The sequence below is a fragment of the Spea bombifrons genome, chromosome 8 (assembly GCF_027358695.1).
Source record: "Spea bombifrons isolate aSpeBom1 chromosome 8, aSpeBom1.2.pri, whole genome shotgun sequence".
Classification (NCBI taxonomy): domain Eukaryota; kingdom Metazoa; phylum Chordata; class Amphibia; order Anura; family Pelobatidae; genus Spea; species Spea bombifrons.
In genome coordinates this window covers 1,469,613-1,749,102 of record NC_071094.1, presented here as the reverse complement: position 1 = coordinate 1,749,102, position 279,490 = coordinate 1,469,613, and the positions used below count along the sequence as shown (strand labels likewise).

Here is a 279,490-nt window from a genome sequence, read left to right as displayed (position 1 = left end):
GCAAGCGTGCGCCTACGTCAGGAAAACATGGCTACCGGGAACGGTTGACCGGTTAAGTTCGAGTACCGACGCATTTTACTTCTCGGCATATCGTGTAGATGACATCTCATGCCCGTGGGCATCGACGTCTTCGGCACATAAAATGAAAATTATAAACCAATTGCTCGACCATTCAGACTTCCATGAAGTGTAATAACACACCTCCGTCTGTCACTTGGCATTGCAGGCTTTTATAGAACTCTTTTTTAGCTGTTAAAACTCTAGCATTTCTTCCAATTTCGCAGCGTAGTCCTCTTTGCCCCAGAGATCTAGTTTTATACCCCAATCCAGCGTTAATGAAATCCGTGACTGGCGTCTTCCAATAAAGCAGCATTCTGCGATTTAATTGGCTTCTTTAGGCATATCCAATCGCTCTTTAAATTGTAACATTTTGCACTTATTTGATTTCCTGTCGGGGCGGATATAATGTAACGCGCGCGGTGGATACTTTGTTTGTTGAAGGAGATGAGATAAACCCCAACTGTGGATCCCAAGCGGATTCGGGAAGTGTTATTAAAATCAATTAAGCTCCCTGCACGCTAATGTTTGCTACGGAACATTTCAAGGAAAAAAAATTGTAAATAATTTATTAAATACACAGAAAAAACAAAAACAAAAAAATTTTGTTTCATACCCTTAAATGATCAATGGAGACGTTCAGAATCAGCATTGAAAATAATGGATTGAATCAGCTGTCGGACGAAGCCCCCCAATCTTATCTCCCACTCAGGGAGGTTGGCAAAATGTAAAAAATAAATAAAAATCATGTTTTCATTTATATCGGAAAAACAGGCATTTCTGGAGAAACAGCGCCATCGAGTGGTGCTTCCAAGCACTTTGGAATTCTGATGATTGGTGTATTTAAAAAAAAATAATTAATAGAATATATATATTATCATTTTTGTCTAGTTGTATAGAGATATTTATATAAAAAAAAATGGGAAAAAAATGGTTAACATTTTTGATTAACATCCTAAATTACACACACACAAAAAACCTAGAAACCAAAACCAGCCTCTGTATTAAAAAGCAGTAATTTCCCATAAAAACAGATTAAAGAATAAAAAAAATAAATAAAACCATTTAAAAAAAGAAATCAAAGCTTTATTTACATTATAATCAGCAATCATTTGGTTTAATAAAAGAAAATGTACAAAAGTGTTAGTTTTGTACAAAAATTCCAGTGTCGGGGAGGGTCAGAGAAACAAAACAAACCTGTACAGTTACAATAGCAAAATAATTTCCTTAGTGATACAAAATACATAGCAAATGTAATAAAAATCCCCAAAACGTATTACAGCAGAACACACACACAAAAAAAAAAAGTATCGTGACATGTGCTTGATGCACCACCGTGGGGTGGAGGGGCAGGAAAACATTTTTTAATTTACCTTTTTTTGGGGGGGGGGGGTTAGAGATTTTTTTTCCCCTTGAACAATTTTTTTTTAATTAATAAAAGTATAACAAGTTTAAATTAAATTGTTTAAGGGACAATATATATATTTTTTGTTATTTGGCAAATATTTCAGAGCATCTGAAATATTTGCAATATTCCTAAATATTTGCCTTTTTATTTTATTTTATTTTATTTTCTATGGCTCCACAAAAAGACTTCGGCGTCAGAAGGCACAGGGAATGTGTAGAGGGTAGCAGGAGCTGCTTTGGTAACAGAGCTGTGTTGTTGAAATATAGCCATACTTTTTAATTGGTTAAAGGGGTAAAATTATATTTATTACATTTTTTTTTTTTAATTCTTATTAAATTGCTGGTGCAAGACTGTAAAGCACCATTAATCCCCCTCGGGTTAAGACATGGAAGTTGTGCAAATATACAATAGGTTCTGCTTTCACGCGGACGCGTTAAGACTCAAGTGCTTCTGGATACATTTAAAAGCCACCAGCGAGGAGATTCCGTCCGATGAAGGTCAGATTCAGGACATACCGTAAATTTGGCGATATTCGGATACGAGGAAGTCGGTTTAAAAAGGAAAAACGGAACGTTTTATGACCAAATGATTGCACTAATTCCCTGATTTGGAATAGTACAATAATTTGTTTCCTCCGTTTGTTGAGAGTTCAGTTGTAACTGAATATAAGCAGCGCAGAGGATCGAGAGCCACATTTCAGAAACTGAGTGGACTCTCAGAACACTGAGAGAAGAAAAATTACAAAAAAACAAAAATGTAAAAAAAAAAAAAAAAAAAAAAAAAGTACACGAAAAACAAAAAAAACAAATTTTTTTTTTTTTTTTTTTTTACAGTTTCTGTTTCAGTTTTTATATCTGACCTCTCAGATATATATATATATATTTATAATTTCAGTTTAATAAGGCATCACAGGTGTTTAAAACATTATAAATTAGCCCCCTCACACGGAAAGAGGGGGCTGCGGAAAGAGCGCAGAGGATCGAGAGCCACATTTCAGAAACTGAGTGGACTCTCAGAACACTGAGAGAAGAAAAATTACAAAAAAACAAAAATGTAAAAAAAAAAAAAAAAAAAAAAAAAAAAAAGTACACACGAAAAACAAAAAAAAACAAATTTTTTTTTTTTTTTTTTTTTACAGTTTCTGTTTCAGTTTTTATATCTGACCTCTCAGATATATATATATATATTTATAATTTCAGTTTAATAAGGCATCACAGGTGTTTAAAACATTATAAATTAGCCCCCTCACACGGAAAGCCATAAGTCACTGGATATTTGCGGGCCGCATCGTCTCGGCGCCGTTGGGTGGGATACAAAAAAAAAAAAACCAGAGGCTATTTCATGTGAAGGGGAGGACAGTTAAAACATTCATAAAAAAGACTCGAAAGAAGACAAAATGTGCAAAAATCAAAGCAGAACGAGAAAACAATATCCATCCTCCGGAGCGCTGCGTCTTCTTCTTCGCCGTGGAAGATGGCGGTTATTCCCCGTTGCTGACGTTGGTGCTGCTGCAGCTTTGTTCATACGACGGCGGAGCGTCTGGAAGAAGAAAAAAAAACAAACAAACATTAAATAAAGAACATTAATGGGGGTGTAAATGGAGACATTTATTGCTTTTCAACAAAAATTTTAATTTATTTTCAAATGTAAAATTCTAAAGTTCAAATGATTAAACTGCACAACAAAGAGCTTGGTGCTTTTACATTGTTTGCCTCCGCCACGGGGTTCCAAGCATAGAATGATTTGGCTCCGGCGAGACCAACAGTAACCACCGTGGTAAACCGGTTACGAAAACTCATTTTTCTTAAATTTTTCTTGAGTTGGATGCTGGATTCAGTGCCGCGTAGATGAAAAAGCCTGTCATACGATATAAGACGTACCGTAGGGATACCCCCATGTGCTGTACTCCGGGGGAAGGATAAGCGCACTGGCCGTGGGGACCGGCACGACGGCTCCGTCCGCGAAGTACGGGACAGTGGCTCCGGTGGACAGGCAGAGGGTGGGGTGGGAAGGAGAGCCCAGCGTCTCTGGTTCTCCGTTGGAGTTCGGGAAGCTGAGTTCGGGGGCATAGCTGAAAGGGACGTGGGACTGCTGCTGCGAGTGGCACTTGGTGGGAAGGGATACGTTGTCCATGGGTTGGGAACCGCCTGCCTCGTCGTCTGCGGGAGGCGCGCTGGGAACGACAGGGGAGGGCGCGTGAGCGATGGAATGTCTCGGGCCGAGACGCGAGAGATTGACCGGAATGTTTCCGATGTAGAGCGGTAACGTCACCGACGCCTCCGGGCTCTTCACCGTGACCTAGAAAGAAGAGCAAAACCTTCAATCCAACCAACGTCAAGATCATAGAAGACAAGTAGTTTCTTCTACTGGACAATGCTCCACAGCCCGCCCCCCCCCCCCCCACACCCCCGTACCTATAGACACACACACACACACACACACGTTCTTCACAAGTTCTCGGAGTTGTAATGCGGGTAAACATTTTTCAGGGAAGGCGATATAACTGGGGTGGGGAAGGCAGGTTCCGCACGTCGCCTCGCAGGAAAGGAATTCATCAGAAAAAGAAGCGCAGACCAAGGCAACAAAGCCTCTCAGTCCGTATCTATGGTTACAGAGAACAAAAAAAGGAATCTCTGATTCAGATGGAAAGAAAAGGCCAGGTGTTTCAGGTCACCAAAATACCCCCTACAAACCCAGAACCTGCCGGCAGATCGGCCCCATTCGGCCTCTGTTTAGTCGCCGTTTCTCCTGCTGTAAAGACTCAAACCTTAATCAGTCGTTGGCCTCGTCTTAGATTCAGGAGCCGTATGTCTATCCCGCGCATGTTTAATACCCTCACTGTATTACCCTCTACCACCTCTGCTGGTTCTAGGTTTCTGCATTTCTATTACGGATATTTACGGGATTACATCGCACCCTGCAAGTCGCAATGAGCGCCGGGTTCCGATCTCTGAGTAACAAATTACAAAGTTACTATTTATGAAACTTTTTGCAACAAATATAATCAACATTCCTTACATCATAGGACAATAAAAGCGCGGAGGATCCAATCGGCTGAATAAAAGATTAAAGGGACAGAACGGATGTCCAAGTCCCGCAATGATGTCCTTTATAGAAATTTTTTTTTCGTGATATTTATTTCAATTTAATGATTTTTCAGCACTCTCCCCCCCTCCCAATTATCCACTCATTTTGCTCGTCAGTAAATGACTCTTTCCATGGATGTGTTTCCATGGAAACACAGATTACTCAGCAAATTCTCCAAACCAGCCAAAAAAAAAAAATAAATGCAATAAAAAAAAATGTTAAATATATATATATATAGGGATTATTTTCTTTTTTTTTTTTTTCAAAAAGCCATAAAAAAATATATATATATATAATCTAGTCAATTAGAGATTAAAAGTGACTGACGGCACTGGGAGCGTCGGGGTGTAAGTCTTTGGAAAGAGCGATAAGCCACTCTAATGCGCTAATAATGCGGCCCGGCCCAGAACGAGAGGCCCTGGGAGAGCGCGGAGTGCGAAGCGATGCCCGGATCGCTCGATATTCGGTGATTTCTCTTCCTCCGAGAATTCTTAAGTGTTTGCGCTGAGTGAGTCACAGTTATGGGATCAATAAATTGCTCGCTTGTAATGAGGTCACCATGGATACGGTAAAAGCCGCTCGTCTAGAGGGACGGTGACCGCAGGCAAACGAGCGCTATTTGCGCTCCACAAAAGAGGTTCGATGCATCGACGCTTCCCACCCACAGGGGGCAGTGCGAGACGCCCGAGACCGCGAGAAAAGGTTCTTTAGCTGTTCCTGAACAAGATACATTTCAACTTCTGCAGGGATGAGACTTAAAGGAGAATCTCCGCCATTCATTCCTCGGATCAGATATAAAATGACATTTTCAAAAATATTTTGCAGTTTTCTTGTTTACCCCAGTTGTAGTTTTTGCCCCCATAGTATAATGTTTTCAGTTCTCGCTCTGTTATCTGACCCCCGATCTACTAAACACCCCGACTCTATTGTGGGGAACAATAGAATGGCTCAGTCTTAACTGCCCACCCAGACTCTCTGACTACTGAAAGTCTATGGAGGAACAGACTTCATTAGCATTGCCATAAAGCCACCGTATCTTCACACACACGCACGCCGCAGCTCTACGGAGGCTCGGGATGGATTTTAGGGGTTGAGCGGTTAACGAGGCAGCTCTCACCTGGAGGTAGTAGTCTATATGGATGAGATTGCAGCCCTGTAGGATGGATTGTGGAAGGGCCGGCACCAGGATCTGCTCGTCCCAAACCGCATGCTTCCACGCTTTCACCGGCGCGCCTTCCACCTCCGCGATGGTCCTCAGGTCGTAAACACAACGTTTGGACTTGTAGGCAACTTTCTGAAGATGGAGAGGGAAAAAATAGCGAGCGGGTGATCGGCGAAACCAAAGGAAACTCAAACAAATCCTTTCTTCTGCGAGTCCCTCAGCTTCCCCAGACCCATGAATCATTAAAAAAAAGCCTCCCAGACGCCTCATACCTGGATGAGACTCGCCACGATGGCTCCCGTGTCCCTCCCCGACTTGTTCTCCAGCTCGGCGTGGATTTGGATAGGTTGTCCTACCACGTAACCCCTCAGGTCCGTCGTCACCTTCAGCATCAGCTGCCCAGACTTCACCAGCTTGTAGTTAAACTTCTTCGTGGCCGTCGCGCAGCTCAGTTGCTGGAACGAAGCAAAGGAGGCAGCGAATTACTCCCTCCGGCCAATAGCGGGATCTGACCCATAAACAGTTCACAATGCGCCTACACCTGAACCCCTCATATTCATGACCCTATGTCTTGAAATGAAGCCCGACACGGTTCATGGAAGGAATCAGAAGCATGGATAAGGAAAGGGTAACTGTAAGATGCCTCTGCTTCCAGGCATGCGCGGCGGTCTGGCCATCGTGCCGTATTCTAGTATCCGTCGTGGGAAAGAACGTGATGTACATCTCCACCCAACGCCGACCAGAAGAACATCAATTCTTGTTAATCCTTCAATGACCTGGTTGGTTGGACCCCCTTATTGATCCAGAATAAGAAAAAAGCCCACCTCAATTTCTGGGATTTCGTTGAGGTCCAAAGGTCTCAAAATATAGAAGAGTTTGTTGCTTTTGTAATCTTTGGAGAGCCTTCGAGTTTCTATCACAGCTCGGATCTGGTGCGTGACCTTCCCAAACGGACCCTCAAAAGAAGTGGGCGCGGAGGCTGCGGAAAACAACAATTACTCTTAACATCAAGCCGGGTCCGGACTCCAGAAGCTTCCATCATCACAGACCGTATGTGAAAATATTCCTAGACATTAACTCAACCGAAGGCGTCTACAATGAATACTCCGAAGCCATAGATAGCTGTGACCCCCCCCCGTCCCCCCATAAACACACTCACAGTCTTGCTTGTTAATAAAATATATTATATATTTAGTCTCGACTTACTGGGTAGAAGGAACTGGAATGAGAAAGAATGTTCTCCGGGCTGGAGGGTTCCTGAAAGACATAAAAATAAAGATAAGGAAGTGAAGAGCCCAAAGCATACATGAAATAATAGGAAAAAATAAATAAAAGACACTTGAGTTACTCGACGTAAAGAAATAAAGATGTCGGATTGATGTATAGACAGAAAAACACTAAATGTATCTATATAAAACATCACGGAGTAAGAAAGATTTCAGCCATCTGCGGCTCCGCGGACCTTTGTTATCCCCCCTACCCTTTTTTTTTTTTTAGAGGAGATTTAAGTGCATGCGCGACAACAACTTGTGATGAGGTTTAGGGGTAGCAGATGGTCCACGGACCCTCCGGACAAGACCTGCGTTCAGTACGCACCGTGACTCACATCCTTAGAAAACAAACATTCATCTTTTTAAAAACGTTAGGTTTTCTATTTTCGCCGTATCCCCTGGATTTCACAAAGTTAATGTGTGCCCCTAGATTGGCTTTTCCCCCCCCAGATTGGCCCGTACGTGCGGAGCGCCCGAAAGCTCGTGTTTTGATTACCTTTATCGGCCAGCGAGAAGGTGCTGTTGAAATACTGTTCCTCCACGTTCCAGGACGAGTCGTTTACTTTGTTAGAGACGCCGCAGGTCCCCACGCAGCTCACCTTGATGGCTGCAGAGAAAACAAAGCACCAGGGCATAAGATAATCAAAAGCAACGGTTCGGCCGGACGGGGGAAGCAATTTGCCGTTGCACATTCCTCCACCGAGCACTTCCTGGACGGCGGATCACAGTACAGCACGGAAACAGGAGAGGAGAGCAGACGGGGCATTAAAGATTCCGGTCACCCGAGTTCAAGGGCTTTCTATAGAGTTTGTTATTATCGACTCGCATATGCAAATAAGCCGCCGGGTACTTGATTTGCATATGACGGCGTAGGATCAAGCAGGCGGGGCTAATAAACAGAGGGTTATATTTGGAATCAAAAGGTTGGCCAACTAGAACAACATGTAATTCCTCCCCGAAGAGCTACACACCCAACAAGCGAGAGGGACAGGGCAGAGTCTCGTAAGACATTTCCTTTTGCCGTTTCCATCGCGCCTTTAACAGAAAACCAGTAAGAAAAAAAATACCCCCGCTGGTCAGTATGAGGGGCCGACCCGGGGGCTTCTCCTGCAGGAAGGGCCCGCCAGCCCTGGCAAACGTATAGTTAATATAGGGACATAATTTCACTTATGTTGAGATGTCCAGCTAAGACGCTGTATGCAAATGAACCACAGCTTCGGGAAACTGCTCATTTGCATATGGCGACGGCTGGGGTAATACGGAATTCCAACATATTCTGTAGCGTTGTACACGACATTAATAACGCCCATGAGTAACGAGGCTCTGCGCAGAGCGGGGGGGGGGGGGGGGGGGTTAAAGGTGAATTTGTTCCGAGGCTGGCCGATTTATGAAGAGTAACGTTTAAAGAATTTTCGGCGACCTTCGGCCCGTCGGCGTTATTACAGCGAGGCGGTCGGACAGGAATTCGTTACCAACGCGTCCAACGGGGAGCAGGTATATAACACGTTTATAACACGTGACCGCATACCGCAGCGTTATGTAATCCGGACCTGCAAGGCCCTTGATGTAAGACATCAAGAATGGGGCATTTTTAACCCTTTCCACTACAAAACAGATCCTTAGACATAAAGGCACGTCGGAACTTTGAGCCAATAATAGTTTATGGGAAGCCCACTGACCCTTAATTCTAATAAATCTGACATTAGAAAGGGGGGGGGAGTACATTTACGGCAGGGAACTGGTTAATGCTTAACCCCTTCCTTTTGAAGTCGAAGGGGAAATTAGTTCCCCTGGTAACCGTATAGAGCAGGTCCTTTATCTTGGGTTTTAAATAAAACCCCTGGTCTCCTGACATCACAGACCCAGCGAAGGGTTAAAAAGCACTAAAAGGAGTCAAGGTTTAATCCAATGTTCGAAACGTGTAGTTCTTACAGGGAAGGGATTATCGTCTACCGACAACAAGCTAATTCTATTTACCAATTTGTTTGCCGAGCTGTGTTAGTCACCAACATGTAATTATTTTTATTTGTGAAATTGTCCCCGCAAACCATGTTTAATGCTAATGAAGTCCGTCCCTCCATAGACTTTCATTAGTCAGAGAGTCTGGCCGGGGGATTAAGACCGAGCCATTCTATTGGCCCCCGCAGGCAGTATGATTAGGAGTCGGGGGGGGTTGTTTAGTAGATTGGGGGTCAGATAAACAGCTAATAATTTCCTTCCAACGTTATGTGTTTGATACAAACGTTTTAAGAATTATTATTATTATTGGATACTTTGTATAAAAGAATTTGGCATCGACACAAACGGCTCCCGGGGTTATTATTAAACAGAGCGCTCCGGGAGGCGAAATAAAATCACTGAAACTTCCTGAGACTCGCACGGTTTAAAGAGTGAGTCGGTTACCCGCGGTATCTGATCCCGCTGTTTGCTGAAGAACAGTCCTTTTCACACTGTAATAAAATACGCCGAGGGATGGGGTCGGCTTCGCTCAGCAAACAAAGCAGAACTCGGCATTAAGTGGTTTGGCCTGAACGTTCCTCACGCGATGAACCGGACCGACAGCAACCGAAATACTAAGATCTCAACATTTCTGGCCCGGGGGAGAGAAGAGAGAGGGGACGGGAGTAGATAAGTGGAGCAGCCTCCCAGCAGAGGTGGTAGAGGGTAATACAGTGAGGGGATTAAACATGCATGGGATAGACATACAGCTCCTGAATCTAAGACGAGACCAACGACTGATTAAGGTTTGAGTCGTTACAGCAGGAGAAATGGGCGACTGGACGGGGGCCGGATGGGGCCGATTAGCCGGCGGGTTCTGTGTTTCTATGTTTAGACCTGTCCTGGTGAAACCTTTAGTTACAAGGTGTAACGTCTTGCATTTAAGCCGAAGCTGCGGTCTTCTGTTTGGCCCCTCCTGGGCACCCCGGACACGTCCCCCCCCTTCATTATGACTAACGGTCTTGTGATGCATCCAACATCCCTCCAATTAGTTTTCTCTCTGACCTCACACAGAGCTCTCGTTATTAAATTATAGAACGGCTGCTGCACCCAACCTCGCAGCCCCTCGTCCACAACACCCATTCCCAGCCCTGACCCCCCGATATCCTTCCCCCCAGCCCTGACACCGGATCGCCCCGTTTACCCCCCTCTCTAACTGCAAACAAAGGAGAGACCTTGGCATCGCCCCAAACCCTGAAAGCAAAGAACCTTCCTCTTAGGTCTCCTGTTCCAAGGTCTCCAGCCCTCCCCGAGGTCTCACCCACCCGCCCCTCTACAACACCCAGCACACAAACAGTTAACCGACTATAATCCTAACAAAAATGCGTTTCCAGATTAGAACATTTAAGGGTTAACCCTTTAATGCATCAAAAACAGCATTTAGTTATTTTAACCCTCTCTGGACTTCTCTGTTGCCCCACAGCCCGCTGCGCCCGCCCCCCTGGCGAAAGCGTTACCATGACAAATAACGTGCATTTTTGGAGACTTCCTGCATGTAGATTTTCATCTGAAGTTTTAACCAAAAACTTCTGCTTTTTATAGCAAAATCTGTCTGAAGTTACCTTTTATTTATGTCAGAAAAGGGCAGGAATTCTTCTCCACAGCGCATGAAAGAACAGATTTGCCCCCAACAGGAATCCTGATTTTTATTTTTTAATTATTAATAATGCATAATATTTATTAGCTGAAAATGTCTAATATCACAGGAGGGGGAGGGGAGACGACAGAAAAATATTTAATTTTAGCAAATAAATCATTTAAATAAAAAGATACAAAAAACCCTTATTGATTAAATGGAACGTTATTGATACATAATTATCATATACTCAATGAGCTGCAGATATAGCAGCCCCTCCCCCCACGCCGTACACCCAGACCTCACCTGCATTAATGATTTAACCCTTCGCACGCCACACAATCCATTTCCGGAAAAGAGCCTATAATTAACTACTAAAGTGCTGCACTTTCGAGGGATCTGACGCGCTTTTAATGCCCCTTCACCAAAGCACTGCAAGAGTTAATTCCGCATTGATGAGACGGAACAGAATAAGAAAGTTCCTTGTAACGGAAGGGGGTTTACTTTACTGAGAGGGTGGTAGATAAGTGGAGCAGCCTCCCAGCAGAGGTGGTAGAGGCTAATACAGTGAGGGGATTAAACATGCATGGGATAGACATACGGCTCCTGAATCGAAGACGAGAACAACGACTGATTAAGGTTTGAGTCGTTACAGCAGGAGAAACGGGCGACTAGACGGGGGGCCGGATGGGGGCCGATCTGCCGGCAAGTTTAGGTTTCAGCTACCCCAAAAAAAACCACTCAGCATCTGAAACCAGAGATGCTGGGTAACGGCTCCGTGGTTCAAAAGGTGGAGGATGATGGGAATTAATGTCCAGCCTCCGCATTTTGGGATGTACTCGCTGATTAAAACCCGGCTCGGTCTTCTCTGTCCATCTACCCAACGACCCCACGTCACATTCTTTAACGCCTTAAACTCTGCATTACTCCTACTGCTTCTGCCAGAAGGCCATTCCAGGCATCTACTCCCTTTCTGTTAAATAACACATTATATATAAACAGACATCTCCTTTTACCAGCGTAAAAAACGATAAGAAAACTTATCCGGTTCAAATAAAATATGTACAGGATGCAGTTAATTTCCAACGAATCAGAAAGCGGAAAGGGTTCTAATTTTAACCCTCTGTGTGGTTAATGGGCGAGTCGAAGGGTTAAAAGTAACATCAGATACGACGCAGGCCGTCATCTGTTCTTACAGACGCATTCTGTAACCGAACACGGGGCGGAAAAACAACGAGACGAATACGTCACAGGAGGGAAGCCGTGAATGTTGGTACACCGCTCCGGAGCACGGCGGCGATACAGAAGTCAGAAAAGCCACAGCTTTAAAGTTACGTTTATGCGGTTTTTCCTTTACAGAAGGGGGTAGCGGAGCTGCTTTTTATTTAAAAAAATAAATAAATAATAAACAATAACAACAATCGTATAAATAAACAATAATTTCAATAAAACAATTGGGCAATAACGTGGGGAACGCCGCGTTCCGCTGCCTGCGATTAACCGTTGAGTTCCCGGTAACAGAAAAGGGTTTTCAGAGCATCGAGGAGGTTAAAGAACGAGGACGGCCCCGAGGGCCACAGGGTGTTCCGCACACCTGCTAGAACCGGCCTGGACACACGAACCAGAGGGAGCTATTTTAAGGAACGAGGGGGATGGTAGACGGGGAGGGAGAGGTCCTGGTGGCCTGTACAGGAGCGAAGAGCGAGAGGCCCCGGCGTGTGACAGGTCTGGATGTCGCTCGGGGAGGGGAAGGGGTTAACCATAATCTGGATTAGTCGTTTGTATGTGGAGGGCAGGGGAGGTCAGGGTTAAATGCGGGAAGGGTTAAGGGTGATGAGATGGTTCTTATCTGCGGCAGGTTCTAGGTTCCTATGCTTCGATCCGGTTGAGTCTGGAACCGGCAGCACTCTGGTTTCTAAGAGGGAGCGGGGCCCTCGGCGACACCGGATCTGGCCCAGTCACCGGGGTTATTACATGCCACATGGTCAGGTGTAAAAGCCGTCTGTATGGGGGGGGGGGTCAGCTGGGGTAAATCTAGGAAGGAATGGTGCATCTGATACATTGTAACAAGGATTAACCCTGTGTGGGTGGTTTGATCATGTGATTGGGGGGGCCCTGGCAGGGACTGGGCATATTGTGGGCAGGGTTATCCCTGTGTGGGTGGGATGCTCAGGGGCTGGAGGGTTCTGAGGTGCTGGTTCGGACCCAGCCCATGAGGTTATTTGGGGGGGCAGGTTTGGGGTTCAGCTCCCAAAGTGATTGTTAAAGTGACCCCCATGGTGGCAGAAGAGCCCAGAGTACGGGCAGCGGGGTACATTCTCCCTGCCCCGGGGGTAGGAAGCCCTGGCACCCCGGGAACGGCCCACTCACCTTTGTAGGGCAGGGCAGCCTGGGTCCGGATGGTGACCGTGCCGGCCAGCGCCTCCCCCGGGCTGTAGATGACTCTGCTGTCCCTCAGGCTGATCTCGAAGAGCTGCACTTTCCCCATGGCCGCCGGTACAGCGCTGGGCACACTGCGACTGAAGGCACGGCGCCCGCAACCACACTGCTAGATGGCACTGCCCCTTGACGTCACCGACACGCCCCCACCCTGCCTGGAACGCAGAGGCCCCTCCCATGCTTGAATTCCAGCCAGGCAGGCCACGCCCACAGCCTGATCACCTGGAGGAGAGCGTTCCGGACAGAGCTGCAGGTCTGCTGCTACAACCCTCATCACTCTCAGCCAGCCAGAGGCTCGATCAGCTGCAGCAAAGAGTCTCAGCCAAGGGCAGACATGCTGTGGGTTACAACTCCCATGATTATCAGACAGCCAACAGCCTGAGCAGCTGGAGCCAGACCGGCTACAACTCCCATCACTCTAGTCAGCTGGAACACATGTTGTGTACATTTGTGGAATGAGATCCATCTCGTTACAAATCCTCCCCGGATTTTTTAGGGGCTCCTAAAAAAACTAGAGCCACCCCTGCCTGTGACCCGGGTCAGGTAAACCTGAGACCGGCCATTGGTCCCCACGCAGGCCACGGCGCGCCACAAGGGCTCGGCGGAAGGAGTCGTGTTACTATCATAAAACTATAGACAGGGGGCCCCGCCGGATCCATGGGGCCAGCTCCCAAATTATTGCCAAGGCGGGGTCACGTGACCAAAAGAGCAGGAACTTTAACCCTTTTTATTTGGTTTCTAGTAAACCTGTGGCTCCTGCGGCCCCTCGTTCTCCGTGATTCCTGATCCGGCTTATAATATTTTAATCATTCCTTACACTTGTTATGACTCCTGATAATACGGCCCAGAAGGGCCGTGACCGGAACGAGCCGTTAACGGATTAAGTGTAATTGTTTCCGTGTTATTTATTCTGAAATATGTTGTTAAAAATGCCTGAGTGTGTTTAAAGGGTTAATTATTTCCATACCTCCCAGTTGTCCCTATTTAGTGTTTTCCAGTCCCGCTTTAGGCACCAAATCTGTATTGTAGATCTGATGTCCTAATAGAGGGCCGGGGTAGATACATGGGTAACATACCTGCCAAGTGTCCTGTGACTTATTTACAACCCCTTCCTTACTCAATCCTGTTAATAAAGAGATTGCACTAATATGGACTCAGAACCCGCCGGCAGATCGGCCCCATCCGGCCCCCGTCTAGTCGCCCGTTTCTCCTGCTGTAAAGACTCAAACCTTAATCAGTCGTTGGTCTCGTCTTAGATTCAGGAGCCGTATGTGTATCCCATGCATGTTTAATACCCTCACTGTATAACCCTCTACCACCTCTGCTGGGAATGCAGCCACATAAAATAAAACTCATAGATCGCTGTGACTCATACATCTTAATCTTACTTTGAGGGAAATTATTACCCACAGCCCTGTTAATAGGGCGCGGCGACAAACTTTCCATGAGCTGCTGGAAGCGAAGTCTTCGTTGATAAAGGTAGTAATTAGTGTTGCGTAATTCGCGGTTGTGACCACTGTGTAGAAAATTAACCAAAAACACAATAATATAAAGTTTTCAGGCAGCCGCATATCAGCCGTTTGTATGATTCTCGCTCTGTTATCTGATCCCCGATCTACTAAACCCCCCGACTCCCTATCATACTGCCTGTGGGGGAGAATAGAATGGCTCAGTCTTAATCACCCAGCCGGACTCTCTGACTAATGAAAGTCCATGGAAGAACGGACTTCATTAGCATCGCCATAAAGCATCAGCTCAGTGTGGTGTTTGAGCCGGGAAAGTCACCTAAAATATCACATGACTGACATTTTGGGGCAAAATGAGCTAAAACCAGGTTTTTGTCACCGACAGACGTTACTGTATACATTTTTAACAAACCCAGCGATACCCTCATACCCCACAAACATGCTGAGCCCCTAGGAAAGAGGGGCATCAAGGAGTAAAAAAGGAGGAAAGGGATACTTGGGAGAGGGACTGGCCAGAGTAAACAGGGATACTTGGGAGTTGTGCTTTTGTCGTCTCTTAGACGCCGTGAAATCGCCTGTTTCTGTGTTAATGTAAAAAATAAATCCGCAATCATAAATTATAGAGCAATGAAAAAAAGCATTGTTATTGTCTTGGCTCCACCCATTTTTTTAAATCACTCTACTTCCTCTCATGCAAATAAGCTAATTTGCATATGTGGCTACAGCAGTCAACAGACTTTTCTTTAGAACAGAGAGTTTCAGTAAATTCTAAAATATATATATATATTTTTTGTTATTTGTTTCCTAAACATTTCTTCCAGAAGGCGCAGCAGAGACGGGCGACACAAACGGTGTGACGTTTCCATGGTAACCTTGACTAAAATAACCGTTTTTCAAAGGATTTTCTTTGCTGCGCATTTCCACAGTAACGCGGCTACAGGGGAGGTAGCCTCCGACGGTAACTACGGGTAACCCCTCCCTATACAGCCTCGGATTGGCCATCGGGCGCACGGCGGGCGTCTGGACACCAATCAGCCGCTTGTCTGAATCTTGCGCTGAGTTGTGAGCGAAATGCGTTGGTCGGGAATCTGGCCAACGTCTTCCTGGACGTCTCCGCCAGAGCGGGGTATGGAGGTCAGCCTGGGATCCTCTCACTTTAACTGAGCAAGCGCTGAGAGCAGAAGCACAAGAAATAACGTAAAGATGGGGAGCAGAGACTCATGTGACCAAAATACTCCTAAATTGCCCCAATTAAGGAGACAGCATGGAGAACGATGTCAAGAAACCCATTGTAGATGCCACCAAGCTTGGTCGAGAAGGTATTACGACCCTTTAGTTTAAAATACCCCTAAAATGCATAAAACTGTGAAAAAAATGTAAGAACGCCATAAAATGGCTTAAAATGTAGCATTTTGGTTAAATGGAGTGGTAATTTAACTTATATTTCTTGAACGCTCTCCTTCCTATCAGTCAGCGGCTCAGAGTTGGGCGACACATATATATGAACAACGCGTCCCACGATGCTCAGTCAACCATAAGGCAGCCTGAGGATCATGGGATTTGTAGTCCACAAAGATTTGCCCCCCCTGTTTGAACACCTTGTGAAGAGGAGAACAGACTGACAGGCGGGAGATCGTTAGGCAGCATCCGCTTCATGAAGATTGTTAGTTAGTGGCGAGGTCATGCGAGTGCAACGGGACCCGCGTCTTGTAATCGAGTATATTTATGATGTCATGTTTAGGTCATCAAATTGCGATTAATTTGCTGTTGGTGTTGACGCTCCCTGCCCTACGGGGTCCATGGAACCGGCAGCCTCTGTATCATCAAACTGTCGTCGATAGACCTCGTGGTTATCCTGGTACCTGCTAGTAGTTGAAGTCCATGTTGTGGATGAACGTGGTGGCCGCCATGTGTCTGTCTCATCATCGCAGAATGTTACAACGAATCAGGGCCTTTCTTCAGCCAGGAAGGAACCGAATGTTACCGCCGGGACTTCCTGTTGACGTTCTACATTCTGGTTGACCTGGATCATCTGGTACGCGTTCTAATCCTTATTCACATCTCGTTTTGTGCCGTCTGCTCGATGTTAGCCCGGAATTCCCGCAGTGAATGTCGCGGGGCAGGTTTTTCCTGAATGTTATCTTCGCAACACTTTATTCACCGACGCTCACCTTCCACCGAGCGCTCCGTTGTCCATGTTGCGATGATGGCTTAGCTCTTCATTCAAGTTTCTCTTTTGTGATCAAGATATTTGTGGGGCCATGGGGCCAGCGCTGGATACAGTAATATAACCCCCTTCCCCCCCAGCGCTGTATGGAGTAATATCGGTCGATGTTGACAAAACTCTCGTTTTATCTCATATTGCCCAATAAACTCCCTTTATCTGCAGAACTGGAGGCAGCCATTGTTGTCAGCCACTGAGCTGATGCTTTTTGGCAATGCTAATGAAGTCCTCTCCTCCATAAACGTTTGAGTCCAGCTGGGTGATTAAGACTGAGTCGTTCTATTGTTCCCCACAGGCAGTATGATAAGGAGTCGGGGGGTTTAGTAGATCGGGGATCAGATAACAGAGCGAGAATCATACAAACGGCTGATATGCAGCTGCCTGAAAACTTTATATTATGGGGCAAAAACTACAACTGGGGTAAAAAAAGAGAAAACCGCATGATATTTATGAAAACGAATGTAAAATCTGATACAAGGAATAATACATTTGGTGAAAGTTTGCTTGTTGCTGTGAAATGTTTTGTCCTTTGGTTGTATAACGGTAATTATATTGATATGAGGCGTGCTGTGTACTGGATACATGTTACCGCTTTGCACACGTTCTAATGACTTCACTTCCGCTTCGCTGTAACCGGACACGTGTGTTCTAGAGACAAAGATCACCTGGGATCTCACGTCCCGTGACTCATTTCTGCGTCAGGAACATCTGAGCGGATTGTAACAGAACATTGAGCGTTCATTTCATGGAACTTCAGGGCTGATCGGACACGAGGGACCTCAGAAGGAGAAATACAAAGTATCAAAATCCTTCAATACATTCAATATGTAGCATTCTAGAATAATAATAATAATAATAATAATAATAATAATTACATTGTATCCATTATATTATAAATAGGATCTGGGACTTGTCAGGGTTTGCCCCCGGGTGTCAGAGGCTTTGTTTTTTGCTTGGGGTAAAAGGGCAGATTCTCAGGGTTGGAACCAGAGGTTTTTTTCGGGACTCAAAACGTGAAATCAAATTGAAAAGAGCAATTTGCTAAAAGAAGACCTGGAGCGCCCTCTAGAGGAATAATGATGTCATGACCAAAACGCTCCGTTTGTATCACAATCGTTCTTTGTAATAAGGAAAATTCCAAAAGCCGTTTTACAGTTACCGTCTTGTTTTCCCTTTTTTAAATATAGAAGCCGGACTTGATCTGAAGATAACTCCAGCTAGATTTTTGGGGATAAAGCCGTTCTTCACATTAGGCTTCCTAGGTGGTAGTCGGGACGGTCGGCACCTCTGTGTGTTGTTAAAGTTTATCTGGGGATTAAGTTATCTATTACTATGAACTCGGCAGAGCCCTGCTCTACCCGCCCGAGCCAGCTCTGATAAAGAATAGGCTCCATGTCATCAAGCGGCTGCTGGCCTTAAAGTGGCAGGGTCGCCCCGTCACCGCCAGTCCGGCCCTGCTGCCGTTTATGTAAGTCAGAGGTTCTTGGAGATCAGCTAGTAAATTCGAGCGCATGCAAGTCGGCAAAAACGCTGGTTTGCAGAAGTTTGCATATTCGCTATTAAATAAAAGCTCGCTTACACTCGCCAGCGGTTTAAAGCTACAGATTCTTAAACTTCTTATTTACTTCTGAACTGAAAACTAAAGTTCTATCTCTCATATTTCTTTCTGCCCCTAATGTGAGTTCAAACGGGTCAATAATCGGTCTCTGAGTCTGTAGACTCCAGCCGGTGGGTTTCGGGGACCTTTCACTAAACCCCTTTCCTTCCGTGAGAACCACGTTTCGTCTTCCCAATAATCAGTTTTAAAAATCCTCCCAAACTGGTGCGTCGCATTCCTAGCTTCTCGAGTGTCCAAAATAACCAAACCGGCTTCTTTCTTGGCGAACAAAAGAAGCCGAGGACACGTTCCGGCCAACGAGAAAGTCTTCTTTGTCTGGAATCATCACTGACCTGTTTGACGAGGAGCATTCAGAGTGTGAAGATCAGCATTAATGAATTAATTAAAACCTAAACCCCAAACCTAAGATCAGGAGTTCCTTGGGATGGAAAGAAAAACATAATATATACATACACACACTATATATATATATATATACATATATATACACACACGCACACACACACACGTTGATGTCCAGATACAAAGGAACTCATGGTCGGCCATCCAAAAGACCCCAACCCCAGCGGCACCATTCTAATTAGATTGGAGGTCAGTTAATTAAAGTCTGTCTGCTTTTCTCCACCTGTTGCTGTCTTTAATCCGCATTTCCCCAGAGGCTCAATATTTCCTAAAAATTCCACTTTATTTGAATTCTAAAATAATTACATTTTTTTTTTTTTTATAAATAAATAATTTGGAGTAATGACGTACTAGACATGAATACCAAAAGTTTCTTCTCCTGGAGAGATACAGTAGCTGGAGCCGTGATGGAGCTACTACATCAGGCTACATCCAGATGATGGGTCGGAGCGCTCTACTTTGAGAGACGTCCAAAAGCTTGCTGTCACCATGAAGTTACCGATCATCGCTCGACAAACTCGGAGCGGAGAAGTAACCAAGTTAGGAGTCAGTCTGAAGCCCGGCTTCATTTCTAAAGAGAGCCGGAAGACTTATTTTTCTATTATTTTTTTTATTAATAACATTACAATGGAAAAAACTCACACCACATTCCATTAAAAAGTTATTTGTTACACAACGGAACTCTTTCCATGAGAATAATCCATAAAACCCCAAGGAATGCCTTCACGGGGGATGGGTTATGTAACCTTTATGCTGGGGGTCCCTCTGCCCCATTTAACCTGACATTCAGATATATAGACGATCATCTCTTCCCACCCATAAAAAGTCAATTAAAAAGTTCTATTAAACCTTTCTGCAGACCAGAAAGCCAAAAAAAAACAAAAAATTGGCAGCCAGGCCGGCAGACGATTTAATGCCCTTCCTCCCAAAACGAAGGATTGTTTTAAAAAACGTCAAGTAGTGTAGTTAAAAGATGGCACAATATTTTTTTTTTTTTTTTTTTTTTTAAAGGCGACGTTTGGCTGCGACAGTGTTAGACACAAAAGATGGCGGCGCGGTCGGAGGTCCTGCTCCCGCTTTAGTTCCCATAGTCTTTCGTCTCGTTGCCCGTCTCATTCAGAAGGGTCGTCCTGACAATAGCTTGGGTGACGGCGTACGGGTCGCAGTTGGCTGCCGGACGGCGATCTTCGAAGTATCCCATGCCTTCTTGACCGACCTGGCGGGGTATACGGATACTAGCGCCACGGTTGGCAACCCCGGCGGAAAAATCATGGATGCTGGAGGTCTCGTGTTGGCCGGTTAGACGGCGTGAGTTGTCCTTCCCACCGCGAGGGTCGTAGGCGCAGATGTGGTAGTCATGTCGTTTTCCCAGTTTCTCTATTGCGTCTTCAATGTGTCTACACAGAGGAGAAAAAGGCCACAGTTTGGTTAGAAGTTGGATCTACACAACGTCGACTCAATGAACGTTCTCTGTAAAGCCTTTCTTCAGACTAACAGCGATAAGTTTCAGGACTTACTTCAATCCTCCTTCCATCCGCATCTCGGCCGTGCTGTAGTTCGTGTGGCAGCCAGCGCCATTCCAGTTACCGGTCATGGGTTTTGGGTCAAGAGTGGCCACCACGCCGAAGTCTTCACAAACCCTATGAAGGATATAACGAGCCATCCAAAGATGATCGCCCATCTCGATGCCTTCACAAGGGCCGACCTGGAATTCCCACTGGGAAGAAGAAAAGAAGGTCAACCAAGGCACTGGGCAACCCTTTCCCAATCTACGAGAACGGGTTCCTCCTAGATGGAGCCATTGAGCTACCTTCTTAAGTTGAGTTGAGTCTAGATTAAGTCATGTAGATGGTTCTGTCGATGTATGGACTGGGACTGCCCGTCGTGGAACATTGACATCCATTTTAACGCCCCCTTAAGTTTCAATAAGTATTTTAACGAGGGAGGTTCCTTACCTGGGATGGCATGACTTCTGCGTTTGTGCCGCATATCTTGACTCCAGCGTACAGACAGGCCTTGTAGTGACACTCGACAATATCGCGTCCATAGACTTTGTCAGCACCAACTCCACAGTAATAGGGACCTTGAAGGAAAAGGTGGGCGAAAGGAAACCAAAAGGTTAGGATGACGCAAGGTCGAAGCGGACGCGTCACGCGGATTATGTTATATATAAAAGGCTCAGGGCAGGGGTTACTTTAAGGTCTGGAAATTCAAACAGAATCTCGTGTGTTCCGTGGCCCTTTCCGTAGAATGTTTTATGTAACCAGGAGGGGACAGAGTCCACGGAACAGGAACGGTAACATTGATGCCGCTAAAAGCTCCTTAATGAGGACAGGGAACTGATTAAGTGTTCTGTAACACCAGCGGGGCACACACCGGCCAGATGGCTCTCCCGTTAACCCTTAAAAACCGAACACGTCCCAGTAACATGCCATTCCCGCAACGATGGCTCGCAGGTAGAGCTTTTTACCTTGGGGTCCTGGAAAACCATTATCAGGCCAGCCATAGGGATGACCGTTGATTCCAAGCAGGGTGTATTCTTGCTCCATCCCAAACCACGGGTGCTGATCTTTCACTATTTCCATGACCTTTTTACATGCGTGACGCAGGTTGGTTTCTAGAGGAAGAGAAGAAGAGGGCTTAAGTATTCACCCAGACGTCATAAACGGAAGCCAACTCCCAGCCAATGTCCACCAAACCAGGGCGAGGCAGGGTTATCTCCGTTTGACACTTCTTTGCTACACCCGTTGTTACTTTGTAGCGCGATCTGAGCAGGTTATTCAGGTCCATTTAATTTAGTCCTAGTGGTGTCCACATCCGGCGTCGGCACAGACCCAGCACACCAAGAGGTCATCAAGCCCAATAAAAATGAGTCCATTTAATAAAAATAACCCTTTTTGTGGCTCTTACCTGCAGGTTTTCGGTTGTATTTCAGAACTTCGCAGATCACCAGCTTGTTGGGGTCCAGGCAGAAAGGGTCTCTGAACATCTGGACGGGGATGAGGTACATGTCACTGTTTGACCCTTCCGCTTGGTATGTGCTGGAACCGTCAAAGTTCCATTCCGGAACCTCTGAAAGAGACAAAGAAAAGCATCGAGTGAGAAGGGGTTTGCGGGTAACCAAGCAGACGTTCTCCGGTGCAGAAGATACAGTAACGGGTCTGGAAGGAGGACCACCAGGACCATGGATGAAAGCATAATATTGTGCGTTAGAGTATAACACCGGAGTCGATCGTTTTATTAGTGACTCTCCCGGCATTCTTCATGCATTGGATTGTGGGAAAGCCTGTTGAACAGGACACAAGCCGTATAACCGCCCGCCATATTCCAAAGGGATTTGGCCCGGAGTAGTCATTAGAACTGAAGGAGGACACCTCGAAGGGGGGGTTAAGTAATTTCAGCCACGTTGTAGCAAGACCAGAGGTGGGGGAGGGGAAGGACATTCACAACAGGATGCCATGCGGGGGAAGGGGGTCTTTGTCGTACCTTCTATGGATTTAGGTTCATAGTCCAAGGTCTTGGTTTTGCAGCGGACTCCTTCCCCGGTTCCGTCGACCCAGACGTAGGTGACCTGCACCATTCCCCCCTGGGGCAGTCTCATGTACTGTTCCCTTACCGCCTTGTTGAGTCTTGAGCTATGAGACACAGACATGGTGGCGGCTGATCTGTTTGGAGACAGAAAACAAAAAACAAAAGAGTTGAGTTGGGTTTTTAAATCGCAAACAATTTTATTTCCTATTAGAATATAGAACTTTCCAAAAACGGTTAAAATCCGGGTCATCCTGGTTTAGTTCTTTTCCAAACCGCATTATTTTTTAAAACCTTAATCCTTAAACTTAAAAAAAACTCTCAAAAATAATCCATCCTAGCTCTGGGCAAAACCTCGAAGAAAGCGTGACGTAAAAAATAAAAAAGAAGAATGCTCGCCCTAAAAAAAGCTCGCCCTGCCTCTCGAGTCATAACCGGTTAGCAGATTCCTCCGGTCATTAGAATAATTATCCCTGTAGAGTCAATTAAGCCGGGGATGCCAAACGACGCGGAAATCACGAGTTTTTCCAGCAGTTCTACAAACTTTCTTCTTCCTACTAGTGGATAGAACCCTACATTTACTCTAATCGCGGGGGCGAAGAGAGCCGGTACCAGGACGTGAAGTTCTACTGGAACATAAAAATATAATTAAAAAAAATAAATAAAAATAAAATAAAAAAATTAATAATTTAAAAAAAAACAAACACAATCCCGGATGGTAAAAGAAATCAGACTTATGGAAAAACTAGTGGATAGAACCCTCCATTATCTCTAATCTCAGAGGCGAAGAGAGCCGGTACCAGGACGTGAAGTTCTACTGGACAATAAAAATATAATAATAAAAAAAAATAATAATGAAAAAAAACAAAAAAAAATACAATCCCGGATGGTAAAAGAAAACTGATATTAATCAGACTTATGGAAAAACTTCGTAATAAAGTTACCCGCGCTCACATAATCTGAACAGAAAGCCCAGGAAAAGAGAAATGCTGGCATTAAGCCGAACTCTTGGGTTTTCTAAATCCCTCGGGACGTGAAAGTTCCGTGTAAGTTTAATTGTTTGCCGGCGGAATAAGCCGGATATAATTACGGATAAATAGTGAGCCCTCTGTTAGACTCCTAGGGGTAGAACACGCCGCTCGTCACATGACGGCAAACAGCTTATCTCTATTATTATTCCATAGAGGAATAACCCCCACCGGGGCAGGAGAACAACACACGGACAAACTGGAACCAGCCGGTTGGGGACTGGTAGACCAATGCCTCCCGCGGTACTGGGAATTAACCAAGAAGACGCCACAAGGACCTTTGTAAGGAGCAATGGGCGCTCGCTGCATACAAACAGGGCTCGCTGCTGCGCATGCCTTACATACAGAATCATTGATATACATTTTCCCATAAAGCATTCCTTTAGAGATTTCAAAGACTTTTATTCTGTGTCAATATTCAAGGACAGAGGGACGCTCTTCCCATTAAAGAGTTAATAAGCCACCACAATCTTGTTGTTTTGGCGTATTTGCTACACCGATGCAGGGAAGAAGCTGCAGCTTCCTATACATCACCCATATACATAAAATATATAACATTATTAATAATAAAACACCAAAAGACACACAGATAGCAAACCTCCTGCACCATGTGCCGAGACACACAATCCCACATTCACTCGCAGAACCTTTATGTCACAATATCACTAGAACGACCCAAATTTGTCTTAAATAATAGTAATAATAATAATAATACATTTATGCTAGCAGAAGCCCAAGGGCCACAAATAAAAGAAATATATATATACACACACACACACACACACACACAATGGCTCCTTGGTTATACAGCCACATCCATTAACCCCTTTACTGCCATAAATCAGAACACGCCATTAAGAATACCCAGCGCTGGAAAAAGGTTAAAAGAATGATTTAGGAATTAAAAGGACACCAATTCCCATCCTCCACTCTAAAGCCATGTGACCCAGGGACTCGCAATGTATTCGTGGCAGGAAATGCCCTGGGCAGACAATGGGGTAGCCCGAGCAGCTAGAATGGTGGCCCTAAGTAGCCTGAGCACATGTAGCAGTCCCTCTCCCTCTCCCTCTCCCAGTCCCTCTCCCAGTCCCTCTCCCAGTCCCAGTCCCCCCTCTCCATACCTTGTTAGCAGAAGGGAGACAGCACAGACCCAGGGTCTCTCAGGAATCAGATGGCACAGACATGGAGAAGGAGCGCAGCTTGGGCTATATAATAAGAGGCTCCCGCAGGCCCCGCCCACCGCTCTGATGCAATGCATAGCAATGTGGAGGGGCGGGGCCTGGGTGTGGCTTAACTTGTTACATTGTTTCTGTTTTTCGATCTGTTTACAGTTCTTTGTTACTCGTTCGCTGCTTACATAGAATCATTGAAACAAATAAATATTCAATTAAAAAACATTGATAGAAATAAACACAAAGTTTGATACATTTTAGCGAAGCTGTTAATATCGACGGGAAACCAAACGTGTTTCTATTTAACTATTATGAATATTTATTGATTTCTATAGCGCCATCATATTCCGCGGCGCTGTACAATGAGTAAACACGACATAACAAATAGTGCATCGCATAACAACTCTGACTTACAGAAACTAAAGATCAGGAGAGCCTGGCTCAGAGGAGCTTACAATCTAGAGGGATGTGTTTTTGTTTTCAGAGAAGGATAAAGTCTGATTCCTCGGCTGCTGTGGACTACAATGCCTCGGGCTGGACGGAGATTATTATTGTAATTTATCGTTTTATATAGCGCCATCATATTTCACAGCCTTGCTTATTATAACTTTACTTATTCAATGAAATTTCAACCAACAGACTTGATTTTCTTTTGTTTTGGGCTGATTTGGTTTTATCCACTTATCGATATCTTTCAGTCAGTCTATGACCCGCTATTTTTTCTTTAGTATAATAAAACTTATTTTTCCCCCCTACGTTTATTTCTTCAGACTGTACAAAGTGTCCCAGACGCTGTAAAAGTCAATTGCAATCCGTTCCAGGAAAGCACCGTGTGTGTGTAGCATGTACTTTGTGAACCGCAGAACAACAAGAAAGGGTTAAATCCCCCGGCGTCCATCGAGCAAAGTCATATAAATTATACATTTATGAACAAGACATTTTATTCAGCAAAATCCTTCAGTAAGGAGTCTTTTTTCCATGCCTTTGGATTTTAAAGGGTTAAAAGTCCCCACTGCTCGCTGATCACAGACCCCCCATGAGGTGGTAAATCTTCTCTGCCGGGGAGCCAGACGTTTGGACTTGGGTTTTGAACTCGGCCGGAGTCCTGCTGGGGTCGGTACAAATTTAATTTGGCCGGAATTAGCGATGTCTGATTAGTTAACAAATTGTAATCGGATGAACTGGGAATCAGGAGAGGCCGAGGGACACAGCGAGCCGGGGGGGGGGCTTTACAGCGGGACGCGCTAAACGTTATGAACGGGGTTTGTGGCCAGATAAGAGCGGCCGATCTGTCTAAAATAGGTATTAAAAAAAAAAAAGGAAAAGGTTTTTTTGTTCCATATTTACAAATACAAATCTACATTTTCTATCAGATCGGCCCCATCCGGCCCCCGTCTTGTCGCCCGTTTCTCCTGCTGTAACGACTCAAACCTTAATCAGTTGTTGGTCTCGTCTTAGATTCAGGAGCCGTATGTCTATCCCATGCATGTTTAATACCCTCACTGTATCACCCTCTACCACCTCTGCTGGGAGGCTGTTCCACTTATCTACCAACCTCTCAGTAAAGTAAAACTTCCTTCCATTCCATCTCAGTCTCTGACCCTCTAGTGTTAGTCTCTTGTTGTAACTTTTCTCCTCCTTTGAAATAAAGTCCCTCCTGTCCTTCATCCCTTTATGTATTTAAATGTCTCTCCCATCCCCTCTCTTCTCTCCTCCGTCTCTCTTCTCTCCTCCGTCTCTCTCTCTCCTCCGTCTCTCTCTCTCCTCCATCTCTCTCTCTTCTCTCCTCCGTCTCTCTCTCTCCTCCGTCTCTCTCTCTCCTCCATCTCTCTCTCTTCTCTCCTCTGTCTCTCTCTCTTCTCTCCTCCGTCTCTCTTCTCTCCTCCGTCTCTCTTCTCTCCTCTGTCTCTCTTCTCTTCTCTCCTCCGTCTCTCTTCTCTCCTCCGTCTCTCTTCTCTCCTCCGTCTCTCTTCTCTCCTCTGTCTCTCTTCTCTTCTCTCCTCCGTCTCTCTTCTCTCCTCCATGTCTCTTCTCTCCTCTGTGTGTCTCTCTCTCTTCTCTCCTCCATCTCTCTCTCTCTTCTCTCCTCCGTCTCTCTTCTCTCCTCCATCTCTCTCTCTCTTCTCTCCTCCATTCAGTAGAAATGCTGTTATCCCCACTTTCTAACGGTTTCCCAGAACCTGGGTCGGTTTTCTCGTCCGGCCCGGCGGGTCAGACTGTTTTAGTGAATAGGTTGGTGATGTTTATCGTATCGATGATCTGGTTATGAGTTGATAAATAAGTTATTTCGCCAGGCGCTGGAATTGCAGACGAGCTCCCGGAGGGGGGGAATTTTATGCAAGAACCCGGAATTTACATGAAACAGGAAATTGCAATTCGCCAAAGAAAACGAATTTCTGAATAACGCGGAATGTTTGCAAAATAAGCTCTTAATTACTAAACCTCCAGAAACCTCCAGACTTTGCATTCTCTGCGATAAAACGGACGAGTCGGCAGATTGCGGGAGACTTTGGATTCAGTTCCCAGAGATCATTTTATCTCAGATAATTGGATGCGGCCCTTAGTGCCGGCCACGGACCGCCGAATACACAATTCCTGTTTAAATAGAGCATAAAAGGTTTAAAGGGATTTTATTATTTAAACTCCTAAAGTCTTTGTTTCCTCTTCTGGCCTCAGACACAAACCATGGGTATTATTACTATTATTATTATTATTATTCCTATTATTATTATTCCTATTATTATTATTCATTATTATCATCATTATTATTATCATTATTATTGCTACTACTACTACTATTATTATTATTATTATTATTATTGAAACTCCTAAAGTCCTTGTTTCCTCTTCTGGCCTCAGACACAAACCATGGGTATTAATTTTTATTTTTGTTATTATTATTACTATTCTAATTACTACTACCACTATTATAATTATTACTATATTTTTACAACTACTACTATTATCATCATTATTATTACTACTTCTACTATTATTATTGCTACTACCATTAATAGTACAACTACTACCGATATCACTACTGTTATCAGTATCATTATGATCGTTACTACTACTATTATTGTTACTATTACTATTATTGTTATGACTTTTACTATTGTTATTGTTATTACTATTATTGTTACTATTACTATTATTATTATTATTATTACTTCTACTATTATTATTGCTACTACTATTAATAGTACTACTACCGATATCACTACTGTTATCATTCTCATTATGATCGTTACTACTACTATTATTGTTACTACTATTATTGTTACTATTACTATTATTATTATTATTACTACTTCTACTATTATTATTGCTACTACCATTAATAGTACTACTACCGATATCACTACTGTTATCAGTATCATTATGATCGTTACTACTACTATTATTGTTACTACTATTATTATTACTTTTACTATTGTTATTGTTATTACTATTATTGTTACTACTATTATTATTACTTTTACTATTGTTATTGTTATTACTATTATTGTTAATATTATTGTTGTTGTTTTTTTTTTTTTTTTTTACTATTATTGTTCTAATCTACATCTGATTGCTGGATGCCCCAGCGGGGGGGGGGATCTGCCCCTCATGTCACCGCTGGGGGTATATACTCTTTGTATACTCTTTGTGATGCAGGCGCGGTGATTGGGATCTCCTGCATCAGACTCACGCGAGACGCTTTGTAAATAGGGGGAGGATCGTCTCCCGCCGAGATGTTGGAGACGCTTCTTTACCCCTCAAAACAGCAAATATTTATACCTGTTTTAACCCCTCGAAGTCTGGGCTCTGAACCAGTTCATACCCTTTAATGAGAAGCTCTCTGGGGTTTAAGAGACCCCCCATGTCTTTAGTGGGCAGCCCAACCTGCTCGGCCCAAGAGGGTCTTAAGGTTCCAGCGTGAGGGCTTCATATCACCAACAAAAATGGGACACCCTTTAGTGTGCCAGTGACCTACGCTTTCAAGACCTCAGCAGTCTCCTCTTCAGATGTAATAACTGCTATTATTATTTCTTCCAAGCCAAGCTGTTTGTCGTTCAGAATACCCGAGTGAAAATGCGATTCCGGGTTCCCCCATGCGCAGCCACGTTCCACTAGACACCAATGTTATATCACCAACATGTTACAAACAGCGGGCAGGTCTCCTCGATCCACGTCTGCAGGGACTTTGTGTTCAGAGCTAAAGTTCAGTCTTTTACACCCAGAGAAACACAAAATATCCGAAAACCCACAAAGCTGACAATAGCTGACGTCGTTTGGGTTTGGAACGCGGACGTTCTTATAATTCTGTTTCACACGGAAAGAACGTTTGAGCCGGGCGCGGATCTGCTGACACGCGGTGGATACTCGGCAGTCCTCTACGCCCCGCCGCCAGCACACGCGGGTTTAACAGACATGCGGTGAAAGACGAGGGAGTTCCATACAATTCGCTCATTTAGGCCACAAAAGTGTAAATCCCGTGATACCGGCTCAGTGACACGCCTTAACATACCCGTGTACTCAGTCACACGCGTGTTTACACAGATCAATACCTGGGCTAAAGCTGGAAGCTAATTAAAGGGAAATTCCACCCAAAAACATAACAGTAATAATAATAATGCATTCGTTATTCGTTATTATTTTTTATTTTATTTATAAACATTGTAACAATTACTGGCCGTGTTCTACAAACGGAATCCGAAGATTTATTTCAGAGTCTCTGACCTCCTATGATGTCATAAAACATCATTGATCCCAGGAAGCCGCATGCTGTTTTATTACATCATAGGGCTTCCTGGGATTAATAGCATTTCTGGAATGGTGAGGAGACGGTGGTTCCGTGGATACAGTTGTGCGCGCTCCTGTGGTCGCAGGGTGGGTATAATGGGGTATATTTGGGGCACGCCGCTTGTACCCCTGATTAACTCCGTTCGCTCAGCCTTGGGTCGGCTTCTTTACATCACAGGCTGTTCTCTACTACAAGTTCTAGACTCCGGAGTAGGATTGCGGCTGGATTTGGGGTTCCCCGTCTTATAGAACCCTTTGTGTATCGCGTGTTTTAGATTGTCGGGGTAGTCTTTGCCCCAACGCTGATCTATTACTGGGCTGTTGAGGTAATCGTGCCCCGACCCACCCCTGCGCTGATGGCTCCTTGGGGCAAACACCAGGGGATCCTCGCAGGTCTGGAAAGGTCGAACTTGATGGGCCGACTGGTGTTCTCCGGCTGTCAATCACATTGTAGGGGGATCAGCCCCCCCCCGATAATCTCGCTGCCATCCCCAGCCGCAGATCATTATTATTATTTATCGTTTTATATAGCGCCATCGTATTCCGTAGCGCTGTACACTGGGTACAAATAAGTGATTAATGAGAGGATTTAAGCGCCCCCTGGAAGGACTTCCCATTCCGATGGAAACGCTGCGCCTGCTGGAGTGGAAGATATTTTGTATCCATAATAAACGTAAATATTTACATCATTTTATTCAATTGACCGGTAAGGGAGGGGGCGGGGGCTTTGGATTTAAGGGGGGGTTCTGAGGATAATTACAGGGTTTTTAAATATGTTTTAATCAGCCAAATCTCGCTGCCTATTGTGCCGACCGGTGCAGGACTCCGGGGAGAGGGAGAGACAGGTTAGGGCAGCGCGAATCACCGAGCGTTCCGACGCCTGTTAATAAATTCTCAGCTGCCAAGGAAAGAGGAAGCGGTCGGAGTCATCAGAGAACGCGATCATCAAAGCCAACCGGTTTCATTTATCACGTTTATTTCCATGGCGCCAGCAGATGCCGTAGCGATGTTACAATCAGAGGAATCATTAAAGTCACAAACAGTAACAAATAACGAATAGAACTCGATGCGTTTCTCACCCGCCCGCATATTATTATTATTATTATTATTATTGATATTATTATTATTAATATTGTTATTATGTATCGTTTTATATAGCGCCGTCATATTCCGCAGCGCTGTACAATGAATATATATATATACACCTGTATACCTGGCTCTGTATTTCTGTACAGTTTAACCCCTTATGATGCGTTTGATCTTGTAATGGCTCGGATTGGAATCCTGGCTTAATTGAGGAAGCTAAATCCATGATTTAATACGATCTGCATGGCGAAAGCCCTCGGCCGGCGGGTCGCGTCACGGAGACGGAGCGACGGCGGAGAATAAACAGACGGCAGGCAGCCGGTGTCACACCTTTAAAACGCTGTTTGCTTAGTAAATAACCCAGAAGGAGCCTGCGCATGGCGGACTTCGGTGTTTGCCGGCCTCACCCAGTCGTAATCAAATCCTATAACCGGTCAGCCATCGTTTTAAACCAAAAGGCATCTCAATGAGGCGGATATTTGCCACATCGGCCAGCGTAGAAGCCGCATAATCTTTTGAGGCCTCGGAGGTCTCTTCTTCATCTGTAGCAGGTTTCGATGTTTGAGTGACAGAACCGCAGAGCCTCGTAGATCCAATGGACAGGTTTATAGGCGTCTATAGACAAGAATCTAGAACCTGCCACCGGGTCCCAAAACCCCAGACTTTTAATCTGCCCCAAAGGGGCAAGAATATAAATGTGGGGGGAGGGGGGGCACAAGTGATGTTCTGGACCTCTCTCCCTGCTCTCCCTCTCTCTCTCTCCCTGCCCTGCTCTCCCTCTCTCTCTCCCTCTCCCTGCCCTGCTCTCCCTCTCCCTGCCCTGCTCTCCCTCTCTCTCTCTCTCTCCCTGCCCTGCTCTCCCTCTCTCCCTGCCCTGCTCTCCCTCTCTCCCTCTCTCCCTGCCCTGCTCTCTCTCTCTCTCTCTCCCTGCCCTGCTCTCCCTCTCTCTCTCTCCCTGCCCTGCTCTCCCTTTCTCTCTCTCTCTCTCTCCCTGCCCTGCTCTCCCTTTCTCCCTTTCTCTCTCTCTCTCTCTCCCTGCCCTGCTCTCTCTCTCTCTCTCTCCCCCTGACCCGCTCTCCCTCTCTCTCCCTCTCTCTCTCGCTCCCTGCCCTGCTCTCCCTCTCTCTCTCCCCCTGCCCTGCTCTCCCTCTCTCTCTCTCCCTGCCCTGCTCTCCCTCTCGGACTTTTGGTTTTCGGTCAGGGCCTCCTCCTCTAAACGCCTTTTGCCTCCTGTTTGTTTTGTAACATCCCCCCTCTGCGTGGCGGACAAAGGGCTGGGGGGGGATGCCGCGGCGCATGGACAGAGAACACAAACCCTCTTTATCTAACCCGGCCTGGGAACAGGAAACTAAGACCGAGGCCTTCTACCAAAAAACACCCTGCAGGGCAGAAGATCTCAGAAACCAGGTAACTGTTACTTAGGAGATAAAGAAAGAAATAATAAGACGGACCCGCAATAAACGCCCCCAGCAAATACTATAATTACTCTTTGTGTTTTCTAAATGCTAAATTTTATTGAAAGGGTGGTAGATGAGTGGAGCAGCCTCCCAGCAGAGGTGGTAGAGGGTAATACAGTGAGGGTATTAAACACGCATGGGGTAGACATACGGCTCCTGAATCTAAGACGAGACCAACGACTGATTAAGGTTACAGCAGGAGAAACGGGTGACTAGACGGGGGCCGCCGGGGGCCGATCTGCCGGGGGGTTCTGGGTTTCTCTGTACTTTTGTTCTCGCTCCGGAACGCCGTGTTTTTTGCTTTGCTGTAAACAACATGCAGAATGATGAAATCCGGGGGAGCAGGTCGGACCCTCCTATTCTGGAAAACTCTTTCATCGCCAGTTAAAAAACACCCCACTTTTTTTTTTACATGTTCCAGAAGATTCTGTTCAAAGAAAAACATCTTTTCTCAGCTGCCTTGTGATCTGAAAACAAAGACCCCCGCGTCGGCCGGGAGGCGGATGAATGCCAACTACTTTTCGAAAAGAAAAAGGGTAAAGAAGACACCCATGCAGTGCCGGAAGTTTTTAAACAACTAGTTTAGACTGGAAAGGGTTACTGACTAAATGGGAGGCAGTGAGCCACATACAGATTCTGTGCTTTAGTGAATTCATTTCATGCGCTGGAAAGCTACTTCAGGTATCTACTACTTTTAAAGTCAGAATTTTCCTTTGTGGAGTCATGTGATATTTTGGGTGACTTTTCCAGCCCAATCACCACACTGAGCTGATGCTTTATGGCGATGCTAATGAAGTCCGTTCCTCCATAGACTTTCATTAGTCAGAGAGTCCAGCTGGGTGATTAAGACTGAGCCATTCTATTGTTCCCCACAGGCAGTATGATAAGGAGTCGGGGGGTTTAGTAGATCGGGGATCAGATAACAGAGCGAGAATCATACAAACGGCTGATATGCAGCTGCCTGAAAACTTTATATTATGGGGGCAAAAACTACAACTGGGGTAAAAAAGGGTGTTTTGAAAATCTGTTTTTATTCCGATGATAATAAATATGGTGGGAGATCCCGTTTCACCAGTAAAGGGACTCGGAGGTCTCAGTGGTTCCGGGGGTGTCTCTATTTACACGACGTCACTCCGCACTCAGATGAACTTTGTCTCGGTTTATCACCCACTTGGCTCAGATCAGCAGAAAAAGCCGGTTCAGTCCGAAAAAAAAGGTTAAGGGTATTTCCTCCCCACTGGGGGGGGTGCATGTGCTGCGACCGGCGGCTGATGCGCTGATGCTGCCTGCGGTTGCCGTGGAGTCACCGGCTGATGCTGAGTTTGCGTTTTTTACGCAAAAGCCGAACGCCGGCAGCTGCAGGAATAAAAGTCAGCGAGACCGCAGAGAAGTGACAGCAGATGAACTCTCCTCCCCGCAGCCCTCCCTCCCCGCAGCTCTCCCTCCCCGCAGCTCTCCCCGCAGTGCTCCCTCCCCCCACGATGGGGACCTTTATGTTATTTCTTCAGAACCCGGAACCCGGGAGAACCGGCCCAGAGACTGCAAAGTCAGGCGTTAAATCTGCAGACAGTCGAATCCTCTCCGCTCGTCTCGTGAAGATCTGACGTCTCAAAGATTCATTTAAACTAAGAAATTCAGACCTCATCCACCCCCCCCCTGAAACTACGGTCAGGGGCCCCACACGACAAGTCCCCTATAGACTTTCATTAGTCGGAGAGTCTGTCTGGGTGATTAAGACTGAGCCATTCTTTTGTTCCCCACAGGCAGTATGATAATTAGTCGGGGGGTTGTCTAGTAGATCAGGGTTCGTGTCCTGCTGATGAGACATCTGAGAAGAGAGAAAGCATTTCCATGTCTGCGTCCCTTTAACAGTATAGCAGGGCGTCTGATCGCGCAGGAATAGTGTTTATTTACATCAGGTTTGCAGCAGGTAGGATATCAGGGAGTGTCTGCATTGTCGTTCTCTCGAACCTGCGCGGAGAGACGTCACGCCGCCGTGGCAGGCTTGGAAACGTTGGAAAACATACATAAAACTGATAATTCCGGGCCGGTGGAGATAAGATGAAGTTTCTGTCGCATTTTGTTTGGTGTTTTTATCGGAAGAAGTTCTCGTGACGCTCGTAGTAACTCAGTCTGAACTCGGTTAGCATCTCATCGTTGTTGGCGTCGGAGGTCGGTTCTCAGCGCGGATCCGTGTATAAAGGGTATAAAGGGTTAACGCCTTCTCGTGAAAAGGGTGAGAGGATAAAAGATGGAGAACGAGAAGATGCGGAAGTGGTCGGCAGAGAAGGTAGTGAAACATTTAGAAAGCGTGAGAGAGTGAATGAGGGTATAAGAGAGTGAATGAGAGGAAATGCTGGCATTGGGCAATGAATTTCTTTCCGGATTAAAAATGCCCCCCCCCGATTTTAATCCGAACCAAAACGGCAGGGAATGAAATTCATTGCCTGAAAATGAATGAGCCAAAAACGAACCGAAAACTGTTGTTTTTGGCTCATTCGCACACATTTTTAGAAAATGCCCTCCTCTCTTTTGTTTTTGGAAGGATGGGGTCATAACGCTTGAGGGCGACATCTAGAGGGCGACCCACCCCGTGGCCAACAGCTCTCCCCTACAATAAATGGCACCAATCTATGCGCTTTCTGAGGTCCGATTTTGCTCCATCCAACAAAAACTCAAAAACACAAACAAACCGACGACAACAAAAAAAAGAAGCGGAATTGATTGAGGGTTCAGCGTCTCTGAATGAACAATGAAGGAGACACTCGACCTCTTGGAGGCAGAGTCCACTCCCATGGATACAATGTTTCTCCATAAACACAATAACATTTTTTCTGAATGCTCTCACGCAGGGTTAAAGGAACCTTTTCGATGTCACAATAAGGGACAATGACATCATATCAAAACAACGTGTTTACAGACCCAAAAGAGAAACATAATAGCAAAGCAGCCACACAGATCCCTTGCATTCAATGTGATGACGCCTACTGTACCCTCTCTCTTTGAAGCCCATTCCATGCATCCATGACGCCGTTCAGCCATGTTGTCCAATGGCTTTTTACCTGGGTTAAGCACCGCAAGGTCATCCAAGTGCACTCTTTAAAAAAAAAAAGCAGACTCCTACAATTTCCCTCGAGCCGGTAACGATGATAACAGGAGATTCTGGAATGCGGCTCCGTATCACGCAGCGTCCACGAGCTCCCCGGCGGGTGGTTTATCTCGAAGATCAGGTTGGATCTTGGACAGGTAATTCTAAGAAGTTTTTTTTTTTTTTTTATTATTTCTGTTCAGGTCAATCCCTTCGCTATCTCACTCTGAAATGCAACGTGCGGAGATTCCACAGCGAACGGATCCTTGAAACAAAACAGGAACAGCGAAGAAATAACTTATAGAACAATCTGGGTTGGTAGAAGCCACAGCGACCACCAACTGGGCAGGTATTGTGGGAGTTCTGGGTAGCAATGGCTGTGGCACCAGATGGTACAATGTATTAAAACAATTGCTGAAGAGCATTCGATGACCATGTGGTCCACAATTTGGTGGTCAAGTTCTACTTGGCCTGCTGGAAGAGATACAATGTCACCTGCTTAGGAGGTTTGTATGATGTTCTAGAACCCCACGGGACGTCGGTACACGAGGAACGAGTTTCCCAACAGGTTTCATTTTAGGAAGGGGGACTCGCCGTGAACCGGTATCCAAGGCGAGACCAAAGAACGATGAAGGTTTGAGTCTTTACAGCAGTAAAAAGGAGCAGATGAGACGGGGGCCGACAGGGGCCGATCTGCCGACGGGTTCTAGTTCTCTGTGTTTCTGTGTAAAAAAACTTCCCGTGTATTTTCTATTCTCCGGTTTGGTCTGGAAGATGTTGGCCGTAGAAATTCTCCAGAATGCAGAACAAAAGTCCATGGAGAGATCCGTCTCATCTGGAAATGAAATCGCCTTTGGACTCTTAGATCTGTTTGTTTCAGCAGCTCCTAATTCAGAGGCTCGCGCCCAAGCGACTTAATGGGTCATCCACCCAGGAGCCTGCATGAGAAATCGCCTCTTATTTTTGGCCTAGAGCGTAAGACTAGATGATTCTGTTGGTGTTCTATATAGAAAGTCGGTATCTCCTAGAACTTCCCCCGAGGAAGCTCAGCATGGAACGCTGGAGTAAGATAAGGCATGTGTCTCATATCCAACTCTAGGTTCCACCTTGATTGTTTTTTGGTCCATCAGGACATCCTCCTTGGTAGATCGGCCTCTGCTCATATTAGGACATCGTGAGAACCTTCAGAATGACCTTCAAATATTATGATTTATACCAGATTCGCCCAACCACTCACGTTTCTCATCTTTGTTTCAGATTTTGTGGAGCTACAATGTATACAACCCAAGATGCGTGTAACACAAGATGCGTGTAACCCAAGATGCGTGGGACTGCATCGATCCATGTGGGGACAATGGTCAGATCTTTGTGAGAAAATAAAAGAAACTGCAATTTATGTTCAACTTTTTTTTGTGGTTAATATTCAATTCAACATCGATAAATACGAGGTTCATAACTTGGAACTGAAGCCTCTTCAACACTGAATCTCATCAATGTCTGACAGATCAATGGGTCGGTGAGGTGGGGGATGGGAACCTCTCTTACCGTGCAAACAGGTTCCTACCTGCAGCCCTGCACGACAAAATATGTACATTGTCTGCTGTTGTATTTGTTCTCGAACACACCCTGTGTCTGGCTTATTAATATCCAACACCTGGACTCAAGAGACGGGAATCCAATACGAGAGGGTCAGAGGCTTAGATGGAACGTAACGAAGTTTTGCTTTACAGAGAGGGTGGTAGATAAGTGGAACAGCCTCCCAGCAGTGGTAGAGGGTAATACAGTGAGGGTATTAAACATGCATGGGATAGACATACGGCTCCTGAATCTAAGACGAGACCAACGACTGATTAAGGTTTGAGTCTTTACAGCAGGAGAAACGGGCGGCTGGACGGGGGCCGACGGGGGCCGATCTGCCGGCAGATTCAGGGCTTCTATGTTATCCTCACCCGACGTACTCAGATACCCCGGCTTCTTGAGTCCCTTTTAAACCTCCTGGTCGCCCAGCTCTGAGAATTAGAATGCAGTTGTTTGCTAGATCACAGCGCCCCCTGGGACCGGCTGACTGAACTGCACCACACGGTGACAACTCAACAAAATATAAAGAAATAAAACAAACGCCTTGGAAGCCTCAAGGAAAATAGAATCTTATAATCATTACCTTTATTTTTATATACTGTGTAGTGTGATGGAGGCCGGTCTTTAAATACCAGGAATATGATGTTTTTTTCTTACTTTTTTCCCGGGAATGTGCGCGTCTGGACACGTCCTGTGTATGGAGGAAGCCTCTTAAAGCACCGCACACAGATACAGCTAAGATAGATAACCGCATATAATGCAACCACTTTTAACGTGATCTTATCACCCTGGCAACCAACGGAATGTTCGTGATGATTGTGGACTGTTGCACTGATTGCTATGGTAACAATAAGAGTACTCCAAGACATGATGGAGTCTTTAGTCCTTTTATTGGGCCAGCATAGAAAAGATGTAGCGTAACATCAGGTCTCAGGACCTCGGTGGTCTCTTTGTCAGATGGTGATAAGACCACTGTTCAGAATCAGCTACATTGCGTTACTTTGCTGCCAGCGAGGTCTGATTACAGCAGGAAAAACGGGTGACTAGATGGGCCGCCGGGGTCCGATCTGCCGGCAGGTTCTGGGTTTTAATCATCTGTTTAATGGGGATAATTTCGGCTCCTGGGGCTCTTTGCCGAGAACAGACAGGTATAAGGGCGAGCAGATGGCAGCAGGGGCAGGAAGGGGGGGCAGGAAGGGGACATGAAGGGACACAAATAGCCAGCGGCCTCAGATCACACATGACGAATCCGTGACCCAGCTGTATACCCCCCCCCCCGCCTGCTTCTTCCCACGTGACGGCCCGGCGTGCTGCAGCTGTCTGGGTAATGAAGCCTGCGATGGCTGCTTATCACGCCGCGTGATACAGAGAAGCGGCTACGGTGGGAGAAACAGCATCTGGGTATTAGTGTCTAGAGCTGATACGTTCCAGATTCTGCCAGTTCTAGAACCTCCTTCACGGCCTGTGATGGAGACGCTTTACTGCGTCACTCGGATTGATACAATGTAACGGAAATCTTGTTTCCTATTTATTTTTCTCGCCACTTCTTTGCTTTCTTATATCTCTAGAAGGATATAAATAGGGAATTTTGTTGATTTGCTCGTCAGATTACTGGATCGTCGTAAATTATCTTCTACTCTGGAACCGAAATCAGCCGGCCTGGCAAATTTATGGAATTACGGTATTAACGCTAAAATGAATACACGTTTAAAAGCCCATGTAGACAATATTTACACTCTGGCCCTTATTTACACCAAGTTACGTTTCTTGCGCCCGTGGCCCTTCTGGGACAGGTTCGGTAGCAGAAAGTTACTCGATGAAGACCCTGTGAAGATTGAGTTACAGCCCAAAGAGTCCTCCAGGTCCATTCCCCATGAACTGGTTCTGGTGAGGGATCAGGGACGTCTGTGTTTCCAGCGGCCTGAAGCTCCTTGGGGCAACCACCGTTCCATGGCGGGTAACCCAACAAGCCAATGGCCACTGAGGGCATTAACAAGCCAGTCGGGTGAGGCTGTATTGAAGCTTCAGCAGCTTTAGGTAGCCATGAGAGGTTTGGTCATATTCCGGTCATTTGTGTTGATGCAATGGCTGGACTGGCGATGACGAGGTGGACCTGGCCAGGGTTTTTATGGTCATGTAGTGTGAAGCCGGGCGCATCCAGCCGTCGGCCGGGCACTGCACCCAATCTGCCGGCATCCGGGGCGTCTCCTTGCATAAAGGTGGTGTCATTGCCCTAGGTGAGCAGGTAAGAGGTAACTCATTTCCCGAAAAGCTTTCGATGTCACATAGACCTTAGAACCTGCAGAATCTCACGGCTTCCTTTCTGTTTTTGGATCTCGGATAAGAAGAAAGTCTCAGCTCGTTCTCGGCTTGGTTTTGGTTTCTTCGTCTCACATTTATCCTTCTCCGCTTCTAACAGCCGCATGGTCAGCCCAGAGCTCCAAACACCAGACAAAGTTCCCATCCACGTGGGGAAGTATGGCGGGGAATCGACCTCACGAGTCAGGGGGGTGTCCCCTGCGACGGGATCTCCGCCGATATAAATTAAGCCTTCCTGACAATCCGCCCCGGCTTCCGATACTCTCTGGAGCGATCTCTCCTGACGGTGGTGACGGCGAACTGAGACAATCCGACCCGGGAGGAAGATCTTGTACAGCTGCGGAGATAAAATACAATCCGTGCGTCAGGTTACGCAATAAGACACAATGTGAACGCGAAGCTTCGCGACAGCGCATCCAGTGTTACACATTCCCTGTTTTCTGCTAAAGAAGAGCCTCGATACGGGGAACTGATTGGCTAAAGCTGGCTCTGCCACCGGCTGCCCCCGATTCGAGCTTCACATGGATGAACTGAGTGACTGACATATAATATAATAAATATAAGCACATATAATAAGCACAGGGTATTTATGATAAGTACGTTTCTCAATCCTCCAGACACTGAAAGAGTTAATAAATGTCAGGGATATCTCGCCCCCCCATCGTTCATTTATTTGCGCCTCGTAGGATAAATAATCTCTGATTTGGGCCGGAGAAGGGTAATGAAACCCAGGGCCTGGTTTGGGTTCACGGCAGGAAATATAACTGTCCTGGATCCCGAGATTAACGGATTTACAAAAGAAATCAGAAAAACCCTGAAATTCAGCGGAAGAAATCCTTTAATAAGATTTATACAACATGAGTACACTGACACCTAGCGCTGTATACAATAACAACCCCTGCGCTGTATACAGTAATATAACCCCCCAGCACTGTATACAGTAATATAACCCCCCAGCGCTGTATACAGTAACAACCCCCAGCGCTGTATACAGTAATATAACCCCCAGCACTGTATACAATAACAACCCCCAGCGCTGTATACAATAACAACCCCCAGCGCTGTATACAGTAATATAACCCCAGCGCTGTATACAATAACACCCCCCAGCACTGTATACAGTAATATAACCCCCGTGCTGTATACAGTAATATAACCCCCAGCACTGTATACAGTAATATAACCCCCAGCGCTGTATACAGTAATATAACCCCCAGCACTGTATACAGTAATATAACCCCCAACGCTGTATACAGTAATATAACCCCAGCGCTGTATACAGTAATATAACCCCCCAGCGCTGTGTACAGTAATATAACCCCCCAGCGCTGTATACAGTAATATAACCCCCAGCACTGTATACAGTAATATAACCCCCAGCGCTGTATACAGTAATATAACCCCCAGCGCTGTATACAGTAATATAACCCCCAGCGCTGTATACAGTAATATAACCCCCCAGCGCTGTATACAGTAATATAACCCCCAGCGCTGTATACAGTAATATAACCCCCAGCGCTGTATACAGTAATATAACCCCCAGCGCTGTATACAGTAATATAACCCCCAGCGCTGTATACAGTAATATAACCCCCAGCGCTGTATACAGTAATATAACCCCCAGCGATGTATACAGTAATATAACCCCCCAGCGCTGTATACAGTAATAACCCCCAGCGCTGTATGCAGTAATATAACCCCCAGCGCTGTATACAGTAATATAACCCCCAGCGCTGTATACAGTAATATAACCCCCAGCGCTGTATACAGTAATATAACCCCCCAGCGCTGTATACAGTAATATAACCCCCAGCGCTGTATACAGTAATAAAACCCCCCAGCACTATATACAGTAATATAACCCCCCAGTGCTGTATACAGTAATATAACCCCCAGCGCTGTATACAGTAATATAACCCCCAGCGCTGTATACAGTAATATAACCCCCAGCGCTGTATACAGTAATATAACCCCCAGCGCTGTATACAGTAATAACCCCCAGCGCTGTATACAGTAATATAACCCCCCGCGCTGTATACAGTAATATAACCCCCCAGCGCTGTATACAGTAATATAACCCCAGCGCTGTATACAGTAATATAACCCCCCAGCGCTGTATACAGTAATATAACCCCCAGCGCTGTATACAGTAAAATAACCCCCAGCGCTGTATACAGTAATATAACCCCCAGCACTGTATACAGTAATATACCCCCAGCACTGTATACAGTAATATAACCCCCAGCGCTGTATACAGTAATATAACCCCCAGCACTGTATACAGTAATATAACCCCCAGCGCTGTATACAGTAATATAACCCCCCAGCGCTGTATACAGTAATATAACCCCCAGCGCTGTATACAGTAATATAACCCCCCAGCGCTGTATACAGTAATATAACCCCCCAGCGCTGTATACAGTAATATAACCCCCAGCGCTGTATACAGTAATAACCCCCAGCGCTGTATACAGTAATATAACCCCCCAGCGCTGTATACAGTAATATAACCCCCCAGCGCTGTATACAGTAATATAACCCCCCAGTGCTGTATACAGTAATATAACCCCCCAGCACTGTATACAGTAATATAACCCCCAGCGCTGTATACAGTAATATAACCCCCCAGCGCTGTATACAGTAATATAACCCCCCAGCGCTGTATACAGTAATATAACCCCCAGCACTGTATACAGTAATATAACCCCCCAGCACTGTATACAGTAATATAACCCCCAGCGCTGTATACAGTAATATAACCCCCCAGCACTGTATACAGTAATATAACCCCCAGCACTGTATACAGTAATATAACCCCAGCACTGTATACAGTAATATAACCCCCAGCGCTGTATACAGTGATATAACCCCCAGCGCTGTATACAGTAATAACCCCCAGCGCTGTATACAGTAATATAACCCCCAGCACTGTATACAGTAATATAACCCCCGGTGCTGTATATCATCCCAGATTGTAAATAATTAACTGCTTTTATTCGATGAGTTTGTAGAAAATGCTGTACCGTTGACAGAAATATAACTGCGGGGCGAATGTGGCTGACGAGTCCCCCCCCCCTGGCATTTGTGTTGATTTAAAGCCCAAGTAAATCAGTCATCCAGAAAAAATAACAGAAAAACACAGACTGTGAGACGTGCGAATGCCGGCTGCTGCTTGGCTCGGGTTACTAAGCGACATGGTAGCAAAATCGGAAAAAATCTGAAATTCGTTCAGTTAAGAAAATGAACAATCTGCAAATTCCCCCGACGAGTCCAGAAACCCAACTTCTGACAAAAAACACAAATCCTGCTTTATAAGATCACAGGGTGAGGGGATGTCGGGGGCAGGTGCAGTCAGGTGGAGAAGACTTGCGCATCCACAAAACCCTTCCCCTCGGCGAATCCTTCATATCAGACAAGGGACGCGACCGAAGTACCCTCACTATTTTGACTCGTTATATTTCATTTTCTGCTATTTATTTTACTATTTATCAATCATTTATCAGTGAGGTGGGGCGCAGGCGATTCGTTGGCGTCAGACCTCTAGGTCTGTGCCAGCAGCCGCGTGGATCTCCACCTCCAGTTTGCCTCTCAGAACTTGGCCTCCAGTCCCAATGACCCTTGAGGTGCCACATGGCAGCTGCCCCTTTTGCCCCATGATAATGGTGGCCCTTATCACTATCACCACTAGATCAACAAGTTTCCGTCAACCTAATGGCCCCTGACCCTCATACTTCATACCAGCTATCGCTTCCATGCAATTCTTTGCTAGTCACCGAAGGACCTGCTTGTGTGTCCACCTTTGTCCAGACATTGAAGTTGAGCTGTCCTACCCCCTCAACCTGGCTTCCCTGTGCACAGGACCCGGACTGAATTACAGAGAGAAATCTGTCACAGGTATGTTTTGGGTTTTAGGTTAGTTGGACAATCTAGGGTTTTGGGTTGGTTGGCCAATCCTTTGGGTTTTGATTTAGTTTGCCAATCCTTTGGGTTTTGGCTTGGTTGGCCGATCCTGGGTTGTGGGTTGGTTGGCCAGTCCTTTGGGTTTTGATTTAGTTTGCCAATCCTTTGGGTTTTGGCTTGGTTGGCCGATCCTGGGTTTTGGGTTGGTTGGCCAGTCCTTGGGTTTTGGGTTGGTTGGCCAGTCCTTGGGTTTTGGGTTGGTTGGCCAGTCCTTTGGGTTTTGATTTAGTTTGCCAATCCTTTGGGTTGTGGGTTGGTTGGCCAGTCCTTTGGGTTTTGATTTAGTTTGCCAATCCTTTGGGTTTTGGCTTGGTTGGCCGATCCTGGGTTTTGGGTTGGTTGGCCAGTCCTTTGGGTTTTGGTTTAGTTTGCCGATCCTTTGGGTTTTGGCTTGGTTGGCGGATCCTGGGTTTTGGGTTGGATGGCCGATCCTGGGTTTTGGGTTGCTTGGCCAATTTTGTTTTTTGGCTTGGTTGGCCAATCCTTTGGGGTTTGGGCTTGGTTGGCCAGTCGTTGGGGTTTGGGCTTGGTTGGCCTTTTTGATATTCTTGTTTAGCATCTTCATACTTTAAGATATACTCCACGCTTTACTGCCTCACTTTTGGACTTTAGTGGCCCTTTGGAAATGTTTCTGGAAGCACTTATTTCAAAACCCAAAGGACGGGAACACAAAAGAGACCCCTAAACATGTATATTTAATTATTTATCCTTATCTTAGTATCATCTCTCCCAGGAATGACATTAATATTTGATGTTTGATATTTGTGTTTCTTTCCTCAATATCCCTCCCCAAACCTGGCTTTCAATTCCCCAAAAAATGAATATTTTCTTCTTTAAGCAAATCCGTTCTCTCTCGGAGGAGACATGTCCGCGGTGCCCAATGAGTGGTCTCCTTCACCGATGGCTGTCAGGTGGAACTCCTAGCCTTCAAGGGGCTCACAAAAAGTCTTGTAATTGTAGCCATTGAACGCATTCCGTTGCCATGTTTCAGCATGTAGCCAGCCTAAAACATGCGCGCCTTCCTTACAGACAATAATAAAATGAACAGGCACAGTCTGACGGGATAATCCTACGGGATTTCCTACTAAACCTCAGATTATAAGAACCTGTTCCTGATACACGCTGTCCCTATCCCCTTCCAGGCTAGCCAGGGACAGGCACTTTGACCGGGAAGGTTAACCCTTTGCTTTCTCGTAGACCGACTAACCCAACGTAGCCCTTTCTACCTGTCCAACGGCATCGCTGCAGAAAATGGGGTCTTAAATGAAGGGTGGACATAGAAGAGATCAGCGCGTTTTCGTCACTGAGACATCCTCTGTACAAATAAATACATTAACCCTTTTTTAAGAACGATGATCACGCCGGTGGAGCGTATTGAAGGTCGGGGGCCGTCTGACCGCTGGTCCATAATTTGGGGAGAGAGGTCTACGTTGTCTTAATGGACTCACCTAGAAGACCAGACCGGTCCTGGCTGTTTCTTGGGTTTGCAAGCCAGCTTCTTGTATTCCATCCACCCGCTCACCAGCTCCTGCAGGATCACCACGTAGAGGAGAAAGATCAGGATCCTGGGATCTATCTGGGGGAGGCTGGAATCCAGGTCGCCGGACATGTCAAGACAATGAGAGAGGAGCCAGCTGGGCGTCTGAGGAGAGAACGTCTGGCTGCCGAGGATGGATCTCGCCGCTTTAAAGCAGAGAGCTGCGAAGAATCATGAATGATGCAGAGCCCCCCATGGGAGCCTGGGAGGGGGTGGTACGGTACACTGAACGCAGTCTGTAGCTGCCCCCGAGCGAGGACATACAATTGGCACGGAATCAATGGGAATAGATGCCCCCGTCTCCTCTGTGATGCCCCGACAGCCTTAATGTTACGCTGCATTTTTAACTCCTCGAGTGTCAGAGGGTTAAACAGTGTAATTCACACCAAATCCGCCTCGGATTCGCGTTTTTCACCTATTTCAGTGTTTTTTTGGTCACCGATGCGATTGGTGACAGCTGTCTGACTACGCAGGAGTTATTTAACTGTTTGCAGTCTGGAGACGCACATGCTGCACAATCCCGCTCCAAATATTATGGGGGGGTTTTAGGTCTAGGATTGGCTCCTAATATAATATATACTGTAATAAATATATAAGATACATATATATAATATCATAATATAAACATTCCATCCACCTAAAGCAGACAAAGGTTTTCTAGAACATGGTAGAATTTCCCCAAGAGATACATTTGTAACATAAGTTGTTTTTCACCTGCATTTATTATTATTACTATTTACTGGTTTTTATAGCGCCCTCATATCCTGCGGCGCTGTACAATTTTTGAAAAGGAGATCATCATAATCATAATTTGGACAGAAACAAAAGGTAAGGAGGACCCTTGCTCAAAGAGCTTGCACTCTAGAAGGACATATCAGATAAATGCAGAATCAGGGGGGGAGTCACTACATTGGGGCATTTCGGTTAAATATCACTCTGCGTCTCTACGCAGTTGTGTATACAATTAACCCTTTCATGGCGTTTGCGGAGGGTTGCTTGGTAAACAGACTGTTGTGGGGCTGGGGGGGGGATGCCGGCAGATGCTGGGAGGGAGGTCACGTTGGCAGGATGAGTGATGGAGGGTTCCAGTTTCCATGGTAACAGCAGTTGCCATGATGAAGATGTGTTCATCAGCAAAGCTCAACTGGAGTTATGGGCAGGCGGGAAGCGGTACTCAGCGGGACCAACGCGGATCATTATGGCTGCTCGTCCATAAAACCTGGACCTACTGCAGACAGAGATGTTTAAATAGAGAAAGGGATGCCCCCACTCCTCCCAGATGCCCCCACTCCTTCACTGATGCCTCCACTCCTCCCCTGATGCCCCCTCTCTCCTCCCCTGATGCCCCCATTCTCCTCCCCTGATGCCCCTCTTTTCTAGGAGGTCAGAATGTTTGCTGGGTATGAGGGGATCGCAGGGTTCTACTGCCCTAAAAACAGCAGGAAACAGCTTTATTATTATTTATTGTTTTATATAGCGCCATCATATTCCATAGCGCTGTACAATGGGTAGACAGGACATAACAAGTAGTATATAACATAACACTTTGACACAGCAGGTGAGGCGGGCCTGCGCACAGGAGCTTACAATCTATAAATGAAACAGGGTAAATAAAGCCCATTGTCCTTCTGTGAATATGTTTTCTGTATGTAAACATGTGATATTGCATTGTATGTACGTATGTTTAGCGTCACGTTACAGAGAGGGCTGTATGGTTTTGTCTCTCGATGTATCCGGCGGATGAACAGGTTGCTCTATTCCTGGATAATAATAATTACACGGCGCCGTCTGGCCTCATCTCAATGCTCTGGGGTCTTGGCGTGCGGTGTTTAATTCTGGAAGGCGAAAGGGGGGTTAAATTGAATTCTGCAAGGTGATTGGAGCAGCTTACTCCTGGCTGCTGATTGGCTGAGAGTGTGATCTCAGAGCTACTGCCTGATTCTCTCTCCTGGGAGCTGTCTGTGGTGCTGAACTGCCATCGATGTGATCGGCACTCCTCAGACTCGGATCGGTTATCAGCTGCGGATGCCTGGTCGCCTAGGGAAACCAAGGGCGCGTGATGGCGGCGGCCAGGAAGAAAGGCCAGGAAGCTATGGGGAGAATGGAGAGGGAATCCGGGCTGGGAACCCAGGGGAGACGGGTAAGGAGGAAGATACCGTGTACATGGGCAGGAGGGGCAATAAATAAGCCTTAATCTGAGTGGAGTCCTAAGAAGGTGCGGGGAGGGGGGCTTGTACACAAAAAGCTCTCTCATCGAGTGTAAGCTTTTAGGACACAGTTTCCTCCCCAGTCAGTGTGTCCACATTAATGCCTTCTTTGATTTACTTTTAATCATGCAAGCTTAAATTATTATTATTAATATTATCATTATTATTACTATTACACCATCATAGTCCATAGCGTTGTACAGTGTGATTTTATATAGGGTCATAGTTTGATTTCTTTTTGTTTTTACAGTCAGAAAACCTCTCAGCAAAAACAACGACCGGTTCAGTAACTACAGGACCCCCAAATAAGAAGAAAGACGTCAACCATAACGGATCAGATAAAAAGACGCCGTCTCATACGGCCTTCAGACCAAGGTAAAGACACTTAATATTTAATTATTAATTTAATATTAATACTGGTGGATTTATACCCGGGGTATTATAAATGGATGCCCAGGATATCGGGGATCCAGCTCACCTCAATCGTAGTATATTCGCTATTTTACTTCCATGGCTATTCAGAACTATTGTGCGGGAGACAAACTTAATAACACCGCAATTGCTGTCTTTTTGTAACGATTCCCTTTGTGTAAATAAATTGCTACCGAGCAGTTATTATATCGGTCCCAAAGAATGCTTTTGCCATAATGAACTTTGCTTATGGTCAGCGTCTCTCTATTAGCCGCATTCTGTGTGTTTTTAACGTTCTAAACACGTACGATATTGATTAAATGCGGCTGTTGGATGGAGATGGATAATATTTTGTACTAACACTGACTGCTAAACCTTAGGTAAGCAAGATTTCTGTCTCTAAGTGAAATAAAAAGCTGTCTGTTTTAACCTTAAGGGAGAATTTGTACCACATGATGGTATAATATGCATAATAATTTGACCGGTAAGGTGTTTTTTTTCCAGTTTTCATTTACTATCATCTATTAAAGTAGTTCACCTGTCCTATTGGATCATCAATACATTATTGTCACATATAAACCCTCGTGTTCCTCAGCAGGACAAGGAGTCTACACCCTAAAACTCCCAATAAGATCACTTGTGCCAGCGCTCCAGCCTTCACCACGCGTCTACCTGCTAATCAGGCAAGAATGGCTCAGAGGAGTCCACCATCAAAGCCAAAGGTTGGTCTCCTGATTTCTTTGCAGATAACTTTTTATTAGTTCCAAAGAACTGATTGCGTAATGATAACTAGATATGAGAGTCCGAGGACATTCGTATGCAGGTTGGCACGCAAATCGGACCAGAGGTTATTTTCTACCATTCGATCCAGCTAACCTTCTGCCTTCTTTCTATATCGTAACTCATGAGGACGTCCATTTCTTTTTAACAGAGGGCAGCAGTGAGCGCCGGCTCTGGGCTTATCAAGGAGAAGATCCAGGCTACCCAAATACCCCAACAACCGTGGCATCCAGGGCAGAGCGCACACGCGTTGATACCTGTGAGGATTAAAAAGGCAAGGTAGGTACCAAACAAGATAACAGTCATGTTTGCGTAAGTCAGTGCCTTCCAAAGTACACTTTGCTTTATACACCTCAATTAATCTCAGCGATCCAAACTCTTTGGCCGTAGATCAAAGGTTGCGTGATATTAAATACCATTTTTCACATCAGCTGCTAGACATTTAAACAGTTTGCGAGTACATGCGCTAACACAGCCAGGTAACACTTAGGCTTAGGATTTACTAAGGAATAATTGCAGCTAATATTTTAAAATTCTCCCCCACCTCAGTGAAAGGAATTTAAAGTTTACATGGTTTTTGTTGCTATCTGGGGATGTTGATAGGTCTCCAGTCTGTATAACCAATTAAAGCAGAAAACCCACATAAAACTACAAATTATATATATTTGTTTTTTAGATTTAAATAAAATATAGTGATTTTTGAATCCCGTGTACCAAAAAAAACCATTTTGATGACATCAAATGTATTTTTTGTCAGTGAGTAAAGCTGATTGAATTCTCTTTTTTTGTGCTTGTTTCTAAGTCTTTTCTTCTCTCTCTCGGTCTTTTAGCCTCTTAAATACTTTTGTTGATTTTCCTCTGGATAGAAGGTACTTCTCTGCCCCAATTTTGTCCATATGGCTTATCTAGATCTAGCAGAACTTTTTATTTTTGTGGAGGTGGTTGTACCCAGCGTAGGTAGATGGTGGATGGTCTGGTTGAGGGTGAAGTACGTATAGGGTATCAGCGCAAGTATGTATACTTCAACATTGTATTTCTTTTTTTTTTAACAATATTTATATATTGTGTTCCTAAAAGGTTGAAACTTGTGGACCCAGAGAGAAACAAGACATTTTCTCCACCAGCACCACGTTGTCCTCTGTCAGGTGGGTGGCAACCAAAGAAGGTCATAATACAGGGCAGTGGCTTCAGAAAAGGGACTTCTTCATAATTATTAATATGGGGTCATTTTAATATTTTAATAAATTGTCTGTTGTCTTGTCCAACAACGTGCACCATCATTTACAGAAGTCATCTGCAGGTTATTAATATTATTTTGGGCTTTTTTTTGTACGCCCAGGTAACAGGAGGCTGGGTTTGAATCCCCACGGGACACCTAGTAAGCACTCGGCTGTAACTGGTGGACGGAGCGCACCGTCCGTGCCTTCAGCCAAACAGCCGCTTCCAGTTGCAGACTTATACAAGAGAAGAGAGGCAGCCGGCGATGCCAGGTGGGATTACTCATAAGTAAAATAACCAGTCATTTTATATGTTAGATCTAATAAGAAAGCGTCATCTACTAATTAGCTTATGTGTCTGTCATTGAATTGACAAATATATAAATATACGGTGTGTATATTTTTTCTCTCATCATTGAAATAACATACATGGACAGTTTTGTTCTTCTTCTCTCATGCCTCGCACCCAACACTATCCAGCAGCCCCATGTCAGCAAACGGATTCTTGGTCACGCAGTGTATACAGCCTGTGTCACATTCTTTTTTATTTTTTTTTTATTTTATAAGAACATGGATGTCACAAAATTGGCTAAAGTGCCCCTGTGTTTTGTACAGATTGCCGTACAGTGCTCAGAAACCTCTATTTTCATAAACCTTCTGAATTTGAAGTACAGATCTCGTACACGCTATTTTAATAATGTGTGGCATAAATATATAAAATGTCCTAATTGGAGAAATACCTTTATTTATTGAGGTGACAGATTATGTGAAATGTTTAAATCTTATATGTTCATTTTAATATCCACCCAGGGGGAAGAGTGTCAGCTCCTCTCCATACCAGAAAAAAGGCCCAGGGAGTCATCTGTTAACTCAACGGATGAACGATTTGGTTTTGACTCATAAGAAATGTAAGTCTGGTACAGAAGGGGCAAACCACAAAGACTTAAACAAGTTATCATCAATTCACCCCCAAAACACAGAGCAGGGCAATGTAAACATTTGTGACAATACCGCACAGGTCCATTCTAATCCCTGCAAAGGACTACCAGAAGCCAATTTGGGTTCTTCCAAACTGTCTCAAGATTGTTCCTTCCAAGAGCCTCACGTAGCCAATGGCTGTTTCTTGGTAGAGATCCAGGAAGCCACCGTAAGTTCATGCAAAGAGCCTCCAGAAGCCACCAATGATTCTTTAAATGAACTCCAGGAAGCCCATTGTCATTCTGTAAAAGAGCCGCAAGTTATTAATGGTGGTTCCTCTGATGAACCCAAAGAAGCCAACACTCAACCCTTCAAGGAATCAAAAGGTTGCAGCGATCCTTTCTTTGAACAACCTGAGGAAGTCCGAGGTCCATCCTTTAAAGATCCCAAGGAAGCCGACGTTTGTTTCTTCGAAGAAGCTCAGGAGAACGAGCATGGTAAGACACCACGACCAACAGCAAACCACCAAAGTATATCCACTGATAAAGAAGTGACTGATGGCCAAAGAAACAGTGATGGGCTAAAGATGTCATCTGTTAGTAGTCACATGTTTGCAGAAAGCAGCCAAGCCCATTTGCCCAGAGTGGACAACAAGCATGTAAAGGACAAGACCCCACACGGTTCACCCCATCAAATCCTAAAATCACAGACAATGGAGCCAACAACCATAACAATGTTACAAAGTGCTGAGGAAAGTGGCTTAAAAGAAGAAAACCACAATATGCCTTCTACAGTAGGTGCAAAAGTGTTTATCTGCCTCAGCCCCAGAGATAACGTTTATTCCGCGCAGGTTGATTTACAGAAGGCTTTTCTGCCTGCAAATAATAACGCAGACCTCCCTAAGAGCGATTATAGAGATTCAGTCCCAAACAGAGACCTTGCCAACATTCAGGATCACACAGAGAGCGTGCAGGACCTGAAGGTGATTAAGGGTGAAACATGCCATGAAGACTTCGCCACCGGTTCTACATCAAAACCTCCAAATAGTTGGTCAGATCAAAGCGAATTGGTAAGAAAAAGTCAGGGCATCCTGTTCCTGACAAAAAGTACAGATGAAAATGCAATCTTTATTCCAAAACTCAGATTTGAGTTCACGCCTGACAACAGCATTGACTGGACTTCATTGCCTCAAACTGGTTTCAATGGGGAAGGGCAAGTCAAGGGTGACAATGTACGTGGTATGAAACCATGCACTCCTCGCGGCCCTTCTTTCAGCAAAAGTGCTCTAAAGAGGTCCATCGCTCTTCCAAATCATTGTCATTCTGAGCTGGACCAACTTCAAAAGGTCCCATTCCCCCCCAGATCTGGTGGCACCATCTATGAGCATTCAAATGGGAAGAGCCAGCCCTATCCCCTCCATGAGATTGTAGATCTCTCGCTGTCATTTGAGGACAAATTCTCAGAACAAGCGCTCCCTGAAGACATTCCAAAAATATTACTTTCAGCCATGGATGAGGACGAGGACAATGAATAGACAAACGGTCAACAGACCCCCCATGTTGATTTTCTTTGCCACCAAATCAAGCTACAATAACCAAAACCCTAACTTTCCTCCCAACACGAGATGCCAGTAAAATACCAAACCAGTACCAATAAACTTCCTGTGGGTTACGCCCGATGGGCCAATGTCCTTTTATCCATCCAGTTACAATGTTATTTTATATGCCAACTATTCTATAAATGTGCCAATTTTAGTTATTACTGTGTACAGATAACTACCTGAAAGGATGCCAATACATTTGCTTAGAATTCACCTGCCAACAGGTTGTTCCTGTGTGTTAACCCCGTGCTTGAACTCCCAGGGCCAAAATATAATATAAATGAGTTGGAAATTGCATACGCAGCAGAAGTGCACATCAGAAAATACAATTGAGTCACTGGCTCTGTCTCTACTTGTGTGACATCATATGCAGAGTCATCATTTCCCATTGCAGTAACTTATTTGTGCACGGTGATAGAGACTATTATTGTCGATAAATACATTTTCCCGCCATTCTGCCAGTAAAACACAAAGATCTGTATATGAATTTTAGGATCATATAAGCTAATGTCACAACTGCCCTCTAACATCTCTGTTGCCGGAGTTACACTAAAGACAGCCTCTCACAATACTATTAACCAAACAGATTTTTATTTGAGAAATGTAAAAAATAAAATTCAAAATATGTCTACAAATGACTGTATTTAAAACTAAGCAGGGTTTGGGATGGGAGAGGAAACTACATGCTTTTCGCATCCAAGGATGCCCCCCTTTCTGAGTGAAGTGGTCCAGAGTCTGAAGTTGGTACAGGCATGAAGGGGTGAAGGCTCCCATGGCCACTAGGTGACAGTCTTCCCATTAGAAACAGGGCTAGTCAATGTGGCAAGAGAACGGCTAGCCATACAACGAAAAGAGACCTAATTCAAGACCGTGTTAAATAATGGGCGTTGTGGACACGCTGTGCAAGGAGAGATCCATGCTCGGGGTCTCCGGGTCTGGAGGTGGGGGGCTTGGTTTTTTCTGCTGCAACTTCTCACTTAACTGAGTGTGTAGTTCCTTCACGGGGTCTCCACTCTATGGAAAGAGAGAACCATTAGAAACCAAACACTTAATCTCAACTCCATTCATAGGAAGACCCCCCACATACCGTTTTGGTAGGCTCCAAGGCTTTATGTAGTGACTCCAGCTTGGCTGGCGCCACCTTGTGGTGCAGGTGAAGTAGTAGCCGCAGGACGTGCCGGTGTACATTTTCCTTCCTACAGAGATAGAAACCAGATTATACGGCGGGAAGGATTGTTAAACCTTAAACATAATGCCTTGAAATTTCTTTATAAATGCAGACAAATTACAAAGAGAAGCAGTAGAAGTTAATGGATGGAACTGCCTTCCAGCTGAGGTGATAAGATTTTATAAAGCAGGCCACATTACTTTAACACCTGCTCGACTGCACAGTCAAGGTTATGAGCAAAGTGTTTTCAAACGCTGGCCAGCTGATTAAGGCCACAAGATATAATTGTTTCTCTGTATAATTAAGGTGTCCCACAAACAAATGAAAGCCTTGCACTCGGACAGACGTCCGCAGGAAATTTGGGTGACTAAAATTTACATTAAGTTTTTACCATAAAATAACATTATTCACGCGACACGAATAACACGCTAGACGAACGCATCTGTGTCCGGTGGAACATAGGACTACAAGGACATTGTAATATCACAGAGGGAGCTGGTGCCAGTTCTGTGCTAAAGCAAACAGACATTCGTGTACAATCTAAAACACATAACGCGGATTAAAGAAACAAAAAGCGTGACGCATTTCATGGTAATTAGACAGCAGTCAGATGTGGCTGCCGATTGAAAAGCGCTATTTACATTTTGTTAATGATTGCTCTGCGGCCCTTTGGTAAATGTCACCGTACATCGCGCACGCAATACAGTCCGCTCTATGCTTGCAAAGGAGGCAGGTTAACCCCCAGTGACCTGCGGGCTTAGCGCATCGGCCTCTCTCTTAGGAGGTAAGGGAGGCCAAAACTGCTTGAGGTCTTTTGTTCAGAAACGAAAATTTGGTTCATCCAAACTAGGGAGCCCTAAAACAATATGTGTGACAGCAGGCAGGTCGCTGGGTGTTAATGACCTCAGTAGGGCCGCACGGTATACTATATGCAGCGTGCGTCCGGGGTTAATTTACTGTAAAGGTAAGTGTGTGGCGCTCTCAGGCACTGGCCGAGCAGGCATTTGGATCTGAAACTCAGTAAGGGTAGATATAATTCATAAACCCCCAAATACTGGCACAGTGTGGCACGATGAATCGATGTGTTACCCTATAGCAAATATTCCAGGACACTTTTATTGTCCAAGACATCTTTTGTCATCACTGTCAGTCATTTCATTAAAAGGGATTGTAGACACGCTGGTGGCTTCCTTAAATGGGAGGAGAACCGGCAGCGGAACTCACTTTGCGATTGCCGTCAGAAAGAAGCCGTCAAAAACGCCGGTACAAAATTCTTCAGAGCCGAATTCCTCGGAAAGCAGAGTGAGGTTACTGGTGAAGAGATGCAGGAAAATGTCTGTGAGCGACGTGTCACCGTACGTCTCCTCTGAAAGAGAGAGAGGGAGGAAAAAAAGCTTACAATAAAATCCACACTCACCACCTTCCGGGGGTAATAAGGGTAATACGCACCAAGTAGCTAAATAAAAACCCTTTAGTGTAACGATATTCCGAGACGGAAGTGTTGATTATCTCGGGCCAGGATCATGGCCTTAGAACGCTGTACATTGTGGCATAAAATGGCATTACTTACTCAGAGCCGGGAGCACTCGGAGCAAGGAGTTCTTGTTCCTCTGCTTGGTGATGTGTAGTATGTAGTATAGTCCTACTTCACAAGCGATTCGGTTCTCCTGGATGAATCTGAGACACATTGATTGGCATCACACGACTATTACCATTAATATTATTATTACTTAAATATTGATAAGTACCCAATTAATTTGCAAAGTGTAAAGCAGGGGGTTACTTTGTGTTTTATTGTATGACTGGGGCCTGTTGTTGGAAACGAGCAGCAAATCTCTGCCTGCGTAGCAATCAGCTGAACAGACTCCGCTTCTCACAGACAGAACGTTTCTCAAATATAAAAATGGAGAAAGCGGTCCGAGTCGACGACGGCTGGATCTACTGTCAATTACAACGAAGTGGGAAGAGTTCTGAAGGTATGAGGGAGGAGTGGAAACTCACTGCTGTATCTCTGCTACCTTAATGGAAGATGCCCACCCCAGTCAGTGCCCCCCCAGCTCACGCACTTTGTGAAGGGTTCTGGCAGCGTGTTCGGATAGGTGACCGGCGCCTTGTCCTCTGTCGGTAACTTGTGTTCTACGCTGAACGTGTAGTCGTCCACCACCAGCGACATCAGCAGAGGCAGGAATTTGGTGATAAGTTCGGGATCCTTGGAGAAAGGCAGGTAATGAGATCAAGGCAACGGAACTAGTGACAAAGTCTCATAACTACTGACGTATGCCAGCAGCTGTCAAATGGATTAGTCCAAGCTGGTGAGACCCCCTATTGATTTATGGTGGTTGCATCTTAGTTCCCTTAATAAATATACAGCACATTCATAGGTAAATATACAGGGTGGAAATGTAGGGTTTGCTAATTGAGAGTAAGTAGCACTGGACTAAAGTGTCTGCAATATAAAAGCCAAGTGCATGCTGGGTGCAGTTATGTCTCCTCTGGGTCTCCTTACCAGCTTGGGTTCCCGGAAGACCTGGCTGTCTATCATATCCCAAGCTCCGTGTCCAAGAGAAAGCATCCGAAGGAGCAGGAGAAGTTCTGGGCTGTCCTACAGGGAGAAGGATTAAAAATCAAACAAATACAGAAATGAACACAGATTACTTTTACCAATGTATAAAATATACGTATATAATATTTATTCTATAGTGTTTTAATATAATAAAGGACCTATTACTACACAGTATAGTGTATGAATTACACAGGGTTTTTGGGGGGGGACACTTGGGTACCTACTCTGGGTAACGACTCCTGGCTGATGAGTTCCTGCAGATTTCGGATGGTACTCAGAGCCAAAGTATTGATAGCAAACGGATCGCAAAGGATCATGGACAGGTCTCTGTGGTGGAGGAGATTTACATGTTACGCAACACAAACGGGCGAGTACAGGAACGGCTGAGTGTTAGAGAAATAGTCTCACCCAAGCACTTGCTCCTGCCCCTTTTTCACTCCGTCCAAAAAGCCCTGCAGCTCACGCGCCCTTTTGGCATCGACGAACTTCTCGCGGATACAGGCGTCCAGACACCAGGTGAACTGTACAGTTTAAAGAGACACGTTAGGAGGTTTACAAACACATTTTATGCTAAATATGGCCCACAGCCCTACACAAATAATTTGCCTTCTGATGATGTCGCTGAAAACCAGCGCTAACGGTTCTGTACCTTGTGACAGGGGTCCACGGAGCAGATCTCACTAATGTCCAGGTCATGGAGGGACATCAGCAGCTCGGCCCGCAGGGTGCAGTAATGCACATTGCGCGTTCTCAGAAAGAGTGTCCGTAGGAACTGCAGGACCATGTCATACAGCTTGACATTCTTCCCAATCATTTGGGTCAGTTTCTGTACCACCTAAAACAGCCGAAACAAGAGTAACGCAGAGATCCAGCATTTCCTGGTAAATCAACTCATTTCAATCAGTCCCCCAATTAAAGCGAGTTTAAAATATATTTATCTGCAAAACAAGAACCGAGTCTGCTCTCCAACAGAGAAAGTATTAATCACAGGCGCTAATGATCTCCCAAGCGGCTACTTGTCTTGCATACTTCGCTGAAGGCAAATGGAAATACCGTTAACATGCGGTAACTGCACAGCACGTCATGTAACACACGTATGAACTTAGCGGGGGGGGATGCAGAGCTCAGCTCCTACCTCACCCTGACGCCTCCCTTTGGGAGAAAGACTGAAAAAGTTGTGAAGGACAGAGAGATCGTTGCTGAGCAGAACATTCTCCTTCTCCAGGATGTATTGTTTCAGCAAGGGGGACACCTCGTCTCCGAACAGGGCCTGGTTATCTTGCCAAATTTGCCTCTTCACTTCCACCGCGCAGGCCTTGTACAAATCTTTATCCGCCATCACCAATTTCAGCTTCTTTTCAGGCACCTGTCATTAGTACAATTACATCAGTTACCGCTAAAAAACCATACAAATCAGATCAAGATGCGGTTTAGAAATGAAACAGTTATTCCTAATTGTGGTGACATCACTTGTGAGATTAGGATACAACAACCTTGTAGTCTGTTTACAATATTTGCGATCAAAAAAAAGCAGAAAAGCACTGTCTTAGATGTATTTAATTCTACGTATTTTTGGGTATCAGTCGCTGAGGACAGACCTACCTTTGGCAGATGTTTCATTACACACATGACGACCGGCTGTATGGATGGCATCTTTACCAAGGTAAAGCATTTCTCTAAAAGCTCTTCCAGTTTGCTGTACCTGTAATGACCGAGAGTTAGAAATGTATCGGCAACAAAAAACAACAGAAAGAACTCAATTCTACTACTCAAGGCAATTTCTTAAAAATATCCGCGGATTTGGCTTAAGTCCAAATATTAAGTCATTTATAGGAACGTAGAATTCCAAGCATCTGATAGCGTGATGTTTATGGATAAAGTTAAGGCAGGGATTCCGGGGACCAGATTTTTACCTTTCTTCATCTTTCCCTTCGGATGCAATGACAGAAATTCTCTCCAGCAGCTTCTCCCGAAGCTCATCGAAGACACTCTGATGAAACTCCAGCCTGGGGATGCTGTGAAGGTCCAGAAAGGGCAGCGCGGACTGGAGGGACGGAAGCAGCACTCCATTCTCAATCTAAGGGGACCGCAAACAGACGTGAAGTGTTTCAGTGTAACGTGTAGTATGTGAAGAGTCCACGATCCAGATGGTATGGTTAACTTTTTCTGGGACGTCTAGATGAGCGGTCTGCTCTAGGAAAGTGTGAGATATCAATGGGGCTGTCTGTCCATCAGAGGGTCACATATCCCTGCGAGAGTTAGTCTGTTGGGAGGGGTGACAGGTCTCTGGGGGCAGTTGATCTGTTGGGAGGGGTGACAGGTCTCTGGGGGCAGTTGATCTGTTGGGAGGGGTGACAAGTCTCTGGGGGCAGTTGATCTGTTGGGAGGGGTGACAGGTCTCTGGGGGCAGTTGATCTGTTGGGAGGGGTGACAGGTCTCTGGGACAGTCTGGTAAGAAAGGGGGTGACAGGTCTCTGGGGGTAGTTTATCTGTTGGGAGGAGTGATAGGTCTCTGGGGGCAGTTAGTCTGTACCTGGAACTGCTCTATGGCCTTCAGGGGCTCGGTACAGCTGGTCAGAGTCTCCTTCAGATCCTCCCCGTTGGCCACACCGAGCTCTGGCAGCCCAGAGAACATCCTGAAGCCCTGCTTGGCTGCCCGGCCCGTCTAGTTCCGCCCCTGATGGGGTGTCTGGCCCGAAACACACTCCGTGGGGCCCTGGGCGATCACACAGGACAAAGCTCACCGATCCCGGGCTCCGCAATCAAATTACAGCAGTACTTCCTCCTCAAACTGGCAACAAACACAAACTTCCGGTCCAGCAGCCAACTCCATCCTCCAGCATCTCAAGCCTGATTCACTTAGTTCCGGCATGGTGATTACCATAGCAACAGCTGTCCACAATGCCTTTACTGATGGCATACCATCCGACTGTCACAGCCCCAATCCCCCCCCCCCCAAAAAAAATCCACTATTAGACAGACCTTTGTAGTTTTGCTATGTTTTTTTACCCATCTTCTGGATATTTGAATATTAATCAAATATTTATAACCGTTAAACAAATAAATACATTTTTAAAAAATCAAAATTTTCCAAAACCACAAGTTTTAAATATTATAACTCTTCTGGATACAGTCATTTTCAACAATAAACTTGTAATTTCCCAAACGTAATAAATATTAATACATAACAATAAATGTAATTACTCACTCCAACGTAGGAAGAAATATTTTAAAAAAAATGTTTTTAAAAGATCAGGTGTCACAGATACATTTAGAAAGTAAATAACACCGAAGCTGAGGCAATGCTAAAACTTAATGATTTTTCTTCAATTCTTTCAGAAAACATTGTATTTAATAAAAGAAATAATAAATAAAAACATTTAAATCTTTTTTTGTGAGACCCCACGTATGCCGTGTATATAACCTGATTACGGGGCTGGCGTCCCGGAGTTAAACAGATTTGTATAAATCTTAAATGCATTAAATAAATATTTAATAATAAAAAAAGACACGATTTTATTTTTTATTATAAATTATTATTGCATTATTATTAATATATAATTTATATAAAAATATATATTAAAAAAACTTTAAATTTTGGGTATAAATAAAGTATTGTTTTTGGCATTATAACACGTCTGTTGCCCGTTATTTTAATATTTTTGCTTTTTTTCCCTCCTGGTTGTTATAAATGGGTTTTTTAATCATGCGCGAGGCATTCCTTGTGTGTATGGGTAATAACGACCCAATTCAACGACCCTTATAACCGTCCGTATTCCCCAAGGAGACGTGCCAACAAGATGGATTATTCCCCTCTTTTTGGAACCACGGGTCACTCATATCCGTACCTTCTAAATGAGCGGCCCCTGAGGCCCTCGAAATATTAACCCTTTAATAGCCCACCGTGAAGATTCTATGTAGCGACTCTCCAAATGTGTTACACAAACGGGTCTAACACCGGCCCTCATGGAAACTTCTTTTCATTATTTCAAATTTACACGTACTTGAGTCACCTGCATTCAAGCAGGGAGCTCAACCATAACATACTGGGATTGGGGCAAAAACCCTGAGACTGATACAAAGATCCCGCCGGCAGATCGGCCCCCGCCGGCCCCAAACCTTAATCAGTCGTTGGTCTCGTCTTAGATTCAGGAGCCGTATGTCTATCCCATGCATGGTGCCGTTTAAATACTATTTTTTACTTATTTCTGTCGGGATGTAATATATACATAAAAGTTAATCGATAACTTTTGCTTGTTCTGTTTTTTATTTAAAAAATAATTAAATAAATAAGAAAAAAAACAGATTTTGGCCAAAACGGACGTGTTTTTGTAAAATGAAAGGAGGAATTTGGATAGGGAGGAGCTGCCGGGTTTATATAATAAGAAGCTCCGACTTACTGCGGTTTATTCAGCTGCGATTGTCAGGACGGAGGGTTTGCCATGCTGAGCGCAGCGGCCCTAATCCTCTGGCTGGGGGCCACGCTGGCTAATGCCGAGGACTCGTGCCCAGGTCAGTCTCCTCTCCACAGACGTCGCGCCAACTTCACGATCTCTCTTAATTCTTAAATACGACTTCAATATAAGTCGCACCGGACTTTACTATGTTGCTTTATTCCGATTAGTATATAACTAATGGTTCTTATAACCCCTGCAGTGACTTCCGAATTACAGCAACGATAAATGTAATGCAAGGAAGTTTTACTTAACAGAGACTGGGGGACAGCCTCCCAGCAGAGGTGGTAGAGGGTAATACAGTGAGGGGATTAAACATGCATGGGATAGACGTACGGCTCCTGAATCTAAGACGAGACCAACGACTGATTAAGGTTTGAGTCTTTACAGCAGAATGGGGCGACTAGACGGGGGCCGCCGGGGGCCGATCTGGGTTTCTATGTTTTTGTTTTCCTATTTTTTCATAGAAGTGAAAGTTCTAGGAATTGGCGACTCGGAGAAGCTGACTATACTCAGAGGATGTCCGGGGAGTCCAGGGTCTAATGGTCTGAAAGGGGACGTTGGATCCCCAGGGCAGAAAGGTAACACTTTCTACACAATAAGAGCTCAACAAACTATAGTCTACAGCCTGAGACAAAAATATCGGCTTCTGACACCTAAGAGAAGCGATGGATTTAATCCCACAAAAGCTAATTACGCCAAACGTGTATTTACATTTAACACTAATGGTTAGAAGCTTGGGTCAGTTAGAAATGTCCTTGTTTTTGAAAGAAAAGCAAATTTTGGCCAATAAAATAAAATGAAATGGATCGGAAATCCAGCACAGGCGGGGTTAATGTTGTAAATGTCTTGATTTTTAATGGAAGCCCTTTATCACTCCCATCACTCCTGTGTTCCAACGGCCCTTTATCACTCCCATCACTCCTGTGTTCCAATGGCCCTTTATCACTCCCATCACTCCTGTGCTCCAATGGCCCTTTATCACTCCCATCACTCCTGTGCTCCAATGGCCCTTTATCACTCCCATCACTCCTGTGTTCCAACGGCCCTTTATCACTCCCATCACTCCTGTGTTCCAATGGCCCTTTATCACTCCCATCACTCCTGTGCTCCAATGAAACCTTGTGTTCGCTGATCCAAGTTTAAGTTTAAAAGGCTAATCAAATCTAAATCTTGACTCGGTAACGTCGCCCGTGTTTTGCACACCGGGGAGAATTTATACGGCTTTTCCCTCCTCCGTCCCAAAGGTTCCAGCGGAGACGCAGGAAAGGCCGGCCCCCCGGGACAAAAAGGTGGGTGAGAAGAGAGCGATACAGAAAAAATATTGGATTAATTTATTATTAAGGATACTTTTTGTTTTATTATGGTGACAGATAGCATGTATAGCATGGGGGCAATGGGCTGTGTGTATAGCGTGACTAACCACTACAATTCTGCTACATTTAGCTATAAACCCTTTAAATACCCTTTTCTCTATAGGGGTCCTTTTTACATCTCGTGGCTCGTGGTTCGGGTGAATCTTTAGCGCTCTCTCCCTGTCTCCTCCTCTCTTGAATCTTTTTTGCCACTAGGGTCTCCTCCTTGACTTCTTCTGCCCCCAAAATGGGCATTTATACCCCCCCCTTATATAATAACAGTGAATATGATATAACGTTGATTTATTAAAGAAGGAAACATTGTGTAATATATAGAGAAGAACTGACGCGACTTGGATGTTTTCCAATACAGGAGAGAAGGGGGACGTCGGCGCTCAGGACTCGTCATATAGTGAGTGAAAGACCCCGGAGCTTCCTCGGGACAGATCTACAAAAGCGTCGATGATAAATACCATCGGATTTTTATTGTTAACCGTGAGAGGGTAATAATGGGGTTATCTGCTGCCCTAGACAGTAGCGGAGTCTCCGTGCACAGAATCGGGGTTCCAGGTAACGCGTAGATCAAGAACCTCTCTGCTTCAACTGTTGCAAGGTCGTCATGATATTCATGGGTCATTTTGGTGGACTGTGACCCAGGAACTCTACCGCTTGCCCATAATGCATTAAAGTATCCATTGGAATAGCATATAGAACTGTGCTGGAAAGGGTTAAATCCCAGATCACATATAAGATATTAGAACAGGAACGGATTAAGGATCTGCTGTTTTTCTTGGCGCACTGAAAGGGAGAGCTTCTCAAGTGAATAAAAACAGAGACTTATAAAGAAGTACATATTGTCTTAAAGTTTAAAGGAGTTTAAAGATAAAGGAGGATAAATGGAACAGCCTCCCAGCAGAGGTGGTAGAGGGTAATACAGTGAGGGGATTAAACATGCATGGGACAGACATACGGCTCCTGAATCTAAGACGAGACCAATGACCTTGAATCTTTGTAGAAGGGAAAACAGGAAGGCCCTCGAGGGCCGGTCTGCCAGAAGTTTCTAGCTTTCTATGTTGGGTCCCAGGAACGAGAAAATAAAAGTTATTTTTATCTTTCAGCCCCAAGGAACTGTAAGGAGCTGCAGCACCAGGGGGCCGTGCTGAGCGACTGGTACACCGTATACCCCGACGGCCGGACCCCGCTGAAGGTGCTGTGCGACATGCACACCGACGGAGGAGGCTGGATAGTACGTCTGCTGGAACCTGCCGCTCTAAACGCTTCTGATTATCCGCTGTGCATGCGCTGCCTCTCTGTAAGGTGAAAGATGTCCCTCCTGTTCCGCCGGAACGCCTTTGATCCGTTGCTCGTTCTTGGTCTAGGTCTTCCAGAGACGCTGGGACGGGTCGGTGGACTTCTTTCGTGACTGGAATTCTTACAAGGTGGGGTTTGGAAGTCGCCTCAACGAGTTTTGGCTGGGAAACGAAAATCTCCACACCCTGACGTCTTCAGGTAATAATCGCCATGGTTACTCATCGTTTGTTGAACTTCTAAGCTGCAAATTTTGGGCCAAAACAAAACGAATATATATATAATTTCCAGATAAAGGGGACTTTGGTGTTCAGGGGAGGGCTGGCAGCTTTTGGCCCGGATGGCAAGTAAAGTCAAGTGGCCCCATCGGCCTCTTCTCCTTCCCAACAGACGCATTGGCGCACATGTGTACACACACATAAACACACTGACACTAACACGCATTCACACATGCTTACACATGCTTACACTAACACACACTTATTCATACTCGCAAGCACACACTGATTGTGCCTCTCTCCACCCCTCTCCGCCTCTCTCTCTCTCCGCCTCCCTCTGCCTCTCTCCACCCCTCTCCGCATCTCTCTCTCTCTGCCTCTCTCCGCCACTCTCCGCCTCTCTCCGCCTCCCTCCGCCTCCCTCTGCCTCTCTCCGCCTCTCTCCGCCACTCTCCGCCTCTCTCTCCGCCACTCTCCGCCTCTCTCTCCGCCTCTCTCTGCCTCCCTCTGCATCTCTCCGCCTCTCTCCGCCACTCTCCGCCTCTCTCTCTGTCTCTCTCCGCCTCTCCCTCCGCCTCTCTCTCCGCCTCTCTCCGCAGGTACGTGGGAGCTACAGGTTGATCTACAAGACTTTGAAAACACGAAATACGTGGCTAAATATTCATCCTTTAAGGTTTCTGGAGAGTCCGATCTTTATAAATTATCGCTGGGAGATTTCAAGGAGGGGAATGCAGGTGAGGAGATCGCGTCCCACCGGTGACCGGGGGGGGGTCTCATTGTAATCATTTATACAATTAACATTTAGAAGAAGGGGTGTCTTTGGTGAAATCTCTCATCTCTGCACCGTCTTTAATTAGGAGACGCGTTGATTTATCACAATAACATGAACTTCAGCACCAAAGATCGAGACAACGACCTGAACGGCGGGCCGTGCGCCATTACCACCAAGGCGGGCTGGTGGTTCAACAGCTGCTTCTATTCAAACCTCAATGGGCTCTATCATCTAAATAACGGAATCCAATACGGAGTGAACTGGAGGACAGCCAAAAACAATTTCTACTCCTACAAACACTCGGAGATGAAGATCCGAGCCGTTCACTGACGCAGCAAAGGCAGGAGGAGGAATGGATGACGATGAGAGCGCGAAACGCGTCGGCTTCACTTAATTCGCCCCTCTTTTACTGCTTATGGTTTTTATGGCTTTTATTCCAATAAAATTTTGTTTATCTGACCTAACCTTACACCCAAAACACCGGCGTTTCCTCACCGTTCTGCTTCGTGATCTGAATCGATCGGAGTTAAATAGAAAAACGGCGAAGGTTAAAACGTAACAGATCCACAAACAATGATCCGATTCTAGTCTCTTTATTCATCACAATCAGATGTCATTATGGCTTAATGTTACATCATATACTTGGAATTTGTGGCTACTGAACATATTCATACATGTAATGGATAAAGATTTTCTTTTACTGAGTGGGTGGTAGATAGGTGGAACAGCCTCCCAGCAGAAGTGGTAGAGGGTAACACAGTGAGGGTATTAAACTTGCATGGGATAGACATACGGCTCCTGAATCTAAGACGAGACCAACGACTGAGTCTAGAAACGGACGACTAGACGGGGGCCGGCTGGGGCCGATCTGCAGGCACATTCACTTTTAATATACTATTTATTTTTGCTTCTTTTTTTTAATGATCCTGTTTAACCGGCGCCCTGCCGTGAGCCTCCTCACGTGTAATCCTATGCCTGTATGATGTCATATCCCGGCTCGCAGTATGGTAGATAGTGGCCGCGGCGGCGGCGGCGGGCGGTAGGGGGGCGGCTGGGGTGCTGTCCTCGGTCAGGCCTCGGCCAGCCAAGTTCCGTCTCTGCGTATAAAAACATTTTCTTTCCGGCACGTTGGTTGGTAGCCCCGTGACCTTAAACCCTGCGGTCCTGGCTTCCTCCACCGACACGAGCCGAACCAAGAAAAACATCAATCTACCGGAGGAACCGGACCGACGAGGAAGAATCTTCTCATGAGACCGGAGTCACCTGTCCCAGGGGCCGGACTGGGAACGAAAACCAGCCCTGGAAATAATTCAACACCATGCCACACCGCATTCCATGGGGCCGTTTTTGGGCATGCGGCACATGGCGGGTTCTCACCCCCCCCAATGTTGTTTGTTCAGAATCGAGAAATGAAATAGGAAAGCTCATAGTCCCAAATATCACTGTGGCCCCTGACCTCACGTGATGGACTGGGCCCTCCTGGGAGGTAATTCATCCCAACCCCCATATTCACACCCTCCATCATCATATTCCCCCCCATCATCATCTCCATTCCCTGCCATCATCACCCCGTACTGCACCACAATCACCCCCTCTATCTTCATGCGCCCTAATATCTCATCATCTCTATACCCACCCTTTATTTCCTCATCATCGTAATCCCCGTCCCTTCGCACCCCCCCCATCAAATTCACACAACATTCAACAATTATTTCCGTTAATCTGTACAATGCAACATATTTCCCCTCACCTCCCCGTTCTCAGTCGTTACCCTCTACCACTTCTGCCGGGAGGCTGTTCCACTTATCTACCACCCTCTCAGTAAAGTAAAACCTCCTTCCGTTCCATCCCAGCCTCCGACCCTCTAGTTTTAGATTTTTCTCCTAATTTGATAGTAAATCTCACTTTAAATTTCACTTTTTTTTTTGCTGCAATGTTTATTTTTTGTTCTTTCATTAACCTCGGTGACGAATACTGAGAGATTCCAGACGTTTTTCTGCCAACCCCGGGGTGACGACGCAAGTCAATGACCTGCTTGGCACGAGGACCCCGACCCGCGCCGCCAGAAACTCTGCAGAGAAATCTCACGAGGATGATGTTTGCTGAGAGCGTTTCATTCCCAGTGCGAGAGCGCAGACAGACTGGAAGCAGCCATGAAGGGACTGGGATCCGCCGGCCTGGCCTTCCTCGTCTGGGTCACTGCGGTGTCCGCGCAGACCGAGGGAACATGTGCAGGTAAACCGGGTCTCGGCTAAATCCTGACAAAAGAGACCCCATTCTTAACTGAAGATGGGGGGACATCGGACCGCGGAGCGACCCACAATTACAACCTCAGTCTGGTGACCACCACTGACTTACTATCTAATTAACCCATTATTACCTACCCTGCTTAGGACAACTATGAGTCCATATCAGGTATTCAGTAACCCTCCTGTATTAAATCCAACCACCTCTGCTGGAAGTCTGTTCCATGCACCTACAATCTATTCTGTAACCAAAAAGAATCCCTACAGCGAATTTTCATTTTTTCCGTCACATCTTTTCATTCTTTTTCACATTTTGCCTGAACAAAATTTTTAAATGTGCCCTTTTATGATCTAATTAGATTCTGGCTATATCGAGCTAAGATACATTTATCGTAAGTAACTTTACTGAGATGGTGGTGGATAAGTGGAACAGCCTCCCAGCAGAGGTGGTAGAGCGTAATACAGCGAGGGTATTAAACATGCATGGGATAGGCATACGGCTCCTGAATCTAAGACGAGACCAACGGCTGATTAAGGTTTGAGTCTTTACAGCAGGAGAAACGGGAGAGTAGACGGGGGCCGCCGGGGGCCGATCTGCCGGCAGGTTCTGGGTTTCTATGTTTCTAGGTACTAGGACAGCCCGGCAACAGAAGAATGAGATAAGAAACCGATCCATTGGTTTCTATTCATGAATGAAGGTAAAATGTATCACTGATTTGTTACTTTGTTGCAATCTCTGAGAAGATTCTGTTTAATAAACTCGTCTCTGGCCGATGATCTCTTACTCTTTGCAGCGAATGCGACGGATCGACAGCATATTAAAAACACTTTCTCAGACACTTTGGCCCTCCTTAACGGATGCCCTGGGATCGGCGGACCTCAAGGGCCCGAAGGCGACCAGGGGCCACAAGGCGCTAAAGGTAGCTGCAAACAATTGGTTAAAAATGTCGTATCGATTGCAAATAAATAATTGATTTATAAAACATGAAATTGGGCCAAAAAGCCCCACAGTTACAAAGGGGAAAAATATATATTATTTGCCACTCTCCAAAAACTACATCTATTGCAAAGACTACAATTAAAAAAAAAAATCTAATATTTTGGGGAAAAATGCAAAATAATTTAATTTTTTACAGAGAAGTTGATGTATTTGCTGCCTGGTGTTTTGTAAATCAGATAATTTTTTTATTTTTTTTTTACATTTTTCCTGTTTCTGTTGTTTTTAAAGGAGAGAGGGGGTTTCCGGGAGCTCCCGGTGAGCTGGGATTAGACGGTGAGTCAATGGTTCGTTCTAACGGCGATAAATTAGAATTATTCCGTTTATTAATTGGCTTCCTGGTGGGGGGGGGCAGGTTGTCAACCCAAACGTCATCAATGACTCTCCTTATTCTGAAAATCTCCATTTTCATACCCGTTTAATGAATAATAATAGTATTTTCTGCTTCCAGGAGAAAATGGGTTGGATGGACCGCCGGGAGTGAAAGGACCAGAAGGAGAGAAAGGTTAAAGAGAATAAAATATATACCTTTAATACACAATAACTGCGCCTCTCTGGGGGTCACCGACCATTGCTGGTGTCCAAAAATATGTTATAATCATGAAGATAAAATAAATTTACACATTTGTGGTATTTGGGGTTTTTTTGGTTGAGAAAATCATTAAGTGCGTTTACCTTTCTGTTTGCAGGAGATCGGGGGTCTAATGGAGCCAAAGGACCAAAGGGTATTAGAGAGCTAAAGACCACGTGCCCCGGCTGATCAGTGTGAATGGATGTGCGTGTCGTGGAGCGCGTGTCCAAGCTGTGCGTTAGAGAGATGGCCCTTAGATGTTGGGTCAGTATTGGTCTCCTTCAGAGTATCGCTACTCAATGATAACAGGTGGGTCAAGAACCATTTCCAAAGTATCCACCTGTGCTAATGAAGGAGCCACCTGTGCTAATGAAGGAGCCACCTTTGGTAATGTAGAAACCACATTTGCTCATGAAGAAGCCATCTGTGCTCATACACGAGGCCCAGGTGGTGGACCTCCAACAGACCTCAATAACGTCTTGTTCTCCCCTTTCAGGTACCAAAGGCGAATCACTTGAAGGTGAGGACCTTTTAATGACATATAGAATACAATAACGCTAATCAACCCCAACCGCCAAGGGCACCAGACTAAGAAAGCTCTTAAAATACAAAGATCCATATATGTGACGGCATAAAAGAACCGTTCGGCCCTTCTGTCCAGAACCCTTTTTTCTTTATTAATTCTTTAGAAGAACTTTATGCTCCTTTCAAGCTTCCTTAAATTGTTTTACTGTTTATGCTTGTACTACCTCTACTGGAAGTCTATTCCAGGTATCCATGACCCTTTCTGTAAAGATATCTGTTGAGTCCAGGCCTCAGACTGTCCACTGGAACCTTGAAGAATGAGGAGTTTCTTGGTCCATTCACAGCGACCATCAAATGTCACTCAGTATAAAAATGATCCTCACTCCCCGATAATGGAACCTTTTCGGTCCAATGACCAACTTTCTGGAACGTTCTGAGTTTTTGATTAATCGCCCACCTTAAATTTGATTTTGTTTGAAATCTGATTTTTTTGGTAATTCCGTTCATGTGAATTAAATATAAGGGGAAAGCGTGTTTTTAGCACCTGATACTGGAAGATTATCTCGCTTTCTCTGTCCGTAGGTCCAAAGAGTTGTCAGGAGCTCCAAGATAAAGGTTGGGTCCTCTCCGGCTGGTACACTATTTACCCAGATGGCAAGAGACCCCTGAGGGTCTTGTGTGATTTGGAAACCGATGGCGGAGGTTGGACCGTGAGTATGGAAAACCCAACAGCCAAGACTCTTCAACACAGTTCACTTCATTTCACGAAACCAAAGCCCTAAAAAAACAGTGAATGGCAGCTTTTTATCCTAAAATACACTACAAGTCTATGGAGTGGTCTTTTGAGATGACATCATAGGGGCTTCCCAACCTTCCATGAAACCGAGCAGTAGGCTACAGGTTAATCCCCTTTCGCCAACCACAATCAGATGACAAACCCGTGTGAATCGTGTTCCAGAGTCAGAACTTTCGGCCCATTCGGCCGGACCGTTCTATAGAATATCTCTTATTTCCCCAAATTCTTATGGTAAGAAGAAACTTGAGGCACCACATTAGGACCCCGCAATAAGCTGTTCATCCTTCTAGCGCCCAATTAGATTCATCCAAATGAAGAGAGGTTTTGTAAGACCATCCTGATCAAGTGAAGCAGGTAGGAAGTGCCTTCAAGTCTTGGGGACTCTTTGCAGGTCTTTCAGAGACGTTATGATGGGTCTGTGGACTGGGACCGTAACTGGGGATCGTACAAGAAAGGTTTTGGGGATCTTCAGAGTGAGTTCTGGCTGGGAAACGAAAATATCCATCAGATGACATCTCCAGGTGAAGATGAACGTTCTAACATGAATGTGACCTTCTGTTATATCACGAGTGACAATCATGGCTCTCCAAGGCCAAATCCATCCATGGTTTTTTTGTGTCCCATGAACATGATCATGAAATTGAAGCCACGTATCACAGGTCAACGGGGTTGTCTAAATCCTGGTCTCAATGTATCCCTCATCTTCTCATGGGTATTGAGAGTCTTCTAGAAATTATCTGGCATGGAGTTTATCTTCTTCATTTTAGGTTTGTTTAGAGAAAATCCAGCCATTGTCTTTTGTCTTCGCGGATAACCAGATTATTGTGTTTTTTTGTGGTGAGTTTTTGATCTTGACCTGAAGATGACGAACCTACCCCGACCCAGCGACTCGTTATTATTTGAAATTCATTTTAATATTAATACATTTTGTTAAATTTGTTAATTTGTATGAAATTTGTTGGGTTTTCACCCTTTCTCTAACTTCTCCGACAACCGCTTCTCCTTCATTTTTAAGTTCTTCTTTTTGCATTATTATCTCTTCTTCTGAGCGCTTCCTCAACAGAGTGGAGCCTCTGAGTTCACCATGAGGACAACCTCGCTCTTGAGTTGGAGAAATGGGGGGGGGGAGGTCGCCGCCATGTTATGGGCAGAGGCTCCACCTTGTCGTGGAAGTAATTGGAAGAGGAGAGAATCAGCGAAGCAGCGGAGAAGGAGAATGGGAGAAAAAAAAGAGAAAAAGGGAAGGGAAGGGAAGGAAAGTAGGTGATGGAGAAGGGAGATCAAATTTCGTTTTCCCAAAGAAAAAGACTCGAGAACGAGAAATTTTAATCATTTTTGGCCCGTGTGCCCAAATCTATTTAGTATTTCTAATAGCAACAAGAATTTCCTATAAACAATGGGAAAAATATATAATTATTCCCGAAAATTCTAATTTCCAGGAAATTTCCAGCTGAGAATCGATTTGCAAGACTTTGAAAACAATCGCGCCTACGCCGCGTACGACAACTTCTTCATCGCAGGAGAAGAGGACAAATACAGCCTCCAGATTGGGAGATTTACTGGGGGTAACGCAGGTAATAAAAAAAAAAACACACAAAAAAAACACAAAAAAAGTTATTACAAAAAAGTTTTCCGATGTATTAAAAAAAATATTAGTTTTATTCATCACAATTTTTTTTAAATTTATTTTGTTTAAAATTTGGAATTCACCAATCTACCTCCATCAGCTTATATTTCCAAAATACTCTTATTTTATATGTATATATATATATATTTCTAATATTAGATAATATTAATATATATATTTAAATAAAAAGACATAATTAACCTCTTCAGTGCCTGAGATGCCTTCAATATTCCGTGCAACCCCCAGAGACACCAATAACAATAAATATTCTTTAAAATTCAAATTAAATCACAAATTAAAATTCCTTTTCTGTAACCTCGGTATTTTTCTGCATGCAAAATTTTAATTATATTTTTTCGATAATTCAATATTTCTTGTAGTTACACCATTTATAAAAAAAATCATTTTCTCTTATTCTTTTTATTCATAAATGTTTTGTTATTTTTGTATATTTAAAAGAAAATTATAATAATAAAATAAAAAAATAAAAAACACAACGGAATGATGTATGGAACGCCAAAATACTGGATTTGTTACGTAATCTACTGGAATTCTATAAAGAAAATGTATTTTTAATGGAATAAATGTAGGTCCTTTGTAAATAAACTAAAAATGAGTATTTTTGTTTTGCTGCAGGAGATGCGTTTCCGTCCCAAAATAACAGACATTTTTCCACCAAAGATCAGGACCATGATTTGGATGGAAATGCAAACTGCGCGGAAGGCGGGGGAGGCGGCTGGTGGCACGAATCGTGCAAATCGTCCTCGCTCAACGGAAAATACCGACAAAAAAAGAGCAGAGGCTCCGGAGGCATCATCTGGGCGACCTTCAAAGGTCCCAACTACTCTCTCAAGGCATCAGAAATGAAGTTTCGCCCCGCACAATGAATGAATGATAATATTGTTGGATTTCGAGAGAATTCCAGAATATATAATTGTCAGATTTCGATTTTTCCCGGCATTTGAGTTTGAGTTATAATTTTTTTTTGATGTTTTTGGTTGTTTTTATTGTGTTTTCCCATAATTTTGAGGCTAATTAAAATAAAACGATTTAAAAAAAAAAAAAGCCTCCTTTATTATTTTGGTTGAAATTATATTTTTTGTAGCAAATGGGGTCCCGTTTTTTAATGTCGGGGTCACCCTGGAATAAACATCTGCTCTTTGGTTACATTAAACGCCAGTCTTCTGTGAAAAGGTTGCCTGCTTTTGTGTCACATGACAATCAAGTGTTCCCGGCAAAAATGATGAATGCTTTAAAAGTAGTCGCCCGTTTCTCCTGCTGTAACGACTCAAACCTTAATCAGTTGTTGGTCTCGTCTTAGATTCAGGAGCCGGATGTCTATCCCATGCATGTATAATACCCTCACTGTATTACCCTCTACCACTTCTGCTGGGAGGCTGCTCCACTTATCTACCACTAATTAAACTTTCTTATCTGTACCCTTAGTATTTTTCTATATGATGATTAAGAGTAAACTTTGAGTTTTCTTATAGAAAACATCCTTTTTAAATCCGCTCTTCTTCTTCTTTGTTATTGTTGTTTTAATTAAAGTTCGATCAGTAACGTTCCGTAAAGTAAGCTTCTGTTCCTGCACATAGGGGGTTAAAACATGAACGATGCTCTGTGTAGGCAAATATTTCCTGATATCAGCTTCCAGAGGTTTGTGAAGATTGAACCCCGGCCCTTGTAGGTAAATAAATCGGGATTCCGAGCCCGCGTGGGGCAAACATACCATGTTCCTCGGAAACAGCTGTTCATGCGCGGCTGCCAGAGGCCAACAAAGGCTTTCCAGATAAAAGATAATTATTGACAGAGGGGGGAATGAACCAGCTGGACGAGGGGCAGAAATAAATCTCTACTAACAGAGGGCGGCCCGGCAGTCACAGCCATGAGGCCGCTATGGAAGAGGACGCTGTGCGCACTACTCGGGGTCCTAGCCTTGAGCTGGGCTCAGGAGGACAGCTGCCCCGGTGAGTACAACATGAGCGGCCATCACCCCTCCAACTAATTACACCCTTTGTGCACCGCAGACACGAGCCAACGGTGATTACCGGAAGAGAAGTCTCGTTACAGGAGGGGCTGTTAAGATGTGGAATCCGCTGTCAACTTTTGGGAAGATTCTACATTCCCATGTAGAGGGGGGGGCATATAAACAGAGAAAAGGGGGATGTTTATTAAGGGGTTTGAAGGTAGGGGTGCCCTTAAATCGAAAAACAACATTTAAATCCGTTAGTATATACACAGCGCTGTATACAATAATAGCCCCTGAGCGCTGTATACAGTAATATAACCCCCCAGAAATTACAGTTGCAGAAATGATTTGGTAGTCTCTGAATTTTACATTTTTTTCCATAGAAGTGAGACTTTTTGAAACTGGTGATGTGAATAAAGTGGTTTTTCTGCAAGGTTGTGCAGGGGCTCCTGGCCCACCTGGAATAAAGGGGGACCCAGGTCCTGAAGGTGCAAAAGGTAACCCCATTGTACAACACTACAGTTTCTGATGGAACTATATTAATCAATAAATAATAATAATAATAATACATTTTCAATACCTATAAATCACAAGAGACAATGATGCCTAATACAAACAATTTACATTTTTTAAATTAAATATCTTATGAAACAAATCATTCAGATCGATCTTTAACCTTTCTGGTCTGCTCGGGCAGGTCAAAGTGATACTAAATTACTAATACATTAATATATATTATCTACCTAAAGCCAATACTAACAAAATGTCTTCGGATGTTCAGTGCCCTGATTAATAGATTATATTGGTGTTTTGTATTATTTATTGACTTTTTTTTCCCTTAAAAGTCTTGATTTTATTTAATCAATAGGAGAAAGTGGATTACCTGGATATGCAGGAAAATCTGGTTTGCAAGGTACGTCCTCAAAATTATTTGGAATCCATTGTATCAGCCACTTGCAGTGCTACGGCGTTTCATCATATACTTGTCATTTACCTGGTGTCTATAATTATGTTCATTTCTTAACCCAATTTATGTTATGTAATTGTTATCAATAGTTCAACATATAATTTTTTAGGGATGTAGATGTCATCCATACATCCTATATCATCAATATACCTGTCCTATATCATCAATATACCCCTTCATATATCATCTATATAACCATCATATATCATCAACTTACCCATCTTCTTCCATCAATATACTCACCATATATCATCAATATACCCACCCTATATCGTCGATATACCCATCATATATCAGCAATATACCCGTCCTATAGCATCTATATACTTCTTTGTATATCATCTATATAGCCATCAAATATCATCAACATACCCCTCTTATTCCATCAATATACTCATGATATCTCATCAATATACCCATCCCTCTGGTTTTAGGACAACGTGGAGAACATGGGCTTCCAGGGACACCTGGACAACGTGGAGAGAAAGGTAACATTATACGCCTTTTAAATAGCCCCTAATGCTACCTCAGGGTTCTAAATAATTTTCATCTATCTATTAGCAGCACATATTGGTAACTTTATAATAGTGCATTTATTTTTTCTCATTAAATATGAAATTAGCCTTTTTATTAAGTGTTTTCACATACATGTTATATGATGTGAATATATTATGCTGGCTATTATGCTGGCTAATGTCAAAGAAACTCTAATATTTTTTTTTTGTTTAGGAGAGAAAGGAGATGAAGGAATTCCAGGTAAGCAACAAGAATTGATGAGTTAATAAGAATAGTCCACAGGAGAACAGGTCATCGGCTTCACGCTTTACATCACTACTTCTTATAATTAATGCCAGATGTTCTTATTTAATAACTAATTATGAAAATAAGGTCTTAATCCATTTTAACTTCATATGTTTCCTTCTCCCTAATAGGTGACAGAGGAGAGAAAGGCGATTCATGTCTCCCAGAATATGGCGGTAAGAAGGCTTCAAAAGGCAATTTTTTCCCCCAAAATATAGACAGGAAACAATAAAGTTCCATTAAATAAATTTGTTCTGTTCACAGTTGCCAGAGACTGTATGGATCTTCTCAACTTCGGTGCCACGTTCACCGGATGGTACACAATATACCCAGATGGCAAAAACCCACTGAACGTTCTGTGTGACATGGACACTGATGGCGGGGGATGGATTGTAAGTTCAGTCAAAATTGTCCTTAACAGAACCAAAGAACAGAGGGTTTTGTCCTTTGGTATGAGTGTCACCAGCCTGCATGACAACTGACAACATACAGGTTCCATGCCTGTCCCAAAAAGTTGGCATTGGGGAATTAGTATCAGTGGTGGTCGCATGGAGGGCAACAAAAGCTTCTCCTTGTATCTTTTTTTCAACCTAAATGACTATGTTGCTATGTTTCTGTTACCCTACACTAACACATGACCACCGTACAGTAACTCACACTAACACCATACACTCACACATGCTAACACCGTACACTAAACTCTCAACATAGGGTTTAAAGGAGCTCCTGAGCTGCTGGGTTCAAACCTTATGGAAGAAGGGAAAACTAGGGTTCCAATAGCTTATGGAACTTTGCATCTTTTTCTATGTTGACCCAACAACTTATACCTAAGAATACAAGAGAAGTATATCTGGCATCATGTGACCTTCTCTCCTCACCTAAAAAACTCACATCTAACTGCTGTGAAACTCATCAAACTTACATGTAACGCTCATTCATGCTAATTCTGGCCAAACGTTTGCTTTATTAAAGAACTTAATAGTGCCATCGGAGTTTGGTCCTCCCCATGGCATGTAACATTGTATAATCCATGGATTTGCTAGAAATGGTTTAATTATTGGCTTTTTTTTTTCCTTATTATTCTATTTTCCGACGGGCTCTTAGGTTTTCCAGAGGCGAACGGACGGCTCGGTGGATTTTAACCGCGATTGGAACAGCTATAAGAACGGCTTTGGGAGCCAGCTGGGCGAATTCTGGCTCGGAAACGACAACATCCGCCGCCTTACGGCAAAAGGTGAAACAACCTGGTTCACAGCGATAAAATCTAACATTCTAGCCTCAGAATTCTAATTGCAGGATCATTAATAACCCGATAATTATCCAGATAGGGAAATTTAATGGAAATACCGAACTTTTTCCGTCTTCGCAGGCTCCTTCACTCTACGCTTCGACCTGCAGGACTTCCAGGGGAATTCTTCATATGCCACATACAGCGATTTCTGCATCGAAGACGAGTCGGACCAATACATTCTGCGCTACGGGAGTTACACGGGGGGCAATGCAGGTAACAATTCATTTTGGGCCATTCCTCTGTTATTTTTTCCACCCCACACATGGATCCAGCACATTCTCCCCACATTCTGGATCCACCCTGTAATTCAATCCACCAAAGTGAAGCAGGTCGCTCTCTAGACCGAGGAGGAGAACCCAAAGAGATATTTGGTTCTAATCGGTACTTTTTTTAATGTAACAGAACATATTATTCCTCCCCACGTCCAGGTGATTCTCTGGCCATGCAAAAGGACGAAGCCTTTTCAACAAAAGATCGAAACAACGACAAGTCGGATAAAACCCTACCAAGCTGCTCTGAATACTTCAAAGGAGGCTGGTGGTTCGAGGCTTGTCACCTGTCCCACCTGAACGGAGAGTATCTGAAGGGTCCCCACAGGGTCAAAGGCAAGGGCATAATCTGGCACGAGTTCAGAGGGAGCTTCTACTCGCTGAAGTCCACGCAAATTAAATTCCGTCCCGAGAGGCTGTAGAGAACTTGGCAGCTTGGTTCAGATTGCCAGGTGCGCCCAAAGTAGCAGGAGCCTAATAAAATGTTTCAAAAAAATGTTAAATATCTCTGTTCTGTTTACATTAAAAAAAAGTAACATTTTGTCAAGAATGGCTTTTATTAGAGGGAAAAAATAAAGAACTCTTGGGGTGTAAGAACCTAGGCTGATGAAAAGGCGTCCAAAATGTCATCATCATGGGAAATGTTCACCCCAGATTTTAAAGTTTTGGGCAAAAGTTCTTGATTTCTCAGTATATCCAAATTACAAAGCATTTCCCTTAAAGCTACAGACTAATTAACAGACATATTCGTTATTAGAGAAGAACAAGGAGAAGATGAAGACCACGAGGACGGGCATCATGAACATTCTTTGATGGGTGGTTACCATGGCAGCTGGTATATGATGTAGTTGGGTCTCCATTACATCGGGTTGGTTATTTTAATCAGAAGCCAATAATATTTAGGGTTATTGAATAATGTATGGTTCCAGAATGCGATTGATCCTTTTAATAGCCGACTTGGAACCCAAAGTGACAAAACTTGACTTTTATTCATTAAACCCACATGTAGTTTTTTGATCAATGTGATTTTTTGGGAGATATTCTGTTTAAAAGTCTCTTTTATAGTCGCTGAGATGAGTGGCAGCCTGTGGCAGGCTCAGCATTATCTGATTAATTTCCTGTCCTGAAGGCTGCCTGAACCAATCAGCAACCATCAGGGGAGAGATAACTTAAAGCGACAGATTACTGGGAGTGATGTAATTTAATATAAATGAGCTAAAAACAAATATATATATATATATATGTTCACTAATGACAAATTACTATTTTTACTTGACCAAAAAAGGACACTTTTTGCTTAGGGGGTGTGGTTAGAGATGTGACTGTGGGCGGGGCTATTTGTATAAATAGCGGGGCATTTAGAAGAAGAATAATGGGTTTTATTTACCTGTTTAATTTATAAAACCATTTCTTGCTGTTTCTATACACATTCTGAGCTCCTAGAAAGAAGGGGCATTAGAGGAGGAAAGAGAGGGGTATCAGGTACGGGAAGGAGGCGCAGGTATTTGGGGACATGGCATTCAAGGATGAGTAAAAAAGATTTTAAAAAATGTTTTATTGGATATTGTTCCTAATCTATCACAGATTAAACCGGCCTGAACTTCATTTCAGACACTTTGTAGGAGTAGTTCATCCCTTTGCCCGTCTTCCAGTTGATCCCGTCTGCGTAGCTGCTGTGCGGGCCATCGTGATGCCGACCATTGAGATTGGAGTGATGGCAGGCGCCGTACCACCAAGCGCCGTAAAAAATCAGGGAGCAATTATTTGCATCCTCGTCGTTGTCTCTGTCCCGTGTGCTGAACGGTCGGTTGCTATGGTAACTGAAAGAGTCTCCTAAGAAATAAAAAAAAAAGAGACCTATTTAATGCTTTGATTGAGACGAAATGTAACAAAGCCCTAAAATTCCAAAATTTGAATGATTTCAGCCAAATTATAATCGGTGGATAATTTATACTTTTGTGGAACGTGGTCCCTTCCTAAAAAGTTCAATTGCTACTTAAGTTTTGGCCAAAATCCTTGGAATTTTCCAAAAATGATTTAGCTCCAGAAGAAGACAGGATCTCTGCTTTGATTTTATTTGATGTGAAAGTGCATACTTGCAGCTATGATTATGATTGTTAGCTCTTGAGACAACTGAGGGGGGGGGGATATGTTTAATTTTTTTTTTTTTAAAGCCGTTACCTGCATTTCCAGCTGTAAATTTTCCAAGTCTCAGCTTGTATTTATCGGACTCCGAGGCAATTTTGAAGTCACTATAGACCGCAAAATATTTACCGTTTTCAAAATCCGTTAAATCGACCCGTAACTCAAAGGTCCCTGGAAGAAAAAGAGAGAATATTTAATGAATTGTATTATTTTAGGATTATTATTTAATTCAACATATTACTAAGTATAAATCACAATGATCTACTGGGGTTTTTTTTGGGGGGGGGTACATGAAGAAAAGTGGGAGTGCTTTAATATTCACCCAGTCCAATCTATGCCCATTTATGGTAATAATCAACGTTTGAAAGTTTTGGAAATTTTGATTTTTATTGTCCATAATTGGTTAGCATCAATGGACAATTTGTAATTATAGTAACTTTACAGAAATGGAATTCTAGGAATTCTGTAGAAGCCGATGTTATAAACGTATCTCCCCCCTGACATCATTCCGCTGCGTCCCGCATCGTTACCTGTTGACGTCAGCAGGTGCAGGTTATCGTTCCCCAGCCAGAAATCGCTCTGTTGGTTTCCAAAACCTGATTTATAGGAATTCCAGTTCTGGAAGAAATCCACGGAACCGTCCTGACGCCTCTGGAAAACCTGTCGTTCGATGAAAGACACCATCACTAAACAGGCATATCAAGGCGGTCAAGGTGGTCAAGGACCTGTCTTGGGTCATACGGGGCCGTATACTATCAGGAGATGTTCACCCTACATCATACACCCTGAGACCTCTGCTCCTCCTCAACTGCCCTCCCAACAGGCAAGAAATACTGGAAGCTCCTACCACCTATCATGGTAGAAGACCACCCGACATTAAGACTTGGCTCTTCGAGAAGATAGATTGATGGGAACAACCTGTGGAACTTCACAAGCTGTGGGTTCCAAGTTTCCTTAAGTCAATAAGAATAATGAGACAAAGACCAGACAACGCGAGTCCTTACAGTCCAGCCCCCGCCGTCCGTCTCCATGTCACATTTTACTGTCATGGCCTTCTGGCTGTTGGGGTAAATCGTGTACCAGCCGCTCAGAGAATTCCCTCGCTGGAGAAGCTCTTTGCAGTTCTTGGGTCCTAAAAAACACCAAGAGGAAAGTCTTTCAGCTCCTCGGTCGGATATCATTTTCTTTGACTTTATCGTCGACCTTCTTGTGCTGGAATCGCGGATCGTTCTTTACCTTTCCCGACGCTCGCCTCCCCCGGGCTGCCTGGACAAAACAGAAGGAAAACGGTAACCTCTCAACAGAGACATCCCAAATCTCCAAAGCAAAGAGACTACTTATTGCTTAATCCCTTCCCGGTTCTCCAACTCTTCGCGGTCTAGTCCCTTAATATTGGGTCTGGGCAATAAAATCACATTATTACAATTATTTACCCAATAATTAATTAACTAATTAACGCCGACCACTAAAATCTTCTACCGTGTAATTCTCACCTGTAGGTCCTGCAGGACCGGGTTGGCCAGGAGATCCTAGAATGACAACAAAAAAGAGAAGATATAATATGCGTTCTCCATGCATGTTTAAATTCTCTCGCTGTATTAGCCTCTGCTGGGAGGCTGTTCCGCTTATCTACCACCCTCCCAGTAAAGTAGATTCTATTTTGTACCTTTTTGTCCTGGGAGGCCATTGTTTCCAGCAACTCCCGGAGAGCCTTTATCTCCTGGAAGCATCAAAGAAGAGACTGAGATTTATAATCTGGAGTCATGGTTGGAAAATAAACTGATTTTTCATTCTGGATAATATAATGTTTTAATAATAATGGAATGAGGGCTCTGATAATACATTTGCCAATTTAATAATGTTACTTAATATAAGTGATCGAGACATATGTCAAATTACTAAAACGAAATACACAATTATTTATTGCTGATCATTATGTGAAAGAAAAAAAAACCCATAGCTGTGCCGTAAGTCACGCTTACCTTTTGGTCCTTGAGGACCAGGTTTGCCAGAAGATCCTATAGCCAAAAAAAGATAAAAGATCATCATTCTAGCGATGTCAGCAACCCCCCCCAAAGACGTTCCACATTTATGGGATTTCCACGGTATGCGCTAGAGAGGGTGCGAAATGCGTGTCCTCGGTATAAGAGGTAGCCTTTCCCGGGGATTCTCAGACTTTTTTTTGGACAACCCAAGGGGGTCAGAGAATCATCCTTTGTAGACGGCTGCCCCCGATCCGGTATGCATTGAGAAAATGAAAAGACATCTGAGCGAAACGCGTGGGAAACGCATGTGTAAAGGGTTAAAGAATATTGGATATATTGTTTGCTGGTATATAAGAATGTTCATTTTTATTTTCTTGGGACTTACCTGCTGGCCCTTGGACTTGGATCTGCCCATTATCTCCTAAAAAAAAAAAAAAAGAGGAATCGCACCATATAGTAAATTTATTTATTGATCAGGTGATAAAGGTGATAAAGGTTCGCTAGTAAAGCACTGAATATATATGAGGAGGCAGGAAACCAAGCTCCCTGATCCCATAAGCTTACAATCTACAGCAGTCAATGACTTAGAAGCCAGATGTTCGCCACCCCAAAAGCAGATATCCAGCATTCACAGAAAAAAAATATCTCGTTAAAATATATACTTTAAAAAGTCGCGATTTTATCGCCCTTTAAACCGGAAATTAACTTTCTTACCTTTGGCTCCTTTTGGACCCATCTTACCCGTAATGCCGGGAGATCCCTTCTCACCTGAAAACATAAAACACCAGGTTTAGTTTGGCCAATCCCTGTTTAGGCTCCAAATTCCTGATGCCCCTCTCTCCTCCCCTGCGCCTCTCTCTCCTCCCCTATGCCCCTCTTTCCATCCTCATACCTGCTTTTTCTCCACTGATGCCCCCTTTCCTCCCCTGATGCCCCTCTTTTCTAGGAGGTGAGAATGTTTGCTGGGTATGAGGGGATCGCAGGGTTGTACAGCCCTAAAAGCCCCGATAATGTGTATAGAAACAGCAGGAAATGGCTTTATAAACTAACCGGGGTAAATAAAACCCCATTATTCTTCTTCTTAATACCCCGCCCAGTTACACCAATATACCCTTTAGGAATCAAAGTATTGACACAAAGCCTTTGTACCTTTTGGCCCTTGGGGTCCCATGTCACCCTTGGGTCCGGCGGCTCCGGGACATCCCTGGATAACGGTCACTTTCTCAGATCCGGATAAACCGGTGACCTTCACCTCTAGAGATCGAGAAAAGACGTAGCCAACGAACCAAATAAACCAAATAAACCAAATAAAAGATAATAAACAGGATTTCTATTTGCGTTTCCTCTCATATCACCCCGAGGCATCCTGGCGCAAAGCTTTAAAGGTAGTCTTAAAACAGCTGCGTATCCCGCGACGCCAACTGGACCGCCCACTGACATCAACGGGACTTCCTGTCCGCATGGGGGGCTAATGGTAGCCGGAGCCATAGTTCCCAGGTATCTCCATTGGTTTCTATGGTGATATGACTATTTCTCACTTTCATGGACGCCATGATAACATACCCGTTGGTGACCCTGAACTATCCTGAACGGGGCTGTTAAACCCTTTCTCCCCATTTGGCGTGTCTTCCATTACCCCGCTAGCCACCGCCACGTGACTCTCCAGCACCAGCAGATCATGCAGTTGCCTACGGGCCCCTTTGTTCCTTAGGGCCCCTTCACAATAAGCAGGAGGGGAAGGTATACAATGTGACACTCTCTTACGAAAAATTACTGCAGTTTTTCTGAGGTAATACTGCAGTTTTTTGGACATGAAAAAACTGCAATACTGCACTTTTACTGCAGTATTACTGCACATTTACAGCAGTTTTACTGCACATTTACAGCAGTTTTACTGCATTGTACTTCACTGTACTGCATTATTACTGCACATTTACCGCACTTTTTTTTTTATATTGCAAACCAACAGTTGTACTTCAATGTACTGCAGCTTTATTGCATTTGTACTTCCGTACAAAAATAACTGCAGTACAGTGAAGTACAAATGCAGTAAAACTGCTGTAAATGTGCAGTATTGCAGTTTTTTCATGTCCAAAAAACTGCAGTATTACTTCAGAAAAACTGCAGTAATTTTTTCGTAAGGGCTTACCTGGACAGGTGTTTTGGGCCACCGAAAGCACGAAGAGCCCCCACAATAGGGGCCACATAACTGGACAGGTCAGCTCCATGTTCCACGTGTGAGGGCAGCCTTTCTATTCTCTGAGCTGTTTATATAACATTTCCCGTCATTATTCCACCCCCCAAAAACAAACAGGCCCCACGGGGCAGGGGCAAACAACTGGGTGAAAAGTTATTGGCTGCGGCGCACATTACCGGTAAAAACACCGGAGATCGTTTGGGAAACAGCAAGTTAATCGCTGATCAGTCTGCGCTACAATCTGAAGTTCAAAGACGTCCCATCGGTACCGGTGTCAACAGAGGGGGCAAAAGGAGGGGTGCTGCCCAGGGGGTGACAGGGGCATCAGGAGATCTTTGGGGATCAAATTAAGAAATGAAAGATAATGATATAAAAGGAGAAAAATGAACTTGGAGGGATGAAAATTATTGGAGACAAAATTACATTGTTATCTCTTTTGGATACATATTAACAGCCTTCCAGCTCTGAAGAAGGGACCTCTGAGGTCTTTAAAGCTTAAGTGACTCTAAGAATTATAAGGATGATGGCCCTTCAAAGTATCAAACGGACCCAAAGACTCTTTGTCACCAATATAACGATATCAGATTTTGTGTTATGATCAGTCTATAGCAGTAAGAAGAGATGAAGAGATCTCGTGAGGCTAATTTACTAAGTGGTCCAGGATTTTAACCCCTGAGCCGGGCAGCTAAAACCCTGTAAGGGTTGGAGAAGGTGAACGAGCGTCTTCCAAAGTGGATCAGAGACCGGCAAAGCTCTATAAAGCCCAACCCCGTCTGGTACGGAGAGCTTGAGAAGACCATGGCCATCTCCAAGATACCCCCATAGGCAAATGCCCAATGGCCAAGCCCCAGCTTCAGTCAGATGCTTCTACTGAACAGGATAACCGTGTCCAATATTCAGCTGCAGCCTGCAACGATAATTCAAACGGTTCACCACGCGCCAACATACTTTACGATCTACGTCAATGAAAGTGTCGATGGATCGCGTGTTATGAGGAATCGCCCGGCCTTAGTTACATTGGACTTCCCAGAAGAATAAAAATCCCCCCCGCGTACAATTGGTCGCGCACCTCAAATTAATTCATATTTAAAGAACAAACAAGCACAAAAAAAAGCCCTTGTGCACAAATTGGATCCGACGCTCGGTGCCAATTCTTTCGAAACGGGGAGATTGTGAAATCGTAACCTGGGCTTTCAGCAATATTGTGTTATTGTGAAACGCGTGGACATGCACGACCAGAGGCTGGAAGCGTAACCTCCAAATGCCCCATGAAACACACTTACATTTTCCTGGCAGGGGAGGAACCGATTAAAATAAACACTAATGAAATATTCTCTAGGGTCAGCAGGAAAATATACACGTTAACAAAATCATTTTCATAGTTTTGGAGGGTTTCCGCGAATCCCACTGTCCCCCAAAGTGCATTAAAAGAAAAACCTAGTCCCAAAAATTTCATTTTTTTTAATGCACGTAAAAAGTCTATTTTGCAAGGACTTTGATGCTTTTAACCGCATGCAAATCGGTGCAGGTGTTGTTTAGTTATTGGAGTTAGAAAATGGGACTCCTGTGTCATGTAACTCCGCCCCCGGCTGGCTCTACCGAAACCAGGAAGCATTCGTAGGTACACTTCTTGCACATGCTCAGTAGAGCTCTTATTTAAGTCATTGAAGCAGCAACCAATTGCAATTTGGGTAGATGTTATCCCCCTGGACTGTGCGGAGGATCCCCTGTTGTGGAAGAGAGGAGAGCAGAGTGCAAATGGAGTATAAAAGACGGAGAAAGGAGAAGCAGCAGATGAGGAGAAGCCGTGAATGAAGAGGAGCAGAAAAGCGGAGAAGGAGAAGCAGCGGATGAGGAGGAGCGGAGACACGGAAGCAGTTGTCAGAGAACAAAGGGAGAGAGGAAAAATGTCAAATGAAAAATTTGCCGCTTTCTTTATTTTCATTTATTCCGTTTTCAAATTAACACATTTACCAAATTCTCCTATTCGCATGCATAAAATAGATTGGAGGCGGAACAGAGCTGGAGGGGCCTTTAAAGTCCACAATAGCAACAGATACATGGAATCTTCTACCATAGAATCCATCAGCTGATTGAGTGAGTGAATGAATGAATGAATGAATGAATGAATGAGGGCAATTATTGTTAGGAAATAAGAGGGATATGACAATTTTCTTGTAGTTTAAGAAGCAAAAAATTACTTATGACGGTTTTACCGCCTTTCCCCCGACATCGCTCATTATCCATAACCCTGCTTTTTATGTAATTAATACAAAACGAGGATTCTAAATTATTTGCTGATTGTGAATAATCTTTTATAACGGAACTCCCGCTGGAACAAGGAACCTCTAGGTCTTGGCGGTTGAGGAAGGAGTGAGATCAGCCGCTCTTTGTTTGGAAATCCAGTTTGCTTAACACAGGAAGGTCAGTTAGGGAGCGGAGATCTCAAAACCCTTTATAAAGGCGCGGGGGGTAGATTTCAGGGTATTTCTGGTCTCTACGAGCCTGGGGTGTGATACGTAAACCCCTACGGACGAATCCGCAATGATGGCCCGCGCTTGGATTTCACTAAGTGCCCTCCTGGCCGTGTCTGCCACTCTGTGCCACGCTGAGGACACCTGTCCAGGTGAGTTTCATCTTTAATCACCTTTTTTAACCTCCTAACTCCAAATTAGATGAATTTAGATTATGTATTGCTTTATATATTATATTATATATGACATAACGATTCTTACATATAATATATATATTACATAATGATTCTTACATATATTATATATATATTACATAATTATTCTTACATATATTATATATATTACATAATTATTATAACATATATTATATATATATTACATAATGATTCTTCCATATAATATATATATTACATAATGATTCTTCCATATAATATATATATATATATTACATAGTGATTCTTATATATAACATATATATATTACATAATGATTCGTACATATAATATATATATTACATAATGATTATTACATATAATATATATATATTACATAATGATTCTTACATATAACATATATATTACATAATGATTATTACATATAATATATGACATAATGATTCTTGCGGCTGCGCATGCTGGTTAATTATCCCAATTTATATATATAAATGACGGTTAAGTAATATTGAACACAATGTTTTCTTTGCTCACGTATAAAATCTCTATTTTTTTGTAAAAATACCTTATTTTTTATTAAAAAATGTATTTATTGCATTAAAAACATTGTTATTTATATATATATATATCAGTTTAGAACTTGCTGTCAAATTGGAATAAATGTAATTATTTTCCCAATTTTCTTATTAGACGTGAAGCTGGTTGGAGTTGGGAATTCGGACAGGCTGGCCATATTAAGGGGGTGTCCTGGGACCCCCGGAGCTCCTGGAATACAGGGACTCCAGGGACCTGCTGGTGCCAAAGGTGAGCATTCTACCTTAGCATGTCCATTCTCTACCACTTCTGCTGGGAGGCTGTTCCATTTATCTACCATCACGTTGTAACAACCTTCTTTTGTGTTGATAGAACTCGTTATCATCTCATTAAGTTCCTTTTATTTTTTTATTCTATTAAAAAGAAAATAAGGAACAAAATAAGTATTCCTCATCTCAATGTCTTCTCTTATTCCCAGGAGAAAAGGGTTCCCCTGGAATTCCAGGGAAGATGGGTCCTACAGGGATGGAAGGTAACCTAATCACTAAAGCCATTCTGTTTCATTATTGAGACCCCCACAGTGACCGCCCCCCAGGGTAAAACAGAATATATATATATAATATGTAAATTAGGAAGTTGTGTTTTCTGTGATGAGTTTATATTTAAAGAATATTAATGTTGGTAAAAAGTCTTAAAGAAGCTGAAGATATCCTTTGGTCAATTAAATTATTTCTGAAAATCATCATTTTTCCCCCCATATTTATAGGTGAAAAGGGAAGTCCTGGAATCCAAGGACAAAAAGGTAACAAGGAAACAATTATGGAGTTTTGGGGGGGTCTTACTATAAAAAAAAATCAGATTGGTAAATAAATAGGAGATTTAAAAGGATTCGATTATTTTATGTAAACATTTGGTATGATTTGGGAGAAATCACTTAAAATCGTGTTTGGAGGAAGAAGTAAGTCTCCGTCGCCTGTGGAATGGGGTTCTTCGGGGAGGAAATGCCGAATTCTCCAGAGATGGGGATAAAGTGGAAATGTTCAAAAATGATTATTGAAACGGAGCTTTACATTTAGAATAGAAATTATTTAGCGTTTAAGTCATGAATTTTCATTAAAATGTTCATTTTTACAGGTGACAGGGGAGACCCCGGCATACCTGCCCCAGGAAGTAAGTACCACCTGTTCTCCTGTGACGAAGTATTCACTATCGTATCTCCAACGTGTCCCTTCCGTGTCCCCGGCAGCTGCACAGAGCTGTAAGGAGCTGATGGAGCGAGGAGCATCTCTGAGCGGGTGGTACACGGTGTACACGGATGACGGGCGTCCTGTCACGGTGCTCTGTGACATGGAGACAGACGGCGGAGGATGGCTGGTATGTATCCAATTAACTGCAGTATAACATGCAGGGCCGGCGACTGCGAGGCCGACCTGGCCCTTTAAGGCCAGCAGCCTCCTGATGACGTAGGTAGGGCCAACGGTTGGATGTGTGAAGTCAACCGGATGTGCGCTGGAGCAGCAGATCGGGCGAACATGGGGTGTCCATGGCCAATGGATGACTGGGCATTTTCCTGGTGTGCCAGATGCCCAGTACCATAGTTGCTGGAAATCAGCCTGGACTCGCCAGTTGGGGCCTTGGCAATACCCTTTTCCTGGTGGCATCTACAGTAAGATCCAGCCATGTAACGTTAGAGTAGCTTTTGGTGAGTCTTATAGAGTTTGAAGGACAGGGCTCCATTGGACCTCTTAAGGTATGTTTCTAGGGCCACCATATTGTCTCGAATTAGTTATTCTTTGGTGATATAATCTAAGAATCTGATGGCTCCCTTCCCCACCTCCTTTCCATCTAGGTTTTCCAGAGAAGGGTAGACGGGTCGGTGGATTTCTTCAGAGGTTGGGACTCGTATAAGAAAGGCTTTGGCCAGCAGAGCAGTGAGTTCTGGTTGGGGAACGATCATATCCATCGCCTCACGTCCAAAGGTAAGGTCCGCCATCTAATTCAGATCAGGTGATATGTCTCGGGTGAGCAGCCATCCCACCATTATATTAAACGACGGACTGAAGAGCGCAATGAAGATGGGTCAAGGCAAACCCAACAAATCCACGTAAACGCAAGATGTCTCATGACTTAACCCCGCGTGGATGTATATTTTACCTCACGGAAAATAATTTGTTAATCAGTCAATATTAGGACATTTCCGAAATGTTTCAGAACTTAGTATTTTTTTTTTCTTCAAACTTTTCAATGGAACTCCTTGTTATACATATCTCTCAATGTCTCAAATTCCCTCTCCCAAAACTTGTCCCTGATTTCCATTGGCCGTTGCGAAGCCAAAGTCCCGCCAATAGGATTTTCTAGGTCACTGAGGTCAAACGATTCTCCTTCTTCCTTGATTTTTCCCTCTATCATTTTATTCTTTCCCCCTTTTTACCCTCTAGGAAAGTTCCAGCTTCGCTTTGATCTCACGGATTTTGACAACAACAGCACCTATGCCACGTACAGCGACTTCCAAATGGCAGGGGAAAGCGCCAACTATACCTTGAGTCTGGGCAAATTCCTGAATGGGACTGCAGGTAGCAGGGGCATCATTATTTTTTATAGCGCCATCATATTCCGTAGCACTGTACAATCCCACTAAGATGGGTGGGTAAATGTTGATGTCCTCACTTCACATTTCAGGAAATGATACCCATGTATTTCGTTAATAGCTGACCGTGATTTTAATGACTCTCCTGCTGGAGAGTAAATTTGAGCATGCAGTCCCAATCACAGCCACTAGATGTCAGGCACGCACTTACTCAAGGAATCCGCGCCTCTCTACCTACATAGACATCTCTATCATAAATCATTTCACGGAAAGAAAGAACTTGCTGTTCAAACTGGGGAGTCCTTAATTAATGGTTTTTTTTTTACAGTTTTGGCTGAAACAGTTTAGCAGATAAATCCTTTTAGTGCTGCCTTATTTTTTCTGTGAAGAGCTTTTAGATGTTACTAGAGGCCTTCTTGTTCCAGGCCTTCCATTGGTTTAATACACCCGTCTATGATGAAAACATTTGGAGAGCGGCCCCATATAGTTTATCTCGCGGTCGCGCTCTTATACCCACACGGACCCCTTATACACACCCGAGTCACACTATTTACCATACAAATAACTATAAAACATTATTTTTTTCACATTATTTGTATTAAAATGCCAGAAAGCACAAGTGTTAAAAGGCCCTAATAAATGAAATATATTACACAGAATGGAATCAAAACATTTTCTACTGCAAACATTTTTAGATGAAAAAGTTCCATTTTATTCAGTGGAACAAAACACTGATCACATTATTCTTCACCATATTCCTGTGAGAAACTTTTATTTCTTTATTAATTCATGTAAACAATTTTTTCATATTTAAGAAAAGCTATGATTGAGAAAAATATTATTTTTGTTTTTATTTCCTTTTATTTGCCAACCTGCCCCCAGAAATGCCTTATACCCTCCTATATGCCACTCTGCATCCAGAAATGCCTTATACCCCCCTATATGCCACTCTGGCATATAGGGGGCTAAAAGGCATATCATGGGACAGAGTTGCATATAGGGGGGTATAATAAGGCATTTCTGGAGGCAGAGTGGCGTATAGGGGGTTAAAAGGCATTTCTAGAGGTAGAGTGGCATATAGGGGGTTAAAAGGCATATCATGGGGCACTCTGACTCCAGAAAAGCCGTAAACCCCCATGTAACACCCCCCCCTACCCCGACTTACCACTGCTTCTGACTCCCTGGCATCTGGTGGGGGCAGCGGTTGGAGGCAGGCGTTCATGAAATTAAAGCGGCCGGCGTGCACGCACCAAGCCGCCCAATGGCCATGGCTCAGCTCTTCGTCCCACCCCTTTTAAGACGTGGGACGAAGTGCTGATGCACGGCCATTGGATGGCGCGGTGCGTGCACGCCGGCCCCTTTAATCTCATTAGGCGCCGACGGCCGAAGAATCCCGCTCGCGGCCACTCAGCGGCTGTTTTGAATGTTGGTCTGCCGGTATCCCGGTGGGCCAGTCCGGCTGTAAGGCACTTACCTTAAGCTGCTCCGGACCGTCCTCTCCTCTTCCCCGGCAGAAACGCCGGCACCGCACACTCGCACTAGAAGCAGCCGCTCGCGCACGCGGCCGCTTCATGAATATTTATGAAGCGGACCGCCGGCTGGATTCTGCCGCGTCGCTATGGCGACGCAGGACGCGATCACGTCCCGGACGTCAGGGAACGCCCCCCCGGGCTATTTAAACCTCGAGCACAGTATCCACAGTGCTCAGTTATACTGGTCCTGTCCGTATATCCTGAGCTCCTCCGTGATTTATATACTTGTTATATTTGCTTCGTTCCTGTCCTCCCGGTATCGACCCTGGTCTGCTAAACGGCTTCCTGTGTTTCTCTGGTTTCCTGACTTTGGCTCTTCCTGCAACTACGTGTACTTCTGGCATCCTGACCCCGGCTATCCATATTGACTACGTGTACCTCTGGCATCCTGACCCCGGCTATCCATACCGACTACGTGTACCTCTGGCATCCCGACCCTGGTCTACTAAACGGCTTCCCTCTGACCACTCGTGCTTACAGCTACACTACCAAGTGCCCTGTAACCCTCACCAGGCCCCTTGCGTGTGTTCTGTTTCTGAGCAAGTGTGTTCCAGTCCTGCACATCGGATTCCTTCTGGTAAGACGAACCTCACAGAATAACTGAGCCCCGACATGGAATCCGCAGGAATTTCGGACGCTCTTGCAGCAATCGCAGGACAGATTACGGCGCTGACTCGTTCCTTCCAGGACCTCCAAGCCAGCCATGCGCACATGCAGCACCAGCTCCATGAACTTCAAACCAACCCTCCTGGCCCTGGGGAACCAGCTCCTGCCCCCGCTCCGCTTCCACCCATGGAGGGGCCCTTTGCTGCTGCTGCTACTCCTGAGCCCAGGGCTATTCTTCCCGAACGCTTCTCAGGAGACAGAGCCAGCTACCGTACCTTCATGACGTCTTGCCAACTCCTGTTCTCTCTCCAACCCAGAACCTACGCCTCCGATCATGTGAAGGTACGAACCGTGATTTCCTTACTGTCAGGGGAACCACAGATCTGGGCTCACCATCTACTACGCACCAACAATCCAGTCCTGAATTCCTGGGCCGAGTTCAGTCACGCTATGGACACTTTATTTGATGATCCTTTCCGCACTACCTCTGCTCATGCTGCCATCCGTGCCTTACGTCAAGGGAAGAGACCAGTGGAGGAATATGTGACCGAATTCCGAAGCTTGGCTATGGAAAGCAAGTGGAATGAACCAGCACTGTTAGATCAGTTCCGTCTGGGCCTGGCTGAGGGATTAAAGGATGAGCTGGCTCGTGTGGGCATTCCTGATTCCTTAGAAGATCTCATACATCTGGTCATCCAGCTTGACCGCAGGTTTCGGGAAAGACGCCTGGAACGCGCAGCCTCAGCCGTTCCTACCCCGAGACGCCACTTCCCTCCTACGGTTCATACTGCTCCTACGGTTCCTACCGGTCCTCCTCTCCAGTTTCCAGCAATCATGCCCCCGCCGGAGGAACCTATGCAGATCGGATTGGCACGTGGTCCACTATCAGAAACCGAGAAGGCCCGTCGCCGGAGGAATAATCTGTGTCTATATTGTGGTGAACCAGGACATCTGATATCTACCTGTCCGCGACGCCCTCCCAAGGGTAAGTCCACACATGATAAAGTTTGCCTAAGCTCCTTCCCCAAGGACGGTTCTCCTCACCTGTACATCTCCTTGTTCTTACAGTGGACCAATAATTCTACCACCGTTTCTGCTATCGTTGACTCTGGAGCCAGCAGTTGCTTCATGGATCAGGACTTTGCCAAGCAACTACATATACCAACTTTAATCAAGCCGGCTCCTATACACATACAAGTGGTCGACGGGTCTCCCCTGTCCACTGGACCCGTTACACACGAAACATCACCACTTCATGCTCTATTGGGGAATAACCACACGGAATACTTGAACTTTGACCTCATTCCGTCACCTATGTTTCCAGTAATTCTTGGCCTACCCTGGCTAAGACTACATAATCCTACAATTGATTGGTCCAAGGGGACCCTCTCCTTCCAATCCCTGTTTTGCCACCATCATTGCCTGACAGACCGTCCCACGCTTCTATTGCTTCCTGATTGTTCATCTCCTTCTCCTGATCCACGTATTCCTAAACAATATGCAGGGTTCAGTGATGTCTTTGACAAGAAGGGAGCTGACACACTCCCTCCACAAAGGACTTATGACTGTCCCATTGATCTCCTCCCTGGCGCTCCCATTCCATTCGGCAGGATATTTCCATTATCGGAACCTGAATTACAGCACCTTAAGAACTATATCCAAGAAAATATAGCTAAAGGGTTCATCCGACCTTCCACTTCTCCAGCAGGCGCAGGAATCTTTTTTGTAGAAAAGAAAGATGGGAGTCTGCGGCCATGTGTAGACTATCGGGAACTTAACAAGATCACCATTAAGAACAGATATCCATTACCTCTCATTCCTGAACTCCTGGATCGACTCAAAACTGCGCGGATCTTTTCCAAAATTGATCTCCGAGGGGCTTATAATTTGGTCCGCATACGTAAGGGAGACGAATGGAAGACCGCCTTCCGAAGTCGATATGGACATTTCGAATATCTGGTAATGCCCTTCGGGCTCTGTAATGCCCCGGCTACCTTTCAACACTTCCTAAATGACGTCTTTCGAGACTATCTGGATATCTTTATGGTGGTATATCTGGATGATATTCTCATATTTTCATCAAATCTGTCTGATCATCGTAACCAAGTCAAAATGGTTCTTGAACGTCTACGTGCACACCACCTTTACGCTAAGCTGGAGAAGTGCCAATTTGAAGCTGTTCAGGTAGAATTTCTGGGATTCATCATTACGCCTGGAAACCTGCAGATGGATCCTAAAAAGGTGTCAGCTATCGTGGAGTGGCCAGTACCTTCTGATAAAAAAGGGGTCCAACGTTTTATTGGTTTTGCGAACTACTATCGCAAATTTATCAGGAATTTCTCTCACGTTATTGCACCCATCACCAAGTTGACTCGTCAATACTCCCGTTTTGCCTGGACACCGGAGGCACAGAATGCGTTTGATGCTCTCAAGCAACACTTTACCACTGCTCCCATCCTTATTCAACCCATGGTGGCGGAACCGTTCCACTTGGAGGTGGATGCTTCGGATCTAGCGGTAGGAGCAGTCCTGTCCCAAAGACATGGGGAGAAACAAAATTTGCATCCTGTGGCCTATTACTCGCGTAAACTCACACCGGCCGAGATGAACTATAGTGTTGGGGACAGAGAACTACTGGCCATCAAACAAGCCTTGGACACCTGGCGTCACCTGCTGGAAGGGACTCAACATCCAGTAACGGTATATACCGACCACCGGAACCTGGAGTATCTTCGCTCCGCACGACGTCTATGCCCTAGGCAGGCTCGGTGGGCTCTCTTCTTCACGAGATTTAATCTACATATTACATATCGCCCTGGATCCCGCAATACCAAAGCAGACGCCCTATCTCGGTTACCTACAGTATCAAGTGGTCCCGAGACTCAACCGGATACTATTCTTCCTTCCAGTCTCTTCCTCACACACCGACCATCCCTCATGGACTTTATTCGCTCCTTATCCCGCAGAGCCGTAGTCCCGAGAACTAATCCTCCTATTCGTCGTACCCGAAATCTACTATATTACCGTAATAAGATATTTGTACCGACCCCAGCTCGTTTAAAGGTTCTACACACATGCCACGATTCTCTCCTCTCCGGACATGGGGGCATTAAGAAGACCACAGACCTCGTTCGACGCCAATTCTGGTGGCCTTCGCTAGACAAAGATGTGACCTCGTTTGTCCGTTCATGTACCACCTGCGCTCGTACCAAGACCCTACGTAAAAAACCAATGGGCCTTCTCCGCCCATTACCCACTCCTTCGGCTCCCTGGTCTGAAATTTCGATGGATTTTATTGTCGATCTACCACCCTCCAAGAAACACGACACAATCATGGTGGTGATCGATAGATTCACAAAAATGGCACACTTTATTCCCACCATTGGCATTCCCTCCGCTTCCACTACAGCCACCTTGTTCCTGGATACTGTGTTTCGGCTTCATGGATTACCACGAACAATTACTTCAGACCGTGGAGTACAATTCACATCTCGTTTCTGGAAGGTGTTCTGCCGCAAGCTTCACATTCGTCCCACTCTGTCCACGGCCTTTCATCCGCAAACCAACGGTCAGACCGAACGTCTAAATCAGATATTAGAACATTATTTGAGATGTTACACCACGCACCTTCAGAATGATTGGCTTCAATTCCTCCCTTCCGCAGAGTTCACCTACAATAATCAAAAACAGCGATCTATAAAGATGTCTCCATTCTTCGCAAACTATGCTTACCACCCTATCATGATCCCTGGTCTGCCTACGGAACCCACGATTTCCGGGATTTCGGATCGAGTCACTGTGCTAACCAGACAATTTCATGTCCTGAAGCAAAATTTAATCAAGGCTAGAAAGGCCTACAAATTATATGCAGATCGCCATCGTTCCAGTCCCCCTACTTACCACTGCGGCGACAAGGTTTGGCTGTCCACAAGTCATTTGCGCTTACAGATTCCTTCTAAGAAATTGGGACCTAAGTTCATTGGCCCATACAGCATCACGAAAATCATCAACCCAGTGACAGTGCAATTGAAACTTCCCTCTACCTGTCGGATTCATCCGGTCTTCCATGTGTCGCTGATCAAACCCTGGGTGGCCAACCCTTTTCCTGACCGAGTACCTCCGCCTCCTGCCCCAGTGGTCATCGACGGAGTTGAAGAATACGTGGTACAAAGAGTGGTAGATTCCAGGATCCATCGAGGGCATCTAGAATACCTTATTCAATGGAAGGGATATAGCCCAGAAGAAAGGACCTGGGAACCTGCAAGTCAAGTTCATGCTCCCTCATGTGTTCAAAGATTTCATAGATTGCATCCTCTCAAGCCAGGCCATCCTCGCCCCCGGAGGTCGCGTCTTGCGGGGGGATCCTGTAAGGCACTTACCTTAAGCTGCTCCGGACCGTCCTCTCCTCTTCCCCGGCAGAAACGCCGGCACCGCACACTCGCACTAGAAGCAGCCGCTCGCGCACGCGGCCGCTTCATGAATATTTATGAAGCGGACCGCCGGCTGGATTCTGCCGCGTCGCTATGGCGACGCAGGACGCGATCACGTCCCGGACGTCAGGGAACGCCCCCCCCGGGCTATTTAAACCTCGAGCACAGTATCCACAGTGCTCAGTTATACTGGTCCTGTCCGTATATCCTGAGCTCCTCCGTGATTTATATACTTGTTATATTTGCTTCGTTCCTGTCCTCCCGGTATCGACCCTGGTCTGCTAAACGGCTTCCTGTGTTTCTCTGGTTTCCTGACTTTGGCTCTTCCTGCAACTACGTGTACTTCTGGCATCCTGACCCCGGCTATCCATATTGACTACGTGTACCTCTGGCATCCTGACCCCGGCTATCCATACCGACTACGTGTACCTCTGGCATCCCGACCCTGGTCTACTAAACGGCTTCCCTCTGACCACTCGTGCTTACAGCTACACTACCAAGTGCCCTGTAACCCTCACCAGGCCCCTTGCGTGTGTTCTGTTTCTGAGCAAGTGTGTTCCAGTCCTGCACATCGGATTCCTTCTGGTAAGACGAACCTCACACCGGCCCTGGTTTGGGGGCGGCTCTGGACGACATAGGATGTAGCAGCACCTAAGAGGTTTTATCTGCTAAACTTACATTGGATTTTGATATTATGTTTTTTAGGCTTTTATGTTATATTTCCATATCTGCTCTGCTTCTATTTCCAGGCGACTCGTTCTACAGTCACAGAAACTTACCATTTACCACCAAAGACAGAGATAACGATTCCGCTAAGACGTACAACTGTGCCATTTATTTCAAAGGCGCTTAGTGGTATAAGGAGTGTCACTGGTCCAACCTTAACGGCGTGTACCTCTGGGGCAAGCACAGCACTAATGGCGGCATTAGCTGGCAAACAGGCCGTGGGTTAAAATACTCTTACAAGATTTCGGAAATGAAGATCCGACCGCAGTCTTAGAAGACGAGAAAGTCTTGCTGTCAATAGCCGGAGAGCGCATTATAGTCTCCTAACTGCTGGTAGAACCTACTGGGGTGGCCGCTTTGGGAATTTGCCTTTGAGTGCAAAGTGGTGTTGGGCAAAATGTACTTAATGCCACCATGCTTGTTATACGGCTCAGCCTCCATGTAAGGCCCATCCGGCCCCCGTCTAGTCTGCCCGTTTCTCCTGCTGTAACGACTCAAACCTTAATCAGTCGTCAGTCTCGTCTTAGATTCAGGAGCCGTATGTCTATCCCGCGCATGTTTAATCCCCTCACTGTATTACCCTCTACTGCTTCCGGTCCCTCGATTTACCAGTCACATCTGGTTAGATGGATTTGCTATAATAAACGTTTCTTTGCATCTCATGTATCTTTCACAATGTGGTCGGTTCCAGTATAAGATCAGGAAACCCTAAGATGCGTCATTTGCACAACGTGCTCTTCGACAAGCTGGCGAGTGTCTTTTTACCCCCCCCAAGGCAGAGAACTCGCCCGCGTCTGCACACACAATGTTTGGATGTCAACACTCGTTAGCTTTTATGTTTTCTGCCTCTTTTTCGGGGCGATCCATGTCTTCGCCGCCTCTTCCTACAGCTACGGTTTTGTAAGACGAGCGGCGTGGTGACGAGTCGCTGCTTTCTCAAACGATGAGACGGAGGCTTTAATTACTAATGAGCGCTCCAGGTTTTATTACGAGACGCCATCTGTTTCATTGTGGAGCGTAATTCATTCTTTTGTACGGCCGAGGTCAGCTCCGGGTCCGGCGCTTTCTAATTTGTTTATTAATGAGCGAGCAGAGGCTTTGAGAGCAACAATTTTATGTTTGAATGCAAGAGTCTGTGTTTAGTTTTTTGAGATTTGGGCAAATAAACCTATTAAGCCAACGAGATCAACGTAGATAAACACAGAGTTATGCATTTGGAAATAGGAATTATACTTTCTAAATCACCCAGGCGAATTCCCAACCGAAAAAAAAACACAAAACAAGTCATTCTCAGAGCGCCCTGTAATATGAGACGTCCAACAGAAATTTCAATAACAATATATCCTATAGAAAAGGAAAATTGATTACAAAAGGTAAAGTGAGTTATTTCACAATATTGTTAATAATAATATTATAATAATATTATCCATAAACCGTTCTTCATTAATATCCCCTCTGGAATTTAGTAAAACGTTCATTCTTTCTGTGTCACAGATGCACAGCCTCACTTTTATCAACGTTGAACCTCTTTATACCATCCAGATATATTCGGTCAAGAAATTTGATCAGATTTTTTGTGAGATTTCTGGAACTCCACGACTGAATAAAATTAGACTTTAGAAAAGCCCCACCTGTGTTACCATGAAAATTTTCTCAAATCTTGGCTATAAGGACTGGAATTTACCTCCATTCCATTAAAATCTACATATATTAATATTAAGAAAAAAAAACTTACTTTTTTATTTGTTTATTTTTATTTTATTCAGTTTTATTTTTTTCCCGACAAATGAAACACACAATTAAGGAATGTTGAACAGAACAGCTTATCCAGCAACCGAGATTCTTCATTTTCTCTCCCAGTTGGGGGAATTCAACCAACGTATTACAGGAGCCCCTCGCAAAACGCGTTGGTTCCAGTAAATAGAATGAGCTTTTTATTCGGTCTGAAGTTGGCCATATCTTATAAACCTAATTAATTAGCACACAGATGGGTTAAAATAATATTTTCTTACAATTTTTTAGAAAACCATATTGGTGATTTGTCAGATCCATTTAATGGAAAACTTTATTCCAGGTTAGAACCATCAAAAAAAATATATATAATTTTATACAAACAAAAAATACCATCGACACGAAACTGAAAATTCAGACTATGTGATGTAAGGCAGCGTCCAAACATAAATGATTTCCCCCAAAATCCGGTCGTCAGACACAAAGTATCGCAGAAACACGAGGGAGAGTCTCTGGAGGGAAATTCATAGAACAGAAGCAATAAAACTGGATTCAAAATGAGGCGGGGCCTCCCGGGATAATTGGTAGAAACTTTAGCCAATGAAAATCCATTTTTCCACGAGGTGTCATATAGTAGAGGACAATTGGTCAGCCGCAGCCCCGCCTTCGAGTGAAAAAAAAAAAAAAAAAAGTGGATGCGAAAATCCACAAAAATATATTCCAGTTTATTTAATAAATAGAAGGTTCCGCATTTGGGATTTTTTTTTTTTTAATATATTTTCGATTCCAGATTTCTGTACAATTTACAAGTTAGAGAAAGTCCGGGTTTTACGGCCCCCGCCCCGATTCTTCCAGCGCCGTCTGCGACTCCAGCATTTCCGCTTCCTCTTCCAGGTCGTCCAAGATTTCACCGAACGAAGGTCTCTTATGGGCCTCCAGCTGCGGAAGTAAAAATAAAGCGTTTCAGGCGTTTTTAAGATTTTTCTCTTTTTTTAGGCTCTACGGCAACAACCTATCAGTGCCTGCTTTTGTGTCACCTGACAATTAAGCGTTCCCGACCAAAAAAGATGAACGAGGCAGAATTTTACTTGGTTATAGAATAATTTCGGAGAGAGGGGTTTGGGCATCCAGCAGGACTCGGCACAATGTTTCTAACGCTGGATTTAGTTATAAAAAGTGTTTTATTCAGCAGATGTAACAATACATTTTTAGAAATTCATTTATTTTATCTCCCACATTTGCTGTGATCCAGAACCATGTATCTACCTCATAAGTAAAGGGTAAACCATATCTAATTGTATAATGGAAAACTAGCAGATCGGCCCCATTCGGCCCCCGTCTAGTCTTCCGTTTCTCCTGCTGTAACGACTCAAACCTTAATCAGTCGTTGGCCTCGTCTTAGATTCAGGAGCCGTATGTCTATCCGTGTTTAAATTATTCCCCTCTACCACTTCTGCTGGGAGGCTGTTCCACTTATCTACCTCGCTCTTAGTAAATTAAAATATATCACCAAAATATAAATAAAATTTATACAATTTAACATATATTTGGTGAAATTATGGAGGTATTGGGGTAAAAAACAAATCTGACTTTTATTGTGACCTTGCCGCTGCTACTTGTTTATCGCAATCAGTCGGGATCTGGTTCAGAGCAGCGAACAGGAAGACGGATAAAGTCATTTGATTAACAAAACAAGCTGTTGGCGAATATTCAGGTCATTCCATCGGTTTCTTGGCAGGGAACAAGAAAGCGATTGTTGTTGGGAACTTGGAATTTCTCAATAGATAAATCGTGACGATTGTGCTTTCATTTTCAATTTTTTTTTTTTAATTTATAATTTTATTATTTATTTTTAGAAAAATTTGTTAAATTTGTCCGACTGTCCGAAAGAAAGGAGGAATTAAACCTTTTTTTAATGTTAAAAATGTCCCCTCCACCGATAATCTCTTTATGGTTGCCATATCAGCAGGTATTCCGGTCACAGTATGGCGTATTATATACATCATACCTGTAAAGGATACTTAAACTGCCCAGACAACCCCCGGCCGCCAAAGCACATTACCCGACAGCAGCTGACGGCTAAATCCAGGACTCGTTTGGGACAATCCCTGATCAGCTCTCGGAAAGCGTCCGCGTCCAGACTGTAATCCTGATGAAGGAAAGGTCACAGGTCAGCTGCTGTCAATCAACGGACACCAAAAACCCGTCATTTACACTGAAAATACAATTCATTGCCGAAAAACCGGAAACACTAAGGGAAAAACAAACAAAAAATAAACAAAAATATAGAAAAAAGGGTTTTTTTTAGGAAACTTCTGTATGGATTTAGGAAGGAATTGTGTATTTCTGGCAAATATAAGATTGAGCCTTAAAAAAAAGCACTTCGTGACCCCAAACCCCATTTTTAGGGGCCGCACGCACCCTCGTTCTGGGCAGGATCTCCGGGTCAGCGGGAATTCGGCCGAGGATTTCACATAATACGATCCCGAAAGAGAAGACGTCCACCTGGAAAAGAAATTCAGAGCGTTCAGGATATTTTCTCAGAAGGGGATACGTCGGCCCTTTGCTGGGACAGCTCAGGGTTTAGCACCAGCCCTCCGACGGAGCCGGCCCCCGATTACAGGCTTCCCGCATGGGTATGTCCGTTGGGAAATCTTTGGACAAACAAAGGGAACGGACCAACAATTTATTGTTTTTTGATTGGGTGCCACCTATGACCCTTCATTAACCCAAAACATAAAACGGGACTGGTCGGCCTCGGGGCAGAGAGTCACTCTGGTGGCCATTATTTCAAGAAGCTGGGGGCCATCAGCTTCAAGTTCTCCACGTGACTCCAAAAGTGCAACAAACCTTCCGATCGTACGGCTCTCCGCGCAACATTTCAGGAGCCATCCAGAACGCCGAGCCGACCAGAGACGGCTCGACCACTTCACGCGCCAGACCGAAATCCGTCACCAGGGCTTCCCTGCCCCGGGGAGACAACCTGATCAGGCAGTTCTACAACACAAAACAGGAGAACATTACAGAAGAGTACTCTGATTAACGAGTCTACGACTCCAGAGACTAAGAGACAACAACTTCAACCTCCAGCATTTCGGAACGTTGTAGACTTCCCAGAAAACCACCGAGAACCAGACTATATGATCCATCTTGGTTAATACGAGCTCATCGACCGGGGCTTCCTTCTTCATACCTTTGAGTTGAGGTCTCGATGGTAAATGTTCTTGGAGTGCAGGTAGACCATACCCCGACTAATGTCACACGCCAGGTCAACTTTCTCTTTCCAGCTCAGGGAAATGTCTTTGCTGGCCAATAATTCTTCGACACATCCCCCATTCACGTACTGAGAGGAAGAGAACACGTTACTGGAGGAGGCGGAACAGAGCTGGAGGGGCCTTTAAAGTCCACAATTGCGACCAATACATAGAATCTTCTACCATAGTATCCATCAGCTGATTGAGTGAATGAATGAATAAATGAATGAATGAATGAGGGCAAATATTGTTAGGAAATATGACAATTTTCTTGTAGTTTAAGAAGCAAATAATAACTTATGACGGTTTTACCGCCTTTCCCCCGACATCTCTCATTATCCATAACCCGCTTTTTATGATATTAATACAAAACAAGGATTCTTAACGGAACTCCTGCGATATAACAAGGAACAAAGAACAAGGAACAAGGAACAAGGAATCTCTAGGTCTTGGCGGTTGAGGAAGGCATGAGATCAGCCGCTCTTTGTTGGGAAATCCAGTTTGCCTAACACAGGAAGGTCAGTTGGGGCGCGAAGATCTCGAAACCCTTTATAAAGGCGCTGGGGGTAGATTTCAGGGTATTTCTGGTCTCTACGAGCCTGGGGTGTGATACGTAAACCCCTACGGACGGCGAGATCCGCAATAATGGCCCGCGCTTGGATTTCACTAAGTGCCCTCCTGGCCGTGTCTGCCACTCTGTGCCACGCTGAGGACACCTGTCCAGGTGAGTTTCATCTTTAATCACCGTTTTTTAACCTCCTATCCCCAAATTAGATGAATTTAGATTATGTATTGCTTTATATATTATATTATATATTATAAAATTATTATAACATATATTATATTATATATTACATAATGATTCTTGCGGCTGCGCATGCTGGTTAATTATCCCAATTTATATATATAAATGACGGTTAATAATATCGAACACAATGTTTTCTTTGCTCACATATAAAATTTCTTTATTTTCTTGTAAAAATACCTTATTTTTTTATTATAAAATGTATTTATTTCATTTAAGAAATCATGTGACATATATATATCAGTTTTAGAACTGGCTGTCAAATTGGAATAAATGTAATCTACCTTAGCATGTCCATTCTCTACCACTTCTGCTGGGAGGCTGTTCCATTTATCTACCATAAATGTCTTCTCTTATTCCCAGGAGAAAAGGGATCCCCTGGAATTCCGTGGAAGATGGGTCCTACAGGTATGGAAGGTAACCGCCCCCCCCAGGGTAAAACAGAATATATATATAATATGTAAATGAGGAAGTTGTGTTTTCTGTGATGAGTTTATATTTCAAGAATATTAATGTTGGTAAAAAGTCTTAAAGAAGCCGAAGATATCCTTTGGTCAATTAAATTATTTCTGAAAATCATCATTTTTTCCCCCATATTTATAGGTAAAAAGGGAAGTCCTAGAATCCAAGGACAAAAAGGTAACAAGGAAACAATTATGGATTTGGTTATTTTATGTCAACATTTGGTATGATTTGGGAGAAATCACTTAAAATCGTGTTTGGAGGAAGAAGTAAGTCTCCATGGCCTGTGGAACGGGGTTCTTCGGGGAGGAAATGCCAAATTCTCCAGAGATGGGGATAAAGTGCCACCTGTTCTCCTGTGACGAAGTATTCACTATCGTATCTCCAACGTGTCCCTTCCGTGTCCCCGGCAGCTGCACAGAACTGTAAGGAGCTGATGGATCAAGGAGCATCTCTGAGCGGGTGGTACACGGTGCACATGGATGACGGGCGTCCTGTCACCGTGCTCTGTGACATGGAGACAGATGGCGGAGGATGGCTGGTATGTATCCAATTAACTGCAGTATAACATGCAGGGCCGGCGACTGCGAGGCCGACCTGGCCCTTTAAGGCCAGCAGCCTCCTGATGACGTAGGTACGGCCGACGGTTGGATTTGCGAAGCCACACACTAAGTTTGCCACGTAGGGCGAGGTTGGGCATATCCAGCCGATGGACGCACACTGGAACACCGGATGTGCCACCGGAGCATCAGATCGGGCGAACATGGGGTGTCCATGGCCAATGGATGACTGGGCATTTGCCTGGTGTGCCAGATGCCCAGTACCATAGTTGCTGGAAATCAGCCTGGACTCGCCAGTTGGGGCCTTGGCAATACCCTTTTCCTGGTGGCATCTACAGTAAGATCCAGCCATGTAACGTTAGAGCAGCTTTTGGTGAGTCTTATAGAGTTTGAAGGACAGGGCTCCATTGGACCTCTTAAGGTATGTTTCTAGGGCCACCATATTGTCTCGAATTAGTTGTTCTTTGGTGATATAATCTAAGAATCTGATCTCCCTTCCCCACCTCCTTTCCATCTAGGTTTTCCAGAGAAGGGTAGACGGGTCGGTGGATTTCTCCCAACGTTGGTACCAGTATGAGAAAGGCTTTGGCGTGCAGAGCAGTGAGTTCTGGTTGGGGAACGAACATATCCATGGCCTCACGTCCAAAGGTAAGGTCCGCCATCTAATTCAGATCAGGTGATATGTCTCGGGTGAGCAGCCATCTCACCATTATATTCTTCCAAACGCTCATACTATCATTTTTCCCTCTATCATTTTATTCTATTCCCATTTTTTCCCTCTAGAAAAGTCCGAGCTTCGCGTTGATTTAATGGATTTTGAAAACAACCGAACCTATGCCAAGTACAGCGACTTCAAAATGGCAGGGGAAAGCGCCAACTATACCTTGAGTCTGGGCAAATTCCAGGGTGGGACTGCAGGTAACAGGGGCATAATTATTTTTTATTGTTTTATATAGTGCCATCATATTCCGTACCGCTGTACAATCCCACTAAGATGGGTGGGTAAATGTTGATGTCCTCACATTTCGTTAATAGCTGACCGTGATTTTAATGACTCTCCTGCTGGAGAGTAAATTTGAGCATGCAGTCCCAATCACAGCCACTAGATGTCAGGCACGCACTTACTCAAGGAATCCGCGCCTCTCTACCTACATAGACATCTCTATCATAAATCATTTCATGGAAAGACAGAACTTGCTGTTCAAACTGTGGGGTCTTTAATTAATGTTTTTTTTAAAAAAAATTTTGGCTGAAACAGTTTAGCAGATAAATCCTTTTTGTGTTGCCTTTTTTTTTTTTTTTTTCCGTGAAGAGCTTTTAGATGTTACTAGAGGCCTTCTTGTTCCAGGCATTCCATTGGTTTAATACACCCGTCTATGATGCCTTCTGTCTGGGGGCGGCTCTGGATGACGTAGGATGTAGCAGCACCTAAGATGTTTTATCTGCTTAACGTAAATTGGGTTTTGATATTATGTTTTTTAGGCTTTTATGTTATATTTCCATATCTGCTCTGCTTCTATTTCCAGGCGACTCGCTCTCCCATCACAGAGACGCACCATTTAGCACCAAAGACAGCGATAACAATCCCACTAAGACATCCGACTGTCCCATTAATAACAAAGGCGGTTGGTGGTATACGGCCTGTCACGGCTCCAACCTTAACGGCGAGTACCTCCGGGGCGAGCACAGCACTTATGCCGGCGGCGTTAACTGGGCAACAGGCCGTGGGTCATACTACTCTTACAAGACTTCGGAAATGAAGATCCGACCGCAGTCTTAGAAGACGAGAAAGTCTTGCTGTCAATAGCCGGAGAGCGCATTATAGTCTCCTAACTGCTGGTAGAACCTACTGGGGTGGCCGCTTTGGGAATTTGCCTTTGAGTGCAAAGTGGTGTTGGGCAAAATTTAGTTAATGCCACCATGCTTGTTATACGGCTCAGCCTCCATGTAAGGCCCATCCGGCCCCCGTCTAGTCGCCCGTTTCTCCTGCTGTAAAGAATCAAACCTTAATCAGTGGTTGGTCTCGTCTTAGATTCAGGAGCCGTATGTCTATCCCGCAAATGTTTATTACCCTCACTGTATTACCCCCTACTGCTTCCGTTCCCTCGATTTACCAGTCACATCTGGTTAGATGGATTTGCTATAATAAACGTTTCTTTGCATCTCATGTATCTTTCACAATGTGGTCGGTTCCAGAATAAGATCAGGAAACCCTTACGATGCGTCATTTGCACAACGTGCTCTTCGACAAGCTGGCGAGTGTCACTCTTTTTACCCCCCCAAGGCAGAGAACTCGCCCGCGTCTGCACACACAATGTTTGGATGTCAACACTCGTTAGCTTTTATGTTTTCTGCCTCTTTTTCGGGGCGATCCATGTCTTCGCTGCCTCTTCCTACAGCTACGGTTTTGTAAGACGAGCGGCGTGGTGACGAGTCGCTGCTTTCTCAAACAATTAGACCGAGGCTTTAATTACTAATGAGCGCTCCAGGTTTTATTACGAGACGCCATCTGTTTCATTGTGGAGCGTAATTCATTCTTTTGTACCGCCGAGGTCAGCTCCGGGTCCGGCGCTTTCTAATTTGTTTATTAATGAGCGAGCAGAGGCTTTGAGAGCAACAATTTTATGTTTGAACGCAAGAGTCTGTGTTTAGTTTTTTGAGATTTGGGCAAATAAACCTATTAAGCCAACGAGATCAACGTAGATAAACACAGAGTTATGCATTTGGAAATAGGATTTATACTTTCTAAATCACCCAGGCGAATTCCCAACAGAGAAAAACACAAAACAAGTCATGACTGTTGTAGCTTCGATTCTCCGGGCTAGGCTTAACTCCCCATTAAAAAAAACCCCAATAATGGCACCCCACACCATAAATATGGATGAGAAAAGGCCACAGCCAATTTTATTTATTAGAGTCATTGTCACGCCAAAACCTGAAACAATAAACATCGGTGCGTTAACAAAGACAACGACTCCAAACACAAACATGTAAATATATACAATAAACACAATGAACACACCAAGCCTGGCGGGTAATCCAGGTACCAGAACTAAATACCACTTAAGGAAGGGACCCGGATGCCCCCACCCTGACCTGAGGTTCCAGCACTGACAGCCAAGAACCTCCCACCAGATGTTACCAACCATTCACTTACCACCACATTAACCCCCTGGATACCTGGCAAGCTGCCGCCCCACAGACTGTGACAAACGACACAAACCTACAAACAAAAGAAAAAGGGAGGGAGGGTGGGACACGCAACCAGGTAAGCCAAACACAAAAAATGGTTCCTGAGCCCGGGAAAGCAACCACTTCTATAATCTTCCCCCAACTCCACCCCCAAAATTCCCGCCAAAAAGCCTACCCCTCCTCCGCACAACAGTCAGGCCCACTATAGCCCATGCTGGCCCCCCCGTGGGCATCAATATCCTATAAAAAAGGAAAATTGATTACAAAAAGTAAAGTGAGTTATTTCACAATATTGTTAATAATAATATTATAATAATATTATCCATAAACCGTTCTTCATTAATATCCCCTCTGGAATTTAGTAAAACGTTCATTCTTTCTGTGTCACAGATGCACAGCCTCACTTTTATCAACGTTGAACCTCTTTATACCATCCAGATATATTTGGTCAAGAAATTTGATCAGATTTTTTTGTGAGATTTCTGGAACTCCACGACTGAATACTGTGACGGAAGCCTCCATCACTGGGGCCACTGGAGAAGCCTGACTGCCAGCCTCCTTCCTATTGACTATGGGCCTTTGGTTTCTAAAGACTTCTGTGGCTACCCCCAGCAGTATCTTCTCATCTCTGTCTGAGGGGATTATCTCCAGCAGACAGCCAGGGTCTGCCACCAGGGAGTGACCACCATTGTTTTAGTCTAATGTATAAATCAGTCTCCCCCCCACCTATTGTATTGTTAATCCCGTTACTGCCCCTGTTGTCTCTGGGAGGTAGATTAAGGGGGTTGTTTGTGTCCCAATATCTTGTTTTATGTAAATGTGTGTTTTGCTGGATATATCCAGCTCTGTGTGTCTAAAATAAATCAGTCTTCGTTTGGTTTTACCCTACACTGAGTCTCGGCTAGTGACTGGGGAACCGGGGAAAGTGTGTTGTCCCAGGCTAAGGGAGCACAAGACAGCGGAGGTAGTCAGTCGGACTAGCCAGCTCCGTGACAAATACAATTTGTATTAAGTAGACTTTAGAAAAGCCCCACCTGTGTTACCATGAAAATTTTCTCAAATCTTGGCTATAAGGACTGGAATTTACCTTCATTCCATTCAAATCTACATTATAATTTGTAATAGAAATTAAGAAAAAAAACTTACTTTTTTATTTGTTTATTTTTATTTTATTTAGTTTTATATTTTTCCCGACAAATGAAACACACAATTAAGGAATGTCAAACAGAACAGCTTATCCAGCAGCCGAGATTCTTCATTTTCTCTCCCAGTTGGGGGAATTCAACCAACGTATTACAGGAGCCCCTCGCAAAACGCGTTGGTTCCAGTAAATAGAATGAGCTTTTTATTCGGTCTGAAGTTGGCCATATCTTATAAATCTAATTAATTAGCACACAGATGGGTTAAAATAATATTTCCTTACAATTTTTTAGAAAACCATATTGGTGATTTGTCAGATCCATTTAATGGAAAACTTTATTCCAGGTTAGAACCATCAAAAAAAATATATATCTAATTTTATACAAACAAAAAATACCATCGACACGAAACTGAAAATTCAGACTATGTGATGTAAGGCAGCGCCCAAACATAAATGATTTCCCCCAAAATCCGGTCGTCAGACACAAAGTATCGCAGAAACACGAGGGAGAGTCTCTGGAGGGAAATTCATAGAACAGAAGCAATAAAACTGGATTCAAAATGAGGCGGGGCCTCCCGGGATAATTGGTAGAAACTTTAGCCAATGAAAATCCATCTTTCCGCGAGGTGTCATATAGTAGAGGACAATTGGTCAGCCGCAGCCCCGCCTTCGAGTGAAATCGACAGGAAAAAAAAAAAAAAAAGTGGATGCGAAAATCCACAAAAATATATTCCAGTTTATTTAATAAATAGAAGGTTCCGCATTTGGGATTTTTTTTTTTAATATATATTTTCGATTCCAGATTTCTGTACAATTTACAAGTTAGAGAAAGTCCGGGTTTTACGGCCCCCGCACCGATTCTTCCAGCGCCGTCTGCGACTCCAGCATTTCCGCTTCCTCTTCCAGGTCGTCCAAGATTTCACCGAACGAAGGTCTCTTATGGGCCTCCAGCTGCGGAAGTAAAAATAAAGCGTTTCAGGCGTTTTTAAGATTTTTCTCTTTTTTTAGGCTCTACGGCAACAACCTATCAGTGCCTGCTTTTGTGTCACCTGACAATTAAGCGTTCCCGACCAAAAAAGATGAACGAGGCAGAATTTTACTTGGTTATAGAATAATTTCGGAGAGAGGGGTTTGGGCATCCAGCAGGACTCGGCACAATGTTTCTAACGCTGGATTTAGTTATAAAAAGTGTTTTATTCAGCAGATGTAACAATACATTTTTAGAAATTCATTTATTTTGTCTCCCACATTTGCTGTGATCCAGAACCATGTATCTACCTCATAAGTAAAGGGTAAACCATATCTAATTGTATAATGGAAAACTAGCAGATCGGCCCCATTCGGCCCCCGTCTAGTCTTCCGTTTCTCCTGCTGTAACGACTCAAACCTTAATCAGTCGTTGGCCTCGTCTTAGATTCAGGAGCCGTATGTCTATCCCGCACATGTTTAATACCCTCACTGTATTACCCTCTACCACTTCTGCTGGGAGGCTGTTCCACTTATCTACCTCGCTCTTAGTAAATTAAAATATATCACCAAAATATAAATAAAATTTATACAATTTAACATATATTTGGTGAAATTATGGAGGTATTGGGGTAAAAAACAAATCTGACTTTTATTGTGACCTTGCCGCTGCTACTTGTTTATCGCAATCAGTCGGGATCTGGTTCAGAGCAGCGAACAGGAAGACGGATAAAATCATTTGATTAACAAAACAAGCTGTTGGCGAATATTCAGGTCATTCCATCGGTTTCTTTGCAGGGAACAAGAAAGCGATTGTTGTTGGGAACTTGGAATTTCTCAATAGATAAATCGTGACGATTGTGCTTTCATTTTCAAATTTTTTTTTTTTAAATTTATAATTTTATTATTTATTTTTAGAAAAATTTGTTAAATTTGTCCGACTGTCCGAAAGAAAGGAGCAATTAAACCTTTTTTTAATGTTAAAAATGTCCCCTCCACCGATAATCTCTTTATGGTTGCCATATCAGCAGGTATTCCGGTCACAGTATGGCGTATTATATACATCATACCTGTAAAGGATACTTAAACTGCCCAGACAACCCCCGGCCGCCAAAGCACATTACCCGACAGCAGCTGACGGCTAAATCCAGGACTCGTTTGGGACAATCCCTGATCAGCTCTCGGAAAGCGTCCGCGTCCAGACCGTAATCCTGATGAAGGAAAGGTCACAGGTCAGCTGCTGTCAATCAACGGACACCAAAAACCCGTCATTTACACTGAAAATACAATTCATTGCCGAAAAACCGGAAACACTAAGGGGAAAACAAACAAAAAATAAACAAAAATATAGAAAAAAGGGTTTTTTTTAGGAAACTTCTGTATGGATTTAGGAAGGAATTGTGTATTTCTGGCAAATATAAGATTGAGCCTTAAAAAAAAGCACTTCGTGACCCCAAACCCCATTTTTAGGGGCCGCACGCACCCTCGTTCTGGGCAGGATCTCCGGGTCAGCGGGAATTCGGCCGAGGATTTCACATAATACGATCCCCAAAGAGAAGACGTCCACCTGGAAAAGAAATTCAGAGCGTTCAGGATATTTTCTCAGAAGGGGATACGTCGGCCCTTTGCTGGGACAGCTCAGGGTTTAGCACCAGCCCTCCGACGGAGCCGGCCCCCCGATTACAGGCTTCCCGCATGGGTATGTCCGTTGGGAAATCTTTGGACAAACAAAGGGAACGGACCAACAATTTATTGTTTTTTGATTGGGTGCCACCTATGACCCTTCATTAACCCAAAACATAAAACGGGACTGGTCGGCCTCGGGGCAGAGTCACTCTGGTGGCCATTATTTCAAGAAGCTGGGGGCCATCAGCTTCAAGTTCTCCACGTGACCCCAAAAGTGCAACAAACCTTCCGATCGTACGGCTCTCCGCGCAACATTTCAGGAGCCATCCAGAACGCCGAGCCGACCAGAGACAACTTCAGCTCCCCGTTCTTCAACGACGGCTCGACCACTTCACGCGCCAGACCGAAATCCGTCACCAGGGCTTCCCTGCCCCGGGGAGACAACCTGATCAGGCAGTTCTACAACGCAAAACGGGAGAACATTACAGAAGAGTACTCTGATTAACGAGTCTACGACTCCAGAGACTAAGAGACAACAACTTCAACCTCCAGCATTTCGGAACGTTGTAGACTTCCCATAAAACCACCGAGAACCAGACTATATGATCCATCTTGGTTAATACGAGCTCATCGACCGGGGCTTCCTTCTTCATACCTTTGAGTTGAGGTCTCGATGGTAAATGTTCTTGGAGTGCAGGTAGACCATACCCCGACTAATGTCACACGCCAGGTCAACTTTCTCTTTCCAGCTCAGGGAAATGTCTTTGCTGGCCAATAATTCTTCGACACATCCCCCATTCACGTACTGAGAGGAAGAGAACACGTTACTGGAGGAGGCGAAACAGAGCTGGAGGGGCCTTTAAAGTCCACAATTGCGACCAATACATAGAATCTTCTACCATAGTATCCATCAGCTGATTGAGTGAATGAATGAATAAATGAATGAATGAATGAGGGCAATTATTGTTAGGAAATATGACAATTTTCTTGTAGTTTAAGAAGCAAATAATAACTTATGACGGTTTTACCGCCTTTCCCCTGACATCGCTCATTATCCATAACCCGCTTTTTATGTAATTAATACAAAACAAGGATTCTAAACCTAACGGAACTCCTGCGATATAACAAGGAACAAAGAACAAGGAACAAGGAACCTCTAGGTCTTGGCGGTTGAGGAAGGCATGAGATCAGCCGCTCTTTGTTGGGAAATCCAGTTTGCCTAACACAGGAAGGTCAGTTGGGGCGCGAAGATCTCGAAACCCTTTATAAAGGCGCGGGGGGTAGATTTCAGGGTATTTCTGGTCTCTACGAGCCTGGGGTATGATACGTAAACCCCTACGGACGGCAAGATCCGCAATGATGGCCCGCGCTTGGATTTCACTAAGTGCCCTCCTGGCCGTGTATGCCACTCTGTGCCACGCTGAGGACACCTGTCCAGGTGAGTTTCATCTTTAATCACCGTTTTTTAACCTCCTATCCCCAAATTAGATGAATTTAGATTATGTATTGCTTTATATATTATATTATATATTACATAACGATTCTTACATATAATATATATATTTCATAATTATTATAACATATATTATATATATATTACATAATTATTCTTACATAGAATATATATATTACATAATCATTCGTACATATAATATATACAGTATATTACATAATCATTCTTCCATATAATATATATATATATATATATTACATAATGATTCGTACATATAATATATATATTACATAATGATTCTTACATATAACATATATATTACATAATGATTCTTCCATATAATATATATCACATAATGATTCTTCCATATAATATATATTACATAATGATTCTTCCATATAATATATATATATATTACATAATGATTCTTACATATAATATATATATTACATAATGATTCGTACATAAAATATATGTATTACATAATGATTCTTACATATAATATATATATATATATTACATAATGATTATTACATATAATATATCTATGACATAATGATTCTTCCATATAATATATATATTACATAATGATTCTTCCATATAATATATATATATATTACATAATGATTCTTACATATAATATATATATTACATAATGATTCTTACATATAATATATATATATTACATAATGATTCTTCCATATAATATATATAACATAATGATTCTTCCATATAATATATATATTACATAATGATTCTTCCATATAATATATATTACATAATGATTCTTCCATATAATATATATATATATATATTACATAATGATTCCTACATATAATATATATATTACATAATGATTCGTACATAAAATATATATATTACATAATGATTCTTACATATAATATATATATATATATATTACATAATGATTATTACATATAATATATCTATGACATAATGATTCTTCCATATAACATATATATTACATAATGATTCTTCCATATAATATATATATATATATTACATAATGATTCTTACATATAATATATATATTACATAATGATTCTTACATATAATATATATATTACATAATGATTCTTACATATAATATATATATATTACATAATGATTATTACATATAATTTATATATGACATAATGATTCTTGCGGCTGCGCATGCTGATTAATTATCACAATTTATATATATAAATGACGGTTAAGTAATATCGAACACAATGTTTTCTTTGCTCACGTATAAAATCTCTTTATTTTTTGTAAAAATACCTTATTTTTTTATTAAAATATATATATATATATCACATAATGATTCTTACATATATTATATATATTACATAATTATTATAACATATATTATATTATATATTACATAACGATTCTTGCATTCTGGTTAATTATCCCAATAAATATAAATGACTGTTAAGTAATATCGAACACAATGTTTTCTTTGCTCACATATAAAATTTCTTTATTTTTTTGTAAAAATACCTTATTTTTTTATTATAAAATGTATTTATTTCATTTAAGAAATCATGTGACATATATATATATATATCAGTTTTAGAACTGGATGTCAAATTGGAATAAATGTAATCTACCTTAGCATGTCCATTCTCTACCACTTCTGCTGGGAGGCTGTTCCATTTATCTACCATAAATGTCTTCTCTTATTCCCAGGAGAAAAGGGATCCCCTGGAATTCCGTGGAAGATGGGTCCTACAGGTATGGAAGGTAACCGCCCCCCCCAGGGTAAAACGGAATATATATATAATATGTAAATTAGGAAGTTGTGTTTTCTGTGATGAGTTTATATTTAAAGAATATTAATGTTGGTAAAAAGTCTTAAAGAAGCCGAAGATATCCTTTGGTCAATTAAATTATTTCTGAAAATCATCATTTTCCCCCCATATTTATAGGTAAAAAGGGAAGTCCTAGAATCCAAGGACAAAAAGGTAACAAGGAAACAATTATGGATTTGGTTATTTTATGTCAACATTTGGTATGATTTGGGAGAAATCACTTAAAATCGTGTTTGGAGGAAGAAGTAAGTCTCCATGGCCTGTGGAACGGGGTTCTTCGGGGAGGAAATGCCAAATTCTCCAGAGATGGGGATAAAGTGCCACCTGTTCTCCTGTGACAAAGTATTCACTATCGTATCTCCAACGTGTCCCTTCCGTGTCCCCGGCAGCTGCACAGAACTGTAAGGAGCTGATGGATCAAGGAGCATCTCTGAGCGGGTGGTACACGGTGCACACGGATGACGGGCGTCCTGTCACGGTGCTCTGTGACATGGAGACAGATGGCGGAGGATGGCTGGTATGTATCCAATTAACTGCAGTATAACATGCAGGGCCGGCGACTGCGAGGCCGACCTGGCCCTTTAAGGCCAGCAGCCTCCTGATGACGTAGGTACGGCCGACGGTTGGATTTGCGAAGCCACACACTAAGTTTGCCACGTAGGGCGAGGTTGGGCATATCCAGCCGATGGACGCACACTGGAACACCGGATGTGCCACCGGAGCATCAGATCGGGCGAACATGGGGTGTCCATGGCCAATGGATGACTGGGCATTTGCCTGGTGTGCCAGATGCCCAGTACCATAGTTGCTGGAAATCAGCCTGGACTCGCCAGTTGGGGCCTTGGCAATACCTTTTTCCTGGTGGCATCTACAGTAAGATCCAGCCATGTAACGTTAGAGTAGCTTTTGGTGAGTCTTATAGAGTTTGAAGGACAGGGCTCCATTGGACCTCTTAAGGTATGTTTCTAGGGCCACCATATTGTCTCGAATTAGTTATTCTTTGGTGATATAATCTAAGAATCTGATCTCCCTTCCCCACCTCCTTTCCATCTAGGTTTTCCAGAGAAGGGTAGACGGGTCGGTGGATTTCTCCCGAGGTTGGGACTCGTATAAGAAAGGCTTTGGCCAGCAGAGCAGGGAGTTCTGGTTGGGGAACAACGGTATCAATCACTTCACGATCAAAGGTAAGGTCCGCCATCTAATTCAGATCAGGTGATATGTCTCGGGTGAGCAGCCATCTCACCATTATATTCTTCCGAACGCTCATACTATCATTTTTCCCTCTATCATTTTATTCTTTCCCCCTTTTTTCCCTCTAGGAAAGTCCGAGCTTCGCGTTGATTTAATGGATTTTGAAAACAACCGAACCTATGCCAAGTACAGCGACTTCCAAATGGCAGGGGAAAGCGCCAACTATACCTTGAGTCTGGGCAAATTCCAGGGTGGGACTGCAGGTAACAGGGGCATAATCTGATGTCTCATTTGTTATTATTTTTTATTGTTTTATATAGCGCCATCATATTCCGTAGCGCTGTACAATCCCACTAAGATGGGTGGGTAAATGTTGATGTCCTCACATTTCGTTAATAGCTGACCGTGATTTTAAAGACTCTCCTGCTGGAGAGTAAATTTGAGCATGCAGTCCCAATCACAGCCACTAGATGTCAGGCACGCACTTACTCAAGGAATCCGCGCCTCTCTACCTACATAGACATCTCTATCATAAATCATTTCACGGAAAGACAGAACTTGCTGTTCAAACTGTTGGGTCCTTAATTAATGTTTTTTTTAAAAAAAATTTTGGCTGAAACAGTTTAGCAGATAAATCCTTTTTGTGTTGCCTTTTTTTTTTTTTTCCGTGAAGAGCTTTTAGATGTTACTAGAGGCCTTCTTGTTCCAGGCATTCCATTGGTTTAATACACCCGTCTATGATGCCTTCTGTCTGGGGGCGGCTCTGGATGACGTAGGATGTAGCAGCAGCTAAGATGTTTTATCTGCTTAACGTAAATTGGGTTTTGATATTATGTTTTTTAGGCTTTTATGTTATATTTCCATATCTGCTCTGCTTCTATTTCCAGGCGACTCGTTCTCCCATCACAGAAACGCACCATTTAGCACCAAAGACAGAGATAACAATCCCACTAAGACATCCAACTGTCCCATTAATAACAAAGGCGGTTGGTGGTTTAATGCCTGTCACGGCTCCAACCTTAACGGCGTGTACCTCCGGGGCAAGCACAGCACTTATGCCGGCGGCGTTAACTGGGCAACAGGCCGTGGGTTAAAATACTCTTACAAGATTTCGGAAATGAAGATCCGACCGCAGTCTTAGAAGACGAGAAAGTCTTGCTGTCAATAGCCGGAGAGCGCATTATAGTCTCCTAACTGCTGGTAGAACCTACTGGGGTGGCCGCTTTGGGAATTTGCCTTTGAGTGCAAAGTGGTGTTGGGCAAAATTTAGTTAATGCCACCATGCTTGTTATACGGCTCAGCCTCCATGTAAGGCCCATCCGGCCCCCGTCTAGTCGCCCGTTTCTCCTGCTGTAAAGAATCAAACCTTAATCAGTGGTTGGTCTCGTCTTAGATTCAGGAGCCGTATGTCTATCCCGCGCATGTTTATTACCCTCACTGTATTACCCCCTACTGCTTCCGTTCCCTCGATTTACCAGTCACATCTGGTTAGATGGATTTGCTATAATAAACGTTTCTTTGCATCTCATGTATCTTTCACAATGTGGTCGGTTCCAGAATAAGATCAGGAAACCCTTACGATGCGTCATTTGCACAACGTGCTCTTCGACAAGCTGGCGAGTGTCACTCTTTTTATCCCCCCCCCAAGGCAGAGAACTCGCCCGCGTCTGCACACACAATGTTTGGATGTCAACACTCGTTAGCTTTTATGTTTTCTGCCTCTTTTTCGGGGCGATCCATGTCTTCGCCGCCTCTTCCTACAGCTACGGTTTTGTAAGACGAGCGGCGTGGTGACGAGTCGCTGCTTTCTCAAACAATTAGACGGAGGCTTTAATTACTAATGAGCGCTCCAGGTTTTATTACGAGACGCCATCTGTTTCATTGTGGAGCGTAATTCATTCTTTTGTACCGCCGAGGTCAGCTCCGGGTCCGGCGCTTTCTAATTTGTTTATTAATGAGCGAGCAGAGGCTTTGAGAGCAACAATTTTATGTTTGAATGCAAGAGTCTGTGTTTAGTTTTTTGAGATTTGGGCAAATAAACCTATTAAGCCAACAAGATCAACGTAGATAAACACAGAGTTATGCATTTGGAAATAAGATTTATACTTTCTAAATCGCCCAGGCAAATTCACAACAGAGAAAAACACAAAACAAGTCATGACTGTTGTAGCTTCGATCCTCCGGGCTAGGCTTAACTCCCCATTAAAAAAAACCCCAATAATGACACCGCACACCATAAATATGGATGAGAAAAGGCCACAGCCAATTTTATTTATTAGAGTCATTGTCACGCCAAAACCTGAAACAATAAACATCGGTGCATTTACAAGGACAACGACTCAAACACCAACATGTAAATATATACAATAAACACCCAAGCTTGCCAAGTAATCCGGGTACCAGAACCAAATGCCACTTAAGGAAGGGACATAGCGAGATGCCCCCACCCTGACCTGAGGTTCCAGCACTGACAGCCAAGAACCTCCCACCAGATGTTACCAACCATTCACTTACCACCACATTAACCCCCTGGATACCTGGCAAGCTGCCGCCCCACAGACTGTGACAAACGACACGAACCTACAAACAAAAGAAAAAGGGAGGGAGGGTGGGACGCGCAACCAGGTAAGCCAACCACAAAAAATGGTTCCTGAGCCCGGGAAAGCAGCCACTTCTATAATCTTCCCCCAACTCCACCCCCAAAATTCCCGCCAAAAAGCCTACCCCTCCTCCGCACAACAGTCAGGCCCACTATAGCCCATGCTGCCCCCCCCGTGGGCATCAATATCCTATAAAAAAGGAAAATTGATTACAAAAGGTAAAGTGAGTTATTTCACAATATTGTTAATAATAATATTATAATAATATTATCCATAAACCGTTCTTCATTAATATCCCCTCTGGAATTTAGTAAAACGTTCATTCTTTCTGTGTCACAGATGCACAGCCTCACTTTTATCAACGTTGAACCTCTTTATACCATCCAGATATATTTGGTCAAGAAATTTGATCAGATTTTTTTGTGAGATTTCTGGAACTCCACGACTGAATACAATTTGTATTAAGTAGACTTTAGAAAAGCCCACCTGTGTTACCATGAAAATTTTCTCAAATCTTGGCTATAAGGACTGGAATTGACCTTCATTCCATTAAAATCTACAATATGATTTGTAATAGAAATTCAGAAAAAAACTTACTTTTTTATTTGTTTATTTTTATTTTATTTAGTTTTATGTTTTTCCAGACAAATGAAACACACAATTAAGGAATGTTGAACAGAACAGCTTATCCAGCAACCGAGATTCTTCATTTTCTCTCCCAGTGGTGGGAATTCAACCAACTTAACTGAATTAACGGAATGACAGGAGCCCCTCGCAAAACGCGTTGGTTCCAGTAAATAGCATGAGCTGCTTTTTTTCCGGTCTGAAGTTGGCCATGTCTTATAAATCTAATTAATTAGCACACAGATGGGTTAAAATAATATTTTCTTACAATTTTTTTTAGAAAACCAGATTTTAAAAATAAAAAATGTGAAATGCGTTGGTTTAGGGACGTTACGACGTTAATAGATACGTGGTGCTCGTTTTATTATTATAGCCAATCAGATAGAAATGTCTGATTATAAAAGCTTTGGGTAGAGTCTGAGGATATCCCTGGCTTAATTAGGACGTTTCCTGCTCCTATGGACAATAAAAATTAACTCTTTTTAGTCTGTAACACAAGATAAAAATGTGAAGCTTAATATCTGCATTAGACGTGATTTGTCAGATCCACTTAATGGAAAACTTTATTCCAGGTTAGAACCATCAAAAAAAAAATATATAATTTTATACAAACAAAAAATACCATCAACACGAAACTGAAAATTCAGACTATGTGATGTAAGGCAGCGTCCAAACATAAATGATTTCCCCCAAAATCCATTCGTCAGACACAAAACAGAAACACGAGGGAGAGTCTCTGGAGGGAAATTCATAGAACAGAAGCAATAAAACAGGATTCAAAATGAGGCGGGGTCTCCCGGGATAATTGGTAGAAACTTGAATTGGTAGCCAATGAAAATCCATTTTTCCGAGAGGTGTCATATAGTAGAGGACAATTGGTCAGCGGCAGCCCCGCCTTCGAGCCCTTTATTGGGACAGCTCAGGGTTTAGCACCAGCTCTCCGATGGAGCCGGCCCTCCCGATTACAGGCTTCCCGCATGGGTATGTCCGTTGGGAAATCTTTGGACAAACAAAGGGAACGGACCAACAATTTATTGTTTTTTGATTGGGTGCCACATATGACCCTTCATTAATCCAAAACATAAAACGGGACTGGTCGGCCTCGGGGCAGAGAGTCACTCTGGTGGCCATTATTTCAAGAAGCTGGGGGCCATCAGCTTCAAGTTCTCCACGTGACCCCAAAAGTGCAACAAACCTTCCGATCGTACGGCTCTCCACGCAACATTTCAGGAGCCATCCAGAACGCCGAGCCAACCAGAGACAACTTCCGCTCCCCGTTCTTCAACGACGGCTCGACCACTTCACGAGCCAGACCGAAATCCGTCACCAGGGCTTCCCTGCCCCGGGGAGACAACCTGATCAGGCAGTTCTACAACGCAAAACGGGAGAACATTACAGAAGAGTACTCTGATTAACGAGTCTACGACTCCAGAGACTAAGAGACAACAACTTCAACCTCCAGCATTTCGGAACGTTGTAGACTTCCCAGAAAACCACCGAGAACCAGACTATATGATCCATCTTGGTTAATACGAGCTCATCGACCGGGGCTTCCTTCTTCATACCTTTGAGTTGAGGTCTCGATGGTAAATGTTCTTGGAGTGCAGGTAGACCATACCCCGACTAATGTCACACGCCAGGTCAACTTTCTCTTTCCAGCTCAGGGAAATGTCTTTGCTGGCCAATAATTCTTCGACACATCCCCCATTCACGTACTGAGAGGAAGAGAACACGTTACTGGAGGAGGTGGAACAGAGCTGGAGTCCACAATAGCGACCAAAATCTTCTACCATAGTATCCATCAGCTGACTGAGTGAATGAATGAATGAATGAATGAATGAGGGCAATTATTGTTAGGAAATAACCCTTACGAAAAAATTACTGCCGTTTTTTGGACATGAAAAAACTGCAATACTGCACATTTACTGCAGTTTTACTGCATTTGTACTTCACTGTACTGCAGGGAAGAGGGATATGACAATTTTCTTGTAGTTTAAGAAGCCAATAATAACTTATGACGGTTTTACCGCCTTTCCCCGAAATCGCTCATTATCCATAACCCGCTTTTTATGTAATTAACACAAAATGAGGATTCTAAACCTAACGGAACTCCTGTTATGTAACAAGGAACAAGGAACCTCTAGGTCTTGGCGGTTGAGGAAGGAGTGAGATCAGCCGCTCTTTGTTGGGAAATCCTGTTTGCGTAACACAGGAAGGTCAGTTGGGGCGCGAAGATCTCGAAACCCTTTATAAAGGCGCGGGGGGTAGATTTCAGGGTATTTCTGGTCTCTACGAGCCTGGGGTGTGATACGTAAACCCCCACGGACGGCAAGATCCGCAATGATGGCCCGCGCTTGGATTTCACTAAGTGCCCTCCTGGCCGTGTCTGCCACTCTGTGCCACGCTGAGGACACCTGTCCAGGTGAGTTTCATCTTTAATCACCGTTTTTTAACCTCCTAACCCCAAATTAGGTGATTTTAAATTATGTATTGCTTTATATATTATATTATATATTACATGACGATTCTTACATATAATATATATATTACATAACGATTCTTACATATAATATATATATTACATAATTATTATAACATATATTATATATATATTACATAATTATTCTTACATATATTATATATATTACATAATTATTTTAACATATATTATATATATATTACATAATTATTCTTACATATATTTTATATATTACATAATTATTATAACATATATTATATATATATTACATAATGATTCTTACATATAATATATATATTACATAACGATTCTTACATATAATATATATATATTACATAATGATTCTTACATATAATATATATATATATAACATAGTGATTCTTATATATAACATATATATATTACATAATGATTCTTACATATAATATATATATTACATAATGATTATTACATATAATATATATATATTACATAATGATTATTACATATAATATATATATTACATAATGATTATTACATATAATATATATATATTACATAATGATTATTACATATAATATATATATTACATAACGATTCTTACATATAATATATATATTACATAATTATTATAACATATATTATATATATATTACATAATTATTCTTACATATATTATATACATTACATAATTATTATAACATATATTATATATATATTACATAATTATGCTTACATATATTATATATATTACATAATTATTATAACATATATTATATTATATATTACATAACGATTCTTGCATTCTGGTTAATTATCCCAATATATATAAATGACGGTTAAGTAATATTGAACACAATGTTTTCTTTGCTCACGTATATCTCTTTATTTTTTTGTAAAAATACCTTATTTTTTTATTATAAAATGTATTTATTTCATTTAAGAAATCATGTGATATATATATATATCAGTTTTAGAACTGGATGTCAAATTGGAATAAATGTAATTATTTTCCCAATTTTCTTATTAGACGTGAAGCTGGTTGGAGTTGGGGATTCGGACAGGCTGGCCATATTAAGGGGGTGTCCTGGGACCCCCGGAGCTCCTGGAATACAGGGAGCGCCTGGACCTGCTGGTGACAAAGGTGAGCATTCTACCTTAGCATGTCCATTCTCTACCACTTCTGTTGGAAGGCTGTTCCATTTATCTACCATAAATGTCTTCTCTTATTCCCAGGAGAAAAGGGATCCCCTGGAATTCCGGGGAAGATGGGTCCTACAGGTATGGAAGGTAACCGCCCCCCCCAGGGTAAAACGGAATATATATATAATATGTAAATAAGGAAGTTGTGTTTTCTGTGATGAGTTTATATTTAAAGAATATTAATGTTGGTAAAAAGTCTTAAAGAAGCCGAAGATATCCTTTGGTCAATTAAATTATTTCTGAAAATCATCATTTTCCCCCCATATTTATAGGTGAAAAGGGAAGTCCTGGAATCCATGGACAAAAAGGTAACAAGGAAACAATTATGGATTCGATTATTTTATGTCAACATTTGGTATGATTTGGGAGGAATCACTTAAAATCGAGAATGCCGAATTCTCCAGAGATGGGGGATAAAGTGGAAATGTTCAAAAATGATTATTGAAACGGAGCTTAACATTTAGAATAGAAATTATTTAGCGTTTAAGTCATGAATTTTCATTAAAATGTTCATTTTTACAGGTGACAGGGGAGACCCCGGCATACCTGCCCCAGGAAGTAAGTACCACCTGTTCTCCTGTGACGAAGTATTCACTATCGTATCTCCAACGTGTCCCTTCCGTGTCCCCGGCAGCTGCACAGAACTGTAAGGAGCTGATGGATCAAGGAGCATCTCTGAGCGGGTGGTACACGGTGCACACGGATGACGGGCGTCCTGTCACGGTGCTCTGTGACATGGAGACAGATGGCGGAGGATGGCTGGTATGTATCCAATTAACTGCAGTATAACATGCAGGGCCGTCGACTGCGAGGCCGACCTGGCCCTTTAAGGCCAGCAGCCTCCTGATGACGTAGGTACGGCCGACGGTTGGATTTGCGAAGCCACACACTAAATTTGCCACGTAGGGCGAGGTTGGGCATATCCAGCCGATGGACGCACACTGGAAGCCACACATGGATGTGCCACCGGAGCATCAGATCGGGCGAACATGGGGTGTCCATGGCCAATGGATGACTGGGCATTTGCCTGGTGTGCCAGATGCCCAGTACCATAGTTGCTGGAAATCAGCCTGGACTCGCCAGTTGGGGCCTTGGCAATACCCTTTTCCTGGTGGCATCTACAGTAAGATACAGCCATGTAACGTTAGAGTAGCTTTTGGTGAGTCTTATAGAGTTTGAAGGACAGGGCTCCATTGGACCTCTTAAGGTATGTTTCTAGGGCCACCATATTGTCTCAAATTAGTTGTTCTTTGGTGATATAATCTGATGGCTCCCTTTCCCACCTTCTTTCCATCTAGGTTTTCCAGAGAAGGGTAGACGGGTCGGTGGATTTCTTCCGAGGTTGGGACTCGTATAAGAAAGGCTTTGGCCAGCAGAGCAGTGAGTTCTGGTTGGGGAACGATCATATCCATCGCCTCACGTCCAAAGGTAAGGTCCGCCATCTAATTCAGATCAGGTGATATGTCTCGGGTGAGCAGCCATTCTTCCGAACGCTCATACACTCATTTTTCCCGCTATCATTTTATTCTTTCCCCCTTTTTACCCTCTAGGAAAGTTCCAGCTTCGCTTTGATCTCACAGATTTTGAAAACAACAGCACCTATGCCACCTACAGCAACTTCCAATTGGCAGGGGAAAGCGCCAACTATACCTTGAGTCTGGGCAAATTCCTGGGTGGGACTGCAGGTAACAGGGGCATAATTATTTTTTATTGTTTTATATAGTGCCATCATAGTCCGTAGCACTGTACAATCCCACTAAGATGGGTGGGTAAATGTTGATGTCCTCACATTTCGTTAATAGCTGACCGTGATAAATTTGAGCATGCAGTCCCAATCACAGCCACTAGATGTCAGGCACGCACTTACTCAAGGAATCCGCGCCTCTCTACCTACATAGACATCTCTATCATAAATCATTTCATGGAAAGAAAGAACTTGCTGTTCAAACTGGGGAGTCCTTAATTAATGGGTTTTTTTTACAGTTTTGGCTGAAACAGTTTAGCAGATAAAACCTTTTAGTTTAGTTGCCTTATTTTTTCTGTGAAGAGCTTTTAGATGTTACTAGAGGCCTTCTTGTTCCAGGCCTTCCATTGATTTAATACACCCGTCTATGATGTCTTCTGTCTGGGGGCAGCTCTCGACGACATAGAATGTAACGCCTAACGGGTTTTATCGGCTAAACGTAAATTGGAATTTGATATTGTGTTTTTTAGGCTTTTATGTTATATTTCCATATCTGCTCTGCTTCTATTTCCAGGCGACTCGTTCTACAGTCACAGAAACGCACCATTTACCACCAAAGACAGAGATAACGATTCCGCTAAGACATCCAACTGTGCCATTAATTACAAAGGTGCTTGGTGGTATACGGCCTGTCACGGCTCCAACCTTAACGGCGTGTACCTCCGGGGCGAGCACAACACTTATGCCAACGGCGTTAACTGGAGAACAGGCCGTGGGTTAAAATACTCTTACAAGATTTCGGAAATGAAGATCCGACCAGAATCTTAGAAGACCAAAAATGACCAAGTGTTGCTGTAAATAGCCGGAGAGCGCATTATAGTCTCCTAACTGCTGGTAGAACCTACTGGGGTGGCCGCTTTGGGAACATTTGCCTTTGAGTGCCAAGTGGTGTTGGGCAAAACGTACTTAATGCCACCATGCTTGTTATACTGCTCAGCCTCCATGTAAGGCCCATCCGGCCCCCGTCTAGTCGCCCGTTTCTCCTGCTGTAACGACTCAAACCTTAATCAGTCGTTGGTCTCGTCTTAGATTCAGGAGCCCTATGTCTATCCCATGCATGTTTAATACCCTCACTGTATTACCCTCTACCACCTCCAGGGCCAGACTGGCCCACCGGGATACCGGGAAATTTCCCGGTGGGCCGGAAGGTCCGTGGGCTGGGCGGCCGGCAGACTAACCATGAAGACAGCCGCTGAGCGGCTGCAAATGGCATTGAACGCCTCCCTCGGTGCCAGGGGCGGGCTGGGCAGGGGGACAATTGCCCCCCAGGCTGCCTGAAATCTAATCAAAGCGGCCGCTGGGTGCTGATGCGGCCGGCCGGCATCAGCACCCAGCAACTGTGTGCGATGGCCGTCTAGTGATGGGAGCAGCGTGAGGGGTGAAAGCTCCGCCCCCTCGCACTGACCTTTCACACCTCACGCTGCTCCCATCACTATGCGGCCATCAGACTGCCGAGAATGTAATCTAAACGGCCGATGCGTGCTGATGCCGCCGGCCGCCTCTGCTTTAATACTTTTTTTTTTACTTTATATGGCAAGCCGATCCAGCTTATCATATAAATATAAAAAAAAGTGTTAAAGTAGCTCCGGCCGGCGGCATCAGCACGCACCGGCCGTTTAGTTTACATTCCCAGCAGTCTGATGGCTGCATAGTGATGGGAGCCGCGTGAGGTGGAAGCTCCGCCCCCTCGCACTGCTGCAGCACCGGATGTCAGGTCAGTGGCATCCTGTCAGCATAGAGGAGAACAGTGTGCAGCTACCAGGAAGTCAAGAGAAGTAGAAGGTGAGTAAAATAATGTATTTTTTGTACTGTAAAAATCGGCATGTGTGTGTATGTAAGTGTGTCCCCCTATATGCCACTCTGCCTCCAGAAATGCCTTATATCCCCCTATATGCCACTCTGTCCCATGATATGCCTTTTAACCCCCTATATGCCAGAGTTGCATATAGGGGTATAGGGCATTTCTGGATGCAGAGTGACATATAGGGGGTCAAAAGGCATATCTGGAGGCAGAGTGGCATAAAGGGGGTTAAAAGGTATATCATGGGACAAAGGAGCATATAGGAGGGTATAAAGCATATCGGGGAGGCAGAGTGGCATATAGGGGGCATAAGGCTTTTCTGGAGGCAGAGTGCCCCATGATATGCCTTTTAACCCCCTTCATGCCACTCTGCCTCCAGAAATGCCTTATACCCACTATATGCCACTCTGTCCCATGATATGCCTTTTAACCCCCCATATGGCAGAGTGGCATATAGGGGGTTAGAAGGCATATCATGGGACAGAGTGGCATATAGGAGGGTTGAGGCATATCAGGGAGGCAGAGTGGCATATAGGGGGGTATAAGGCTTTTCTGTAGGCAGAGTGCCCCATGATATGCCTTTTAACCCCCTTTATGCCACTCTGCCTCCAGAAATACCTTATACCCCACTATATGCCACTCTGTCCCATGATATGCCTTTTTACCCCCTATATGCCAGAGTGGCATATAGGGGTATAAGGCATTTCTGGATGCAGAGTGACATAAAGGGAGTTAAAAGGGATGTCATGGGGCAGAGGGGCATATAGGAGGGTATAAAGCATATTGGGGAGGCAGAGTGGCATATAGGGGGGCATAAGGCTTTTCTGGAGGCAGAGTGCCCCATGATATGCCTTTTAACCCCCTTTATGCCACTCTGCCTCCAGAAATGCCTTATACCCCCCTATATGCCACTCTGTCCCATGATATGCCTTTTAACCCCCTATATGGCAGAGTGGCATATAGGGGGTTAGAAGGCATATCATGGGACAGAGTGGCATATAGGGGTATAAGGCATTTCTGGAGGCAGAGTGGCATATAGGGGGTTAGAAGGCATATCAGGGGGGCAGAGTGGCAAGCCTGGGGGCAGAGGTGCATAACTCGGGGGTAGGTTGTCAAATGAAAGGAAATAAAAACCAAACATGTCTCAATCATAGCTTTTATTAAATATGGAAAAAAATAGTCTACATGAATTAATAAAGAAATAAAAGTTTCTTACCAGAATATCGTGAAGAATAATGTGATCAGTGTTTTGTTCCACTGAATAAAATGGAACTCTTTCATCTAAAAATGTTCGCTGTAGTAAATGTTTTGATCCCATTATGTGTAATGCATTTCATTTATTAGGGCCTTTTAACACTTTTGCCTTCTGGCATTTTAATACAAATAATGAGATAAAAAGAATGGCACATAGTGTGACGCGGGTGTGTATAAGGGGTGCGTGTGGGTATAAGAGCCTCTGCTGGGAGGCTGTGTTTAGTTTTTTGAGATTTGGGCAAATAAACCTATTAAGCCAACGAGATCAACGTAGATAAACACAGAGTTATGCATTTGGAAATAGGATTTATACTTTCTAAATCACCCAGGCGAATTCCCAACAGAGAAAAAACACAAAACAAGTCATTCTCAGAGCGCCCTGTAATATGAGACGTCCAGCAGAAATTGCAATAACAATATATCCTATAGAAAAGGAAAATTGATTACAAAAAGGTAAAGTGAGTTATTTAACAATATTGTTAATAATAATATTATAATAATATTATCCATAAACCGTTCTTCATTAATATCCCCTCTGGAATTTAGTAAAACGTTCATTCTTTCTGTGTCACAGATGCACAGCCTCACTTTTATCAACGTTGAACCTCTTTATACCATCCAGATATATTTGGTCAAGAAATTTGATCAGATTTTTTTGTGAGATTTCTGGAACTCTACGACTGAATACAATTTGTATTAAGTAGACTTTAGAAAAGCCCCACCTGTGTTACCATGAAAATTTTCTCAAATCTTGGCTATAAGGACTGGAATTGACCTTCATTCCATTCAAATCTACAATATGATTTGTAATAGAAATTAAGAAAAAAAACTTACTTTTTTATTTGTTTATTTTTATTTTATTCAGTTTTATTTTTTTCCCGACAAATGAAACACACAATTAAGGAATGTCAAACAGAACAGCTTATCCAGCAGCCGAGATTCTTCATTTTCTCTCCCAGTTGGGGGAATTCAACCAACGTATTACAGGAGCCCCTCGCAAAACGCGTTGGTTCCAGTAAATAGAATGAGCTTTTTATTCGGTCTGAAGTTGGCCATATCTTATAAATCTAATTAATTAGCACACAGATGGGTTAAAATAATATTTCCTTACAATTTTTTAGAAAACCATATTGGTGATTTGTCAGATCCATTTAATAGAAAACTTTATTCCAGGTTAGAACCATCAAAAAAATATATATATAATTTTATACAAACAAAAAATACCATCGACACGAAACTGAAAATTCAGACTATGTGATGTAAGGCAGCGTCCAAACATAAATGATTTCCCCCAAAATCCGGTCGTCAGACACAAAGTATCGCAGAAACACGAGGGAGAGTCTCTGGAGGGAAATTCATAGAACAGAAGCAATAAAACTGGATTCAAAATGAGGCGGGGCCTCCCGGGATAATTGGTAGAAACTTTAGCCAATGAAAATCCATTTTTCCACGAGGTGTCATATAGTAGAGGACAATTGGTCAGCCGCAGCCCCGCCTTCGAGTGAAATCGACAGGAAAAAAAAAAAAAAAAAAGTGGATGCGAAAATCCACAAAAATATATTCCAGTTTATTTAATAAATAGAAGGTTCCGCATTTGGGATTTTTTTTTTTTTAATATATATTTTCGATTCCGGATTTCTGTACAATTTACAAGTTAGAGAAAGTCCGGGTTTTACGGCCCCCGCCCCGATTCTTCCAGCGCCGTCTGCGACTCCAGCATTTCCGCTTCCTCTTCCAGGTCGTCCAAGATTTCACCGAACGAAGGTCTCTTATGGGCCTCCAGCTGCGGAAGTAAAAATAAAGCGTTTCAGACGTTTTTAAGATTTTTCTCTTTTTTTAGGCTCTACGGCAACAACCTATCAGTGCCTGCTTTTGTGTCACCTGACAATTAAGCGTTCCCGACCAAAAAAGATGAACGAGGCAGAATTTTACTTGGTCATAGAATTATTTCGGAGAGGGTTTTGGGCATTCTATTAGTTATATTTAGTTATAAAAAGTGTTTTATTGAGCAGATTTTTTAGAAATTTATTTATTTCATCTCCCACATTTGCTGTGATCCAGAACCATGTATCTACCTCATAAGTAAAGGAGGAATTCTACTTTGCTAAACCATATCTAATTATATAATGGAAAACCAGCAGATCGGCCCCCATCCGGCCCCCGTCTACTCGCCCGTTTCTCCTGCTGTAAAGACTCAAACCTTAATCAGTCGTTGGTCTCGTCTTAGATTAAGATTAAGCCCTCTACCACCTCTGCTGGGAGGCTGTTCCACTTATATACCTCCCTCTTAGTAAATTAAAATATATCACCAAAATATAAATAAAATTTATACAATTTAACATATATTTGGTGGAAAAAAAAAAATCCCCTCCCCCGATAATCTCTTTATGGTTGCCATATCAGCAGGTATTCCGGTCACAGTATGGCGTATTATATACATCATACCTGTAAAGGATACTTAAACTGCCCAGACAACCCCCGGCCGCCAAAGCACATTACCCGACAGCAGCTGACGGCTAAATCCAGGACTCGTTTGGGACAATCCCTGATCAGCTCTCGGAAAGCGTCCGCGTCCAGACCGTAATCCTGATGAAGGAAAGGTCACAGGTCAGCTGCTGTCAATCAACGGACACCAAAAACCCGTCATTTACACTGAAAATACAATTCATTGCCAAAAAACCGGAAACACTAAGGGAAAAATAAACAAAAAATAAACAAAAATATAGAAAAAAGGGTTTTTTTTAGGAAACTTCTGTATGGATTTAGGAAGGAATTGTGTATTTCTGGCAAATATAAGATTGAGCCTTAAAAAAAAGCACTTCGTGACCCCAAACCCCGTTTTTAGGGGCCGCACGCACCCTCGTTCTGGGCAGGATCTCCGGGTCAGCGGGAATTCGGCCGAGGATTTCACATAATACGATCCCGAAAGAGAAGACGTCCACCTGGAAAAGAAATTCAGAGCGTTCAGGATATTTTCTCAGAAGGGGATACGTCGGCCCTTTGCTGGGACAGCTCAGGGTTTAGCACCAGCCCTCCGACGGAGCCGGCCCCCCGATTACAGGCTTCCCGCATGGGTATGTCAATTTATTGTTTTTTGATTGGGTGCCACCTATGACCCTTCATTAACCCAAAACATAAAACGGGACTGGTCGGCCTCGGGGCAAAGAGTCACTCTGGTGGCCATTATTTCAAGAAGCTAGGGGCCATCAGCTTCAAGTTCTCCACGTGACCCCAAAAGTGCAACAAACCTTCCGATCGTACGGCTCTCCGCACAACATTTCAGGAGCCATCCAGAACGCCGAGCCAACCAGAGACAACTTCCGCTCCCCGTTCTTCAACGACGGCTCGACCACTTCACGCGCCAGACCGAAATCCGTCACCAGGGCTTCCCTGCCCCAGGGAGACAACCTGATCAGGCAGTTCTACAACGCAAAACGGGAGAACATTACAGAAGAGTACTCTGATTAACGAGTCTACGACTCCAGAGACTAAGAGACAACAACTTCAACCTCCAGCATTTCGGAACGTTGTAGACTTCCCAGAAAACCACCGAGAACCAGACTATATGATCCATCTTGGTTAATACGAGCTCATTGACCGGGGCTTCCTTCTTCATACCTTTGAGTTGAGGTCTCGATGGTAAATGTTCTTGGAGTGCAGGTAGACCATACCCCGACTAATGTCACACGCCAGGTCAACTTTCTCTTTCCAGCTCAGGGAAATGTCTTTGCTGGCCAATAATTCTTCGACACATCCCCCATTCACGTACTGAGAGGAAGAGAAAACGTTACTGGAGGAGGCGGAACAGAGCTGGAGGGGCCTTTAAAGTCCACAATTGCGACCAATACATAGAATCTTCTACCATAGTATCCATCAGCTGATTGAGTGAATGAATGAATAAATGAATGAATGAATGAGGGCAAATATTGTTAGGAAATATGACAATTTTCTTGTAGTTTAAGAAGCAAATAATAACTTATGACGGTTTTACCGCCTTTCCCCCGACATCTCTCATTATCCATAACCCGCTTTTTATGATATTAATACAAAACAAGGATTCTAAACGGAACTCCTGCGATATAACAAGGAACAAAGAACAAGGAACAAGGAACAAGGAATCTCTAGGTCTTGGCGGTTGAGGAAGGCATGAGATCAGCCGCTCTTTGTTGGGAAATCCAGTTTGCTTAACACAGGAAGGTCAGTTGGGGCGCGAAGATCTCGAAACCCTTTATAAAGGCGCGGGGGGTGGATTTCAGGGTATTTCTGGTCTCTACGAGCCTGGGGTGTGATACGTAAACCCCTACGGACGGATCCGCAATGATGGCCCGCGCTTGGATTTCACTAAGTGCCCTCCTGGCCGTGTCTGCCACTCTGTGCCACGCTGAGGACACCTGTCCAGGTGAGTTTCATCTTTAATCACCGTTTTTTAACCTCCTATCCCCAAATTAGATGAATTTAGATTATGTATTGCTTTATATATTATATTATATATTACATAACGATTCTTACATATAATATATATATTTCATAATTATTATAACATATATTATATATATATTACATAATTATTCTTACATGTATTATATATATTATATAATTATTATAACATATATTATATATATATTACATGATTATTACATATAATAGATATATATTACATAATGATTATTACATATAATATATATGTTACATAATGATTCGTACATATAATATATACAGTATATTACATAATCATTCTTCCATATAATATATATATATATATTACATAATCATTCTTACATATAATATATCTATTACATAATGATTTGTACATATAATATATATATTACATAATGATTCTTACATATAACATATATATTACATAATGATTCTTCCATATAATATATATTACATAATGATTCTTCCATATAATATATATTACATAATGATTCTTCCATATAATAGATATATATATATTACATAATGATTCGTACATATAATATATATATTACATAATGATTCTTACATATAACATATATATTACATAATGATTCTTCCATATAATATATATTACATAATGATTCTTTCATATAATATATATATTACATAATGATTCTTCCATATAATATATATTACATAATGATTCTTCCATATAATATATATATATATATTACATAATGATTCTTACATATAATATATATATTACATAATGATTCGTACATAAAATATATATATTACATAATGATTCTTACATATAATATATATATATATATATATTACATAATGATTATTACATATAATATATCTATGACATAATGATTCTTCCATATAATATATATATTACATAATGATTCTTCCATATAATATATATATATATATTACATAATGATTCTTACATATAATATATATATATTACATAATGATTATTACATATAATATATATATTACATAATGATTATTACATATAATATATATATGACATAATGATTCTTGCGGCTGCGCATGCTGATTAATTATCACAATTTATATATATAAATGACGGTTAAGTAATATCGAACACAATGTTTTCTTTGCTCACGTATAAAATCTCTTTATTTTTTGTAAAAATACCTTATTTTTTATTAAAATATATATATATATATATCACATAATGATTCTTACATATATTATATATATTACATAATTATTATAACATATATTATATTATATATTACATAATTATTATAACATATATTATATTATATATTACATAACGATTCTTGCATTCTGGTTAATTATCCCAATATATATAAATGACGGTTAAGTAATATTGAACACAATGTTTTCTTTGCTCACATATAAAATTTCTTTATTTTTTTGTAAAAATACCTCATTTTTTTATTATAAAATGTATTTATTTCATTTAAGAAATCATGTGACATATATATATCAGTTTTAGAACTGGCTGTCAAATTGGAATAAATGTAATCTACCTTAGCATGTCCATTCTCTACCACTTCTGCTGGGAGGCTGTTCCATTTATCTACCATAAATGTCTTCTCTTATTCCCAGGAGAAAAGGGATCCCCTGGAATTCCGTGGAAGATGGGTCCTACAGGGATGAAAGGTAACTGCTCCCCCCAGGGTAAAACGGAATATATATATAATATGTAAATAAGGAAGTTGTGTTTTCTGTGATGAGTTTATATTTAAAGAATATTAATGTTGGTAAAAAGTCTTAAAGAAGCCGAAGATATCCTTTGGTCAATTAAATTATTTCTGAAAATCATCATTTTCCCCCCATATTTATAGGTAAAAAGGGAAGTCCTAGAATCCAAGGACAAAAAGGTAACAAGGAAACAATTATGGATTTGGTTATTTTATGTCAACATTTGGTATGATTTGGGAGAAATCACTTAAAATCGTGTTTGGAGGAAGAAGTAAGTCTCCATGGCCTGTGGAACGGGGTTCTTCGGGGAGGAAATGCCAAATTCTCCAGAGATGGGGATAAAGTGCCACCTGTTCTCCTGTGACGAAGTATTCACTATCGTATCTCCAACGTGTCCCTTCCGTGTCCCCGGCAGCTGCACAGAACTGTAAGGAGCTGATGGATCAAGGAGCATCTCTGAGCGGGTGGTACACGGTGCACACGGATGACGGGCGTCCTGTCACGGTGCTCTGTGACATGGAGACAGATGGCGGAGGATGGCTGGTATGTATCCAATTAACTGCAGTATAACATGCAGGGCCGGCGACTGCGAGGCCGACCTGGCCCTTTAAGGCCAGCAGCCTCCTGATGACGTAGGTACGGCCGACGGTTGGATTTGTGAAGCCACACACTAAGTTTGCCACGTAGGGCGAGGTTGGGCATATCCAGCCGATGGACGCACACTGGAACACCGGATGTGCCACCGGAGCATCAGATCGGGCGAACATGGGGTGTCCATGGCCAATGGATGACTGGGCATTTGCCTGGTGTGCCAGATGCCCAGTACCATAGTTGCTGGAAATCAGCCTGGACTCGCCAGTTGGGGCCTTGGCAATACCTTTTTCCTGGTGGCATCTACAGTAAGATCCAGCCATGTAACGTTAGAGTAGCTTTTGGTGAGTCTTATAGAGTTTGAAGGACAGGGCTCCATTGGACCTCTTAAGGTATGTTTCTAGGGCCACCATATTGTCTCGAATTAGTTATTCTTTGGTGATATAATCTAAGAATCTGATCTCCCTTCCCCACCTCCTTTCCATCTAGGTTTTCCAGAGAAGGGTAGACGGGTCGGTGGATTTCTTCCGAGGTTGGGACTCGTATAAGAAAGGCTTTGGCGTGCAGAGCAGTGAGTTCTGGTTGGGGAACGAACATATCCATCGCCTCACGTCCAAAGGTAAGGTCCGCCATCTAATTCAGATCAGGTGATATGTCTCGGGTGAGCAGCCATCTCACCATTATATTCTTCCGAACGCTCATACTATCATTTTTCCCTCTATCATTTTATTCTTTCCCCCTTTTTTCCCTCTAGCAAAGTCCGAGCTTCGCGTTGATTTAATGGATTTTGAAAACAACCGAACCTATGCCAAGTACAGCGACTTCCAAATGGCAGGGGAAAGCGCCAACTATACCTTGAGTCTGGGCAAATTCCAGGGTGGGACTGCAGGTAACAGGGGCATAATTATTTTTTATTGTTTTATATAGTGCCATCATATTCCGTAGCGCTGTACAATCCCACTAAGATGGGTGGGTAAATGTTGATGTCCTCACATTTCGTTAATAGCTGACCGTGATTTTAATGACTCTCCTGGTGGAGAGTAAATTTGAGCATGCAGTCCCAATCACAGCCACTAGATGTCAGGCACGCACTTACTCAAGGAATCCGTGCCTCTCTACCTACATAGACATCTCTATCATAAATCATTTCACGGAAAGAAAGAACTTGCTGTTCAAACTGTGGGGTCTTTAATTAATGTTTTTTTTAACATTTTTTTGTGGCTGAAACAGTTTAGCAGATAAATCCTTTTTGTGTTGCCTTTTTTTTTTTTTTTTTTTTCCGTGAAGAGCTTTTAGATGTTACTAGAGGCCTTCTTGTTCCAGGCATTCCATTGGTTTAATACACCCGTCTATGATGCCTTCTGTCTGGGGGCGGCTCTGGATGACGTAGGATGTAGCAGCAGCTAAGATGTTTTATCTGCTTAACGTAAATTGGATTTTGATGTTGTGTTTTTTAGGCTTTTATGTTATATTTCCATATCTGCTCTGCTTCTATTTCCAGGCGACTCGCTCTCCCATCACAGAGACGCACCATTTAGCACCAAAGACAGAGATAACAATCCCGCTAAGACATCCGACTGTCCCACTAATTACAGAGGCGGTTGGTGGTATACGGCCTGTCACGGCTTCAACCTTAACGGCGAGTACCTCCGGGGCGAGCACAGCACTTATGGCATCGTCGTTAACTGGGCAACAGGCCGTGGGTTAAAATACTTTTACAAGATTTCGGAAATGATGATCCGACCGCAGTCTTAGAAGACGAGAAAGTCTTGCTGTCAATAGCCGGAGAGCGCATTATAGTCTCCTAACTGCTGGTAGAACCTACTGGGGTGGCCGCTTTGGGAATTTGCCTTTGAGTGCCAAGTGGTGTTGGGCAAAATGTACTTAATGCCACCATGCTTGTTATACGGCTCAGCCTCCATGTAAGGCCCATCCGGCCCCCGTCTAGTCGCCCGTTTCTCCTGCTGTAAAGAATCAAACCTTAATCAGTGGTTGGTCTCGTCTTAGATTCAGGAGCCGTATGTCTATCCCGCGCATGTTTAATCCCCTCACTGTATTACCCTCTACTGCTTCCGTTCCCTCGATTTACCAGTCACATCTGGTTAGATGGATTTGCTATAATAAACGTTTCTTTGCATCTCATGTATCTTTCACAATGTGGTCGGTTCCAGAATAAGATCAGGAAACCCTAAGATGCGTCATTTGCACAACGTGCTCTTCGACAAGCTGGCGAGTGTCACTCTCCCCCCCCCCCAAGGCAGAGAACTCGCCCGCGTCTGCACACACAATGTTTGGATGTCAACACTCGTTAGCTTTTATGTTTTCTGCCTCTTTTTCGGGGCGATCCATGTCTTCGCCGCCTCTTCCTACAGCTACGGTTTTGTAAGACGAGCGGCATGGTGACGAGTCGCTGCTTTCTCAAACGATGAGACGGAGGCTTTAATTACTAATGAGCGCTCCAGGTTTTATTACGAGACGCCATCTGTTTCATTGTGGAGCGTAATTCATTCTTTTGTACCGCCGAGGTCAGCTCCGGGTCCGGCGCTTTCTAATTTGTTTATTAATGAGCGAGCAGAGGCTTTGAGAGCAACAATTTTATGTTTGAATGCAAGAGTCTGTGTTTAGTTTTTTGAGATTTGGGCAAATAAACCTATTAAGCCAACAAGATCAACGTAGATAAACACAGAGTTATGCATTTGGAAATAAGATTTATACTTTCTAAATCACCCAGGCGAATTCACAACAGAGAAAAAACACAAAACAAGTCATTCTCAGAGCGCCCTGTAATATGAGACGTCCAACAGAAATTGCAATAACAATATATCCTATAGAAAAGGAAAATTGATTACAAAAGGTAAAGTGAGTTATTTCACAATATTGTTAATAATAATATTATAATAATATTATCCATAAACCGTTCTTCATTAATATCCCCTCTGGAATTTAGTAAAACGTTCATTCTTTCTGTGTCACAGATGCACAGCCTCACTTTTATCAACGTTGAACCTCTTTATACCATCCAGATATATTTGGTCAAGAAATTTGATCAGATTTTTTTGTGAGATTTCTGGAACTCTACGACTGAATACAATTTTACTAAACATTTAATACCACATTTTTAATTTTACAATTTACTGAAAATTCTATGAATCGTTACAAATCCTGGACTTGAAAAGACGCCTTTCGATGCTCCAGACTTTGTCTCTGTGACAAGCCTTCCATAATATTTTTAAAATATATATATTTCACAGAGTTATAGATATATTCAGATGAAGACATTTTCGGCTGTGATTGATATGATAATTGACCTAAAAATCCAGAAGGTGCCAGGATTATACCGTATTGGCTCGAATATAGGCCGCACTTTTTTCCCCCACTTTAAGACTTTAAAGTGGGGGTGCGGCCTATATTCGGGGTCTAGCGCCCGACGCCCGGGACATGCAGTCCCGGGCGCCGGGCAGGCAGCGGGGTTAGGATACAGATCCCCCGCAGCAGTGCAGGGGAGCTGCATCCTACTCTCCGATACGCTCAGACAGCCTCCCCTGCCAGCACTTCCCACGGGGGGGGGGGTGCCGGCACGGGAGGTTGTCCAAGCGCATCGTGCGGATGCGTTTTACCTCTGCACCCCCCGCGGACTTACCGGAGCAGACTCCCGGGTGTCCTGCGGGGTCGGCGGGGGACGTCTACGCAATACAACTTCCGGTGCCGGATGTGCCGCACCGGAAGTTGTATTGCGTAGATGTCCCCCGCCGGCCCCGCAAGACACCCGGGAGTCTGCTCTGGTAAGTTGGGGAGGGGGGGGGCCAGAGGGGGACAGTGGTAGCATATCTCGGGGAGGGAGGACAGTGGCAGCGTATCTCGGGGGGGGGGACAGTGGTAGCATATCTCGGGGGGGGGGACAGTGGTAGCGTATCTCGGGGGGGGGGGACAGTGGCAGCGTATCTCGGGGAGGGAGGACAGTGGCAGCGTATCTCGGGGAGGGAGGACAGTGGTAGCATATCTCGGGGAGGGAGGACAGTGGTAGCATATCTCGGGGGGGGGACAGTGGCAGTATATCTCGGGGAGGGAGGACAGTGGTAGCATATCTCGGGGGGGGACAGTGGCAGTATATCTCGGGGGGGGACAGTGGTAGCATATCTCGGGGGGGGGACAGTGGTAGCGTATCTCGGGGGGGGGAGGACAGTGGCAGCGTATCTCGGGGAGGGAGGACAGTGGCAGCGTATCTCGGGGAGGGAGGACAGTGGTAGCATATCTCGGGGGGGGGACAGTGGCAGCGTATCTCGGGGAGGGAGGACAGTGGCAGCGTATCTCGGGGGGCGGGGGGGGGCAGAGTGGCAGTATGTTTTTTTGGTGCTTTTTTAAAGAAAAAAACTTTTTCTTTAAAAAAGCACCAAACTTTTAGGGTGCGGCCTATATACGGGGGCGGCCTATATCCGAGCCAATACGGTATTTCTGCGACTCAACGATATTCCTTATTGAGATACATCTGCGCGTTGTTACTTTGTATAAGAATTAACACACTAAGCAAAAAAACCCAAATACATAATTTACCTGATTCATTCGTAAAAAAAAATAGATCCAAAGTTTATTATTATTACTCATTTTTGGAAGGTGACCTTTAGCCTTATGTTGTAATGCTTGCTGCTTCAACTCATTCCCACGCAGGGGCTGCAGAGAGATCGTGTACATTGGGGTAACTGACTGACACTCGACTCATTATATTAACCTAGCGGGCTGAGAAATCCCAGCTCGCATGCAATCGCCTGGTCCAGATCTTATTACATATTAGATATTATTACACTGTTTCTCCAGGACGTGAAACGCGTTGGCAAGAAATCTCAAACCTCAATGAGAGGAGCAACCAATGTATTACGTAGACTTTAGAAAAGCCCCACCTGTGTTACCATGAAAATTTTCTCAAATCTTGGCTATAAGGACTGGAATTGACCTTCATTCCATTAAAATCTACAATTTAATTTGTAATAGAAATTAAGAAAAAAAAAACTTACTTTTTTATTTGTTTATTTTTATTTTATTTAGTTTTATTTTTTTCCCGACAAATGAAACACACAATTAAGGAATGTTGAACAGAACAGCTTATCCAGCAGCCGAGATTCTTCATTTTCTCTCCCAGTTGGGGGAATTCAACCAACGTATTACAGGAGCCCCTCGCAAAACGCGTTGGTTCCAGTAAATAGAATGAGCTTTTTATTCGGTCTGAAGTTGGCCATATCTTATAAATCTAATTAATTAGCACACAGATGGGTTAAAATAATATTTTCTTTCAATTTTTTAGAAAACCATATTTTAAAAATAAAAAATGTGAAATGCGTTGGTTTAGGGAGAATAAAATACGGCGATTACAGAGAAAGGTGGTTTTGATCATTCATTTTTACGATGTTAATAAATACTTTGTGCTCGTTTTATTATTATAGCCAATCAGATAGAAATGTCTGATTATAAAAGCTTAATCTCTGCATTAGACGTGATTTGTCAGATCCATTTAATGGAAAACTTTATTCCAGGTTAGAACCATCAAAAAAAAAAAATATATAATTTTATACAAACAAAAAATACCATCGACACGAAACTGAAAATTCAGACTATGTGATGTAAGGCAGCGTCCAAACATAAATGATTTCCCCCAAAATCCGGTCGTCAGACACAAAGTATCGCAGAAACACGAGGGAGAGTCTCTGGAGGGAAATTCATAGAACAGAAGCAATAAAACTGGATTCAAAATGAGGCGGGGCCTCCCGGGATAATTGGTAGAAACTTTAGCCAATGAAAATCCATCTTTCCGCGAGGTGTCATATAGTAGAGGACAATTGGTCAGCCGCAGCCCCGCCTTCGAGTGAAATCGACAGGAAAAAAGTCGTGGATGCGAAAATCCACAAAAATATATTCCAGTTTATTTAATAAATAGAAGGTTCCGCATTTGGGATTTTTTTTTTTTAATATATATTTTCGATTCCAGATTTCTGTACAATTTACAAGTTAGAGAAAGTCCGGGTTTTACGGCCCCCGCCCCGATTCTTCCAGCGCCGTCTGCGACTCCAGCATTTCCGCTTCCTCTTCCAGGTCGTCCAAGATTTCACCGAACGAAGGTCTCTTATGGGCCTCCAGCTGCGGAAGTAAAAATAAAGCGTTTCAGACGTTTTTACGATTTTTCTCTTTTTTTAGGCTCTACGGCAACAACCTATCAGTGCCTGCTTTTGTGTCACCTGACAATTAAGCGTTCCCGACCAAAAAAGATGAACGAGGCAGAATTTTACTTGGTCATAGAATTATTTCGGAGAGGGTTTTGGGCATTCTATTAGTTATATTTAGTTATAAAAAGTGTTTTATTGAGCAGATTTTTTAGAAATTTATTTATTTCATCTCCCACATTTGCTGTGATCCAGAACCATGTATCTACCTCATAAGTAAAGGAGTAATTATATAATGGAAAACCAGCAGATCGGCCCCCATCCGGCCCCCGTCTACTCGCCCGTTTCTCCTGCTGTAAAGACTCAAACCTTAATCAGTCGTTGGTCTCGTCTTAGATTAAGATTAAGCCCTCTACCACCTCTGCTGGGAGGCTGTTCCACTTATATACCTCCCTCTTAGTAAATTAAAATATATCACCAAAATATAAATAAAATTTATACAATTTAACATATATTTGGTGGAAAAAAAAAAATCCCCTCCCCCGATAATCTCTTTATGGTTGCCATATCAGCAGGTATTCCGGTCACAGTATGGCGTATTATATACATCATACCTGTAAAGGATACTTAAACTGCCCAGACAACCCCCGGCCGCCAAAGCACATTACCCGACAGCAGCTGACGGCTAAATCCAGGACTCGTTTGGGACAATCCCTGATCAGCTCTCGGAAAGCGTCCGCGTCCAGACCGTAATCCTGATGAAGGAAAGGTCACAGGTCAGCTGCTGTCAATCAACGGACACCAAAAACCCGTCATTTACACTGAAAATACAATTCATTGCCGAAAAAACGGAAACACTAAGGGAAAAAGAAACAAAAAATAAACAAAAATATAGAAAAAAGGGGTTTTTTTAGGAAACTTCTGTATGGATTTAGGAAGGAATTGTGTATTTCTGGCAAATATAAGATTGAGCCTTAAAAAAAAGCACTTTGTGACCCCAAACCCCGTTTTTCGGGGCCGCACGCACCCTCGTTCTGGGCAGGATCTCCGGGTCAGCGGGAATTCGGCCGAGGATTTCACATAATACGATCCCGAAAGAGAAGACGTCCACCTGGAAAAGAAATTCAGAGCGTTCAGGATATTTTCTCAGAAGGGGATACGTCGGGCCCTTTGCTGGGACAGCTCAGGGTTTAGCACCAGCCCTCCGACGGAGCCGGCCCCCCGATTACAGGCTTCCCGCATGGGTATGTCCGTTGGGAAATCTTTGGACAAACAAAGGGAACGGACCAACAATTTATTGTTTTTTGATCGGGTGCCACCTATGACCCTTCATTAACCCAAAACATAAAACGGGACTGGTCGGCCTCGGGGCAGAGAGTCACTCTGGTGGCCATTATTTCAAGAAGCTGGGGGCCATCAGCTTCAAGTTCTCCACGTGACTCCAAAAGTGCAACAAACCTTCCGATCGTACGGCTCTCCGCGCAACATTTCAGGAGCCATCCAGAACGCCGAGCCGACCAGAGACAACTTCCGCTCCCCGTTCTTCAACGACGGCTCGACCACTTCACGCGCCAGACCGAAATCCGTCACCAGGGCTTCCCTGCCCCGGGGAGACAACCTGATCAGGCAGTTCTACAACGCAAAACGGGAGAACATTACAGAAGAGTACTCTGATTAACGAGTCTACGACTCCAGAGACTAAGAGACAACAACTTCAACCTCCAGCATTTCGGAACGTTGTAGACTTCCCAGAAAACCACCGAGAACCAGACTATATGATCCATCTTGGTTAATACGAGCTCATTGACCGGGGCTTCCTTCTTCATACCTTTGAGTTGAGGTCTCGATGGTAAATGTTCTTGGAGTGCAGGTAGACCATACCCCGACTAATGTCACACGCCAGGTCAACTTTCTCTTTCCAGCTCAGGGAAATGTCTTTGCTGGCCAATAATTCTTCGACACATCCCCCATTCACGTACTGAGAGGAAGAGAACACGTTACTGGAAACCGGATCTCACAAAAGGAACGGCGCGGGTCCACGATTACCAGACGGTTGGGTGGAGAGGATAAGCCTCGAGGCTTCTCTATTCTAAGCTTCAGCCTTGATGGGACTCCAAAGACCTTAGAGATGCAACCCAAGCTTTTTCTCAAGGTGCTGAACGCCTTGTTGACTACTGACCTTATAACCGTAAGCCTATTCAAGCAGGAGATTGTCGGAAATCTATGGATTAGTCCAAGTTTGAGTTGATCGAGTGGCTTTAAATAACTTTATCTCATATAAACTTTGATAACTCCACTGAGGAAGGAACTCAAGTCAACGTCAGGTCTTGTGAGTTGGGTTACAGTGTCTACTAACCCGTATCGAGGAGATAAAACCCTAAATTGGCTCTTGGGACGCAGTTTGTTTGCCCAATAGCATCGTCCAGAGACTCACCTCCAGCATAGGATAGAGTTTCTCATCCTTCACGCAGACACCAAGGTACCTAGGATGGAAAACACGACAGAATCTCGAATTCGGCGGGAAACGCCTTAAAAACTCAGATTAGAGATCGTGAGGTTTACGGCCCAGAACTTCGCCATTCCTCCGGATAGTTTTATTTCCCTACGAAAATGTACATTAAATCTGCTCCAAATTACAAATTCTGATCAAAAAAAGTCCTGGCTAAAAGGAATAAAAAAAAAATAGATTTTTTGCATATTTTTTTTTTAACCATAATCTGGGTTTATTCCTCCAAAAACAAGGCAGCAAAATAATGAACATTCCAACTCGGAATTCTCTTTTTTTTCCTGGAAGTAAGATTTTTCTTTTTAATAGTTTTTTTTTTTTTATTTATTTTTTTTTTAGAGAAAAACCTCTAATCCCGATTATGGAGAAAATGAATGAATAAAATGAAATTTTAGTAATAAAAACAGCTCACCTGACAATGTTAGGATGAGACAGCTTCTGCAAGAGGCTTATCTCTCGCACGATCACCTCCTCGTCTACCTCATTCTTATAAATCTTCACCACCATGCACTTCGCCCCAGCGCCGGGGGTCACCTGCAAAGCAGAAGCGGGTGGATTAGAGGCCCGATCCCAAAAATACAGAAGATAAGCGCCGGGTCGAAGTAACCAACTTGGTGAACTCGCCAGCGTCCTATAGTGATACTCACAGTGCTGAATGACTGAGAGGATAAGTGGAACAGCCTCCCAGCAGAGGTGGTAGAGGCTAATACAGTGAATTCAGTTGGTGGACGGATCCCGCTGGGTTCCTCACTTTATAATCCGGTTTTATAATATAGATCGGGAGGATCCTGGATCCCACGAGCCTCGCCCGGGTATGAAGAGCCCATTATGCGCCGTGTTTACTCGCCACGGAGCTCGGCTGCTCTTTGATCGTGCGATGAATTACTTGGATACACAGAAGTCTTGGCGTGGGCTGAATGTACTCCTCGGCACAATACAGGGAGGGGCGCGGGGAATGAATACATACATTACAGACCGAGACCCCCACGGGGGGGGGCGTCCAGTGACCGCGGGAGCCGTATGTCTATCCCAAGCATGTTTAATACCCTCTACCACTTCTACTGGGAGGCTGTTCCACCTACCTAACCTGCTTAAAGTGCCATTCCAGCCATCATATGCCCCCTTAACGTAAAGTACTGTAAGGGGGGGGCATTCTGCTGTCCCTTTAACCCCCTCAATCCTAACGTCATCTCAGGATTCACAGAAAGAAATGTAAAGCTATAAAACCCGTACATTTCGTGGCGACCTTGTGAGGTCCCCGAGAACTCGCTGCACCCTTCCTGACGGGAAGTCGGCCCGGCGGCCGGTGCTGGAAACTAATTACCGCGCAGGCAGCTTCCTGCTTTCCCCACAAACCAACCTCCTGTTCTGTGCGGCGGAATATTCCACAGAAGCCTAAAGCAAAAGCAACCAACAAATAAACAAGGCTATAAAAAAAAAATCTAAAAATACAACAAAAAAATATTTTATTTCTGCCAAATCTGTATTTTATGTAAAAATAAATAAATAAATAAATACCAGGACGTCCCGATAACTGCGGCAAAAACCCGCGAGAAACCCGCCAAATAACGACTCCCTTCACAACGCGCTGCGCTCGGAAATTCATCCGAGTTCCAACACGCAGAGGACATATCTGTAACTCTTTTTTTGTTTTCTTTTAAACAATTTCAGACAAAGCGGATTTCGTTCTCGCCGGGGGCCGCTTATTAACCAATCAAAAGATCACCCTCCGGTATCAGGGATCTAAACGTGAATGAAATAATCGCTGCTTGTTCTGCCGGTTATTTGGGACAATTAGGATTAGCCGGTTGGATTTACAAAGTAAAAATCCAACGGGAGACGAGGTTCCTGATCCAAAGCTCAACGTGCCACCCAATTCTGTGGAGTTTAAACACGCATGGGATAGGTGGTGGATGAGTGGAACAGCCTCCCAGCAGAAGTGGTAGAGGGTAATACAGTGAGGGTATTAAACATGTGCGGGATAGACATACGGCTCCTGAATCTAAGACGAGACCAACGACTGATTAAGGTTTGAGTCGTTACAGCAGGAGAAACGGGCGACTAGACGGGGGCCGGATGGGGCCGATCTGCCGGCGGGTTCTGGGCATCACGTAGCGTTTATTATAAAAGTATCCAAATCCTTATAAAGTCATTAAACAGGAAGGAATCTTTTGTGTTTTGTTTAGAATCTCGGTTGTTTATAAACAAAGCAAAAAGTAACAATTTTGTAACAAATTATCAATAAACACAAATCCGCCAGAATTCTGATTCCCGTTATTGTGGGGAAACTGGTTGTGGGTCTGATCAGTTCCAGGTCCTCAGAAGACAAAATAAGGACCGGGTGGGCGTCCCGAAGACCCCCTGAGTCAATGAGGGCCACAGATCCCACGCTATGCGACGGCCACGGATAACCCCCCCCCCGCGCCGCATTAACCCTTTAAGGATAGCAGTTTTTAATATCCTTTTTTTTTTTTATAGCAGACCTATTATGCTTAGAATTCTTTTCTAATTTTTTTTTGTCATGTGACCAAATTGTAGGCCCCGATAGGCTGCTGCAGCCGAGTGATACGTCGTACCATGTACGGGGTACCGCGAGGCATTAAACGTCACGTTGCAAGATGTTTGCGGAAATTAATCCATTTCTGCAACCGAAACCTGGCAAAGTATTTGTCGCTCCTTCCTCGTCGCCGTCGCACAATGCGAGGATTGTTACCCGTTTAGGGTAATAAACTTTCCACAAAGAAACAATGGAAGTATTTTGTTCTAAAGGAGTAGTCACATCCCTGAACAGTCACCCAGCAGAGGTGAACTGCTTGGATGTCGAAAAAATTCCTCTGTTAGAAATGATACTTTCTTTTCTTTTTTTTAACTTGCAGGTAGGAGGGTTTTTTTGCCCTCGCACTGAAAAGGGTTAATTCCCGAGCGGATTACGCTATTGGCTTTCGCACCAGGAAAAAGGTTTTTAATTTATTAATCTTCGGGCTTCCGTCTAATTATCCAATCATTTCCTGCCATCCGCTGCCAGAGACAGGGAGAGAGGGGCATGATGGGAAATATTCATTTAAATAGATGCAGAAGCGAGCAGCCAATCCAGGAGAGAGGGGGAGGGGCGTGATGGGAAATATCAATCAGATACCAATTTAAGGAGCCAATCAGGTAGGGAGGAGCAGGGGCACGATGGGAAATATTTAAACAGATGCAAAAGTAAGCAGCCAATCAGAAAGATGGGAGGAGGGGCATGATAGGAAATATAAAAAAAAAAATATATAGCGTCAATAAAAACATCTTGTCGGCGTGAAGCTTATTTTATTATTATGTTTTTTTTTTTTTTTTTTATTCGGGGGGGGGGTACCTTATAAACCTTGGAGAAGAAGCCGCTCCCGATCAGCTCCGCGCTGAAGCTCTCCCAGAACTCCAGCTTCCTGACGGCCGTGCGGATCTTCTGCCAGCGATCCACCTGGTAATACGTGTCCGACGACTCCCCGAAGTACGGGTTGGGGCTGGGGGGCTCGGAGGAGAGGAGCGCCGACTCGTACATGGCCGGGACCGCCACTAAAAATCAATACAAAAATACAAGAATTATAGAATAATAATATTCAAAACAATGAATAATAACAAATACTAATAATCTTAATATTCACAGCAATTAATGGTAATAATCAATACTAATATTCATAATAATTTATAATATTAATAATCACAATAATGAATAATAACAATAATAATGAATAATAATAATACTAATAATATTAATAATCACAATAATGAATAATAGTACTAATCATAATAAATAATATTCATAATAATTTAAAATAATATTCATAACAATAAATAATATTCATAATAATGAATAATAACAATAATAATGAATAATAATAACAATACTAATAATAATCAGAATAATTTATAATAATAATAGTCATAATAAATCATAATATTCATAACAATTAATAATAATAATAATTATAATAATAATAATGATATAATGATTATTATTTTTAGAATCGAAGGAATGGTAATTTCACAATAAATGTATTTTATAGAACACAGAATCGTCTCTGCTGCAGACGTAAAGGAAACATGCGCTCCGACGATCCTGGACATTGATTGGCTACTTCGAGCAGCCAATTAGCGGGAGCTCTTTTTTGCGCATGCACACGGGGGTCTTAACAGGGGCAGAACAGCCCCCCCGCCAATGCATTTGCAAGGGGGACACCATGAACATTTAAAGGGACCGTTAAAGAGCACCCGATGGCCGGAGCGGCCCTTTAAATCCCACTTTAATAAACGGGTTCCACGCGGTTCCAGAACATTCCGGTGTTCCCCGGCAGGTGACCGCGTTCCGTGTCGCCTGCAGCAGATAACAAGCGACACCGAAGACGAGGACATTATCGCGTTCATTAAAGGGATTGTGTTTTTCCTCCCCTTTTATCAGGATCTGAAGCTGGGCGCCGCGGCCCGGGAAGTCCCTTTAATCCGCCGGTCCGTCTGCACCCGATCCTTCGAACGACCGACGCAATTAACTTATCTGCTGAAATCGCCATGGAGACCGCACACAAACGGGCGACGCGGCTGCACGTGAACACGGATAACACGCAAGCCTTTCACACGCGGAGTAAAACGTGAGGGTGATAGATAAGTGGAGCAGCCTCCCAGCAGAGGTGGTAGAGGGTAATACAGTGAGGGTATTAAACATGCGCGGGATAGACATATGGCTCCTGAATCTAAGACGAGACCAACGACTGATTAAGGTTTGAGTCTTTACAGCAGGAGAAACGGGCGACTAGACGGGGGCCGCCGGGGGCCGATCTGCCGGGGGGTTCCGGGTTTCTGGGTTCTGTTCCTCGCCCTTTTCAGGGTGGTCTTAGTTTGAGTCTTAAAGAATGAATAAAAATGTCTTATTGTCACCGTTACCACGGATACAGCTTCCCCTGACATAACGTCTCTGCCCAGAGGCTACTCTCCAGCAGTAACTCACGTTCACGCTTTCTGCCCTTTGGTATCTGAAAGGGGCGCTTTGTCCCGGGGCAGCCTCGGCTCGGATAAAAGAAGCGTTTAAAGATCAGCTTTCTGGCAGAAGGAAAGGGTTTTCGCTTTCTTGTTGTTAGGGGAGTCCGTGCGGTGCTGCAGCCTGGGCGCAGGTGGTACTTATACTTATAAGCCGATTAAAAGGCTTTAGGTCAAAACATGGCTCGGCCATCAAAGCCTAACAACTAGAGAGTCAGAGGCTGAGACAGAAGGGAAGGAGGTTTTACTTTACTGAGAGGGTGGTAGATAAGTGGAACAGCCTCCCGGCAGAAGTAGTAGAGGGTAATACAGTGAGGGGATTAAACATGCATGGGATAGAAATACGGCTCTAGACAGGCGACTAGATGGGGCCAACGGGGGCCGATTCTAGGTTAATTGGCACCGTCAATCTTTCCACGCGTTTCGCATCTTTAATCAGGGGGGGGCGTTCGTGGATCGGGGGACGGAGCCGTCGCCGATAACAACAGAACCTTGTGACCCCCTCTTTGTTTCTCCGAATTCCAGACGCGCAGATCATGGAATTCCTCCCCGTATCTACGTGGGTGTCCGTTTCCCAATAAAAGGGTCTTCTTTATACGTTTCCATGGCAACAACAATGAGAAAGGGAATAATAACGGACCGATGGGATTCTCAACCTCCCCCCCATTAGACATTTTTTCCGGGACAGTGTGAAATAAAATAACCGTATTGTGAACTTTCCAGCTGATGCGCCGTATACCTAAAAAACGCCATTCCAGCACGATCCGCCGCCCTGCCGATCCTAACCCCAGCGAGCCAAACGCTAATTAGCCGTGTCTGTCAGGGCTTACGGAGGGATTACCCCACAAACGCCCCGCGGCCCCCGAACCAGCTGCCGTCTGCAACAAGTAAAAGCGGCCGGGGGGGGTGTCCTTATCCCCGCCAGATACGTTATTATTATTATTATTATTAGTATTATTATTATTATTATTAGTATTATTAGTATTATTATTATTATTTATTGTGTTAAAGGGCCAGCAATAAAAATATCTTCATTAAAAAAAAAAAAAGAAAAGGAAATATAGAGAAAAAAATAGGAAAAAATAAATAATAAAAAAAACCATTCTATAAAGAATATAAAAAATGTAATTAACCGGAAAATAAAATATATATATTTTTATATTTAGAAAGACAGATTTTTGTTATTATTAGCAGCGAGATGCGGTAACCCGTCGGGATACACGGAACGCAACCCCCCACCCCCCCCGACGTCCCGGCAGACAGCGGCTCGTGGAGGAGACGGTTCTGATACGGAACACGAAGAGAAAACAAGGTGCTGCCCGTCAGGAGGGGGGCGGGGGTCCGATCCTTAACCCAGGAGCTGCCGGGGGGGCTTATCCCATGCATGTTTAATCCCCTCACTGTATTACCCTCTACCTCTTCTACTGGGAGGCTGTTCCACTTATCTACTACCCTTAACTGTGACCGCCGCGTGCTGGTTCATCCCAGCCCGGCAGGTGTATTTGGAGCTCTTTGGGTCGGCGCATTTCGGAGGCGATGCCTCGTACAGGAAACCCGAGCTGAGGCAACGAAACTCGCATCCCGCGGAGACTGACGGGAGTGACGGGAGCGAGAGTCCGCAGCCCCCACCCCCCTCCCCCGGGCTCCGTGCCACGCCGGCTCGTAGTCACCGATCCGATGTCTAACAAAATAAAAGAGTTACCTGAGCGAGGAGGCGATAATCCCCTTTAACGGACAAACCCCCCCCCCCCCCGCGGCGTATATTCCACGCAATAAACGCTTCCTGGAGGGAAAACGGGAAAACATGCCACCCCCCCAAAAAAAAACTAATTTTTTCCTTTAAATACGACAATAAGACATTTCCCCAAATTGACTGCTTTTAAATATCGGGTGGATTTATTAATAAATAATAAGAAGAATAATAAATACTAAAATAATAATAAATAAATAATAATAATAAATAATAATAATAATTAATAATAATAATGATTTAATAATAATAATAATAATAATGATTTAATAATAATAATAATAATAATAATAAATAATAATAATGATTTAATAATAATAATAATAATAATAAATATGTATTTGTAGTTATTTAGAGGTCAGAATATTCTGCATCTTCTTACAAGTATCTTAAAAACGTTATCAGAGGATAGACGGATTTATACATCATAAGTCAAAGGCCTGTCCGTGAGGGCCGCACAGCTGGGGTTTTTGGGGATAATATTCACAGATACATTATTTCAGCTGCTTGATAATGTTTATATCAGGGGGTTGCCATGGTTTCCACCCGAGTCTCACGGTTTTTACCGCAACCTCAGGGTCTCAGAGTGAAATCCATCGCATCCATCCAGCGACTTCTTACAGCCCTGAATTCAGGGCCACAAAGGCCGGATCTCTTCATAGACGTACAGAGACCCTTTATCACTCCCATCACTCCTAGGTCCCAATAGCCCTTTATCACTCCCATCACTCCTGTGCTCCAATGGCCCTTTATCACTCCCATCACTCCTAGGTCCCAATAGCCCTTTATCACTCCCATCACTCCTGTGCTCCAATGGCCCTTTATCACTCCCATCACTCCTGGGTCCCAATAGCCCTTTATCACTCCCGTGTCCCAATGGCCCTTTATCACTCCCATCACTCCTGTGTTCCAATGGCCCTTTATCACTCCCATCACTCCTGTGCTCCAATGGCCCTTTATCACTCCCATCACTCCTGTGTTCCAATGGCCCTTTATCACTCCCATCACTCCTGTGTCCCAATGGCCCTTTATCACTCCCATCACTCCTGTGTTCCAATGGCCCTTTATCACTCCCATCACTCCTGTGTTCCAATGGCCCTTTATCACTCTCATCACTCCTGTGTCCCAACGGCCCTTTATCACTCCCATCACTCCTGTGTTCCAATGGCCCTTTATCACTCCCATCACTCCTGTGTTGAAAGCGGCTCCGTGACCCCAGACTTGTGTAGTAAATAAATATATATTTGACGACACGCCGGAGCCTGTTACGGAACGTTCCGTCTCGCTCGGTTCTAGATCACAGATTGCGATGATAAATATCTTGTTTTCCTGAACGCTGACGCCCGGCGGGTTATATCACCGCAGAGCGCAAGATAAAACCCGTTAACCCTTTACCTGCATCGACTGAGATAGATCGCAGGTGAAATAAAATCCCAACTGATCAGGAACCGGCCGGCTCATTAATTGCCCTAAATACCCACCAGTGGGGGGGGGGGCAAATATCCCCCCCCCATCAGATATAATAAAAGCTGTACGGAGATATAGCGGGTTTTTGTTTACGTTTCCTACCGTAAATATTTGGCGGCCCCAAATAACCCGCGGTGCCCAAGCGGATAATTCATTCATCACTTAATGACATCAACTTAGCCAGGAATATTTAGAGTGATGTCATAACGATTATGGTTGAAAGAGGGCGGGAGAGGAGTCTTAACCCTTTCATTACCACGTGGCACATTACACTCGCCCCAGTTGACTTCGAGAGCTTGAGTTCTAACATTGTAATTGTTACGTAAGCTTTCGAGGGCCACAGAAGTCTCTTCCTCAGATGGTCGATTCGAAAAAGCTGGGGGGGGCAAGGGGTAAAATCATAATGGGGGGGGTTCCGCAGGAACAGAAATTTATTTCATTATTAATTTTAAAAAAAACTGCATTTAGTGCCAGATACGAGGGCCGGGGCGAGCTTTGCAAATGCGGCTTATGTATTAGAAAGGCTGGGTCCCAACAACAATTACACGCAACCCCCCCCCCAAGAAAAGATAGCCCCCCGGGGGGGATTCATTCATTCATACGACAGACTGGAAAGTGCAGGCATTTAAAGGGTTAATGAATACCAGACACCGGCAGAGCTTGTTTCGCCGGCCGGGAAACACACGGAATGCCGCCGACAAGCGTGTAATTAGAGTCGTGTAACACGTCCAAAGATCATTTACGACTTTCTCGGTGTCGCTGCCGGCGAAAGGTTACATTATAAGTGAACAGCCTCCCAGCAGAAGTGGTAGAGGGTAATACAGCGAGGGGATTTAAACACGCATGGGATAGACATACGGCTCCTGAATCTAAGACGAGACCAACGACTGATGGAGAAACGGGCGACTAGACGGGGGCCGACGGGAGCCAATCTGCCGGCGGGTTGTAAGCTTCTGACTTATTGATAAAATATTGATATTTTCGCTATATTTATAGATTTATAATCTTTCTTTAAACGATTCCTTTGTTTCTTCGCCCGGAAATCGGTCCGTTTACTCCAAGCGGCTCGTTCGCTAAATTTCTTTTAAACGCTAAAAAGTGCGGCTTCCAAAAAAGTGGAATTTTGATTTCAGCCGCGTCGGCCATTATTAACCCTTTACTGAATACACTTTATCCGATCGGTCGGAGAACTACAGAAAAACGCGATATTTTATCCTAAAACTCATTCTTTTAAGAGAAAGAAAAGGTTTTCCTCCCCGCCGGGATTCCCCGAGTCGCATTAATCATTAAACAACGAACGGCTACCAACGTAAAGCAGGTCTAATAACCTTGGGGGGGTTAAATCGCCCCAGCCCGGCGCAGGGGGCAAGGGCAAGCATCCTACCATTAACCCTTTCAACACCGGGGAGGGGGGGGTCCAGGAAAGCATCGCACAGTCCCTGGCGCTGAAAAGGATTAACCTCACAGAGCTGCGGGGGGATTACGCTGTGTGAAGGGGTGAATACCAGGGGCAGATTCACTCCCAGCGAGGAAGCGGTTAATGGAAGTCTATTTAGGGGGTACAGGGTCGGCGGGGACGGACAGACCCCCCGATCTATGACAATCATTGCTGAAATATATAGAACATTACTCATTAAAAAGACTGATCTATCACGGATGGCGCCAACACGGTCAGGAGTGCGGTACAAACACACGATGCGCTCCAGCAGTCCCGGGTTATTTAAGTTCACTTACTTGGTGGCCGGAGCGACGGTCTGCAGCCCGGTCCGGGGCAGTTACTGCGCGAGATGATCTGCAAGGTTTGGGAGCAGAAAATGCTGGGATCCTGACATGTCTCAGGCAAGCAGTCTGTCTGTCTGCGGGTCTGTCTGTCTGCCGGTCTGCCGGTCCCTGTGTGTGTCCCCTGCAGGCAGCGCTTGCACAGAGGTAGTCAGGATCCACACACTGAGGAGTGGATCATCCTGCTGGATCAGCTGCCTCCACCCCACTCACAGCACTCTGGGAAATGTAGTCCTGCCAGACAGGTGCACCTGACTTTCTATTATTATTATTATTTCTATTATTATTTCTATTATTACTATTATTATTACTATTATTATTGTTATTTGTATTATTATTATTTCTAGTATTAGTATTATTATTATTATTTCTATTATTTCTATTATTATTGTTATTATTAATATTATTATTATCTGGTATTATTATTATTTTTGGGAGCCCCATTCTTAATATTTTGTTAATTAATGTTTTCTGCTCTTTATTTTTTATTTATTAATTGTTATTCTTAAGGCTACTCATACTTACCAAATGTCCCTGTTCAGTTTGGCCAGTCCCTCTTTTGGTCTCCAAACCCCTGTGTTCTTTTTTTGTTCCCCTGATGCCCCCCTCTCTCCGCTCCCCTGATGCCCCTCTCTCCCCCCCCTGATGCCCCCTCTCTCCTCCCCTGATGCCCCTCTCTCCTCCCCTGATGCCCCTCTTTTCTAGGAGGTCAGAATGTTTGCTGGGTATGAGGGGATCGCAGGGTTCTACAGCCCTAAAAGCCCCCATAATGTGTATAGAAACGGCAGGAAACGGCTTTATAAACTAAACGGGGTAAATAAACCCCATTATTATTATTCTAAATGCCCCTCAGTTACACAAATATACCCTGCAATAGGGCAAAAAGTCACCTAAAAACAGAAGTGCCCCTCTTTGGCCTTTTGGGGTATTAATTGTTCTGAGATTCCCAGATCGCGGATGATTATCAGGAAGCGGATCCCGAGTGATCAGATAACCGTCTGTTCCGTGGATGTGAAGCCGTTTCATGCGCGATCCGCTGCCAGGACTCGGCGTTCACAACATCATCCGCCTCGAAAAATGAGTAAGAAGCGGAGAGTGGGAGAAAAATCTCTTTCCTTCATCTCCTTCCCACAGAGAGAGGACAAGCTGTGTGTCACAGTGTGCGAGTGTGAGTGCGTGTGTGTGTGAGTGAGTGTGTATGAGTGAGCGAGTGTGAGTGTGTCAGTATGGTGTGTGCATGTATCTGTGTGTGGTGTGTGTGAGTGTGAGTGCGTGTGTGGTGTGTGTGAGTGTGTATGAGTGAGCGAGTGTGAGTGTGTCAGTGTGGTGTGTGCATGTATCTGTGTGTGAGTGTGTGTTCTTCTGCTTGTGTGTTGTGTGTGGTGTGCGGGGGGGGGTCTCCAATTCAGCTACAATCATAACTGGAATCAGAATTCTGGTGGATTTGTGTTTATTGATACTTTGTTTTGTTTGCTTTGTTTATAAACAACCGAGATTCTAAACAAAACACAAAAGATTCCTTCCTGTTTAATGACTTTATCAGGATTTGGATAGTTTTATAATAAACGCTACGTGATGCCCAGAACCCGTTTGCAGATCGGCCCCATCCGGCCCCCGTCTAGTCCCCCGCTTCTCCTGCTGTAACGACTCAAACCTTAATCAGTCGTTGGTCTTGTCTTAGATTCAGGAGCCGTATGTCTATCCCATGCATGTTTAATCCCCTCACTGTATTACCCTCTACCACTTCTGCTGGAAGGCTGCTCCACTTATCTACCACCTGTTCAGTAAGGTAAAAATTCCATCTAAACCCCTAACCCTCTAGTTTTATGGCCTCCTGAGAGCGTGTTGAGGATTACTGACGTGTGAAGGGAAGGCACTAGAACATCCTAGAACATTGATGCTTTGGTGCTGCGACCCACCCTGACCTCAGATTTATCTTGGTCATTAAAAGGTTAACGTCTCATTTACGTTTTCTCAATGACTTTCCGGATGCCTTTGAAGCCATCCACGGGATCAATAATAAATCGGATCGTTCCGCTGGGGGCTCGCGCAGGTCTCCGGGGGGGCGACGGAACCCAATTAACTGCATTGTTATAAAATAATCGAATAATGTTTTTTTGTTTTTTTTTTTAAAAAAGAAAAAAGTGTGCAAATTAAAAAAAAAGGGAAATTAAGGGAATGACCCCTCTGAAGCCCCCTTAATGTCCTTGGCTGACTCCTTGGGGTAAAACAACCCTTTTCTTGTTAGGGTTGATCTAACGATTGTAAGCTCCTGTGCGCAGGGTCCGCCCCCGCCCCCCAGCCAGCCGCCCCGTGGATCTGCTTTCTGTATTAGATACGCGGATGGGCGTCCCGGTGGGGAAGTAACGGCCGCTGCGCAGAATTCCCTTTTCTTGATTAATAATTCATTTGTTCCGTGACTTCATCGTAGAATCTTGGAGAAGATGAAAGGCCGGTAATTACCATACAGATTCCTGCGCGGTGGGGGGACGCGGGCGGGGGGACCCCAGCGACCTTTGGAAAATGATATAAAAAGACCCCAAAATAATTACCCCCTCCCCCCATACTCGGCATATTAATCCATGGTTGTCGTGTTTCCCGCTGGGTTATGGTGCCCCCTGGTGGCCGGTTTCCGCAGCACAGTCTGATCCCCGCAGACCCCCGGACGGGGCGGAAGACGGGCGATTCATTGTCTTGCAGCGTTATTGATTTATCGATTGGCTGTTATTCTTATTGATCGGGATATTGGGCTTTCTGATTACATGCGGCGATTCAGCGATCCCCTGCGGGTCCATCGCGCGCACGCACAATCCACATGACAGATGGGGACGCTGCCGTCTCAAGAGGAGACGTCTGAGGTCTCCGTTGGCCCAATAAAATGTATCAATGTCACCTAAAGGATAAATGTCCGTCACAGATGTAAGAGTGGGGGGGGCTCTCCTGAGCCAAATCCAACCCCTGAGCCAAGGTGCCATCGAAGGTCACAGAAAACCAACCTAAAGCCTGACAAACCCTCGCTGTATTAGCCTCTACCACCTCTGCTGGAAGGCTGTTCCGATCAACAAACACCTCCGTAGTCATAAAATTCAAAAGGGTCCGCACCTTGTACCAACTACTACCTACATTTATAAAAATCCAACCCAGTGCCGCATTCCCCCGTTACATTTACAAACGGGGGCTTCTTATTAAGGGTATAAATTACCCCAGACGCCTGCCTCTCGCCCCCAGTAATATACGAGTTTCATTTGCTTTCCGTTGGCTCCGGGTGATTGGATTTCTGCGATGCTGCGCCGTATAAACGCCGGCGCTGGGTTATAAATCCTCCCTTGCTGGGCGGCCGCTTCCCGGGGCATTTTAATTGGCCGTATTTTACTGTCGATTTGGGAACAATTTATTTTCGGATTAGATTTACAAACTGAAAAATATGGAATTCATTTCAGAAATGACCAAAAAAGCCAAGATTTATCCGACTTCATCAAAAAGCTATAAATAACAAATAATAAAATAAGGTAACCGAGGGGTAACCGAGCAACAGAAAATGTACATTATTTTCCTAAAAAACATTCTAAATTGAATTATTATTCCAAAAACAAATTGTTCCATTTAAACCGTTTCATGTATTTATGACCCCCCCCCCATGGGGATACCGGTTTCATTTCTGGGTTAAACGCCGGTTTTATTGGCTTTTTTAAGGGAAATATTTATGATAAATTTTATTCAAAAGAAATAATTGTTGGAAATTCAGCTCCGTGGATAATATTTTAGGGTTTAATGGAGGGTAAACTCAGTGATCCCACCTGGTTTACATTATTAGTCACCGGGGTAGTTTATGGGGGTAGTTTTTGGGGTGATCTGAGCTGGAACCTCCATTAAATTCATGTTTTGGTGTTTGGTGGCCAAAGATAATTGGTTCCAGCATTCTGGAGCCTGAAGAAAAAGGAGCCCCGGTTTGTTAGATCTCTTTGGACCTTCGGCACGTCGGGAAAGATGCGGCAGGTACCGGGAACGCCTGCTCCCGATGCCGGTTCTCGTTGGTTATCTTGGGGAGACTCATCTTGGTGGAGTTGGCCAGAAGTCCTCCTTATCATCTCTTCTTCTTCTTGCACTTCAGCAGAGATGAGGACCTCGTCCCAATCCTTGGCTCTGCTCAAGTGAAAGAAGAAGAGATGATAACGAGGACTTCTGGCCAACTCCACCTGCGCCAAAGGCCAACAAGAGTCTCCCCAAGATATGGAGTTGGGTGAAGCAGGAGAAGCATAAAAACGTTAAAAAAAAACAAGCATTGGGTGCCCGCCTCATCATTTTAGACTTATGGTGACCTAAAAAGCCAAGAACGGCCTGCCCGAGATGGAAGCCCGGCTGGAAGTGAAGACTTGCGTTGGCGATGGTGATATCTCAGCGGTGGGGGAGTTTGGCGCGAGACAGCAGAGGCTAGGTTTGAAATCTGAAAAAACCCACGGCATTTACCAACCCCCCCACCACCACCACCACATGTTCCGGACTTTCGACCCAAAGCAACAATCAATCGGCCACAAAGAAGAGATGATCGTTGAGTTGGGGCTCCTGACTCATCCCGAGGACGGTGTGAGATCTCCATGGTGGAACCCGTTTCCAAAAGTAACCAAAAGCCAACCACGGAAGAAGAACATCCCAAACCCCGCTTCTCTGAATCCGATTAAATGTCCGTCTTTCCTAACGGGCCCGGCGCGCGACAACTTCATGGATTCCATGCGGACGGGACAGGGCGAGCCGCACCGCACACCGGACACCGGACACCGCACACCGGACACCGCACACCGGACACCGGACACCGGACACCGGACACACAGGGCTTGGCTCACAATTTGCTTTATAAACAACTTTAACGGCCGAAACCCCCTTTTATATAATAATAATAATAATAATAATAATATATAGAATTTATTCATTTTATTTTTGAATGAATGATTCTGAAAACATAAACGACCGGAAATGTTACCGCGATGACTCAGTAGCTGGATAAACAGAGTAAGCGCTCGCGGAAAAGCGTTTTCAAGTGAAGCTAACAACGCAGAGAGGCAGAATCGGAATAATCGGAACGCTCAACGTAAAGATAGCAATTATTTTGGATTCCTGGTGCTTTTCTGACGCTTCTATTATGATCGGAACGCCGATTATCTTTATATCGCCGCACGGGGGTGACGCGCGCTGGAGGCTCCTAATACATATTCCTCGCTACGTGACATATTGTGTTATTTATAGTGATGACATCACAAGGTGCTTTAAATCCCATTTAAAAGAGACATACGCGCTCTCGTCGTGACTTCCTTTGAGACAGAGATCGAATACAACCACAGAATTACTTTCATCGCCTGTACAATGCAGCGGTTACAACGTAACTTCTTCTACACGGGACGTCCGCCGCCCCCCTGCGAGAATAATAATAATAGTAATAATAATAATAAAACAATAATAATAATAATAATACTAAAACAATAATAATTAAAAAAAAGCAATAATAATCATAATAATAATAATAATAATACTAAAACAATAATAATTTTAAAAAAAACAATAATAATAATCATAATAAAACAATAATAATAATAATAATAATAATAATAATACTAAAACAATAATAATTTTAAAAAAAACAATAATAATAATCATAATAAAACAATAATAATAAAAATAATAATAATAATGAAAATAATAAAAAATAATACTAATAAAAATAATAATAAAAATAATAATAATAATAATAATAATAAAAGCCACCAATCAATTCAAGGCTTAAACTTGACCGGCAACCTGTCGGCGTCTTGCAGTGTGGTCGGAGTTAACACTACGAGCGCTACAATTTGTTTTACAAGGGATTATGGGAATGATTAAAATTCATTTAAAAAGAAGCTTTATTTAAATATCTATTTATAAATACATTGTAGCAGAACACGGAGGGAAAGATTTATTCCGGAACGTTGAACGCATCTTCCCAAACTCATCCAATGGCGGTTAAATCACTGCTCCGATGCAATGCGGTCCCATTCCGTGACGGTTGCCATAGCATCTCCTTTCTACTTCTTTCTTCTAATCACCAGAAAAGATACATTTTTGAATCATTATGGGAGATTCCTGTTTGATTTGTGTCTGAGGGCTCTACCCCTTAAGTATTAACCCCTTAGCACTTAATTGACTTTGATTTTAACCCTTAAGAGATGAACGTGGGGTTTTAAAGACGTTGAGTTGAGAAGACGGCGGAGAAGAGAATAAGATAAGAAATAAAATAAGAAATAAATAAAAAAACATGATTTTTGGGGAGTAAATTTTAGTCTCTTCCAGGTTTGCTTGTAATAAATAACTTGAGTGTTGATTTCTTCCGGTTGGGACCGGCTGGGTTGTCGTCTTCTTTCTCCGCCAGCTTTTTCACCATGTGGTGGGGCAGTTTGATGGTGCAGGAGGCATGGTCTACCAGTGGACGGGGCAGACAGCCAGCCTTCCTCCACGTCTCGGCTTCGGGGTCGTAGATAAACACGCTGTCTTCTTTGTTCATGCAGCGTAAGGACCCCCCGCCGGTGAGATATAACTTGGAGCGGTGGGCGACCACGCTGAACTGGCAGCAGTCGAAGGACGAGGTCTTTAAAGTGCCCCACTGGTCAGTAACGGGGCTGTAGAACTCCGTCTCATTCACGTGGATCCATTCGTTAGCCTGGAGCGAAACACAAGGGTTCTGATTAGGGCAAAAACACAATATATTGGTGTTTTCCTAATTGGATGAGTATCATTTTTTGGTCGAAGACGAGGGGAACCTTTTATCTGAGCCGACATTTTACGTCAAAGAAGAGGATCAACTTAACGAGGAGGGAGGATCAACTTAACGAGGAGGGAGGATCAACTTAACGAGGAGGATCACTTCATGACCCAAGGTGGTGGCTGCCAGGGCCAGACTGGGGACGGCCCTTTAAGGCCAGCGGCTGCCAAATGGCATCATTGTGGATGTCGGCTGGATACGTGCGGTGAGTGGCCGTTATCGAGTGCACCTAACTTGAGCGAGGCCATGCATTGACTTACCGCGTTAAGCGTGCGGCCACCGATGCAGAAAATGGTGTCCCCGATGGCGGCCATGCCGTGGTCACAGCGAGCGAACGCCATGGCGCGATTCACCACCCAGCGCCTGAGCCGCGGCAGGTAGCTGTACACGTCGCTCGAAGTCTTCCCTGCCGAATACCCTCCTGCCAAGAACACGACAATCAATACAATTTCTCAGCCGCCATCATCGTAGAAGACGCTGATCCAGCACGTCGAGTCTTTACCCGAGATATACAAGATGCCCTTGTGCGTCGCGCCGGCGTGGTCTGCCACCGGCATCGGGAAGGGCGCCGTGAATTCCCATTTATTTTTCGCCGGCTGGTACTCCTCCGCCGTGTGAGTGAGATTCCCCAACAGCGTCCCCCCTCCGACAGCGATTATGCGGTCGGCGACCACCTCGGTGTGGAAACGCGTCCTTCTTTCCAACATGCCGGCGACTTGCAGCCAGCTGCCGTTCCTCGGATCAAAACGAAACACCTGCAGGACAGACACCAAGCGTTCCCTGCCATTATACGGAGGAGCGGAGCGCTGAACGCGACGGCCAGCTACATAAACCGCGTAAACCCACATAAAAGAAGAAAAAATCCTTCCCCGAGACCCAAATTTACGTTCTAGGTATCTCTAGACTGTAAGCTCTGTGGGACAGGGACCTCCTAGACTACTGCATCCAGTCTTAGAATGTCTGTGTCTGTATTATTGTTACTGTAACCAGCACAGAACCCCCCCCCCTGCATTAGTTCTCCCGGTGCCTGTACGTTCAGGGTATGTATACCCGTTTTATGCATTCTCTTTTACCGAAATGTGCTGTTTTTATTGAATTCCTGTGCCGAGAGATCCCCTCCCTTTCTATTCTATGATTTGGGTGGTGCGTATCTCATGTAAACTTGACGTCTCGCTTGCCCTCGCTTTGTTTGCTTGCACACGCGGATCTAAAATCGTTTACCTCGTTCGATGGATGCTTTCCTGACGGGTCAAATCTGCTTTGCCCTCCGATCACAAATAAGAAGTCATTGACGACCGCCACGCAGTGATTGTAGACCGGTGTACGTAGTTCTCCGACGTCCGTCCACGTGCCGCCATCTTGGCTTTCGACCCAAATGTTCCCACAGACCTGGTTGTCCGCCGTCCTTCCTCCAAGGACCAGGAGCTTCTCGGAGCTCGACCTGATGGAGGAGCTCTCGGAGCCGAGCGCAGGCTGAGAGTAGATTTGGGAGTGATACCTCAAGGCGTCCTGAAGGTACCTGAAGCAGCCGGAGTGGGTTTTCATGATCGGCGTCTCCTTCACGTGCTTCTGGAGATCTTCCAGCGGAATCAGCGAAAACCTTATTCTCTTTAAGACATCCCCGGCTTCCTTCAGCCTGGAATCATCGCGTTGCAACCAAGACACCGCACAGTTAAATAAATCCAACTCGGAGTAACCCGGGATGTTCTTCCTATCCAGGATCTCACATAGCGTCGTCTTATCAACTCCATCGAAGTCTTCCGGAGCGCGTTGACGACGTTGGCCGACATACTCCATGGCTTTTTGCCTGAGCTCTTCGGGGCCGTGTTTCTCGACGACATTTAAGACGTCCACACAGTTGTCCTGGTTCAAGCCATCTTCTAGGAACTGAAAGCACAGCTTTATTGCCTCCCGAACCAGCAGGACCTCCGCCGCCTTGATGGTGTCTTCAACGTTGGACAGAGACAGAGACAGTTTGCTGGAGTAAATAAATTCCAGAATATTTCTCAGACCCCTCGGGGTCACGTCCTTAAGTCTGACGGTGTCGCCCAAGTCGGAGTCGGCAAACAGCAGCTTGCAGTAGGTGCTCGCCGACGCCAGTATTATCCTGTGGGCCGGAAACCGGACTCCGTCCGCCTCCAAGGTGACATCGCACAGTTCATTCCGCGACCGAAGCTGGCAGATCCTGCCGAGTAATTTCCCCGGGTACTCCTCGGAGGTAAAAGTGCTGACGTCGGAGCCGTTCTGCATGTTGGGATGACGTCACTCTCCGGCGCGTCACCAGAAAACCCGGGGCATAAACCGACTCCTTAACCTTCTTCTGGCTTCCTTTGCTCTTCAACCCTCCGCGAAACTCGTGAAGGAAACTTCCGGACAGAACGCGACCAGAAGACCGACTCCCCTGCATGCACGGTAAGAGAAGGAGTATCGTCTCTGGGATCTCCAGCGCTTGGCGATAGCGTTGCGCACCATTCATTGTAACACAAACACAAGTGACCCCTGCGGCTTTGTTTTGTGAGGGCTGATTGATTTAGCAGGGGGCAGGTAAGAGAACGGCAAGCCCGGACTTGCTCCGATTACAAAGACCGAAGGAATGTTTCAAATGAAGCCGACCGACTGGACAGGTTGGCTGCCGTCAGATTTCATTTTCTTATCTCGTGTTCAGCTCTGTGCAATAGATCTAAAGACGCGCGAGCAAGCGTATTCCCAGCGAGCCACGCTACGCTCTCAAAGCCCACGTTTTATTTAGCGCTGTTCCCTTTTTTCAGAACACTTTTATTTCGTTACATTTTATTGGACTGAGAAGACGCTTTTTGTGCACCGATATCTCTGTGTCTTCTTCAGAGGTTACTGAATTATTTCTTTTATGCCTATTTTTGGAGACAATTTACCCTCCTAGATCCAGATCCAGTTTGTTTATCTTTATAACCAGGGCCTGGACTGGGCAACTGGCACATAATGGGCAAATGCCCAGTGGGCCGCTGGTCAACAGAGCCACGCAACCACTCAATCTGCCACTCCAGCTGCAGCTTGGGTGCTGCAGCATGCAGACGGATATGCCTGGCCATGCGCAACGTGAGCATAAAAACATTGCATGGAGCCGCACGTATCTACCCATCAGTCACACTGACGTCATCAGGCGGCTGCTGGCCTTAAAGGGCCAGAGCCTCCTTGTGATCGCAAGTCCGGCCGTGAACTGTAACAGTCGTAATATATATTTTTTTACTTCCTTAGAGCCTTTTCCAACTCAACACATCAGTGATTAAAGAGAAACAGGCGGAGGTAGTTTGTGAAAGTCTTTAATGAACCCCCGACAGGTAGAATTAAACGTACTTTCTGTGAATTACTTTACAAAACCTTCCAAAGAGCGAACGGTTCGAGCCAAAAAGTTCCGAACACAAAACGCGGGCGACGGCGAGAGAGCGAGCCGCGGGAATGTTCTGCGCCAACGAGAACGTCTAAACTCCTGAGAAGAAGAAAATTCTAGAACGATGGCAAAGCTGCGGAATAAACTCAAGACGGCTCATCGCAACCAACACGTACTTCGTTATTATTTCTCAAGCACGACCGTCACATTAGGGAGAAGCCCGTCACTCGCTCCAACGGTTCCCCCTTTTCCCATGATCCCTCAGTGCAGACTGTATCGGAATCCCATTGGCCATCCCAAGCGGGAAGTTGTAAGCCGCTTCCCGTTCTTTTAGCGCACGGCGCAGGAGCCTCCAGCGCTAGAGATTGTTTCTAGCCGCGCAGGTCCCTCCGTAACGCTATTATCACAGATATGTCAGGGCGACGGGCAAATTATACCCTGTGACGGGGCAGCAAGGGGGGGGGGTCTCCCACATAAAGAGCAACGGGAAATAAAAGATTAGGAACATCTTTGAAAAAAAAAAAACCTGGAATGTGACGGCAAAACTCTCAAATATTCAGGAAATAAGCACAAAACTTCAATACGGGGCGTTTGGGTTACAATGCGTTTTAAATTACGCCGACATACACTGCGAATAACCTACAGCGAAGAGGATCCGCGAATTGATAAAAACAAACCGGTCGGCTCTGGGCATTCCCACCGAGGGGAAAAACGCTATTTTACAGATCAGTACTGACAAAAATCATCTTAGGTATGGACCACTCAGCCAACACTGCGCAAACCCTTTAAGGGTTAAGATTATAGAATTAAATCCGGAATATATACATTTACACACACAAAAAAAACATTTGAATCCCAAATAAAATAAAACTTGATCAATATATATATATTATAGCGTATATATTATTCTGAAAACATCTTTCAAATAAAAAAAAAATCTCAACATTTTTTCTACTCTATCCCTGGAAAGAAAACTCCAGACTTTCCCCTCCAACATGCACCGGAAAAATAAAATTCACATAGTTATACGTCGGATTTCTCTGCCCCGGGCCATAAAACATCCAAAAATAATAAATTCGTTAAAAGGCTGCATTGGCTCATCCTAGACGATTATTGTTATCGGCTGTAAATCAGCGTCTGCGTTTCCTGCTTAGTTTGACGCCGCTGAAAGCAAGACACAAAAAGCATTAGATTCACACGGATGCGAGAGAATAAAACAAAACAAAAAACACCAAGAAACCGGTCGACCGGACCCGTGGACCATTTGGATGACACAGCGGCCGGGCCTTCCGGTTTATCCGGTTAGAGCAGCCGCCATGTCGACGCGTTTCGCAGTTTATGAATTACTGGCGCTGATAGCAGCTGAGAGCCGGGAGAAGAGAAACGACCCTTTGTTTATAATCCGGAATATTTACATTTTAAGGATATTCTTCTTTAATTCATCGGGGTGCGTCGGGGGGGGAGGGGGGTGGTGTTATTCACAGTGCTCCCTGTATATAAAGTGGGACGGCCGAAAAGTAGGCAGTCGGCATTTTACCAGATGTGTATCGGGAGGGGGGGGGCTACAGACATCATCCCCGCTGTATTTCACCACCCAAAAAGCATAACTTATCGGTCTGTAATTTGCTCCGAGGGCTCAGATAAAGCTCGTTAGGCTCCCGAAAGCTTCCGTCCCTGAGGTTTGGAAATGTATCACACGACGAGGAACATTACAGGGACGCCCCAACGCCAACCAATCTCCCTGAGGCTCTACTGCGTTTCGGAAAGCAGGCCGATCTCAGGAGCAAGGAGGTTAAATTCTTGCACTTGATGGTCGTCGTCCTCCATGGGGCGGGAGAGAGCTCTATACGAGCCCAAAGGCTACTTCAAGCCGGAGCTCTCCGTCCCAGACCAGCCGCTCGCGCCCAAGTCATTGAGACGCGCTTAGAGCAGAGAGGAGAGGCTTGGGTTTGACGCTACAATGTTTCTCGCTCGTTATGGTATTAAAAATACAGGAATATCATGAAAATGTCAGTATTGTAACAGCAGCTGTGAAAGAATCGGATCCCGTGGGGGGGGAGGGGATTTGGCGGACGACATCACCGGGACGGGTAAGATTAAGATGTCCAGATAGGGAGCGGGTGAGCCTCCGTGTTGAAGACGTACTTGTCCAAGTTAAGGAGGTCCACGTCGTCTGAGAAGAGCAGGAATAAATACTTGAGGGTCTCCCCGAGGAAGAAGCTCTCCATTTTGTCCCTCGGCTCTGGGTGGCTTGGACTCTGCACGTTGTTAATGGAGGTGAAGCCACCGGTAGGGACCTGAGAAGACAGATACGTTTTAACAGAGTGTCCCAAACGAAGAATTATCGGGCGCCCGCAGAATAATACTGACCCGAGTGTACTTGTTGAAGTTCTGAAGGATCTCCCAGCCCCAGTCCTGATACTTTGTGTCTCCGGTGAACCGGTACAGATAGAAGAGGCTCTCCACCGTCTCGGGCCGTAGGAGATTGTGCCGGTCAGCAGGCTACCGGGCAGAAGGAAAGAACGGTGAAAAGGGAAGAGGGGCGACGCGGCTTTCTAGCGGGTGGGTAACCGATATCTCTATGCTTTGGTCCTTGGAGACCTTCTCAACCAATACAAACCTTGACATCTATATCTTTAGAGCCTTTCTGCGCATGTAGAAAGAAGTGCGATATCTCGGGGCTCAGGCCGGTCTCCATCTGCTTGTACATCTGGTAACAGGTGTCCATCAGGGCAGCGGCGATTTCCATGTGATCGGCCGTTATGCCGTTGTGGGCTCCCAGGGCTAAGGTCCCCGGAAGAAAGCAAACCAAGTGATCCTAAGGAGAGGATTAGGGAGACGATCAAACTACGTCTACAGGTTTCCAAACCGCGTCGGCCTCCGAGGCTTAATCCGGTTTCCCAGTGAAGGAGGATCTTCACTGCTATCTCAGACCGTGACAATTCATGCGAGAATAGTATACGAAGTGCTCGAGTATACCAGAGGCGGTGTTTAAACCCGGTTTATATAAAGCCCCGGCCCCTTACCATCTTGGGACTAAAGTGTCCGTGAGACAGCTCCCCGACAAACGTCAGCTGACTGGGCTCAGACTTTCGCAGCAGGTTTTTCTTAACGCCTTCAATCGCCTGCATATAATCTTCCAAAAACCTGCAGAAGAGCCCAAAAGTTATAATACAAAATCCCCAGAACGCAACCCCTGCCCACGTCCAACACATAGGACGGCCGGCACGGGATATCAGACTGTCCTCCGGCTTCTACGTTTGAGCGTTAATCATTATAAATGTAACCTTCAGATCAATACAGCAAAGAACAGTCTCTTATCACCGCGGTACGCGGGACTTACGTGTTCTCTTTCTTCCCGCTCTGGATCCACTGCTTGAGCAAATACTCGTAGTAGCTATCGGCTCGGGCTCCAAGAGTAAACACCCCGAGGTGGGTGAACTGCCCACTGTTTGTGTTGATGAACATGGGCACCAGTCCGTCGCGTTTCCCCGAGAGGCCGCGCACGTGCTGGGTCACCTGGTCAACCGCTTTCTAGAAAAGACGGGAGGAAAACAAAAAAACGTCATCGACGTCTCCGGACCAAAGATGGCCGAACAATCAGAAGGAGAGGTCAGATCACCTGGTACCGGTCATCCCCTGTGACGCGAGACAGCTCCCTGAACTCCAGCTGGACGCTGGTCACTTCGGCCACCGTGCTGTCGGACGTCCAACGCGGCGGGTGGGCTGTACCTCGGCCGATGTTCACATCAGAGAAAGGCACCTTAGACGGGGTGTTGAACGCTGGAAGCAGGCGGGTGCCGATGTCTGTCTACGGACATAAAGAGGACACAGTATGGAAAAAGCAGCCATTGCAGCTGAAATACTCTCCTTCACCCTCTACAGAGTCGTAGATCCTGGTCCTAGCGACAGAGCTACATTTTGGGGTCTCTAACAAAGAGGCGGCAGGACTTACAGCTTTGTCCAGGAACAGCGAGTCCTTGGTCAGGTGGTACGTGCTTAGAAGTCCCCCCAGGATCCGGATTGTGCTCTCAAACAGGTTGACATCAACATTTTTATCGAAGGTCAGCTTGGTGGCCACCCAGTCTTTGGCTTCTTCAAACTCTGGAACATAGGAGCCACCGTGTTACAGGAACAAGATGCCTCGCGCTACGAGCGGAACCCCAACCCTGCCGCTCGATAAGATTTAAGGACTGAGCTATTTAGTTTTTTGGGGGGGGGACTTAAACTTTGTAAACTCACCATCTTTTAGGCCCATAATCCACATGCTGTCCAGGGCGTCGATAAGCGTGAGCCCCAGACCAAACCACTCGTTGAAGGACTTGGAGATGGGCTTTAGCTCATCGTGACCCCAGGCGAAGTCTTTGTACCCTTTCCAAGCGTGCCGGAACGCTTCTATCACAGCCTCCTGGCGCTCATTGACAGGCACTAAACGAGACATTGCAGCGTTACGGATCTTACGGCCCCCGACCCGGATAGACGGCCATTAAAAGGCATCACAGAATAGACGGGGACGGCGAGTACCTGGATCCTTTTGGTCTGCGATATCTTGAGGGGCTGCCTTAGTCTGTTCTTGCACTTTATTCGGGGGCGCTTCGGACGCTTGGACGGGTTCTATGACAGCTCCTCGCCAGCTGTGTGCACAGAACATTCAGACATTGCTACCGGTATCACCGTCCGGCTTTTCATGTCACGTGACCTTAAAAAGTCATTACTTGGCACACAGGAGGGCGCACCCCTAAAACTCCCAGCCGTGCGCGACCCACCACGTGGCTTCCGGAGGCTCAGCTGACTCTGTCCCTAAACAAATCGTTTTCCAGGAGGTGGCGTGGAAGAAGTCAGCTCTGGGGTTTGTGGAAAGTCCTTAGAGGGCCGCCTGCGAGCCGTTACCCAGGAAGCCACATTTAAGGGCTTAACGGCTAAATGGCCACCCCCCCCTGCGAAGTTAATGTATATACACCGCATTAACCATGCGTAACAGACCCCTTTATTATCAGGCACATGCCGAGGTGCCGCGTCTCCCTGGTAATCGCTGCCGGCTCGTTCACAGTAGTCGGTGCATCGCACGGCCCGCGGTCAGTACCTGATGACAGGCTGGTTCACCTCTACTTGATCCGGCCTCTGCTCGTTGTCTTCAGCTATTTGGCTGGGCGTAGGATGCGGGTTTAAGTTGGGAGGACCCCGTTTATTCGGTCTCCTTGGTTTCTAGGTCAAGATAAAAAGAAAAATGAAAACCATGAAAAAAAAAAAACTTGTTACAATATGACGGCAGTGAGATGGCTGTCCTCGGGGGCCACGGACAGGAATCCCGATACCGCTGCCCAAAAACAAGCTGGGTTATCCAAGTATCGTGGGCTGTATACGGCCTCCGAGGACCGGACCCCCGAATAACGACCCCCGTACCTGAAGCGGCGGCTTCGGTAATTTCTGGTCCGTGTCCTCAGCTCTCTTGGGTGCCGGTAGCGCAGCTTGATGGGCAGGGTTTAACCCCGGCATGTCCGCTTCATAACGCTCCTCCAGCTGCTTTGTCAGGGCTAAGCGAACATCAGAAACGGGTTCAATGACATAGAATCTCTTCATAAAGACAAGAGTTCTATACGGGGGGGGATTGGGGGGGGTCACGTACTTCTCCAGTGCTCCCCCAGATTGGAGAACGACACCAACCCGCCGACGGCAAGCAGGGCACAGAGCGAAAGGATGACGGCGCGCTGGAACCTGGACAGCTGCTTCCATTTCTACAAGGAAAGGAAGGAAGAAGCATCAGGAACGCCGCGTCAGCGCTCCGCTTTAACACAATCGAGCAGACATGCGTCTTTTTACGACCTGCTGCGGGCAGCGGGCTTAACCCTTTCAACACCGGAGCTCGCAGCGCCCAGCTCCATCAGCTATCACGGCTCACGGCTGCCGGATATGTGGACGAGCGGCATTCTTGCGTTGAAATACCCCTTGGCTTTCATTAAAATAGCATAAAATACGCTCCCTGCTTAAACTACTCCGGGCAAACGCATTTCTCCCTGGTAAGATCTGCGACGTTCCCACTTGTTTAGCGGGCGATGCCCTCCACGTTCTGGAACGTACTAGGAAAACGTCTAATTATTTCCAAATACTTTCTCAGTCAACAAAAAAGGAAAGCCGGTGAAGTCTCGTCCAATCAGGAGCGACCGTTCCTTCTTTCTAACAGAGCCAATATGCCCCCTGAATTCAGGTAAACGTTGCCCCACCGCACGCCCGTCACGCACCTGGCAGCAGCGCCCGGCCATGTCACGGAGCCGCTCGTCTCGTCTGTCCCAGCGCATGAGTTAAAGCCCCCCGAGGACCCCCTGCAACATCCGCAGGATCTAAACACAGCGTCTACGCCCCGGCTCCAGGTAAAATGATACCCCCCGCGCTCAGCGCTTTCTAACCCCCCACGGAGGATCCGCCGACCCCCCCCCGAGCGTCACACAAGTCTTTCTTGCATCATCTGTGAATGCGGTGATTTACCCCGCGGGGTGGGACGGCACTCAGGTTACACCTGGCCGGGGGTCTCTTGTCGTTACATCTCCTTGTAAATAAAGCTCCAAGCAGGTGGCATTATTAACCCTCTGCAGCCCATACAGAGCAGCTGCCATTATTAACTCTCTGCAGCCCATACAGAGCAGGTGGCATTAACCCTTTGCAGTCTGCAGATATGTACAGGGCAGGTGGCATTAACCCCCTGCATATCTGTACAGGGCAGGTTGCATTAACCCTCTGCAGTCTGCAGATCGATACAGGGCAGGTGGCATTAACCCTCTGCAATCTGCAGATCTGTACAGGGCAGGTGGCATTAACCCTCTGCAGCCTGTACTGGGAATAACCCAGGGTGTGGACGGTGTGTATGCGGCCCCGGCCTGTCCCAACTTCTCACCCGCCAGCAGGACCTCCTTCTCCAGTTCTTGCTGTTGTTATATCCGCCTCCCCCTTCCGCCTGGATGAGCGTCACGGACATAAAGTCCCGGCGCTGCGGGGAGTACATGGCTCCGGCCGGCACCCTGTCAGCCGTTCCCCATAACAAGCCAGCCGTACGAAGGAGGAGCGAGGAAGGGGCGGAGCGGCTAACAGAGCCCGAGGCTGCGGCCTAACCCACACCGTAAACAAGTCGCCAAGCGCCATGCGAATCGTATGCGCATGCGGGGAACCACAGAGCACCCATAGGATCCGGATAGAGCGGCAGCCGCGGGTCACCTGACCAAGCTCTGAGCTGTCATTAACCGTGCGGCCATCTTTAATGAGGGCAAATTACCAACTGGCAGATATTTTATTATTTACCCTTCAGAGATTTGTAGCAAAATCTCCGTCTGATGCTTGAATAGCGATTTATTATATACGGAGTGTAAACAGGTTTTGCAGATAAGAGGGATATAAGGGAGGGTCAGATGGTGCGCAGACATGGAAACCAAAGTATTTTGAATATTCAGCTCATAGTTTGTTGGTCACTTTAATGATTCACGTAGTAAATACTAAAGTGTCTGGAACAGTATGTCGCTCGATTGTCTGGTCCAGGAGCAGGCAGCTACGTGGTGGATATAACACCAAATACATCGACAACCAATTCCACAATTATTATGATATCCGCTGGTGCCCCGCTTACACTTACTGGTGCCCCGCTTACACTTACTGGTGCCCCGCTTACACTTACTGGTGCCCCGCTTACACTTACTGGTGCCACTGTGACACTTACTGGTGCCCCGCTTACACTTACTGGTGCCCCGCTTACACTTACTGGTGCCACTGTGACACTTACTGGTGCCCCGCTTACACTTACTGGTGCCACTGTGACACTTACTGGTGCCACTGACGGGGCCCCGGGGGACACACTGGTGCAGGGACACTATACTCAGTATGAACTGGCAATAAGTGTTGTAGGGCACTGATCCCAAATTATAGTCTCCAGCAACACCATGGGCGACTTCCAGTGACGTTGGAAAAGGTGCAAGGGGACAGAGAGATGACCCCACGATCAAAAAAGTGCAGAACACAATGTGCTCCTAAAGTACTTTACGTTACTTGCATCGATAGATTTAACCGACAATTCCGTTAAATGAGGAAATAGGTTCTTTATTTAATCAGATTAATAATTCCTACCGCAAAGTGTAACTTAATTGGTAAAAATAATATTTTACCTAAAATATGAAGCGTTGAATATTTCATGATAATTTCCCTTTAAGCAAAAACAAAAAATACATATCAAAAAAATAAAAGGTAAAGCAAATCTATTTTAACCGAACAGATCAAGAGCATGATTTGGAGATCCAGTAACCCTCGGGGTGCAAAGGGTTTAAGGCACTTTATCCTTATTAACTCTTTCGTTGCAGAAGTTTTGGAGACCCAGACGTAACTCGTCAGGAGTTTTGTAAATAACCGTCTGTTGGCCGCGCGTCTCTGGCCTTCTCTAAAGATGGCTGCAGCCAGGACTGGATCGGGCATCCGATCATTAATTTATTCTTTGGCATTATTATCTCGGAAAGAGACCCCATTGCCGCTAAATATTTTAAGGGGGGTATGAAGCGCACCGAGATATTTAGTGCATGTGCAAATCATAGACGCATAATAATTTCATAGTAAACGAGCCTTAGCGTTATTATATAACGACAGATTATCAATGAGGATCCATTTGTCTCCACGGGGGTTAAAGCCCAGCCGGTGGGTAAAGCAGCATTTGAAATGTCATAGGAAGGAAACTGAGGACCTTTAACCTCTCTGTCCTAAGAATTCTACAGAACATCTAAACTAAAAGTACAGCTGGTTGGACACAAGTCGACTGGCAGCGATGCCACGCAGGATATACTTGGGATGATGGGAGTCTTCAGAACGGTCCGGCGTACGCTATTAGCAGCTGCTGGAAACTCTCCTCCAAGGCAAGAAGACGACGATATTTCACCCGGTTAAGCTTCACATTCTTTGGTGTTCTCGTCCAGGATGAACGGAGTAGAGATGTCCTTGTTTTTCAGGTAGATTTCTAGACCCTGCAAACACCGCAAATACAGTTTATGGGAACATAATAAAAATAGCTCATCACCAAATATAAAAATGTTTCTGGAATCTCCTACAGGGACGCCGTATGTGGCAGATATTAGGAGCTTGGTCTCGTGATCCGAGCCGGCACAGCGATAGGTTACAGCAACGACATCGCCAGCCAACATGAACTCGTTACCCCTGATTGCCATCCGGACTAAAGTGCGTATAAACTGATGGATTACTATGTATCTGGGGCCGCGATGCCCAATCTCCGTTTGCTTCCCTGCATATGCACCGAATTATGGGGGTTTTAAATCCCATGGCACATGAGTATAAGTTCGACAGCTAGCTTGCTTTTCTGTTCTAACCCGTTCCTATCACGACCTTAAGTTAAGCTTTATTTGGTAAGCAGCTCCGTTTAAACTCACTTCCCCGAAGTAGGACACCAGAGGAGAAATCTCGCACACAGCCGGGGGGTCGTCGCTTTCCGAAATGCTGCGGAGGGCAAAGGAAAAAAGAAACTATGAGCCAAGATAAGGTCCTGTTTGGTTCTCCGCAGGTTCATCTAAACACTCGGTTTGTGTTCTCTTTTTGGGCACACAGTGTGCGCTCCCCACTCCTCCTATTGCCGTCTCACCTTCGCATCCACGAGAAAGCCGTATTGTAAGTTGTTAACTGGAACAGTGTACACCACCACACGTCATCATTTTGACATTGTGTGTCTAAGTACATCATGAAAGCCCCCGCAGGAGGATGCTGGTGCCTCGCCTGCCCTCTAACAGCCACACACCTTGGCTACGTTGAGATTTACCTGTCGTTTTCTGGAACACGGCATCCATTATCATCCAGAAAGCGAGTGCCGGCTTTCCGTGCCCAGCGATAATGCTGCCAGAGAAGGGAGCGTCTTGCCGTGGTCGGGGTGTCCTTATCAGCCGTGTCAGCATTCTTCAGAGGGGAAAACTCTTCCTCTCTTAACACCTCGAATGCCACGAAGTTCCTGTGAAAAAGAAAGGGCTTCCTCAATATATATATATTACACAGCGGGTTTATTACAGACAGGTGTCTTTATTCTACGAGTAACCTTCTTTTTTGGCATTTAGTGCCGCCGGCAAACATGTGACACTAACTTGGCAAACTGGAAGACGTCAAAAACAAACTTCTCCATCTTTATTCCATTTGGCCGCACAGGCTTGACCAGGTTTCCTTCCTCGTCCACGTACGGGACCTTCTTAATGGCGACATGGTAGCCTAAGCATGGCTCCAGCGTCCTAAATAAAGAGGGAGAATCGCACTTTGTAAACATTTTCAAGGAAGCTGAAAGGCATTAAAATTTAAGAAACCGATACTCAAGGGCGGAGGGAAAGGTAGCTCATTTCTCACGTGGCCACATTCTTGAGGAAGTCCAGGGAGAAGAAATGATTGCAGATGTTTCCAGCGTTATAAGTCAGGCTTCCATCGGGATTGCGCTTCTCTGCAGTTTCCGGGCTGATCTCGCTATATTCTACCACTTGGTAAATCCCGTCCACTTGGCAAACTACCCCTACCGGCTCAGCCGGATATGCCTTCTCCACAACCTAGTGAGGACGACACATAAAATTGGGTTAGTGATTTATCTGCCATACATTTCTATGGGTTTTTATGGTTTTGGAAACATGAACAGAAGGTCGGTCGTTCTTTCACGGCCTTTCACGCTAACCTTGGCCCCGCAATCAGCTCCTCTGGACACACAGAATCCAACAAAGACCGGATCGGCCATCTTCACGAGGATGTTGTCCACGCAGTACACTTGGACGTATGAGATGCCTCGTCCCTCCATGTCTTCCAGAATCTGGTTGTCAGACAGAGCTCGATATAGGCCACCATTCCCGTCTGAAAGAGTCAAACCATCACCAAGCTGTTAGACGTTCAGCAGATCTCTCCATATTCCAGCCTCCGGTCGACAAATCGAAGACGTTTTCTTGACACATCAAGCAACGAAAAAGGAGATCTGCTGAAGGTCTAGGATGGGAGACATTGAGAGAAACCAATAAATGTCCTTAGTCCAGGTAGTCGAGTTTTGTGTAGAGTAGAGCGGCGAGCTTGAGTCATAAAGACGACTCCAACTGCGAGAGCTAATAATCTAAAACCAGTCCACGCGTGAGCAATATGGAAACAAACAGAGATGTGTGCGGGTTACCTGGAGCCATGGCCACCTTGTCCTTGCGTTCTAAGATGGCCTTTCCATCAAACCCCACGGCTGGAAGCATCCCCTGCTCAAACATGATCACGTTCGATCTGTCCAGGCCAAAATAGTCGTGGTCTTCAAAGAACTTTTGCGTGGGGCTGAGTGTGAACTCACTGGTCATGATATACCTGCGGAGACAGCAAGCAACAGAAAGCGGTTATTACCCAATACGATACCTGCCCTCTAAGCAAAGCAGTTCCTCGTACAGAGCGTAGGCACACGTGGGCCCCACCACATCCCTGCTGTTGTATTATGCGTTCGTACCACGGCACGGTGCATTTGGTGGAATATCTCTCATCGGCCAGTTTCTGTACCCGGAGGATGCGTTCAGCCTGGATCTGATACAAGGTTTTCTTGCTCGGCAGCCCCACGTTGTACATGCCCTTGGGGTAAGTTACCCCCAATCGAGTACCCTGACCACCTGCAAGAAGCAGTACAGCCACCTTGTTCTGGGAGATCTGATGAAGACCTAGAGATCATAATTACAAAAAAAAGATATATGATACACTGAAAATACATTAAATGGATTTTTTCCACCAAATTTTTGGTTTAAATATACATATAATGAAGTCAGTGTACTTCCCAACGTCACCACTGGGCGGCGGTATGGCACAGGCTCACCGAAAGGGGCAAAAGATTTTACTGAATTCATACATTAACCACGTACAACACTGAGAAGGGTCATATATATAGCCTTATGGAGTCTTCAGCTGAAGGCGGCACCTTTTTTGGAGCCCTACATAAGCTTTCACGGGCTCAGAAGTCTCTTCTTTAGAAGAAATAGCTTTTTAGGTTATGATACATTATTTCATAATAAATAGAAAATGTTCATGTTATAAGTAATAACGGCTTATAGTAAATTATTTTTAGAACAGGAATGTGTAACAACATCTGAAAATAATTATTATAATAATAAAAATAACAATAAATAATATTAATAATAGCAGTAATAATAGTCAATAATAAATATATCTGTCCCGCATTCACAGGCTCTCCCCAAATATTCACCATAAACCGTCCATAGTTGTGTTTTTAACATCCTTTAACAATAGAAGGAAGGAAGCCAGACGGAGGGGCATTAACCTACGGAGTCACACAGAGGATTCCATATGAATGAATTCACTTTGGAAAGTACCCTGCCCCATGTTAGATGCCCCGTGGCAGATGCCCCATGTTAGATGCCACGTGGCAGATACCCCATGTTAGATGCCCCGTGGCAGATGCCCCATGTTAAGTGTTCCATGGTAAATAAAAACAATGTGAAATTAAATGTAGAATTACTGTTATCCCCACCCTGCCCCCTAATATGCAAAGTACCTTTTATCCCCCTAACCTGCCCTCTATTCTCATCCCTGTCTCCTTATTCTTCTAGCTTCATCCCTTTAAACCCCAAACATTCAACTAGGCAGCCCCCCAGCCTCCTCTCTGTACCCCCCCAGCCTCCTCTCTGTACCCCCAGCCTCCTCTCTGTACCCCCAGTCTCCTCTCTGTACCCCCCCACCCCCCCAGCCTCCTCTCTGTACCCCCCCAGCCTCCTCTCTGTACCCCCCAGCCTCCTCTCTGTACCCCCCAGCCTCCTCTCTGTACCCCGAGCCTCCTCTCTGTATCCCCAGACTCCTCTCTGTACCCCCAGACTCCTCTCTGTACCCCCAGACTCCTCTCTGTACCCCCAGACTCCTCTCTGTACCCCCCAGACTCCTCTCTGTATCCCCAGACTCCTCTCTGTACCCCCAGACTCCTCTCTGTACCCCCAGACTCCTCTCTGTACCCCCCAGCCTCCTCTCTGTACCCCCAGACTCCTCTCTGTACCCCCCAGACTCCTCTCTGTACCCCCAGCCTCCTCTCTGTTCCCCCCCCAGCCTCCTCTCTGTATCCCCAGCCTCCTCTCTGTTCCCCCAGCCTCCTATCTATACCCCCCCAGCCTCCTATCTATACCCCCCCCAGCCTCCTCTCTGTAACCCCGGCCCCTCTATCCCCCCAGGCCCCTCTTACCTTCCTGCTCCCAGCGGCCCAGCTCCCCCGGGTCACTCCGGCTTACCCTCCCCAAGAACTCGGGGGGTACGGGCCTCATGCGCTGGTCTAGCCGCTGGGGGGAGCTGCTCTCTTGGTTGTAGGCCTCCAGTGCCCGGCGGCAGTGGTCCCTCAGCTCCCGGGGCTCCATGAGCAGGAGCTCCCCGACCAGAGCCTCCCTCTCAACTGGGCTCAGCTCGGGCCAGAACCGCAACAGTTGCTCCTGGCCAGCGTCCTGCAGTCTCCGCCGGACTCCGACCTCGGCCTCCATCGGATGCAGGGGATGGCGCTGTCACTATGGATACCGGATTAGTAAAGGGTCAGTACCAATAGAGACCGGTCCAGGGATGAGGCGGTTGCTATGGAGCAGCGCGAGACCTCCGCTCTAGGGTTGCTATAGAGACCAAATGAGTCCGGAGCTACGAGAGACTGAATAAAGTGCAGGAGGCGGGGCCCGGCACGTGACACTGCTGGCGGAGGGACCAGAGGGATCACGAGACGAAGGAAGGTTATAAAAGCGCTGAACTGGTGACTCGGAACTGCTCTGAACTGGTAACTCAGAACTGCTCTGAACTGGTGACTCGGAACTGCTCTTCTTTTTGAATATCTCTTATTTTTAATTTTTTTAAGTACATTTTACCGTTCAGAGGATTTCTGAGTCACCAGTCCAGAGCAGTTCTGAGTCACCAGTTCAGAGCTGTTCTGAGTCAGCAGTTCAGAGCTGAACTGAATTGGTGACTCAGAAGTGAACTGAATTGGTGACTCAGAAGTGACTCAAAGAACGGTTCAATTCACTTATGAGTGAACAGAATTGGTGACTCAGAAGTGACTCAAAGAACGGTTCAGTTCACTTCTGAGTGAACTGAATTGGTTACTCAGAAGTGAACTGAATTGGTGACTCAGAAGTGAACTGAATTGGTGACTCAGAAGTGAACTAAATTGGTGACTCAGATGTGAACTGAATTGGTGACTCAGAAGTGAACTGAATTGGTGACTCAGAAGTGACTCAAAGAACGGTTCAGTTCACTTGAGTGAACTGAATTGGTGACTCAGAAGTGAACTGAATTGGTGACTCAGAAGTGAACTGAATTGGTGACTCAGAAGTGAACTGAATTGGTGACTCAGAAGTGAACTGAATTGGTGACTCAGAAGTGACTCAAAGAACGGTTCAGTTCACTTGTGTGAACTGAATTGGTGACTCAGAAGTGAACTGAATTGGTGACTCAGAAGTGAACTGAATTGGTGACTCAGAAGTGAACTGAACCGTTCTTTGAGTCACTTCTGAGTCACTTATTCAGTTCACTCAGAAGTGAATTGAACCGTTCACTGACTCAGAAGTGAACTGAATTGGTGACTCAGAAGTGAACTAAATTGGTGACTCAGATGTGAACTGAATTGGTGACTCAGAAGTGAACTGAATTGGTGACTCAGAAGTGACTCAAAGAACGGTTCAGTTCACTTGAGTGAACTGAATTGGTGACTCAGAAGTGAACTGAATTGGTGACTCAGAAGTGAACTGAATTGGTGACTCAGAAGTGAACTGAATTGGTGACTCAGAAGTGAACTAAATTGGTGACTCAGATGTGAACTGAATTGGTGACTCAGAAGTGAACTGAATTGGTGACTCAGAAGTGACTCAAAGAACGGTTCAGTTCACTTGAGTGAACTGAATTGGTGACTCAGAAGTGAACTGAATTGGTGACTCAGAAGTGAACTGAATTGGTGACTCAGAAGTGAACTGAACCGTTCTTTGAGTCACTTCTGAGTCACTTATTCAGTTCACTCAGAAGTGAATTGAACCGTTCACTGACTCAGAAGTGAACTGAATTGGTGACTCAGAAGTGACTCAAAGAACGGTTCAATTCACTTATGAGTGAACAGAATTGGTGACTCAGAAGTGACTCAAAGAACGGTTCAATTCACTTATGAGTGAACTGAATTGGTGACTCATAAGTGAATTGAACCGTTCTTTGAGTCACTTCTGAGTCACTTTATTCAGTCTCTCGTAGCTCCTGTACGAGGAACTGCTATTTTTATTTTTTTTAAGTAAATTTTACCGTTCAGAGGATTTCTGAGTCACCAGTCCAGAGCAGTTCTGAGTCACCAGTTCAGACCTGAACTGAATTGGTGACTCAGAAGTGAACTGAATTGGTGACTCAAAGAACGGTTCAATTCACTTCTGAGTGAACTGAATTGGTGACTCAGAAGTGAACTGAATTGGTGACTCAGAAGTGAATTGAACCGTTCTTTGAGTCACTTCTGAGTCACCAATTCAGTTCACTCAGAAGTGAATTGAACCGTTCAGTGACTCAGAAGTGACTCAAAGAACGGTTCAATTCACTTATGAGTGAACAGAATTGGTGACTCAGAAGTGAACTGAATTGGTGACTCAGAAGTGACTCAAAGAACGGTTCAATTCACTTATGAGTGAACTGAATTGGTGACTCAGAAGTGAACTGAATTGGTGACTCAGAAGTGACTCAAAGAACGGTTCAGTTCACTTGTGTGAACTGAATTGGTGACTCAGAAGTGACTCAAAGAACGGTTCAGTTCACTTGTGTGAACTGAATTGGTGACTCAGAAGTTAACTGAATTGGTGACTCAGAAGTGTACTGAACCGTTCTTTGAGTCACTTATGAGTCACCAATTCAGTTCACTTATGAGTCACCAATTCAGTACACTTTTGAGTCACCAGTTCAGTACACTTCTGAGTCAGTGAATTAGCGACTGCGTTATTGATCCGTTATTGATCGAGTTATTATTGGTAAATACGGTATTATTGGTAAATATATAGGTATTTTTTAAAAAAGATATATGTTCGAAAATAGATTTAAAAATATTTACACAAAAGTAAAATTGAAAAAATAAAATGATTGCGTTATTGATCCATCAGGTGCGTTTTTTTAATTTTTTTTTTCTCTTTTATGGAACCGAGGCTCTGAAAACATGTTTTTAGACACGTATGGTGCTGATCTAGGGGTTTAAACTGTTCACGATGTGGTTCATTTATATGGCGTACAAGCAAAGTTGTTTATCGCAAATTGTGGCGTCCTGCCAGAGTCAACACGCTCTGCTCCTCGAGTCCTGGACCTTGACTTTATTTACAGGCAGGGTTTGGCAAGAAGGAAGCCGATGAATTCATGTTTTTGTAACCTTAAAAGCTCTTGTATCAATAATTCAGTTCATGTATAAAATCTTTAAGACACTTTCTTTTTTTTATGTGTTTAAGGCAACAGCCAATCAGTGCCCGGTATTGTGTTGTGACTATTAAGCATTCCGTTAAAAAAATTGGGAATAACACAAAATTTTTAGATTAAAGATTATTTCTGGGGAAGATCTTGACTTTCAACAGAACCGGGAATCGCTGAGCGCGGCGTCTCCGAATACCAATAGAATGTTTCGCTTTTACAGATAATGATTCCAGAGCAGTTTTATATGAATATCTTTATTTCTAGAAGTCCGCACCGTAGTTGGCATATCATACGTTAAAATGAGTCACATGAAAGCAGAAAATCAAACACTCGAAAAAAAAAGGAAAAAAACTGTCTCAAAGAGCTCACAATCTAATCGGAAAGATAAAGAGAGAACTTTTGGGAATATATATTAATAGAATGCAGGAGAACGTAACAACCCCCCCCCCCCCCGACAAAATAGCCCAAAATGAACAGATGAATTCTCCTGCCCCGACGCCAAACCCGCAATCAATCCCTTTATTTCCTTTTGTTACTTTAATCTGGATTTGGTGAATTAGAATTTTTTACCTATATTTATTTAGTTATTGTGGGCAATTTTTCCCCACCCTTACCCCAATCCTACCCCTTATCCTAACGCCCCGTCGTAGCCCATTATACCCATCCGGCGGCCGCTTGTCTCCCAAACTTACACATTTGAGCATTAATTGGTTTGTTTTACAGCAGAATTTTGTCTTTGGGGTCTTTTTGGGGGTTATGGGGTCGTTGGGTTTATAGAAAAGCCCCCCGGTTATTATATACTCTAGTTGGGGAACTTGTTGCCGCATGACCTTCCTCTATAGGATAGCGCATGCCCTAAAGCTCGAAAAGTTCACGTTTTTGGTAAAAACCAGCGGCACCTCTTCTAGAACAGGGTCCCTAAAAATCTAACGTCTCCCCCCCTCAAAGCAACCGGAATAAACTGTATAGATCGAGGCAGAGCGGAGAAAGTTCCTTTATTTCTTAATATTTCTCTTATTTCTTGCTCCTGGTGGTCTTTTTCTGCTCGTTCTCTCCATGCGCGGCTGCCCCCCCCTAGATGTTGGTGGTTTTCTGTAGGTAAATGGGGGCTTGTTTCTGAACGTAGGGGTTGGCGTCTCCCGACCTACTTCCCGCCGTCCTCAGGCATCTCCGGATAAAAAGCAGAAGGACGTCCAAAAACAGCTCGAAGAACTCGGCCAGCGTGCAGACGGAAAAGCCCACCCAGAGGCCCACGAGACCCCCCATGTTAGAAATCAGGTTAATTTCCTACAGAGAGAAATCCCAATATTATTACTTTTTTTTTTACAGGTTTAACGAATTCAGACAATCTACAAACCCAAAACCCCGACACGACCGCATTGTACCGCGCTGCAGACTAGGATGGCGCTATTTCTTACCGTCATGGATGGCTCCTCCTCGATTAATTCAAAGTTTAGCTGCTTGAAATACACGACGACCTTCACAAAGTTATCCCTGGGGAGACAGAAAGCGGAGATGGCGGGGGGGCAAGAACAACGTTAAAAAAAGAAGCCCCTTTAAAGGTCTGTGGATCCCACGCAAGGTGGGATTTTGTAGAATCCCCCCCAAATGCCCCTTCCCCCTCCCCGCAGCTTTTTGCCGGGTGAGGTATGTCCGGCTGAACGCTTCTCCCGGCAGCTCCAGCACCAGCTCCAGCACCAGCGCAGCGAACGCTCCGGGGGGGGGATATAATGAGACCCCCGTGGACATGCGTGGAAAGGGCTACCACAGATTTCAATGGGAACACTTTCCTGCCGCGAGAAACAACGAACTAGGGAAGGGGAGTTGTCCAGCAGCTCTGGAGCTGCAGCTTCCCTCTCATGGGTTAATTGTTGGGGGGGGCTCTGTGTAAGTGAATTATATGGGAATAACTCATTGCGTACCGGATCAGAGCGGGGCTGTCCGCGATGTCCTTCATCTGCCCCCCCATCTCTTTCAGCTCTTTGGAAAAATTCTCCTAAAATCATCGACACAACACGAAAAAAAACGAATGTTTTAAATCACAGGGGGGGGGCAGCAATAATCATAAAAATTACAGAATAGTTCACGGTTTTTTGCCCATATTTTGGACGAATATTTATTTTATTAAAGTTAAAGTCGTTATTTATACAATGTTTGTAAATTATGTCTGAGTTACGTTGTTGCGATTTTACAAAGTAACCTAAGATCTCGAGACGCCCAGACGGAGACCTCGGGAAGGTGAGTGCGTCATTTATAGAGAGAGAGAGAGAGAGAGAGAGGGGGAGAGAGAAAGAGAGAGGGAAAGAGAGGGGGGGAGACATTTAAGTATAAAAAGGGATTTAACAAAGTACAGCAGTTTATTTCAAAGGAGAAGAATCTAAACGGAATCTCACAGAGGCTGAGATGGAACGGCAGGAAGTTTTACTTTACTGATGGGGGTAGTAGATAAGTGGAGCAGCATCCCAGCAGAGATGGTAGAGGGTAATACAGTGAGGGGATTAAACATGCATGGGATAGACATACGGCTCCTGAATCTAAGACGAGACCAACGACTGATTAAGGTTTGAGTCGTTACAGCAGGAGGAACGGGCGACTAGACAGGGGCCGGATGGGGCCGGGGGGGTCTGGGTTTTTCTGTGATCAGCACTCCTGATAATCTTCTTTTGTCAGTAACTTACAATGAAAGCCGTGGACGGCCACTGTGACCCGGACACCGTCAGCTCGTACAGTTCTTCTCTGTAAGAAAATGTGACAGAATTATTAACCCTTTCACACCGAAAAACACATTCATGGCTTTAACCATTTAAATGATATGCAGACAGGAGGTTAGAATGTGATGATACCGGGGGGGGGGAGATAATCTTTTAGGGCTGCACATGCGCGATATGGTCTCTATACTGTGAATGAAGAATAAGGATACCTATAATGAGGGGGGGCTTTCTTGGTACTCTAAGAAGAAAACTTGTTTATTCTCCTAGAAATCGGATCCTTGATGTAAAATCCATTTTTCTGTTCATTGTCCCCGAAGTGGCTTTTTTTTTACAGACCCCCTAACAGTCCACCCTTTGTGTGCCCGTTGCTGCGGCTCTCAAACGGTTAATACATGTTTATCCAGACCGGTACCGCTAAAGCCGTGTAACTTCCTCCGTTCAGACATGTGACTCAAAAGGCAGCATTCACTGAGCATCCCTGTCAGCTGACTCCGGCGCGGGCCGCCGGGGAGAATCATTCTGGGTCTCGGACCGCAAAAAAAAACACATTTAAAGTCACGCGCTCCCCCATAACCCCCCCCCCGCACCTGTCTGAGATCGGCGGGAATGCATAGTGGCCAACTGTCCTGAACTGATCAGCCTAGTCATAGCCCTGTTTGTGGCCTTTCAATGAAGCAGGTGGGCCGTGGTCCCAGTCCAGGGGGCTTAACGTCATGTTAGACCCCCATTGAATACGGAGCGGAGCTCGCGTTGCCCGCTAGGCTGGCATCGTGTCTGGCACAGGGGGCGCCCGCCGGGTCCCGCACTCACCTGCATTGCAGCGGACAGTGACAGTTGAGCTCATCGTGAGCGAACTTGAATTCGTAGAGCTTCACGCACTCATCTTGGAAGAGAAACCGGGGTTAAAAACTCAATTTCATCGACGGTAACGATGGATTTGGGTGCGAAACACGACATTCCTACACGCGATGCCAAAAGGGCGTACGGCCCGCCATTTATATGTAACGCAAGAACAAAGGTGAGCGCTGGACGAACTACAACTCCCACAATGCTCTGGGAAAGCGCCGGCGCTGTACTCACGGATTGCGGCTTTGCTGAGATTACATTTGGGAAACCTCAGCTCTTTAGGACAGGCGAACTCCCAGTGGCTGCAGCCGCAATTCTCCATGATATTCTGCTGCGCGCATGTTCTCTTACACGCCTGCGGACACACAACGACTATTCAGCAGAAAACCAGCCGATCTGCAAGAAAGCAATTACCCTCTCTCCTCCCGTGATGCCCCTCTCTCCTCCCGTGATGCCCCTCTCTCCTCCCGTGATGCCCCTCTCTCCTCCCCTATGCCCATCTTTCCATCCTCATACCCCCTTTTTCTCCACCAATGCCCCCTTTCCTCCCCTGATGCCCCTCTTTTCTAGGAGGTGAGAATGTTTGCTGGGTATGAGGGGATCGCAGGGTTCTACAGCCCTAAAAGCCCTGATAATGTGTATAGAAACAGCACGGATCTCGCTGGCTGTACACTGACCTCCCTCGTATACTCGGCGCCGTACACATCCTTGTAGAAGTTCTTGATGTTTTCGCCCTCGGTGCACTTACTCCCATACGGGGATTTTAATCGGTTTATATGAACCTTGGAGAGAAGAGAAATATTGATTGGCTAATGATATTTCGAGGTGGGCAGCTGATTTGGGGAGAGAGATGCCGGGGGCTTTGCTTGCGCCCCGTATGGCATCCCGTAGGGGCCGTGGGTCCGGGGTGTTGCTGACACGAACCACGGACCTAACAAGCGCCTTACCTGGAAATTTAATAAAGGGACCCCATAAATCTCCTCGCCTCATATATTTAAATCTTTTACGTGACTCATTTCCCAGAATTTCATTAAGTTTGGGAAATTCGCAGGTTTGCTGCTGGGCTGTGAGGAGCTCTGTCTCCCTCTAGTGGTGAATGTTGGAAACGCACAGATGACAGAGGTATAATAATAATTTATATCAGAGCTGAGACATAAAGCATTTATTACCCAGCATCCCGAATATATCAGCCGGGCCCCGTTACGCCTGGAATAACAAATCGCTACGTCCACCAAAAACGTTGCTTCCTAATTTACGGAATGATTGGAATAACCGAGAGGTTCAGGATAACGCTGCTTATTATACGGCAAGAACAATTCACTGTAATATAATTTAAACATGCGCGGGATAGACATCCGGCTCCCGAATCTAAGACGAGACCAACGACTGATTAAGGTTTGAGTCGTTACAGCAGGAGAAACGGGCGAGTAGACGGGGGCCGGATGGGGCCGATTGGGTTCTCGGGTTCTATATATCTGCCCGGCTGGTACCTTCATCATTCCGATTTCCGTTTCCGCCCCAGGTGGGACATTGACTCCTTCGTCCTCCGGGAACGGCATCTGCGATTGGTCGTGGATTAGGAGTCGGATGCCGGCAGCGTGCGTCATGTCGCGGACGTACTCAATCTGCTGGATGAACAACTCCAAGTGCAGCCCTGACACAGACACGTATTGTGTGGGGGGGGGTAGAATCAGGAGTAGGTGAGTGAAAGAGAGGACAAGGGAAGGAGTGTGTATGAATGTTAGCGTTTTAGAGTGAGTAGGTGTAAGTATGTGTGTGTTAGCGTGAGTGTGTGTGTTAGCATGAGTGTGTGTGTTAGCGTGAGTGTGTGTGTTAGCGTGAGTGTGTGTTAGCGTGAGTGTGTGTGTTAGCGTGAGTGTGTGTTAGCTCTGTATACAGTAATATTGGTTGGTATTGGCAAAACCTTTGTTTTCTCTAATTTTGGGTGGATTTCTCTGCTCATGAAGTCCGTTCCTCCATAGATATGCATTAATGAAAGAGTCCGGCTGGGTGATTAAGACTGAGCAATTCAATTGCTCCCACAGGCAGTATGATAAGGAGTCGGGGGGTTTAGTAGATCGGGGGTCAGATAACAGAGCGAGAATCATACAAACGGCTGATATGCAGCTGCCTGAAAACTTTATATTATGGGTCAAAAAACTACAACTGGGGTAAAAAAGGGAAATCTGATACTAGGCATAAAAATATTAGTGGGATTTCCGCTTTAATAAATTGGGGCATCACAGAGAGGTGGGGGGTCGGAGAATAACTTACCGTACATGAACCCGGCTTTCGTTATGTTGAGCGGCTGAGTGTTGCTCGAGTTCCCGCGGACCTCCGTGGGCTTCTGGGAGTTGAAAGTATAGCAGTTCCCAAATTTATAATTAATGAACCTCGAGAAGAAACTGCGACGGAAATGAAACAGAAGAAGATAACGAATAAGAATAGAATGTTACCGCTTCCAGGAGCTTACGGTACGAGAGCAAGCCCTGTGCAATGAATTAGTGAACATTTTTCACGGATATTTTTAATAATTAATAAAAAAATGAATTAATCTTTGAGTCTCTCATGCTTACAGTATTTTTTATGTGTATCGTTCCATTACTTTTATTTAATTTGTACTTTGTTACTGAAAAAGGATTCCACACCATCGGAGAGGAGATATTCTGTGATTTCCCGGGGGTAATGAGTTTAGCTTAAAATAATAATAATCATAAAATAATAATTTAACTCAACTGGAATTTTTTCTGTTTATATTTTGCAGTTATTTGCTTTTTTTTATGTTTTTAAAAAAAATACACAGAAGGAAAGCGCATGAAACTCTTCAGGAAGCCATCCGCTAATTCTTTTATTAGAAGGAATAAACGCTCCTGACTCCCAGCCGGAGGATTTAGAGGAGTGGACGGTAATCGCGGCTTCTAATAAGACGGAAACGTTTGAAGTTGTTAAATGTGTCAGGAAAACGTCTCGTTAAATGGGAGAGGCTTTCGGAGCTACACCCAGGCAAGGTGGGTGACCAAGTGGCTGCCGTGAGCAAACCCCGCGTCTGCCGCCTGCAAAGGGAGAGCTGCTGGAAAATTATTAAAATAATTTAAAAATAAAATGTTATTATTTTTAATATCGTTATTTTTATTTTCTTATTTTTTATTATAATAATAATTATTTTTTTATTATTATTATTATTATTATTATTATTATTATTATTTTTAAGAAGAAGTTGACCGTTTTGGTGAATAGGAAGATTACCAGAGCCTGTGGGTGAATGGGGCAGGTTATCGGGGCAAATGGGCAGATTCTGATGGTGATGGGGCAGATTCTGATGGTGATGGGGCAGATTCTGATGGTGATGGGGCAGATTCTGATGGTGATGGGGCAGATTCTGATGGTGATGGGACAGATTCTGATGGTGATGGGGCAGATTCTGATGGTGATGGGGCAGATTCTGATGGTGATGGGACAGATTCTGATGGTGATGGGGCAGATTATTTGGTGTATAGCTGATCTCCATGGTATATGGAATAGATTCCCGTGGTGGGCACGACACGTTTTTAGGGGGAAGAAGGATAATTCCAAGAGCGAGCGGGACCCCGGCCAGGAGAAATAATCTTTTCCATTAGTACCCCAAATATAGTCCCCCCACTCTTAACTCTTTAAGAGCCAGGAGCTGCACCGTTAACCCTTTCTGGGCCGGTTCATTCATCTACCTGGAATTACACTCCTGGCCGTGAAAGCTGCAGAAGATGAGCATGTCGTCCAGCTGGTGCCCCATCTCGATCTTCTGCTCGTCGGAGAGCTGGTTGAATTCGGAGGCGAATTTGTGGAAGGCGCTGGCGTACTGCACCTGCTCGTCCGCCAACTCCGAGGATGAATTGAGTCCGTGGGAGCGGTTCCTCCGATGGGACAACTCCAGTCCCGAATCCTGACACAACGGGGATCAAAACAGGGAAAGAAGTCGGTGCTTTTATGCAATGGGTAGACATAACCGGAGCGCAGATACGTCAGGGATATCATCATGTTTAATAATCCCCCCCCAAAATAAATCAATAAAAACATGTGTATATCCCGTATGAAAATTAACGGCGCGCAGGCACAAGGTGACGCCGGAGGTTCCTACCTGGAGCGAGGTGGCCATGGTGAAGCTACGCTTGATGGAGGACAGCCTCACGCTGTTCAGGTTGCAGATGGTGACTGCCGGGAACTTCAGCTTGGCGCTGGAGATAAGCATGATCTTCTCGTGTGACGGGTACGTGTAGTATGTCAGGACCATCTCGGTGCACTGCCACAGGGCACAGCACAGGGCGAAACTGACAAAGAACAACCAAACCGTCCGGCGGAGCCAGTGCCTCGAGCGGAAGATGTTGGGGATCCCGTGGGCAGACGTGTGCTGGAGGATGGTCCTCCCCAACTTCCTGAGAGTCATGGCATCGTGAGAAGCTTTGAGGACTTTCATCTCGGGATAAGACATCCTCGGCTGGCAGCTCCCAACGTAGACCGAGAGCCAGGAGGAGAAGCCCGGCTTTTATACCTCGTCTTCCTCGCCTACGAGGCTCTCGAAACGCCAGGAACCCTAATACCCAAAGGCATAAGGAGCTTTAATCCATCTTCTCTTCGGTACAATGACCCGTTACCGTAGCGACATCTACCATAATGAACCAATTATCCTTCATGTCACAGAGAGCCTCCGAATATCCTCTACCTGAGCTATCTGGGAGACTCAATTAGCGCCAGACTCGGGTTATTCCGCAAATCACTTTTTAACACGTCGGCCAATTTTATTTTTCGGTATAATCCATCCGGATCGCCCGAGATGAGGTCACGCTAGACGCTCACTTGCTCGTTGCCCCCCAGGAGTCGGGTCACTCGCTGGCCAATACCCCGCTCTATCAGCCCGTTAACAAAATTAGTCAGATTCTACAAAAACATTAAAAAAACAAACGCTTTTTTCGATCTTATACCCAATATCACCTTATAGCCCAAAATGAGATGCCCCCCCATCCCCTTTTTCTCGGTTCCGTAAAAGTAAAACGAGGAAGGTGCAGAACGGAGAGACATCGTGTTTGGTCGCGAAAGCTACTGGAAAATCATAAAAAAATAGGCCAAAATGATAATCTATGGGGTTGTCATGGCGATAGAGCAGGACCCAAATAGCCTCTAATTGATTGAATGAAGACATTGATCGTTAAAGAGTTAACGGTTTCATCGCTGGACCGTAGGAAATGCCTTTTTAGAATATTATTAATTACTGGGAATTTAAGTAAATTTATATTCTTTGGGAGAATTTTTTTTAAATTAAGGGTCTTACAAACAAAGAACCCGCCGGCCGATCGGCCCCCGTCGGCCCATCTCTTGTTAGGAGGAGATCGGGAAGTCTCGCGGCTCCTCCGCAGGTGGTCCGTTCAGCCGGGGGGTCCCAGCCAAACATCTGAACCATAAGACCCGATTAAAACGCAGCGTTTAGTGGACGAGCCCCTCGACGGGGGATTTGGGGGCTTGCAGTTTATTCGGTGAACCCAATGATATTTTCTTCATTTCTGTGAAATTGACGGTTTAACCCTTACTGGCCCTGGTAATAAATCTGTGATCCAGCTGCGACCTGATGAGGAATATCTTTATAATCCACAGATTATTCCTCATGTGAAGCGCTCTAAACCCCTTTAACCCGACGCGGGCAATTTATTATTCTTCTAATGCAGGGGAAAACAATATCCTCACACCCCAGGGGCATTAAAATGATCTTTACAGCGCGTCTGACCCAGAATCTGAGTATGTGGGTCACCGGACTACGCGGAGATCGATTCTCTCCCGGCAGATGACGGAGCCTCCAGTACTCAGGTGCTTCAGATGCATTCCCTTCGTCCGGATAATTAAAGGATTGTTACATCTCCGTCTCCGACATCTTTATTGATTCAAATTGTGCCTTTATTTAAGGAAGGCTGGGGGAAGCTTTTTGTGGTTGCACATTCTACTTCCTCCGGGAGCATCCAGCAACTTCCTGCTCAGAAGTGCGAATGAGAGGAGATTCCTCCGACGCACCGAGAGATTTGTGAGAGTGAATCAGAGGGAATGAAATCCTGAATGAATGAATCGATGTGTCCACTTCTTTCTTTTGGGTGCCTGTCTGAAGTCAGGTGGAAAAACCGGGGTACTGATGCCCTGAAGTTACCATAGCAACGCCAGCTATACCAAAATAAATAGAAAAGGATGGAAGAATTGAAATATTTTTTTAAAAAAAGCCTTCTTTACTATGACTGCAAAACTTACTGATATCTTTAGTAATAACTGAAACAGAAAAACCCAGACCTTGCCGGCAGATCGGCCCCCGGCGGCCCCCGTCTAGTCTCCCGTTTCTCCTGCTGTAAAGACTCAAACCTTAATCAGTCGTTGGTCTCGTCTTAGATTCAGGAGCCGTATGTCTATCCCGCGCATGTTTAATCCCCTCACTGTATTATCCTCTACCACCTCGGCTGGGACACTGCTCCAGTTATCTACCACTCTCTCAATAAAGTAAAAGTTTCTCCCATTCCATCCAGGAGAGGCTTCCCCCCCCCCAAACCTTTTGGTGCTTCCCTCAATAGGCTATTGATTGGGAGGTAAATTCTGCTCCTAGCGGCCGTTGAATTTTCAAAATCAACACAATTTAGTACAGATTTTTTTTTTTTTTAACGACCACAAACGGTTCAGGAACAAGCGATCCATTCCTGCGGAAAATGCCAAGAATTCAGCATTTATTTAAAATTTCACTGTACTGACCCCGTCCGCGCAGGCTCGCACCAACAGAAATCATGTATGTACCCGGCTTTATGCAGCTTTCGTATATTCTAGCTGGCTGAGGGTGATGGGATTTAAGCAGTGGTTCTAAAACTTGTCCACCAACAGAATGGCTAAGAGTCTCGCAGATTAACAGTTTCAAGAACAGTAAAAAATGAGGCTGTCGGTGGCTGCCTGGGAGTGCTGGGAGTTGCTGCTGCGTCTCCCTTCACACGGATTTTAATCCAGCTCTCGCAGAGCTTTCCCTGCCACCAAAATCAAACTGCAGGTCTGCGCGCTCCAGCCAATCAGCGGCAAGCTGAGGTGAGTGTCCGCCAATCAGGTGCGAGCTGCCGCACTCACTTTGTGACGTAGCCTCGGAGTTTCACAGTGGAACGGCCGGCGTGTTCGGGGATACAGTGTATCAGTGCGGGGTTCGGGCCGTACCATGGCGCTGATAGGGGGGCGTCCTGTTATTGGGGAGCCCGTTCCCAGCACGCAGGGGTTACCCCGAGCCTTCCTGCACAGCCTGCGGACCCTCTTCGATATCCTGGATGACCGGCGCCGGGGTTCGGTCCATATCCAGGAGATAGAGACCCGGTGGCAGGGTGCGGACACCCGGGATTTGCCCCCCGGGGTGCTGCAGTGCCTGCGGCAGGTGGCGCCCCCTGACGGGTACCTGACTTTCGATCGCTTTGTCCACGGGCTCCGGACTTCAATGCTCAATTCCCAGAACAGGGAGAACTGGCAGGCGGGGGTCCCCAGGGGCCCCGTGAAACTCCCAGGGAAGGGCTATGTTTGTAAACCTGCCCCCCTGGGGGTTCGGTACATGAACGGGACACGGGAGCCCACCGGGGGGTACGAGATCTCAACGGCTGCCTACCGGGGAGAAGCGGACAGAAACGGGGTGCAGCCCCCCCCTGAGCGACCCAGGCAAGGTAATTGGGGCCAGCGTGGCTGCCCTGGGGGGACTTTGGGGTGCTGCATGCGGGGGCTATGTGTGGGGTATTTGGGGAGAAGGTATATGGGGGGGGTGGGAGGGGGTATGCTGCTTGGGGTATTCTGGGGGTCTTGGTAACATTATGTCAGAGTGTGGCGAGTGCCCCCCGTCATCCCATAATCCTCCTGGCCAGGGGGCCGCCGTCAGGCAGGCCGCTAGGTCGCCCCGCGGGTATTGAGGGTGGGCTTGCGTGCCCAAATGTATTTGGCTGTTTATATCATTATTATAATAATATTTATACAATAAACTGTAAAAATTGACATTTTGTTTCCTGATCTATATAACGCCATCATAATCCGCGGCGCTGTACACCGGTGTCCCGCGTCTCCCAGCCTGATCTCGGTGTACCCGGTGCTGTGCGATGGGCACAGATATATATTTCCCCTGAGCCGTGGCACCGGGGCGGGTGACGCCATTCGGCTTCTGGTCGGTGGCGCTGCGCTCGGTATAGACAGAAGACCCCCCCCCAGGTAGTAATCGCCCGCCGGTGACGTTGTTGTCCACGTGTGGCTCGCTGGCCGGTCCCACCTGGAAGCCGCTGTGGACGAGGCACCCAAACGATGCTTCATGACATAAACCTAGCGGCTCTCGCTGTCCAGAGGGGCCGACCCACCTGGATTTCCACGGTGAGGCTTTTCCGTTGGGTGTCCTCGGAAAGCTTTCCCGTATCGAGCTCCTTCTGTAGACACCACCTGTTCACGCATGACCTGGGGGGGCTTCCTGTGGACGGGACGGGGGGGGCAGTTACCCTTGGGCTGCCCTTATTTGAACATTCCTGGCCTCTGTTAGAAGCCAAGGTTAAACTATACTTCCAGATAGACTTTACACCGTGTCTGGATCCCTCCCGTGCTTCTGTTATGGGACCCCTATTCTACGCAGCCCCTCTGCTGTGTTAATGAGCCGTATGGTGGCCCCCCTGGCCAGGTGATGCCGGCTGTCTGGTACTAATGCCAAGACCCTGGCAGTCAGAATGGTGATATACTCGGTGCTGGGCATCGCGCAGGTAAAGAGCTCGGTGATTCTGGGGAGAGGCTTTTTTCACCCCGCTGCATGCGCAGATTGGCTGCTTGTGGCAAATTCTGGCCCCCGTCCGAAGGCGATTGATTCCAGATGCATCCAGAAATCCATATTTTTTTCTTCTTCTTAACCACTTCATGCCAGCGACTCCGAGGAGCCAATCGGCTTCGCGGACGGCCCTGACGCTTTTGTTTTGTCAGCTGGATTCACTTTGCGGGGAGGAAATAATGTTTAGGTTCTCTGAGCTGTATGAATGGGCTCATCAGACTAGTACCCGGCACCCGTAGGGTTAAGCCCCGTGTGTGCGTTTGACACGGGGTGTTATTCCTCCCCAGGGATCCTCCCTTCGCACCTCGGCCGGTTGTTGGGAGAAGCTGTGTTTGGGTTAAAGTCTTTGTTTTACGCGGAGACGTGAGAATGAGTGAGCGGGCGGGCGAGCGGGCGAGGTGTGTAAACGCTTCCCGCCCATCCCAGGGCGTCCTTTGGCCTCGTCTGTCCGCGCCGCGTCCTTATCGAGTTATTACTCCCCAACCGGCTCGCCCAGCCCCCCCCCCCCCGGGAGCCACATCTATTGACACAGAGTCTTAAGAGCGACTTCTTCTGTTACCTGAAATACCTGGAATCACCGAAATATCGTTTGGAGTCAAATCCATTTTCTCAGCGCCTTTTATTCCGCCCCTTTTTGTTTTCTAAATGCTGGGGAAAAATAACAATAAAAATAAATAACCATAAAAATAACAATGATAAAAATAATAATAATGATAAAAATAATAAATAATAATAATGATAAAAATAATAATAAATAATAATAAATGGCGCTTGGTTCGTTTCTGTAGGAAAGAGATTAAGTGAAACGTTGATATTGTGGTCTGGCTCAACGTTTGGGGACCCGCGCAGATGGCCGCCCGTTTGCAGTTATTTATTTGTTGATTTCTCCATTAGGGGGGGAGTTGCGGCCCATGGGCCGGTCACACAGCGAGACCGCCGGCGAGGGAATGAAGGACCAATGCAGGCACCAGCGCAGCCGCGGGGAGCACCGGCGACACACCATCACCAACGGGGTGGATTATAGTGTGGTGAGTCAGTCGCCCCGTCAGGGGGTATTGGGGTATATATACTGACCCATCACGCCGCCGGAATGGAGTCCTGCACCGGTTATATGCTACAAATTACTTCCAGCCAATCAGGAAGCAGAGTCCAGCCAAGGGGCAGGGCTTATATTGTACAAAACGCAAGAAAAAGTCACTAAATTATTAATTCCTTGTTTTTTCCCTAAATAATAACCTCAGACGCCTCCCCTCCCCCTCCTGTCTGCAGCCGTATTTTCCGCTCACGTTCCCGGCCAAATCAAGGCCCCCCGGAGACCCCCGGCGGAGGGCTTCGCGCATAACCAAGTAGTCTGATTTGTCAGTGAATGGCGTCCTCGCATGCAAATCACTCATCTGTATGCATGGCCGCTTCCTGCCTGCGGGTGGCCCCCAGAGGTTAGGGGGGGGGGGGGTCTGGGGCAGTTTGTCACCTGATCTGTCGTAGGGGCTGTTGCTGGGTTTCTTGGACTGATCCCTTTATTTAAAGAGTTAAATCATGTAATAAATCTCATATAATGCAGCCCCCCCCCCCCCCGGATCATCAGCGTCCAATATAAGAGCCAGCGATACCCGCGCTCGGCCCCAGAGAGAAATGCCCCTGTGTGTCGGGCCGCGAGGGGTTAACGCCCCGGGGTAAGTGGTTTGTGCCCCGGGGGTAACGCTCTCTGTCTCTGCAGCTGAAGAAGATGAAGGAGATGGAGCAAGAAAAGGACTTTCTGATCCAGGGTCTGGAGATGGTGGAGCGCGCCCGGGACTGGTACCTCCAGCAGATCCAGATGGTCCAGGAGCAGCAGAGGAACCTCAGCCAGTCCCACGCGGTGAGCACCACTTCTGCTGGGAGGCTGTTCCGCTTATCTAGCACCCTCTCGGTAAAGTAAAGCTGCCTTGTTCTTCCTCCCCTCCCAGGATCGTTTACCCGACGGGGCGTTCGGATCGCTGAATTCTTTCCTCCCCAAACTCCAGGAAGTCAATCGATGTCTCAATGATCTCGTCTGTCCTGGCAAGGTGAATAAAACGATCCGGGATCGCCAATTTTTTTATGACATCATCTATCCTCTTCCTGTCTAAGATGATGTCATAGAAAGGGGCGGGGTTACGGTTATCTTGTATTTATTTTTTTTGAACTCTATATTTTTGGTGATTAATTCCTTTCTGCCCCCAGGTTGGTGTAGCCCCTCCGCCCGCGGCCCCCGGGCCCCCGCCGCCTGTGGCACCAATGGTGAAGCAGCAGGCGATCAACATGTTGAAGGAACAGAACCGGCTGCTGACCAAGGTGGGTTTAACCATTTGCCCTCCCTGCACAGCCCACCTCAATGCATAGGAAAAGCCTTTAAGTAGTTAATCTATACGGCTGGGGGGGGTCCCGGAGCGGCCCTTTAACCCCTTATTGCTGTGAATTTCAGGAGGTCTCTGAGAAGAGCGACCGGATCACGCAGCTGGAGCAGGAGAAGTCGGCTTTAATCAAGCAGCTGTTCGAAGCGCGGGCTCGGAGTCACCAGGAGAGCGGCCCCATGGACTCCACTTTTATTTAGGGTCCTCTGACCCCCCCCCCTCACTGGTAGAGGGGAGTTTTGCACATCTGGAGCGGAGCCCGCGGAGGCGTCGGACGGTAACTCCAGGGCTCAGTTTCAGCGTCGCTGTGATCTCTGCTGCTTCGTTGTATCGGTACGCACTCCATCACGCTGTCAGGGGGCACTGAAGGGGTTAACGATGCAGCCACTTCGCTAGCCTGCAGTTTCTGTAAGTAGCCGTTTACTTACCAGGCGAATGGTTGCATCAGAGCGCCCCCTGGTGGCAACTTGTTAATACTGTTTTTTTTCTTGTAAATAATAAAAGATTTTTTCCTCCCCACTCCTTAACTCTTAAGGCCGGGGGAGGGGATCATTACATAAACTGAAAACGTGCAGCGACTCGTCGGAAGCCTTATGTTTACAGATGTTACAATTGACTGCTAGAAATGATTTTTCCCGGAATATTCTTTTCTTCTTCAAACTTTTTTTTCCCCATTAACTCTTTGATCCCCTTTGAGCTGAAGAGTTTACTTTGTTTTGCTGAATAATCGTCCCTTTCCCGTAGTTTTGCTGCTAATATATAATTTTACAGATCCCGTTTGCGGCTGTCGGGGCTGAAATCCTTTTCCGAAACACAAATTCTTTGGGACTGGATTCCCCCCCCCCTTTTAATTTTTTTGCTAAAATCAAAGTCCCGCCGGCCAGTGGGAATTTTGTTCTTTGAGATTCTACTTTCATACAAAAGAATCTTATTTAAAAGATGTTTACAAAAAAAAAACCCCAATATTGCTGGTCTCCAGCACGCAAAGGGTTAAACCCTTCGCCAGGAAGCCGAGGCGTCCGATGGTTTGAAAATAGTAAAAATAAATAAATAATAATAATATAAAATGCTCAGCACGGTTCCTTTATTAACTCTTTAGCTGCCAGAGTAATGAAATCTCAGCCCATCAGGTGCCGCCTAACTTTTTTTTGAGAATTTTGCACATAATCTAACAACGTCCCCATGGGCCTAGTGAAGCTCAGTGGCCCCATTGGCCCCTGCACTGAAACACATATGTAAAAACATGCTAATGCGAACATGCATACTTACACTTACACATTCATGCTCACACTCACACACACTTACACATTCATGCTCACACACACTTACACATTCATGCTCACACACACTTACACATTCATGCTCACACACACTTACACATTCATGCTCACACTCACACACACTTACACATTCATGCTCACACTCACACACACATTCATGCTCACACTCACACACTTACACATTCATGCTCACACACATTCATGCTCACACACACACACCCTGGATGATGTATATGTTTCGCCTGTTATTTACCCTTGGCCTGGAAATGTTTTTATGTCAGATTTGTCACGGGTTTGGGGATCCTTTTGTCACTTTTTAGAAATCGCACTCCATTTTTACGCCAGATCTGCTATTTTAATGGTTTTATGAATCGAAATTTGCATCGGACAGAAATATATTTGTTTTTCATAACTTTTCGCTGTATTTGTAGATTTTCCGCTCCTCTGTAATGTACAGGAAAACCTTTGCAGCCGAGTGATTGTTTTTAACATTAAAATCGATACGATAATGACATTTTCTGGGCTGTTCTCATTTTATCCACCAGAGGGGGGATTGGAACCAAAATTCAGCTCTTTTACTGCAGATTCTGTTGCTACGGTTTACACCTTTTAACTATTTGCCGAAATTGGTTTGAAGTGAAGACCCCGGGGACGTCAGTGAAGAATCACCGCTTTAAATCTCAGCTGCGTTCCAAAATATTAAACGAATCACCGGAATGAGCTTAATGGAGCTTCAGCTGGTAGAAGATTTTGGGGTTTGTTTTTTTTTTTGGCCTGTATGAGGCCGGTTTCATGAATGGGAGAGCAGTGACCCCGAGAGCCCCCTTTTACTCTAATTAGGAAATCCATGGAACCTCATGGGAGGGGTTTTGGGTGAGGTGGGAGGGGCTATGTTTTGATATAGGGCAGATCGCTCCTATGGATAACTGTATTATTGGGGCAGAACACTTGTGTGCTTTTGTCTAAAAGGTGCTTTAAAGAAATGTTAGAACCTCAGGGGCGGGACACTTGCCCCGCCTGTGCTCTGTCTGGGGGTAGGGGGCTTCAGTGCTTTTTGTACCTAGGGCTTTAACCCCTGGGGGTTCAATCAAGCCCCATGCAGTCTCCTAGTTGTTTCCTGCTGTAAGTTCAGGAGCCGTATTCCTATCCCATGCATGTTTGAATTCCTTTTTGTATTGCCCTCTACCACTTCTGCTGGGAGGCTGTTCCACGTATCTATAACCTTCTCAGTAAAGTAAAACTTCCTTTCATTCCATCTAAAGATAAAAAAACACACAGTAAGGTTATTTAAGGAGAAGCGGAAGGGAAATACGTGCACAGTTATGTTACTCTGATGGGTCAAGTCGAGTTTGTAGCTGGAGAGATCAGATGACTTAAAGGGAGGGAGAACGGGTTATACGCATCCCGCACCCCTCCCCCACACACTGCCTTAAGGGTATTTAACACTGGGGACGTAGAGTTAGACGATGCGTTGGTATAAAAGAGTTAAATAAGAGATATGATGTCATCGGACGATGTCACTGCACTGCTTGGTCCGGTGGGGAAATGTATCTCTGGAGTGTTGCGAAGACTAAAGAGGCCGAAGCCGCTGTACACGGAAAGAACCGGAAACCTCAGGTAAATCGGCGTCAATTAACACTAAATGGGGCCCCGCTGACAACACGGCTCTGCCGCCATCGAGAAGACGTTCCCGCTTTGAATGTCACTGAGAGCGACGAGAAGAAAATGAGATTTTATTGTCACAATTCTGCTTATTTGGGATCTTTTACATATTTACATTTATAGGAAAACTTTCAATTTTCCTATAAAAAAAAATAAGCATTTCCAGAATTCGGGAGACGATCAGCTTCATGGGACAAAAATCCAGGAATTTCATGAACCCCCCCCCCACTCATCTACCTGAGGTCAAGTCGACGGCCCCTGTCTGTGTCACGCGTCAACTTGGCCACAATGAAGCCCCCCGGGAGGATTCCATAGCGGGTTCTGTCTTGTGGGAGAAGAGCTACAATGTAACATCCACACAATGAATCGTGAAGAGCAGGTCCTCCCCACAGCCGACCTCTCGCCCCGTAACGTTCTGTCTAAAGGGCCACGTTCTCCACGTTCTCCACGTTCTCCACGTCCCTTCGGAATTCTGTATGACTTATTGTCACTTTTTCCCATCATGCATATGGCCACCTCTTTTTGATTGGATGATCCCTTAACAACTTTTGGGATCTTCATAAGATGTTTTGTGGTTGAAGCGGAACACGGAAAGTAGGAGGAGATCCTTAGGAGTGCCGGAAGTGCACAAACGACTGGGTATCGTCGAGGCTGAAATCTACCGGGCAGTAAGTGGCCACGAAAGGAAAGCCCACGGATGTGAAGATCCGGAAGGATCCTTGGTCTTGCCGTGCGGGTATGGAGTCCACGTGTCCCACGTGACGAGCGCGGCCCAGAAACCCCAGCATCAAACGTCTCTTTAACCAAATCCCCCGGCGCGGGGGCCACGTGCCCGATCACGCTGCCACCGGCCGACTTCAAAGCTTTTTTTTGTTTTCCGTAGGTAATCCTCGGCGTCTTTGATCTGCATGAATGAGAAATCTCCCGGCAGCGGAAGAACCGGTCCTACAGAAGCCGAACACCGTCGTTATTCTCATTTATATCACCAACAGATACCGCAGCGCTGTACAAAGTGCTTATACATTAAAAAAAAAAGGATATATTCATCTGGAAGTCCCTGCTCGCTCGCGCTTCATGAATACCCAGCATTCTCCTCTCTATGTATCTATATATAAATAATATCCCGTATATATAATATAAATGCGATACATTGTATCTATATGATTCAGTTACAATAATATTATTACATAGCATATTAAACAAAAAAGTGATTTTTCATTCTCTTTCTGGAGGACTCCAGAGAGGAGATGGTTAAGTATTTCTCCTAACAACCCCAACACGTAGTTATTCTTAAAATACCTGAAAAACTGCCAAAAAATGTTTAAACAATTTACGGTAGAAACAGATTTTTTTTAAGCGCTACTGAGTAGCCACATTATCATTATATTATCATTATATTATTATTTTATTATTATTTTATTATTATTATTTTATTTATTTATTTTTGTTTGTTTGTTTGTTTGTTTTTTTAAGGTTTTTTTTGACATTTAATTGAGGTTTTGGTAATGTAACCAGCGGAGCGTGACGTTCCGTGGCCGATGTCCAACCGCTGCATTCTGTGCCCGATCTGTATACCAAGGCACACGCGGTGAGCGTGTATATCGACCCTGCAGGCGTGTAATGGAGACTCATGTGGCGTGTTCACGATGACGGGCGGCGTGTTTCTGGGAATAGAGAATATTTAGAATGTTCAAAACTGGGGCAGAAGTAAAAAAAAGTCACTTTTCCTGCAGAATTCAGAGGTCACTGGTGGGGCCGGATTTTATGGCTGGAGTTATGAGAGTGACAGGTAGTTTGAGAACAAGGAGAAAGAAGCTTTATTTTACTGAAAAGGTGGTAGATACGTGGAACAGACTTCATGACAAATGCGGTCTAGGCCGCTCGGACCATTTCAATAAAATCATCACTACTGGGTGCTGGGGGTAGGTAAGAGGAACTGCCTCCCAGCAGAAGTGGTAGAGGGTAATACAGTGAGGGTATTAAACATGCATGGGATAGACATACGGCTCCTGAATCTAATACGAGACCAACGGCTGATTAAGGTTTGAGTCTTTACAGCAGGAGAAACGGCAACTAGACAGGGGCCGCCGGGGGCCGATCTGCCAGCAAGGTCTAAACTCAAGAGGGCCACATGTGGAAGTATAAGAAAAGGGGGGTATTTGCTATCCCGCCCCCCCTCCCAAGCCGCGATTGACTCCCATCGTCCCCGCTCTGTTCTCGTTCAGGATTCACAGATCGCCTTCATGAATGGACAATGGGCCGGAGCCGCCATGTTTAATAACATTAATAACATTCCTAGAGCTGACGCTGCCGACCACATCAGACACCCGGACCGCCGTGGTATGTGATCTCCGGGCCGGCGAGGGCCATCTGTGCCACCGACAAACAATAAGGAGCTCGGGGGACGAGACGTCTCGGCGCGCTGACCTTCAAAGGACTGAAAATCATCATCGCGGCCCCCAAAGCGGCTCTGATTGAGATCCGGTATCGCCGGCGCCGGTATCGCTCACCATGACCATCATTCTTTGCCTTTGAAGGTCTGCTATGGCTTCCTGCCCCGGGGCAAGTTTTGGATCATAGGTGGGCAAATGGATAGAAACCGCGGCCACCATTGGCCATAATGTATCCAAAAACATGAACTCCATATAATGCACTGAATGCATACATTAAACCGCGCCGGATACGCCATGAAGCGGAGCTCGGAGAAGTGAAGACCCCCGGCCGTGGGGGGAGGGGGAACTTGCTGATCTCCATTCTTTTATACTTTCGTGATCCCAAATGTTTGGTAGCCACTAGCCGGGTAACCAAGGAACCTCAGGAAGGAAGCTGAGATGTGGTTTTCTTCTCAAGACGTTCCTCAAAAAGGTTCCTCCGTTGACCAACTTCCTGCTGCCGGCATCACCGCTAAAAACATGCTAACCAGCGGCTCACCGGTAAGAACATGCTAACCAGCGGCTCACCGGTAAGAACATGCTAACCAGCGGCTCACCGGTAAGAACATGCTAACCAGCGGCTCACCGGTAAGAACATGCTAACCAGCGGCTCACCGGTAAGAAGATGCCGACGAAGCACTTCCGGTCTATGATTGCAGAAAACAGAAGTAACTCTGATGAGAAGCCAAAAGCCTGATGTCTGATTCTTTGTATCACTCGGGTCACAGGATGAGCCCCCGGGGGCTCTCTGCCAAATCATGGGCAGCAACTAAAGACGGTGCCCAGAAAGGACCCAGCAATGGTGCAGGTTCTCCCATCAAAACAAAGCATGTTCTTCTACGCCGCGGGTAAAACCGTCCCCTTCCCCGGCTGCTTTTAGGGCCCCCATCTAGTTGCCCGTTCCTCCTGCTGTAAAGACTCAAACCTTAATCAGTCGTTGGTCTCGTCTTAGATTCAGGAGCCGTATGTCTATCCCATGCATGTTTAATCCCCTCACTGTATTACCCTCTACCACCTCTGCTGGGAGGCTGTTCTACTTATCTACCACCCTCTCAGTAAAGTAAAACTTCCTTCCATTCCATCTAACACATCATGTTTCCATACATGTTCCTTTATTGATCTTTTGACCTGTATTATTTAGTACCCAGCCGGGTTCCCGACCAGCAGGCGATCGCACGGAACCAGCGCCTCTCAGTAATAATAACCGCCGACGCTGATGAATTATGGATGGCGGGACGGAGAGTTTGATGGAAGATGGATTTACTGGGTCGATGTAACTCGAGTTTGTGGGAAGAGCTTTTCCACCAAGAAGAAGAAGATATAATAATAGTAATACTAATAAATAATATAAATGATAATAATAAATAATAATAGAAATAATAATAAATAATAGTAATAATAATAAGAGTAATAATAATAAATAATAATAGTAATAATAATAAATAATATAAATGATAATAAATAATAATAGTAATAATAATAAATAATATAAATGATAATAAATAATAATAGTAATAATAATAAATAATAATAATATTTAAATAATAATAGCAATAACAATAATATATAATATTTTTTATTCCGTAACAAACTCTCAGGGGATTTATTAAAGAAATCCGATGTGTTTTCCGCCGTCAGATTTTTTGAAGAATTAGCAAAGAGCAAAGTGAAGTTTGGGGTAAATTCCCAGATTGGGAACAGATGACTCGGGGGGGGGGGGATATTCCGCAGTATATATATATATATATATAACCCTTGAGTTTTAGGGTTCTGATGGATAAAAAATTATTCAGTACCAAAAAACATTAACATTACACTTTGACTTACAGAAACTAGAGGCGAGGAGGACCTTGCGCACGGGAGCTTACGATCTAGAGTAGCAATAAGCGTTTGTTTGTGTAATTCATTTCCTACCCCTCCAGCACTCAAAGGGTTGAACGGCAGAGACAAGATCCGCACGGAGATCCCCCCTAGGACATCAGATTCTTGAAATGCGTGCAGCTAATCCCCCTGAACCCAGCGAGTTACGTTTCCTCCGACATCGGAATTTTAAAATTGTTTCCAAATGTAACCGAATGTTTCTGGCACTGAAAGGGTTAAAAGGCGGCCATCAATAAACCATATTAATGGGTTTAAGGGAAGCTTTTCTCTCCTAACGCTTCTGACCTCCTTAAAGTGACTTCCGTCAATGAATGGAGAACAACTTGAGGTTATTTGTGCCAAATTAACCTATTACGTGCTGGAGGAGGATAAAATAGGAGTTCAGGCCCTTCAATACTCAGAGGGTCCGGTGTTTAACCCCCTCTTAGGTCACTGTTCATCAGGCAGGTGGAGGAGGGGAAAAAAAACCAAATAACCTTCTTTGAATTTACCATAAACAGACTGTAAGCTCTTTTGGCCAGAGAAGATAGAGCAGCTCGAAATCAGACCCTGGAGTCTATGAGAAAAGCTTGGGGTCCAGAGAGGTCTACCATTTAACCCGACAAGGGCCCCGATGGCCTAAGGGCCCCGCTCAGAGGCTGTGGGAGGGAGGGGATAAAGAGAATTGGATCTTTATAAATAATGTATCTTTTTTTTCTTGTGATCATAAATATTGTTACTTTGTTTCTGTATAATAAGATTCTCTAGAACTTGCAATTCTGATGGGGCCCTTAAATGTTTTTGCCCCTAAAACCTGGCGGATCGGCTTAGCAGGGGCTTGGAGGGCCCGGGGGGCCGGGGTGGGGGGTAATGGACACTCTCTGTCTTGGGGGAGATGGTGTTGTTCCGGCTCTGGACGATCCGGATCGGCAGCCCTTCTGTGTCTTCACAGTCGTTCCGGACTCTGCGCTGCCGGCCAGGGTTCTGCCAGCGGCCCGGGGCTTAGATCAGTAACCGAATAACCATGTGCAGCGGCCCCACGTCTCCAGACGCACGCCGGCCCAGGGAGGAGCCCACCGAGGACACGGAGCCCCCTGACAACATCCGTGTGTTTTTGCTTTGCGTGCGGCAGCCCTGAAATACATCGGGGGGTTCTGGAGTCTGTGGAGGGCTTCGCACGGGAAAAAACAATACGTTTAACAATATTTAGTAACCTCATTAAATGTAATTTAAACAAAGAAACATAAATCCAGAACCCGCCGGCAGATCGGCCCCCGGCGGCCCCCGTCTAGTCGCCCGTTTCTCCTGCTGTAAAGACCTTAATCAGTCGTTGGTCTTGTCTTAGATTCAGGAGCCGTATGCCTATCCCATGCATGTTTAATACCCTCACTGTATTACCCTCTACCACCTCTGCTGGGAGGCTTCCTTACATCCCGTATGAGAGTGGAGTGAAAGCCCTGACACTTAAGGTTAAGCCATGACCGAGCTCAAGCTGTCACTGAGTGCAGCGACGCGGATGGAAAGACGCCTCGGAGGCGAATGCCGTCCTGATTAATGTTTCTTCACAAACGTCCATAACCAACCTTTCCTGCTCTTGTTCGTCTTTTCAAGCTCCGTAGGAATCGAGGGTTTCTTCGGCATGTGATGGGATAAACTGTCTCACTTACTCCAAATTAGGGGCCCTCAGGAGCCACAGGATCACGAAGAGTAGCGATGGGGGAGACTAATTCGGCATTCTACCTGCTGGCTGATGGAGTCTTCTCCAAAGCGCCAACTGTCGTCCCATAACTCACGCTTTTACCGTAGAGGGGACTGCTGACCACATACGGGGGGGGGAGATAATTTAACGACCAAAGAAGAAGTGCAAGCTTTTTAGGACAGACTCCAGTAATTATAACAGGATTTTAAAATGATTTATTGCCCCTTCGTGTGACAGACGGGGAGTTCCTGCAATGACTTTAAAGAATAGTAGAATGTGAAGGGAGGTTTGATGTTCTGCATTAATATTGGAATGTAGTGATATCATAGGAATAATGTTTATTAACGTGACTAAGTGAATTATTTACCAACATTCACACAAAGTTCCGTTTACTAACCTCAGTAAAATGTGGAAGGGCCACATCCCAACCCATGGGTAATCAATACAACGCCGATAATCTGCTGGGACCTGATGGAGCACAAAGAGCTTGTCAGATCGGAGACCTGCCCAAAACATGACTTTGTGGTTTATTGGGTTCACCAAGATCTCTCGCGACTCTTAAAAAAGATAATGCCGTCAAACTCAAGATTCCGTTTATTCCATTTAATGTTATCCTTTCTTGGAAGAACTTGGCCTCGGTACGTCGTAGGGAACCAGGCAGGTTGTCCATGATCCCCATAGCTATTAGCTCATTCAGCCATGGCCAAACCAGCCATGGATGTAGACTCTAGTTTTACTTGATGGGAGGAATGTTTTTAGGTGCAGGATACCAGATGAAAGCCTCTTTACCATAATCCCTCCAGTCTACGTGTCACCTCCACATATATGATAAACCTTCCATGCGTGGAACCTGGTCAAAGTGCATCATCTTCCACTGAAACGAGGTCCTATGAGAGGAGAAGACTCCACGTTCCTGCTCACCGGTGGGGCTACGTGTTAGAAAGTCAACACGATATTACGTTGTGTTGAGGTCAGCTCTTAAATGATCTGCGAGATACAATATATCTCATATATGAGGGACTCAGAAATATACATGGACATCGTTTGGGTTTAGTTAGCTGGAAAACGTTGTTTCTCTTGTTTCCGTGAAGTGGAATTTTTGACGTCCGTGTGATTGTCTTCCTGTGGGAAGAAGGTAGAGTTGCCTCCAGCTTTGGCTTCTATCCATACCTACAGGGATATACGTTCCGGTTATATCGCATTATTCACGAACGCACAAAGACATATAACATCACAAGACGCATGAACACAACCTCTCCAGACTCGTCTCTCCTCGCATGGAAAGAGCTGCCCTCTGATATCAGTGAAATGTGGAGGAACCTCATTGTTGCCGTGGGTTACGTAAGGTCGCTGATACTTTGTTGATAATTTATAGGATTCCAACGCCCCAAAAGAATTTTTCTAATTTATTTCAAACCAAAGGGAGCTGCCCAAACCGTCACCCCGAGGTTTATTGGGTTCATGGAGATCCCGTGATGACCTCTGATTCGTAGGGCGTGAGAAGCTTATTTCGGGGGGATCTTTAAAGGGTACAGAGTCCTGGCCATACCCTCTTATGTTATATAAATATACTGTATATATATATATGTTTAAAGAGAACGGGGTCCTGGCTGTGCTCGCCTCTATACAATATATAATATATACGCGGGCCGTCGGGGGAGAGCTACGGGACTAGAATTTATATGCAGCCGCTGGTAAGACGGAAACCGTTCCGCCTGCTGACATTTTAGATTTATTTATGGGGTAACGTGAGAAAATTCGACTTTACAGAAAGGGTAGTGGATACTGGGAGTAGACTTCCAGCGGAACTAGTTTGAGCAAATACAATAGGAAAGCTCGGGGTGTCCATAACAATTACTAAGTAAAAGGGGATGTAAGAAGGCGGGCGAGATGGGGCGATTGCTTCTTTTCCGCCATCACTATCCACGGACCAAGCAGATTGACCACAGGAACAACTTGGCCCGAGACGATGGCCGCCCCCGGGGCTCGCCTGTCACCCACCTGCTCGGGATTCTGGGTAATGTTATGCAGATGAGCAGATGTCAGGCGTTTGGCGGATACAATGTAACGGTCCGGATAATATTGTGCTTCTCGCAGGCGGCGCTTGTTTATACGATTCCCGGGCGGTATTTTCCGTCTGCGTTTATTAGCGATATCGTAAGGAATCTTCGCAGGAGATCGTCTGCAGATCCCGCTTCGCTTACAATTTATTCCTTCGTTAGAATCACAGCCGCACTTCCAGTTGATACCAAAGAAGGAATTAGGGATCGCGGCGGCGGAGATGCCACGTCGGAAATTATCCAGGCCCTGGGCGCGGGGTACGGCCGAGGACGAGAGACGGGAGAAGACGCCATCCGACTCGGGAGGGGTGGAAGGAAAGCAGATCTTTGTATTTTGGGTATTAAAAGACAAAATAAAACAATAATCCAGTAAAAAGAATCCATTGGTTGCTATGGCAACGGCGCCACTGTTCACCAAAATGGAAAGTTCTACGTAACGCCTTTATTCCAGAATTGTAAATATTTGACTTGTTTTTGTTAAAAAACAAATGGAGAAAACTCTCTATATAGAGCTTCAAGGATTAAACCTCTGAGAACTGAGTGTGTGATTCCGAGAAGACACACACGTCGCACACGCTCGCACACGCTCGCACACGCTCGCACACGCTCGCACACGCTCGCACACGCTCGCACACGCTCACACATACACGCTCGCACACGCTCACACACACGCTCACTCACACACACACACACACGATCACACACACACACGCTCGCACACACTAACACATACACACACACACGCTCACACATACACGCTCACACACGCTCACACATACATACACGCTCGCACACACACACGCTCGCACACACACACGCTCGCACACACTAACACATACACACACACACGCTCACACATACACGCTCACACACGCTCACACATACATACACGCTCGCACACACACACGCTCGCACACACTAACACATACACACACGCTCACACATACACGCTCACACACGCTAACACATACACGCTCGCACACGCTCACACACACACGCTCACACACACTCACACATACACGCTCGCACACACACACACACGCTCACACACACACGCTCACACACACATACATGCTCGCACACACACATGCTCGCACACACTAACACATACACACTCACACACACGCACTTGCACACACACACACACACACACACACACATGCTCGCACACATTGCCCCAGGGCAATGATCCGGTGACAGTCACAATCTTGTGGCTATACTGGAAATTCTACCCCCCCTCCGCCGACACTGACCCCGACCCCATCAATGACCTTCAACGCACTCTCTTACCTTAACATCATGGGGAGGTCTCCATTGTAGGCGGTCAGGTGACCTCACGGAATCTCCAAACCCCCACCTGCTGATGGATTTATGGCAAAGTAAAAGCCATTGTTAACTAAGACCTCAATCAGATGGCCGTCCGTCCGTCCGTCTTACTGACACCAAATAGAAAACAAAGACTATGGTTAGAACCCCGTTAGAATCAGTCGTTGGTTTCGTCTTAGATTCAGGAGCCGTATGTCTATCCCGCGCATGTTTAATACCCTCGCTGTATTACCCTCTTCCACCTCTACTAGGAGGCTGCTCCACTTATCCACCACCCCCATCAGTGAAGAATAATTATGCTTTAATAGAATGTAAGCATTTGGGGTATTTTCTTTTACTAATACGTATTCCCGTCCTTGTTATTAGGCGCAGGAGGACGTTATATGGAACCCGGACGCTCTGAGTGATTCTTGGAAGGTTTCCTCTTCCTAATGGAACGTTCACCAGGTTGTTCCTGTGATACGAAATGACTTTGTCGCCTCTCGATGAACGATGGTCCCAAAGTCTTGACATTTTGTTATGATTCGTTTTATTCCGTTTGGCTGTGAAAGGCTGTTTGCTTTCGCGGCGCTTCCCACCATCCCCTCCACGGCCAACAAAGTGTTAAAGGGCAAAAATTACACCCTTATAGCAAACGTGGTATTAGTGAATAGATCTCTGTGCGTTCTTTTGCGTGGCCTCCCAGAATCCCTTGCAGCCGGGCTGTGCGTTCCTCCGCGTGGCCTCCTCCCTCTGCATCACTTTGATGGCAAATAAGGGGTTTATAGGGTTAAAGCCGAACTGTCAGTATTGCCACATTATCCTCAGACATATCAGAGCCTTCAGTGAATGACCCACTTTTTATATTTATTCTTCCGCGTCGCTCCTTCGTAGTCACAGACATCGCCCCGCCGCGCGTTTTACATCAAATATTAATAAGAATTTTGTTTTTAAGCTGAGAAAAACGTTTTATTTGCAGTCAGAAGAATTTATCGTTTTTCCCAAACCTCTGGAATAAAGCGATAAATCCGGTTTCAGTGAGTAGTAACAGAAACCTGAGTCCAATCATTCAAACAATGACCCCCAACTACATACCACCTGCAACTCCCATGATCCCCATCCAGCTCTGATTGAGGATTGTGGGGATTGTAGTTAAAGCTGCCTTGTTGGATCATAAAAAGGACTTTCGCCAGGATAAAAAAAGGTGGAATTTTCCGTTTATTGTTAACTTTGCCCTAAAGGGACTTCTAGGTCGTTCTGAATCCCAGAACAAATCATTTATTCGGTGAATAACGAGGATTTAAAGTCTCCTTGAGTTTGCGGGGACCCCTGGGTGTTGGGGCGCATTCCCTTTTCTAGCACTCCAATCGTTCTCCCCCTACTGTGCCTTGAGCTACAACTCCCATTATTCTCAGCAACACATCTGTCGGCTGCCCCCTGTCTTAAAGCCACCCTTTTAATGCCACCCCTTAGGCTCCTGACAGGCAGCTGCTATCACCGCCAGTGTTGTGGAAGTCCAACTCCCATCACGCTCAGACAGCACCCTGCAAGAAGAGATGGGGCTGAACACCATGGACGTTAAGTTCTAAGCATGCGCAGAGCATTCTGGTCCAATGTGTCTTGTTTTTTGTATGCGGGGTGCTTTCCCTTTAATTGCCCCGCTGCTTTCACACTGAGAGGAGGTTTGCTTCTTTCCTGGGCTGGTTTCCAAGCCTTTTTTAAAAGCCCTTTTGCACCTCCCTGGCCAATCAGAAGCGGGCTGAGTGGAGTCTCCGCCCCAGCCCTGGGCTCCTTGTAAGGGCTGCAGGCTCCTGGATCCTCACAGCTGCCCCCAGCCCCAGCAATGGCTAAGAAGCTACTTGCCCTGGCCCTGCCAGCTGCCCTCTGCCTGGTGGGGGTAATAGGGATCCTGCTCCTGGCCCTGCCACCCACCAAAGACATCAAAGGGACCCCAGACTTTAAGGTAAATGCAAAGAAGGAGCAGAATCCCAGCTATTGTCACTTGTTACATTGTTATATTGTTACATTGTTATATTGTCACATTGTTACATTGTTATATTGTTATATTGTTACATTGTTGCAATTGTTTATTTGTTTGGTGTAAATATTGTTACAGTTGTTTATTTATATTCTTGCTTTGTTTTGTTTAGTTTTTTTTCTGCTTTTTTTTTATTCTTGTTTTGGGTCTCAGGATTTACCTGATTCCTAATTTTGTCATCTGTCAAGAGGGTATCTTTGGGGTCCCTGGCTGCTGTGGACTACAACTCCCATCATGAGCAGTCAGCTACAATGCTCTATATAACGTGATCAGAATGGGTGCGGTAGCCCACGCGGGGAAGGGGGGGTACCAGACGATACCTACCTTTTGCAATGAAATGCACCGCCCCGTCTCATTATTATGGCTGAGCATGATGAGAGTTGTAGTCTACAGCAGAAGCAAAACAAGAAGGTGTCTCTGTGTGCAAAGTACCGCATGCTTTTATATGTTTGAGTCCGCATTCCTCTGAGGGGTATCGGCTTTCATGGAAACGCTCATTGTCACATACTGTATTTATTATTATTATTATTATTATTATTAATATTATAATTTATTTATAAAACACCGACAGATTCCGCAGCGCTGTAAAGCCGATTTAGTTATTATGGCTCTGCCGCTGAATGCCCCAGCCGGGGTAGTTGGCATCACCCTCGCTTTCTTCCCTGGGGCTCCCTTGGCATCCCCTCGCTTTCTGCCTCAGCAGATTAGGGATTCGCGTTTATCGGGATGAAAATACGGACAAGGGAGGCTTTGATTCGCCCCGAGACGCGGCGTCTGAGCTGTAAACGCATCGATTTATACGGCATTTTCTGTGAAACGTTATAACCCCCCTGTATCAGAACAGAACGTTCCGATCCAAGAGCTTTCCAGCGGACCTGTCCTCCACCGACGGCTTTTCCCTGGACCGCTGAGCCTCTGCTGCGATACCAGACGGCCGTCTGCTTATTATATACAGTACAACGCTACTGCAACAGCGGCGACACAGCCTTGCTCACCACTCGTATTCTGCTTTATTATTACTTCTCCAACCTGTGTCCGACGGGGACCCCAAACCCTACCTAATCCCAAAAATAATTGGTATTTCATGCAAAATAGTTATAAATAGGGGTCCTTACTCTAGAACAGCTGTAAGCTGCAGATATATATATAGTGGATAAATGGGGTACTAGAGGTTCTAGGCTGGAAGGATGCTATGGACCATATGTTACTATTATTATTATTATATAGGGAGGGGAGGACGGGGGGGGGTATTTTGACTACAGACAGATGGCATCTCCCACAGACAACGTATATAATTAGCAAATGGATATTCCAGCTCATTCCTGCGTCGTCAGCGCTAGTAACAGAAACACGTCTGAACATTGTTTAGATCCCTATGGACTGCGACGGGGGAATCCCTTGAGCTGCAAGGGATAGGCAATTGTTCTTAGTCCTTATATACTATGCTAGAAGTAATGTAAGGAATTTTTAGTAGTAATTAAGTGGAACAGCCTCCCAGCAGAGGTGGTAGAGGGTAATACAGTGAGGGTAGTAAACATGCATGGGATAGGCATACGGCTCCCGAATCTAAGACGGGACCAACGACTGATTAAGGTTTGAGTCTTTACAGCAGGAGAAACGGGCGACTAGACGGGGGCCGGATGGGGTTTTGTTTGTAAATCCATTCATTTAAATACATTTCTCCAAAAATATCAACTTTCAGAATATAACTTTTATTAAAGGAGATTCAGAGTAATTAATTATATCGTAGAAAGATATTTAATCGGACCAAATGACGGCTAGTATGGCCGCCGGTGTCCCTCAGCCTTGGTTCCTCGCTCTCATGCCGTGTTTGCCCCGCCAGGGGTAATACCTTGTTTTCCCCTCATTGTGTTGCCCCTGCCTGGGGCTTTCACCCTGCGCTCCACCCTTTCGCTCTTCTTTTTCCTCTCCCACCCCTGGATAAACATCTGTATCGTCTCCGTCTCCGTCTCCATCCAGTGTTTTTATCCATAGAGTTGTCCCTCAGGTCAGGAAGACGGAACGCGGGGTCCATGCGCAGGATTCTTTTTTTTGGCTGCCTCCGTGTGAATGACGGCATTGAATGCACTGCAGCTGCGGCCTGAAATAACCCCTAGGACAATACATTAACTATACTTATGGCAGATCAGGTGTGAGCGGCCCTCGGCCCCAGCTCTCCATTTGTTGCTATTTGATCCCGCTGTATAGCGCTCCCTTTCCTGGCTGTCACATTCCTCACTATCCTCAATCCTAATTCTAGTGTCTCTTCCTTTAAATATCTTCCCCTTCCTTACCCCCCCCGTCATGCTCCTTCGTCGTATCCCCCCCCCAGTCGTGCTCCTTCGTCGTATCCCCCCCCGTGTTCCTTCTCCGTCACTCTTTGGTCTATTACCTTAGAAGTCTGGTGATTAGCTGCATAAAGGGGTCTAATGTGCGAGTTGCTGGCGAGGGCATGCGCATGCTAGAGACTTTACCAGTTACGGGCGAGGGCATGCGAGTTGGCTTTTCTGAAAAGTCCTGACTGAGGCTGATTTGGAGAAGGAATCATTGATTGATTGATTAATTAGCAGGTTTGGGGAGCCCTCCCTCCGGCATTCCTTAGCGCGAGAGTCATATTTACAGATCGCACCAACCCGCCACCAATGCTGCAGATATCACCGGCTTTTCCAGCTGTCGAGATGCGACTTGGGAGAGGTTCATATTTGCAAAAGATAACAATCTATGGTGTGCTGCTTTATTCTACAGCCACATATCCCCCAGTGTCCCTGGAAAGCTCGACTAGTCCCTTTTTCCTCCCCTGACGCCCCTCTTTCCTCCCCTGATGTCCCTTTTTCCTCCCCTGATGCCCCTCTCTCCTCCCCTGATGCCCCTCTTTTCTAGGAGGTCAGAATGTTTGCTGGGTATGAGGGGATCGCAGGGTTCTACAGCCCTAAAAGCCCCGATAATGTGTATAGAAACAGCAGGAAACGGCTTTATAAACTAAACGGGGTAAATAAACCCCATTATTCTTCTTCTAAATGCCCCTCAGTGACACCAATAGCTACCAACATTCTCCAGTCTCGTAAAGCCCCAGTCAGAACCTCTGGACGTTCTGTTTATAACACCACGTGGTTACTTTAAAAGCCCTGGGGGTGAAAAGGTTCCTAACGCAGGAAGCTCATCGTCCATATTAATGCCCCGAAAAAAAACATAAGTTTCCCTGAAATAATACAATCGTGGATGGTGGGTCTCCATGGGAGTGTCGGAATTCCGGCGGTGCGCTCTACATTCATATCATGTGCAGCTGCTTTCAGGCATGCATGTAATGCGATGTAGTAGCCTCCGAGAGTACGCTAGATTCCATTGACCATCTGTCCAGACGAGGTCCTTTACAACCCAACATCCGTTGGCCAGCAATCCTCGAGGGCCGCCGGCCAAAGCCAATTAGAGAGCCGCCATTGCGTAACTTTCAAAAATAGGTCCCTTGGAGTAATTGGATCGAGGCGCCGGCGCCTCGGCGGTCCTCTTACCGGCAGAGGTTCCGTTGATTTCTTCTGATCCGGTTATAGAAGACGGATTTGGCGCTTTGGAAATCCAATTCTCAGAGTGAAAGACGAAACCGGATTAAACGTTTAACCTGTCGGTGGCCGGTATCGGAGCCCGGAGACTCCACACTCGGGGGGGGGGGGGATTCCCCAGTAATGGAAATCCGTCGCTGGTCTCTCCTTACTGCTTTTCTGCGTGGATTGGGCAACGCGTTTTTAAGCGAACGTCCTGCTTTTTCTCCAGATCCTCCGCAGATAAAACGTTTAAAGTCTTTTTTCCTGCGTTGATTTTCCTGGAATTATTTAGTATTTTATACTTTATTTGATTTACGTTTTTTGCACGTTCTTTGCGTTGTTAGCTTTTACTCCAACAGCTTAAAAATATACAAAAATAACCAGATTTTGAAACTTCACCGAAAAAAGAAAAAGAAATCCTCCGAGCCGGCGAACGCGGCGGCAGGACGTGGTGGCTGCAGGAAGCGGAAGCACAGAGGATGTGGTGGAGAGAAGAACCGATAGGTGTCATTTCTTGACTTTTTAAAACTTATTTCCTACTTGTGACTTCTATGGGGGCAAACAAAGCGTTAATAACCCCCCCTATTCTGCATCCACCAGCGTCAGACATACTGTGAAAAAATATTCTAAAGGGGATTTTCTATTTCTATGTTTCCTCAAATCTCGCTCTGTTGTCTTTTTTTTTTTTTTTTTACCCCAGTTGTAGTTTTTGCCCCATAATATAATGTTTTCAGCCGTTTGTATGATTCTCTCTCTGTTATCTGATCCCCAATCTACTAAACACCCCGACTCCTTATCATACCGCCTGTGGGGAACAATAGAATGGCTCAGTCTTAATCACCCAGCTGGACTCACTGACTAATGAAAGTCTATGGAGGAACGGACTTCATTAGCATCGCCATAAAGCATCAGCTCAGTGTGGTGTTTGAGCCGGGAAAGTCACCCAAAATATCACATGACTGACAGCAGCGGCGGCTCCAGAACTGCAGATAAAGGGAGTTTATTGGAACAAAATGAGAGAAACGCAGGTTTTTTACGCCGACCGACATTACTGTATACAGCGCTGGGGGGGTAATTACTGTATACAGCGCTGGGGGGGTAATTACCCCCCCAGCGCTGTAGTTCATTCATGGTTCCGGGGTATGGATTATTTCCAGTAACCCAAGACGTTAATGCTTGTTAGGGGCCTCTTTTTAGGAGTAATTTCCTTGCTTTTGGGTTCCTGAGAAGAAGTTATTCTTTGATATTTTTTTCCACCATCACGTCCTTCCTTGTCTGGTTGCAGAGAATTGAGGGGTAGATTACGGTGGTTTTTACCCCGGCTCCCTTGGGTAATTGGTTGTAGTCGGCTTTGACAATGAAGGTCCTGAGCCGGTGTTACGAGACGCCGGCACTCGGTGGAGTGTTAGTAAAAGTCGTCGGCCGACAGCAACATTCTTTGTGAAGGACGTTGGACCACCAGCCTCGTCATGGACACTTCCCTCCCGGGGTATGAATGTTTAGCCTCCCCCTGGGGCAGAATCTCAATATCATCTGGCATCTTCTTCAGCTCTTGGGGGTAAAAAGTCAACGAGTTCATTGGGCAGATTTCCATGGAAATGCGGAAAGCACAAACCGATGACGAAAACATAAAGTTTTTTTGGCACCTCCTTTGTTTTTCTAATTAAACTGCTCGGCTCGGTAAAATTCCCCCCCCCCCATAGCCGGGAGCCAAAGGCAGATGTTCCGTTTGGCCCTCGAGGAGGAATCGGCCCCATATTTCGCTGCCAGGATATACAAATACTCAGCACGGCTTTTAATATTCTTTAAAACTCGATTTCGGGGGAAACAATCATTCGAATAACCCGGAAAGTCCGTCTCTTGGCTCCGGCGGCCGTTCTGTTTAATTAGGGGAAATTATTAAACACTTTTACTTTTTAATAAATGAAATAACCCCGGGGGGGACATCAAACCACAAATAATCCAATGAAAGTAAATTGGGTTTAAATGGCCCCCGGTTGGGTTTGCGGCTGTAATAATTTGGATCGGATCACGTTGCGGTTCTTTAGTATCTCGTAGATCGTTGCACCTTTCGATGGTGATGGAACGCTTGGTGGTCTTGCTTTTAGAAGCTGAAACAAGGCTGGCTCACCCCTCGGCTGCATGCATGGCCGTGCCAAGAGTTTATTGGCACCTCCGCTATTCACGGCGAGATCCGTCACGTAATGAAAAACAAAACGAAGAAAGGGTTTCACAATCCGTCCTCCGCCTGCCAGCGTTCTTTGTGTTTGGAAGCCCCCACCCCGGTGTTTTTTTTACTTGTTTGATGGTTTGAAGGGATTTGTCGCTGTTTGTCCTGAAGTCGTAGACTTTTTACCCCCTTGATCAGGGAGAGGAGTTCATACAAAGTATCGAGTCTCTAAACGCTAATATTTGAAGAGCGTTGAGTGTTTTCGACAGGACCTTCTCAATGTCCTGTAAACAACATAGCCAGTCTATCGGCACATCGGCCCCCGGCGGCCCCCGTCTAGTCGCCCGTTTCTCCTGCTGTAACGACTCAAACCTTAATCAGTGGTTGGTCTCGTCTTAGATTCAGGAGCCGTATGTCTATCCCGCGCATGTTTAATCCCCTCATTCAGTTAACATGAGCTGGGGGGGGCGAGTAAGATCTCTATGAATGTTTGGCCTCATCATGATAGCATTAAATTATGTGGCATTTAGCCCAGATGCAACAAAAAAATGTTCTTTTTTGGATGTTTTTCTTCATTTTGAGATTTCCTCCTAGCAACCGAGAAGCCGGCCAACTATCAGGGAAGCGTTTCTCTCAGACAGAACGTAGATCATGTTCAATACGACGAGATTCTATAGGAGTATCCGCGTTCCAACATGGCGGTGAGGAACCCAACGGCTAATCTAACCCAGACGACGAATGCTCCGTGTTCCTCACCATCTGGATTATTATTAATTCACTTTTACCAGCAGGAGACGTGAGGTCCTCTCAACATTAAAGGTCTTGTGACCTGGAGTTGGAAAGGACCGTCGGTCCAGCTATGTAGGGCGTTCCTCTAAGGTCATTGTTGTAAATGTTCTTCTTCGTTAACCAGAATACAGAACTTTCTAAGTTCCCCAGACCCCGGATCTAGGTTGGTCTTCGAGCAGGACATCTTGAAGGTTGGCTGGTCCAATGATCCTGTGTCCTTCTGCTCCTCAGCCAAGGAGAGCCAAGAAAGTAAAGAAATAACGTGGCCATGACAACTGCCCCGGGACGGGGTATTCCTAATACCTTTAACGCTCATCCATAATATGTTCAGGGTGTCTCGAAATAGCACAGAACATCGGCACATCCTTAAACAGGAAACCTTACTGGAAACGCGGCAGAGGTGACCCAAGGGGACATCTTCTGCAGGGAATCTGTTTTTTTCCAGTTTTCTTTGTTTTTGTTTTTTTAATTTACTTAACGTTTTAGTTTTTTTATTTATTTTTTTTGACCGGTTCTGTCCGGCCAAGTCCTCTTTATTTTCATCTCATTGTTCTCTGGGAGACGATCCATACAGTAAACTGATCCCAATCCCTCCCGTGATCCATCGCTCAGTAAGTGCTCTCGTAATGTGCTCTCCTGGGAAGGTTCCGAAGCAATTACTTTATCTAGAGTGACGTTAATGTGGGTTCTACCGCGGGTTCCGTCCCGGAAGTCCCTCGGACCTTTCCTCAAATTTCTTTGACGTTCTTGGCGTCTCCGAGGAACGAAGGTAGAAGGTTTTCACTCAATAAGCCGATAATGACTTTGGTTGCTTTTTTTTTTTTTTTGCGCCCTGTCTAGAAACCTAGAACCTGCCGGCAGATCGGCCCCTGGCGGCCCCCGTCTAGTCGCCCGTTTCTCCTGCTGTAACGACTCAAACCTTAATCAGTCGTTGGTCTCGTCTTAGATTCAGGAGCCGTATGTCTATCCCATGCATGTTTAATACCCGCACTGTATTACCCTCTTCCACCTTTGCTGGGAAGCTGTTCCATTCATCTACCACCCTCTCAGTAAAGTCCATTCTAAAGGGTTTTTCCTTGAACTGAATTAGAAGCATTATTGGTTAACAAACTGGTGTTGTATAAAGACATTGTACAGCGCTGCAGAGTATGATGGTGCTATAGAAATCGCTAGATGATTATAATATTTAGTGAAATGGGAGCACAAAGGCTTGGCGGGCGAGAGCAGAGCCGGCAGCCCCGAGGGGGGATGATTAGTATGGATCTGAATGTCCATCACGCTTCTCGCTCCAGAAACCAGACTTAATAATGAAGACTTTTCCCTCCTTTTTTCCGGGGTCTGTTTTTATCCTGCAATGGGCAGCATTGTGAGTATTTATAGGAATTGGGGGTTTGGTGGATTCCAGAAATTTCCGCGCGCTTTCTCATTTACAAAACAAAAGAGCTTTTTAGTAACTATTTTTTTTCTTTCTAGCGTTTCCTCGTTAATAACTCTTTTTTCTCCGTCCCCGCGGCGCAGATCCAGCTCAGCGCTCTGCGCTCTCCAATTTAATTTGTTGCCTTTTTAACCCCGAAACATAAAATAATTATCTGACAGTGAAAATGTATTTCTGAGTCGGACGAACGCTAATGTTTAGGTGCGAAGCAAGTAAAGGTTATCCTTCCGGCCTTAGGGGGCAATTGACCAGCCCAGATCTAAACACGTTTCTCCGCACATAAAGGGTTAAGACGTTTAACACGATACGTTATTTAGGGGCACAAATTGGTTCTTTAACTCTGCACAGAAAGCCGGTGTAATAACATTCTTGGCATAGTTACGTGGATTCTTGGAACGGCCACCCAGAAGGGATGGGAGAAGATGAGGTGAAAATAAAATATTTGGACGGGTCTGATATGGTGTCCCCCGGTCTCTCTCGCAGTACGGCATCGTCCTGGACGCCGGGTCCTCGCACACCGCTCTCTTCGTATACAAGTGGCCGGCGGACAAAGAAAACGAGACGGGAATCGTAAGCCAGCACAGCATGTGCGACGTGGAAGGTGAGCGCCACGGTCTCCGCAGGGTTAACTAAACAATAATAAAATGCTCCGTTATATTAACTTCCATCCACGCTCGCTCCGGGGCCGGCCCTATCTCCTGCGACTCGCTGACAGTGTGCTCAGGAGCAATCCCGGCTGTAGTTGCCATAGAAACAGCCCAGGCAGTCGGCCAACTTAACGTATTCTGGCCAAAGCGTCAGAACGAGGAGTCCTTCGAAGAACGCGTTTACCAAAACATAACGGTGGGGCTTTCACCCGGCTCATAGAGGGGAAAAAAAAGTGAAATAATTAGAAAAAATCTGTTTTTATGATAATTGTTAAATATTTCTGTGAATATTGGTTTCTTTCTGGTAATTCTTCGCAGGCCCGGGAATCTCGAGCTATTATCAGGACCCCCCCGAAGCCGGTAAGAGTCTGGAGCCCTGCCTGAAGCAAGCGGTGAAGGACGTCCCGGCCAGCAGGCACTCGATGACCCCCGTCTACCTGGGGGCCACGGCCGGCATGAGGCTGCTCAAGTAAGTGGGGTGAACTCGTTTTAGGACAGCTGTACATTTACCCCCTCGTGTTTTTTGATTGGTGACCACGTACCGTCCTGTTCAACAGCTGGACCAATCAGGCGGCTTCCGACAAAGTGCTGGATGCGGTCAGCGCCACGCTGAAATCCTACCCCTTCGACTTCCGAGGGGCCAAAATCCTCTCCGGTCAGGACGAGGGGGTCTTCGGTTGGGTCACAGCCAACTACCTCATGGAGAACTTTGTTAAGGTAAAAACTCCTAAAAAAAACATATCATAGAAACCCAGAACCCACCGGCAGATCGGCCCCTAGCGGCCCCCGTCCAGTCGCCCGTTTCTCCTGCTGTAAAGACTCAAACCTTAATCAGTCGTTGGTCTCGTGTTAGATTCAGGAGCCGTATGTCTATCCCATGCATGTTTAATACCCTCACTGTATTACCCTCTACCACCTCTGCTGGGAAGCTGTTCCACTTATCTACCACCCTCTCAGTAAAATCCTTTCCAGCAAATGAGTAGATCCGATATCCGTTGGCTGCATGTTCGGAGGGATCGATGAAGTTTTGGGATAAACACGCGGTGTCGTTCTACCCCGAGATGCCTCCCTCTGTGTCGTTCTATGCCGGTAGTTGTGTATTTAGTGTTCCTTTGATGCTTGTGGCTTTTGTGTGGTCGTTTTGGCCACTGGAAAAAAAACCTTGTGGCTTCTCAATAGCTCCGCCGCTGCTCTACAAAACCTCTGCTGGCACCGGCTTTAGATAACAAAGCAAAGTACTCTCAGCCGGCCTTTTACTCCAATAGACGCCAACTCCCCCGGTCCTTTCAGCGGCTCGGAGCTTTGAGGTAACAAATAATAGATGAAGGGCTAAATCCGCGCCGTACCGGGCACAGAACAGCTGCTGCGAGTCTTTCAGATCCCTGCCAGGCTTTGAACAACGGACCTGGAAAAAAAAGCAAACGTGGGAAAAAAATGAAAGAGGTTTGTGCTCAGGTGGGGAGCTGAGCTGCGCATGCACTTGGTGTCAGCAGTCGTGATAACAGGGAAATCTCCTGTATTTTGGCAGCCGGTAAATCTTCCGTTGGTTGGGAGACGTTCAGCCCCTGGCTGGGGATACAAGTCCCTGCGTGCTGAACTTGTCTGAGTAAAGTCACCTGATTCCTCTACCTCGCTGCCGTTCTCCGCTCCAATGCCTCGTCCTCCGTGAACCTCGTGCTCCTCGAGCTCCGTGTTCTCCACAGAACGCTTCTTTTAGAATGATAAACCGCGTGGCAGGGTGGTCCGGTTCGTGACTTCAGTACCGGTTCATTAGATTTAGCTGAAAGGGCTGACTTCCGTCTATTAACCCTTTCATGCTGGGCATAGAGCGCGCTCCCACCTGCTACTGACATAGAAAGCCTCTCTAACTCTCTAAGCCACAATACAAAGAACCCAATAACTTTCCGAGTGCTGAGTAAATGTGCTGAGTACGCTCCACGCCGCCTGGTGCCCACTCGAGTCTTGTTAAAATGTTGAAGGTAACTAAGTAAGAAAGGTGTGAGAATGAGCGTCTGCCTTCTGCCCCTCAGTATAGCTGGATCGGACAGTGGTTTCAGCCCCGGAGAGGGACGCTTGGCGCCATGGACCTTGGAGGAGCCTCCACCCAGATCACGTTTGAGACGAGCGACAAGATTGAGAGTCCTGAGAATGAGCGGAACCTCCGTCTTTATGGCCAGTCGTATCGAGTGTACACTCACAGCTTTCTGTGTTACGGACGGGACCAGGTGCTGAAGAGAACCCTTTCCAAAGTGCTGAAGGTACGGTGGGATGATTTACGTTACGTCATTGGTCCTCCTGAGACCCGATTTCCCCTTCTGCTTCCAAACAGGTTCCTTGCCTCCTTTTCCTGCTCATTCTGCGCTCGGCCTTAGCCAGAACTTCCATAATAACTCAGCAAGCCATAGACGCGCCGTTGGCTGGCAGTTCTGAGAGTTACTGGAGAGATCTCTCACAACCATAATCAGAAGACCCTCTGAAGTTAGGGGTAACATTTTGGAAAGTGCGCCCGGTGGCTTTTTAGACATAATCACGTGTTCATTCTGTGTTAATAACGTGTTCATTCTGTGTTAATAACGTGTTCATTCTGTGTGCAGTCGCAGGGCTACGCGTCAGACGTGCAGAACCCGTGTTGGCCGAAGAATCACACCGCGTCGTTGACCTTTGGAGACGTCTACGAGTCGCCCTGCACGGCCGGCGAGAAGCCTCCAAACTACGACCCGGCGGCACCCATTAAGATGGCGGGCAGCGGCGATGCCGGGGAGTGCACCAAGCAGGTGGAAAGTCTCTTCCAGTTCTCCTCCTGCAGCTTCAGCTCCTGCTCCTTCGACAACGTCTTCCAGCCGGACGTCTCGGGGAAATTCATCGTAAGTCTGGGGGGGGGGCGAAGGAGGGAATGATTATGGGTTTTGTGGCCGGCAAGAACCAATCATGGCTCCCAGACCTCTCTTGCCTATCTGCCCCTTTACAATCCCATCTCCCCTCAAGGTAAATACCCCTCCTTCATTGAATGTTAAATATTTTATTACGGAAGGGGGTCCTAATAATCGTTAGGGGGTCCATACTCTGTGTACAGATCTGCGGAGTCTTAACTTGGTTTTGTTTAACGCTTTTATAAGAGAAGGATATGGGAGGAGCATAAGCAGGATGTGGGAGGGGCTTAATCAGGATGTTGGTGAAACATAATCGGCATATGGACAAGGCAGAGGCGTTATGGTGTATAAATATGTATGGATTGTAGGCTCCATGGTGGCTGTTCATGCGCGGTGCCAGGTTTTGGGGTTGGGTGAAGGAACACGGCGCAGGCAGAGGTGCAGTTAATAAAACATAAATAAAAATAAAACTAAAAACAAACATCTGAGGTGAATAGAGGCTGATATTACAGCCAATCGGATTATGCAGAATGGGATTTATACATTTAGATTGAGAAATCAGAATCCGGGAAAGAAAAAAAACAAGTTTCTGGTCTCCGGCCAAAGAGAGAGCGGAGAGTTCAAAGCGAGTCATGTGATTGGTCGGCGCATGTAAACAGCCCCGCGAAATGACAACATTCTGTGCAATTTAATTCTTAATCCCTGAAACAGAGACCGGAGTATCAACTCTCCGATTAAAGGGGCCGCAGACGGTATGCAGATACGTAACGTAATAAAGTGTGGTAACTAGCGGATCCGCTGCGGAATGTTCTATAAAACGTGTTACATTGTAAAAAGGCCTTCCGTGACCTTGTGTGTTAAAAACAAAGTTACGGTGGATGAAAGAGTAACAACTTTTAACAACTTGGATCAACGAACACAACGTGCCATTGGAAGACAGGAGTGATGGGAGTGATAAAGGGCCATTGGGACACAGGAGTGATGGGAGTGATAAAGGGCCGTTGGAACACAGGAGTGATGGGAGTGATAAAGGGCCATTGGAACACAGGAGTGATGGGAGTGATAAAGGGCCATTGGAACACAGGAGTGATGGGAGTGATAAAGGGCCGTTGGAACACAGGAGTGATGGGAGTGATAAAGGGCCATTGGAACACAGGAGTGATGGGAGTGATAAAGGGCCGTTGGAACACAGGAGTGATGGGAGTGATAAAGGGCCATTGGAGCACAGGAGTGATGGGAGTGATAAAGGGCCTCTGTACGCCGATGAAGAGATTCCATTAAAAATCAGCCGTTTCCAGCTACAATAATCATTTACAGCTTTAACCCCGTCTGTGCTGGATTAGAGATCCTTTTGATGTTATTTTAATGGACTAATCGTGGTGCGTGGCGACCTCTAGTGGCAGATAGTATGGAAGAAAAATGTGATGACTCGTAACAACGCGTCATACATATGTTATTACATGATCTGTTCTGTAATGTATGTAGTAGTTATTTTATACATATAAAGGGCCCCACCAGCGGTCAACATTCTTTAATATGCGTTCTTTAGCCGTAAAGAAAAACTAAAGGGAATCTTTTTTTTTTTAACTTAATTTAAAGGTGAAACTCAGGGATTGTATGCATTAAGGTGCCTATTATGAATGGAGTGACCCTTTAACCCTTTAAGTGTCGTTGTAATCCCCCCCCCCATGATACTGAAGGTTTTATGGCCCCCGGCGCGGGTTCTGTGTTGGGTTGTCGTTGGATCGAGGCGTTACTGACGCTCCCCTTTTCGTATTTTAGGCTTTTGCTGCCTTTTTTTACACGGTAGATTTCATGAAGACGGTAATGAAGATGCCGGTGGATACCCTGGAAGATCTCCATCGTGCCACTGATGCCATCTGCTCGTCCACCTGGAATGATGTGAGTGCCGCACAACGAGTTTTTTTCTGATGATATTGGGGCGCCTTTTTTCGGTTGTCCAATCAGAGCCTGGCGGGACAAAATCATTTTACCTTCACCCTAATCAGTCATTGGTCTCGTCTTAGATTCAGGAGCCGTATGTCTATCCCATGCATGTTTAATGCCCTCACTGTATTACCCTCTACCACCTCTGCTGGGAGTCTGTTCCATTTATCTACCAGACATTTTAAATATTCTTAATGCTTTCTTGTTCCGTTTTCTGGATATCTAGCTGACCAGCAAAGCGCCGCCCTCTCTCCATAAACATCTCAACGGATACTGCGCCACGGCCAACTTTGTTTACTTGTTGACGAGTCGAGGATACCGCTTCAACAACGAAACTTTCCCCGACATCGTTTTCCAGAGGAAGGTGCGTATCCTCTCCACGATCTCCTCTCTCTTCGTTCTTTTTTCTCCTGTACGGACAGAGGCCCTGATGTTCTGACGTTGTGCTTCTTGCAGGCTGGAGATACGTCCATCGGCTGGGCCTTGGGTTACATGCTGAATCTCACCAACATGATCCCAGCAGAGGAAGCCTCCGTCCTGAAGGCCACCAGCTTCAGTTCCTGGGGCGCCCTCATCTTCCTCTTTGTTCTTATCATCCTTCTAGCCCTGATCATCTTCTTTAGCGCCTTAAGATCCAACAAACAGCAGCAAACCATTTGATTCGCCGTTTTCCGAAGGACGGAAGATTCCGGTGGCCGTCTGTCCATCTGAAGAAGTCTTCTTGGAATCCACTAAAATTCTTCTGGACGTTAAACAACATAAAAAAAAAAAGACTGTTTTATCCCCAGAAGTTTATTTTCCTTTGAGGACTTTTGGAACCAAACCTGCTTTATTCTCAAGAGATCCATTCATGGCGGCTTCTTCTGGCCACCGGGAAGTACCTCCATCAAATGAACCCCACCTGCCTCTTTTGCCCTCGTATCGATCGGACCTTTATGCAAATGACCCGTTCTATCTATATATATATATATATCGACTTCCTCGGGTCCGATGTCGCTCCTTTTTACACCTCTGTCCTCATTCCTAGGTCTCTTTTAAACCCCGGCATCTGTAATTCTAAAAGGTTTTAGGTAAAAAGATACTGTATGATTTTTAATTGCATTCTTTGATTTGTACCTTTTTTTATAATACTTTATTATTAATTAATACTGGGCTGGCCAGGCACTGAACGCAAAACGAGAAAGGGACACATCCTGCTTCCTGATTTAAGCCAAAATGTATATTTTTTTTAAGAAACTGGTAGAGATGATACTTATCAACAGAATGTATAATTGCCCCGTTCCGCTGCTTGGTTTGGGGGTATTTTTACTTATTACAGAGCACCGTGGCGACGTTAGAGGTCTTATCCGTGGACTGCGTTGGACGACTGTCTTCCCAGTCCTCCGGTAGCCGACGCGTTCCGCGTTGAAGTATAAACGGGGCGTCTTACCCGCTGAACGTTCTGACACAATGGGGTCACCGTCCACATCCGTCCCACACGCCTGTACATGAAGGAAGTGCGTGTTCCGTGTTTCTGACACGAGATATTCTGTAACTGTGCAGGGCGGAAGAAACATTATTAAAAAGGACTAATAAGTTTTATTTTGTCTCTGTTGTTGGTTTGATGAACGCGTCGACTGTTCGGCCGTCTGTGGCGGGAGAGGATAATCCCGGGGGGTTTGGCAGCTTTTTCAATATCTGACACATACGCGAAGCATTGATAACCTGTAATCGGCGGAGAGCTGAGGGGCAGGAGGGCAAAAGACCGGCCGTTCGACTTTTTTTCTCTTTATACGTGAAATTCCAGATCTGGCCACTAGGTGGCATTCGTATAAGCCTCGTCTATCTGAAAGGGGCATCTGGCACATTTAATTCCACCAACCACCTCCTGTGAGGTGAGGCGCTGCAGGAAGTGGAGTGTGCGCAGAAAAATTCATTCCCCCGCTACTAAAAACAAAGTATCATAGGTTTCGTCGGTGTTTGGAGCGTTTATGTTCATGTGCAAAGTTTAAGCGGATGGATGGATGGATGGATGGATGGATGGATAGATAGATAGATAGAGATTAGGATTAGGTTATTGGAAGCTGTGCCATGCTCCTTGAGTTCCTGTTTCTTGTAAACATATCATTTTTAATTTATTAAATAGTACAAGGGTTGGGTTAGTAAATTTACAGGGTTTTCGTTAGGAAGATTATACTGAATCTCACTGAGGGCCTCCTATTAACCAGAGGATTGCCGGCCCTTGCTAGAATTACAATGTTTCTACGCAAGGTCAGACTCCGGATAACTTACAGATATCCGAAAGACGGGCATTTTTGTATTTGGGGGTGTGGTTATAGGTGTGGTTGGGTGGGGCTTACACAGGCAACATGGGGTAGGGAGGGGGCATCAGGGACCTGGAGACCACAGGAGAACTGACCAAACCAGGAACACAAGAGAAGACTTAATCTGTACTGGGCGGATGATCCCACCGCAGGTTCATCGCCGTCGTCCTTGGAAGGGATTCAAAAGAAGAACAAGTAGCTCCCGTCAAAGGGTTAACTTCTTGAAATACCATTTTAGTTACTTAATATATTGCAATGTCCCCCAAATGATCAATTCACCAGAGGCAGCTTCATAGGCCGCCTGAAAAGGGTTAAACTGATAAAAAAAAAAAGTGCATCAGGGGCAAAGGTGTAGATGCCGTGAAAGGGTTAACACCTGAAAGTTTCAAAAAAAATCACTGAATTTCCTGTTATTTGAGTAAATTTCACAATTTAATGTAATTTTCTCTCTTGAACGAGTAGGCGTGGTCTCCTCTCCTAGGGGTGGTCTCTTCTCTCCGGGGGCCCGCCCCTCCGCATCCATCTCTGCGTCGGCTGGTGACAGCGCGCGCTCCCGGGGGCCGGCCTGTCAGGTTGCGCGCGCCCCCGCCACGCCTGCCTCCCAGCCGCGGTGCGCGGAGCGCGCGCTCCCGCCGCTGTCATTGGAGCCGTGAGGCCGGGGAGAGAGCAGCATGCAGCTCGACTCAGCCTGAGCCAATGAGGGGTCTGAGGGAAGCGGGGGGCCCCCGGGGGCCAACACTGCCCTGTTGCCTCATACTGCTGCTCCTGAGGGCATCGACGGCCCGGCCAGGTACCCTGGGGCAAAAGGGGCAAAAGGGGCAATGAGGGGGGGGGGTCACTGCAGGTGTACATGCATTGTTATTGTTGGTATTATTATATTATATACCGCTATATGTATATGTTATGTATATGTTATGTATATATATTGTTGTTATTTATACATTAATAATGTTTATATATTATTTGCAGTGTTTAGTTATTGTCGTCTCGTGTATAATGTATATGTTTTGCGTCCTGCGTATACCTGGATCAGTAGACAGATGGTTTTGTTGTATGGATGAATATTAATTGCTGTCGCGGCAGATAAATGGTAAATACGACACGTATGTTTATAAAATGATGTAAATGTATCACGGGTGATGTCATACGAGGGGGCGCAGTGATCACGGAATACCCCGTGTCTGTGGGGGATCGGGCATATGGTTGTGACATATGGCGGGGATGATGTCACATATATACCCGCCGGTGCTGGTGTTTGGGGCGGAACGGGGGTATTTATATATATCGTGTATGGGGGTCTTAATGCTTTTGGACACTTGGCAATGGAGAGTTAATCTGTTTGATCTGTTAATCTGGCAGTTAGACGGTTAAGCCAGGGCCCGTTTCGGTGTTATAGCCGTTATAGCCGTTATAGCCGTTATAGCCGTTATAGACTTGGGCCAAATACGCCGTAAAAGGAATATATTAACGGATAAAACCAGTGTCGTCGTATAATTTCTCATGCAAAGTGGTCTTCTTGTCGTAGCAACCAATAGGACATTCTTAATGATTGCACTGGTTACTATGGCGATAAGACCAGGTTTAAACTTTTTAGACTAACGGAATCTCTGTGCTGTCTAGGTGATATTGCTTTCCGATAAATGTCGATGCTGCTGTAATATAATTGCCCCTGTCGCAATTTTGCCCCTTCCCTTGAGGCAGGATAGGATTGGCCGTGTTGGATCGCCCGTTATCTCCCCCGTAGAACACAAGGTACCAGGGGCTGGCTGGCCTCCACTGCTTGAAGGGCAAATCCCCATGATATTCCGGGCCAGAATCCCTCTATTTAGTGTTTGTGTGACCGTGAGGATATAATGTCCTTTTTTAATCTCTACCCCCAGATAGTGAGGTCGTGATTTGTGTCGGGGCTTTTTCAATATAAGGAGGTGGTAAAACGTCTACATTTGGGACGTTCCCCATAGATACCCTGTTGTTAAAATTAAAGCCCCTGGCACCGGAACCGCACTAATTACGTCCAATGGGGTTACGAGTCAGCCAAGAAGCAACGATAGCGACCCTCCCCGCCCAGGGTAACTTCCCAGGCTTTTGCCCCTGACTCGTGGTCTATTGCCCTTAGGCTGTGGTAGAACTTGGGATGGTCATCACAGATCCTGGCGGCTTCAGGACCACGTCTTGCAAGATTATACTTGGATGTCTCTCCGAATCCCCCCTAATCTTTTAGACTGCCGGTGAGAGCGGTCAGTCCCTCTAACTCCACCGATCTACCCCGTCCACGTCTCCCACGGGGGGGCCGAGTGCTGGGACGGCTCGCGAAGTATTGTATCCGAGAAACCTATTCTGAGTTATGGATGATCTTACTCCATTGTTCAGCGGTTGCGTGGATGTAGTTCCTGGGTCTTATCGATGGCGGCCATCTGTTTATTGCTCTCTGGGGGGCTCTCCATTACTGGGCTGGAGTCGGATCAATCCAGCGGCGGCTGAATAGCTGGAGATCTTCCTCCCTCTGGTATCTTTCCCGTATTCCTGAATGTTGTTGTTATTCGGCTCTCGCATCTTCCTGATTTCCGAAGCACCCGGCAAGTCCTTGCTTGTGAAGCGATGCCCGTGCCGAGCGGCTCTGCGGCTCTTACGTTAGGCTGTACCTGTAATTAATGCCCCGTCTGCGCCCGCCGTTCAAACCTATCGCTAAACGACAGGCAAAGGCTTCGCGCCGCCCTGTCTGAAAACTTCATGTGGAACCCCCGAAAAATCTAATTATTCACGGAATTTTCACGGCGAAGGTTGCAAAAAAAAAAAAAGTCAGCATAACCTAATTTTCTAAAAATATTTAAAAAAATACAATTTTAGGTCTGCAAAAATTATTTTTTCATGAATTATAGAATTAAAAAAAGGACTAAAATCTGAACTTGGTATTTTTTTATGAAATGAAACAATGTATCGCCTTTGGGTTTTTGCCAGCGCGGGGTATATCGCTGAAGACAGTTGGTGCGTTGGCTGAACTCTCTTTGGCCCCCTTGGCACCAACCCTCGTGGCTGTCTGGGAGTGTTGTGAGTTGGGTTAGTGAGTTATAGCAGCTGGTCACTCATCCTGTGCTGGGGTTGCTGGTACAGGATGGAACTTTAAAGGCTGGCTGAGATTGTTTAGAGTGGTTGAGTATCTCCTGTGATAGCCCCCATTACCCTGCTCACCCCCGTGCATGCAAACAGGTGCTTGTGCCCCCTATACCCAGAAATCTCCTGTCCGTGTTTATTTTGGGAAGCAGGATAAATCCCTTTGTGTATAAAACAGAAATGATAAAGAAGAAAACGGTTTTCTGGGATATCAGTCCAAACCCAGCATGTTCCTTTCTGTTGCCGTTCCCATAAAATAAAGCCGTTTCCACCAAATTCCAGAATCTCTTCCTCCTTCAGGAAAAGCTTTGCTCGGAGACCTTTCCGGGCTTTCAATCCGCTGTAACCCCCCTCTTATCTACGATTCTCAGCGCTGCGAGTGAGCACGAAAACAAAAACTTTGAAACCCACCGGCGGGTCATTTCAGCAAATTTCCTTTTGTTCTGCGTTGGGGCAGGTTTGGGGCCGACTGGTCTTAATGGAAATTTTAGATTTATGAAATATTTGCCATAAAACCCAGAGATTACAGGGCGGAGAGACCAATTAATGACAGATTTGGGCGGCTCTACAAAGCTTCTCTTGACCCCCAACGCGTTTGGTGTGCAGCTGCGAGAAAACCCTCGGCGGTCTTGCTATTTCTTAGTATTTAAACACCAGCACTCGTATAAATACGTTATCTCCCTTACAACGTAGAGTGTTCCATTTCAGTGTTTATAGCGACAATATTAGGGAATCTCCAGGTGAAAAAATGCATTTTGATGTCATCAATATATCGTTCCCGGCGAACCGCTCAATGAATCCAAAACCCTGCCTTGTTGTAAACGGTGAGGGAGTTTAACGATAGATTTAATATTCATTTCTGCACCAAGTAAAAAACCAAATATTTTTTTTTTTAATAGATTAAAAAAACAAACAGCCTCTAGCATTTTTAAGTGCTTTTAGTTACGGTTAGTAATGTATCACAACCCATCTTCTAGGTAACGTGGTGCGCTAGTGGATTTTAGGACACCCAGATGCCCCTTCTCTTCTCCGGTGTCCAGCGTGGCGATAAATAAAAAAAAGGAAAACATTAAAATTAAAAAAACAACAACTTTAGTAGCGCGTTTAGAAGGGAGAGACCCCTTAATAATAGCAGTGGGTTCACACATATAACTTAAGGTCGAGAATGTAATTATATTTTCGTTTATGATGCAAACAAGTATATTATTATTATTATTATTATTTATTATTATTATTACTATTTTCCTAATCTGTGCAGTTTTCAGCACAAAATATAGGAAAGCAGCCCAGCTCCAGTGTATTCCATTATATTTCTGGATGATACATTGTAGTTGCCAGACAACAAGTACAAAGCGTTCCCTGGCTGCGCTGCTTTATCTCTCAGAAGTACTGAATATTGATGAATATTAATGAATGATGATGTCGTATAAAGTCCCCAGCGGTGTTTTTTCTCTCGTGGGGTGTCACTCGTGTCTCGTGGGGTGTCACTCGTGTCTCGTGGTCGGGTCCCCCTGCTATATCCGTCCACGTGGATCGCTTGGGTGTAACTGGCGCTGTTTGGGTAGCCGCTGGGACGGTCTGTGTTTGAACTGGTTTATCAGGGAGTTCATTTTTCTGGCTGTTTGCTTGGCGGCATCAAACACCATCCATTCCCCGCCGCGTTTCTCTCTCGTCCCCGTAGGCTTTCCCCACACCTCGGTCCGGAGCTTTTGTTCGGAGTTCTTATGTTGTACCTGACGTGGAAAAAAAAAATAGCACTCGTGGAAATGTCAACAGCCGGCTGGAAATGTCAATTACTCGCAGAGACAATCGGGGGAAAACAAGATAAAAAACATATGCAGGCTGTGTAGCTAACCCTTTCAGTACTGCAGGGTGTTCCGCTCGCTGCCTAGTCGCCCGTGCTGCGTCGTTTAAACCCCCCTATCGTAAGATAAATCGTCCTTTAGCACGCTCAGTGATTATTTCATTAAGACAGTAACCAAAGAAACAATGTTTGCTCGCTATTCTGAGCTCTCCGGATGCTGTTCAGTTGTCTGCTTCCTTCTCCGTGTCTTATCCTTCATTTACCAAAGTATTTCTAATAAAAGGCCCTATGGAGCGTTGGCCGAAAGGTCGCCAGCGTGGCCGAATCGCGCTATTTCTGGAGATCGGGCCATGAACTTTACTAAAGCCCCGTGTAGTTAATTAGATTTCTAGATAATATACAGAGTCGTGTTCCGCAGCGCTGTGCGACGGGAACCTATCTTCTTTCTGAGACCCTCTCTCCGAGCCCAGCTGGATTAACGTCCGAGACCCCACCTAGATGTTCATAGACATACGTGTAAATACAACACCCGGGGCTTCATGGATAAATGCCACGCCATTAACCCTTCAGTGCAGGTCTCATAAGTCACAAATCCCCCACTTCCGAGCCTGAGGTGGGGGAGTAGACTTCTTTTGGGCGTGCGTATCTACATGTGAAAATAACGGTAATTAACCCGTTTTAAGCTTTGCTCCATTATAAATACATCATTTAAGAGCGGCAGGGACCTCGGCAGATCAGTCCTTTGCCCGCTGCGGCCGGCGTCGGGTTTGCGTCTTTCTGACAGTCCCCGGTGGGACGTGAGGACCTAGCATCTTCTTGCTTCCATTCTGGTCAAAAGTGGTAATTTTATAAAATTATTATTCCCTGAACCAATTTGCCACTGAAAAAAAATCCTCACTGCCTTCTGAAATGCAGTAACACCTTTCGGCTCAATCTGCTCTTACCAATCTTTCTTGAGTAACAGGAAGTAGCTCAAAGACCCTCACAGGAAGTGAAAAGTGCAGCATATAGTAGCTTCCCCCAGCCAGCTGCATAAACCCAGTTATAAAAATGGGAATCCTTTGCTGTTGACGTACATGTTAATGATACGAAGAGAGTTTTTTTTTTTATAAACGCATCTTCCTTGAGGGATACCCTGGAGAAAGTTTGCTGACCCACGTTAGGTCAGTAGCATTTTTTACCTCTGCCTTACATCAACATTGGAACCGTGTCAAAACCTGTGAGTCAAAGGAGGGAGTAAACCTTCTCAATAAATAACTCCCTGAAGTTTTACTAGAAATTCCACCCGCTCAAACTCGGGGCCGTATGAGAGAGAAACCTGTCTAATGGGGTCGTCGGCAGATATGTTTCCAGCCGTGTTTCTAAATAGCAATTCTGGGGGGCAAAATGCAACTTTTGATTAAATCCCCATAAAAAACAACAAAATGCTTCTACTAATTTCTTCACTTTTAGCTCTTTGCACCAAAGTATGGCTAAATGTCCCGAGACATTCTCGGAGTTAAATCTGCTATATTTCCGGCTCGACGTTGCCTTGTTGGTGACAACACAATGCATAACTCTCCTTTCTGCTTTGCTTACCCCTCTGGTATTTTAAAACGTTAAAGAGCCAGTGGGGTAATTATAGATTTAGGGCAAGCACTTTTTCTCAATGTGTCGCTTGGACCTCACCCCAGCTGGGATTCCAGCAGCTCGTTAAACTCCCAACCAGTCCGACCTGTTGGTTCTCTGGAGAGAAGCAGGAACGCGTTTCTCGCTGTTTACAAAAAAACACACCAAGGTTAGTTTCTACGCGTGGATTCGATGCACCACATTTCTGACATTTCATGTTAAGAACCTCCCTAAGTCTAACCCCAGAAAGGGTAATCCGTTTCTAGACCCAGAAGGCCAATATATCTTTAGCCTTGAGTATCTCCGGAATCTCTTCTGCGTGTTCTGACCTTTTGTGAAATGTCTACGTTCCGTTCTGCCCGGGTTCATTGTCAGAAACGAGACAATTCCGTACCACGTAAAGCGTTATTATTATTTACTAGCACCCCGATAGACATTAACGGGCAGCGTCAATTTCCCGGACCCACCTTACCAAACAGCTGAAGGCTACAATGGACATCGATGTCCTCAGAACCAGAGAGGAGCATGTCTGCCCACCTTGGTTTCAGCAACCGGCAGTGTACCCCAGCGGGTCTGCGTTTCCAGACCTCTTATCTGTAATGTTCTTAAATAAATATTAAAAAAAAAAAAAAAAAGAAAGCAAAGAAGAGATGAGATCTTGAAACAAGGTTCCTCTGTTTGTTTATTATTCTTGAGAGTACTTCGCTTAGTTCTCAACACAGCAAAGACTTGGGTATGATGTGTAATTGTGTTGATTTAATCAAATTAACTCTGATCTGTAGATAGTTTAAGTAATAATAGAAGAAGTTATTCTTCTGGAAGCTTGGACTTCCAGAAGAAGAAGGCAGAGAGGTTGAACTTGGTGACTATGTTACTACGTTTGTGGGAGATGTTTCTTGGGTCCCACATCTGGCGCACGTTTCAGATCAGATTTAGAATTGTGGAACCATTTCCTCGTTCGCTGAATTTGAGATCCCATCAGAAGAGGCCCGGTGGAAACCGGTAAACGTCAACAAAACCCTGACACCCCGGACAGCGGGTTACGTTAGTGGAGATGACGCGTTGGGGTAAAAACGTCCGAACCCCAGAGCTTTTATAAATATCCCCCAGCAACCGGCGTTAAGGCTGAGTACAAGCGTTGCATGTCCAGTGTCTCGGAAGATATGGGGCATGGAGGAGATACATTCGCCTCCGGTAAATCTGGATCTATCTGAAGCATCGCTCGGCAGGATTAATCTGTAATCTCTGATAAAGCCGGTGCAGGGACTGTTATTTTCAGAATAAGCACTTCCCCGGTTCAAAGGGTTTATCAGAATATCGCATAAAATGCTACAGTCTTCCGATACTAAGTTACAAGTCCCCGTCTGCCCTCGGTAAGGCTGGTTGTTTCCTGGAACGATATTTTGATGGAACCCCTGGCTTCGTATTTATGTCCCCAAACATCTTTAGTCACAGCTGCCGCTGCGTGTGGGTTATGGCTCCACGGCTTCCACGCTGTCACAATAAGGGACTATCAGATATATTGTGTGTGGACTTTTAATATCGTCAGCGCTATTGTTTGCTCGCGCACCTGACCGGCAGCTGTGCTTTTCACGGTGATAACGGGATCAGGAAATGCTCTCAATCTGTAAAAAAGTGAATGCAGAGACCAGGCACCGAGCAGCCAGGTAACGCCAGACAGGTCCCCATCCCATTCCCCGCCTGAAGCTCTTTGAAGTCAGTGACGCAGATGCAGACGTTAATTGCTTCTAGTTGATTTTATTTGGAAGTTAGATGGACCAAACCAGTTGGCCGTTTGATGCTGGCTAATTGGAGACCTTTACTGCCTCCGCTTTGGGAACTGGTTAATGGTCAACTTTCCCTGTCCTCATCTTGGATACAGGTTAACGATTGGCCTCTCTTGCCCCCGTCTTAATTCTCCATCCTTCCCTGCCCCACCTCAGGTACTAGTTGATGGTTGGCCTTGGGTGCTGGTCAGCCTCAGGCCCCAGCGTCAACTTCCCCGCTATTGATACCGTTTGCTCCTTGCCTGCGATGCCCAGTAAGATCCAGGCTTTTAAACCAACACTCATTTTTATCATTCAGTAGGAAGGGTTTTGCAGACGCACCTACCCGGGGAGACCAGTTCCTGCGCGCCGTGTGGCTGGATACGCCTTTCATCTGGTATTTGTTACACGTAATGAAAGCCATGTTACGTAACATGAAATTACGAGACCTTTTTTTCTTTTTATGCCTACAGAGAGGGCAGGACGCTCCCCGGGGGTAACTCGGTAAATGTTAAGGAAATAGAAGCTGTCAGTTCGTTCTCATCCGTTCGCCGGCAGGTTACAGCAGGTCGCCGGGTGCCAAGTTGCGTTCTGTGCGGCTTCTCTGCCGGGTATTACTATTTAATCAGCTTAGCGCTCTCCTCTGAGCTGCGATCGAGTCGTTGGAGAAACATCGCGGACCTCCTTCATATTGTTACACAGCGTGTGAGATACAATCTAAACCGGGACAAAGTTACCACTCAGCGTGGGTCCCTTCCGTAGTGTTAATTAACGACAACAAGAAACTGATGACAGGTTGTGTTACTCAAATTGAAGAAGAAAAAAAATAGGCTGACTGTTCCTTTAAGTGGTCATTTTAATGCCATATATGGTCATATTGATTTTATGGTTTCATTCAGCTTGGACATTAAGTGAGACATATAATCATTATATATATATAGAAGAAATAGTTTCCAGCCCTTTTTCTGGAATTATAATTATTTAGTGAGGTGGGCAGGGGATTCAGATACCCCCAGACTGCTTCCAAGTTCTTGATGTGCGATTCCTTGACCACACGAGGTACCCTCAGCCGTGAAGTGAGACAGCATTTCCTCCAGCATCTGATCCTGTCTGTGTTTGCTCTATGGACTTTTATCGGGTATATTTGGTCAGGTGCTGATGGGATGAGATATTACTCGCCAGTTTGTTCTCGAGCTGCAGTACCACTGGACGGCTCTCCTGCTTATTTCGGACCACCTCCCCCGTGGATCACATAAACAGATTACATAGAGAGTCCGCCGAGCTGCCTCGCCAGAGGTCCGTGAGGAAGGCATCATGGCGGTTCTCAGTCTCTCTGGTCTGAGCTTCAGTCTTTTACATCTAGTTTCTGTGCCTAACCCGCTTGGGTGGATTCACGTCCTGTTTCCGTGTTTCCAAAGCAATTCTTCTCACGCTTGTTCAGAGTTTGTCATTTATCAAGCTGAGGTTTCCATGCAAATGTTTCCAACTTCTACGGAAAAGAAACAATCGCTGTGAGGGCCTCCAGGTAAACAAAGATGGAGGGCAACTCAAATATTTGTCACCGCGCACCGGCGCTCGCTGGGCATCCGGCGCGTCCAGCATGTATCCGCCTTGGTATTAACGGGGGGAACGGTAAGAAGATCGCCCCAGAAATAAAAGGTCATGAAAGAGTTTTATTCCTATTATTATTCTGCAGATTGAATTCATTTCTCGGAAGAAAGCTGATTTGAGTATCTGCGCATGAACGCGCCTGTTAGCGGCTCGAGGGGAACGCGGGATTTTCTATCGCAAATCCAGTTGGCTGTTTATTGCGTTATAAATAATTCAGAGGCCTCTGGTACAGTCTGTCCCCGAAGTAACACATTAACGGCTCGAACATTACCTGGAAACCAGCCTTTCTCCCCGATACGAAGAGGATATTCTTGGTATTTAGGGAAGAAATGTGGGGTTTTCATAGCTTAAGTGAAATAAACCGCAAACTGGTGGGTTCTCCATTGGATTCCATCTTGAATCCATCTCTAAGAGTCCCTTTATTTCAGTCCGTCTCACGTCTCTCCATTCATCACTTGGCTGTCTGTCCTTCTGCGTCACCCCTCTCCCCAACATCCCCGAGGCTGTCATGTTTCTGACATCTGCCGTCTCTTATCAGACGGGGTCTGTCTTCCTCCTATGGCCCCCTTTTTCCAGCTGTAGGAACATTGATAGTAAGATAAGGAATCGGTCCATCCTTCAGTCCATTTAGCTGTCTCTGAGGTCATAGAGAAAGAAACCGGCACATTTTAAATCGTATTTTGCTCAGGAAGTCCAGCTGAGACGCACGTTCGTTACATAGAAACTCAGAACCTGCCGGCAGATCGGCCCCCATTCGGCCCCTCTACTCTGGCTGTTTCTCCTGCTATAAAGACTCAAACCTTTACAAATCTGTGTTTCTTTTATTCAGTTGGGGGAAGCCATTTATTCTTGGACCCTTGTGTCCTTCAACTTCCTCCTGCTCAGAGAGGCAAGGAGTGCAGCTCATAATTGCTTCCCCCACTTCAAACGCAGGTAAAGTTGAACAGGGAAGCTGCAGATATCTTGTATTCTGCCGAGGTGAGAAGATACCGTGAGTGGTGCTAATATAAACATGAGAGAAGGCAAGATGAAACGTAATATTTTTCCCCAGTAACTGTTCTTCCAATAATTCAGTGACTCTCATTCTCAGCACGAGCGCCTCTACTTTCCTGTGTGCTCTACTTATAATAAAAGTGGATTTTACCGGAGCAAGCGCAAAATTCACAGAGGAATAAAGAATATTTCTGCTGCGCCTCAGGCTTTTCCAGAAGCCGCCTCTCAACTGTTTCAACCTGAAAGACCCTGAAAAAATAATCTGCGCAGAATAATGTGCATGAAACGGGGCGCCCCGCGGAAAAAAATATATATTGGTGCGCTGTATACAGGAATAAGCCCCCTCCGCTGTATACAGTAATATACCCCCAGCCCTCTATACAGTAACAACCCAACAGAGCTGTATAGTAATCTATCCCTTTTTGCTCCAATAAACCCCCTTTATCTGCAGACCTGGAGCCGCCGTTGCTGTCAGTCATGTGATGTTTTGGGTGACTTTCCCGGCTTTATGGCAATGCTAATGAAGTCCGTTCCTCCATAGACTTCCATTAGTCAGAGAGTCAGACTTTTATTGACATAATTACACATTATTAGATCGCTGTAGATCGCTATTGCTGTTTATTTAGCGTTTATTTTTGCTGTTCCCGTGTAGCGCGAACCCACATTTTGGATTATTTTTTCCGATGCGCCAGTTCTCAGTGGAAAAGCCTCTGCTGTTACCAGAAGTGAGGAGACGCCGCGTAGTCATGTCCTTGTCGGCTAATTAGCGAGTTAATTGATGCCAGCTCTGCTAATTGCTCAACGATGGCTTTAGAGTCTCGAGATCTGAAACGCGTTCCGCATCCTGTTGGGTTCCTTTTCCTGTAAGCGTTTGATCGAACGAGAAGGAGCTCTGCTCGTCCGCCTAACGAGTCCAGTAAACCATTCGCTCCAACATTTCGCGTGATAACGCGGACTGAAGTTTACTCCTGGCGGGGTTTTTATGCGGGGAGTTCCTCCAAACGCCGTCAGATCTTCACCGTTCCTTAAATTCCCTTCTCCATTTACTTTTATTTGCTTTGTTTGCGTGTTTCTGCGACAGCCTTGGGAATCTGAAGTCATGAGTCTGATTTACATGCGCGGCCGCTGAGCTGCTTAGATCTGTACCTGGGCACCGGCGAGGGAAACTCTGGTTGGCAGCTCCGGGAACCGATGTCTGCGAGTAAATACATTCTGAGTTACTGTGGGATAACGTGATCCAAAAGCACAATGTGGATTTTTGGAAAGTGGTGGCAGGGATGGGCTTTACAATAGAGGCGCTTCATCCCGTAAATATTAAATACAGATTACATGCCGCGTGTTCTGCTCTGTCCTCGGCGCCCACCCAGAAATCCCACCTGCCATGTTTATTAAAAAAAAAGTTTCCTCCACGTTATCCTAATTAGCGAAAGTGCTGATCTTTTACCGTAACCGGTGAAGCCGTTATTGGAAAAAGATAAATGTTGTGAAATATTAAGAGCTGCCTGAATTATTGGCGCTATATAAATAAAAGATAATAATAATAATAAATAATGATTTTTATAGGGTGTAAAATGATAAAATAATAATTGTAAAATTTCATTTTTAAGGCCGGTCGGCCGCTCAGTCAGAATCCCAGCACGGGGACAAAAACGGTATACGGGGGTCCCGATGGCTTCCACCTGGGTGCTCCGCGGATCGCCGATCCGAGCCAACGATTAAAACCAACGTGGAAATAAATAATTCCGGTTCTAAAAAACCTCCATCCCATTCATCGCGCTTCCTCGTTACGGAGCCGGAGCCGCCGTTAACCGCATCCTGAAGACCGTTTTGGGTCAGTTATTTGAGACTTTAGTTTTTTTTTAGTCTGTACGTCGTGATGTTTGCAGAAAGTTCCTCTTACATCAGACCGGTTCCCATTCTTTTGAGTCACCTGTAAGCCCTTCCTTCCTTCACAAAATTCTAGACGCAAACAGAGCAATTTTTAGAAATCGGCGAGCGCCTCGCCCTCCCTCGGGTGCACAGAGTCTGCATGCAAACGCGGCTGCTCGCTGAGTGCTGTCACCGGAGGCTGCGTTCCCAAACCTTTCACATTGTGATTTATTTTTAATAAACAGCTGCTAAAACCCAGAACCCGCCGGCAGATCGGCCCCATCCGGCCCCTGTCTAGTCGCCCCTTTCTGCTTTAGAGACTCAAACCTTAATCAGTCGTCGGTCTCGTCTTAGATTCAGGAGCCGTATGTCTATCCCATGCATGTTTAATACCCTGACTGTATTACCCTCTACCACTTCTGCTGGGAGGCTGCTCCACTCATCTACCACTCGCACATATTGAGATCCCTTAGTCTTTCTGATCAATGAATTCCTTCAAAGCATTCCATATTTCAGTCGCCCTCCTCTAACCTCCTCTGACGGGTTGCCCAGGACTGTTCCCAATACTCTCAGTGAGAAATGTCCCGCCGGGGCCCCCGTAGCCTCTTCCTGCCGCCGGTATGATATAATAGTTTGGTATACCTTGATACTATTGTCGGTAGCCCCGTGTGTTGGTGTACACAGCACTGTGCCGGCACTAATGACCCAGAAGCATTGTTTAGCTAATCGTGCCTCTTCCCTTTTTTTTTTTTATAAATTTCCTATAATTGTATTTTCCGCTGGACCCGTAATTGCCGTGTTCTGGACAGTACGGAAAATTGAGTTTCTCTAATTGAGGCAGCAGAGAGGCGACGCGCGATACTTTAACCCTTCTTCTGCCGGGGCCGAACCCATACGGTGAACTGCCGATGACGATGGGTAGGGAGCGACAAAGATTCTGAAATTTCTTATTAAAACTATGAGTTATCGTAATATTATACGTTTTCCTCAAATATCCCAGGGGGAGGGTTTAAAAAAAAATACATTTGTGTTCTTTTTTGGTCATTTTGGGTCTAAAAATACTAGGTTTGCCCTGAAATATTGGTAACGGGTGCTGATACGGCCGGGACTCCCCATAGTGTGAGTGGCAGGTAACGCTGTGTACTCGGGGTCTCCCGCGCAGGGGTTTTGGTGGCCCCGGCTGTGTTTTTCTGCAGTAAATGTTTATTCTCCTCCCCGAAGCCTCGTCGCACACAGAAGGTGAGGGCGCCGCTGCCACGTCAGCCCCACAGAGCAGCGATCCGCCCTGAACAAACACATGCCGCCTCACACGGGGACACGGACTGCGCTCCTCTCCCCGTCTCTATCACTCCCCCTCTGTCAACTCTCTCTTACTCTCCATCGCTCTCCTTCTCTCTAATTCTCTCTTCTTTTGTCTCTCTCTATTCTCTCTTGTTTCTCCCTCATTTCTTCACTTAACTTCCCTCTCTCCTTTCCTCTCTCTCTCCCTCTCTCTCTCTCCCCCCTCTCTCTCTCTTTCCTCTCTTCCCTCTCTCTCTCTTTACTCTTACTACTCTCTTGCTCTTGTCTGTCCTCTCTTTTCTCTCTCTCTCTCCTCTCGCTACTCTCTCTTTTCTCTCCTTCTTTCTTCCTTCTCTCTTTTCTCTCTCCCAGAGGTGCGGGGAAGGACTGCGGGTTGTGTGCTGCAATACGACAGATTCCAATCCGGTCCAAGAAACTGGAGTAACGACGCTCCGTTAATCTGGTTAACCCTTTCAGCACCAACGTGCTGGACCTCGATTCATGTGAGGCTATTTTGAGCAGAGAATAATTAGAAGGCCCACATAACATGCGCCATGTAGGAAGAGCCGCCACGGTCCACGGTCACGCTCCGTCTCCGATCACTTATCACTGGCGATTAACCCACTCACTGCCATTACTCAAAAGATACCGTCGCGTTTCAGGGTTTTTAATTCCTACGTACGTTATTCTAGCTGATTTTTATCTCCGTATAAAATAACTTTTGAATGCGATGCATAAAAATAACATCTTTTTTTTCTTTTAAGCGGTCGCTTATTTTGTTTTTATATACGAGTTATATATAAGTCGCTATGTAATATTTGTAATATTATATCATATTATTTTCTTTTATGAGTGCCTTTCCCATAGGAATCCCTACAAAATCACGAATCCTGAGTGGGAGTGGGAGTGGGAGTGGGAGGAAGAGACATTTTATTCCAAAACACAATTTACACACAAAGAAAAAACATCATTTATTTATTTATTATTTACTTTATTTATTTTACGCGATGCCTCATACTAGACGTTGTTGATCACAGAAAGTGTATTTGTGCGCGTTAGGCGATTACACAGCGCCGTATCCACCATGGGTGCCGTCAGCGCTGATTCTAACGCTTTCTGGCAGAATGTGGTTTCCACATGAATGGCGTTACCTGGGGGAGAGCGAGCGATCGCCTTACTCATACCCCGCGCATCGACTCCCACCGCAACATGTCGGCCTCGTCAAGGTCTTTTAACTGACGTAAGCCGTCTGCAGATGGCACCTCGGCGGTCTCTGGCTCGGTCACCTCTCCCTGTGAAGCTTTAACCCATCGGTGCACAAAGAGCTTCATTATCCGGTGAAAGCCGAGGCAAGGACCCCGGGGGTCTGGTGGGCTTGCGTTAAAGGCGATTGGGCTTCAGCTCCACACGCACTTAGATATTTATTTTTGTGCACTGCTCTCCATCCTGGCCCTTGAAAGGGTTAAATCTTTGATGAGTTGCCATGGCAGTATTGATCCAGTTTGCTGAGGGATCGGTACGAATACGCGGAGTCCCTCTGGAAAGGGCTCTTTATTACAGCGAGGTGATAGAGCGCCCCCTTCTGTCCTCACTGCTCCCCTACACCTCCCTTAGCAGGTGGCACGGAGCCGGCGGTGACGGTACGTGGCGGTGACGGTACGTGGCGGTGACAGTAGCCGCTGACCCGTCGGGTGCTGGAACGAGTTGGCCCTAGAGGGGGGGGTAAAAGTCTTCGTACAGGCAGGCCGGGAATTACCGTCCTCGGGGTAGGCATGGCTACGGCTAGCGATGGCGGCCCCCATTCCCGATGGGCTGAAATGCATGAAGGGCTATTCTGGTGTCAAGCGGTAAAAGTCAATCAGCGCCAACATCCCGAGACTGCGCCACGTTCCTCTTTCTACTAGATTCGACCCAAAATCCACCCAAAATGTAACCCAATAACACAGCTGGGGGTTTTGGGCTGAATCTGTTGGCTTTTAGAACACTTGACTTTTAAGACTTTTAATAAATCTGGCGGGGAGGGCTCAGCCCCATCCGATGACTCGGTGCCGTGGTCTCGGTGGGGTCTCGCGGACTCGAATATACTCGGAAAACGTCTCTTCGGGGATTCCTACGGCTCGTAAATCCGCGCAGAGCCCCTGCAACGTGCCGGCAGCCCCCCGTGTCCGCACTGAGAAGATCCGGAAACGCTTGATTGGTGAATCTGCAGTCCGGCCGTATCCGGCCCCCCGTGACTCGTATTCGCCCCCCCCCCCCGTGACTCGCATGGCTAGGCAGCCCGTTACGGCCGACCGCGTCCACAGCCCTCTGCCGCGCGGCGGGTCAAGACCTGTTTAATTCTTCTAACGCGCTTATTTTATGCCCCCGGCGCTTTCTGCTCGGCTTGAATTTGTAATCGCGGCTGTATTTGCGTCTCCCTGCATGGCGGCGGCGGAAGGCGTGAGCCGGCATGCAGATTCGCGATGTCGGGGTCGTATTAACAAGAAGAAAGACAAAAAATATATATATAAAAAAATCTATGAAGCATTTTCACGGAAATATATCATTTTAGACGCTGCCGATATCTACGGCAAATGATCCCATAAAAAGATGGGATTCGTGACGGGTGGGCGCTCTTACCATTGAAACATGGTGGGCTGCCAACAGGGTTGCCCATTGACGGGGCTACTAGTCCAGGTGAAAGCCCCCTACGCTTCGAAGCTGCGATGACTTGAGTGGGAGAACCAAACAAATTCTGATCCTCGACTCCTTTATACGAGGGGCAAATCCCACGTTCTCCCCCAATTAGATGGCAGGGAGCGGCTTTAAAGGGGTTAAAACTCCCCGGACATTAATAACGCGGCCACTTGCCTTCTCCAGGGAAGGCGAAGCCCGGCGCTGACAGACACACATCGGCAGATTAGACGCAAGACAGATGTTAGCCGAGAAGCGGGGGTAATTTATTGGGTCGGCGCCGCGCCTGCGCGGAGGACAAAGAAAACGCCGCAGGCGTGGGAGGGAAAAGCCGCTGTTGGCTGATTTCCGTTATTACCCAGAAATGCATGGAAATCCGTCTTTCCGCAAGCAGATCGATCGGGGGATTTTCCAATAAAGTGATGTTAGATGTATCGACTCTTCAGTGGTTAAACTTCAGCGCCGGAGGAGCGCGGGGTTTCCGAGCATTCGAGCCGTTCCGGCAGGCGATCGGTATTTTTGTCCCTCGTATATGACATCACCGCGCGCAGCCGCATGCAAATTACTGCAATAGGGAATTATTCGTTTGCGAACGACGCCACCAAGTGCTGTAATAAACGTAACTGAATAAATTCCTTTTTTATGTTAATTCATAGATTTCTTCCAATTCTAGCGCCATAGATTTAGGTCATTCAGCGACTTTAAGGCGAATGTCACTGCGACCGCTCCGCCGATCCGGTTCCGAGCGGCTCCGCGCGTAAATCACTCGCATTAATTACAATTTTACTTGTTTCGTTTGTTTCCGGACGTCCTACCTCCAGCCAAGATGCGCCTCATTGTTATTCGCTCCAAATAGGGCTTTTAGGGCCTTTTCAAAAACACATTTACAGAAAGAGAAGCTGAAATAGTTCTGTGTATTTGGCGCTGGGGGTCACATACATAAAATATATATTATAATATATATAAATAATAAAATATATATACAAATAATAATATAAATAAATATATAAATAATAATAATATATATATAAATAATAAATAATAAAATATGTATAAATAATAATATAAATAAATATATATATAAATAATAAAATATGTATAAATAATAATATAAATAAATATATATAAATAATAAAATATATATAAATAATAATAATAATATATATGGAATATGGTTTTCTGGTGTCCGCATGCTACCCCCTAACCCAGTTGTGGTTTCTGTCTTTTCCAGTTGACCATTGTCGAAAAATCGATTGTACTTTAGAGCGGAGAGAGTATTGCCCCAGCGGCTCCCATGTGTGTGGCCCCTGCCTCCAGGGCTTCGAGGAATCCAGAGATGGAAAATGCCAGGAGGCTCCGCAGTCACCAAAAGGTATGGAGATACGGATCTCTTGCTTATTTTTTGGGGGGAATGTCACAAACCCTTTAAGGTGCGGTGTCTCTCCCGGGACTACCCCGTGGTCACAAACGTGGTCCGGTGACTCCCAGGTAACAATCCCTTGTTTTGATCGCCGTCCAACATAGTTGGGTTACATCAGCTGGGTTCTGCACGTAAACCACAGCGGCCACTTATTTATAAGAAATAACGAATGAATTTACGAAATGTCTCGCTTTATGGCAATGCTAATGAAGTCAGGCTTATGCTAATGAAGTCCTTTTCCCATAGACCTTAATTAGCCAGAGAGTCCCTCAGGGTGATTAAGACCGAGACATCATATTGTTTACCGCTAAGACGGTACGATAAATATTAGAGTGGGTAACAGGGCTAAACCCAAGCAAGGGGCGCCCTGGATTGAGTAAATGACCCTGTGTTTCTAACATGTAGCTGTCCGTTGGGTCCCTGGTTTAATGTGGACAAAGTAACTGTACGGATTGGATCCTGATGGCAGATAAGGACTCACCCGGCCAATGCTTTGCCCCGGGGGCTCCCTGCTAGCCATGTGCATGATGGGAAGGATCCGCGGCTTTTGTTGGAGGCGACCCTGAGTTCAAACGCATGAAAAATGAATGAGCTTTATTTATTTTAATTTTATTTCCTCGGCGTCGAGCGTCTTGTGTCCTTCTATGAAGGGGCAGACGCAGGGCCGTGATCGTCACACGGATGATAATCCTTCACATGAATAGTTAAACCACATTACCCCGCAAGGCATTCTGGGTCGCCGATTGTGTAATGAATAAAGTCTTTGCGTGGTGTTTCCATGACGAAGGTGCATCATTATTCTTAAATTACCCCACCGTCTCCCGTCAGATGTTTTTGCGCAGTTAATTATCTGCCCCTCTGCCGTCCAGAACATTTCATTCAGTAGCGAGGACAGCAGATATCATTTATTGTGATTACAGAGCAGTTTCAATGAACAACATGCTATACAGGGGGGGGGGGCAGTATGCTTTAAAGGCACCGCAAAGCCTCGTAAGAAGTAGTTTCTATCAAAGAAACCCACAACCTGCCGGCAGATCGGCCCCCATCCGGCCCCCGTCTTGTCGCCAGCTTCACCTGCTGTAACGACTCAAACCTTAATCTGTGGTTGGTCTCGTCTTAGATTCAGGAGCCGTATGTCTATCCCATGCATGTTTAACACCCTCACTGTATTACCCTCTACCACCTCTGCTGGAAGACTGTTCCACTCATCTACTTCCCTCTCAGTAAAGTAAATCTTCCTTCCATTCCATCTCTGACACCTCTCTCTCTTCTCTCCTCCAAGCCGGACATACTGAGACCCCTTTAGTATCCGATGACTAAATACCCTTTCGAAGCATTAAGTTGAAGGGCAGACATCATCAGAAAACAATAACCCCCAATCCTCTATACCTGCGATGTGTCTCGCCTTTACCGAGTCTGGTCATAGAGTTTCAGTTTGTATATTTACTCTTCTCCTCTATATCATCATTGTATTGGATTGTATGGGATGCGGCATTCTTATGGGGGTCCTCGGAAACCCACCACTCTCTTCCATATTTTGCTCGCCCGGAGAGTAACGGGGTCTCTGCGTAAGGAGCCCTCAGCCCTGCCTCTCCCCGCATTTAACAAACATAGAGTGGGAGCTCATTTGGCACTCGGCCCCCCGCGGCGCCCACAGCTTCTCCGAGTGACGCATTGAGGGATCCCACACTCTCTCCAAATCCAATTCAACGGGGAGCGGGGATATTTGGCTCCATTTCTGTCCTCTGCCAGCCTTTCCGATTTAACCGTGAAACTCCCCAAGGCAGACAAACGGACAAACAGGCAGACAGACAAACAGACAGACAGGCAGACAGAAGAACGGACGGGCAGGCAGACAGGCAGACTGACGGACAGACAGGCAGACAGCACGGTAGCAGGCAGCAGATGAGCGCAGGTTCCAGAAGGAGTGCGGACGTTCTATTCTTCACGTCCCGTTACATTCTGATACTTTTCTATCATCGCTGATCATCCGCTATCCAGAGTTGGACTTTTTTTCTCATTGGGAATCGTGGCGTCCCTTTAATATCTGATTTATCATCTGTGCTATTAAACCACGAGGGGTGGGGCTGTGTGACGGGGATAATAAAATATTATTATGTATTGGATTATTACACAGAGTTTATTATTATTTATTATTATTATTATATAGATTATATAGGCAGAGGAGGGCACCGTGGATTTAAAGCCGCAGCCCCCGGAATATTTACTCGCTGTATATATATATATATCATGCGCTTTAAAGCCGCGGGTTATCGCTCGTGTGATTTATTGCTGCCGGGAATCCATGTCCTGACCGGCGTCTGTTATTTATGTTGTCGTTTCTTTACGAGGCGTTTTCTGCGGCCCGTGGCTAATTACCGACAGGTCGACCCAAACCTAGAGAGAGAGAGGTGAGCGGGGCGTCGCTTAGCAATGCCTGGCACCTTCAAGGGTTAATACGTTCCGGAATCCTCTTTCTGTGGCTGTCACTAAAAAATAACGAGGATTTCGAAGCTGTTTAGGCTCCGTCGCACGTTTTTTCCTCCCCTGCCTGCATCCCTCGATAAGGTGCGTTGCATGCTGTGTGTCCTCTCATTGGCTGCTGGCCGGTGGCGGTGCGGGGGAACATCCGAGCGTCTCCCCCGCTGCCCACGCGCGTCTGTGAGCTCGCAGCTAGGAAGGCACATCGAGTCCGGGGCCGCTGCTGCTCGCTGGGTGCCTCATCCCTCCCCTGCGCATGTTATACACCATGAAGGCCGGCCGTGGCGTGTTCACTAAGTGCGTCTGTGTCCTGTGGTCGGTGGGCCTCGGGTACCCCGCGATCTACGGGGATCGCATGCACAGACACCATGCAGGTAAGCTGCGCTGGGGCTGGGCTGTGCATGCGCTGCTGGCGGAGGGTCCCGGGCTCCCCTGCGGAAGATGCTCTTTCCACTCAGCTAGTGATGGGCAGGACTGTGACTCTTGTATGCAGTTGGATCAGGCCGTGTTATCTAGCGCTCTATTATACAGGGGCTGTCGTATTTATTTGTTGGCCCCCCCTCTAGTCGCCCGTTTCTCCTGCTGTAAAGACTCAAACCTTAATCAGTGGTTGGTCTCGTCTTAGATTCAGGAGCCGTATGTCTATCCCATGCATGTTTAATACCCTCACTGTATTACCCTCTACCACCTCTGCTGGGAGGCTGTTCCACGTACCTGAAGACGGCTAATGACGCTCCTTTTCGCAGCACCCAAGCCATCTGTCTCAGATATATTCTCCGTCACTCGGTACATCTAATAAAATGTATAATTACTCGGAGACTCCAAACAATAATAATACATTTAAATGGCCGGAGTAAAGCGGTAAAAGCATGGAACTGGAATGTCTTTTAAAAGCAGAATATTCTATAAATCCCCTCCTTCACCCGCGGGATCGATTTATTAATCAGCTTTTATTAATTATACAAAGAGATGGGAAAAAAATCCAAAATACTCAAAACAATGACATCACGTGGATTGGCTTCCGTAACAATAAGCGGTTAATATAGATTTCATATCATTAATTCATATTTATGGCCACTGACTGCGCTGGTCCGAGGCGGAGCGTCCCCTTGTCTTAGTAAATAAAGTGTTAAATGCCCTAGAAGCACATTACCCCTCACCTCCTGCCTAGGGGTGTCATTTATTTGCCCCCATACAAAAAAAGTTAGTGTATCCATTGTTCAGCACACAGAGGGGGTTTTGTTTTGGGCACTAGGGGGCGCTCTTGTATCATGCAGTAAATATCTCTGTCATTGTGAATATAAAGTGTGTGCGAGACGTGCGAACCGGGTCCGTTTTCTAATATACAAGTTGTGTAAATGTGTGCTTTTTGTGTACATATTGATGGGTGTGATGTGCGGCCCCCGGGTGCTCCGCGCCGGCATCCTCTCAGGATATGACTACTGCTTAAGGAGCTGCATGCCAGCCCTACCTCGTCCGGATTTCCAGTCACAGCTTGTGATCAAATCAAATATACACAGCCCTGTAAGATACGTGGAACAGCCTCCCAGCAGAGGTGGTAGAGGGTAATACAGTGAGGGTATTAAACATGCATGGGAAAGACATACGGCTCCTGAATCTAAGACGAGACCAAAGGCTAATTGAGGCCACCAGATGGGGCCGACAGGGGCCGATCTGCCGGCTGAGTCTGAGTACCCCCATATATCTAGTGTACATACTAAGTATAAATACGATGAGGACACCGGGGGGGGGGGGTCCGGGACACGAAGGGTCTTCCTCATCGATTAAACAGCGATATGTCATTTATTAGGGACTTCAAGTACTAAATAGAAGAAAAAATAGTCAGCCGTATCGCGCCGTTTAGTTAATTCGCCTTCTGGGCGTCAGAGGTCCATTGTTAAGGCAATAAGGCACTAATGTGACACTCTGCTAATTAATGATTAGAAGCTGATAAGCATAATTATTAAGGGGTTAACTGTTCGGTAAATAAATCTTGTTTATCAGACGTCTGCATCAAGGTCATAAAACGCCTTTGATGATGTCGGGGAAATCCGTTTATTTTGGCTGCATTGATATCCGGCCGGTGCGGGTCGCGCCGCTCTCGTGCTGGCTGAGTGTCATGGGAGTTGTACAGCTGGAGACGTCGTGCTCCGAGAGGAAGGGATGCAGTTTTAATACTTGTGGGGGGGGTGTTCTCTTATTTCCGAGAGACGGGGGGGTATTATGTGCAAATGAAGCAAGCTGCCCCCTGCCTGTTATCTGGAGTGATAATGTGTTATCACCGCATTACAGTACGTGGGGGGGTAACGCAGTTTGTAGCCCCCCCCCGGGGCACCCCCAGGGTTTATGAGATCCGCACCGTATTCAGCGTTTGATATATCCCATAATACTTTGTATCGAAGCCCCAGCTCCGCGGCCGCCGAAGGGACTTCTTAGCGTAGAGCGGTTGGTGCCGGGGGCTAATTAGTTTTGTGTATTGGGGGGAAGACGCGGCGCGGGCTGCCGGACTCCCAAATTCATTCATTCATCACACCTTTTTCCTTTCCCCAAAACAGAACAAACAGGTCCTTTGGTGAATAGCTGCAGTCCGAGCTGCGCATGCTAACGAGGCAGCCGCAGGACAAGCAAAGACAGAATGGGACAGATGGGCTCTCTGTCCACCGCAGGCCCCCCCCCCCGCACAATAGAGCCTGGTCTGGCCCGGACCCCCTGCCGGGAGCCTACATGGGGGGGCTTTACCTGTTGCGGTAGCTTCCCATGTTTTGTAAACAAAGCGAGCCAATCACGTCTGCTTGCGGAAAATCTAAAGGGAGAAGTGGCTTTTTTTGCCCGGATACAGCAGGTCAAGACCCCAGAAGGTCTTTGAAGACCACTCACAATGACCCAGCAGTGGCCAATCAGTGCATTTGCCCCTGCTGTAGAATGGCAACGCTCATTATCCTCAGGCAGCCAGAACGTGACTGTAGGAGGTTAACACTTTGCTCCCTATGGCTCGCCTTAATAAGCGCCTTTCAAAATATTTGGGAACTTCACAGGTTAATTTTGGCTTTTAACTTGAAACGTTATGTTTGGAAACAAAAATTAAAATTTGAAACATTTTTTCTTTATAACAAATAACAAAAAAAACCACGGATCCTGAGAATCGTCCATATACGGTAATATATACGTTAAGAACGCGTGTTCGGGTGTGAGTGGCACAGAATGGCGCAAACGTGGCAAGAAACCTCCAGATTATTACATTAACTTTAACCCCCCCCCAAATAAAACTACAACTAAAGTAGTAGTGGACACAGTGTAGAGCATCCCAGCAGAGATGGGAAGAACAGTTGGAATCGTGAGTTTTAAAGCGGGCAGTAAAACGTGGCGACGGTGCGGCCGTCTCCTTCCTCGGCACAGGCCGGCACTCTCTCGGTTGCCGTGATGTCTCTCTGGTATGTCCTGACAGCCTTTCTGTCGCGTTTACGGCGCTCGTTGCCCGGCCCTCCTCACCCCGCCAGCTTTTCAGCCCCTTTTACAGCGCGTGCGCTTCTTCCTCTTACACTTATATTGGGCAGTTTATTGTCCCTCTTTAAATACCCCCCAACTTGGGGCTGGAAGGGGGGGTGCGGGGCCCGATACGCGTCCGTGACTTTATAAATGGACAGACGGCAGACAGAAGTATCTCTGGGTGTCTCCGGAGTGAGTGTGAGCTCTTACTCCAGGATACCCCAGAGAACGCTTCTTTTCAAGACGTATTTATACATTTGTTGCCCCAAAGCGTTAACCCTTGGCTCATACGGGGGGGGGCTCTTGTGAACGGGGGGCCGCGGTGTTAAATGATCATGAAGTCGGGAGCGATTCCGAGACATTCCGATGTCAGCCCCAACGTCTTTTATATAAAGTGCGAGATAATCGGGGCTGCAGACCCTCGGGGTGTCTTGGGCAGTAGATATAGAGAACGGCCGACCAGCGGGTATTAAGAATGTAATATGGAGGACTTTTTTTGTTCCAGGAAAAGGTGCTTTTCCCAACGTGGATGCAGAGATTGACTACCTGGCAACCATACTGTCCAATCAGAACCCCAAAACACTACAGCTGGCTGACGGAGGTAGGTGGACAAACATACGTTCACACACGGTACATACCCCACGTTCATACACGGTACATACCCCGCGTTCATACACGGTACATACCCCGCGTTCATACACGGTACATACCCCACGTTCATACACGGCACATACCCCACGTTCATACACGGTACATACCCCACGTTCATACACGGTACATACCCCACGTTCATACACGGTACATACCCCACGTTCATACACGGTACGTACCCCACGTTCATACACGGTACATACCCCACGTTCATACACGGTACATACCCCACGTTCATACGCGGTAGGTACCCCACGTTTATTTCTGAGGGGTCGCAGACTGAGCCTTCTAGCCCTTGTACGCCGTGACCCTGTCACTCTTTATCGTCTTTCCGTGTCCTCCTCAGGTAACATCACAAACCCAAAGCCGCCGCCGCCTCCTCCAAACCTGCCGCCGTCGGAGAGGAAAGGAAACGCGTCGGGGGGCGCAGCGCCTCCACAGAGGGGCCGCAAACAGCCGCTCAGCGATGCCCTCATACTCGGTACAGACCATCGCTTTCATGCAGTGTATTGTTTTCATTCTGATTTGTTTTATAGATCGAGGATAAACCCCGTAATATACCTGCTCCGAGAGTCAACACCTTTCTGGGAATCGGGGGGGGGGCATTTACTGGAAACATTAAGGCTTCGCTCCACTTTAGGAGCCGACTCGCTAAGCAGTGCTAACACCATGAAAAGTGCCCCTATTTTGTAAGGCACTCACAGTACGGGTTCACAATGCCGATGTCCTTAAGGGGTTAATAACCCAAAAAGCAGTTAGCCCAAGCCAGTGTTTTTTAAACCCCGCTGAACGATTCCCTCCGTGGGTGATATTTACACGGCTTTCACCTGGGCCAAACAAAAAGGCCACAGAAGTGGTCCGTGTTTAAAGGTCCCCCACGGCATGGGTGCTGACGGCCCCTCAACTCCTTTTAATGCCTTTAATGCTAAAGACCCCTCTAATCCCTCATCAAACAGAAGTCGGGCTGATTCCTTGTTGCTCTCTGGATAACCTTCCTCACCGCTGAAAAGCCCCCTGGGTCACAATAAAGCCATCGCGGCAAGCGAGGGGGAGGGACGGGCTTACAGCGGGCCAGCAGGGGCTGTTACCGGGCGCAGCTGAGCTCAGGCGCTCTAAGAGACCGCAAGGATCGTGATAATCCAAGCGCTGAGTATATTGCTGGCGCTGTATAAAAAAAGATAATAATAATAATATTATTTATTATTATTAATATTATTTATTATTTATTAATTCTCTGCCTTCGGGGGAAAGTCCGGCTCCCCAGTATAATATATACTGTGTCTGTGTGTGTGTGTGTGTATATGTATATATAATGTATACTGTGTCTGTGTGTGTATATATATATATATATATGTATGTAATATATACTGTGTCTCTGTATAAATATATAAATAGCCATAATGGCAATGGTTTGGCGTAGGGCCGAGGGCCGCGCTCACGTTCTTGTGTCCCGGCAGGCGTGGTGGTCGCGTGTGCCGTTACGGGACTCCTGGCCTTGATGGTGGCCGGACTGTGCTGGTGCAGAATGCGAAGGGAGATGAAGTTGGCCGAGAAGGCGGATTACCCGGCGTTCAGGTCCTCGCCGCCTCCCGCCTACGAAAAGACGTCCGTAAGTCATGGCGCGCCCCCCGTCCCGTCCCTAGCACAGGAATCTCGCTACAGGGCTGGACACCATGCGAAGCCACTGGCGGCAAAGGGTTAATGTCTCCAAAATCCTTGCCAGTCCCCCATGTATGACATCATAGGATTACACCGTTATTATTATCCACCAACTCGCCTGATCATTAGATGTCCATGGTCCCGGTCAGGCTCCGGGGTTCCGTCCGCGTGTTAAATGCGTGTTAAATGCGCGTTTTAGGGTTCTTTGTGGATATCGTTGGTTTTTGGAGCATTTTGAGTAAATTTCTGTCCGTTTCTCGCCAGCCTGGAGATAACAAGTTGGCCCAAAACGCCCAGATGTATCATTACCAACACCAGAAGCAGCAGATGCTATCAATGGAAAAGTGAGTCTTCCTTACGCTATTATTATGGGGGCGATAATAATAATAAAGATAATAATAATAATATCTATAATATCGTTAATTCGATGTATTATCATTAATACCGAGCCCCGTACTGTGCAGGGGATCCACGTAACGCGCCCCCCCCCATGACATCACGCAGCGATGGGGTTAAACGGGAGTAGATTAGATGCCGTTTTTTCTAATAATGACATTTTGTGTCTCTTTAAAGAAATAAAGACGAGCCCAAACACACGGACTCGGCCGTCACATCGGACGAGGAAAACGAGGACGGCGATTTTACCGTCTACGAATGTCCTGGTTTAGCACCGGTTAGTATTAACAACGTCTCCGGCGTCCCGACGTCAATTCCCCCACAGAACTGGGTCGGCGGATCCGAACACACACTTTCCCAAAGCAACATTTTTGTTATTATTTTATTGTTATTTTATTTCAATATTTTTTATATTAGTATATTTATTTATTGTTCATATTAGTATTATTTATTTTTTTTTATATTTTTTATATTAATATATTTATTATTAATATTTTATTGCTGTTTTATTATTTTTATTTCATTATTATTACTTATTATTATTTTTGTTATTGTTATTATTTTACTATAATTATTTCATTATTATTACTGTTATTATTAGTATTATTATTATATTAGTATTAATGCAGCTAATTACCCGCATGTTGTGTCTGTTTATGAGTCAGAGGCTCACACTCATGCATGCTCTAAATTCCACTGGTTAATAACCCCCAAACTAATTGCCCTCACCCTCAGTTACCATGGTTACGCCACCAAACACTCGTCCCACAGGGTAGCATTTATCCTTAAACCAGACGCACAGGCAAAAAAATACAGCAGGAGAAACGGGCGACTAGACGGGGGCCGGATGGGGCCGCTTTATCGACAAGTATTTGCTCTCTTTGCAGTTTATTAAATTACCCAAAGTGCAGTTTGAGGGAGGGCCGCGGGGTAGGATTACTGGCCACGTGTAAGCGTGTGTGAATCGTGGTCAATGACCCTCGTAATGGGATCTCGCCCCTCGCACGCGGCCTGGGGACGAACTTGGAGCTGGGAAGGGAATCCGCATTCCCAGCCTCGCTGGGCGGCGGCTCGTTAGTTTATTAAGTAAAATGATTTCATACAAGCCTCCCATTTTTCTTACAAATATATATTTAATTTAATCTTTAACTATTTGGAGCTGGGTTTCTCTCTGTACTTGGTAAGAAGCAACGGTAACATTAACCTCAAACCTGGCTGAGTGTGATGGGAGCTGGGGGGGCTTGGGATGCCATTGGCTGCGTGGGGTGTAATATGTGGCTTTGCCCCCCAAAAGCCTCCCCACCCCCCCGGTGGAACACGCCAAAGCCTTCTTAGTGTGTACAGTAGTGTAATGAGGCACGCTGTAATATCGTTTAGCAGATAATTCCTCCCCACTCAGGACTCAGCGTGGGCTCCGTAACACGATCCACAGAGGACAATGTGGGCTTTGATTAGCCGTGTCACAAGCGCCAAGCACAAAGCCCCAGCGGGGGGCTCAGTGAAAGCTTTTTATGTGACAATGACCAAGGCGGCCGGACAGGCAGGGCCGAGATGAAGGGCTTCTGAGGGTCCGGTGGTTTTGTCCTCAGTTCCTGTCTTAATCCCCCCTCAGCCGGCCGACCCTTTCAAGCCCCTGGCTTCTAATTCAATTCTTCCTCGTCAGAATCAATGACGAATGTGACCGCGGCCGGGCGATTACCGGCTGTATGCGTTACATTTCCATACGTTGCCCCCCAGGGAGGGAATCCCCAAATACACATCAATCTACACATTGTAAGAGGATTCTGTTCCACAGAGCTAGCAATCTAATGGGGGATTATCACCAGACATGCGCAGCATTACTCACATTGTTAAATCCTTTTAGGAGAGATTTTAACCCTGGAGGCCAAGGGCGAGAGCTCATGGGGTTATCACCCTATCCCGATCAGTAGTTACCCCGCTGAGATGCCACCTCGCGATCAGTAGTTACCCCGCTGAGATGCCACCTCCCGATCAGTAGTTACCCTGCTGAGATGCCACCTCCCGATCAGTAGTTACCCCGCTGAGATGCCACCTCCCGATCAGTAGTTACCCCGCAGAGATGCCACCTCCCGATCAGTAGTTACCCCGCAGAGATGCCACCTCCCGATCAGTAGTTACCCCGCTGAGATGCCACCTCCCGATCAGTAGTTACCCTGCTGAGATGCCACCTCCCGATCGGTAGTTACCCCGCTGAGGTGCCACCTCCCGATCAGTAGTTACCCCGCTGAGATGCCACCTCTCATATATTGCCGCATGGAGCAAAGACATGGCCGGCTACAGGGCAAATCCTTTCAGCATGTGACACTATAGCGTGTGATGGTGCCATCCCAGTGAGATCCGTATGACGGAGGCCTGATGTATGATACATAGAGGGTGATTATTTCAGAGGCTGAGGCTGAGATGGGATTTGAAGGAAGTTTCACTTTACTAAGAGGGTGGTAGATAAGTGGAACAGCCTCCCAGCAGAAGTGGTAGGGAGTAGTGCAGTGAGGGGATTTAAACATGCATGGGATAGGCGTGTGTTTAACTGATGTGCTTGTGTGGTTTTTGTCCCTGCAGACCGGAGAAATGGAAGTGAAGAATCCCCTGTTTGACGATTCCACTTTACACCATCCGGGCCCCAAAAAACCGTAGCGGCCCCCGTCACCGGCCCCTCCTCCAGACTGGTTCTAAAAAATAACAGAGAGAGAGAATTCCGCATAAATACTCCGCTCCGTATTTTGGAAAAGAACTTTTCAAGCCTACCTGTTACATTGTTACCTGAGACTGTTAATAAACGAGCTCCAACTCTCCGTCTCCTTCCTCGCTTTGTACAAATCCTCCGCTTTCCTTACATTTGGACGATTCCGGAAGATTCTGCCGCTTCCTTTTCTTCCTCGTCTTCTCAATGTATCTGTCGGTCCTCATTCAAAGCGTCTCACCGACGGCACGAGAGCAGCCGATTGGTGGAAAGAAAAGCGAAGAAAGCGAAGTGCGAAGTTTCCTCTATAAAACATATATTTGCACTTTACTCGCTCGCGCAAATGAAGGCTTTTATGTTACTTTATCAGCTTTTCTTGTTGAATGTTTGTATTCGGTTTAACGAGCAGCAGCCGTTGTGTACGCTGGATATATTTCAGTCACTGTCAGTCGGAATTCTGATGCATTTCCACTTAGGGGAGGCCCTGCAGAAGCATGAAACCTACTTTCTAAACATTTATCCAAAATCGGGACGGTTAGTTAGTTAGTTTTCCCAGGAAATAACATAGAATTATTGTGATTATAAAAACAATTATATATTTTTGGATCGATTAGACGTTACAAAGCGAAGAGGGAAATGACTGTGATTGATAAATGTGGGCAGGTTTAGGATTTATATATTTTTTCCTGTAATTAAATGGTAAAACATGCGCAGGGAAATAATCCGGAGCTGGGATTTTTTTTCACTTGTAATTCCTCAAGCGGCCACTGGGAGAAGTATTGAGTAGCTGGCGTTTCCACCATGATGTATTCCATTAAGGGTTCCTTCTATGCAGTCCAATTAACACGTGTGTCACTCCAGACTTGCCCCACATAGGGGGGCTGTTTTGGGGTCTCATATAAGGGTACTTTATTCGGACCCTCAGTCGGAAAATCGTTAGACTTCCACCTTTTCAGAAATCGTTTCAGATTCTCAGATTATTTGCTGTTCCTTTACAATGATTTCTAGTTTCTTCTCTGATCAGAAATGTTTAGTTTCTTTTTTTTTTTTAAATCTAATTCAAAGTTTTATTTATCTGTAAATTATTTTTGTGAAAACTGTAAATGATTCCAGGGGAGGGAAGAATCCATCGATTCAGCTGATTCTAAAGATTAAAGATTTGTTGCAGTCAGTAACTGTATCGGCGTCATTGTATTGTAAACGCCATCATCCCCTACGGAGCGGCCGTTACCCACGCGGCAAAATCCTAGTAACTTATGATGTCACGCCGTAGCAGGTTTCGGGCAGCGATGGGGAAAATCCCGACTTACAAACAGTTGACTGTATCCGCAGCTCCCGTAGAGTTAGGAGGCTGTCGGATCGCGGGTAAGAATGTGTCGGGGTCGTAGGCACTGGGTGACGGCCGCCGGAATTCATTATCTATGTCTTGGCGTCGAAGCCATCTTTATTTTCACTGTGATTGACACCGGTGATCGCACTGACATGCCTCGTCACCGCCGACGACCCATTTGCTGCCCTCTAAGTGACAAATTATTAACAAGGCAAAGGTTTTGCTGTTGACCTTGCAAGGGTTAATGTGCGTACCCCGTATTTTTTAGGGGCTAAGGGCATTTTCCAAACTGGAATTAGCAGTTGGTTTACCTCCCCTCCCTGGCGCCCAAATTGTGATTATTCCAAAATCAAGACGCTCCTTCCGGGACTGACTTAATATTCCACATTCTAAAAAGGGGGTTAAATGGTTAATGTAGCGGAAACGGGTCAAAAACCAAAGCGTGACTTCATCGGCACACTCGTGGACGTGAAGCCGTGGAATTTTTATTTTATTAAATCGATACGATATAGATTGCGCTTTGTCTTATTTTTTACAATAAAAGTCCTCAGCGGGGGGGGGTGACATGATTTTTTTATTATTATTATTAATTTACGTTTCCAGATTTTGGAAAAGGAAGCAAATTCCACCCGAATTCTTTGAACTTAATAAAAAAAAAAAAGAGGGGAAAGAATAATTTGCATTTTTTTCACCCGAAATCCTATTCCCTCCTCCCTCCCTTTACAGGTCAACCGTTGATTGGGGGGGGGGGGCATTTCAAATGCAGGATCTCCTTCATCCCTGAGGGCAAATCTCACCCACTTTGTCTGCTTCCTTGATGCGTTGCTGCCCGTTCCTTGTGATCACAAATTCAAAGGCATTCCTGAGACGAATGGGGAGAAAACCTCGTTGCCAGCCTTTAGACCAGATAAATAGGGGGGGGGTCTGCCTTTTGTTGTGATTTACCTTTTTCTTGCGATTTAAAGATGGGAAGTCGGGTGTCTCTTTTAGTAATTAACTTCTAAACTATCAAATACCAAACTTTTTACATTTGTTACAAAAAAAATAATATTATACGATGTGGGATTAACAGATTCCAGGTTATTTAAAGACCCCAAAAAGCCACTGTATAGCGAAATGCGGTGGGGGTATTAAAGCACAAAGCATTGTTTTTAAAAATCACCCAAATTAAAAGGCAAATGATGAAAAAATTGTCCATTAGGAGGGGGGGGATCTATGATCACCAGTGAAAATGGTGTAATTAGAAGAAGATTTAAAGGGACAGAAGAAATAATAACATAGTCCTTATAACACAATTACTTGGATGACATCATCAACTGTGGCTGACATTCTATTTCCTGTAATGTTATTTGGACCATGACATCATTACCCACCATAACATCATTGCGTGCATCATTGCTGCTATTCAGTTCCTCAATAGCAGGACTTTGTTCGTGACATTGAGGTTAATCATTTATTTATTGCTTTATATAGCGCCATCGTATTCCGTAGCGCTGTACAATAGGTGACTGTGGCTCATCCAATAAAATCTGGTACATAACTTGAATTTATTTTCATTATTATTTAACCATTTAAAGTTTGAACGAACGGCAATTTAATATATTAGTTACCGAAAATATCATTTTTTTTTAATTTACTGGTTAAAATAAGTAGGTTTAACCAGAATCGGTTCCTCCAAAGGAAACGGCCGTTTTTATTCCCACGCGTAACATGCGATGAGTGATTTCCGCAGGCTGCGGTTCCACTTAGAATCCAGTAAACGACGGGGATTTAAATTGCAGATTGACTGAGACATAAAACTGTTCTTTTTTCCTAAAAGCCGCGGTGATTACCCTGCTTACGCGGCCGTTTGCCAAGTTCAAACCTCGTGATTTATTATCTGCCTGGACTGAAGCCTCGCCATAACTTTTGGGTCAAGTTTCTGCGTTTTAAATGACTGCAATGTATCATTTCTAGCTCTATTCACCCTGATTACGACACTGCTTTCATTTATCGGCTTCTCTTATATCGATGCGGTGGAATTTTAAAGAATGAAGTTAGGATGTTGCGATGGAAGCCGGTAGAATGTTTTTATTTATATAGCGCCACCATATTCCGTGGCGCCGTACTCTCCAAATAAAAGGTACGGAATAAAGTTAGAACGTTGCGCTGGAAGCCAGTAGAATGTTTGGATTTCTTTACGCAGAATCATTCTCCGTGCTTCGTCTCCATTCTATATCTATTATTTGGAAAGTATGGCGCCATGGAATATGGCGGCGCTATATAAACAAAAACATATATGAGCGTAGAGGACAGGTTTTATTCAGCCTCCGGCATCTGCCGTCGTAAGACGTATCCCAGCCCGATGCTCAAATAAATGTCTAGATCATGGAGATTGATTGAGCTCTTAAGAATGGAGATAATTATCACACCCCATGGACACTTCTCCAACGGCAGGCTGATCTGTCTACGATCCTCACCCTCTGAAGACATCTTGAACGCCTCCTTATCTGTTCCGTCCTCGAATGCGAATGACCAACAATATCGACTACGGAAAAACATTTGGATTATTTACATTTATAGGGTGAGTAAGACAGCGATTGGTCAGAAGGAACATCGGGAGAACCTTAAATACATTGTCGAGGGTTTAAAGAAGGTCCGTTCAATCCAAGACCCTATAAATATCTGATAACACATTAGTTAACCATTAAACGCTCCGTACGATAAATATTTTTTGGGGGGGGGTTAAGTTATTTGAATACGTTTGCTCTTAAAGAACATTCTAAATTCTAAATACGTGAAGAGAATTTCAATGATTTGATCGTTCTAAAGGCCCGAGTCAACTCCTAGGTCCTCCAAGATTGTTGTTTGGTTTAATAGTCTTCAGGATATAAAATGTTACTTTATGTATCTCAAGATACTTAATAACCATTGCTCTGTGATGAGCTTCCAGCCGAAGGCACCTTTGGTGGGCGCAATAGGCGTGGATCCGCAGGTTCAAAGTCATGAAGAAGACCCTGGACACCAGTAAAGCAGGAGGCTGGTGGGAATGTGGTTAATCTGGTTTGGGGCAGCTCTCGTTGCTTGTTTTGGGTCTCCAAGTGTCCCAGGGTGTGGAGTGAACAGGGACGGGGGGGGGGGTTGGAGTCGCCTACTGTAACAATAAATCAAAGTCTAGCAGCCATTGTTGTGCTGAAAGGAGCTCTCCTTTGGCCAACAGCGCCCTGTGGAGCTCAGAGCAAAAATCTGTTACAATCGGAGCCCCGGAGTGTTGTATCCTGCTGGAAACATCGCCTCTCGCACCAAACAACATCAAAAACACACGACAACCCTAGCGAAACATCACCCTATCCATTTGGAAAATCCACCCAACTCTATGCTCTATGACATCATCAGAATAATTCAGTCCCCCTTCCTAATTTATTTACAAGCATCCCATTTGGATGAGGAATTATATGGTTAAAGGGCGTTAGTTTCATAGACATATAGAAAGTGTTTCCGTTCTATAAAATAAAATATGAAACTGGGGGAAGGGATTGTCCGTTGCATTCTTCACTTCCTGCTGGGCCTTATGCCAGCCTTCTGCTCACCAAGTGCTCTTCTGAGCAAGTGCAGCAGTAAAATTCTTCCCCCTCACATGCCCATTCAGACATGAAAGCTGTGTTCTGTGTGGGCATTTTTCCATAAAAACGGGCAGGCAAGATGGGATCGGACCCCGGTCACTGGCTAAATTAACCCTGGGCCCCGAAACTACTCTGCGCTCTCACAGAAGAGTGCAACTGGGGCCCCATCTCTTTAGGTCTTGTCATAGAGATAGCGGAACCATTACTGTGCTTACGAACCACAAATAGCGATCAAAACTGATGGCGGTCTCAACGGGCGGAATAAAAGTAACTGTCTCTTTGATACGGATCTACTGTTAGTCTCGAAGACACCCCCAACACCACAGGGTTTAAGGGTCTCCACATCCCAGCACAGGTGGTTCTTTCATTAGCACAGCAGGATCCGCCAGACAAAAACTGATTGCTCCATCTGTGACCATCCGAGGAGATCCTGAAAGCCACTCTGTTGGAGGATCTGCAGACAGACATTGACGTAGAGCCAAGAAGCGTTCCGCTCCGACGCAGAGGCTCCAGATCCACTTCTACATAATTGCTCATTAGCCGCGTTGAAAAATGTCTATTCTCACATACAGGTCACTTTCACCAATTCTCCCTTAAATAATTAGTGCCTTCCGACTGTTTTCTGCTTGAATGGGCAGCGACAGAAGGGGTCACGGACCTTCCTGGCAGGGAAGCGGATCATTAGGGTTTGGTTAACCAGCTAATTGCGGCATCACGCGTCGGGACGTACACGGCGTGCGCGGCTCAGTGCACCGCGATTGTTGCCAATTAGCAGGAAGCGTAAAGCAGGAATTTCCCGGCCGTTCGGTTTACATTTCTGGGAGTTTTAAATGATCTGAAAATCTATTGGCCAACAAAATCCCCAAATTCCTAAAAATATATATTTTCCCAAATAATGAATTATTTAAACAAATAATATTTTGGCTTATTTCCAGCGGGTTGTTGACTTATGTGAAAGAAACTCCAGTAATTCCTCCCCAGACAGAACAACGGCAGAAACCTAGAATCTGCCGGCAGGTCGGCCCCCATCGGCCCCCGTCTAGTCGCCCGTTTCTCCTGCTGTAAAGACTCAAACCTTAATCAGTCGTTGGTCTCGTCTTAGAGTCAGGCGCTATATGCTGGTGTTAAGGACCCTCTGTGATCGTCCGAGGAGATCCTGAAAGCCTCCAGCACAAACCCCACAGGATAAAATGAACGGGAAGTTAAAAATAAAGAAAATAAAATCTTTAAAAACAAATTAAAACCCTGAAAAACAAATCGACGACTTTACAAAGTGCGAATATTTACAAGGAGGGGTTGGAGCTGCCAAGAAGTCACCCCCAAGGCTGAGAACCTGGGGAGGCCGGCGGACGGGAAGATTATGACGGGGGGGGGGATTCTAACCCCCAACGCGTTTCACCCCAGCGGAGCTCCCAGTGTGTAAAATAAACTGGGAACGACTGGAAACCGAAAGCAGCCAATGGGAGACGGAATCTAAGAACGGCTCGTCTCCCATTGGTTACCTGGTGCTCTGATCTAGCGCTCTGACCCGCAGATTGCAGACTATGACATCATATTTAATAATAAACCAAAAAAGGTCAAAGCCAAGACCCCCACCATCCGGGTCCGGAAAGTCGTCTGCCGCGCCGGCTACCGATATAATCGTCTCATTTATAGATTCCGACCGAATCGCCCGGTTTTGTCGGGATCGGCCACGGCGGCCCCAGTAGGTTCAACAAACCTGGAGAATTTAGAATTTTAACCCTTTTTTGTAAGTGTCTGTAAACCCTAATTTAATTATCACCCTTTTGTTACGTTAATCTGTTTAACCCTCTCTAGACTAAGGAAGCCAAGGGGCCATGTCTTCTTAACGCAGTATAGTCTTAAAGAGAAAAACAAAACGAACCCCCAATTAACTCTTTAATCAGCCCTTTGCTTATCTCGTCTTCGCGCCTCTCTGTCAGACTCCTCCAGCCAGAGTCCCAAAAAGGTCTCAAGAAGCCCCAAAAGCAAAGCAAACAATTATTACCCCCCCCCCCCCCACGGCTGCCTTATCAGGTCTGGGGCTGTTTGCTGGATCCAGACGCTAACAAGATTTAGAGTCCGGTTCGGCAACCTCGCCATTAACCCATGCACCGCTGGAAGTGGCTTCTTTCTTCGTAGGCTTCTGCCGCCGGACATAAAATTAAAATATGAGTGAAAAAGTCCAGGGACGCTTTGCCTCCCAGCCGTCGCATCCTTAGAGCTGTCCATGGTGCCGCGGGATGGGACGGCAGAAAACCTTTTCACTCCAAAAAAACCTAAAGTCATATTTATCAAGTCAAATTTCTATTTATGGAATATATATTATAGCACAGCGCTACAGACTATGAAGGTGATATATAAATCAATAAATGATAATACTACTTCTAATAATAATAATAATGATATAATACTACCTCTACTACTAATAATAATAGTAATAATAATAATAAAAGTAATAGTAATAATAATAATAATAATGATAATAATACTAATACTAACAATGATAATAAAAGTAACAATAATATAAATAATAATAATATACTACTACTTTAACCACTAATAATAATAAAAGTAATAATAATAATACTAACATTAATAATAAAAGTAATAATAATAATACTAACATTAATAATAAAAGTAATAATAATAAAAGTAATACTAATAATACTAATAATAATAATAATAAAAGTAATAATAATAATAGTAATACTAATAATACTAATAATAAAAATAATAAAAGTAATAATAATAATAATAATAATAAAAGTAATAATAATAGTAATAATAATAATAATAATAAAAGTAATAATAATAGTAATAATAATAATAATAATAAAAGTAATAATAATAATAAAAGTAATAATAATAATAATAATAATAATAATAATAATAATAAAAGTAATAATAATAATAATGTATAATGATGGGAGTCTGAGTGGAACTTTTGGAAATAAGTTTTATTTGACACAATGAGAAGGAGACCGAAGGGTTAAAGAAAAAATAAATAAAACGTTTTTTTCCTGATTTTTAAAAATGTAATCAGAAAATAAGTGTGGGGGGGGCAATCATTGGATTAGATGGAGGTTTTCTACCTCGGGGGGGTTTATTTGGTTTGAAACGACCAATCACAGGTAAGATGAATTAACAAAGTCACCCACGGGGGGGAGGGGCTATCTACCCCCAACCTGGGGTAACTGAAGCAAGGAACTCACTTAGAACCGGTTTAGGAGGAGAACCTTCTGGATCGCATGCTGGTTCTACCATCTCATTGAGGCAGCAGCTCCTGGTCCAGGGACTCCTGATGAAGACTCTCCTTGGACTCCCAAGACCTTGAACTATTCCTGAAGGGTCTTCTGCTTCCCATCTTCTGTCCCAACCTGCAGGACCCCCCAAGATCGACCCTCCTGGGGCAATCAGAGAAATGCCCCACCAAATTATATACAACCAAGCTGGGTACCCCGGACTTGCCCCCAACGCAGACTTTGCCCCGGATGGGGCTGCCCCCTACACTGTGAATGGATATGCAGGTATTGGGGGTCCCCAGCATTACTTCCCCTTCTCTGCAGTCAAGTCGGAATTTGTAGATTTCGGGGGGCAGGGGGATGCGGAGAGCTCCCCGCAGGTCGTGGGAATGCCCTGGAACCCCTTCTCCCACCTGGAGAGCCCAGGTCAGACGGGGTTCCCGGGGTCTGGGTTCGCAGTAAGAGAGGAGAACCCCGGCGTGACTCAGATAAGGAGGCCCACCAAGAGAGGAAGAGACCCCCAGGAGGATCCCGACAGCCCAAAGGGGGCCCCGCAACCGGCGCTCTCCAGCCCACCTTCTTACGGACAATACTGGGGTCCCTCCGCCCCAAGCGTGTGGCAGCCGGCCCTGAACCCGACATCCACCCCCAGGATCCTGGAGAGCCCACCACAGACCAACCCTGCCGGGACCCCGGCCATGTACCTCTCCCCGTCCTACCAAAGCCCCAACTCCTCGGCAGACAGCGGGATCCCCAGCCCCGAGACCACCCGGTGCAGCAGCGCAGCCAGCTCGGGGTCTGCACTCACCAGCGGGACCCCCGGGAGCGAGTCCAAGGGGCTCGGCAACTCTCTCGCCAGCGACAGCGAAGAGGTGAGTGACTGCTCCTTATCACACCCTAAATCAGCGGCATCTCCGGCCTCTAACGCCCGATATCTCCTCAATGAGAGGAATTACCGGCACCCGACCGACCAATTACTAATAATTAATAACTAATAATTAATAACTAATAATTAATAACTAATACCTGATAACTAATAAATATTTCTCTGTAGGAAATGGCTGATTTTCTCCCTATATCTGTACCTATAGATCGATAAATACAGCATATCCATACATCCCCCCTATACATCTCACTCTATACATCCCCCCCATACATCTCCCCCTATACATCTCACTCTATACATCCCCCCCATACATCTCCCCCTATACATCTCACTCTATACATCCCCCCCATACATCCCCCCTATACATCTCACTCTATACATCCCCCCCATACATCCCCCCTATACATCTCACTCTATACATCCCCCCCATACATCTCCCCCTATACATCTCACTCTATACATCCCCCCCATACATCCCCCCCATACATCTCCCCCTATACATCTCACTCTATACATCCCCCCCATACATCCCCCCTATACATCTCACTCTATACATCCCCCCCATACATCCCCCCTATACATCTCACTCTATACATCTCCCCCATACACCCCCCCTATACATCTCACTCTATACATCCCCCCCATACATCCCCCCTATACATCTCACTCTATACATCTCCCCCATACACCCCCCCTATACATCTCACTCTATACATCTCCCCCATACATCTCCCCCCATACATCCCCCCCATACATCTCCCCCATACATCATATAATATTATATATATCTGTATACAGTGTGAGAGCCTTTACCTGCCCTACTCTACAAACCTTAAATGTACAGAAAGTAACCCCTCAAACCCTCCACCCAACCCCCATCATTCAGTAATAACCCCCCAGCGCTGTATACAGTAATATAACCCCCCAGCGCTGTATACAGTAATATAACCCCCAGCACTGTATACAGTAATATAACCCCCCAGCGCTGTATACAGTAATATAACCCCAGCGCTGTATACAGTAATATAACCCCCAGCGCTGTATACAGTAATATAACCCCCCAGCGCTGTATACAGTAATATAACCCCCAGCGCTGTATATACAGTAATATAACCCCCCAGCGCTGTATACAGTAATATAACCCCCAGCACTGTATACAGTAATATAACCCCCCAGCGCTGTATACAGTAATATAACCCCCCAGCGCTGTATACAGTAATATAACCCCCCAGCGCTGTATACAGTAATATAACCCCCCAGCGCTGTATACAGTAATATAACCCCCCAGCGCTGTATACAGTAATATAACCCCCAGCGCTGTATATACAGTAATATAACCCCCCAGTGCTGTATACAGTAATATAACCCCCAGCGCTGTATACAGTAATATAACCCCCAGCGCTGTATACAGTAATATAACCCCCAGCGCTGTATACAGTAATATAACCCCCAGCACTGTATACAGTAATAAAACCCCCAGCGCTGTATACAGTAATATAACCCCCAGCGCTGTATACAGTAATATAACCCCCAGCGCTGTATACAGTAATATAACCCCCAGCGCTGTATACAGTAATAACCCCCCAGCACTGTATACAGTAATATAACCCCCCAGCGCTGTATACAGTAATATAACCCCCAGCACTGTATACAGTAATATAACCCCCCAGCGCTGTATACAGTAATATAACCCCCAGCACTGTATACAGTAATATAACCCCCCAGCGCTGTATACAGTAATATAACCCCCAGCGCTGTATACAGTAATATAACCCCCCAGCGCTGTATACAGTAATATAACCCCCCAGCGCTGTATACAGTAATATAACCCCCAGCGCTGTATACAGTAATATAACCCCCAGCGCTGTATACAGTAATATAACCCCCAGCACTGTATACAGTAATATAACCCCCAGTGCTGTATACAATAATATAACCCCCCAGCGCTGTATACAGTAATATCACCCCCAGCGCTGTATACAGTAATATAACCCCCCAGCGCTGTATACAGTAATATAACCCCCAGCTCTGTATACAGTAATATAACCCCCAGTGCTGTATACAGTAATATAACCCCCAGCGCTGTATACAGTAATATAACCCCCAGCGCTGTATACAGTAATATAACCCCCCAGCACTGTATACAGTAATATAACCCCCCAGCACTGTATACAGTAATATAACCCCCCAGCACTGTATACAGTAATATAACCCCCCCAGCGCTGTATACAGTAATATAACCCCCCAGCGCTGTATACAGTAATATAACCCCCAGCGCTGTATACAGTAATATAACCCCCCAGCGCTGTATACAGTAATATAACCCCCCAGCGCTGTATACAGTAATATAATCCCCAGCGCTGTATACAGTAATATAACCCCCAGCGCTGTATACAGTAATATAACCCCCAGCGCTGTATACAGTAATATAACCCCCAGCACTGTATACAGTAATATAACCCCCCAGCGCTGTATACAGTAATATAACCCCCCAGCGCTGTATATAGTCAGTCATGTGATATTTTGGGTAACTTTCCCGGCTCAATCACCACACTGAGCTGATGCTTTATGGCGATGCTAATGAAGTCCGCTCCTCCATAGACTCTCATTAGTCAGTAAAATGTCGTCAATATATTCTATCTCAGGTTAAAATAAGATAAACAGCCAATCCGGGTGCAGAGTTCACCCTCTGCGGCTCTAAACGCGTAACTCACCTGCTGTAATGAATCGTTGGGTTATATTAGGTCACCGCGGCACCTGCAGGCTGTGATGTCACTAGATTTATAGCCGCATCATTTTCTTTTTCTTAAATAAAGGAGACTTTCTGTTAGTTTTGCTGACTCGGCCCAGAGGTTTCAGCTCATTAACTGTTTTCTCCGCTCTCTGCGCTGCAGATGTCGCCCCCGCTGTAAAGACTCAGGAGCCGTATGTCTATCCCATGCATGTTTAATCCCCTTACTGTATTACCCTCTACCTCTTCTGCTGGGAGGCTGTTCCACGTACCTACCACACTCTCTTTAAAGTAAAACCTCCTTACATTACGTCTGGATGCATTTATTTGTACAATGAACAAAGTCAGAGTTTTTGGGGGCGTTTTGCTGAACATGACAATGTGCTTAACCCTTTCCTTGCCACCTTCTATTGCAGGAAGTTCCATCGTCCGCAGAAATGGAGGAATTCGCCAAGGAACTGAAACATAAAAGGATCACCATGGGGTTTACGCAGGCGGACGTGGGGAACGGCCTAGGGGCCCTGTTTGGTAAGAGCCAACACTCGCTCCCTGGAGCCGATACATTGTTTCTCGGCGATAATAATATTGAGCGGTTCGGTGATGGCTCAGGGCCCAAAAATATAATATGTTGGGTTTTTTTTTTACAGATAAAACTTTCAGTCAGACGACCATCTGCCGATTCGAATCCCTCCAACTCAGCTTCAAAAACATGTGCAAACTGCAGCCCCTCCTGAAGAGCTGGCTCCACGAGGTGGAAACCAACGAGGACAGCCGAGAAGTGAGTACAGACCCGGAACGCAGCTCTTCCCCGGGGAGAAACAATGAATAACCGTAGATTTTAGCCCAAAAACTTGGCCGGGAATGTCCTCCAAACCCAACTTGAAGGACATCCGTCATTAAGGTTTTCCAGGTCTGCCCGATGGGTTAAAAATCACTCCTAGCCAATCAGAGATATCGAGGTGTAGATAAATTATGAGGGGTCCACAAATTTATCGTTGGTCTCCCCATGCATGTTTAATCCCCTCACTGTATTACCCTCTACCACCTCTGCTGGGAGGCTGCTCCGCTTATCTGCCATCTTTTTTTGCCACCCATTAGATTGTTAGCAGAGGGGAGATGCTGCCGCACACGGTGAGGCGTAAACATAGGACTTGTATTGACGCCATGACGAGACGCAATTTGGAGTCCCACTTCAGTAAATGCGCCAAACCCGGACCTCAAGACATAAACCAGATTGCAAGGGACCTCAACATGGAGAAAAGCGTAAGTTATTTTTTACCCATTTTTAGTGAATAGACCCCAAAATCTCAGGAAGCGTTTGCTGTGATCCACCCATTGGTGATATTTCTTGTCGCTGACGCGTTTTTGTTGTCTCTCGGCAGGTGGTGCGTGTTTGGTTTTGTAACCGGCGACAAAAAGGGAGACGACAGATGAACCACCAGCCGGGCGATGATGCAATCGACTCATACGATGACGTTCAAGCTTTACCCATTCCCAGCTTCTCCATACCACCGGCCTATGTGACGGCCCCCGACGGAAGCTACCCGGCCACCTACAACCCCAACGCAACGCTGCTCCAGCCGAGAGCTCACGGGGTCTCCGTCGGAAACCAGATTCCATCCTAATCCCGAACTCAGATTTTAACTTTTTTCCCCAAAAATATACGGCATCGGCAGCCGGGGAAGAGACTTCTTATCGTGGGCTTGGTTGGTTGTTGGTTTCCATGTGTAATCGTGTTAGTTTTGTAAAAAAAGACTCAATCAGGCCAGGATTTTACTGATTTTTAGGTGAGTACGTGTTCAGATGGACCAAGGTGAGACGGAGAGGAGTCCGCTTTAGAGTACAGGGTATGGAGAGACTTTTCTTTGGTGGATTTTGACTCATGAGTCCATCTAGGCTAGAAAAGGCATGGTTGAGTACAGCTACGTCACGTGTCTTTGGTGAGGAACCGCGTGTAACCATACATGTGTAAAAATCCAACACGGGTCCGGTGCTGACTTATAACCTTTGATATTTATTGTTGTTTTTGAGTAGATTCCATTGAGTGTAACTCGTTTCAGGATCACAAAAAAAAATGTTAAGAAAACCAAAAATCCCTCTAGAGTGCTCCGACGTGTTCGATGACTGGTCTCGGCCCGTTTGTACGGTGACTGGCGTTGCCGACCCACGATAAGCACAACATGTTGTGACGTTGAAGCTGCTGTTGGGTAACACAAAACAAGAGTCTTACTTCACAAAGTCCACCCTTTGACCCGGAGTTCTATGCTTATTGAGATGTTCCTCAGCGTTACAACTTGAAGGTTGGGCGCCAAGTCCTTCAACTCCCAATGGCCCATTTCCAACACGGCTTACATTATCTAGAACCAGGTGGGCTGGAGATTGAAAGGACAACCTCTAGGAACCTAGAGAGATGCCGCAAGGTGCAAATCACAACTGGGATCCAGAGATAAAAGTCTAAAACTCAAAAGGTTGTCCAACTGATGGCCTACAGGTCCGATACATCCCATGGGGGGCCTGTCTGCTCGGCCTGCCTGAGAACTTCATGGGTTTACTGGATATTTTTGGGCTTGGATCCCGCATCCAGGTGGTAAAACATTTATAATCTGCTCATACTAGGTCCTTCTCCTTTATAAAATATAATTTGGAGACCACAGGGTTCCCCTACGCAGTCACGGGCTCAACCCACTCCTTCACTACCCGAATCTTCACCATCATCTCCACCCCTGCCCCCCCCCCGTGCCCTGACTCCTTTCCTGTTGAGATCTGTAAAGCGGGCATTAAATTATTTGACCTCACAGTCAACGTCTGTGCCTCCCGATTGCCCTCTAGTTAGGTTGCCTACCATCTCTAAGAGATGTTAATTGCCCTCAGCCATTTTACGACTGGACGCACCGCTATAGATTGCTCTGTGAATAGATTTCTGCCAGCTCGGTTAGTTGCAGGGGGAAGACATTTTAAGTCGCCCTCTTCACTTCCTGTTTGAAAAGGAGCAAGCGCAGAAATCTGCTCCGGCGCGATTTTTATATTAACCTCCGCAATTCCAAAAACTTCCTCTTGTGTCGCGTTTTAGAATCTTCTACGTAAAAAATATGCAAAAAATACTTTTTGCGTGTGTTTTTGACAATTCTTTTTTTCTATCTAATTTTAAAAGCGGATCAACAACATTTCCCTGCCGCTTGCATTCGTTTCTAACCTCAGGGAGCCTGCTGTGGCTCAAAACACCTTGAAGATTTCAAAACAAAATCTTGTGAAAAGGTGTCGTTAATTACAATGAATTTCCTCCTTTCCATAAAAACAGCAGCCTTTTTTTTTTTCAGATGCAAATTATTTCCATTCACCTGAATTCCTGCGGGCGCGCCCCACGCGCCCCACGCGTCGCACCCACACCTGTCCTGGACAAACTCCGGGGATTCCCAAAATGCGGGATTCAATTTCAAATCAGCGGTCCTAATGTACGCAAATTATATTTTTTATAAAACTTTTTTAAAAAAAAATTCTAATTTCCTTATTTTGTTTACATAAAATGTGGGAGGGATTGGGGGGGTTGAGCTATTTTATGTCTATTTTATATTGCTTGTTCTTGACCCCTTTATGTACAGAGTTTGTATTTTTTTCACATTTTTGGACAAATTTCCGTTTTATTTTTGTTTCCGGCTCCAAAGTCCGAATATTTCTTTATATTATTTTATGCCGGTGTTCTCAGTAGAATTATTGGATTTGTAAATAAAAATTGCATTCTGAAGTCTGTTTTCTTGCATTTTAAATGAAATCTGGATTAGAATTAAAGTGAGCCATAGAGATATTTTTAAACATTGAATATGAACTGCAGAAAATGAGGCTACAACTCTCACCACGCTCATCCAGTACACCTTCACACAAACAGGAGCTCGGCAGACCAAGAGTGTTAAAAAAAATAATAACAAAAAACAGCAAATTTTATTTAATGATATTAAGGATTTCTCCTTATTCCCTGTTTATCACATTTACATTTTATTTAATCAGCCAAAATTAATTCAGCATTGGGGTCACACGGAATTAAATGATTTTTAAAAATATTTTCAGTTTGTCTGCTTGAGTCTGTGAGCTGTGTCCAAATTTGTTGAATTTCAATCATTTCCTTGAATGTTTCAATCCAATAAAAAAGGTGTTATATTTTATATTTTTGTGGGGTTTCTGTGGGTGCTCCAAACAAAATGAATTAAATTTTAGATTTTTAAATAAAAATGAATTGCATTTTCTAAACTGGTTCTGACCAACCTCAAAAAAACTGTTACAGACAACCAATCACAGGACACTCAGCCAGCCAGATTTACTCAACTCTAAAACGTATTTTCTGATTGATTGGGTTATTTTTATAAGGCATGTAAATTGCTTACTTTCATTTAATAAATATATATTTTTATTTAAAATAAACACAGACAGAACAGACATTTCTGCAAAACATTTTGAATTTCTTTGCTATTATATAAAGTTTACAAATAATTCAAAAGCATGACTTTTTTTTAATTTAAACTTTAAGATCACATATAGGGTTAAAATACAAATCTACCCCGTTAATCAGTCTTAGCTGGGGAATCATTCCACTTCTCCACTAACCCACTAGTGACTGTTCCACTAATATCACCAACAACAAAAAAAACACACAAAGGTGCATTCACTCCACAGAACCTAATAAAATAAAAATAATAATAATAATAATAATAAATAAAAATAATAATAATAATAATAATAATAATAATAAATAAAAATAATAATAATAATAATAATAAATAAAAATAATAATAAAAATAATAATAATAATAATAATAATAATAATAATAATAATACCTGCATGAAATACCAATTATCATTATAATAAAGTGTTTTTGTATTATAAGAGGTTTGGAATAATAGCATTTTTGTGACATTAAATGGAAATGCGTTAATTAGAATAATAAACAGTAAGAAGCCCCCTGTGTCATGCAAGTTCATTCATTCCATGGGAAATTGGATATAATGGTTTTTTTGGTTTAGAAAACTTTTCAGCAATTGTTTTTTTTAAAGAAAACACCCCCTTTTTTGAGAAAACACCCACTGTTTTTAATGCCCCCAGGACCCTGCTGTGTTACCTGGAATATTTATGAATATCCCTGAATGGGGGTATCAGGGTTAAAATGCTGGGTATAATATTTATATTTATAAGACGGGGTAAAAGTAATGTAGAAAACCTAAAAAAAAATACATTTTATACATTTTGCCGAAAATCATGATCTTTAAAAAAATAACTTAAAAGGGGTGGGGTGTATTTGTTTTTAAGAGACCAATAGCTGGAGGCCAATTAACATAACTATCAGGTGGGTGGGGTCGATCACCCAGACCCCAGTCTCCAGTAATAATTGGTGGTGAGTAGAGGACCTCCTCATAGGTGTTGTCTCTGGAGGGCTTTTTGCTGATGGACTAGGATGTGTTTGCTGTTTTTGAGAAGTTCAGTAGTCACCTGATCTTCATTTTTTTCCTCCCCGTCTGTGGATAAGCAGGGGCTTTCGTTTTTTGTATTTTTGTTTTGGAGGGGGGCAACTTTTAGAGATGAGGCTTTGAACCAGGACCAAGTGAGGTCTCCTCCAGCAGCCAACTGAGGGTCAAAAACCTTCATTTTTTTTATTTAGGAATGACTTGAAGAAATATTTTTGAACTAATTTTGTTAAAAAATATTTTTTTTAACAATTTTTATTTTATATTTTTGTAACCCTTGTGGTTGGACCTGATCATCTTGCCACCATGTATGGTCAACAAGCCTACCCTGCCTTCTCCTTTAACCATGGGCTTCTTCAGGAGGGTTTTGGAGGCTACCCTCCTTACCCCCAGCAGTACTACCACTTTTCAGCAGGGAAACTTGATAATGTGGACTTGGGAGGACAACCCAACGGTGAAGGAACGGCTCAGGTGATGTCTTGGAATCCTTTGGCTCAGTTTGAGTTCCATAATCACATGAATTCCTATGAACAGCCTCCCCAGCCCAGGGAGCAGAGTCCGGCCAAAGTGGAGGCCAAGAGCATCAAGGAAGAATCTGATTATGATTCGGAGTCCAAAGAGGAGTCTGTGGCTGAGAAGTTCTCCCCAGCACCCAATCTTCCGGAGCCCCAATTTTCCAACAGCTGGACTTCTCCTTACTGGCCGGGGGCCTCCACCACAACGGCCTCCAACTCAAGCCCCCCATTGCCCAGCCAACACCTCCCCAAACCCCCCAGTGCACAGGACTCTACTACCTACCCCACAGGGGCAAACCACAGCCCCCAAACCCCTGCGGAGTGCGAGGTGACCAGCCTGGAGAGCAGCCGCTGCGGCAGTGCCAACGTTACGAGCAGGGGGACCGAGGAAGCCTATGACGGGAAGGGCTCCTTCACCCAATATATCATCCGGACCTACGGGAACATGTCTGATGTGGAGGAGGTAAGTCCCTGCTTATTATAACTCTATAGAATTCTGTACATCTTGGGTCTCCTCCTGCATTTTAGCTTAAAATATATTTTATTTTATTTACTTTTTGTGTTAAATTGGCTTTTGGTAAAATGTTTGCCACTACAAAAAATTATTTTCTTTAGGTTTCTATATATTTTTATATCACTGTTTTTGTAGTGTGTATGTATGTATATATATATATATTGCAATCTCAGCATTTGCAGGGTTTTTGCGTTTTATTATTTTGTTTAAGAAACTGGTAACATTTCATAGGATGTATTTTGTTTTTGCCCCCAAGTTCATGTAAAATGGCTGCCAGGGTCACTTAAAGTGAAATTCCAGCCTTTTGGTGGCCAAGTGTAATTGGAGGGAGGGGGTATTGAGATCACTTCTAGCGACCCAGGGGGTCTTGGGATGCCCCAGAATCCAGACTGGTTTCAGGAGGTTCATTGCAGCCATGGTCCTGTTACCCCTTCCAAAATTATGGCTGCATTTCTAACAGATCCATGGAATGCAGGAATAAATAAACTTCTAGTAGAGATTTTTTTTTGTCTCTGTACTTGGGTGCTGGGCTGTCTGCAGGTGTTATATGGGATGGCAAGTGGGGTTAGTGACCCCCATGTGTTGCTCTGAAATAGGGGAGGCAGTTTATTGCTAGTGTGTTAAATATCTTTTAAAACTTGTAGTGTTTTATCGCGGGGGGGGGGGTAATTTTGTCGGTAATTGATCATTTAAAGACTTTATCTTCCCCGTGTGTAATTCCACTGCTGACCTCTAAAGGCGCTGTTTCAATGACTCCGCCCCAAATATCCCTGTGGAGAAGCTTGCAGCCCCCTAGTGTTCAGTTTTAGTACTGCATGGCACACAATTTCGTCTGTGAGATATTATATATTATGCATACTTACATTTTTTTCTTCATTTACCAGGAAACACCGACTGAAGTGGAGATGGAGCAGTTTGCCAAAGAGTTAAAGCACAAGCGGGTGTCGCTGGGCTACACGCAAGCTGACGTGGGATATATGCTGGGCATTATTTTTGGTGAGTTACTTTGTCCCAGCTCTCTATGGAGTATAAATTCTCCTCCTTTTTTCTTTGTTTTAATCTGGATATTTCACTTGTACCGGAAGCTTTACAAACCCCTAGCAGGTCCTCTTTTTCTATGTTGTGATTCACCAGATGGTCAGGTGGTGGCGCTCTTGTGCTGCGGATGTCTTATTGGTTTGTTCCTGTGTTACAGATAAACTATTCAGTCAGACGACGATCTGCCGGTTCGAATCCTTACAGCTGAGCTATAAGAATATGTGCCAACTGAAGCCTCTCCTCAGTCACTGGCTGGTTGTGGCTGAAAAGTACGACAATCTCCTCGAGGTAAATCATAGATGCGAATGTTGTAGAACCCGTGAGGGTCCTGGATTTTGGTAAAACCCCCCCCCCCGTACATCCTTATCATACTGCCTGTGGGGAACAATAGAATGGCTCAGTCTTAATCACCCAGTCAGACTCTGTCTAATGAAAGTCTATGGAGGATCGGACTTCATTAGCATTGCCATAAAGCATCAGCTCAGTGTGGTGTTTGAGCCAGGAAAGTCACCCAAATATCACATGACTGACAGCAATTGAGGGTTCCAGGTCTGCAGTTGAAGTATAAAGTCCGTTATGTGATGAGCAGGAAGTAGGAATTTTTTGGCTGTAAATGTAACTCCTGTAACTCCTTTTTTATTTTATTTTTAGTTGCTTACGAAGGAGCAATCGCTCATTCACACAAGGAAAAGGAAGAGGAGGACAAACATCGAGGCTGTCGTGAAAGCGCACCTGGAGAAATATTACATGAAATGCCCCAAACCGTCCGCTCAGGAGATGAGTCAGATGGCAAAAGATCTAAAAATCGGAAAGGAGGTAAGGAAAAAATAAATAAATAAATCCCATCCTAACATCGCGTGATTTCCGATGACCGTCGTAGGCCGTACGTCATGAGTCCTGACAGCCCGTTCTTATATATATTTTATTAATAGGTTGTAAGGATATGGTTCTGTAACCGGAGACAGAAGGAGAAACGCGAGGGGGACGCGCACTCCGCAGCCAACCCCAAAGAAGCTTACGAAGTTGGGGTCCAGCCTTTATTACCCCACTCGCCCTACGGTCTGCCCCAAGGAATGGCCTCCCAGGGTTACTTGGCTGCCCCTCTGTCGTCCTCGCCTGGAATCTACGCCTCCGCGTTTCACAAGAATGATTCGTTCCACCAGTCGATCGGCCATATGGTGCCCATGGGGAACCAGCTGTGTTAATGGACTCCTTCCTGACCGATCCGATCCTGTCTGCGGGCCCCGCTCCCGTTTTTACTATTTCTGTGTGTATTTTATATTTTTATCCTTCCACTAATGGGGTGGATAAAGGGCATTTACCCGTCCAACCCCTCAATATATTTAATTTTTTTTATGCCCCTAAAGTCCATCTATCCGACCCAAATTAATAGTTTTTGTTCTCCTGCCTACGCGTTTTTTTGCATTTGATATTATTGCCCCCCCCTTTTAGAAGATTTGCCGTACGCGTTGACCAGTCTCCTTGTGAACAGGTTGTTGGGTGCCCCCGTTTTTCCCCTTAATTTATTTCTGACATTTTTGATCTCCTAGAGATATTAACTTTATCACCCTTTAAAAAAAGCGGTAATCAATTTATTCGTCTGTGCGCCAGGATAATGAATTCTATAGCACCCCCCGTCCACAAAATCATCCACAGGGGGGCCGTATACTAAGCAGAGGTTTAGCGCAATAAACTTAACCCGTTGTGGTATGGGTAGGGCGGCCGACGCATTTCACAGCAAGCGTTAACTTCTTTATGCTGGGCGGCCCCTCGTCCCTTGCATCGAGCGGAGATTTGTTTTAATGTCCAATTCAGAAAAATCCAGATCTCTCCCTCTTTTATATAAATTTATTTTTTATGGATATTTTGGGGTTTTTTTTGGGGGGGGGGTGTAAATGTATGAGAAACCACTAACTCTGGAGCGAGTATGACCTCTGTATCGTTCTGCTCTGAGTATCCGCTCCCCCTCGGGCTGTTGGATAATGTTTTCTGGTGTTTTTGGGTTTTCTTCCCACTGATTTTTTTCTGGAAAGGTTCATTTTACATCTTTTTTGTTAAAAAAAAGACAAAATAAATAAAAATACATAAAACCGTGGCACTGTGTTCTTTATTCCATTAAACCCCCCACACACACGATGCTTCTGGTGTTTCTGATCAGGTCATGCGCACCTTTTTATAAAACGACCGTGACTTTCGTCATGGAGCTGATGCTTTCTGGCGGTGCTAATGAAGTCCGTTCCTTCAGCAGAACCGTTTAGAAAACTAACTTTTATTATTTAAAATAAAAAAAATCCCTGTTTCCTCGACACCTTTTTTGCTGGAATCTTGGTGAATGAACTCAAGGTCAAGCAGAGGCCAAGTGGGGTTTATTTACGTGTTTGGGGTATTTTTGTGCCCCCCGTGGGCTGGTTTAAGGGCCGTTGTCTTCACCACAAAGGACCTTCAGCTGGCTGCGTTTTCATGGGCGTTGAGGTCCGGGGTCTTCTGATTCGGCCTCCGTCAGCCCCTGGAGCTTTTGGGGTTTAATGAAAGGTCTGCCGCGGGACGGAGAGCCTCTTGGCCGGCGTCAAAGTGTTCGGGGTTACGATGTATCCTTCCCCGGGAGTAAAGGGGGCTACTGCTGGAAACCTTGTAATAAAAGGGGTCTCTTCTGGAATTTTGTGCTTTCCTGAGCAGAAGGACCCCGGTGGGGGGGTAATAATATTCATGACATGACCCACGAGGAGGACCCCCTGTGGCTGCACGAAGTTGTCCTTCAAGCCAGCGGGGGTCCTGATTACCAGCTCAGAAACCTCTCCTTTACCCCTTTGGTTTCTTAAGGACCCCCAGCTGGGCAGAAATCTAGGACATCCTGAAACTAATTACCCCGACTCTTTCACCTGCGGCTGGGGGGGTCCTGTAAAGCCGATACCATTTAGCATAAAGCCATTGTGATGCGCAATTAACCCCTTTTGGTGTCAAAGAAATGCATCTCGGCGCAGTTCTTTGCCCGAGCCGGCGCACAAAGAGTTAAACGGCCACAGAGCTGATCGACTCACAATGGCGAGAATTAAAGGTCCCTCCGTACGCACGGGGCGGCCGCCCTGTGACCTCCGGGCCCCGCAAGAGGATTATGTCCTGTGGTTTGGGGTCTCGGTCCCCCGACAATGAATCATTAAAAGCAGCTATTCACCATCGAATCCCCCCTCCCCCCATCACCTTCTGCAATTATTAAAGATGCTAATGTCTGTTTAAGTGAATAAAGCCTAACTTTGATTGCTGAGAAATACTATTATTCATAATTTATGGGTCAAGAGACCGTAATCTAAAAGGGGCTTAGATGGAATGTGGAACAGTTTTACAGAGAAAGAGGTAGATAAGTGGAACAGCCTCCCAGCAGAGGTGGTAGGGGGTAATACAGTGAGGGGATTAAACATGCATGGGATAGACATACGGCTCCTGAATCTAAGACGAGACCAACGACTGATTAAGGTTTGAGTCGTTACAGCAGGAGAAACGGGCGACCAGACGGGGGCCGGATGGGGGCCGATCTGCCGGCAGGTTCTGGGTTTCTAAAAATGTATCACAGAACCGGAAATGAGCGGAATGTTCGTATTCTGTTAATCAATCTGTTCTTTTCTGATAAATAATATTTTGCGTTTCCTATAAAATAAAATGAAAAATGAAGTAAAAAGGATTGTTTTGTGGATCTTACTTTTATTCCTATATTAAAAAAAATAACGTTTATGAAAATGTTTAAGAATTTTGTGAGATTTCGCCCACCAACGTCTGTGGCGGCCTCTCTGCCTCTCGAACAGGAAGAGCGCGCGGTTTTTAATGCCTTCCTCTCACTCAGAACTCACGCTGCCAAAATAAGCAACCTTTTTTTTTCTTTTTCTTCTTTATTTTTTCTTTTTTTTTAGTTCTTTTTAGGTTTTTTCTAGTTTTTTGGGGGGACTAAATATATGTCAAAAACTTCATTTCACGTGGCCCTTTATTTGGTAATTTTTAATAAATCAAGTTTTAATGACTGTGTAAATGCCCCCCCCCCTCCACACCAGAGCTAAAAATCTTTATCTTTTTCCTGGGGGGGGGTTATAAAGTTGCATAAATATTAATTTCTTGTAAGATCGTTTAATTGAATAAATTTATATTTTTAACGAATAACTAATTGTAGGGTACTTTAGTTTATAGCATTTAGTGAACTCTGGGATAGGATAAAAAAAAATAAAAAAAAACATTAAATTGCAAAAAAAACGTTATTTTTCCCCACACGGTGGTGCGCATGGTAACATTTAATCACATAAAATACATTAAAGATCTTTTCATTTTTTTATTTAAATAATGTTTTTTTTTAGTTGAAAACACGCTTTATTTTTCAAGTATTTGTTTACTAAACACACGGAATGTTTGTAAACGTTTGTCGCAGGGATCAGGCGCTTGTGAAGGCGGCAGGGATTCACGCTGACCAGGGCTGGAAGGGCTTCTTAGGGGCAAAAAGGGTATAAAGCCCTTCTAGAAGCCCCCATATTGATACAGGGTTAATGGCATTGACCAATCAGATAACAGTATCGAGGATTCAAGTCTTTGTAATTAGAATGTTGGCGGCCGAACGCGTCGGCTGCAGTAACATAAACTTGAAAGGCGTCCTATTTGAGGAACGGAACGTAGGCGCTGCAAGCGTTATTTCAGCCAGCGAGTGCCGGTTCTTTCTGTGCGAAATGCGTTGGTCGGAACCAAAATTCATACTTTGATACAAAAGATTCCATTTGGTTCGTTTTGGGGGAAAAAACATATAAATTATTAAATGTTCCGATGGAGACCGAATGCTCTCAGCCGTGGTGGCATAATGTTAGTAAAACATTCGAAAACAGTTTCAGAACCCACGGCATTCGCTGTGATTTTCATTTCAAAACGAAAAATTATCATAAGGGTTTGGTAAAACCTGTCTGCTAAAAGCCAAAAAAAATAATCTTTTTTTTTGAATATGCCTGAAACAAGACTTGACTGAGAGGGTGGTAGATAAGTGGAACAGCCTCCCAGCCGATGTGCCGGCAGATTTTATGTTTCACACACTTTAAAAAAAGCTTTTTCCCCCCACTTTCTATGGCAACAGCCAATCAACGTCTGCCCGAGTATCACAAGACAATGAAGCAATAAAATTATGAACAACACAAAACTTGGCAGGATTTCTAGGAAGGGTCTGGGGATTTCGAAGGACCAGGAACGATGTTTCTATCAACGCAGCATTCAGTTATAAAAGTGTTAAATTCAGCAGATTAGGTGGAACGGCAGCTTTAATTAACCTGCAAAGGGTTCCAGAGCTCTGTCTATAGAGGAGCCTCGTTATTACACAAATCATTCAAACAATACGATAGAAAACATATAAAATGTATGAATTTCTTCACGAATTGCGTTTCGGGCCATGTCTTCTAAGTAACGCTCACATTGCAGAAGGATCTCTTTTTTTTAAGGCGGTTTTAGGTATTTTTGCGTGTAATTAATCACCATTGTGAAACCAGCCTCCCAAATCAGCATACGTTTTGTTTTGTGGTAAACTTGAGTATTTTGAGCAAATCGTACAAAATCTTTCCCTCCAGTCGGTGAATAATTTCACTTCGAATTCCTTCCGCCAGCGAAGATACTGGAGGTACCGCCGGGGGGTCACTGACAGCATGAAGTCGGCCAGATGTCGGGGTGAAGGGAAGTCGGAGACGTGGATGAACGAATCGGGGGGTGCAAATTTTTCGTAATTTTTCCGAGGAGGACCCAGCACGACGGGGACCGCCCCGGCCAGGAACGCGTTTTTCCAGAGCTTCTCCGTGATGTAGTCCTCGTGGACGGAATTTTCCAAGGACAAATAAAAGAAGTACCGGGACACGGTGGGGACGAGGCAGGACGGGCATAAAGGATTCTGATTGGCTTGTCCGTACACATCGACTTTGAGGTAGTTCGAGAGTTCTGTGACGAATGGAACTCTTTCCTGTGTCTTCTGGTAATGGCTGACCACCCAAGCCACCAGGCCAGTCTTGTTGGTGTTGATGGGGCTCATAGAAGCCCTCGGAAGCAGCTTCCCATACGGCATAAAGATGTCCGAGTCCTCGCGATAGGTCAGAGTCCAGTTAAAAATATGGTTCCATTTCCCAACCCCACGGACGTTAGATGGAGATTCTAAATTTGCCCAAACCCACTTCTGTCCGGGCGGTCTAGGCTTAGGGGGCAGCTCGGAACCTCGTCTACCAAGTTCCATGTGGTGGAAAACCACCACGTCGGCTCGGCCGTACTTCCCGCGGTCGTCGGTCAGTTCACAACGGTGAATATTATAAAGTCGCGAGCAAACATCTCCAGTGAGGTCCAAGGCCCGATCGAATGGCCAGTGCCATATCAAGATGGTGACGTTACTGGTTGGGACAACGACCTCCTCAGAGCCATTGAAGGAGACGAGGACTAACCTAACATTAAAGGCGAGAGCAGTGAGTGCGAAGAAGCTTCCGACAAGCGACCCCCAGCGCAGTCTTTTTGCTGAAATCATTTTTCTCACCAGCCTGAGGTAGAACGAGTTCTAGAGTTAGGAACACGAGAGATGTAATTAGGAGGCGTTTAGCATAACGCTACCCGTAAAGATCTCTCTCTACAGCCATTCCTCTCCTTATCCACGGATGTCTCGATCTCCATAAATACCTTCTCCAAACACGAAACGCCCTCTCGCCCTGGAAGAGAAAAAACATGGCGGTCACGCTATCCGTCCATCTCCACGATTTTAAAAATACATTTTTGTCCTCGATTTTTGTTTACTTGGCTGGAGTTGGCTATGGACCGGTTTTGGCCAAGTTTACTCTTCTCACCAAATGCTCCCTCACCGTGGAATGAAGTTTTTCCTTAAGCACTCAGATTTAACGACCGTAAACTCTATGAACCCCTACGCGGAGTAGTCAAAGAGAAGCACTGGAGAAGACATTATGCGGCCAAACCGGTATTCTTTCTCAGTTGGGCCACCAAGGAGAAGACACCATTGTTAAGTGGCTGCTCCTTCATAAAAAAAAATCGGGAAGGCGAAGATCTATTTTTTCCCCAAAATTTTAAAAAATGGAATAAAATCTTGACGGTTCACCCAGAGCCCCTCAAAAACTGGTTGACTAAAAGAGTAGTTTACACCAGGAGCGACTCTTTTTTTACGTGAAGCTGGTGAAGTGGTTCAGGGTCGGGGGTTGGTAACTTCGCTCCGGGCTTTCGACACGTCTGAATCTCATAAATTAGAGTTTCGTAATGAAGAGGCGTCTAACCTCAAATGGAAATCCGAGAAGAGATTTAACGGTTACGTGGAAGAAGTGATTCTCATTGATTTTTGCCCATCGACTGGGTATCTGCCAGCCAGGGGGTAACAAACGCGTTGTCCGCTCCGTGGCCCTCAAAAGGCTCAATGAGTTGGTGGTCGGTGTGCGAGACATCGAAGATCTTCATAGCTTTTTCTCTACGTTTTCCTAAACTCCCTTCCATTGAGTGCATCTTCTGCTCAGCCATGCAGCCATGCGCGGGGTACTTACCTCCATCTCGCATGAGATTTCCAGTGGGTCCAATGAGACGGCCGACTATCCTTTTTAGGCTAAAATTATTGTTTGACTGTTTTCTACTTGTAGTCGTACCTTTTGAGGGAATCTCCGTGCGCTGAGGCCCCCGACAACCACCTGGAAAGCAGAAGGATGGTCCTCTTAGATGAGGTTGGTCTTGGCCTCCACGGGGACCACCTGGCCTTCTTCAGGCTGAAGTTGTCCTTCAGAAGCTCAGACCAGGATTCTCCCGGCAGGTAGGTCCTCGGTGCCGGCGGTCGTGTCGGTGGCTGTGTGAGGTTCGCTTGTGGAATGATTTGCTCACAGCTGGGTTGAGTTCCTTCTGCTTTTTTTGAGCTGGTTGATGCAACCTCCTCCTTCCTTTCCTGGGTAACTCCGTCTCTGACTGTCGTCGGTAGATTTTGGGGCAACAAAAATAGGGTCTGGAATCTCTCTTTCCGCTTTGTGGACTGATCTTTGCCAGATGCGGGACGCTGCAGTTCCTCAAATATTATTTTGGAATAACAATTATATATAAAAACCCAGACCCTGCGGACAGGTCGGCCCCATTCGGCCCCCTATCTTTTCCACTCGTTTCTACCATTTTAAAGACTCAAACCTTAATCGTCTTAGCCGTATGTCTATCCCATGCATGTTTAATACCCTCACTGTATTACCCTCTGCCACCTCTGCTGGGAGGCTGTTCCACTTATCTACCACCCTCTCAGTAAAGTAAAACTTCCTTCCATTCCATCTAAGCCCCAGACCCTAGTTTTAGATTATGGCCTCTTTTTTTTTGAATGTATCAATTCATTCCAATTGCAATATTTTTATGAAGTCGATTTGAGACAAAATGCAAAAAATTCATAAATGTAGCCGTTTTCAATGACGTCATTTTACACTAATCAGGGAAATTGATAATTTAATAGAATTCAGGAATATTTGGGGCGTCCGTAAGTTTATCCTAAAAATAAATATATGACAATAATAATAATAAAATAATAATAATATAATAATAATAATAATAATATAATAATAGTAGTAATAATAATAATAATAATAATAATAAAATAATAATAATAATAATAATAATATAATAATAATATTAAACAAAAAAATAATAATAATAATAATAATAATAATAATAATAATAATAATACAATGAAGGTAACTGAGGTTCTAGAATGTGTCGGCCAGATCTGTTTTCCATCAAAATCACTGAATCAGTAAATTCCCCCCCAAAAAAGGTAACAGTAAAGAAAGTCTTGTTTCTCTGTAAAAGCTGTCGGGAACTGTGAGATCAATGTGTTGGCAGAGCTTGATGGGAGTGGTGGGGCACAGGGTGGTACAGGATATACATGCGCGGTTTTTAGGCCCCAGAGCTGACACACATTTGCTTTTCACGGTTTCAGGTTGTGAGTAACTTGGCATTTCAGAAGAAAAAGCCTCAAATGAGAACCACAGGATGCCCCCACGACGTCTCCCCCCACGACGTCTCCCCTCCCGGCTCTCCACCAGAAGCGCGTCGTGGAAATACTTCTTTCTTTAATGTGCAGGGCAGGCAAAGGCCGACCGAAGAGAAGACCGCTGAGGTTTGAGGTCAGAGAGCGAAGGGGGCCGATCTCCATTTTTCGCCTGATCTAATCTAATTTTCTTTGCATTTCTAATCTCAGCATCTTCTTTGGTTGCAAACATCCTGAGGATGGAAAGTCCGCGCGTTCTTGTCAGCGGGTGTTTGGTTGCGCGCCCCGTAATACCCGGCTTATTACTCCTTTAACCTCCGAATCTGTTTCCTGTTCTCGAGTCCCAACATCTCGATTCTCCAAAAGCACCAGGCATGTGATCGCAAACACACGCTAAAACACACACACGCATACTAACA

General features: G+C 45.1%; 25 protein-coding genes across 27 annotated transcripts; 12 read left to right on the top strand and 13 right to left on the bottom strand.

The window, feature by feature from the left end:
* Window positions 1–2,630: 2,630 nt before the first annotated feature.
* ARRDC1 (arrestin domain containing 1) lies at window positions 2,631–13,109 on the bottom strand. Its single transcript, XM_053473016.1, has 8 exons — window positions 12,930–13,109; window positions 7,482–7,592; window positions 6,921–6,971; window positions 6,539–6,693; window positions 5,987–6,169; window positions 5,670–5,846; window positions 3,346–3,763; window positions 2,631–3,004 (listed from the first exon to the last, which is right to left on the bottom strand). The coding sequence occupies exons 1-8, from the start codon at window positions 13,045–13,047 to the stop codon at window positions 2,946–2,948; spliced, it is 1,272 nt and encodes a 423-aa protein (XP_053328991.1). The 5' UTR covers window positions 13,048–13,109; the 3' UTR covers window positions 2,631–2,945.
* A 6,189-nt stretch (window positions 13,110–19,298) lies between these two features.
* On the bottom strand, window positions 19,299–24,492 carry LOC128503097 (glutamine synthetase). Its single transcript, XM_053473118.1, has 7 exons — window positions 24,386–24,492; window positions 22,195–22,373; window positions 21,619–21,780; window positions 21,179–21,325; window positions 20,664–20,791; window positions 20,226–20,425; window positions 19,299–20,105 (listed from the first exon to the last, which is right to left on the bottom strand). The coding sequence occupies exons 2-7, from the start codon at window positions 22,358–22,360 to the stop codon at window positions 19,787–19,789; spliced, it is 1,122 nt and encodes a 373-aa protein (XP_053329093.1). The 5' UTR covers window positions 22,361–22,373; window positions 24,386–24,492; the 3' UTR covers window positions 19,299–19,786.
* Window positions 24,493–51,948: 27,456 nt separating this feature from the next.
* Window positions 51,949–57,923, bottom strand: NELFB (negative elongation factor complex member B). Its single transcript, XM_053472334.1, has 13 exons — window positions 57,644–57,923; window positions 57,024–57,187; window positions 56,713–56,812; window positions 56,246–56,476; window positions 55,760–55,945; window positions 55,519–55,631; window positions 55,335–55,437; window positions 55,054–55,149; window positions 54,614–54,756; window positions 54,118–54,224; window positions 53,772–53,913; window positions 52,467–52,575; window positions 51,949–52,393 (listed from the first exon to the last, which is right to left on the bottom strand). The coding sequence occupies exons 1-13, from the start codon at window positions 57,743–57,745 to the stop codon at window positions 52,253–52,255; spliced, it is 1,737 nt and encodes a 578-aa protein (XP_053328309.1). The 5' UTR covers window positions 57,746–57,923; the 3' UTR covers window positions 51,949–52,252.
* A 1,609-nt stretch (window positions 57,924–59,532) lies between these two features.
* Window positions 59,533–63,695, top strand: LOC128502533 (ficolin-2-like). Its single transcript, XM_053472337.1, has 8 exons — window positions 59,533–59,622; window positions 60,032–60,145; window positions 60,812–60,856; window positions 61,293–61,331; window positions 62,038–62,165; window positions 62,299–62,428; window positions 63,045–63,179; window positions 63,303–63,695. Exons 1-8 carry the CDS (start codon window positions 59,553–59,555, stop codon window positions 63,545–63,547), a joined length of 906 nt encoding a protein of 301 aa, XP_053328312.1. The 5' UTR covers window positions 59,533–59,552; the 3' UTR covers window positions 63,548–63,695.
* Window positions 63,696–65,329: 1,634 nt separating this feature from the next.
* On the top strand, window positions 65,330–70,929 carry LOC128502532 (ficolin-1-B-like). The gene is made up of 10 exons (XM_053472336.1): window positions 65,330–65,452; window positions 66,258–66,383; window positions 66,692–66,736; window positions 66,912–66,965; window positions 67,150–67,185; window positions 67,528–67,551; window positions 68,139–68,266; window positions 68,744–68,873; window positions 69,792–69,926; window positions 70,616–70,929. The coding sequence occupies exons 1-10, from the start codon at window positions 65,371–65,373 to the stop codon at window positions 70,864–70,866; spliced, it is 1,011 nt and encodes a 336-aa protein (XP_053328311.1). The 5' UTR covers window positions 65,330–65,370; the 3' UTR covers window positions 70,867–70,929.
* An 878-nt stretch (window positions 70,930–71,807) lies between these two features.
* Window positions 71,808–75,845, top strand: LOC128502531 (ficolin-1-B-like). The gene is made up of 10 exons (XM_053472335.1): window positions 71,808–71,949; window positions 72,335–72,448; window positions 72,820–72,864; window positions 73,353–73,406; window positions 73,648–73,674; window positions 73,851–73,895; window positions 73,984–74,111; window positions 74,824–74,953; window positions 75,089–75,223; window positions 75,439–75,845. The coding sequence occupies exons 1-10, from the start codon at window positions 71,868–71,870 to the stop codon at window positions 75,699–75,701; spliced, it is 1,023 nt and encodes a 340-aa protein (XP_053328310.1). The 5' UTR covers window positions 71,808–71,867; the 3' UTR covers window positions 75,702–75,845.
* A 972-nt stretch (window positions 75,846–76,817) lies between these two features.
* On the bottom strand, window positions 76,818–81,825 carry LOC128503160 (ficolin-1-B-like). The gene is made up of 12 exons (XM_053473189.1): window positions 81,559–81,825; window positions 80,559–80,663; window positions 80,124–80,177; window positions 79,795–79,830; window positions 79,407–79,442; window positions 79,091–79,144; window positions 78,918–78,953; window positions 78,661–78,690; window positions 78,429–78,556; window positions 77,955–78,084; window positions 77,461–77,595; window positions 76,818–77,112 (listed from the first exon to the last, which is right to left on the bottom strand). Exons 1-12 carry the CDS (start codon window positions 81,635–81,637, stop codon window positions 76,865–76,867), a joined length of 1,071 nt encoding a protein of 356 aa, XP_053329164.1. The 5' UTR covers window positions 81,638–81,825; the 3' UTR covers window positions 76,818–76,864.
* Window positions 81,826–84,110: 2,285 nt separating this feature from the next.
* LOC128502964 (ficolin-1-B-like) lies at window positions 84,111–103,647 on the top strand. Of its 2 annotated transcripts, none has more exons than XM_053472949.1 (9): window positions 84,111–84,232; window positions 84,944–85,057; window positions 85,266–85,319; window positions 85,554–85,589; window positions 85,922–85,957; window positions 86,034–86,161; window positions 86,637–86,766; window positions 87,226–87,360; window positions 103,007–103,647. In XM_053472949.1, exons 1-9 carry the CDS (start codon window positions 84,151–84,153, stop codon window positions 103,258–103,260), a joined length of 969 nt encoding a protein of 322 aa, XP_053328924.1. In that variant the 5' UTR covers window positions 84,111–84,150; the 3' UTR covers window positions 103,261–103,647. The 2 variants fall into 2 exon arrangements, with proteins under 2 accessions (XP_053328924.1, XP_053328925.1); XM_053472950.1 differs by lacking the exon at window positions 103,007–103,647 and adding an exon at window positions 94,692–95,330.
* Window positions 103,648–106,529: 2,882 nt separating this feature from the next.
* LOC128503159 (dual specificity testis-specific protein kinase 2-like) lies at window positions 106,530–109,457 on the bottom strand. The gene is made up of 6 exons (XM_053473188.1): window positions 109,434–109,457; window positions 109,061–109,210; window positions 108,691–108,864; window positions 108,263–108,346; window positions 107,904–107,990; window positions 106,530–106,764 (listed from the first exon to the last, which is right to left on the bottom strand). Exons 1-6 carry the CDS (start codon window positions 109,455–109,457, stop codon window positions 106,654–106,656), a joined length of 630 nt encoding a protein of 209 aa, XP_053329163.1. The 3' UTR covers window positions 106,530–106,653.
* A 307-nt stretch (window positions 109,458–109,764) lies between these two features.
* On the top strand, window positions 109,765–114,394 carry LOC128503157 (ficolin-1-B-like). The gene is made up of 7 exons (XM_053473186.1): window positions 109,765–109,843; window positions 111,554–111,607; window positions 111,793–111,875; window positions 112,019–112,192; window positions 112,730–112,859; window positions 112,995–113,129; window positions 113,754–114,394. The coding sequence occupies exons 1-7, from the start codon at window positions 109,765–109,767 to the stop codon at window positions 114,005–114,007; spliced, it is 909 nt and encodes a 302-aa protein (XP_053329161.1). The 3' UTR covers window positions 114,008–114,394.
* A 2,726-nt stretch (window positions 114,395–117,120) lies between these two features.
* Window positions 117,121–117,769, bottom strand: LOC128502923 (dual specificity testis-specific protein kinase 2-like). The gene is made up of 2 exons (XM_053472891.1): window positions 117,656–117,769; window positions 117,121–117,459 (listed from the first exon to the last, which is right to left on the bottom strand). Exons 1-2 carry the CDS (start codon window positions 117,704–117,706, stop codon window positions 117,250–117,252), a joined length of 261 nt encoding a protein of 86 aa, XP_053328866.1. The 5' UTR covers window positions 117,707–117,769; the 3' UTR covers window positions 117,121–117,249.
* A 590-nt stretch (window positions 117,770–118,359) lies between these two features.
* Window positions 118,360–122,578, top strand: LOC128502922 (ficolin-1-B-like). The gene is made up of 9 exons (XM_053472890.1): window positions 118,360–118,512; window positions 119,579–119,692; window positions 119,785–119,838; window positions 120,024–120,059; window positions 120,274–120,309; window positions 120,386–120,513; window positions 121,050–121,179; window positions 121,302–121,436; window positions 122,010–122,578. The coding sequence occupies exons 1-9, from the start codon at window positions 118,431–118,433 to the stop codon at window positions 122,261–122,263; spliced, it is 969 nt and encodes a 322-aa protein (XP_053328865.1). The 5' UTR covers window positions 118,360–118,430; the 3' UTR covers window positions 122,264–122,578.
* A 2,802-nt stretch (window positions 122,579–125,380) lies between these two features.
* Window positions 125,381–128,565, bottom strand: LOC128503156 (dual specificity testis-specific protein kinase 2-like). The gene is made up of 6 exons (XM_053473185.1): window positions 128,542–128,565; window positions 128,169–128,318; window positions 127,799–127,972; window positions 127,409–127,492; window positions 126,996–127,136; window positions 125,381–126,333 (listed from the first exon to the last, which is right to left on the bottom strand). Exons 1-6 carry the CDS (start codon window positions 128,563–128,565, stop codon window positions 126,223–126,225), a joined length of 684 nt encoding a protein of 227 aa, XP_053329160.1. The 3' UTR covers window positions 125,381–126,222.
* A 305-nt stretch (window positions 128,566–128,870) lies between these two features.
* LOC128503155 (ficolin-1-B-like) lies at window positions 128,871–133,409 on the top strand. The gene is made up of 7 exons (XM_053473184.1): window positions 128,871–128,949; window positions 130,581–130,634; window positions 130,820–130,902; window positions 131,046–131,219; window positions 131,757–131,886; window positions 132,022–132,156; window positions 132,769–133,409. The coding sequence occupies exons 1-7, from the start codon at window positions 128,871–128,873 to the stop codon at window positions 133,020–133,022; spliced, it is 909 nt and encodes a 302-aa protein (XP_053329159.1). The 3' UTR covers window positions 133,023–133,409.
* A 3,333-nt stretch (window positions 133,410–136,742) lies between these two features.
* On the bottom strand, window positions 136,743–150,023 carry LOC128502646 (dual specificity testis-specific protein kinase 2-like). 2 transcript variants are annotated; one of them, XM_053472513.1, is made up of 10 exons: window positions 145,421–145,482; window positions 144,901–144,992; window positions 143,275–143,474; window positions 140,335–140,456; window positions 139,851–139,899; window positions 139,245–139,394; window positions 138,875–139,048; window positions 138,444–138,527; window positions 138,085–138,171; window positions 136,743–137,393 (listed from the first exon to the last, which is right to left on the bottom strand). In XM_053472513.1, the coding sequence occupies exons 1-10, from the start codon at window positions 145,465–145,467 to the stop codon at window positions 137,283–137,285; spliced, it is 1,116 nt and encodes a 371-aa protein (XP_053328488.1). In that variant the 5' UTR covers window positions 145,468–145,482; the 3' UTR covers window positions 136,743–137,282. The 2 variants fall into 2 exon arrangements, with proteins under 2 accessions (XP_053328488.1, XP_053328489.1); XM_053472514.1 differs by lacking the exons at window positions 144,901–144,992; window positions 145,421–145,482 and adding an exon at window positions 149,881–150,023.
* A 6,206-nt stretch (window positions 150,024–156,229) lies between these two features.
* Window positions 156,230–159,046, bottom strand: LOC128502643 (kelch-like protein 9). The gene is made up of 4 exons (XM_053472509.1): window positions 157,934–159,046; window positions 157,215–157,467; window positions 156,973–157,133; window positions 156,230–156,610 (listed from the first exon to the last, which is right to left on the bottom strand). The coding sequence occupies exons 1-4, from the start codon at window positions 158,960–158,962 to the stop codon at window positions 156,230–156,232; spliced, it is 1,824 nt and encodes a 607-aa protein (XP_053328484.1). The 5' UTR covers window positions 158,963–159,046.
* A 2,798-nt stretch (window positions 159,047–161,844) lies between these two features.
* MAN1B1 (mannosidase alpha class 1B member 1) lies at window positions 161,845–167,221 on the bottom strand. The gene is made up of 13 exons (XM_053472508.1): window positions 166,969–167,221; window positions 165,706–165,814; window positions 165,483–165,613; window positions 165,163–165,284; window positions 164,604–164,713; window positions 164,322–164,507; window positions 164,035–164,183; window positions 163,702–163,890; window positions 163,423–163,613; window positions 163,106–163,226; window positions 162,700–162,897; window positions 162,450–162,581; window positions 161,845–162,376 (listed from the first exon to the last, which is right to left on the bottom strand). The coding sequence occupies exons 1-13, from the start codon at window positions 167,074–167,076 to the stop codon at window positions 162,176–162,178; spliced, it is 1,947 nt and encodes a 648-aa protein (XP_053328483.1). The 5' UTR covers window positions 167,077–167,221; the 3' UTR covers window positions 161,845–162,175.
* Window positions 167,222–168,913: 1,692 nt separating this feature from the next.
* UAP1L1 (UDP-N-acetylglucosamine pyrophosphorylase 1 like 1) lies at window positions 168,914–173,786 on the bottom strand. The gene is made up of 9 exons (XM_053472510.1): window positions 173,275–173,786; window positions 171,547–171,751; window positions 171,235–171,410; window positions 170,755–170,927; window positions 170,439–170,632; window positions 170,186–170,326; window positions 169,870–170,055; window positions 169,487–169,553; window positions 168,914–169,066 (listed from the first exon to the last, which is right to left on the bottom strand). The coding sequence occupies exons 1-9, from the start codon at window positions 173,561–173,563 to the stop codon at window positions 168,986–168,988; spliced, it is 1,512 nt and encodes a 503-aa protein (XP_053328485.1). The 5' UTR covers window positions 173,564–173,786; the 3' UTR covers window positions 168,914–168,985.
* Window positions 173,787–177,269: 3,483 nt separating this feature from the next.
* Window positions 177,270–184,505, bottom strand: LOC128503153 (amiloride-sensitive sodium channel subunit gamma-2-like). The gene is made up of 11 exons (XM_053473177.1): window positions 184,155–184,505; window positions 183,745–183,959; window positions 182,315–182,445; window positions 181,531–181,694; window positions 180,718–180,822; window positions 180,275–180,395; window positions 180,005–180,077; window positions 179,162–179,219; window positions 178,406–178,479; window positions 177,902–177,977; window positions 177,270–177,770 (listed from the first exon to the last, which is right to left on the bottom strand). Exons 1-11 carry the CDS (start codon window positions 184,503–184,505, stop codon window positions 177,558–177,560), a joined length of 1,581 nt encoding a protein of 526 aa, XP_053329152.1. The 3' UTR covers window positions 177,270–177,557.
* Window positions 184,506–187,063: 2,558 nt separating this feature from the next.
* Window positions 187,064–191,821, top strand: SAPCD2 (suppressor APC domain containing 2). The gene is made up of 6 exons (XM_053472515.1): window positions 187,064–187,725; window positions 189,747–189,880; window positions 190,570–190,710; window positions 190,799–190,897; window positions 191,055–191,165; window positions 191,296–191,821. The coding sequence occupies exons 1-6, from the start codon at window positions 187,236–187,238 to the stop codon at window positions 191,422–191,424; spliced, it is 1,104 nt and encodes a 367-aa protein (XP_053328490.1). The 5' UTR covers window positions 187,064–187,235; the 3' UTR covers window positions 191,425–191,821.
* A 13,488-nt stretch (window positions 191,822–205,309) lies between these two features.
* Window positions 205,310–219,728, top strand: ENTPD2 (ectonucleoside triphosphate diphosphohydrolase 2). The gene is made up of 9 exons (XM_053472512.1): window positions 205,310–205,485; window positions 213,977–214,094; window positions 214,459–214,609; window positions 214,698–214,857; window positions 216,171–216,398; window positions 216,735–217,004; window positions 218,793–218,912; window positions 219,184–219,321; window positions 219,414–219,728. Exons 1-9 carry the CDS (start codon window positions 205,366–205,368, stop codon window positions 219,615–219,617), a joined length of 1,509 nt encoding a protein of 502 aa, XP_053328487.1. The 5' UTR covers window positions 205,310–205,365; the 3' UTR covers window positions 219,618–219,728.
* A 2,093-nt stretch (window positions 219,729–221,821) lies between these two features.
* On the top strand, window positions 221,822–250,882 carry NPDC1 (neural proliferation, differentiation and control 1). The gene is made up of 8 exons (XM_053473476.1): window positions 221,822–222,050; window positions 239,208–239,348; window positions 245,869–245,964; window positions 246,361–246,495; window positions 247,472–247,623; window positions 247,938–248,017; window positions 248,247–248,346; window positions 250,650–250,882. Exons 1-8 carry the CDS (start codon window positions 221,957–221,959, stop codon window positions 250,722–250,724), a joined length of 873 nt encoding a protein of 290 aa, XP_053329451.1. The 5' UTR covers window positions 221,822–221,956; the 3' UTR covers window positions 250,725–250,882.
* A 1,177-nt stretch (window positions 250,883–252,059) lies between these two features.
* On the top strand, window positions 252,060–265,397 carry LOC128503150 (POU domain, class 5, transcription factor 1.2-like). The gene is made up of 7 exons (XM_053473175.1): window positions 252,060–252,135; window positions 259,089–259,819; window positions 262,981–263,092; window positions 263,212–263,342; window positions 263,663–263,827; window positions 263,947–263,995; window positions 265,192–265,397. The coding sequence occupies exons 1-7, from the start codon at window positions 252,060–252,062 to the stop codon at window positions 265,395–265,397; spliced, it is 1,470 nt and encodes a 489-aa protein (XP_053329150.1).
* Window positions 265,398–268,321: 2,924 nt separating this feature from the next.
* LOC128503149 (POU domain, class 5, transcription factor 1.1-like) lies at window positions 268,322–271,287 on the top strand. Its single transcript, XM_053473174.1, has 5 exons — window positions 268,322–268,993; window positions 269,929–270,040; window positions 270,240–270,370; window positions 270,734–270,898; window positions 271,015–271,287. The coding sequence occupies exons 1-5, from the start codon at window positions 268,322–268,324 to the stop codon at window positions 271,285–271,287; spliced, it is 1,353 nt and encodes a 450-aa protein (XP_053329149.1).
* Window positions 271,288–275,561: 4,274 nt separating this feature from the next.
* On the bottom strand, window positions 275,562–276,734 carry FUT7 (fucosyltransferase 7). The gene has a single exon (XM_053473172.1). The coding sequence runs from the start codon at window positions 276,591–276,593 to the stop codon at window positions 275,562–275,564; it is 1,032 nt and encodes a 343-aa protein (XP_053329147.1). The 5' UTR covers window positions 276,594–276,734.
* Window positions 276,735–279,490: the final 2,756 nt, after the last annotated feature.

Bases quoted from the DNA above. Each gene is read 5' to 3' on its own strand.
- ARRDC1 (XM_053473016.1), bottom strand. From the start codon at position 13,047: ATGGGGAAAGTGCAGCTCTTCGAGATCAGCCTGAGGGACAGCAGAGTC. The intron at 6,170-6,538 runs GTGGGCTTTTTT...GCTTCGTTCCAG, and splicing joins ACGAAATCCCAGAAATTGAG to CAACTGAGCTGCGCGACGGC. The intron at 5,847-5,986 runs GTATGAGGCGTC...CTCCATCTTCAG, and splicing joins TCGTGGCGAGTCTCATCCAG to AAAGTTGCCTACAAGTCCAA.
- LOC128503097 (XM_053473118.1), bottom strand. From the start codon at position 22,360: ATGTCTGTGTCTCATAGCTCAAGACTCAACAAGGCGGTAAGGGAACAG. The intron at 21,781-22,194 runs GTACGACAAAGA...TGTCTCTTTCAG, and splicing joins TGAACCTAAATCCATAGAAG to AGGTTCCGGAATGGAACTTT. The intron at 21,326-21,618 runs GTAAGAGCCACA...CTCTTCCTCTAG, and splicing joins ATACAACCGAAAACCTGCAG to AAACCAACCTGCGTCACGCA.
- NELFB (XM_053472334.1), bottom strand. From the start codon at position 57,745: ATGTTCTCTGGGCTGCCAGAGCTCGGTGTGGCCAACGGGGAGGATCTG. The intron at 57,188-57,643 runs GTACAGACTAAC...CGGTCCCCTTAG, and splicing joins AGGCCATAGAGCAGTTCCAG to ATTGAGAATGGAGTGCTGCT. The intron at 56,477-56,712 runs GTAGGTCTGTCC...TACTAATGACAG, and splicing joins TAATGAAACATCTGCCAAAG to GTGCCTGAAAAGAAGCTGAA.
- LOC128502533 (XM_053472337.1), top strand. From the start codon at position 59,553: ATGCTGAGCGCAGCGGCCCTAATCCTCTGGCTGGGGGCCACGCTGGCT. The intron at 59,623-60,031 runs GTCAGTCTCCTC...ATTTTTTCATAG, and splicing joins TGCCGAGGACTCGTGCCCAG to AAGTGAAAGTTCTAGGAATT. The intron at 60,857-61,292 runs GTGGGTGAGAAG...TTTCCAATACAG, and splicing joins CGGCCCCCCGGGACAAAAAG to GAGAGAAGGGGGACGTCGGC.
- LOC128502532 (XM_053472336.1), top strand. From the start codon at position 65,371: ATGAAGGGACTGGGATCCGCCGGCCTGGCCTTCCTCGTCTGGGTCACT. The intron at 68,874-69,791 runs GTGAAGATGAAC...TCTAATTTCCAG, and splicing joins CCATCAGATGACATCTCCAG to GAAATTTCCAGCTGAGAATC. The intron at 69,927-70,615 runs GTAATAAAAAAA...GTTTTGCTGCAG, and splicing joins ATTTACTGGGGGTAACGCAG to GAGATGCGTTTCCGTCCCAA.
- LOC128502531 (XM_053472335.1), top strand. From the start codon at position 71,868: ATGAGGCCGCTATGGAAGAGGACGCTGTGCGCACTACTCGGGGTCCTA. The intron at 73,407-73,647 runs GTAACATTATAC...TTTTTTGTTTAG, and splicing joins TGGACAACGTGGAGAGAAAG to GAGAGAAAGGAGATGAAGGA. The intron at 73,896-73,983 runs GTAAGAAGGCTT...TTCTGTTCACAG, and splicing joins ATGTCTCCCAGAATATGGCG to TTGCCAGAGACTGTATGGAT.
- LOC128503160 (XM_053473189.1), bottom strand. From the start codon at position 81,637: ATGGAGCTGACCTGTCCAGTTATGTGGCCCCTATTGTGGGGGCTCTTC. The intron at 80,664-81,558 runs GTAAGCCCTTAC...CTCGATCTCTAG, and splicing joins GGCCCAAAACACCTGTCCAG to AGGTGAAGGTCACCGGTTTA. The intron at 78,085-78,428 runs GTAAGGACTCGC...ATCGAACGACAG, and splicing joins CGGACGGCGGGGGCTGGACT to GTTTTCCAGAGGCGTCAGGA.
- LOC128502964 (XM_053472949.1), top strand. From the start codon at position 84,151: ATGATGGCCCGCGCTTGGATTTCACTAAGTGCCCTCCTGGCCGTGTCT. The intron at 85,590-85,921 runs GTAACAAGGAAA...TCATTTTTACAG, and splicing joins TGGAATCCAAGGACAAAAAG to GTGACAGGGGAGACCCCGGC. The intron at 85,958-86,033 runs GTAAGTACCACC...TGTCCCCGGCAG, and splicing joins CGGCATACCTGCCCCAGGAA to CTGCACAGAGCTGTAAGGAG.
- LOC128503159 (XM_053473188.1), bottom strand. From the start codon at position 109,457: ATGAGCGATGTCAGGGGAAAGGCG. The intron at 108,865-109,060 runs GTATGAAGAAGG...TTTGCGTTGTAG, and splicing joins ATCGAGACCTCAACTCAAAG to AACTGCCTGATCAGGTTGTC. The intron at 106,765-107,903 runs GTAATGTGCTTT...TTACTTCCGCAG, and splicing joins TAGCCGTCAGCTGCTGTCGG to CTGGAGGCCCATAAGAGACC.
- LOC128503157 (XM_053473186.1), top strand. From the start codon at position 109,765: ATGGCCCGCGCTTGGATTTCACTAAGTGCCCTCCTGGCCGTGTATGCC. The intron at 109,844-111,553 runs GTGAGTTTCATC...TCTTATTCCCAG, and splicing joins CGCTGAGGACACCTGTCCAG to GAGAAAAGGGATCCCCTGGA. The intron at 112,193-112,729 runs GTATGTATCCAA...CTTTCCATCTAG, and splicing joins CAGATGGCGGAGGATGGCTG to GTTTTCCAGAGAAGGGTAGA.
- LOC128502923 (XM_053472891.1), bottom strand. From the start codon at position 117,706: ATGGTCTACCTGCACTCCAAGAACATTTACCATCGAGACCTCAACTCA. The intron at 117,460-117,655 runs GTATGAAGAAGG...TTTGCGTTGTAG, and splicing joins ATCGAGACCTCAACTCAAAG to AACTGCCTGATCAGGTTGTC.
- LOC128502922 (XM_053472890.1), top strand. From the start codon at position 118,431: ATGATGGCCCGCGCTTGGATTTCACTAAGTGCCCTCCTGGCCGTGTCT. The intron at 119,693-119,784 runs GTGAGCATTCTA...TCTTATTCCCAG, and splicing joins TGGACCTGCTGGTGACAAAG to GAGAAAAGGGATCCCCTGGA. The intron at 121,437-122,009 runs GTAACAGGGGCA...TTCTATTTCCAG, and splicing joins ATTCCTGGGTGGGACTGCAG to GCGACTCGTTCTACAGTCAC.
- LOC128503156 (XM_053473185.1), bottom strand. From the start codon at position 128,565: ATGAGAGATGTCGGGGGAAAGGCG. The intron at 127,973-128,168 runs GTATGAAGAAGG...TTTGCGTTGTAG, and splicing joins ATCGAGACCTCAACTCAAAG to AACTGCCTGATCAGGTTGTC. The intron at 127,137-127,408 runs GTGCGTGCGGCC...TTCCTTCATCAG, and splicing joins AGATCCTGCCCAGAACGAGG to GATTACGGTCTGGACGCGGA.
- LOC128503155 (XM_053473184.1), top strand. From the start codon at position 128,871: ATGGCCCGCGCTTGGATTTCACTAAGTGCCCTCCTGGCCGTGTCTGCC. The intron at 130,635-130,819 runs GTAACTGCTCCC...CCATATTTATAG, and splicing joins GGGTCCTACAGGGATGAAAG to GTAAAAAGGGAAGTCCTAGA. The intron at 130,903-131,045 runs GTATGATTTGGG...CCTGTGACGAAG, and splicing joins TTATTTTATGTCAACATTTG to TATTCACTATCGTATCTCCA.
- LOC128502646 (XM_053472513.1), bottom strand. From the start codon at position 145,467: ATGATCTGCGCGTCTGGAATTCGGAGAAACAAAGAGGGGGTCACAAG. The intron at 144,993-145,420 runs GTTCTGTTGTTA...TCCTTCTGCCAG, and splicing joins AACAAAGAGGGGGTCACAAG to AAAGCTGATCTTTAAACGCT. The intron at 140,457-143,274 runs GTACCCCCCCCC...TCTGCTTTGCAG, and splicing joins TCTTCTCCAAGGTTTATAAG to GTGACCCCCGGCGCTGGGGC.
- LOC128502643 (XM_053472509.1), bottom strand. From the start codon at position 158,962: ATGCAGAACGGCTCCGACGTCAGCACTTTTACCTCCGAGGAGTACCCG. The intron at 157,468-157,933 runs GTAAACGATTTT...TCTGTCCTGCAG, and splicing joins GAAAGCATCCATCGAACGAG to GTGTTTCGTTTTGATCCGAG. The intron at 157,134-157,214 runs GTAAAGACTCGA...TGTTCTTGGCAG, and splicing joins GGGCATCTTGTATATCTCGG to GAGGGTATTCGGCAGGGAAG.
- MAN1B1 (XM_053472508.1), bottom strand. From the start codon at position 167,076: ATGTACTCCCCGCAGCGCCGGGACTTTATGTCCGTGACGCTCATCCAG. The intron at 163,891-164,034 runs GTAAGTCCTGCC...TTATGTCCGTAG, and splicing joins CGCTGTTCCTGGACAAAGCT to ACAGACATCGGCACCCGCCT. The intron at 162,377-162,449 runs GTCAGTATTATT...CTGTCTTCTCAG, and splicing joins ACTTCAACAAGTACACTCGG to GTCCCTACCGGTGGCTTCAC.
- UAP1L1 (XM_053472510.1), bottom strand. From the start codon at position 173,563: ATGGAGGCCGAGGTCGGAGTCCGGCGGAGACTGCAGGACGCTGGCCAG. The intron at 171,411-171,546 runs GTACGAACGCAT...CTGTCTCCGCAG, and splicing joins ACCAAATGCACCGTGCCGTG to GTATATCATGACCAGTGAGT. The intron at 170,633-170,754 runs GTTAGCGTGAAA...CGTCCTCACTAG, and splicing joins GAGCTGATTGCGGGGCCAAG to GTTGTGGAGAAGGCATATCC.
- LOC128503153 (XM_053473177.1), bottom strand. From the start codon at position 184,505: ATGTCTTATCCCGAGATGAAAGTCCTCAAAGCTTCTCACGATGCCATG. The intron at 181,695-182,314 runs GTAAGTTATTCT...TGTCTGTGTCAG, and splicing joins GAAAGCCGGGTTCATGTACG to GGCTGCACTTGGAGTTGTTC. The intron at 179,220-180,004 runs GTGAGTGCGGGA...ATTTTCTTACAG, and splicing joins CACTGTCCGCTGCAATGCAG to AGAAGAACTGTACGAGCTGA.
- SAPCD2 (XM_053472515.1), top strand. From the start codon at position 187,236: ATGGCGCTGATAGGGGGGCGTCCTGTTATTGGGGAGCCCGTTCCCAGC. The intron at 190,711-190,798 runs GTGAGCACCACT...CTCCCCTCCCAG, and splicing joins ACCTCAGCCAGTCCCACGCG to GATCGTTTACCCGACGGGGC. The intron at 191,166-191,295 runs GTGGGTTTAACC...TGTGAATTTCAG, and splicing joins AGAACCGGCTGCTGACCAAG to GAGGTCTCTGAGAAGAGCGA.
- ENTPD2 (XM_053472512.1), top strand. From the start codon at position 205,366: ATGGCTAAGAAGCTACTTGCCCTGGCCCTGCCAGCTGCCCTCTGCCTG. The intron at 205,486-213,976 runs GTAAATGCAAAG...TCTCTCTCGCAG, and splicing joins AAGGGACCCCAGACTTTAAG to TACGGCATCGTCCTGGACGC. The intron at 214,858-216,170 runs GTAAAAACTCCT...TCTGCCCCTCAG, and splicing joins TCATGGAGAACTTTGTTAAG to TATAGCTGGATCGGACAGTG.
- NPDC1 (XM_053473476.1), top strand. From the start codon at position 221,957: ATGAGGGGTCTGAGGGAAGCGGGGGGCCCCCGGGGGCCAACACTGCCC. The intron at 247,624-247,937 runs GTAAGTCATGGC...GTTTCTCGCCAG, and splicing joins CCGCCTACGAAAAGACGTCC to CCTGGAGATAACAAGTTGGC. The intron at 248,018-248,246 runs GTGAGTCTTCCT...GTCTCTTTAAAG, and splicing joins CAGATGCTATCAATGGAAAA to AAATAAAGACGAGCCCAAAC.
- LOC128503150 (XM_053473175.1), top strand. From the start codon at position 252,060: ATGGGGAAAATCCCGACTTACAAACAGTTGACTGTATCCGCAGCTCCC. The intron at 263,343-263,662 runs GTGAGTACAGAC...GCCACCCATTAG, and splicing joins CCAACGAGGACAGCCGAGAA to ATTGTTAGCAGAGGGGAGAT. The intron at 263,828-263,946 runs GTAAGTTATTTT...GTCTCTCGGCAG, and splicing joins ACCTCAACATGGAGAAAAGC to GTGGTGCGTGTTTGGTTTTG.
- LOC128503149 (XM_053473174.1), top strand. From the start codon at position 268,322: ATGTATGGTCAACAAGCCTACCCTGCCTTCTCCTTTAACCATGGGCTT. The intron at 270,041-270,239 runs GTGAGTTACTTT...CCTGTGTTACAG, and splicing joins TATGCTGGGCATTATTTTTG to ATAAACTATTCAGTCAGACG. The intron at 270,371-270,733 runs GTAAATCATAGA...TTTTATTTTTAG, and splicing joins AGTACGACAATCTCCTCGAG to TTGCTTACGAAGGAGCAATC.
- FUT7 (XM_053473172.1), bottom strand. From the start codon at position 276,593: ATGATTTCAGCAAAAAGACTGCGCTGGGGGTCGCTTGTCGGAAGCTTC.